This window comes from Lissotriton vulgaris, chromosome 12, assembly GCF_964263255.1.
Source record: "Lissotriton vulgaris chromosome 12, aLisVul1.2, whole genome shotgun sequence".
Taxonomy (NCBI): domain Eukaryota; kingdom Metazoa; phylum Chordata; class Amphibia; order Caudata; family Salamandridae; genus Lissotriton; species Lissotriton vulgaris.
In genome coordinates this window covers 502,241,082-502,529,439 of record NC_141700.1, presented here as the reverse complement: position 1 = coordinate 502,529,439, position 288,358 = coordinate 502,241,082, and the positions used below count along the sequence as shown (strand labels likewise).

The 288,358-nt window shown below is 47.9% G+C and overlaps 1 protein-coding gene across 4 annotated transcripts; it reads left to right on the top strand.

Moving 5' to 3' along the window:
• The first annotated feature begins 96,928 nt into the window (after nt 1-96,928).
• NUTF2 (nuclear transport factor 2) lies at nt 96,929-282,657 on the top strand. 4 transcript variants are annotated; one of them, XM_086945257.1, is made up of 6 exons: nt 96,929-97,041; nt 158,296-158,420; nt 217,799-217,870; nt 218,338-218,436; nt 234,924-235,082; nt 282,093-282,657. In XM_086945257.1, the coding sequence occupies exons 2-5, from the start codon at nt 158,322-158,324 to the stop codon at nt 235,032-235,034; spliced, it is 381 nt and encodes a 126-aa protein (XP_086801383.1). In that variant the 5' UTR covers nt 96,929-97,041; nt 158,296-158,321; the 3' UTR covers nt 235,035-235,082; nt 282,093-282,657. The 4 variants fall into 4 exon arrangements, with proteins under 4 accessions (XP_086801383.1, XP_086801381.1, XP_086801384.1 ...); XM_086945258.1 differs by lacking the exon at nt 96,929-97,041 and adding an exon at nt 100,177-100,266; XM_086945255.1 differs by lacking the exon at nt 234,924-235,082.
• Nucleotides 282,658-288,358: the final 5,701 nt, after the last annotated feature.

The following is a 288,358-nucleotide window of genomic DNA, read 5'->3' as shown; positions in this document are numbered from 1 at the left end:
TCCAGACACCCAGCAGGGGGGTGGAGCCAGCGCCCGGGGAGGCGATGGGCGAGCGGCACTTGGTGGGGGAGAGCCATCGACACCTCCTTCTCCCATTGACTTGCCAAGTAGCCCGCTCACCTCCTGGGTGGATGGTGGTGCCGGGATGTCTGAGGCCTGGCCAGGCCCAGGGTTGAGGTCGGCCGGGGGCCAGCCGGCCACGTGGTGAAGTGTCCAAGATGGCGGCCCGGGCTGGGTGCGTGGGCCGGCAGTGGATCGGGCCCACGAGGTCGACATGCTCGAGGACAGGGGTCCCGGAGGGGACGGAGGACGTGCAAGGGTGGTGCGTGGTGCTGGTGTGACCGGGCTCGGGCCGGGTCGAGCCGGGGGAGAGCGGCCCTTCATGTGGCCTGTCCAACACTACTCTGCACTGACAACTCTGCACTGACAACTCTGCACTGACAACTCTGCACTCACTACTCTGCACTCACTACTCTGCACTCACTACTCTGCACTCACCACTCTCACTCTGCACTCACTACTCTGCACTCACACTCTGCACTCACACTCTGCACTCACTACTCTGCCCTCACTACTCTGCACACTCACTAGTCTGCACACTCACTACTCTGCACACTCACTACTCTGCACTCTGCACTCACAACTCTGCACTCACTACTCTGCACACTCACTCTGCACTCACTACTATGCACACTCACTACTCTGCACTTGTACTCACTACTCTGCACTCACTACACTACTCTGCACACTTACTCTGCACTTATTACTCTGCACACTCACTCTGCACTCACTCTGCACTCACACTCTGCACTCACACTCTGCACTCACTAGTCTGCACACTCACTAGTCTGCACACTCACTACTCTGCACACTCACTACTCTGCACTCTGCACTCACTACTCTGCACTCCCACTCTGCACTCACTACTCTGCACTCCCACTCTGCACTCACTACTCTGCACTCACTACTCTGCACTCACTACTCTGACCTCGCAGTGCTGCCTAGGATGAATCTCACTGAAAGTGCCTGTTGGTTGGAAGGGGTGTTTAAACACATTCATTGAACGTAAAGCAGAAGAAGTTAACCCTTTGGCAGATCTACCCCACCCATCATCACCAGCAGATCCCACCTAGAGCTGTATTGGCAGCACGAAAGCACCCGTGTCAGCAATGTATGGTCGTGCAAATTTGCATGAGCTCATAGATAGTCACCAAAGATTCCCAACACCTATGGTATCTGTGCATTGCAGCCAGCTTTCGCCTGGTTACTCTGTCATTCTAGTGGCCCGGCTGCCGCCGGGCTCACAGGCTTATCAGCAGTATGCTTCATCACAAAATCATCAGCGATCGGGGGCACGCGAGGCACTTCACGAGGCCACCCTCGCCATTCTGGTTGAGCTCAGGCCTTTATCCAAATGTTTACTCGCGCGAGGAGGAGGCGCGAGGCGGAGGCGCGAGGCAGAGGCACGAGGCAGGCGTAAGACGGGCTGATAACACATGACAGAAGAATAGGGAGCGGGGTGTGCTCGGAGCATTAACCCCCTGCGCTGTAACCAGCAGGCGGCATTTGTACCCCTAGCAGTGTGGGGGCACCGGGTGAGGCTGAGCCCCACACACACTCGGACCCCCGCTCGCGAAGCTCAGAGGTGCAGCTGGGCACAGGGCTTAGGGAAGCCTCTTTGTTAAGGCATAGACCCCCTCGGAAGGGCAATAACCTACTTTTCTTAGCCTTTTACATGCACTTTACTAAGATCCGGCATGATAATAAATAAATAAATACGTGCGACGGCAATAAAGCAGCATTGAAAGCGATCACTTTCGCGATCGCTATTGTTAAAAAAATGCACAGTGAAGGAGCACTGTTGGACAGGCCACGTGAAGGGCTTGCTCCCTCCCCGCATGACAGGGCCCGAGCCCCGGCCCTCCAGGTGTTACCCACGGAAGCGACCCGCACCCCGTCTCCTACGGGACTCCTGACCCCGGACATCTCCGTATCATGGGGCCGAGCCACTACCAGCTCCATTGCCCGACCCTGCCGCCATCTTGGACACTGCACCACGCGGCCGCGTGGCCTCAGCTCGACCCTAACCCTGGGCCTGGCCAGGCCCCGACATCCCGGCACCACCATCCACCCAGGAGGTGAACGGACCACTTGGCAGGTCAATGGGAGAAAGAAGTGTCAATGGCTCTCCCCCGCCAGGTGCCGATCGCCCCCAGCTCCCCCGGGCGCTGGCTCCACCCCCCTGCTGGGTGTCTGGACTCCCTCATCCCGGACCTCCCGACCTCCAAGTGCGAGGGTCCAGACATCAAAGGAGGCCAGACCTATAACTGGGGCAGCTCCAGAGCAGGAAGGCAGTTGTATCCTGGAGTCGAGAGACACCGAGAAGAACTCATCCTTGACGGACTACTGGCACTGCCGTAGCCTTGCCTTGTGAACTATTGTCCTGCCTGCCGGCGCTGCCACAACCTTCCGCATCCTTCATCCTCGTCGGGACCTGCTGGCGCTGCCGCGGACCGTTGTCCTTACCACCTTCCTCGGGACCTGCTGGCGCTGCCGCGGACCGTTGTCCTTACCACCTTCCCCGGGACCTGCTGGCGCCGCCGCGGACCGTCGCTACCTACGATCATCTCGGGACCTGCTGGCGCTGCCGCGGCCCGTCCATCTAGAACACCGAGCTCGAGGATTGTGAGCTATCCAACATATCATCGCATCTACCAGATTGGTAACAAGACTGTCCCGCTACCCCCTGTCCCATCCAAGAGACTAGAATCGAGGGGACCCCTGAGTCCAGACCTCCTTGTACCATCTTCTCGTACCTAAAAATTACTTATAAAGAACGTTAAACCTTATCTTTGTGTGGTGTACGTCTGTGGGGGGGAAGTTACTCGTCTGTACGATCACTGGAGACGGCTCTCCCCAGAGACCTCTCCCCTAGTCCTCGGCCGACCCTCCCGGTCTGTCTAACATTGGTGGCCAGCGGCGCGATCCGAATCAACGCGTAATCGTACAGAGAGTAGCTCACCTCACAACTAAACCACAATGACAACCAAAGAGAGCGGATCCACCGAGAAATTCCAGATGGAGAAATTGGAGGAGTACAACCATCGTGAGTTGAAACAATTCTGCATTGAACTAGGCATTGCTACCACCGGTCTGAGCACTAAAGACGATTTCAAGCGCGCTATTGAGTCTTGGGCCGAAACCGGGGCCGCCAGACCCCCGGACCAAAACATTGCAGCATCAGAGAAGAACACCACGGCTCCCGAGGAGCGAAGAACAGGTATCTCGCAGGAGGAGGTCCAAGAGAGAGAAAGAAGTAGACTACATGAGTTAGAAATGGCACAGCTCAAAATGGACGGTGAACTAAAGTTAGCCGAACAGAAACTGAACCTAGAACATCTGCGGCTCCGAGAAGAACGGGAAGAAAAACAGAGGCAGAGAGAGCTCGAAGAAAAGAGATTAGCGTACGAACACGAGCGCAAACTGGAAGAATTAGACCTACGGAAGCAAAACAAAGAACTGGGGGTGCCCGAGCTACCGCACACCCCAGGAGCAACAGAAAAAAAGGTCCACATCCCCAAGGATGTCGTCCGAGAGTATTTCCGAGATGACGACATACAACAGTGGTTTAAGGCCTACGAGATCGCCATGACCTCCCACAGGGTCGACCGAAGTGACTGGGGAGCCGGCCTATGGGGGAGGTTCGTCAATGAAGGCCGCGATGCCCTGTTACAGCTCCCAGACCATCTGATGACCTCCTATGACCACATGAAGGCTGCCCTCCTCACCCGATATGGGCTCACACCCGAAATGTACCGCCAGAGGTTCCGAGACTGCACCCGGATCCCGGGTACAACGTGGGTGGAATATGTAAACTATTTCAGCCGAGCCTTCGAGGGTTGGATCAAGGGGAGCCACGTAACAACCTACGAGCAACTTTTTAATCTCATGGTGTGGGAGCACCTCTCCAACAACTGCTTCGTCGAGCTCAGGCAGCACCTCCTCGACAGTAAATTGACTGACCCACGACAGCTCGCCGCCGAGGCTGACCGATGGGAGAGCACCCGAGTAGGCCGGAATGGGCCGCACGAACAGAACAGGAACAACCAAGGTCAGCACCGTCCCCGAGGAGGGGGAGGAGGCCAGGGACGAGGAAGAGACACCGTCCCGGCCGCTCCCGCTGCCAGCACCCAGCCCCCGGCCAGCCGGGGCAACCCCCCGATGCGCCCGGGGTTCCGAGCCAATATCACCTGTCATCGATGCCAGCAAGTCGGTCACTACGCCAATGACCCGAACTGTCCACAGAACCAGACTCCGAGGCCCCGCCAGGTAGCTGCCGCCGCCCTGGGGGGAGAGCAAATCTCCGAAGAACAGGAGGAATGCGAACAAGAACAACAAGAGTGGGAACCGGCCGCCATGGTTCTAGCGTGCCTAGGGGGAAGAGACATGATCCCGCGGGCTCCCCTACCCGCCAACACCAGAAAATATAGTCAGTGGGTGAACATTAATGGGCCCAGGGCCGAAGCGCTACGTGACACGGGGGCCAGTGTGACGGCTGTCCGCTGTCACCTGGTGACCCCGGAACAGATCCTGCCGAACATCCTCTGCCCCGTCCGTTCAGCCGACAATTCCGAGAGTCTGTGTCGGATGGCCTGCGTCCCCTTTGAATGGGGAGGAGTCTCCGGCATGTTGAAGGTAACGGTCCGAGATGATGCCCCCGTGGACTGTCTCCTGGGGAACGATCGTGAGAGTTCCCAGTGGGCCGCCGTGGAAAGAAGAGAGCACCTGGGGATGTTGGGCCTCCCGGACTGGGCGTGCGTAACCACCCGGTCCATGGCCGCCCGTGCCATCCCCCGACCTGAAGAACCCGAATGGCCAGCACCTCCTCCTCCGATCGCTCCAGTGGAGGACACCGACCATACCGACCCCCCAGAGCAGACCCCCGAAGGGCCCGCTCAGCTCCAGGACCTTCCCGATCTGGCTCAGTGGCGTCAAGAAGGGGGGCCCACCCAGGAGCAGTTCCGTCAAGAGCAGAAGACCTGTCCCTCCCTCGAGGGACTCCGCCAGCAAGCCCTCGCCCAGAGCGCAGGGTACACCACCGGAGCCCATTGGATCTATTGGGACAACGACCTGTTGTATAGTGAACAGAGAATCGCGGAGTTAGGGGCCAGTCGAGTGTTGGTGGTGCCCCTCCGTTTTAGAGACTTCTTGTTAAATTTGGCCCACGATGTCCCTCTGGCTGGACACCTGGGACAGGACAAAACCTACAGTCGCCTGGTGACCCACTTTTTCTGGCCAAAGATGAGAAACGACGTCCTCAACCACTGCCGATCCTGCCCCACGTGCCAGGCCAGCGGAAAGAGCGGCCGCAAACTCAAAGCACCTCTGCAACCCTTCCCAGTTGTCACCACCCCGTTCGAGAGTGTGGGAATAGACATTGTGGGGCCCCTGGACCCCCGAACAGCACAAGGACATCGGTTCATCCTGGTACTGGTGGACCACACCACCCGCTACCCCGAGGCTGTTCCCCTACGAACTGTAACAGCCCCGGTGGTCGGCCGGGTCTTAATGGGGATCTTCTCCCGGGTGGGCTTCCCCCGAGAAGTCGTCAGCGACAGAGGCACAAACTTTATTTCAAAATATATGAAATCCCTCTGGCAACAGTGCGGGGTCACCTACCGATTCACGACCCCCTATCACCCTCAAGGAAACGGACTAGTCGAGCGGTTCAACCGCACGCTCAAGGGAATGATCGGGGGGTTGGAAGAGCCCCTCCGCCGCCAGTGGGATGTGCTGCTTCCGTGCCTCCTCTTCGCCTATCGAGAAGTCCCTCGGCTTCAGCCCTTTCGAACTCTTGTACGGACACCCTGTTCGAGGGCCCCTCAGCCTAGTCAAAGAAGGTTGGGAGATGGCCCCCCTGAAGTCCCCTCCAGACGTCTTCAAGTACCTCCTGACCCTACGCAATCAGACCCGACGGTTCAGAGAGATAGCAAAAGCGAATCTTGAGGCCAGTCAGGAGGACATGAAGAAATGGTACGATCAAAATGCCTCCTCCATCGAATTCGAACCTGGCCAACAAGTATGGGTGATGTCCCCCACCGAACCATGTGCCTTGCAGGACAAGTGGACGGGGCCCTTCAAAGTGGTCGAGCGCAAGAGCCCCTTCACCTATCTCATCGATATGGAATCTCCCCGAAACCCCCTCCGGGTCCTCCACGCTAACAGACTCAAACCCCACTTTGTGCGCTCGGAGCTCAGCCTCCTGATGGCTACCGACAGTGGAGCGGAAGAAGACTCCGAACCTCTCCCTGATCTTCTAAAGACCCGTGAGAAAGATGGTTCCGTAGACGGGGTCCGACTCTCCGATGCCCTCACCCCGGAACAGCACCAAGACTGCCGGGACCTCCTGCTGCAATTTGCGACCCTGTTTTCCCTCACCCCAGGGGTCACCCCCTGGTGCTTGCACGACGTGGACACTGGGGACAGTCCCCCTATCAGACATCGGGCGTACCGCGTACCAGATCGGGTACGGGCCTGCATCCAAGAGGAGGTGTCAAAGATGCTCATGCTCGGGGTCATCGAGCCCTCGGACAGCCCCTGGGCCAGCCCAGTCGTGCTGGTCCCCAAAGCTGCCGCCCCCAGCACCACTCCTGAGCTCCAATTCTGCGTCGACTATCGGGGCCTGAACGCTGTCACCAGAACCGACGCTCATCCCATCCCCCGAGCAGATGAACTGATCGACCGCATGGGGGCTGCCCGCTACCTCAGCATCTTTGACCTGACAGCGGGCTACTGGCAGATCGGTCTCACACCCCGGGCTCAGGAACGATCCGCCTTTTCCACCCCCGATGGCCACTACCACTTCAAGGTCATGCCATTCGGCATGAAGAACGCTCCAGCTACTTTTCAGCGGCTGGTGAACAAGGTATTGGCGGGACTCGAGGAATTCAGCGCTGCCTACCTGGACGATATCGCTGTGTACAGCCGCCACTGGACCGACCACCTCCACCACCTCCGAGAGGTCCTGCAGGCCCTCCAACGGGCCGGCCTCACCATCAAGGCCAGCAAGTGCCAAATTGGTCAGGGGTCCGTGACCTATCTCGGACACCAAGTGGGAAGCGGTCTGGTGGCCCCCCTTCAACTCAAGGTCGCTGCCATCCAGTCCTGGCAGCCTCCAGTCACGCAAACAGAGGTCCGAGCCTTCTTGGGGCTCACCGGCTACTACCGGCGATTTGTGAGGGACTATGGCAGCATTGTGGGGCCCCTCACAGAACTCACATCCAAAAACCACCCGAAGATGGTCAACTGGACCCCCGACTGTCAAGCGGCCTTCGAGAAACTGAAGGCCGCCATGTGCACTGCCCCGGTGCTCCAAGCCCCCGACTACAGCCGGGAATTCATCGTACAAACGGATGCCTCCGACCATGGCATCGGGGCGGTCCTCTCCCAGTTGAACCCCGAAGGACTTGGCCAACCGGTGGCCTTCATCAGCAGACACCTCCTGGCCCGAGAACAGCGCTGGAGCACCATCGAGAGGGAGGCCTTCGTCGTAGTGTGGGCCCTCAAGAAGCTCCGGCCCTATCTCTTCGGTACCCACTTCCGGGTGCAAACAGATCATCGGCCCCTGCAGTGGCTAATGCAGATGCGGGGGGAAAATCCCAAACTATTGCGATGGTCCATCTCCCTGCAGGGGATGGACTTCACTGTGGAACACCGACCTGGCCAGGACCACGCCAACGCGGATGGCCTGTCACGCTTTTTCCGCCTCGACGAGGAGAGTCCCCAAGAGGATGGGTGACTCTTCCCGCCTTCAGCTGGGGGGGACGCATGTTGGACAGGCCACGTGAAGGGCTTGCTCCCTCCCCGCATGACAGGGCCCGAGCCCCGGCCCTCCAGGTGTTACCCACGGAAGCGACCCGCACCCCGTCTCCTACGGGACTCCTGACCCCGGACATCTCCGTATCATGGGGCCGAGCCACTACCAGCTCCATTGCCCGACCCTGCCGCCATCTTGGACACTGCACCACGCGGCCGCGTGGCCTCAGCTCGACCCTAACCCTGGGCCTGGCCAGGCCCCGACATCCCGGCACCACCATCCACCCAGGAGGTGAACGGACCACTTGGCAGGTCAATGGGAGAAAGAAGTGTCGATGGCTCTCCCCCGCCAGGTGCCGATCGCCCCCAGCTCCCCCGGGCGCTGGCTCCACCCCCCTGCTGGGTGTCTGGACTCCCTCATCCCGGACCTCCCGACCTCCAAGTGCGAGGGTCCAGACATCAAAGGAGGCCAGACCTATAACTGGGGCAGCTCCAGAGCAGGAAGGCAGTTGTATCCTGGAGTCGAGAGACACCGAGAAGAACTCATCCTTGACGGACTACTGGCGCTGCCGTAGCCTTGCCTTGTGAACTATTGTCCTGCCTGCCGGCGCTGCCGCAACCTTCCGCATCCTTCATCCTCGTCGGGACCTGCTGGCGCTGCCGCGGACCGTTGTCCTTACCACCTTCCTCGGGACCTGCTGGCGCTGCCGCGGACCGTTGTCCTTACCACCTTCCCCGGGACCTGCTGGCGCCGCCGCGGACCGTCACTACCTACGATCATCTCGGGACCTGCTGGCGCTGCCGCGGCCCATCCATCTAGAACACCGAGCTCGAGGATTGTGAGCTATCCATCATATCATCGCATCTACCAGATTGGTAACAAGACTGTCCCGCTACCCCCTGTCCCATCCAAGAGACTAGAATCGAGGGGACCCCTGAGTCCAGACCTCCTTGTACCATCTTCTCGTACCTAAAAATTACTTATAAAGAACGTTAAACCTTATCTTTGTGTGGTGTACGTCTGTGGGGGGGAAGTTACTCGTCTGTACGATCACTGGAGACGGCTCTCCCCGGAGACCTCTCCCCTAGTCCTCGGCCGACCCTCCCGGTCCGTCTAACAAGCACACAGCAGAGAAGGGGGCACGCGCGCCGGCATCTGGCTTCAATTACCACGGGCCCACAAGCTTTGCCAGGGAGCCAGCATGCGCGCACACACAGCTGAAAAAAAATTAACTGGAGAGTGCTGAATGCGCGCCCAACATCCGGCTTCAATTACGGCGGCCCCTGACAGCTGGTAATTGATGAATTATAGCCTTCTGCTGCGCGTCTCTGCACGGAATATGCAGGAAGGGGAGAAACTCTACAGACTATGGCCTATTGCATGCTGGCTTGTAAAAACACAGCCATGCGAGGGCCAATTGCCAAGCAGCTGCCATATATAACTAACAAAATTCACGCGTTTCTCTGGAATTCGTAGGTTAGCTTGTTGAACTCCTCTCTAAAGGACTCTGAAGCCACACCCACTTCGTGGGATGTAGGCCGCGCCCTAAAAAGGTGTTACAATACAGACAAAGATTAAAGGAAGGAAACTGGGTTGTACCAGAAAGCACAAGGGAGAGAAGACCAGAATTAATGTTCAAATGGGGGAGAAAAGGTAGAGAGAAAAATTAAAACATTAGTGTTGATTACTTAAATATTGGTTAAATGTCAAAGGTAAATGCCCCTACAAAAAGAAATGTTGCTGCATTGGAGGAATTGAGAAGCAATCGCCTCAATCGAAGGGATCGCAATAATGATATGAGGGATAAGTGGCTGGCAGATTGTACAGGAGAAACAGGGTCAAGGGAGAGGTTTATATTTGATTGAGAATAAAGAGGGTAAACTATGGTCAACTGTTGGTTCTTATTGCTGCCTTGTAGTGGATGATCTGCATTCATCGTAGGAAATAATATTACATTTGGCAACATTACCTACCCCAGTTATAATCGTTGAAGGTTCCAATGTAATTGCGAATAAGAAGATAATTTAGGAAAGAAGATGTCTGAAAGCATTTATTGTGAAATCCAAGAAGGGGTAAAACTCTTGAGGAGCTTGTTAAATATTATAGATGAATTGCCATCTGGAGGATGATACACTTGCATCGAAAGGTTTTACATATGGGAGCAGACCATGTCGGTACCAGATCAGTATATCCTCCTCAGTAAAATATTCTAAAGCAGAAATTATCCCACCAGTCTTTTCAGATCATGCTCCAATAACTGGAACAATTTGTGATAATCAGTAGTTGATTTTACTATCAAAAAATGGCATTGGAGGATGTACTCCTCTAGTATTGAGAATTCTGAAGCTGAGAAAAAAGAAGGCTTTATAAACAATTTTGCATTAAATAATGGGTCTACTACCCTCGCTGCTATGTGTGAAAGTTTTAGAGCGCATGTATGTGGGATATTTGAGAATATAGTTTTTAATTAAAGAAATAAACCGGGTGAATGTGACAATTGGGGAGACAGCTAAAGCTCGCCTATTAAATGACTAAACACCAACCTACATCTGCTAATTGCAAGTAGATGGCTGGGCAGAAGGAGCCCCAACGTTGAAATGTGGGTTAGGGACATGATGGAGTGGGCCTTCGCCTAGAAGGTCCACTTTAGGCATAGCAGGAAAGATGAAAAATTGATAGAGGACTTGGAGTTGTGGCCATAAGTACTGCAGGACTTACCCAGTTTCGAGGATCAGGGCTCAGAATAGAGATCTTGAAAAAACATTATGGTATTGCAAACGTATATGGTGATGGGAAGTACTGCATTCTGGTCGGTGCTGGTTAACCTGCTGAAGTGTTGCGGTCTATCAAGTAATATGTTGATTGTAAAATGTCTGTCGGATAAACCCAGTGGATTGATGGGCATAATTGAAAAGGTGCTGTAACTGTTATGGGGAAGAGAAATGTGTGACGTTCATTTCTTTCATGTTGTTTAATGAAGAATTCCAAATAAAGATTTGAGATTAAAAATCAACCTACATCAGAAACCCTAGCTGAATTTAATATTCAAGCTAAGGCATTAGACCTATTGAATCAGATCACATTTTAAATAATCTATTAGCGTTCAAGGAAGATAATAAAAACACAATTACTCGTCTGGAAAATTAAATCAAGATAAAAATACATTACAAAGTGACACAGATTGATAACCCAGTGACCAACATTGTAGAACCAGAACCAGTAAAACGTTCTACGGTGTTTCTTTTCTCATTATAAGCAGTTTTATCAAAAGGAGGTAACAACAAACTCACACGAATTAGAAATATTATTAATGGAGGTAAATCTTAATAAATAAGTTAATCTAAAAGCAGAAAACCTATCATCCCATTTTGCTGCAGAAGTATTTAATGCCTTGGCATTGCTTCCTTCTGTGAAATTCAGTGGAAAATGGATTTTGTAAAGAATTTTTTAAGATCTTTGGAAAATCTTTAGTGCCAGAAATAATAAAATTATTCAACAACATGCTGGCCAAGTTATTAGGCAAGGTTGCCCATTACCACCCCTGATATTTTCACTACATGTAGAAACGTTATTACAAGTAGACTAGTGTAGATAGGGGCATGGCTATTCGCTTACATGGAAGACCCGAACTGATGGCACTTGTGCCACTAGCCAGCAATATCCCTAGCCATCCGATTGAAATCGTAGCCTCATGAAAAGAAGAGTGGTCCAGGATTAACAATAGAGGAGGCAGTGAGTGGACAGAGACGCTGCTTGTCGTAGCCCAAGACTGGGTAAGCAGGTGGCCTTATGAGTACCCCTCGTTAACTGTAACTGGGTACCTGGCAAGCCGCTACTGGTGCAGCCTCTTTTGTGAGACAATAAAAAAAGGAGGTAGGCTGCTGTAGGTGTGCCTGCATGCTGAATACTAGGGATAAAAGCAATGAAGGGCTTCTGGAAACCGAACTAGCGATTGGGGCCCACAGCTCCACGGCCGATGGGCAGAGGCCCTACATGGGATAGTATGCTTGTCTGTGGGTCTGGGCAGCGTTCTCAAATACCCCAGGGTGTGGGCTCAGAAGTGGCTGCCCCAGGCAGAAATGCAGTGGAAGAGGACAGAGTGGCTACTCATGCTGACCCGGCACAGGGGGTTGTAGGCAGCCTGGTAGGCTCTCCCCTAAATGTTAATGGGTGTCTAGTGGGCTGAAGCACAGGCTACCCTGGGAATTCTTTACCAGGGATTTCTTTGAACTGAATGATTATTTGATTATTAGCTCATAGGCTGGCAGAGGGTTAACAAACCTGTGCTTAAAGGGGCTGATCATGGCCTCCGGGAAGACCACTACCAGAGCAACGTAATGGACGGAACAATGAACGTAGATTCAAGAGACATGGCAGCCAAGTTATATTGAATGCTCCTTGTGGTCAGTGACACTAGGACAGACATGGAGAGTAAACTATATAGTGAAAACACCTCAACTTGTTAAGGAATGACCATCGAAAATTGAGTGCGACAAACAGAAAGCACGATGGAGGAACTCTGTCCCTGTAGCTGGCCTAGCCAATTGAGTAAAGGACCTTCAAGATAGTGTGCTCTTTGGAAAACCCGGGTGGAAGATGCAGAAAGGTGGTCACGAAGCAACAACTTTAGGATCACTGGCCTCACAGAACAGATTGAATGAGACAATCAAACACAGAAACGTAGTTGAGAATATATTTTGCAATGCATGGTTTGTCAGCCCTGTTCACAGTGGATCAAGCGCACCATGTCCCAGGCAGGCAGCCATCACTCACCCCCCTCTCACCTCCCCCCGTGGTCTAGTAGTGGCACAAAAATTACATTGTCGTGACAGAGACTCCATCTTGAAAAATCCCTGTACTGTTCCATGGCTGATTATAGAAAATTCCCACATAGTTATTTCCCCGGACTTCACACTGAAAGTGCATCACTATTGGGCTTCCTTTCTAGCAGTTAAAAAAAGTCTGCCAGAATAGGGCTTTAAATATGCAAGCTATATAGGCTCGACTGATGATAATTGCATATCAGAAGCCCCCTCTCTTTATCATGCCTATGGCTCAACCAATACAGCCCACAGGGGAATATGGGCGGAAGCAAGCTGACCACATTACAGAACTGGACTGCACCACCACCTACACAGCGCATCTGCCCCAAAAAACCAGGAAAGTCTGGCACACCCTCCCCAGACCAGATACAAGAGGCTTGACACTTGCAATCGGCATGGCCACATCCTTTAGTACAGCTGAATTCAGTCTCTCTGGAGAAGGAAAAGGGGAAGTACTTTGACCAGACACATGGGCTAATGATGCCTGGCAATACAGGGCAGTGCAATGCTTGGGTAACCCGTCTAGGAAGTGGAAACTTCCCACTGCTGCAGTAACGCCTACCATCTCCACAAGATAAGCCATAGCTGTAAACACACATACCTGGTCTTCAACACATAAGCAGATGCTTAGGGAGCTGCCCCATACTCAAAGGTCCTATCGGAGCCCCCATGTCAGTAAACATATATGCACTCAGTGATAATGGGTAAAAGCAGGAGTACTATTTGAGGTCCAAGAGATTCAAGTAGATAACAACGGTCGATATGTGTTAATATGGGGCGTATTGAACGGTATTGAGATTGTGTTGGGCAGTGTCTACTTCCCTAACACTAACTAAGTGGGCTTCCTTGAGAAACTATAGCTGAAACTTGCTCCCTGTGTGAGCATACCATGGATGATAAGTGAGGATTCAAATACTGACCTAGATATACACTTAGATCGCTCTCAAACCCACCCCACCAGCAAATACCCCACCAGCCTGCAATGTGAAAACACTCGGCAGGTGGCTGACGCGCTTGGATCTACTGAACCCATAGTGATTCCAACATGAGAGACTGATAATATTCCTACTACTCCTACCCACATGGCCTCCATGTGCGCCTCTACCATATATTATGCTTCACTGTACCATATCCAGATATTAGACACACAATACACTTAAGGGAAGTACTGTTGGGCCATAATCTCCTAGAATTAGAACTGAAATGGGACAGAATACCAACTCTGGTCCCCACTTGAAAATTGCAACCAACATGGTTGGACAACTAAGTGATTCAAGACAGCCTATGGCTAGCGGGCCAAACATATTTTACAGAGAACAAGGATACAGCCTCCTCTACTCTGATCGAGTGGTACACCTTTAAATACACAATCTGGGGAGCCTACATCAGAGAAAACGGGTCTACGAAGATCGTTGGATCGGATATTCAGAACCCGAACTTAGAAAGTTGGAAATATCAGTGGTAACAGACTCTTCCCAGGGTACAACACGTAAACAAGAAAGGGCAAATCACGACAACTTAATAGACCAACTCCACCATTTGACCCGATCCACCCACATGAAATAGACGTGGAGAAGGGGACAGAGCAGGTCGATTCCTGGTGTGGATAATTAAACCACAGCCATAGCCCAACCCTATGAGTAAGGGGCAGTGAAGGGAGGTTAGTAAACACACAAGAGGGAATCCAGGGTGGGTGACCTTTGGACGAAGGGGACGGTTAGACCGTTAGCTGACCTTCAAAAAGGCTATGATTTAGCACCCACAGAAACCTTCCGATACCTCCAGGTCAGTCATGCATTGCACCACATTATCCCGAGGGGTGCATAGCTTTCGGCCTCCTCCACTTAGGAGGACAGACTCCTTGATGACTATCTTAATAGGAAAGCAATTTCTCAAACTTACTGAAAGATATTAAACAATTCCCCACATACGTTGCAAAATTGAGGGCCAAATGGGAGGATGACATGGGCAGGCTGGATGACGAAGATTGGCTGGAGGCGCTGGCATCGCCCAGAGAGGTGGCAATCCGGCCTCGATTTAGACTGATTCAATTGAAAGTACTTCACAGGGCATACAGCACCTTTCGGCACTTATGGTGGGATTTCCCTGCAATACATGACTACTGGAATAAGATTGCCACACAAATTTAACAACTGTGTGGCAAGGAACTCAAGGCATCACAGCAAAAGTGCCTAATGAATGTTTGGGGTACAACTGACCTAACAATGGGGGAGAAACACTAGGCCATACTGGGCTTTATGATAGCTGAGCGAAATATAGCACGCAAAATGGGGGTCAAGTCCAGCCCAGCTGTTGAGGACTGGCAAAAGGACATACATTGGTGTATGCAAGCAGAGAGAGCAGTTTACGAGAGCAGGGGATGCCCACACAAATGGACAAGGATCTGGGGAAAGTGGAACGAGAGCAGGGGGATGCTTTGCCAACCAGTGCGATCTGCTACCTCAGCTGAGAATATTGAGGGGTGACCGAACCAAAACCTGGGTTAATGCTCACGATGTGAGAAGGAGCACTGTGGCTACGCTAATAACTCAAACATACCTGCAGATCATGGGGCGTGAGACAATAGTATTGCACTGTATGTATCATGACGCTGAAAGAGATATCTTGACCTCTTTGTTTGCAACTGTCTATTCTTTGGTGTGTTGTTAGAAAATAATAAAAATATATATTTTTTTATAATAATTTTATGTTACATGCCTAGCAATCCAAATCTCCAAACTGTTGAAACTGTTCAATGGAACCCGGCACCAGCAGTGCTTATCAGAGACCAATAAAGAAGCAGTGGTAACATCCACACTGAAACTGGTTAAGGATCCAAGAGACAGGGCTATCTACAGGCAGCCTTCCATTTTAAATGCAGACTACAAAATAGTAAGTAAAATTTTAGGGGCCAGGATCCTTCCCATGAGCACAGCCCTAAAAAGAATAGATCAAAACGGGTTTGTCCCTCATAGGAATACTTCCCTTAATTTACGACTGCTTTACCAACTACAGGTTGTCGCCACTGCCGACTGAGCCCACTCTGTATGCTTGTCCCTGGATCTCAAACAAGCCTTTGACACTACAATGGTCCTGCATCTATGCAGACTTCCAGGAATTTTGCCTGGGACCGACAATTATTAATTGGATTTTACTGTTATACACAGCCCTAATGGCTAGGGTGAAAATTGCCCGTCGCATATCTGCTCCCTACGTGATAGTTCAGGGAAACCCATTATCACCCATGCTTGTTGCATCAGTGTGGAATTCCTCGCACAGAAATTAAGACATAGTGGTGCGATGTTGGGATACCCATGATATGCTGCTATATGGGCGAGGGGTAAGTCAGGATTTAACACCCATTGCCCAAATCATGGAGGAATTTGGCAGTATATTGGGGCTAAGAGCAAATTATTCCCAGGGCCACTGAAATTGTGCGGCTGCAGAGTTTGTTCACATAATGATATATGTGCTGCAGTTACCTCAGAATCCATAATCTGCTGCATAATCTGCAGATTTTAACAACAAAAAAACATTTTCTGTTTCAAACGATTCTAAAGCTACTAAATGTGCAGTGACATGTGTTGCCGCTTAGTGGAAGGCCCTTTGCAAAGATTGACTCGTAATGTTTTTGTTGCTTATTTGTTATATTTGAGTGTTAATCTGAATCAAATGACGTGCAGCCAATTCCCAGACAGTGTAAACAGTGTCGAATGACAAAATAATGACATTATCATAAATTGTGCTGCATAGTTTGGCTTTTTGCCAGATAATTTACTCCACACTGCTGCATAATTTGGCCCTACCCTGCCACATACTTCCAGTGGTCCTGATTATTCCAATTCATGTGCCAACCCCTTGGACCCACACCACCTACCCAGACATATACAATTGGTGTGAGGGGACACTGAGATGAGAACAAAATAAATGTCATTGCCTAGGAATTCATATATAGCACACAAATAAGACTTACTATGAAATGTATGTTGTTCACATCTCAGTGTCCCCACACCCCAGAACGGCCTAGGGCGGGCAATACAGACCACTGGAATATATATATATATATATATATATTTAATTTTTGGTTTTTCAAGATCCCTCCCCATAGATAACAGACTGGAGCACACAGCAGGATTACAGGAATCCATTTTATTTTCCAACAGCATAACGCGTTTCGGCTAATGCCTTTTTCAACTGCTAAAGACTCTTAAATACGTGTAACCTCACTGCTATTGGAGGATGCTTGATAGCTAGTGTGAAAAAACTGCACAAAGTCAGCGTTCTGTATTAGTTTGTTAAAGTGCTGTTGTCACATGTATTAAAACTGTTTTCTTTTTGCCTCGATAAATCTATGGATTGATTATATTTGTTACAAATAACTGTGGCACTTCCTTTTCCACCATTGTGCATTTTATAAATCATTTATTGTTAGGGGTTTGAGACCTGCAGCGAGAGTTAGACATTGACATGTGGCTAGATGCAAACCCCATGTCTCTTTGACCTCATTCCCTAAGAGCCGGCAGGGATTATGGACTTTAGAGACGGTCCCCAACTAACGTAAAGGGACGCTCTACCCGTAAGCAGACGCTTGGCTCACTTCCGTGACCACGCCCCCTTCCTTGTTCCTGCTTCGAGCTTACGCCATTGCTCTTAGCGTTTTGCTCGTTTCCCTGTTCCTGCCCGGCCTGTTAAAGAACCCTTCACCTCCGCTTACTGAGGATAACTTTGGAGTTTGAGCGGAGATATTTTTCACAGCGCGGACTTCCCCGCGTAAGGTGGTGCTCGCCCCCGGCTTGCGAGAAAAGCCGTTTCTCCCTCTTTCCGCGCCATTTGGTGCACGTCCCAGCTGGTGAGAGAAGCCGATTCTATTCTACCCGCATTGGTGTGCACAGCCTTATTGCACAGCTTGTGTCCGACTCGAGGAGTTGCTTAACTCGTCCTCATTTGCTCCTGGCTCATAGTAAGAAATCCTGAGTCGTTCGGCTCGCCCTACAGAGGTTTCTACATCCCTATTGAGAGAGTGTTTCTCCGCCTGGTGCTTGATCCCGGGCCGGGCTTCGCCTCTCTTGAGTGAGTAGATGCTCCGCTCTTCGTTGCCCCAGAAGCCGGCCATTGCTCCTCAAGTCCCCTTGTCACCCCCTTTATTTTTCTTTGTACATTTCCTTTGGTCTGAGTGTCGTGTGAATGTGATACGGAGTAGCCCATCCCAGTGTATTAGGATTCCTGCTTCCCCGAGTCCGTTGTCTTACCCACTACCTGCTTCAAGGACATTCTGGGACATAACTGGGGTAATTGAACTGCGATGCTAATCACATGTCAATGTATTTATAGGTGAATGTTAAGCACAGTGTATTGGTATCCTCATATTGTTTCCTTGCAGCTTCCTTGCGACCAGACAGACCTGTTTCCCTCCTGTGATTCCGCCCCATGTATGGGGAGAGTGGTGGACACTCCTTGGAATTTTCCCCCATACTCATAGAGAACAGCCTATAGGAGTGTATGCTAAACATCATTCCTGTGGTTGTTTTTTGGAGGTTAAGGAGATTTCTCTTCACTCCTGTGGACCCTGGGCGCCTGGTTCTTGATTCCCGACAGAAAGCCAAGCCCACGTATTTTTGTCCACCCGAGTGAAGATGAATCCTGACGGTACTGAGATAGCAATGGACACTAGGATACTCTCCCCTACAATGGAAGAATTAGCGGCTGCTGTAGTAGATCTCCATGCTGAAGTAGGGAGACTACGTCAGGAGAATCAGAGATTACAGGCAGAAGCCTTACAGTATAAAACACCTGACTATCAAGATCCAGGCACTATCCCTAAAAGTAGAAAGAGTTACATCCAACCCGCTAGATTCACTTTACCCTCATCTCCCTCTGGAGCAGAAGCTAGAGTAGGAGACATAGCCCCTGTACAGGTAACTGTTCTTACTCTGAGTCCTGTTCCTCTAGCTATGCCTGAAAGGTTTTCGGGTGACAGTTCTTGTTGGACAGGCCACGTGAAGGGCCGCTCCCCCTCTGCCCGACCAGGCCCGAGCCCGGCCCCTCAAGTGTCACACACCACCACTTCACGTTTTCCGTCCCCTCCGGGACCCTTGCCTCTGAACATATCGACCTCGTGGGCCCGATCCACTACCGGCCCGCGCACCCAGCCTGGGCGCCATCTTGGACACTCCACCACGAGGCCGCGTGGCCCCCGATCGACCCCAACCCTGGGCCTGGCCAGGCCTCAGACATCCCGGCACCACCATCCACCCAGGAGGTGAGCGGACTACTTGGCAGGTCAATGGGAGAAAGAGGTGTCGATGGCTCTCCCCCGCCAGGTACCGCTCGCCCACAACCTCCCCGGGCGCTGGCTCCACCCCCCTGCTGGGTGTCTGGACTCCTTCATCCCGGACCCCCCGACCTCCAAGTGCGAGGGTCCGGACATCAAAGGGCACCAGCCCTATAACTGGGGCAGCTCCAGAGCAGGAAGGCAGTTGTATCCTGGAGTCGAGAGACGCAGAGAAGAACTCATCCTTGACGGGCTATTGGCGCTGCCGTAGCTCTGCCTTGCGAACTATCGTCCTGCCTGCTGGCGCTGCCGCAACCTTCGTAAACCTTCATCGTCGTCGGGACCTGCTGGCGTGGCCGCGGACCGTTTGTAACCACCATCTTCATCGGGACCTGCTGGCTCCGCCGCGGACCGTCGCTTCCTTCATCCATCTCGGGACCTGCTGGCTCCGCCGCGGCCCGTCCATCTAGAACGCCGAGCTCGAGGATTGAGAGCTATTTCATCTATTGGTAACAAGACTGTCCCGCTACCCTTTTCCCAATCCAGAGACCAGAATCGAGGGGACCCCTGAGTCCAGACCTCCTTGTACCATTTCACCGTACTTAAAGAATTGCTTATAAAGTATCGTTAAACCTTAACCTGGTGTGGTGTCCGTCTGTGGGGGGGAAGTTACTTGTCTGTACGATCGCTGGAGACGGCTCTCCCCGGAGACCTCTCCCCTTATCCTCGGCCGACCCTCCCGGTCCGTCTAACATTGGTGGCCAGCGGCGCGATCCGAATCACCGCATAATCGTACAGAAAGTAGCTCACCCCACGACGAAATCACGATGACAACCAAAGAAAGCGGATCCACCGAGAAATTTCAGATGGAGAAATTGGACGAGTACAGCCATCGTGAATTAAAACAATTCTGCATCGAACTAGGTATCGCTACCACCGGTGTAAGTACCAAAGACGATTTCAAGCATGCCCTAGAGTCCTGGGCAGAAACCGGGGCCGTCGGAACCACCGACCAAAGCATCGCAGCAGTAGAAAAAAACACCACGGCCCCCGAGGAACGAAGAACGGGTCTCTCGCAAGACGAGATCCAGGAACGGGAAAAAACACGGCTACATGAACTAGAAATGGCCCGGCTCAAAATGGATGTTGAACTTAAGTTGGCCGAACAAAAACTGAGCTTAGAGCACCTGCGTCTCCGAGAAGAAAGAGAGGAAAAACAGAGACAAAGGGAGCTCGAGGAAAAGAGACTGGCATATGAACACGAGCGCAAATTAGCTGAGATAGACTTACGCAAGCAGAACAAAGAATTAGGGGTGCCCGAGCAACCCCACACCCCAGGGACAACAGATAAGAAGGTACACATCCCCAAGGATGTCGTTCGAGAATACTTCCGAGAGGACGACATCCAGCAATGGTTCAAGGCCTACGAAATCGCTATGACCGCCCACCGGATCGATCGAAGCGACTGGGGAGCCGGTCTATGGGGGAGATTCCTCAATGAGGGCCGCGATGCCCTGCTACAGCTCCCGGACCACCAGATGACCTCCTATGACCACATGAAAGCTGCCCTCCTCACCCGCTATGGGCTCACACCCGAGATGTACCGTCAGAGGTTCCGAGACTGCACCCGCATCCCGGGTACAACTTGGGTGGACTACGTGAACTATTTTAGCCGAGCCTTCGAGGGCTGGATCAAAGGAAGCAATGTCACAACTTACGAACAACTATTCAATCTCATGGTGTGGGAGCATCTATCAAACAATTGCTTCATTGAGCTCCGGCAGCACCTCCTCGACAGCAAATTGACTGATCCACGGCAGCTCGCAGCCAAAGCTGACCGGTGGGAAATCACCAGAGTGGGCCGAAATGGATCCTATGAACAGAACCGGAACAACAACGGTCAGCACCGTCCTCGAGGAGGAGGAGGGGGCCAAGGACGAGGAAGAGACAACGCTCCGGTCGCCTCCGCTACCAGCACCACCCCCCCGGCCAACCGGGGCAGCACCCCGGCGCGACCGGGATACAGAGCCAATGTCACGTGTCACCGATGCCAACGAGTCGGCCACTATGCAAACGACCCAAATTGCCCACAGTACCAGAGCCCAAGACCCCGCCAAGTGGCCGCTGCTGCCCTGGGGGAAGAACAGATCTCCGAGGAGCAGGAAGAATATGAGCAAGAGCATCAAGAATGGGAGCCAGCCGCCATGGCTCTAGCATGCTTAGGGGGGAAAGACATGGTCCCGCGGGTCCCCCTACCCGCTAACACCCGGAAGTACAGCCAATGGGTGAGCATCAATGGACGCCAGGCCGAAGCCCTCCGTGACACCGGGGCCAGTGTAACAGCCGTCCGCTGTCACCTGGTGACCCCAGAACAGTTCCTACCAAACATTCTCTGCCCTGTCCGTTCAGCCGATAACTCGGAAAGTCTGTGTCGGATGGCCTGCGTCCCTTTCGAATGGGGAGGGGTCTCCGGCATGTTGAAAGTGACGGTCCGGGATGATGCCCCCGTAGACTGCCTCCTGGGAAATGTCCTTGAAAGCTCTCCGTGGGCAGCCGTAGAACGAAGAGAACACCTGGGGATGTTGGGCATCCCGGACTGGGCGTGCGTCACCACCCGGTCCATGGCCGCCCGTGCCAATCCCCGACCGGAGGAACCCGAATGGCCGGCGCCTCCTCCCCCGGTCGCCCCAGTCGAAGACACCGACCGTGCCGTCCCCCCAGAACCAGCTCAACCTCCGGACCTCGCTGGCCTCGACCAGTGGCATCAAGAGGGGGGGCCCACTCAGGAGCAGTTTCGACAAGAGCAGAAGACCTGTCCCTCCCTCGAGGGACTCCGCCAACAAGCCCTCGCCCAGAGCGCAGGGGATACCTCCGGAACACATTGGATTTACTGGGACAATGATCTGCTATACAGTGAGCAAAGGATCGCGGAGCTGGGGGCCAGCCGAGTGCTAGTGGTGCCCCTCCATTTTAGAGACTTCTTGCTAAACCTGGCCCACGATGTCCCCCTGGCTGGACACCTGGGTCAGGATAAAACCTACAGCCGCCTAGTGACCCACTTCTTCTGGCCCAAAATGAGGAATGATGTACTCCAGCATTGCCGATCTTGCCCCACGTGCCAAGCCAGTGGAAAGAGCGGCCGCAAACTAAAAGCCCCCCTGCAAACATTTCCCGTGGTCACCACCCCGTTCGAGAGGGTCGGGATAGACATTGTGGGGCCCCTGGACCCCCGTACAAGACAAGGACATCGGTTCATCCTGGTACTGGTGGACCACGCCACCCGCTACCCCGAGGCTGTTCCCCTGCGAACTGTGACAGCCCCGGTAGTCGGCCGGGCCCTGATGGGGATCTTCTCCCGTGTGGGCTTCCCCCGAGAAGTCGTCAGCGACAGAGGCACAAACTTTATTTCTAAATATATGAAGTCCCTCTGGCAACAGTGTGGGGTCACCTACCGATTCACGACCCCCTATCACCCTCAAGGAAACGGACTCGTTGAGCGGTTCAACCGCACGCTCAAAGGGATGATTGGGGGGTTGGAAGAGCCCCTCCGTCGCCAGTGGGATGTGCTGCTGCCGTGCCTCCTCTTCGCATATCGAGAGGTCCCCCAGAAGTCCCTCGGCTTCAGCCCATTTGAATTATTGTATGGACATCCCGTACGGGGGCCCCTCAGTCTAGTCAAGGAAGGCTGGGAAATGCCCCCTCTAAAGAACCCTCCAGATGTCTTCAAATACCTCCTAACCCTCCGCAACCAGACCCGACGGTTCAGAGAGCTGGCAAAAGCAAACTTGGAGGCCAGTCAAGAGGACATGAAAAAGTGGTATGACCAAAATGCCTCCTCCATCGAATTTGAACCCGGACAACAGGTATGGGTGATGTCCCCCACCGAACCCTGCGCCTTGCAAGACAAGTGGACGGGGCCCTTCAAAGTAGTCGAGCGCAAGGGTCCCGTCACCTATCTCATCGACATGGAATCTTCACGGAACCCCCTCCGAGTCCTCCACGCTAACAGACTGAAACCCCACTTTGTACGTTCAGAACTCAGCCTCCTGATGGCCACAGACAATGGAGCCGAAGAAGACTCCGAACCCCTCCCTGACCTCCTACGGACTCGGGAGAAAGATGGCTCTGTGGATGGGGTCCGACTCTCGGAGGCCCTCACCCTGGAACAACGCCAAGAATGTCGAGACCTTCTGTTGCAGTTCGCCGGCCTGTTTTCCCTCACCCCAGGTGTCACTTCCTGGTGTGTGCACGACGTGGACACGGGGGACAGCCCCCCTATCCGCCACCGGGCCTACCGCGTACCAGATCGGGTACGGGCCTGCATCCAGGAAGAAGTAACCAAAATGCTCACGCTCGGGGTCATTGAGCCCTCAGACAGCCCCTGGGCCAGCCCAGTAGTACTGGTCCCCAAAGCAGCCCCTCCCGGCACCACACCGGAACTCCGGTTCTGCGTCGACTACCGGGGCTTGAATGCGGTCACCAAAACGGACGCACACCCCATCCCCCGGGCAGACGAGCTAATCGACCGCATGGGAGCTGCCCGCTACCTCAGTATTTTCGACCTGACGGCGGGCTATTGGCAGATCGGCCTCACACCCCGGGCCCAAGAACGATCTGCATTTTCCACTCCTGATGGCCATTATCATTTCAAGGTCATGCCCTTCGGCATGAAGAATGCTCCAGCAACATTTCAGCGGCTCGTCAATCAGGTCTTGGCCGGGCTCGAAGGATTCAGCGCCGCCTACCTAGACGACATCGCTGTGTACAGCCACCATTGGTCCGACCACCTCCACCACCTCCGAGCGGTGCTACAGGCCCTTCAGCGAGCTGGCCTCACGATCAAGGCCAGCAAATGCCAAATTGGTCAGGGGTCCGTAACCTACCTCGGACACCAGGTGGGAAGCGGCCTGGTGGCCCCTCTGCAGCTCAAGATTGCCGCCATCCAGGCCTGGCAGCCCCCCATCACCCAGACCGAGGTACGCGCCTTTCTGGGACTCACGGGCTATTACAGACGGTTCGTGAACGACTATGGTACCATAGTGGGGCCCCTCACAGAACTCACGTCCAAAAATCAACCCAAGAAGGTCAACTGGACCCCAGATTGTCAAACAGCCTTCGAACAACTGAAGGCCGCCCTGTGCTCCGCCCCTGTGCTCCAGGCCCCCGACTACAGCCGGGAATTCGTCGTCCAGACGGATGCCTCCGACCACGGCATTGGGGCGGTCCTGTCTCAATTGAACACCGAAGGCCTTGATCAGCCAGTGGCCTTCATCAGCAGGCGACTCCTACCTCGAGAACAACGCTGGAGCACCATCGAGAGGGAGGCCTTCGCTGTGGTATGGGCCCTCAAGAAGCTCCGGCCCTACCTCTTTGGCACACACTTCCGGGTGCAGACCGACCATCGTCCCCTGCAGTGGCTGATGCAGATGCGGGGGGAGAACCCAAAACTACTACGTTGGTCCATCTCCCTACAAGGGATGGACTTCACTGTTGAACACCGGCCTGGGCCAGATCACGCCAACGCGGATGGCCTGTCCCGCTTTTTCCGCCTCGACGAGGAGAGTCCCCAAGAGGATGGGTGACTCTCCCCGCCTTCAGCTGGGGGGGACGCATGTTGGACAGGCCACGTGAAGGGCCGCTCCCCCTCTGCCCGACCAGGCCCGAGCCCGGCCCCTCAAGTGTCACACACCACCACTTCACGTTTTCCATCCCCTCCGGGACCCTTGCCTCTGAACATATCGACCTCGTGGGCCCGATCCACTACCGGCCCGCGCACCCAGCCTGGGCGCCATCTTGGACACTCCACCACGAGGCCGCGTGGCCCCCGATCGACCCCAACCCTGGGCCTGGCCAGGCCTCAGACATCCCGGCACCACCATCCACCCAGGAGGTGAGCGGACTACTTGGCAGGTCAATGGGAGAAAGAGGTGTCGATGGCTCTCCCCCGCCAGGTACCGCTCGCCCACAACCTCCCCGGGCGCTGGCTCCACCCCCCTGCTGGGTGTCTGGACTCCTTCATCCCGGACCCCCGACCTCCAAGTGCGAGGGTCCGGACATCAAAGGGCACCAGCCCTATAACTGGGGCAGCTCCAGAGCAGGAAGGCAGTTGTATCCTGGAGTCGAGAGACGCAGAGAAGAACTCATCCTTGACGGGCTATTGGCGCTGCCGTAGCTCTGCCTTGCGAACTATCGTCCTGCCTGCTGGCGCTGCCGCAACCTTCGTAAACCTTCATCGTCGTCGGGACCTGCTGGCGTGGCCGCGGACCGTTTGTAACCACCATCTTCATCGGGACCTGCTGGCTCCGCCGCGGACCGTCGCTTCCTTCATCCATCTCGGGACCTGCTGGCTCCGCCGCGGCCCGTCCATCTAGATCGCCGAGCTCGAGGATTGAGAGCTATTTCATCTATTGGTAACAAGACTGTCCCGCTACCCTTTTCCCAATCCAGAGACCAGAATCGAGGGGACCCCTGAGTCCAGACCTCCTTGTACCATTTCACCGTACTTAAAGAATTGCTTATAAAGTATCGTTAAACCTTAACCTGGTGTGGTGTCCGTCTGTGGGGGGGAAGTTACTTGTCTGTACGATCGCTGGAGACGGCTCTCCCCGGAGACCTCTCCCCTTATCCTCGGCCGACCCTCCCGGTCCGTCTAACATTGGTGGCCAGCGGCGCGATCCGAATCACCGCATAATCGTACAGAAAGTAGCTCACCCCACGACGAAATCACGATGACAACCAAAGAAAGCGGATCCACCGAGAAATTTCAGATGGAGAAATTGGACGAGTACAGCCATCGTGAATTAAAACAATTCTGCATCGAACTAGGTATCGCTACCACCGGTGTAAGTACCAAAGACGATTTCAAGCATGCCCTAGAGTCCTGGGCAGAAACCGGGGCCGTCGGAACCACCGACCAAAGCATCGCAGCAGTAGAAAAAAACACCACGGCCCCCGAGGAACGAAGAACGGGTCTCTCGCAAGACGAGATCCAGGAACGGGAAAAAACACGGCTACATGAACTAGAAATGGCCCGGCTCAAAATGGATGTTGAACTTAAGTTGGCCGAACAAAAACTGAGCTTAGAGCACCTGCGTCTCCGAGAAGAAAGAGAGGAAAAACAGAGACAAAGGGAGCTCGAGGAAAAGAGACTGGCATATGAACACGAGCGCAAATTAGCTGAGATAGACTTACGCAAGCAGAACAAAGAATTAGGGGTGCCCGAGCAACCCCACACCCCAGGGACAACAGATAAGAAGGTACACATCCCCAAGGATGTCGTTCGAGAATACTTCCGAGAGGACGACATCCAGCAATGGTTCAAGGCCTACGAAATCGCTATGACCGCCCACCGGATCGATCGAAGCGACTGGGGAGCCGGTCTATGGGGGAGATTCCTCAATGAGGGCCGCGATGCCCTGCTACAGCTCCCGGACCACCAGATGACCTCCTATGACCACATGAAAGCTGCCCTCCTCACCCGCTATGGGCTCACACCCGAGATGTACCGTCAGAGGTTCCGAGACTGCACCCGCATCCCGGGTACAACTTGGGTGGACTACGTGAACTATTTTAGCCGAGCCTTCGAGGGCTGGATCAAAGGAAGCAATGTCACAACTTACGAACAACTATTCAATCTCATGGTGTGGGAGCATCTATCAAACAATTGCTTCATTGAGCTCCGGCAGCACCTCCTCGACAGCAAATTGACTGATCCACGGCAGCTCGCAGCCAAAGCTGACCGGTGGGAAATCACCAGAGTGGGCCGAAATGGATCCTATGAACAGAACCGGAACAACAACGGTCAGCACCGTCCTCGAGGAGGAGGAGGGGGCCAAGGACGAGGAAGAGACAACGCTCCGGTCGCCTCCGCTACCAGCACCACCCCCCCGGCCAACCGGGGCAGCACCCCGGCGCGACCGGGATACAGAGCCAATGTCACGTGTCACCGATGCCAACGAGTCGGCCACTATGCAAACGACCCAAATTGCCCACAGTACCAGAGCCCAAGACCCCGCCAAGTGGCCGCTGCTGCCCTGGGGGAAGAACAGATCTCCGAGGAGCAGGAAGAATATGAGCAAGAGCATCAAGAATGGGAGCCAGCCGCCATGGCTCTAGCATGCTTAGGGGGGAAAGACATGGTCCCGCGGGTCCCCCTACCCGCTAACACCCGGAAGTACAGCCAATGGGTGAGCATCAATGGACGCCAGGCCGAAGCCCTCCGTGACACCGGGGCCAGTGTAACAGCCGTCCGCTGTCACCTGGTGACCCCAGAACAGTTCCTACCAAACATTCTCTGCCCTGTCCGTTCAGCCGATAACTCGGAAAGTCTGTGTCGGATGGCCTGCGTCCCTTTCGAATGGGGAGGGGTCTCCGGCATGTTGAAAGTGACGGTCCGGGATGATGCCCCCGTAGACTGCCTCCTGGGAAATGTCCTTGAAAGCTCTCCGTGGGCAGCCGTAGAACGAAGAGAACACCTGGGGATGTTGGGCATCCCGGACTGGGCGTGCGTCACCACCCGGTCCATGGCCGCCCGTGCCAATCCCCGACCGGAGGAACCCGAATGGCCGGCGCCTCCTCCCCCGGTCGCCCCAGTCGAAGACACCGACCGTGCCGTCCCCCCAGAACCAGCTCAACCTCCGGACCTCGCTGGCCTCGACCAGTGGCATCAAGAGGGGGGGCCCACTCAGGAGCAGTTTCGACAAGAGCAGAAGACCTGTCCCTCCCTCGAGGGACTCCGCCAACAAGCCCTCGCCCAGAGCGCAGGGGATACCTCCGGAACACATTGGATTTACTGGGACAATGATCTGCTATACAGTGAGCAAAGGATCGCGGAGCTGGGGGCCAGCCGAGTGCTAGTGGTGCCCCTCCATTTTAGAGACTTCTTGCTAAACCTGGCCCACGATGTCCCCCTGGCTGGACACCTGGGTCAGGATAAAACCTACAGCCGCCTAGTGACCCACTTCTTCTGGCCCAAAATGAGGAATGATGTACTCCAGCATTGCTGATCTTGCCCCACGTGCCAAGCCAGTGGAAAGAGCGGCCGCAAACTAAAAGCCCCCCTGCAAACATTTCCCGTGGTCACCACCCCGTTCGAGAGGGTCGGGATAGACATTGTGGGGCCCCTGGACCCCCGTACAAGACAAGGACATCGGTTCATCCTGGTACTGGTGGACCACGCCACCCGCTACCCCGAGGCTGTTCCCCTGCGAACTGTGACAGCCCCGGTAGTCGGCCGGGCCCTGATGGGGATCTTCTCCCGTGTGGGCTTCCCCCGAGAAGTCGTCAGCGACAGAGGCACAAACTTTATTTCTAAATATATGAAGTCCCTCTGGCAACAGTGTGGGGTCACCTACCGATTCACGACCCCCTATCACCCTCAAGGAAACGGACTCGTTGAGCGGTTCAACCGCACGCTCAAAGGGATGATTGGGGGGTTGGAAGAGCCCCTCCGTCGCCAGTGGGATGTGCTGCTGCCGTGCCTCCTCTTCGCATATCGAGAGGTCCCCCAGAAGTCCCTCGGCTTCAGCCCATTTGAATTATTGTATGGACATCCCGTACGGGGGCCCCTCAGTCTAGTCAAGGAAGGCTGGGAAATGCCCCCTCTAAAGAACCCTCCAGATGTCTTCAAATACCTCCTAACCCTCCGCAACCAGACCCGACGGTTCAGAGAGCTGGCAAAAGCAAACTTGGAGGCCAGTCAAGAGGACATGAAAAAGTGGTATGACCAAAATGCCTCCTCCATCGAATTTGAACCCGGACAACAGGTATGGGTGATGTCCCCCACCGAACCCTGCGCCTTGCAAGACAAGTGGACGGGGCCCTTCAAAGTAGTCGAGCGCAAGGGTCCCGTCACCTATCTCATCGACATGGAATCTTCACGGAACCCCCTCCGAGTCCTCCACGCTAACAGACTGAAACCCCACTTTGTACGTTCAGAACTCAGCCTCCTGATGGCCACAGACAATGGAGCCGAAGAAGACTCCGAACCCCTCCCTGACCTCCTACGGACTCGGGAGAAAGATGGCTCTGTGGATGGGGTCCGACTCTCGGAGGCCCTCACCCTGGAACAACGCCAAGAATGTCGAGACCTTCTGTTGCAGTTCGCCGGCCTGTTTTCCCTCACCCCAGGTGTCACTTCCTGGTGTGTGCACGACGTGGACACGGGGGACAGCCCCCCTATCCGCCACCGGGCCTACCGCGTACCAGATCGGGTACGGGCCTGCATCCAGGAAGAAGTAACCAAAATGCTCACGCTCGGGTCATTGAGCCCTCAGACAGCCCCTGGGCCAGCCCAGTAGTACTGGTCCCCAAAGCAGCCCCTCCCGGCACCACACCGGAACTCCGGTTCTGCGTCGACTACCGGGGCTTGAATGCGGTCACCAAAACGGACGCACACCCCATCCCCCGGGCAGACGAGCTAATCGACCGCATGGGAGCTGCCCGCTACCTCAGTATTTTCGACCTGACGGCGGGCTATTGGCAGATCGGCCTCACACCCCGGGCCCAAGAACGATCTGCATTTTCCACTCCTGATGGCCATTATCATTTCAAGGTCATGCCCTTCGGCATGAAGAATGCTCCAGCAACATTTCAGCGGCTCGTCAATCAGGTCTTGGCCGGGCTCGAAGGATTCAGCGCCGCCTACCTAGACGACATCGCTGTGTACAGCCACCATTGGTCCGACCACCTCCACCACCTCCGAGCGGTGCTACAGGCCCTTCAGCGAGCTGGCCTCACGATCAAGGCCAGCAAATGCCAAATTGGTCAGGGGTCCGTAACCTACCTCGGACACCAGGTGGGAAGCGGCCTGGTGGCCCCTCTGCAGCTCAAGATTGCCGCCATCCAGGCCTGGCAGCCCCCCATCACCCAGACCGAGGTACGCGCCTTTCTGGGACTCACGGGCTATTACAGACGGTTCGTGAACGACTATGGTACCATAGTGGGGCCCCTCACAGAACTCACGTCCAAAAATCAACCCAAGAAGGTCAACTGGACCCCAGATTGTCAAACAGCCTTCGAACAACTGAAGGCCGCCCTGTGCTCCGCCCCTGTGCTCCAGGCCCCCGACTACAGCCGGGAATTCGTCGTCCAGACGGATGCCTCCGACCACGGCATTGGGGCGGTCCTGTCTCAATTGAACACCGAAGGCCTTGATCAGCCAGTGGCCTTCATCAGCAGGCGACTCCTACCTCGAGAACAACGCTGGAGCACCATCGAGAGGGAGGCCTTCGCTGTGGTATGGGCCCTCAAGAAGCTCCGGCCCTACCTCTTTGGCACACACTTCCGGGTGCAGACCGACCATCGTCCCCTGCAGTGGCTGATGCAGATGCGGGGGGAGAACCCAAAACTACTACGTTGGTCCATCTCCCTACAAGGGATGGACTTCACTGTTGAACACCGGCCTGGGCCAGATCACGCCAACGCGGATGGCCTGTCCCGCTTTTTCCGCCTCGACGAGGAGAGTCCCCAAGAGGATGGGTGACTCTCCCCGCCTTCAGCTGGGGGGGACGCATGTTGGACAGGCCACGTGAAGGGCCGCTCCCCCTCTGCCCGACCAGGCCCGAGCCCGGCCCCTCAAGTGTCACACACCACCACTTCACGTTTTCCATCCCCTCCGGGACCCTTGCCTCTGAACATATCGACCTCGTGGGCCCGATCCACTACCGGCCCGCGCACCCAGCCTGGGCGCCATCTTGGACACTCCACCACGAGGCCGCGTGGCCCCCGATCGACCCCAACCCTGGGCCTGGCCAGGCCTCAGACATCCCGGCACCACCATCCACCCAGGAGGTGAGCGGACTACTTGGCAGGTCAATGGGAGAAAGAGGTGTCGATGGCTCTCCCCCGCCAGGTACCGCTCGCCCACAACCTCCCCGGGCGCTGGCTCCACCCCCCTGCTGGGTGTCTGGACTCCTTCATCCCGGACCCCCGACCTCCAAGTGCGAGGGTCCGGACATCAAAGGGCACCAGCCCTATAACTGGGGCAGCTCCAGAGCAGGAAGGCAGTTGTATCCTGGAGTCGAGAGACGCAGAGAAGAACTCATCCTTGACGGGCTATTGGCGCTGCCGTAGCTCTGCCTTGCGAACTATCGTCCTGCCTGCTGGCGCTGCCGCAACCTTCGTAAACCTTCATCGTCGTCGGGACCTGCTGGCGTGGCCGCGGACCGTTTGTAACCACCATCTTCATCGGGACCTGCTGGCTCCGCCGCGGACCGTCGCTTCCTTCATCCATCTCGGGACCTGCTGGCTCCGCCGCGGCCCGTCCATCTAGATCGCCGAGCTCGAGGATTGAGAGCTATTTCATCTATTGGTAACAAGACTGTCCCGCTACCCTTTTCCCAATCCAGAGACCAGAATCGAGGGGACCCCTGAGTCCAGACCTCCTTGTACCATTTCACCGTACTTAAAGAATTGCTTATAAAGTATCGTTAAACCTTAACCTGGTGTGGTGTCCGTCTGTGGGGGGGAAGTTACTTGTCTGTACGATCGCTGGAGACGGCTCTCCCCGGAGACCTCTCCCCTTATCCTCGGCCGACCCTCCCGGTCCGTCTAACAGTTCTAAATTCAACGTATTTATGAACTGGTGTCAGCTCCAGTTTCTGTGTAAAACTGCATCCTTTCCAAATGACTCTGCCAAAGTCGCCTTTGTTATCTCTTATTTGGCAGGCAACGCAGCAGAATGGGCGGTTCCTTTGATAGAATCCAATGATCCACTCTTGAATGATTACCAGTTATTTCAAGAAAAGATGAAAAGTCTGTTTGCCAAACACACCTATATGCAAGCTAGTGACAATGAACTATTGAATCTCAAATAGGGGAACAAAGATCTCTTGTCATATATAACCAGCTTTAATAGGCTTGTCGCAGAAACCCACTGGCCAGAAGATAAAAGAACTTCCTTATTTTATCGAGGATTAGGTGATGAATTTAAAGACTTATTGTCACAGATTGTAAACCCTCCTGAGGACTGTCCCTCGTTCATAGAACTTACAGTCAAGTTGGACCATTGGTTGCATGAGAGACGTGGTGAAAAAGTACGGGGTTTAGGACCCAAATATGTCATGATCCGTTCTGAGAAAAAGGAATTAAGGTTAAGGGGATTTCTCTTCACTCCTGTGGACCCTGGGCGCCTGGTTCTTGATTCCCGACAATTTACACCCCTATGTCATGTTTTCAATAAAATATGTCTTTGCAACATTCTTTCATCCAGCCGCGCAGACACTTAAAATGATGGCACCTGAAAATGCAGTTTCCGTAAACTGCGCTAATCCATGTGATCACAGACCGGCTGCTGTCAGCAGGTTCTCTCTTCTGCTGGGTTGCGGTGGTTCGGCGGCTTCCAGTAACTTGGGGGATTCCTTAAAAATCCCACTGCTGCAGTCAAACAACTTTAGGATGGGTGCTCAAACGTGCCTTTGTCCGCACGTCTATATCAAAGACATGATCTCTCTCCGTAGGTAACAGACTGGAGCACACAGCAGGGAACCCGCAAAACATACTCTCTCCGCAAGTACGCTGGGTATTTCAGGAAAAGAGATTATGTTGTGATCCTCATCGCCTAGGCTATTCAGGGCTCGAAAAATCCTAACAATATTACTAGGCCTGCAGGTCTAGTAACTTAAAAAATCTCCTCGACCTAACTGTAACTTACTTGACCTCTGTCTACGGAAGCTAAACAAATGTGACAAGATAACATGACTTTAAATCTTGCTATCTTGTCACATTTGCTCCGTTTGCAGAGACAGAGAACAAATCATGGAAATCATCACAATGAATGACAATACTCAAGGACCCCAGATCTTCCTGGGTGACTTTAATCTACAGTGGAATAACAACGACGACCACTCAGTGAATAACCTAAAATCTTTTCTAGTAAACCATGAGTTATCCCAAATTTGCGACAGACCAACGCACAACAAGGGTGATACCTTGGACCTTATTATCTCAAAAACCGACACTACTTCCCTAGAATCTATTAGCCCCTGTGACTGGACAGACCATTATCGCATCACCTTCCTCATCAATCTGAAGGCAATCTCTAAACATGAACAATCAAAGAAAATAAAACAATGGAAAAGGGATCTTTGTGATATAAGCCACAATGATCTAGCTACCCTATGCAATAATACCCTGATCCCACAGATCAACATGGAGGATGTCCATTATCTCACTGATTAATACAACTCTTCTATATTGAAAGTCATGGAATCCATTGCGTCTCTTCAACAGAAAAATCTATCCAATAAAAATTCAAAGCCCAGGTTCAACGCCAACACAGAAAGACGCAATCTTAGAACAGCTGAAAGAGCTCCTCTCCATCCCTAGGATTGCTAAAACACCTAAGAACAACAAGGAATACTTACAATAGAAGAATAAAAAAGAGAAAGCTAATTTCTTTAAAATACAGCTTGCCCAAGCCAGAAACCGGCCCAAAAAACTATTTGTGATAGTCAAGCAACAATTACGTAACACATATAACCCAGTAGTCTCGAACTAGCCCCCTGCCGATTGCCAAGAAATGGCCACCTTCTTCAAGAAAAACACCTCAAAGACAGAGAACGAACTTCAAGTAGAAAAGGAACTACTACCTACTACCCACTACCCCATGCAATTTCCCATATACCTCACAGATCTCGGAAGGGGATGAAACACCCTGGCCCCGCAAAAAACAATGCCTCTTGGTACACCTTCTCCCCAATCAATGAACACGACATGTACAACATGTTCTCCTCCTTATACCCATCTAACCACTTCACGGACCTGTTACCGCCTCGCATATTCAAGGAAATCAAATCCTGTGTTCTCCCTCTATGGACCAAGATTGTAAACTGATCACTATGTCAAGGCTCTATACCCGACTGCCTAAAAGTGGGACAAATAACTTCAATTTTTAAAAAAGACTATGGCAGACAGCTCTGATCCGAACAAATACCGACCCATCTCCAACATAATCTACCCTGGTAAAGCTCTTAGAAAAATGTGTTCAGAGTCAACTATGCAACCACATAGTCAAATATCAACTCCTCGACCAACTCCAGTCAGGATTCCGTCAAGATCACAGCACCGAATCTGCACTGACTCATATAATAGAAGACATACTAAAAATGTTGGATCCAAATGAATCATGCCTTCTGACATTGCTCGATTTATCGGCCGCCTTTGCTGCCGTCAAATATGATAATCTATTGAACTTACTGGAACTAAGGATGGGTTTATCAGGGGTTGTACTTCAATGGTTCACTTCATTCCTCCAAAACAGATCACTAAGAGTCCAAATGAATCAATCCCTGTCTAAGTCCCATGCGATCACGCTTGGCGTTCCTCAAGGTTCAGCTCTTTTTCCCATTTTATTTAACCTATTCCTTGAACCACTGGCTTACCTCATAAAATCTTCTAATATCCAATACCACATGTATGCTGATGACACAAAGCTGTATCCCAAAATCGCCTCCCCAGAGGACATCATATTCTTCCATTCCATCTTACAAAACACACACTTATGGCTCACTGTTAATCATCTCAAACTCAACGCTGCCAAAACCAAATTTCTTCTCATCTCCCCACCGAAACACAGCCCAAAAATTGATCTTTGGGAGAAAGATCTTAATGCTCTCCCCACATCATAGACTCCTCTAGATCGCTAGGTATCACATTAGACAAACACCTAAATATGCAGGATCGCATCAGCGCAGCCACTAAAAGAGCGAATTACCAAGGAAGCATTCTGCGGAAACTCAAACCCTATCTACCACAAGAAGACCTAAAACAAACGGTCCAAGTCCTAGTATAACCCAAACTGGATTATGGTAGTGCCACACTATGTGGCTTACCTCAATACAAACTGGCGCCTCTAAGAGCCTCCCTCAACGCAGCAGCCAGACTTTTCCTTGTACCAATAATTGACACACACATATCACCGGACCTAAAATCATAAAACTGGCTACAGTACGAGGCAAGAATCCAACTGAAAATTGCCTGCATGACTCATAAGGCGTTACACTTCAATACCCCCACAGCTTCCTGGCTCAAAAGCTGGAAAAATCAGGGGGCAACAGTTCCTCACGAAGCGCGCTCACCTTGCTGCTGAAATCCCAACGTACTCACAAAAATAAAACGGGCGCCAGAACATTCTCGGTTATTTGCACCCAAAATATGGAACTCTTTACCAACGGATGTTCGCCTGATCTCCTCTACCTCCTCCTTCAAAAAAGAAACAAAATCTTTTCTAATGAAAAAATTTCTTCCTTAAGACAATATTGAAAATGTATAATCAGCAAACTACTATGGGGATTATCCCCTCCTATTACTGTCTTTACTAAAGACCAATCCCTTTTATAATATTATACTGTATGAGTTGTTTGGTTCTCATGCATGTATTTCCTGTTATCTTTTTTTTTTTTCCTCAAATCAAATGTTACATTATCCCCTGCTCATGTAAAGCACTCTGATACCCACTAGGGTCACATTTGCACTATACAACCAGTTATAAATAAAGTCAGTTTGTCTTTCTACTCGCCAGAAGGGGCAAGCATATTTATTAAGAACAAGCTATTTTTAATAGCTCGTTCTTAATAAATATGCTTGACATAGCGAGCAGGCGAGTGGATTTTTCGAGCCCTGCTATTACAGTTGCGCTTTCAAATTTAGGAGAGGGACGCAACATCCAGCTTTTAAACACTATGATAGGGGTCTAGCTTACTATTGCCGAGGCTTAATCTTTTTCTAGACAGCCCACGGTTATGCGCTTAATGTGCGTGCACTTAACTTTTTCCAATGCGAGACTTGGGTAGCAACACATGTAAAAAGCTACAAACTGCTTCTAGTATTAACCCCTTCCATGCTCATGAGGAAACGGTTCCGTCATGAGCGTCGGTTGAGCTGTGCTCATGACGGAACCGTTCCGTTCCGATAGGCTTATTAGAACCTTCAGCACAGCGCGAAAATTCGCGCCGCGCTGAAGGGGTTAATCACAGATTGGAGTACTAGCCATTGGCAGCTGCACGCCTGAAGTGAGGAAGTGCTCATTTTGCACATTAAGGCATGCGGGTGCTATTGGCTAATGCCCCGTACTCCCCGTTCTTCTGGATCTCCCGTGCCGTGCCCAACACCATCTCATCCCTCCCACCTGCCCACGCCCACCACCCCTCCGAGGTGGAGAGTTTACGCTATTGCCATTGTAAACGACAATGCCTTTCATTTATGTTTTAGTTTTCTAAACAGATGAATAAAAGGCATTGTCATTTACAATGCCAATAGCTTAAACTCTTTCAAATGCAAGACCTATTGCAGTGCAAAAAATTGCTTGTTTTCTTTCTGACTTGTTTACTTGTTTCAGTCCTGCCTTTCTCTTCCTTGTTCCTTTTTCTTTGATCCTCCCTCACTTCTTCTGTTTCTTTCAATACCTTTTTATTTTTCTGCTTTATTGGTCCTTTGTTTAGTTTTTACTTCTTTCTTCTTTTTTATTTCTTTTCTTTTTCCATTACTTAGCTTTTTTCTGCATTCTCTTACACCTTCTTTCTCTCATTCTCTTTTTTGTTTGTTATTCTTTTCTTCTTCTTTCTTCTCACCTCTTTTCTTTCATTCTCCTCTTTCTTTCCCTCATGCTCTCTCACCCCAATTTTCCCTCTTTCACTCTCCTTCCTTAGGGCTTTTCTCTTTTCTTTAATCCTTTTCTCTTTCTCCTTCTTTCTTGCTTTGAGTCTTCTTTTCTTTCCTTCTTCCTCTCATTTCTTTCTTCCTTTTCTTAATTTCTTTTTCTCACTGTCTCATCTTCTCCTCCTTTTTTTCCTTAGATTTCACTTTTCTCCCTTGTTTCCTTTTTATTTATTCTTCTGCTTCCTTTCTCTACCATTTGTCACTGCTTTATCTCTGTCTTCTGTTATTTCTTCCTTTGTTTAAAGAGTGCCTGGTTTCCTCTTCATATGTTCATTTAAGTGTCATGACTGTCTGACTGCGGTCCAGTGTGAAGGCCACTGCTAATGTATATTAACTTGTAGATAACTATGAGGTCTGCATGGGGCTCCCAAAATGTATTATTGCTATTGGCCCTTTGATGCCCATACTCTCAAAATGTGCAGTGTCATCTTATGTATTGCACGACAATGAGGGCGCAAGTCTGAAATAGACTTTCACCTCTACGTGTAATACATAAACAAGGGACAAAACGGGTACTATTGGACTCCACTCCTCTCGGTGCCTGTCACCTTGTGCATGACAATGTACACAGTGCATTCCCAGCATTGTGGCGGGCGGTGCTGTGAGCACCTCACGCCACAATGCTGGGAATGGAAGATGCCACCGCCAGGGTGGCGGTGGCATCCTAATTGTAGGTGCGGGACCGCCGCACCACTGGTGGCCGGTTCCAGCACAGCTAGGGTGCCGGGCGGACTAAAGTCCGCCCCCCCCATCCTAATCGGCCCCTAAGTACGATACCTCAAAACAAAATAAGACCACCTCTCCGATCACTCATGCCCCACACCAAGCTGCTTGCCACATAGACACACTTTCAGTGACCATCCTTCCAGTGACACAGCCCAGCACAGTGTAGCTTGGTATCTTCCAAGGAAAACGCTCAGGCGCTCCACATTAGGGGTATGAAGCTCAATATAAATTCTATTAAACATTGCAAAGTCTGATGGCTTGATACTCCACCTTTTTTCAAAGCTAGTGGTAGCCGAGGTGAAGTTTACTCAGCACTCTACCCATAACCCTCCATCCAGCCTGCATGACCTCAATCGCTCGATCATCTGGGATGCATCTTTCAGAATCACCATTTCCTGTTCAGGGATTACCTGCTGAGAGAGACGTTGGCGCAAGACATAGTCACGGAGAGGTAGAGATAACTAGGGGATGCGTAGTCAGGTAAAAATGAAAACGGTAGGCCAACATTTTCAGATTTTGTTCAATTTATAATCCTGAAAAATGCCCAGTCATTGTGTGGAGAGGCATGTGTTTTATTCAACCATTTTCCATGTCTCAGTTGATCTAATGTTTGAATAGAAATTATATAGTCTACAATTCAGTCAAAATATCTTGCTGAAACGACCTGCACTTTTATTGTTCATTAAATTCTCCAGTGATTTTACAATCGTATTTTTTTTATTCTTTAGAAGTACCTAGATATATTCTTTTCATTTATGTTACATCTGTTGGTATCCACTTTTCTGTCCCCTGTTGTAAATTGCCCTACAATGAAGAATTATAGACCTACTCAATGTTCGTGTATCTTTGATACTTTGGATCATATTTTAAGTACACAAATATCTGCATGAGATGATTTGAAGAGCTACATATCCGGAAAAACTCAAGGTGGAGAAATAGTCTGAGGCTAATGTTAATGTTAATTAATTATTTATTCCTTTTTTTATTCTTTTAAACATTTTTCGGGGGGTTGTAGATGATAACAAATGGGGCACAAATGGGTGCCCAGTGCAAACAGAGAAACATAGCGGAAGGACAATTGTACATCAAATATGTCTACAATAGTGAATGAGGACAGCATAAGAAAAACCATTGCCACATCTGCAAATTGGCGGACATGGCAAGTCAGAGTATTCACATGAATGAATGAATTTGCAATAAAAGCACAGCATCAGAGCCATCAAGCCCATCCAGTCCATAATGTGTGATCCAACCACCCCACACCTTATGAAACTTACCAGGACCCCCATCTCTTCATTCAGCCATGGTAGGTGTGTCAGGGGCCCCCGATGGTTAGCCAGGTCCCTTTTAGCTACCACTAAACCTAAGTTGCACAATATTAGTTTCATCCGTGGAAGGTCTAGATCATTGGGTATGCCTAAAAGCACAAACTTAGGTTCTTCGGGTAGTGACGTCCCTAGTATTGTGCTGAGTTACAAAAGTAAACATTTTGCCAGAATGAATGAATGACTGGGCATGTTCATAATATGTGAAGGTAGTCCCCTCGACCCCCCCCCCCTACAGCGCAAGCACTCAGGAGAAGCTGCTCTACCTATTCTATGGAGGTGGACCCTATCATAGTTAGCCCTCTGCCGGATTTTGAACTGGATAAGTCGCAGTCTAGATTTAATTGCAACCTCTTGCGGGAACATTAACGCTACCTCCCAATCCAGGTCTTCTAGTTCATCAACATCAGTTTCCCATGTGTACCGTGGTTTCAGTAGGGTGTTGGGTATATTATTGATGATAGTTTTGTAGATGTAAGAGACTGCTTTCTCCTGCAATTCACCCTTTAAGAGCCTACCCTCCTGAAGGGATATTTTCTACTTTCAAGGCATGGGTGAGCTGTAAATATTTAGTGTTGTCTGTCATGGAGTTGAAATTGGTTCTGGAGGGATGAAAAGGGCATTAAGGCACCCCCTTCAATCAGGTCACCCCTTCGGAGATACATATATGGTCACAGGCTGCAAACCCCTTCAATTTCCCTATTTCTTTAAGGCATCATCCCACCCAAGTTGGAGTTTCCAGGGTGATATTTTGCTTCCATCCCGGACAGGTGCTAGCTCTGCACCATGCGTCAGGAGTCGCTTGGGTAGCTGGTAGTAGGCTGCTCGTTCCTTTCCCTTAATAGACATTGTGATGGTATTGGTGCGCTTGAAATTTAGACCAATTTAGCTTTTAGAATGAAGATTCTGTCTACTGTTAGTTAATAAGCATTGGCCATTGTGGGGATGTGAGGAGTGGAAGTACATAAACCAAGGAACGCCAAGATACCCAAACACTGGGGCCTCGATTACCAGATGAGCAGAGTGGAAATTCAATGTGGAGTTCTGCTCCACACAATCATGAGTGATCATCCCTTGTTCCGGTACCAGGATTTACTGAGTGTGGGAACACTGGACCACTTTTCACTGGCTGTAAAAGGTGTCATGAGAATCGGATGCAATGAAGCTCCCCCTAGTTCCCTGGCCCCTGCACAGCTCCCTATATGGCTCTGCCCAGAAATGTAATTTCCTTCTTTCTTCCACCTTTTCCACCATCCTTCCTCCACTGTCCATCACGTCCCTGCTCTCATTTAAAACCTGCCAGACCAGGTGATAAAAGTGAGCATTAGTCCCCACAGAGAGTACCATACAGAATTCTGAACCTAAAAAACAGGCTCAACCCAGTTGTCCCACATTCCATGAGGATTGCCTTGAAATTGCACAGTGGGTGGCAGAATGTTACAACACGGTACCAGTGTTCACTGGTGTGGAGGGACCACCCCACCAGTACAGTGCAACTTGTACTCTGTCTAACGCAGGGAGCTAAGAGCTGCTAGCACGTAAGCTCTGCTTTTATAGAGCAGAACACTTTTGTAGGGCCCTCCTCTGCTCAGACACACCCAGATAGCACAACGGAAACCAATTATTTATTGTTCCGTAAATCAAAAACGACTCAGTACATTATCAGCATGGGAGGTTGCTCCGAACCTTCTAAACTTTATTATCGGCCTGCATTCGGATACATGGGTAAGGGTGAAGTTGGCTCATGATAATACATTATCGCCAAAAATGGATACCACAAATGGTCTCAAGCAAGGCTGTGTACTCGCTCCGCTGCTATTTTCCTTGTATATTGCAGATATAGATTTGGTGTTAAGTTCAGATATGGGTGTGGCACCTAAATTAGGTGACAAAAAAATACCATACCCAACATGCCGATGATTTAGTAATTTTATCCTTAATTCCAAATGGACTTCAGCACCAACTGAATCAACTATACACATATAACAAAGTGAATGGTTTGATAGTTAATTTGTCTAAAACAAAAATTGTGACGCTTGGACAGTCTACATAATCAAAAATGTGGACTTTTACTTTCGACAAAAAAAAATGTGGACTTTAGGAGAAAACTCAATTTAGGTAGTGGACCAATATAACTACCTCGGCGTAACATTTGACAAAAAGTTATCATGGTTAAACCATGAGGTCAGTAAAATGTAAAATCTACAACTATTACAAAATCAATCGTGAGATTCATGAAAATGTTTGGCGGTAATGCAATTATTCCATCACTTAAAGCTTTACAAATGAAAATGATTGCGTTTTTATTATACGCATCTCCTGCTATGAACAAGGAAGTCAACTTCGAGCTTGAAAAATGTTTTATGAAATGTGTACGCACCATACTCCATCTACGACAGGCTACTCCACATTGTATGATACGGTTGGAATTTGGTCTAAAATCTCTAGAAATGTTGCATAAGAATAGTTGTGTTAACTATATTATTGACTGTGCTAAGGCTGACTCATGCACACTGAAACATCTAATAATGGAAGAACTCCGGAGTAAAAAAGTAAGATATCTGCAACTATCTAGTATAATGATGGAAATAGGCTCCTATGATCTCCCATATACAGGGATGTGCGGAAACATTTTCTACATAAAACACTAAAGTTAAAACAGTGGAATTTAGATCTTCTACAAGCCGGGAAATTTAAACATACGGGCTTAATAATTGATACATATACCTTTGTAGGCTCAAGAATACTTAGGATGGAATCTGACCAGTTATATTAAATGGAAATACCTAAGGTTTAGACAATTTTACATTCCGATAGGGGAGTGTGAAGGGGCTTGGAATCAGGCTATTACAAGATACACAGGTATGTCGACTTTGTGGAATCGGCAAGAAAACTCTTGAACACTTGATATGCATCTGCCCGAGGCTGTTGCCAATACGGAGTGTTTAATAATGCCAAAATACTAACAACTACAGATGCTGTACGCTATTGCTTTAGGCTCACATGGGAAAGTGCAATTAGAAGGATAGTTCAGTTTTTAGAAAATGCCTGTAAAACATTAAATGTTTAGATGGTTTTTAATAAATGGATATGTATATAGATGCAAAAACAGGTATCATGATCTATGTATGTTTTATAGGATACCACACATGGAAAATATGTCACCTTTTACTCTCTTTTAACGCCTGCTTTTTCTCTATTATTTTAATCAAATGATTATTGCGATAAAGTATTTTTTATCACTACAACAAGGTATCAGTGTTCACTGGTGTGGAGTGACCACCCCACCAGTATAGTGCAACTTGTACTCTGGCTAATGCAGGGAGCTGAGAGCTGCTGGTACGCAAGCTCTGCTTTTATAGAGCGGAACACTTTTGTAGGGCCCTCTTCCGCTCAGACACACCCAGATAGCACAACTGAAACCAATTATTTATTGTTCTGTAAATCAAAAACTACTCAGTAAGGTCATGTTCTGAAATAATCATGTCACTTTTAGCCCCCTTGAGTGGATTGCAGTACTACTACTCTCTCAGAACACTCATGACGCTGTCTTACATTTACAGTAACAATCTTGTAACAATATGTCTTGCTAATTTAGCAAGTGAACTGTTTGAAGGAAAAAACACCACCAGGAGGAGTTGAACTTCATGCCAGTTCTTCCAATCAGATAAACTTTTCTATGATATTGGGTCGGCCCTACTGTTATGACTGAATGCCATTGCTTGCATGCTATCACTCTTCACCAACTTATGTGCAGGCTGTTTATGTACACTTAGCTGGGCAACAATGTTGCAGATGAAGCAATAGCATTGGTACCCGACAGAAGCAGGAAATGGAGACGTACCCATTGTTGGGGTGGCAATCTATGGTGCAGGGATCCACTGGATAAGTTTTTTTTTTTAAATTCAAAACCTTTATTGACAAATTCAGTATAATCAAAATACATTTTGTATCAGATCAGAGCTATGTACACAATGGATTTTTAGCTGAATATCATAAATGTAATGACATTACCAACATACAAAAGTCGAAGTCCGTAAGGCACTGCTATAGCACCATAACTAACACATTTACTAAAGGAGGTGGGGGCACCACTGTAGGGATGGGGGCAAGCACATTAAGCAGTGGAAGCAGGGGATTCAAGGGGAGGCAGTTACTGACCAGCACCGGGAGCCGCCGCGGGCGGGGTGCCGGCGGGGAGCGCCGGGGAGGCAGCGCGGCTCGAATGAAATCAGGATATGTCACTAAGGGACCCCATATGTCAATTGGATGTTATCTCACGGGGAGTAAGTCCCAGAATTCAGATAGCAAGGCCTGACATCTCGAGGTGTCTTCAAGCCAGTGAGCGAATTGGGGCGCTGGTTTGCGACCCCAGCACATGGCCACCCTACGCCTGGCCAGAAAGAGCAGCATTGCAATCAGGCGGCGAGAAGCATCGGGCAGAATTTAACAAAGCCTAGCAGACTGTAATGGGGTGGAAGGGGTGGAAGGAAGTGAGTCAAAGGCCTTGCACAAGGATCTTAGAGATGGCTTTATTTTTATATACGATTTTCGCCTCCGACTCGTCAGTCTCTCTCTGGCAAAGGCTGCAGGGTCCGTCTTGATGTTAGGATCCAGACTGGCTGAGGAGGAGATCTGGTGGCAGCTAGATTCTTCCGCTCTGTCTAGCAGCCGGAAAACAAAGAAAGACAGATGGAGGGGTATTAGAAGGCTGACCTGGGGTTTGACACTCAGGGGCCAGGGGTGAAGGAAACCAAGTGCGGCGGTGATATAGTACAGTTTGTGCTTATAGTGCTCGTGAAAGGGAGGGGTCTCTGGAGGCTATACACTGTACTGTACAGTTATTTACAAGCGGGATTCGGCTCGCTAGGCAGGCTACGACGCCCCACCCAACCCGCTACTCTGCCCCGTACCTGATTGAGCCACGCTCCTCCCGCGGGAGCGTGGCGGAGCGCTTCGTGAAGCCGTTGGCCTCCTGGCTTGATGTAATCAGCGCGGGAGTCTCGGTCTTGGTTCGTCTCGTCTTCTTCCTCCTTGATACACAGCACCGCTCTTCTTCGCTCTCCTTCGCCTTTCTCGTCCTCCCGGGAAACGCTGTCTGCCTTCTTCCTGATTCCGCCTTCTTTTGTCGTAGCTGGCATGGTGACGTCTGCCAAGGGAGGAGCCTCGTCAGGCTGGAATCCCCAGTTAAAGGAGCCTTGTTTATTTACATTGTTGCAAGACCAGAGAGGTTCGTTTTCCAGTTGATGCCACTCCTCCTGATGGTACGGAGTGGGTGGCTGTTGAGAAGGGACATAAGTGGGTGAGAGGGAGGTAGCTACCCACCAGTCCCGTATGTGTTCTTGTTCCCCTGTACACTGACTGGCTCCGTCCCCGGAAGGCTGACCTGCTCTGTCACACAGACACAACAGTGGATCGGGCTGTACTGGTGCAGAGGTCATCTCGGAGATGGCGGCGCATACCGCCTGACAGAAATCAGACACCTTAGGGCACAGCCACGCTAGATGTGCAAAATACACAGAGGGGCAGAGCAACGCATGCAACTATCGCTGGGTATGAGTCCTAGTTTGTGAAGCTGAGCAGGATTATGGTATAGTCTGTGCAGATATTTGAAATGGATAAGACGAAGCCTGTAGTTGGGTGACAATTTCTTTTTCTGATTGCAACAGTAAAGCCAGTCAGCCTGGGCGATATCCATGCCCAAGTCCTCGCCCCAAGCCACGCCCGCTCGATCTGTGGAGATGGAAGTGGACGATAACGTGAGGGCATATAATTTGGTGACTATTTTATGAGGAGTTGGGGATGTATAAATGAAATCCAGAGCAGGTATCGTAGGCGGAGGCTGGGGAAACGTAGGATGTAACTCCCTACATTTTGCACGAAACTGATAAAATAAGATAGTGTCCAGCGGGCCAGAAGAGGTGGGAAGAGAGTAGAATGAGCAACCAGGCTAGAGATCTGCCAATGTCGTCAGGCCCAAGCGTGAGGTATGTTTGGACAACCGGTTGGTTGGAGAGGGAGAAAAGCAGGATGCCGTACAATCGGCAAGGTGTTAGCCAATAGCAGCGGTACATTGAAAAGTTGGCGCAGTCCGGACCAGCCCCAGCGCAAGGTCATGACCGTGTCCACCTCCGCATGCGGGAAACTCGCCGGGGCAAACAGGGCAGTAGTTAGCGGCGAGGGAGATGCATTGTCAGTCTCCACAGCCACGTGTCGTTGATAAGGTGAGGGGTGGATCCAAAAGTGCAGAAAGCTGGCCTGGGCACTTAAGGCGTAAAGCTTAAAATTAGAAGCGCCCAGGCCTCCTACCGACATAGGGAGAGTAAGGCTGTTGTTCGCAACCCTGGGCTGCTTTCCAGCCCAGACAAGAGAGATGATCAAGGAACGAATTTTACAAAAGAAATGAGCAGCGAGGAGAATGGGGATGTTTTAAAATAGGTAAAGGAATCACCATCTTGGCAATGACTATTCGGCCGGCAAGGGACAGTGGGAGCCGATTCCAATGCAGGATTTTAGACTCTAGCCAATCCACCGCACGCCCAAAGTTAGACCTCCAGAGGTCGTCCAAGTCCCTACTCAGCCAGATAACCAGGTAGCGGGTGAGGCCCGAGGCCCAGACGAAGGTAAAATCCGGCGTAATGGTTTGGTCGCATCCGTGAGACTTGCTCCATTTCACCTGCATGCCTGACAATCCACTGAAACGTATTATCTCACGCACCAGAGGGCTGAGATTGTCTTGGGGGTGGCAAACGTAGAATGTTATGTCATCAGCATACATAGAGACCAGGAGGGAGCGGGCCGAGAATCCTATACCCATCTTAGTGTGATGCTGCCGGAATCTGGCCGCTAGGGGCTCCATTGTAATGGCGAAGAGCATAGGTGATAAAGGGCACCCCTGCCGAGTATTGCGTTCAATCAAGAGGGGATCCGATACCTGACCATTGATTTGGAGACAAGGCGAGTATAGAGAATGGATATCTTTCATATGAAAATTATGCTAAAACCAAGGCGCGGTAGAAGAAAAAATAAAAAGGGCCATTCAAGCATGTTGAACGCCTTAGTGGCTTCTAGAAGGGTGATCACAGCAGGAAAACTGGGATTGATTTGATGAAGAACCGAAAAAATAGTCCTGAGATTATGCAAGGTGGCCCGACCAGGGATGAAGCCAGACTGGTCAAGAAGAGCAATGAGGGGCATGAGGAGGAGAAGGCGGGAGGCCACCAACTTAGCAAAAATTTTATTGTCTATATTAATGAGGGAGAGGGGGCGATATGAATCGTGACCGTCAGCTGGTTTGTCAAGCTTGAGTAGTAGCGTTATCATCGCCTCACAGAGGGACAGAGGGAAGAAGCCATTGTCTAAAGAATCATTGCACATGGCAGTCAGGTGTAGTTCCAAGAGTGATGCAAAAGTTTTATAAAAAGAGGCTGGAAGACCATTCAAACCGGGGGCCTTATCACTAGGTAAGCTATTTATGGCAGCCAGTATCTCCTCCTTAGTGAAGGGCTCGTCTAAGAATTTCCGATGATAGTCCTCCAGCCATACCAACGCGATGGTTTCAAAGTATTGTTTGAAGGCCTCACGTGAGGGGGGAGCCAGCGGTGTAAAGTTGCGAGTAATATTCAGTGAAACGAGTCTTGATTTCCTCAGGAAAGGTAGTTCTAGTGGGGCCACCATCATGAAGAGCTGTGACATACGACGCAGCGACAGGGGGCATAAAAGGTTTGCTAAGGTCTTTCCAGGCCAATCGCCTTCTCCGAAGCTGCGGGCTCAAGCTTCTCTGCCCCAGGAAGGCAAGCTCTCTATTAGCCTCTTCAGTAAATGACGTGTGCTTTTGTCTTAAGAGAGCAAGAGTCTCGGGCCTAGGGTGGGCTGCCTGAGCGGCATCCAGAGACCTAATTTTGGTTTCCAGCTTATCCAAAGTGGTGCGTATAGAATGAAGGACACCGGCCTGTTTAGAGATGCTCTCACCCCGTATTACTGTTTTGAAGCCTTCCCACAGGACGGAAGCAGAATCCACAGAACCCACATTGAAATCAAAATAGTTGGTTATCGCTGTTTGGATCTCGTCACAGAAGACTGTATCGCGGAGTGCATTTGGAGGGAGCTGCCATGTGAATGCTCACTGAGGGGAGTGAGGGAGACGGAGATAGATTTGAACCGGAGCATGATCCGAAAAAGTGTGTGCCATATGAGTGGCAGATGTGAGCCAAGTGAGGACGTCCGGGGAGGTGATCCATAAATCAATGCGTGACCAGCAGTCCGAACCCCTGTGACGCAGGTGCCCTCGCAGGCATCGGGCCAAACATAACGCCAGGCATCATACTGCAAATTGTCAGTAAGTAAGGACTGAAGTAGAGTGGTAGCGCGGGGATGGGAAGAGTGGGGGCCAGAACGGTCCAATGCTGCTAAAAAAGTAACATTAAAATCCCCTCCTCCAGAGAAGAGCCGCCCGGGCCAAGGGAAGAAATGAGGTGCCATACATGTGTAAAAAAATCGGGATCATCCGAGTTGGGGCCGTACACCGCAGCCATCGTCATGGGTTGAGACAGCAACAAGCCATGCTGAATCACATATCTACCGTCAGGATCCGTAAGTACCTGAAGAGTTTGCCAGGGGAGGCCCCTACGTATCAGAATGGAAACCCCCCCTTGCATAAGTGGAATAAAACGAGGAATGTGATTCTGCCCAATGGCCCGACTGGAGTCTGGAGGAGGTCTCGGGCAGAAGGTGTGTCTCCTGTAAGAGACAAATGTCTACCTTGTGTCGCTGCAGGTGAGAATGGATGAGCCTGGCTTTTCGGTGGTCGTTAGGACCACAGATGTTACAGGTCCAACAAATGGTGTCAGTCATGTTGTACTGTATTTTGGTGAAATGAGATGCAGAGCGATTGGGGCAGACAGCGGGTAAAAACAGTTGGTGTGCTGCAGCATAATGATACGAACCGGCAGGGAGGGAGACTGGTCGCCCTTAGCAAACAAATAATTGGGCAAGTTGGAAGCTAGCAGCATGGGCAGGCCGAGTCATAAAGGGGACCCCCAGTGCGCAGATACCGGAGAGGGAATAATAAGGGGGGAAAAGCAGTGCCATTTGGACAGAGGTGAATGTCGTGCACAGACTTGCTGCAGGGGAAAACAATAGTAGCAATAAAGAGATGCAATCTGATTATAAAAGACCAATAAAAACAAAACATCAAAATCCCAACCCCAAATGAAACGCGGGGCAAACCCACAACACCCCCCTCCCCAACTCCACCCACACCTCCGAATCTTCATTGAACTAAAATTCGGAACAATTGTAGCTGTTCCAGTAACCCACCCACCACCCAGAAACCCCACCCCAGCAAACCAAAAAACAATGCCAAAAGGACCCCCAACCCCGCACCCACTCCAACCCCCCAAACAGGCTGAGATCCCACCCCAGCCCACCCCAGGAACCCATAACTAGGGAAAGAAGTAACAGCATCAAGAGAGGGAATTATCCTATGAGGGCATGGCAGAGCTCAGCGTACACCCCTGCAGTGAAGCAATGCCGCCAAGCTTGAAGAACATCAGACAATGTACAGAAGAACAAACTGTTCACATGATACAGCATTTCATTCATTGTCACTAAGATGTCCAGTAGCTGCGAGCTGTGAGCTAGAAGGAGAAGAGCGCGATGACTTGTCAAGTTTCTTGGCAAAGGCTAGGGTGTCCCTCAGGTCCAGGAACACACGCATTTTTGCGCACTGCCGGACTCTCAACTTTGCCGGTGTCGTACCCCGGGGATCTTCCCAGAGGGAGACTAGCCAAAACCAAGGAAATATGCAAGGTAGAGAGTGAGCTATAATTCAAGAACTCTTTTATTAAGAAAAGAAAAGGAAGAGACATGTAAATGGAGTCACGGTCCGTTGGAACGTCTGGGGTCTGTACTCCTGGTTAAACGCCTGGGTGAACAAGAATCCTGTCTTCACCAGGTCGTCCCCTGGACTTTGGATAGTCAGATCCGCAGGTTGATGGGATATCAGGGGGGGTGGATAACAAAGACGAATACACTGGGATGAATCTCAGAGAAAACCAGCGTTTCTTTCTCAGGGAAAGGAGTGAGGGGGAGATGTCACCTCCTTCCAGCACCAAGTGAGCTTTCTTGTGACCTCCCTCCTCCCTGTACGCTACGTCCTTCCGCCCTCCCGTGACCAAAAAGCCCCTGTAGAGTCGCCAGTACCTTGGCGAGCCACCCTCCTCCAGGGGGTGGCGGGATAAAGCGTGGTGCTGTTGGCCTTCTGGCTGGTCGTCTCTGTATGCCGCCATAGTCCAGGGTTCAGTGTCCTCTCCGGCTCCGCGTCTTCCTGCTTGGATTTCGCCTCTGCTGCTCCACTCCACGACGTGTCCGGCTTCAGGGAAACCCGCGTCCGGGCCACGAAGGAAGGACAGCCCTCTTGTCTGCTGATCGTCTGATTGGCCACTGGGGTGTGACGTCACAGGCCACGCCCTCAGGGATCCCATCCGAGATATTCCGTTAAAGGGGTCGTTTCCTTCCTGTACAGGGGGTGAAATGTCGGTTTCAAATCCGAAGGGTAATAAAGTCCGCAGTCCGGTATCAGACTTGTAACCAGATAGGCCAGAAAATAGGAGACCTCATGCTTTTGAAGGATTCGCTTCGTGGGGAGAAACTCACGCCGGGCAGCCTGAACAGTTAGAGTGTAATCCGCATAAAAAGAAAATGAATTGCCTTGGTGAGTAATTTTGCCTATGTCTCATGCTGCACGGCGAATGCCGTCCCGATCTCTAAAATTTCGGAATTTTGCGATGATGGGGCGAGGTGGTAGCTCAGGGCCAGGTTGAGGGCCGAGGGAGCGATGTGCACGTTCAACAATGAAAACTGAGGAGAGAACGTCGCTGAAAAGTTCCTTAACAAGTTGCTCCACAAAGTCCTCCATGCGGGCGATATTGGTGGATTCCGGTACACCAGTTATGCGGAGATTGCTCCGATGAGAGCGCGCCTCCAAATCCTCATTTTTCTCGCAAATGACCGCTAGAATTTTGTCCATATGCAACAGTTTCTGGTGATCTTGTGTGGTGGCATCCTCAACATCCGAGACCCTAGACTCGACATGAAGGAGGCGATTGTCGTGGGAATCAACCCGAGCCTTTACCGAGTCCAGGCAGGCGGAGAGTTGGTCCAGTTGAGTGGCACTGCCTGTTACCGTGAATTTCACATAATGCATGATTGCCTTTAGGACATCATCGCGATCCAGAGTCGCATCCATGATGGGTGCAGAGTCACCTCCGTCTGAGCTGGTGCAGTCCTGGCGAGTCTTTTTGATAAGTACTCTACCTCACATGATTCTTTGTTAAAAATAAATGATTGGGTAATCATAAAAAAAACATTTAAGGTTTGTAAAGGACAGTCAAACTTTTCTTCTCCTGTGAAAATTGCGAAAAATCACCAAATCTTCTGTGTTCCTAGGGAATAAAGGATGGTGGAATAAAAATAATGTTGTAAAATATAATCTTCCACAGATTCTTCACTAGATTGCTTACACATTGCAAAATTAAATCTTTCCAATAAAACACTTGTGGTATCTGAGTATTGTTTAGCCATGCAATTTTGCTTCTATGTAGACCTTCCATTCCTGATTTTCATCAGTGGGTACAGGCTGTCTGGGTAAATTTTCAAAAACTCTGCGAACTGCTGTTCCTAAATGATTCACCAACAATGCTAATTTCCTTGTAGGAGAGTACTCATTTGCATCAATTGCAGTTATATACTTCTCGAAGTCTCTAAGCTATTCTGGCCACTTGAGTTCAGGTTTCCCTGGTTTTGATAAAAACGGTACAGGCTGGATAGCTCCTTGGTTTAAAGCCATGAATTAATAAATTGATATATAGTCTCAAAAATCTAAATTATTGCCTTTAAAATGAATTGAAAAAATAATATCTTGAAATGAAATTATCTGTTACATAAAGAATCAAACTCACTGTCAAAGAAGGTGTGTGAATCACCGTGGCACACTGAAGTAATACTGTCCCAGCTTAACAGGCTCAGGTGTGCGAATCACCGATTGTAGATTCGCACCGCAAAATCTTATTTATGTGTTGCTTTGAAACGCAGGTGTGCGAATCACCGATTAACGCTGTTGCGATGTCGCACTGTATGCTTCTTTCTTTCCGTTCCATTCACCGATACTTATTTCATCCACACATGTGGCCACCAACGTGCATGGCGTGTGTCATACGTCCGACGCTCCCAGTCGCTCCCAGAATGCAATGCCAAACGTGAACCTCAGCCGCAAACGTCACACAGCAGTGAAACACTCGTCATGGAGCAGCGAACGCGCTGGACTCCAAGTAAGATGTTTATGTTCAAATATTGAAATCAGCGCGTGGTTTATAGCATAAACCTTTACCTGTCACAAGGCAGTAAAATTCTCCCTCCACGCTCGATTATTAATCATGCAGCAGGTTCACCATTAAAGGTAGTAAAAATGCACTACTCCTTATTTTAAAATAAAATCCTGAGTAATGACAAAGTTCATAGTAACAGATTTCCAAGAAATCTCACGATACCCGTGCCGAAATTCCCAAGATGCAAACTAATCGATGGAAATAAAATCCAGGACTAACAATTAAGAAGGAATGTAACTGTTTTTGTGAAATCCTTGGCAAGTGCGGTGAGCTCCCAATCGTAGATTGCTGCTTCAGTAGATATTGAATCTCAAACAACTGTGTATGCCACTCCTGGTACCTTTAGGGCTGTAGGGCATCCCCAGATCTTGATGAATTCCTCTGTTGTGTTCTGATTGCCTGATTGATCGCGTCGTCGTAGCCCGTCCCTGCCTCCGCCTCAGAGACAGCCCTCCTTGGGTCTTGCATCCGACGTAGACTGACGTAGACGGTGCGAACAGGCTGGGAGTGAGCCGAAGGAGCCGAGAACCGAGAGCCGTGAGCGAAATGGCTCTGTGGAAAGGAATCAGCCCCAACGCGACGTAGGCTGCAACGTGAAGAAATAAAATAAAATCGGAAACAAAAACGGTAAGAGGAGGAGAGGAGACGCGGCGAACGGTGGGGGCAGGGCGCTCCCTGCGCAAAGCAGGCAGAGGGGCCGGGCCGAGGCGCACCAAGAAGGCCAGACACACCGAGGTAAGTGCGGGAGCAGAGAGGAGAGGAGGAGTATGATCGCTCTATAATTGCATGCTCTTTGTGCCTGCACTCGGCAGGCGCCTGTGAGATCGGGGGGCAGGTGAAAACATTACAGTTAGCAATTGGTGGCTGAACCGGCTGTAATGGCCGGATTTTCTGTTTAGATGGGATCAGCCCCCAGGGGCCCCTATGACCCAGCCAAAACGTACTCACCTTCCCTCCTCAGATCGTATTCACAATGAGTAGATATACAGGTAAATATGCAGGTTGCACCTAAGGATGGGGAATGACAATATATGTATGTACAGATTTTCTACAATATCTTATTCACATCAGTTGGTCTCGCGGCCATTCAGACCCAGACCGGTCTACCCTAGGGCAGATATTGCGCACAATCCGGTGCGACTACACATGGGCCTGCAGAAACCAATGCTCCCTTTTCCAAACTGTTCGCAATCCTGCGAAACTAAGCGCCAGTATCCTCCCTGGCGTTCTCACTTATTCAAGCCACAATCCTGTGGGTATTGGCACTGGTCTCCCACCCAGTGTTGTCACTAACGCCGCATATCAACGACGACCACATTCCTATGAACCATTATTTGGGGTATTATCTCAGTGGTCTACTTGGGATAAAACTACAATAATAACTTTGAATGGGGTTTCAGATTGTAGAGTGTACTCCCTGCTCTTGGCATCAAAGGTCCACCCACTCCCTTATTCAATCACCATTTACCTGATCGGGATTTCTCATCCGTTCACCCAAACAGCTTTCGACTAGAAGTGCAGTTTACCGAGATTGAACATGAGCACCAGGCACACGATAATTCTATATGAATTAGGGTATTTATTAACAATAGACATAAATCACATTACTATGCAGTATAACATTTGCAAGAAAAAGGTAAAGATTAGAGTGCACATCCTAGATAAGTTGGGCGGGTGTCACCTGGTTAGTGGGAAGTCTGGACTCGGCAGTCATCTAGGCTCCTGTTTCGTCTCTGGGTCCTGGCTCGTCTTGCAGTCACCCTCAGCCGTCACAAGTACACGTCTGCACCGCTAGGCTCAATCTCGTCTGCTTCCCCTCAGGACCTCGGAACCTTGCTGTTTATTAGCTACCGTCTCTCTCTCTCTCTGTATCAGTGCACTCCGCGCTACTTCTCGTTCAGTCTATCTCAGAGAGTTTCGGTCTTAAATCTTTCTCCGACTTCAAAGATGGCGACTCATCCACCATGAAAGTGAATAATGGCAGAGATGCTAACGGCTAGATGCCGCCTACGAACTAACTGACAAACTGACTAACACCTTCGCTAATATCAAAGCCCGTTCCTTCATGGAAAGTTACGGCCAGTAACCTGCCGCCCACCAAATTCTTGTACCTCCCCGTACCAAGGACACTTTCCCAGCCGGCCGGCCTGAAGTTGTGTCTTCGGAGTGGAGAAAAATACATTCCTTCGATAAGGGTCAGCCTGAACCGGTTCTCTCCAAGCGAACAACAGCTTAAAACTAAAACATTACTCTTCACCTAGAAAGCCTTCCCGAGCTACCGGGCAGAAAGCAAAATGGAGTCTGTCTCGTTTAAGGCCTACGGAGCCCATAATATGCATAGCTCCATGAAAAACAGCTCAGCATGTTAACAAATGAATGAATCATGACTAATACTTATATATCTATCCCCTAACTTAAATTCATAAGCCTTACTCTAAGAGAAATAATACGAAAATGCCTTTATATATGTAAGACAGGGTCCCTGTCTATCGGCCTAATCCCTATGCTATGGGGGTGATAGGCTGGAGTCACTCTCCATCATTCTCCTTCTCCAAAGAGCTAGCAAAAAGACAGCCATAACACCGGCACCGCCAGCGAGGAATTTTTTAGCGCGTATAGCGCAACCAGAGAGACAAAGTATCAAGGACCGTTGGCATAGGCTATACTGGTGGCAACCTATAATACTACCCTCCTCTAATAACCGGAAAGAGAAACCGGAGAAAGCGGACCGGCGAGTAATACCAGAACTGGGGAAGTACCAGGATGGTCTCAAAAAAAGTGAAACAGTTGGCAGAACATAATCTGAGGCCAAAATTGAACGCGGCAAACACAGTAAGCCTGGGCTCCCTGGAAGACAGCAGTGGGAGTATAGAGCTATCCCCCGTGAAAGGGAAAGGGAAAGAGAAAGGAAAAGGAGCAAAAAGGCCTAAGGCACCAGTTAAACCCCCTGGCAGAGCCATAGCCAATAAAGGAATTTGTGGGGATATGTGACAAGTTGGCCTGGTATATGATGTCTCCAATTCTGGGGGCACCTTGCATCAGTCCAAAGAATCCCTTATGGTGTTGGTTGTAAGTCAACCTTATAGACAAGCTATCCTAAGGGTAGCATGGACTAAGCAGCCTTAAAGGCTTATCTCAAGAGGGCATGTGAAGCCAGCTGTTTTACCAATCACAATCTTGTAATATCAAATGAAAGGACACCACACAAATGATATATTATAAAAATATATGTATTTATTACTAGAATAATCCTCTATACTCTTTATGAGTCTAGAAGCACAAGCGTTTAAACAAAAGCACAGTTAAACATATAAGAGTTGCACAATTATGGATGAGGCCCAGGGGCCACTCAAACCATATATTAAAAAAGGGGTATAAGTATCACTAATTGAACAGGGGTCAGGCCTAGGGCCTGGGGAATCGCTGGGAGCAATCGGGACTAGCAATGCTGAAGTTGGGAAAAGCCCGCGGGATTCGAGTGCAGCGCTGAAAGCACACACATGCACCAATGCAAAGTCAATGGTGCATAAAAGTTATCGAGTTACTGTTTTAAGAGTCTTCCGACTGACCTAGAAGGACAAAACTTTAGACCTAGACACTAGAGGTGTATACCATTACAGGAGCACCGGCGTTCAAAAGTTACCTCACCCACAGGAAGCGGGTGCACAGGTGCAAAGTTGTGTCGGCTTTCGTCGTGTGGATCTATGGAGCCTGGAGATGATGATGCTGCAGGCGCCGGAAGAGAAATGTCCGGTGCGATCCAAGGGTGGATCAAAGCTGAAGGGTACCTGAAAGCAGAGGGGACAGAGTCTGGGTCACTCAGAAGTGACCAGGGTGGAACCAGGAAGGAACCAGGCAATGTCGGGTGCAATCAGGTGGTTGTTGAGAAGCTTGTCTCCGCTGCCACGTGGACTCTGGAGCACCGAGGATGTCCAGGAGTGGATCACAAGCTGTCCCACAAAGGCTCTCGCTGTCGGAGGTGTCGGCTTCCGGATTGGAGCAAACAAACCTTGGCAAGCACAACCCACGCAGGATTCAAAGATCGCTTCTTACTCGGACCAGGAAGGTCAGAGCGGGTGCTCCTTTTCAGGGGAGCGAGGGCCAGTCCAGAGCAACCAGACTGGCAGAGCAAATTCAAAAGTTCGTCGGTACTGGGGCCGCTAGCCAACAGACAAGCGACCGGACCAACGCATTGAGCAGCAAAATGCAGAAGGGCCCCACGCAGCACTCGGAGAGTGTGGAGGGGGTAGCTTTGGTGCAAAAGCTGCTTAAGGCTGCGGCTTCTCAAACCCCAATGCACAGCATTGATGGAGCCTCGGGAGCTACACGGTCAGCACTTCCTGGTTTTTCCAAGATGGCCGGCCCCACGCTTCAGGTCGCCTCGACGGGTCTCAGATTCGCTGGGACTGTGGATTGGGCTGTGGGAAGGTAGGATAGCTGGGTCTTGTTGATCTCTGTTGCTCAAGTTCTGGCGGGAACTGCAACAAAGCAAATAGTGAGGCGCTGAATGGTGCCTGTTTGCACAGGGTGGTCACTCCTTGACCACAAGGGAGATTTTTCAGTCTTCTACGTCGAGTAGGATGTCGAAGGGTCCAGAGTTTTGTTTCATAAGTTTCAGTCAGGATAATCTGATCTGCGTTGGCACTGCTCCCACATTTATTCCAAACTAGTGTGCTGGATTACCTGCTAGGTCCCTCCTATGGGTGGGACCCAGGAAGGGGGTGGTTACACCCCTTTTCCTTTGTCCACGGTTGCGCTGGGACGGGGTCTGGCGAGCCCCAGAACCGGTTTGACCGGATTATGCAAGGGGTCAGCCTTGTGCTCCCCAGGCAGTGTCTAGTTTCTTTCAGCTCTCCCTGCCCCAATACACTATCTCCTGTCTGGGGAGGTGTAGCACCTCCTTGCGACAGGAAACCCTTTGTCCAGGCCTCCTCTGCCAAGTTTCGGTCAGCAGCAGTAGGTCAGACTCGTGTCGGTGGCAGCAGCATCCATTTTGTGATGCTGAGGCTCTGGTTAGAATTAACCGCGTTTCAGTAAAGTAACATGTCTACTCCCTCTAGAAGGGTGGAATGCGACCCCCGTCGCCAGAACTGGCGAGGGGGTAGTATTCCAAATCTTATGACACCTTACACGACATGTTTTGATAAAGCCAAACCAAAGTTAGCACATAACCGCGATGGATTATAATGCACTTAAGAGTATATGGTATGGCATTATCCCGGAACAGCTAAGGGAGTTGGTCCCGACAGCTGCAGACAGGCTCAGCTCATGCAAGAGCACCATCTCACCTAAAACCAAGCACTCTGCCTCCAGGATTGATAAGGCCTGCCATAGGAGTGACTTATAGGTATATATGTGTCCAGATATAGGTTTAGATATAGGTATACTACACCTAAGCAAGGGGTGATTACACCACCTTGTCCCAGCTGAGTGATCAGCCAGTTGTGTCAATTTAAGGACCAGCCAGGGGTGGCAAAAGATATGCTGCGGCCCCTGGTAGGCCTTGGATGCACCTATGCCCTGGGCACCTATAGTGCACTGTACAGGGGCTGATAAGGTGTCCAGTACCAGATTGGTTATGCACCTAGGGTGCATGGAGTCCATTTTACAGAGAGAGCAGATAGCCTGGGGCCCTGATTAGCAGGGTCCCAGGCCAACTAAGTCGACAACCAGCTAAACACAAGGCAGAAAATCTGGGGTAACCATAGTCAGGTGTCCACCCTCCTACAGGAGACATTTAAAAAAAGGAGTCACACCAGCACAAGTGCACGACCAAGAACGAGATCAAGATCAAGAAAAGGCTATAAGCAAACTAGCATCTCTGAATGGGAGACTAGAATGGGGAGAGAATGCATGTGCCTCCTTACCAGTGGAGGTACACATGTCCGACTCCCTTAATATGATTAATCACTCTCTACAGTTATTACTGGATCAGAGGGGCCTACCATCGCCACGGTTGTCGTCATCACCGCACGACCTTTTCTCCTACGACCTGGAGAGAGGCTCCCTGGATAGCCAGATCCGACTGAACAGTCATATTCCTCCGGTAGGGGTGAAGAGAGTAACAGAAATCTTCTCGAGCAGCAGGACAAACCAGAAAAGAGATGGAAATAAAAGTTTTGCTGGAAACTCGAGATACCAGTTTGAATCAGGATGATGAACTGAACAAAACTCCTGAGTTAAACCCAGAATTAAATTGTGACCTCTCATCATTGTCTACTGATTCTATGTTGGATCTAATGCTGATACTACAAAAGACTTTGAAATTACTGCTTGAAGTAACTCTGTCTAATAATGCTGTTTTAAAAAATCTGAAAATGTATTTAGCAAAAATAGAGGGGGAACTGCAGGGGATAAGATCCCATATGCCAGATATGGTACAGGATTCTAACAATCTGTTTACCAATGGGGATTGCACCACACTTGGAGGACTGCGACACTTGCGGTACAGTCTTTACTGCAATCTACACAAAAACACATGGTGTTCCGTCTATGGCGGTAATACCAGACGTCCTGAAACAGATTCAAAATGAATACGGGGCAGAGCCTGCTTTGAATCTAGGTATGAAATTACTGAAAGATTTCAAACAGGCCTCAGCTATAATATTAGCTAATATTAAAGGTGAAGCAGCATCCGTGGCAATCTGCCAAAAATTAAGAGAATTTGATGTAACTGAGCAACCATATGAACTGGCCAGAATAATTGAAAAATCCTATGAAGAATTAGGTAGAGATAGTTTGGGTGGGAAACCAGTCAAGCCCCAACTAACAGAAAGTCCTGGAAAGGTCTTTATTAAAAACACTCCCACCACTCCTAAAAAGAAGTAGGAGAATACTAAACAGTCCCTTCCCAAAGAGAAGCGTTCCCAAACCAGATGTAGGTCTCCTCAAAAGGAACCCTCTGAAAAGAGGTGTAACCTCAGGAACAGGGATAATTTGAGAAAACCTGATATATATCAAGATACTGATACACGTTCCTCTCGTACCTTTCAGACTTCCTCACAGAAATCAGAAAGAAGAGGACAGTCAGAACACAAGGAAGAAAGCGTGAAGTCCAAAGACGATCAACACGTTCCAAAAAATAAGAAAACTCAATTCAACAAAAAGAAGGTAGCAGGTCTAAAACTCAGACATGCCGAGGATCTTGAGGACACAACTCAAGAACGGGGAGTGGACCCAGACAATGCTGGACAGCGCAGCAGAAGTCACCATAGCTCGCAAGATCTTGAAGGATCATCTGGAGACAGTGGACTTGAATGAGTACATTCAAGTTGAAACAGCTGATACCAGGGTTAGTGTACCCCATAAGTTATATGAAGTAACGCTCCGGATGGAGGGGGACATAACTAGGAAAATAAGAGCTCTCTTTTGGGAGAAGCTCTTAAGGGTTATGACATCCTTCTAGCTGAAAAAGACTGGCCACCAAAATTTGTCAGGGAGTGCCCAAATGGCGAAGACATCATTATCAATCAGAGAAGAAGAAGAACACCTAGTTATTAATATATCGGATACCACCTTAACACCTAATGAAATCAAATTACTCCAAAAGGGTACATCATTCATTCCAACAACCTCAACCAACTTATTGGAATTAGAAGTCAGCACCTTTAAACTAACACGGAAGCTTCGATTGCGTCATTATTTTGACAACATCATACCACCAAGTTCAGTACAGAAACTAGATTTATTACAGGGCCTTCGCCCAGCTAGCTCCTACTTAGCTCCAACTAGCCACAAATGCATTGATATGTTTGAGTCACTTATTAAACAAGATCTGTTGAAAATCAACTATCACAAGAAAATCAAAGAAAACATCACGCAAAAAGATAAAGACACACTGAAAAGACAAGCAGCTAACAAAGACATCAAGTGCATAAAAATAGATAAAGGCGGCGCCTTAGTAATTGTTAACACCAGCATGTACCAAAATAAAGTACTGGAACATATATCAGATCAAGGCACATACATGCAATTGGAAGTGAACCCTACCAACCAATTCAAGACTATTTTAATGGAAATACTTGACAAAGCCCTGAGAAATGGCATAATTGATGAACGAACCAAAAAATACCTACTATTGGAACACCCAAACAGTCCAACCATCAATATGACGCCAAAAATCCACAAAAACTTGCTAGACCCCCCATTCAGGCCAATAGTATCTACCAGAGGCTCTTTACATGAGCCGGTTGGGAAATTTTTGGATCGCTACCTTCAACCAATTGTCAAACAAATGAAAAGTTACATTAAAGATACTACAGAATTCCTCATTAAACTCCAAGAAGGGGAAAACTGATACTATGTACAGCAGACATAAACAGTTTATATACATCCATCCCCCACGGTGGAAGCATTGAGGGAATTGAAAAAGCAATCCTGAACAGCAACATAGAGGAAAACATACAAGCTTTTCTCATGGAACTCATGATGTATACTCTTCACCACAGCTATTTTTCATATGAAAACAAATGGTTTTTGCAGCTATCTGGTATGTCCATGGGTAACTGTGCAGCGCCCACGTACGCGAATATCTACATGCAAGAATTTGAAGTTACCAACATTTTTGAGAATCCCAATTGGAACAAGAACCTAAAGTTATTTGTCAGATATATTGACGATCTCTTCTTTATTTGGAAGGATACCAAAAACAATTTGGAACAAGCTCTCACTGTGTTAAACTCTAAAGACAACAGAATTCAACTTACATGGCAAATTAGTGAGGACACAATCACTTTTCTAGATGTGTTAATCAAAAAGACTGACACTGGTTTTGAAACTGATCTCTTTCGGAAAAAAACAGACCGTAACAACACGTTGCACTTATCCAGTTTTCATCAGGGCTCACTCAAACAACACTTTTCTCAAATGCTACGTGCTAAACGTATAACATTCAACCCTGAAATATGTAAACAACGGATTAAAGAGATGGGCACGAGATTTGCTGAAAGAGGCTACCCACAAAATACTATTAAAGAAGCTAAAAATCGTGTATCTAAAATCACCAGAGAGAAAGCGTTAACTAGAACCACTAAACCGGAAGATACCAGCATGGTACTAGTATCTAAATTCTCTACACAAAGCAAGGCCTATAAGAAGATTATCTTAAGACATTGGCGGATCCTCGCACTAGAACCTGAGTTCAACAATATATTCAAAGATCCCCCAATATTCGCGTACTCCCGGAATAATAATCTCAAAGAAATCCTCTCTAGAGAACCAAAGAGTAAAATAGAGCCTAAAGGAACCCAACCATGTCTAAATTGAAATAGCTGCAACAATGTTATTAAAGGTAACACCATCAACCACCCCATGAAGGGACACAGTATCAAACTGAATGTCAGTGCTACATGTGACTCATCTAATCTCATCTATTTGCTGAAATGCCCGTGCGGCAAAATCTACATTGGGAAAACAGAAAGAAAAAGAAAAACACGCTTGAATGAACACAAATCAAATATCCGGACCAAATATGAAAAATCATACATTGCAATGCATTTTCTTGAATATCAACATAACATTGCACAACTCAAATTCTTGGTATTGGAAATCGTGGAAAAAAAAGAGGGTACAGACAATAATAAGACGCTACTCCAAAGAGAAATCACCTGCATATATCGATTAAATGCCATGAAGCCCTTTGGGCTTAATGAAAGGACTGAATTCAGTTGTTTCTTATGAACCGCCAAACTGGTGGGATCTAATGCATTATACTTTTCTGCTGCCTATTTTAAGATTTGTTATATGTATGCATAATGTTACGTAGACTTAATCGGTAATTTTTGCTCCTATTTGACTATATTACCATTTCGCATACACTAGTCAAAGATGGCTGCCACATTGTATACACGCTTTGACAGTTCGTTCCCTATTATCATTTAATACGCGACGTCACTTCCGGGTTTACAATCCTACCACTTAGCGCGCGCGATTTTAAGCGTGTCACACACCCTAAGCGCAATGATGAACATCGAGCTTCTGAGACCCGTTCGGACTTAACCTCTAAAACTACTTGCAAGTAAGTCAGCGGTTGAACCGTAAATACTTTTGGTACCATTATTATTCTTTTATAACGCTAGCCCGTGAGGCCGCTAGTCGTTAACTTTCACTCATTACTTTCATTTCAGATGGTGAACCGATCAAGAACCGGCTTACGTAAGTATTTTCAACGCTTAGCGCGATGCATGATGCACTTTACCATACTGGAGCATTTGTACACATATCACCGATTAGGCACTAACATACTTGTTTAATAATGAGGTCCAGCATGTGTATTCACCACACCTTTAAATTTGTGAATGTAATGTACATTATGACCGTTATGTTTTGTGAACCTCGTAATGAAACACATTATGGTTTATTTGCGTTTCTACAGCTCCTTGACAAAGGGCTCAAATAGCCCGAAATGCATTGGAGGGGTTAAAAAAAACCCACGGAGAATGTATTGTACAGATGAATTGTTTGGCAAACACATTTGATATGGATAAATAATATTGAATGGAAGTAAAACCTTTGAAAAACAGAAAAATAAATCAATTTAAACTATGATCAAACGTTTTTATTTGGAGTCTTCTATGAAGAACTAAAGGTGTGCCCAATGCAGGGATGCACTCACCTTTGATGTGTGCACTATTTCGTTGAAGACATCATTATGCCAGCCTTCTCCAATCATATTCCGATTCACTTTAAATACACCTATGCCGGAAAATGATCTGTAGCCCAAGCTCCAGCATTATATAAAAATCATGTAGGATGGGATGAGGATTCTCCTCACCACAAAATCCAGTTAAAAACTCAACCAACTGCACAAAGGCAGTACCTGGTTAAGCAGGAAGCTAAAAAACAGGTCAGGGAGATATTAGATCAACTTGAATACCAAAAGGGTGAAACATACACCTCATCAATGAACAATCCTTTGTTTCCTAAACTCTTGTTGCAAAACATTTGCAGTACAAAATGCACACAGTGCAGCACTAATAAATAAAATTGTGCGTAAAAAATATAAAACCACTTTAGATATTTCTAATGGTTTCTTCTGTCAAAACAATGCACCTGAAAGCAGGTACTTGACCGCTTTCTCAATTATGGGGACACAGCGTCACTTCTGTCATCTCCCCCAGGGATTCAAGAATAGTCCGGGGTTATTTTCAGCCAGAGTAACAGAGTTACTAAAAAACGTATGATGATAAGGCATTATCTCATGTCGATGACATCTATCTAACAGACGATGACTTGGATAGGCACTTGAACAGACTGAACACCATAATATGAGCATTTGCTGGTGTGTCCCTGCGCTGCATAATACTTGGCTTCGCCTCTGAAGGGTACAAATTCAACTTTAAAAAATCACGAAGTGCCCACCGCAACGTCCTATTCTTAGTATACGAGTTATCAAGTGAAGGCAAAAGCCTGGCAGGCAACTTTTTAGGAAAATGTGCGCTGCATCAACCTCCAAAAACACTGAAAAACGTAGTCGATTCTAGGTTTCTTGAATTTCGGAAGAACTTACATTCTAAACTACGCAGAAAGGGTTAAACCTCTCTACGAATTAATCAAGTCTGATTTTAAAACAACTAATTGGACTCAAAAATACACAGAAATTTTGCGTTCAGTGCAAACAGACATGTTAGCAACAACACATTTACAGACACGCCTAAACGTACGCAACCTTGTAATCAGAATAATCCCAGGAAGATGCGAATTCACGTACTTAACCTGTAATGAAGGAGAAAAAGTACAAATTGCTTGTAAATCACACTTGTACACACAAGCTGAAATGAAATTCACTTCAACAGAAAAAATTCTGACAGCGGTTCAAACTGCAGTAGCAAAAGAGAAAGCTCTCACACATGGTAAAAGTATAATGGTTGTTACTCCTGTACCTGCCTTAGAGGCAGTGACAAAATCAAGCATTCCGATTGCAAAGGCTTTATATCCGAGATGGATACAATGGGTTAACTCTCTTGCTGCAACAGACGTTGAATATGTTTTTGACCCCCTTCTTGAAAACTCAAGAATTTCTACAATACGAACAAGAATGTCCTCTGCCCACTGAAATTCTGCCTCTAGATCAGTACGAATGTATAATCTATACAGATGGATCAGCACAGCCCATAATTGGGGGTAAACAAGCTTATAGTGCTGCGTGCACGATCGTTAAAGATCGCTGGCGCGATGGTAAATTCCGACCTATGGCCACAAAAACTCAATCTCTCGGAGATGGCGCTTGAAAATACTGATCACAAATTCCCCACACTTATTGTGTGCGATTCGTACTACTGCGTTCAGTCTTACAATGAATACTTGCAGAACTGGGTTCAAAACAGTTTAAAAGATGCAAAAGGTGGCACAAAATCAAGCATAAGTTGCTTTGGGAACAAGTAGTTCTATTACAGAAAGAACTACAAAAGACTCACGTGATCCATACACTGAATCATCAGCGTGATGGCGTTCACGTTGCAGGGAATTCATTGGCTGATGAAGTCGCGAAGGCAGCTGTGCAAACGGCTTCCGTAGCTGCAATCACTCGTTCTAAAACAAAAATAGATGGTGAAATAATGCAGGCTGTCGCGCTTCCAACAAGGACAGCGGTAAAACATTACTGTGAGGAAGTGGCCGTTTTAGAGGACAATCGTACCTTGCCATGGATTACAAGTGGACTGCAACACCCACGATCCTTTACTGTCTCTCCTCAGGAAGAAGGGAACGCTGAGTACGGTAACCCGGAAGAGGAGGAGGAACTACCCGGATGTGGTACGCCAGAACGAAGAAAGGAGTACGAAGAAGGAGACCGAAGACGCGGGACCCGAGGAGAACCAGTTCAGCCCCGAACAGGACGTCGAAGATGACAGCTGGTGCGAGGACTGGTGGTGTCCGGTGGATGCTGGAGAGCGGCCGTGACTCTAGGAAGAGTTACGGCAGGGTTGGTGAGTAATACCGACCCGAGGGAATTGTATTGGGAAGCGGGAGAAAGTAGACGCTGGGAGGGAGACTGAGCATTCCTGACCGTTGTTTGTTAAGGGCGTTGGCAATTTTGTGCAATTGAGTAAAAAGCCAAACCACGAGTATTCACACAGGGTATTTTAAAGTGCACAGCGTTACGTTTAATCTTGACTGCATTTACTTCTATCGGCACTATACCCTTTTTCCCGAAACTCGCCTTGACTCTATGTAGGATCTTACGAATGAGCACTCCCTACTATCCTAGGCACTATAAAAGCTTCTGTAAATATCCCGAACTTCCCCTAGCCTGTTTTCTCCCACTTTCCCTTTCCCCACACGTTACCTCGTTCATTTTCCAGACCCTAGTCACGAAAGGTGTGGTGACGGTATTACTGCTATACCAGGAACTTTATTTAGAGTTCTCACGATACCCTCCTTTATTTCCCTTCTCTTATGAGCCACCGGGGACAACCACCACGTCCTGAAGATCTGACGAAAACCACCCGAGCCATTTCATCGCCTGACACCTCCCCGGAGTCATCAGAGGAAGAAGAAGACAACAAGTTTGAAGATCCCCTACCACCTCCCGTTACCTCATCCATTGTATTCAATAAACCTGTTTCCTTTAAACCACCACTACCGCCTCCACGCCTGTTTATCAGACCCACCCTCTTACAAGTGGTGTCAGAAGTGGGATCTGAAGGCAAGATGGAGGCCGCCATGGCAAAGATGGCCGAAAATCAGGAACACCTGGGAAAAATTATGGAACGATTTCTAAATGTTGTTGAAGAACACCGGGAAAAGATTCAAAAAGTTATTTCGGGTCAAGGACAAACACATGAGGCTGCTATGGGCAAACTTACTGAAGTACTAGGACAACAAAAAGGCCCTACCACCCTACCTTCTGTAGTGCTACAAAGATATGTAGCAGGAGAAGACCCTGATTTTTTCTTTAATAATTTTGAGAGAATGGCCACCGCAGCCTCCTGGCCGGCTGACAAATGGGGCCAATACTTAGGACCTTTGTTATCAGGTGACTTGCAAGCTAAATACCAGGCATCAACTTTACAAGGGGCAGTACCTTATGCTGACATTAAGAAGTGTATCTTAGAAAGATTAGGTATAGATGAAGAAACATATAGGGTGAAGTTGAGGCAAATGAAAGAAGGACCTCAAAAACTCCACGTGCTCTGTATTTCCGAGTAAAGGATATGACGGATCGTTGGCTTAAACCTGCTACTACAAATAAGGACGGAAGCATGGCCAAGGTCTATCTAGAACAATATCTGACATCCTTGCACCCCCCAATTCAAAGATGGGTGCGACAACAGGCTAACCTCACCCTCGAAACCGCTGTGGAAATAGCAAGTGCTTATCACAGGGCTTTAGATTTCCAAAAAGGAAAAGACGAAACTGCTGGGAAAACAGGAAGTCATACTGGGATTAGACATCCCCGGCCTACTATACAAAAGAAACCTGAAACCCTGACTTTCATTCCAAGTCCCCCCCCCTTTGAGTGCTCCATTCCCTATACGGCCACCAACTACAGGTCCACAATGTTTTCAGTGCGGAGGAATGGGTCATATAGCGAGATTTTGTCCACAGAAGGAAGAACCTATGGAAATAGGTATGGTTCGCAATTACTACTGTTCCCCTAAAGAAAGGAAATCACCCCCTTACAGATGTACCGTGTCAGTAAATGGACAACCTTTAACTGCTTTAGCTGATACGGGGTGCTTACAAAGCGTAGTCAGACCTCAGGATTTGGGGAACACGCTAGGACCCATAGATGGAATGGTGGCTATTAAATGTGTTCACGGCGACACGAAACCCTACCCCACTGCTCAAGTCCAAATTCAACATTCTCAAGATAATGGTACTCCCATGACTGTGGGGCTTATACCACGTTTACCGGAACAAATAATCCTAGGGAATGATTATCCCAAGCTGACTGAATTACTACAAAACGCTCCTAGGTCCGAAGACAACTGGTTATCCACTGCACCGTTCTCCACCGATACGGGGAAGGAGTGGCCCCCGTCTAAAGAACGGAAGAGTAGAAGGCAAAGACGGGCAGAGAAAGGGAAAATACCCATAGTCATGCCGATTATCCCTGAAGAGAATCCCTGGGAGACAGACAGGAATTTTCATGCGGCTCAGAGAGAGGATCCCATACTCCAAGAAGCATGGAGTAAAGCCCATGACAGTGAAGAGCCACAACACGTATGTCCATACTTCTTTGTAAAAGAGGGCTTACTATATAGGAAAGGGGGTCCCAGTCAAAAAGCACAGTTGTTAGTACCCAAACTGTTTCAAGACAAAGTGTTGTATCTAGCACACAGTCATTTATTGGGGGGACATTTTGGCGCAGAGAAGACGGAGAAAACCATTCTAGAACGGTTTTACTGGCCAGGAATATACCAACAGGTGAAACAATACTGTAGGGAGTGCCCAATTTGTCAAAAACATAGTAGATACCAACCTCCCAGAGTACCTTTGCGTCCCCTTCCTGTTATTGATGAGCCATTTAGTCGAGTAGGCATGGACATAATAGGACCCTTGTTGCCTTCACGCAGTGGTTGTCGATATGTATTGGTGCTTGTGGATTATGCCACTCGATTTCCAGAAGCAGTACCCCTTAGACGACCAGATACTGCTAACATATCAAAAGATATGATTGGTATTTTTGCTAGGGTGGGCTTTCCAAAAGAGATTCTAACAGATCAGGGAACTCCTTTTGTATCTAAAATGATGAGAGACATTTGTACTCAGTTGGGCGTGAAACAAATTAAGACAGCAGCCTATCACCCCCAAACAGATGGCTTAGTGGAAAGGTATAACGCCGCCATTAAGACCACGCTTAAAAAAATTACTGGCGTTAGAAGCCCGAAAGTGGGAGGATATGCTTCCATTAGCGCTCTTTGCCATTAGGTGTAAGGAACAGAGAAGTACTGGATACTCACCTTTTGAGCTGTTGTACGGACACAAACCCCGTACTTTACTTGACATGGCTCAAGAACAATGGGAAAAGGAGCCTGACAATACAAAGCCCCTTCCGGAGTATGTCTCAAACTTAAAAACCCATTTGAGACAAATTCGAGATATTGTCCGCACCAATTTGGAGAATGCCCAGAGTGACCAAAAAGGACAATATGATAAGGGAACCAAGACTAGGTCTTTTCAGATAGGGGATCTTGTGTTACTCATGATGGCTACCTCAGATCAAAAGCTGTTGGGACAATGGCAAGGTCCTTAAAAAGTCATTGCACAGGTCACTCCTGTTACCTATCGCATCAAAACTGATGCCAACAAAGACATCACCCAAATCTATCACATTAATTTGCTTAAAAAGTGGGAAGGTCCTGCACCGACAACAGTACATGTGATAGAGTCCTCAACTCCCTTGTTTCAAGAGAGTATTGATGCTGAGCTACCAAACCCACAGAAAGAAGAGTTGATTCAGAAATTGCAACCTCTGTCACATGTCTTTTCCACACAACCAGGGAGGGTTACTTTGATTGAACATGTCATAAAAACTCCACCGGGGAAAAGAGTTAAGTTAAGACCCTATCGTATACCTGAAGCCCGTCAACAGGTGATACGAGAAGAAATACAAAACATGTTGCAAATGGACATTATTGAACCTTCTAGGAGCGAATGGAATACGCCCATTGTACTGGTGCCCAAACCTGATGGATCAGTCAGATTTTGCATAGACTTCCGTGAAGTGAATAAGATTTCTGACTTTGATACCTACCCCCTCCCTCGGGTGGATGAAATGGTAGAGAGAATAGGGAGAGCCAAATATATTAGCACCTTAGATTTATGTAAGGGCTACTGGCAAATACCTCTTAGAAAGGAAGATAGGGAAAAGACTGCATTTTCCACCCCAGATGGATTATATCAATTCAAGGTAATGCCGTTTGGATTACACGGGGCACCAGCAACTTTTCAGAGAGCCATGAATATAGTGTTGAGGCCCCATACTGACTATGCTGGGGCCTATATTGATGACATTGTGATATACAGTGATAACTGGGAACAACATCTGTCGCATCTATCTCAAGTGGTCCAAACTTTAGGGTCATATGGATTGAGAATAAATCCTGCTAAAAGTCATTTGGCTGCACAGACAGTAAAATATCTAGGTTATCTACTAGGAGAAGGAGTGATAAGACCACAAAAATCAAAAGTGACAGCCATTTCACAAATACCACTCCCCAGAAATAAAAAAGATTTGAGAGCCTTTTTTAGGGTTGTTAGGGTATTATAGAAGATTCATCCCTAATTTCTCTCAGCTGGCTGCTCCTCTAACGGACCTGTTACAAAAGAACAGTCAAACTGAAAAAATCCTGGAAGCTCCCCGGCTGAAGTAGTGAGAGCTTTCAACACTTTGAAATATTCTCTAACATCAGATACTGTTCTGATCAGTCCTGATTATACCCGACCATTTATACTGCAGAAAGACGCGTAAGACCAAGGTCTGGGAGCAATTCTATCACAAGAAACTCAACATGGGGAAAAACCAATCTTGTATATCAGTCGCAAATTATTCCCTCGAGAAAAAAATTATGCGACTATTGAAAAAGAGGCCCTGGCCATCAAGTGGGCTATTGAACCCTTGAGGTATTATCTAGAAGGGAGGGAGTTTACACTCTTTACTGATCATGCTCCTCTAGAATGGCTAGCCAGAAATAAAGGCCATAACGAACGAGTACTTAGATGGTTTCTCTCTCTACAACCATTCAGATTTCAAACCAAACACAGAAAAGGAAAGGAACAAGGTAATGCTGACTACTTGTCTCGATATCCTCAAAGTACAGACTCTAGTAGAAGGACAGCAAGGGAAAGGGGATGTGAGGAAGTGGCCGTTTTAGAGGACAATCGTACCTTGCCATGGATTAAAAGTGGACTGCAACACCCACGATCCTTTACTGTCTCTCCTCAGGAAGAAGGGAACGCTGAGTACGGTAACCCGGAAGAGGAGGAGGAACTACCCGGATGTGGTACGCCAGAACGAATGAGAGAACGCCATAAAGAGGCAAGGGCGGAGACAACGGTCGTCCACGCCGAAGACGGAGAAAGGAGTACGAAGAAGGAGACCGAAGACGCGGGACCCGAGGAGACCCAGTTCAGCCCCGAACAGGACGTCGAAGACGACAGCTGGTGCGAGGACTGGTGGTGTCCGGTGGATGCTGGAGAGCGGCCGTGACTCTAGGAAGAGTTACGGCAGGGTTGGTGAGTAATACCGACCCGAGGGAATTGTATTGGGAAGCGGGAGAAAGTAGACGCTGGGAGGGAGACTGAGCATTCCTGACCGTTGTTTGTTAAGGGCGTTGGCAATTTTGTGCAATTGAGTAAAAAGCCAAACCATGAGTATTCACACAGGGTATTTTAAAGTGCACAGCGTTGCGTTTAATCTTGACTGCATTTACTTCTATCGGCACTATACCCTTTTTCCCGAAACTCGCCTTGACTCTATGTAGGATCTTACGAATGAGCACTCCCTACTATCCTAGGCACTATAAAAGCTTCTGTAAATATCCCGAACTTCCCCTAGCCTGTTTTCTCCCACTTTCCCTTTCCCCACACGTTACCTCGTTCATTTTCCAGACCCTAGTCACGAAAGGTGTGGTGACGGTATTACTGCTATACCAGGAACTTTATTTAGAGTTCTCACGATACCCTCCTTTATTTCCCTTCTCTTATGAGCCACCGGGGACAACCACCACGTCCTGAAGATCTGACGAAAACCACCCGAGCCATTTCATCGCCTGACACCTCCCCGGAGTCATCAGAGGAAGAAGAAGACTACAAGTTTGAAGATCCCCTACCACCTCCCGTTACCTCATCCGTTGTATTCAATAAACCTGTTTCCTTTAAACCACCACTACCGCCTCCACGCCTGTTTATCAGACCCGCCCTCTTACAATTACCAAAAGGCTTCCCACTCAAATACTCATGTATAACTGATGCAAATAATGTTCCTTTTGCTCGAATCCCTAGAGTGGGGGATAGAGTGATTCCAACCATGGAACATAGATTAGGACTAATCTTAGCAGCACATGAAGGGCTTGCCTCTGCACACGCAGGTGTTTCTGCTACTTTGTGACTACTAAAACAAAGATACTGATGGCCACGCATGAGGAAACAAACCGGAAACTATGTTTTGGAATATGAAATCTGCCAAAAAATGAAGGTTTCAACCGTGAAACGCCCGGCGCAGACACCCCTTTTAATTTCAGATAAACCATTAGCATGTGTTTACCTGGACCACTGTGGTCCCCTACAGAGGGATGGTAACTATAAATATATCATGGTCTCAGTGGATTCATGCACAAGATTCATTTGGATGTGGCCTCAGCGCTCGGCTGACGCCCGAACTGTTATAAAAGATTTGCGAGTCTTTATCGGCACATACGCAATTGGCACACTACATTCTGACCAGGGTCCTGCGTTTAGCTCCAAATCTTACAAGGAGGCCATGGCCAATCTGGGCGTTGCATTGCGGTTTTCAAGTCCATTCCATCCTTAGGGCAATTTTGTAGTGGAAAGAAAAAACCGGGACATAAAGCAATCTAGTGTATTAGGCTCGGGTGACGGATGGGTCAAACATCTAATAAGTGTCCAACGTAGTTTAAATAATCTGCCAAGAAATTCTCTAGGTGGAATCACTCCATATAAAATCCTTTTTGGTACTAGAATGCTTGTCCAGGACCTCGATCGTCACACTTCAGTAGTAGAACACAAACCCTTTGATATCAAAGACCTTTTGGCTGTTTTGCAGGACTTAAATGAAAAAAGAAGAAGTCTAAGCAACACATTGCAGAAGCCAACGACCACTGAAGGAGAACCACCAGTCCCAGCAAGGCCTGTCTAGCTTCCAAAGATTGGGGATCTAGTCAGAGAAAAGATCGCGGATAAGAAGGAATTTGGACCTTCCTACAGAAAACCAGTACCTGTGCTAGCAATCCAAGGATCAAGAACAGTGTTACTGCCGTCCCTTGCTGGAAGAAAGGAGACCAGGTTTGTGTCCATCGATCTGGTAAAACTACATCATGTGGCCGATAATAAGTAGTAGGCCCAGTGGACTCCAAAGATGTAGCAGACAACCGAATCTTGCTACTATCCAAGAGGTTCAAACTGAGAGACTCATCACCTTTGAAGAATCTGCAGTAAGAAAAGAAGGACTATGCAACAAAGCCATGGAACTTGTGCCTCTTGAGACCCAAATAACAGTTCATCAAGAAACTCCTGTCTACAATGATATAGCCTCTGACTATACTAACATGACAAGGGATCAAGCAGCTCCAGCCATTTCCAGTAATCCTGATGCAATACCAACAATTGACAGAACTGCCTCTGGCTATTTCATCAACTTTGATACATTTTCTGAGAACCCCAGTGAGCCTGAAACGACGCCAGCAAATACAACTTTTAAAGATTAAATAAGAGAACTTTTTCAGCAACTTGAAATAACTTATCTAGTTTCACCATGGGTTGAATTTTGGATTGTGCTAGGCGTACTTTTTCTCCTACTTTAGCTAATCCTTGTATTAAGTTTGGGAATGCTGATAAATGGAATATATAGTAAAATGGACACAGCAAGTAAGAACATCAACTTGCTCCTGAAGCCACACAAATCATCTCATCGTGAACAAAGAGACTTGACATCAGTGAACATCACAGCCGTTCCTATACCTGGTGGTATAGCATGGGATAGAACTGATTATGACATTTATGGCCCAGCAGAGCTGTTGAAGATTCTACATCAATTCAAGGTTTCCTTGAGTGACTTTGTTTCACCCAGCACATTTTCTGATGATTGGGACTTTGAGACTGTTAATAATATGATGTCAGATTTAGAGATGTCTGCAAAATTTACAAAACATGAATACTTAGAAGGTTCATCAGATTATGAACAAATGTACTGTTATAATCACTGTGGTCATCATTACTTGCACAAATCTGCAAGCCCTAGAAATGTTTATACTTTCAATCATTGGGAACTGTTAGAACTGGCTATTTCTGGTAGGCTAAGGCTGACGCCAAAGCCAGGCAGAAACCACCTTTCTAGTCAGGGCAAGGAAGTCACACGCCAAGATAACCTCTGCTCACCCCCTTGGTAGCTTGGCTCAAGCAGTAAGGCTAAACTCGGAGGCAGTGTGTAAAGCATTTGCGCCAGCGCACAACAGCAACAACATACTAGGCACACCACAAAAGAGACTCCACACAAGGTTATTATAAAAATAACTTTTGTATTGTAAATACACATCAGATAAAATCACACATATACATGGTGCCAACTGGCATGGGCAATATTCACATGGGATTATTTACAAGACAGGGCCACATGGGCCACTGTCATAGTCAGATATAGCACTTCTAGAATAAGAATAAATGTAACATAAAATAATAATCAAAGATAACAACCAGTAACCACTGGTAACAGGAACCAGGACCTTACGAGGACCACCTGTACTAAGAAAGAAGAACCACCTAAGTATCACACAGCATTAGGGGTCTAAGAAAGAATACATTACTCATGATGCAATAAACCTACATTCAGAGGAGTAGAAAAGACAACCACCTAAGTATCACTCAGTGTTTAGGGGTCTAGGAAAAGCACACATTACCCATGATGCAATAACCTACATTCAGAGGAGTAATAAAGAGAAACACATGATGCCATAAAATACATTCAGGGGTGCAGCGCAAGAAGACACATGATGACTAAACATTCAGAGGTGCAGCGCAGGGAAAGAAAGACACATGATGCCTAAGAACATTCAGAGGTGTTAAGAATAAAGCACATGATGCAATAAAATACATTCAGGGGTGCAGCGCAAGAAGACACATGATGACTAAACATTCAGAGGTGCAGCGCATGGAAAGAAAGACACATGATGCCTAGAACATTCAGAGGTGCCAGAACAACACAATTGCGCAAAAACACACAGTAGGCGATCACTAGTAAAAGCATAGGAATCACATTTGCACCTAACTTACATATGCCACCACCTGTGGCAGTCCCTAGGCCAACTGGCCTTGATGGGGCAAGGATGCCCTGGGTCCAATGTCAGGGCGCGCTGCCATGCAGCGCCAGTCCAAAGTACAAAAGCCTAAACGTGGCAGCTGCCCACAAAGTGCTGGGCAACTGTGTACTAAAAAGCTGTGGCAGGGCTCTCAGTAGCCCCTAGAACAGATCTGCGCCACCTGAGCCACACAGGCTCTAAAACAGAGGTCTTCAAACTTTTTGATGCCGAGACCCCCTTGTAAAACCTTTTTAGGCGTAAGGACCCCCTTCCGACAAAATTTTCTAGAAACTGGTACTCCTCATCATCAACTTTTGACAACCATAAATGCGCCTGTTAGACCTCATCACATCCCTCCATCATTCATCCACCCACACTTTCACACATCCATCCATCCATCCATCCACCCTTTCATCCTTCCATCCATACATCCATCCTTCATCCATCCACCCTTCCATCCATACATCCATCCTTTACTCATCCACCCTTCCTTCCATCCACCCATCATTCATCCACCCACCTTTTCACACATCCATCATTCATCCATGCAACCTTGTATCCATTCATACATCCATCCACCCTTTCATCTTCCCATCCATACATCCATCCACTCTTTCATCCTCCCATCCATCATCCATTCACCCTTTCATCCATCCATACATCCATCCACCCGCCCTTTCATCCATCCATCTACCCATTATTCATCACCCCACCTTTTCACACATCCATCCATACATCCTTCATCCTTCCACCCTTTCATCCTTCCATCCATACATCTATCCTTCACCAATCTATCCTTCATCCATCCACCCTTTCATCCTTCCATCCATACATCCATCATTCATCCATCCACCCTTTCATTCACCTATCATTCATCCACCCATCTTCTCACACATCCATCCATACATCCTTCATCCTTCCACCCTTTCATCCTTCCATCCATACATCTATCCTTCACCAATCTATCCTTCATCCATCCACCCTTTCATCCTTCCATCCATACATCCATCATTCATCCATCCACCCTTTCATTCACCTATCATTCATCCACCCATCTTTTTACACATCCATCCATCCATCATTCATCCATCCACCCTTTCATCCATCCTTCATCCGTCCACCCTTTCATTCTTCCATCCATACATCTATCCTTCACCAATCTATCCTTCATCCTTTCACCCTTTCATCCTTTCACCCTTTCATCCTTCCACCCTTTCATCCTTCCATCACTACATCCATCATTCATCCATCCACCCTTTCATTCATCCATCCACCCAGCATTCATCCACCCACCTTTTCACACATCCATCCATCCATCCTTCAGCCTTTCATCCATCCACATCCATCCATCCTTCAGCCTTACATCCATCCACATCCATCCATCCATCCGTCAGCCTTACATCCATCCATCCATCCATCATTCATCCACCCACCTTTTCTGTGCCTCTCTCATGGGGGGGGGGGGGGGATCAGTATCTCTCTGCGTCGCCGTCCTTCTTCTTTCCCGCTCGCAGGAGGGCATCTCTGTGCCTTCCCTGCTGGGGGCGGGGGATGTGTCATGGGACCCACAGCTCCAGGTGTGCAACATCCATTGAACTCAAAGGGCTAAACTGCAGCCACTCCCCCAGCCCCCCCCCCCTCCCCCCAGCTCGTGTATGTGAGCCAGCTGAAACAGCTTCAGGGACACACACAGTCACACCCAAGTACTTGAAAGGTCTTTAAAAGACCTTTTACTTGTTAATGAGGCGTTGATGTTTTTCACACCTCGGTGTGAATTAGGCGGCCTCCGCCATGAGCACCCTCGATCAGCCCAATGCCAGGAACTGCACTCTGCAGAATCTGCGACCCCCTTCCCAGGACTCCACGACCCCCCTGGGGGTCGGGCCCCACAGATTGAAGACCGCTGCTCTAAAACAAACATGCCCCCAAAGCGTTGGAGCCCACTGGGCTCTGGAAAGAAGTAGGGGGGGCGCTGGAGCCATCTGGCTCAGGAATTCACTGTGCACCCCTAGAGCCCACGTGGCTCTTAACTAAAATAGGCCCACAAGCCTCCGTGGCTCTGTAAACAAAAATGCGGGCATCGTGGGAGCCTTCACGGACTCGTGGACAAGGGCGCCGTGAGCCTTGCAAGGCTCTATGTAATAAAACATGCCCCTTCGTTGGAGCCAGGCTCTGCGTGACGTTGGGGCGGCCCACTGCCATCTGGGGCCGCCCTTGAAGCCCTCGTGGCTTCTCTACATCGAGTGCGAGCTCGCGCTACTGTGGGGGGCGGACACCGACAATGTGTCCCGGCGCCCCTCCCCTGCTCTGCCCCACTCCGCCCGGCCCCAGCCCAGACTCACCGGGCCTCAGGGGCGGCTCCTCCGGGCGGCGGCTCTTCTCTGCTGGCGGTGGGGGCAGGCACCGACAATGTGCCTCGCGCCCCCCCCCGCTCCTCTCCTCACTCGGGCCCGGCGGTGATTTCTCGGCAGCTTCACTCCTCTCGGGCTGCGGGGGCGGGACTTCCGGCCGGCCGCGCTGCGATTGGCCGGCCGGCCAAGCACTTCCGGGTCATCGCGGGCAGCGCGGCGGCCCGTTTTCAGTCAGGCAGGCTGGCAGGCAATAAAGATATCGGCGTGGCCAGCCGAAAATAAATAAAAGTCAAAAATAAGCGAGGTGGGCACTCGCCATGTAAATAAAGCGCTCCCAGCGCTAAATGACGACCCACAGCGCTATAATCCAAATAAAGCGCTCTACAGCGCTAGAAATCAGGCAGAGCGCTCCCAGGCGCTCAGGGGGAAGCACAGCGCTTCCTGCAGGCAAATGCAGCTCCTCCATGCTGCAACACGGTCCCAGAGATTCCAAGGGGGCAAGCAAAGTCCCCCCCACAGCCCAGCAAGGCAGAGGGGTCCCCCAGGAGTCCAGGAATGTCCATCAGAGGTCCAGGAGCTGGGCAGGGCCCAGGGATTCCCCTGAGCCCCAGCAGCAGCATGCCCCTGGCAGATTCAAGTCAGAAACAAGAACCTTTTGGATGGGGACACAGCCCCTTCTTATACACAGAAAAGCCTTCGAAGTCCTTTGAAGTCTCAGTGTGAGAACCAGCTGGACTGGTTTAGAGGGAAGTCCCCTTCAGTATCAGGGACAGAGGTGGCAGTCGCCCAGCGGGAGGTGGAGCCAGCTTTGTAGTTAGGCAGGCACAGCCTTTCACTATCAGGTGCCATCTCCTCCCACTTCCCTGGCAGCAGATGCTGCCTTTCATCCATGGGCTGACTCAGACAACCTCCTGGGCTCTCCAGCCCCTGTCATCCTCAAACCAGACAGTCAATCCACAAGCAGGCCCAGGCACTCTGGCCCAGGCTCACCAGCCAATCACACGCTAGCACCAACTTACCCAAATATGCCAACTTTCAAAAGTAGTACTTCTAGACTAGACAAAGTCATGCCGCATACATCATTTTGCAGCGTTCACTCCCACGAGTTCATACATACCAAACTCGCCCCTGCACTCCCCACACATCAGGAACTACCATGGGCATACATATTCCCCATTCATTCCTATGGGAGGGCAGGTCACTCACCACACATACAGAGAGCTCAAGCACTTTACACTGTACCACAGTGAAAAAGTGCGCAGAGGCCTAAAATCACCAACACCAGGTTCCATAAACAGGCTAGGAAAAAGCAAAAAGTCTAGGGGTGAACCTGCCCAACGGGCCGGGTCCAACAGGAACATTGTCCAACGCCACCAAAAGGTAGCTCAAAAACATTCTATGATAAATTTCCATACTTCTCAGGTTTAAATGTCACAAATCCGGAAACGTTTTTCTTTAAAAATGTTAATAAGACAGGAATGAAAAGTATGTTGACTAATACTGAGCAAATTTATTCTGCGGCCTTTTATGCTCAGCTGTCTTCATTAGGTTTCGACTTTCGGAAAGACAACATTGAGACAAAAACTGTCTGGGGCAAAAAAGACTGGCAGGTGCAGGGATTAGAAGCTTTATTTCGAGCCTGCATCATCCCTGAACAAATAATGTTTTTGAATGACACTATGCAACAGACATACTGTCTTGGCCTAGCCAAGATAAAAGATTTAAACAAACCTTCCATACCTACACCTACACCTGATAGTAAAAACACTTCAGAGGGAGGGGGTCGACGTAAAATCACTTTTACTTAAAAACAGAAATGATCCTGATTGGAAAAAATGGTTAATATGGCCCACAGACACGAATAACTGTCAAGATAGATTCCTAAATAAGACACAAGGGTTTACAGTAACTAGGCCAGATCCAGGATATGTCCTGAGACAACATCCAGGGATAGTAACAACATATAGTGTAGGAAAACTGTGCTTTGAGTGGCTACAAAAATCTACATTCACAGAGGTTAAACAACACTTATCTTTACTTAAAGATGGCGTTGATTTAAGGGACTTCTTACAAGGTCCTGCAAAACGACGTCATAAACGCATAATGAAGCTTGGAAAGCGACACAAGCAGAGACTGCAGAACAAATATGAGAAATTGATTTAGAGAAAGCTCTCTCTGTAGTTGTAGATGTCATCCAGAATTTTTTTTTTTTGTTTATTTTAAAAACAGATTTTATTTGTCACAGGACACATATTACGCTCAGCTCCGTAACCCGGAGACTACAGCAAACAGTAATAAAAACAAGCAATAATGCTGTTGAATTTTTATCCCAACAACAACCCCCCCCCCCACCACCCCTCGATTGCGTTCATGCCATCCCAAATTAACAATTACATAGCCATATGTGCACACTGAGTCCTGCTTGCACTCCACCAATTGCCATCATCACCCCACTTTAAAGAGGTACAACAGGAGACTCGTCCGGCGGCGGGTCCAACTCCAATCCCCTATAATCCGCCCATCGTTTCTAGATTTTATAATGTTTGCGGGGGCATCCCCTAGCAAGAAATATTGGCTGTTCAAGCCCCATGCAAAAGTCCATCCCAGACCGCCAAGCAGCCAACGGCGGGGCCTGAGCCGCCTTCCAAGCCCTGGCTATCTCCCCCTTCGCCAGCGAGGCCCAACAGGAGCAAATGGCATTTGTATCTATTGCCCCCCACACTCTCCATCACATGCAACAATGCCAATCTTGGCGTGTCCGGAAGCTCCCACGCCAACACCTCAGACAAGCAGGAGAACACACCCCTCCAAAACCTACGCAGTACAGAGCAGCCCCACTGTATGTAGAAATGTACCCTCATGTGTCCCAAATCGGAGACACTCAAAAGAGCCTATCATGCCCGCCTTCCACAGTCGCATTTTAGTAAAGTACACGTGGTGCAGATATTTAAATTACACCAGCCGCAAACGTGTGGAAATAGCGGCACCTTGTGGACTCGCCAGGGCCTCTGTCCAGTCCTCCTCTTCCAGCTCACCCACATCGCCTTCCCACGCCGCACGAAGGCGCTGTAGATCAGTAGAACAGTGGTGGACCAGTGTCCGGTAAATGCGTGAAATCTTATGTTCTGGCAGTTCACCCATGAATACTTCGCCTCCAGGGGACTAAACTCAGGAAAGGACTCCAGCCCCACTAAATAAGGCACCAATGCGTGCCTAAGCTGCAGATACCGAAAGAATTGGGACCACGGAATGCCGTATTCATGGTGTAGCTCCTGAAGGGATTTAAGTGTCAGGTCGGTCATCATGTCGCCCAAGGACGAGATCCCTATCGAGTCCCACCCCTAAAAACCTCGCAGCGCCCCCAGCTGGGGCAGCCACCCATTATTCCACAGTGGCGTCTCCAGCGTCAATACAATCCACCACCCCATCCTATGTAGGGTCCGTCGCCAAACATGAAACACCACCTGCGTGGCCGAAGGGAGGGTCCGCCGCAGCGGCGCAGAATAAAGCAATGTGTGTAGTGACCTAGTACCCATCAAGTGGCACTCCACCCCGTACGCCGGGTTCCCCAGATCCCCATACCACCAATCATTTAGCAGCAGGTGCGACGCCTGATAATAGGAGAGAACGTCCGATGTTGCAAGCCCCCCAGTATATGTAGAACGAAAGCACGTATGTAGCGCCAAGCGCACCCCCCTTCCCATAGGAACCCACCCAGGGCCGAGTTTACCTGTTGGAACCAACTCCAATCCCCTATAATCCGCCCATCGTTTCCAGATTTTATAATGTTTGCGGGGGCATCCCCTAGCAAGAAATATTGGCTGTTCAAGCCCCATGCAAAAGTCCATCCCAGACCGCCAAGCAGCCAACGGCGGGGCCTGAGCCACCTACCAAGCCCTGGCTATATCCCCCTTTGCCAGCGTCAGGCCCAACAGGAGCAAATGGCATTTGTATCTATTGCCCCCCACACTCTCCATCACATGCAACAATGCCAATCTTGGCGTGTCCGGAAGCTCCCACGCCAACACCTCAGACAAGCAGGAGAACACACCCCTCCAAAACCTACGCAGTACAGAGCAGCCCCACTGTATGTAGAAATGTACCCTCATGTGTCCCAAATCGGAGACACTCAGGGGAGCCTATCATGCCCGCCTTCCACAGTCGCATTTTAGTAAAGTACACGCGGTGCAGATATTTAAATTGCACCAGCCGCAAACGTGTGGAAATAGCGGCACCTTGTGGACTCGCCAGGGCCTCTGTCCAGTCCTCCTCTTCCAGCTCACCCACATCGCCTTCCCACTCCGCACGAAGGCGCTGTAGATCAGTAGAACAGTGGTGGACCAGTGTCCGGTAAATGCGTGAAATCTTACGTTCTGGCAGTTCACCCATGAATACTTCGCCTCCAGGGGACTAAACTCAGGAAAGGACTCCAGCCCCACTAAATAGGGCACCAATGCGTGCCTAAGCTGCAGAATCCTGAAAGAATTGGGACCACGGAATGCCGTATTCATGGTGTAGCTCCTGAAAGGATTTAAGTGTCAGGTCGGTCATCATGTCGCCCAAGGACGAGATCCCTATTGAGTCCCACCCCTAAAAACCTCGCAGCTCCCCCAGCTGGGGCAGCCGCCCATTATTTCACAGTGGCGTCTCCCGCGTCAATACAATCCACCACTCCATCCTATGTAGGGTCCGTCGCCAAACATGAAACACCACCTGCGTGGCCGAAGGGAGGGTCCGCCGCAGTGGCGCAGAATAAAGCAATGTGTGTAGTGACCTAGTACCCATCAAGTGGCACTCCACCCCGTACGCCGGGTTCCCCAGATCCCCATACCACCAATCATTTAGCACCAGCAGGTGCGACGCCTGATAATAGGAGAGAACGTCCGATGTTGCAAGCCCCCCAGTATATGTAGAACGAAAGCACGTACGTAGCGCAAAGCGCACCCCCCCTCCCATAGGAACCCACCCAGGGCCGAGTTTACCTGTTGGAACCAACGCGGCGGGACAAGGTAGGGGTGATTCTGCAACTGATACAATAGGCGAGGGAGCGCCACCATTTTAAAAATAGCTGATCTGCCATAGATAGTGAGGGGCATACGAGACCGCGCTTTAAGGTCTTCGGGCGTACGGTCCCATACCACAGCCAAGTTCCGATCCCTAGAGACGATCGACGAAGCCGAGAGATAGACACCCAGATAATTCAACACCCCGATGCGAGATGGAGAACAGACTGCCATTCCCCCACCCTGTACTCACCATCCAAGACCCACAGGGTAGACTTACCCGGGTTCATGTAGAGCCCCGAAGTCTCGCCAAAGATCTGCAGGATGCGCATAAGACGTGGTGCCGACCTATCGTTATCTGTGAGAAAAAAGAGGACATCATCGGCGTAGAGCGCTATTTTGTCAACAACACCAGGCGCCCAACGGACGCCCTTTAGCTGAGCATCAATGCGCACCTGCGCCGCCAGTGGTTCCATTGCGAGCGCGAATAAATATGGGGAGAGGGGGCACCCCTGGCGCGTGTCCTGTTGAATCTGAAAGGAGTGAGAGAACGCCCCCCCCCCCCCATGCGCACGACTCTGTAAGATCTGTGTAGAGCAACCGCAGGTAGGCCAAGAATCGTGGCCAGAAGTTGAGACGGCGTAATAATGCGAACAAATACACCCAACTCAGGGAATCAAACGCCCTGTCCATGTCTGCCAACAATAATGCCGCCGGCCCTCCGAGTTGCCCCCAGGCCGAAATCGCGACATGCGCTCGCCTGATATTGTGACGTGTCTCCCTCTGGGGCCTAAAACCGACCTGATCTGGGTGCACCAAGTCAGCGATATGTGGCCGGAGCCTATTGGCCAGAGTCTTGGCCAACACCTTGGCCTCAATATTGAGGAGGGAGATAGGGCGATAGGACGCATGACACTCCGGGGCCTCCCTGGTTTGAGGAAGACCACCACTTCCGCATGCCGCCAGTCCGGGGGGAGCGAACCATTCTCCAAGGCCTCCTCTATCACTGGTCTAAAATAAGGGTGAAGCTGCACGGAGAAGCGTTTAAAAAATTTGCTCGGGAAGCCACTAGAACCCGGCGCCTTCCCCGGGCACAATTCCCCTAAGGCCGTACACAATTCGTCGTCGGACAGGGGTAGATCCAATGTGTCCCGCACCTCGTCCAACACCGCCCTGGGGGGGAGATCGTCAATGAATTTTTGGATGGTCTCATCTGGGAGGCATTCCCGAGGCGTGTAAAGACCCTCATAATACGCCGCAAAGCTCGCGCCGATAGCCGAGGTCTCAACAACAGGCACCCCCTCCGATCGCAGATCCGGGGTAGCGGCTGAGCATGTAGGGAACCCTGACACAAGCGATGGAGCATCTTGCTTGACTTGTCCCCCTATTGATATACCCTACTACGCGTGGCCAGCCAGGCCTGTCGCACCTCGTCCAAAAGAATCGTGGAGTACTGTTGTTGGGCCAGTACCAGCTGTCTCCTTGCCACACCACCATCAGACCCCTACGATCCAACGTCTCAATAGCGGCTTCCCAACGCACCAAATCTCGCTGCCGCTCACTCCTCGCAGCTACGCACCAAGAGATGTCAACTCCCCGCATCGTCGGTTTCAACGCCTCCCATAGAAGCGCGGGAGAGTCTACCGTCCCTACATTAGCAGCAAAGTAATCCGCAATGGCCCTGGCCAGGTGCTCCCTATAATCCTCCCCCTGCAGACGCCACCCCGACATGCGCCACCGAAGTGGCTGCCGCCCCGGACCCAGCTTGAACACGAGCTCTACAGGCAAATGATCAGACAAGGCCCTAGGCAATATAGCGGCCGACAGTACCCTATGCACAAGCCTCCTGGGAACAAAAATATAGTCCAATCTGGAGAAGGACTCATGTACAGTAGAATAAAAGGTGTATTCCCTATGAGAACCATGCATATGGCGCCACACATCCACCCAGTCAAGTCCCGGCGCCATGGAATGGAGCTTAGTAGAGGGCCCCCCACCACAGGGATCCCCCCACTGCGCCACCTGTCGAGCCCGGACTCCATCCCATCATTCCAATCTCCCCCTATTATGGACAGAGCATCCGGCAGTGTCCCAAACAATGTCAACAGCCGTTGCACCAATGACCACTGTAAGGGTGGAGGGGCATAAACACTACTGACCATGACAGGGTCACCTCCAATCTTTCCTTGTATAACAACATACCTGCCCTGATTGTCGGTCCATATCTTATCATGTGTGTAAGAGACCCTACGGTGTATCAGAATCGCAGCGACCCTGAAGCCCCACACAAACCCCGAGTGATAGATCTGATCAAAGCCAAGTCCAGATTTTATTCTTAGGATAGCATTGTATCCTCTGCCATTGACATAATGGAACAAGACTTTCTCATGCTACAGCATGGACAGTCGCAATTAAGTTCTATAATGCTTTTAGGCTGGACGTTACAAAATCTTTGTTCTGGATACGTGCTATGGCGTCTAATCAACACCATGTCATTGTTTTCTGTATTTAACCTTACAGATAAACAAATCACTCTGGCAAGAAGAGGAGCAGACTATTTGGTGCTGAGCATTGAAAAACTGGAAAGATTGCCATTAACTGTTTCGGAAAAACCTGCAACGGAATGGATAATACATGGGACAATCACTCTGCCTGTCATGATTTTCCACTTTCAATATTGTTTGAAACATATACCAGCGGGCGTGTATGAAAGGTTGGGTAAAAAATACATAAAGTCAACCTGGGAATTACCATACATACACAGATGTTGGAGTGGGGGAAAATAGGTATTTCTTAGTGGTAGTAAACTGCAAAAGCGCACCAAGCGATACACTTTTATGTCAGGGTATTAATATACACGGAGCCTGCGATGGTTCTTCGACCAACTTATCCTGCCACCTGCAAGGTTCTCCGGCAGGAGTGATAGATCCAATTTTTAGGCAGCTTTCCTGAGGCACAGCCGGGAGGAGCGCTCTACGATCGTTTTTAAAAGTGTGTATTTGTTTCCCTTTTTAAAATATCTTCACTCTACCCACCTCTGGGTTACTTTCTTCACCTGGCACTTGACTTGACACCCCCCGCACAGCGGAGCTATCGCTGCAGCGGGCGAGGTGCCTGAATTGTTGTTGCCGCCATCACCGCGAGCATTAGGCCACGCCCACTCGCGCAGGCCACGCCCCCTCCGCCAGGATCACTCTTAAGCGCTGAAAACGAGCGCCGACCCCAGATTCACTCTGCTCTCCTGAGGCACAGCCGGGAGGAGCGCTCTACGATCGTTTTTAAAAGTGTGTATTTGTTTCCCTTTTTAAAATATCTTCACTCTACCCACCTCTGGGTTACTTTCTTCACCTGGCACTTGACTTGACACCCCCCGCACAGCGGAGCTATCGCTGCAGCGGGCGAGGTGCCTGAATTGTTGTTGCCGCCATCACCGTGAGCATTAGGCCACGCCCACTCGCGCAGGCCACGCCCCCTCCGCCAGGATCACTCTTAAGCGCTGAAAGCGAGCGCCGACCCCAGATTCACTCTGCTCTCCTGAGGCACAGCCGGGAGGAGCGCTCTACGATCGTTTTTAAAAGTGTGTATTTGTTTCCCTTTTTAAAATATCTTCACTCTACCCACCTCTGGGTTACTTTCTTCACCTGGCACTTGACTTGACACCCCCCGCACAGCGGAGCTATCGCTGCAGCGGGCGAGGTGCCTGAATTGTTGTTGCCGCCATCACCGCGAGCATTAGGCCACGCCCACTCGCGCAGGCCACGCCCCCTCCGCCAGGATCACTCTTAAGCGCTGAAAACGAGCGCCGACCCCATATTCACTCTGCTCTCCTGAGGCACAGCCGGGAGGAGCGCTCTACGATCGTTTTTAAAAGTGTGTATTTGTTTCCCTTTTTAAAATATCTTCACTCTACCCACCTCTGGGTTACTTTCTTCACCTGGCACTTGACTTGACACACCCCGCACAGCGGAGCTATCGCTGCAGCGGGCGAGGTGCCTGAATTGTTGTTGCCGCCATCACCGCGAGCATTAGGCCACGCCCACTCGCGCAGGCCACGCCCCTCCCAACCCTCCTTACCACTGGTATATAACATGTGTCACCACCGGAAGCGCAGCGGACGAGCGCAGCGGGCGCGACGATTGCGCGCCGAAGGCGCGCCTAAGACAAGCCCGTCTGCGCCCGTCCGCGGCCGGCTGGGGCTCGGGGCCCATCACTCTGCCCAAATTACATCTTATGCCCCTAGGGACCTGATCGCTTTACACTCCCTGTGGCCACTGGATTCCTCCACCCACTCTATACTACTCCAACTTGGGAACTTCAACGCCCGTAGTGTTTTTCCAGAGCTCAGGGCCCTTCCATCCTTCACCTCCCCCGAGCACACTGCTTCCCTCCCACCTTCTTTAAGCCGGCCTACCCAGTCACCTGTTAACATGGAACTAGTAATTGCATACCTCAACACCCGGTCGCTAGTCAGTCACCAACATGACATATGCCACCTCCTGGACTCAGATCGTCCTGATATTCTATTTCTAACTGAGACCTGGTTGAATGAGGACTCCTCCCCTGACATCTTGCCTGCAATTCCTCCGGGGTATTACATTCTCCAAGCCAACCGACCTGCCGGTAAAACCGGAGGTGGCGTAGCCGCTATTATCAAACTCCCCATCAGATTTACCTCCCTCTCTCTACTCACCATCCCCCAGGCCGACTGCCTGGCTATTAGACTTGAATCCTCGGTGTCCCCTCTTACCTGTGTTCTGGTATACCGCCCTCCTCAACCCATGCCCAATTTCCCCTCTCTTTTTGGCGACCTACTATCTCAACTCACCATCAACAACTCCAAACTCCTGGTATTAGGAGACTTTAATTACTGGCCGTCGGACCCACATGAAAGCCCTCATTCCTTGGCTTTCACTGACCTACTAAGCGGCCTCAATGGCCATCAACACATCCACACAGCTACTCATTCCAAAGGCCACACCTTAGATCAGGTGTGGACCTACAACCTTGAAATCAAATCTCTCACGATCCTTCCTTGCCACTGGTTGGACCATTTCTTAATTTCTTTCCTTCTCCTGGTCCCCTTACCACCCCCCCGTAGCCGAGGCCCTAGCCTCCTGGCCCGCAACTGGAATAAAGCAGACCTCAACCTTTTCCTCTCCTCTCTAACTTCTTCGGCCCCGCCTGGCCCAGGCTCTCTAGACTCCCAGGAAGCCGCACTCGTCAAATGGCTGGAGTCCGCCAGCGACAAGGTCGCCCCCCTTAAGTCTATTAGAACTAAGCGCCTTCACGACGCACATCGCTGGTTTTCCGACAGCCTCAAAACCCTAAAACTAGGACTTCGCCAAGCCGAGCGCCGCTGGCGCAGAAACTACGACCCTTTAGAAAAATCCCACTTCCTAAAACTATCAGGAGAATATAAACAAGTAATTTCAGTTGCCAAGACCGCCTACTTCTCATCAAAAATTCTCAACTCCGCGCAAAAATCTAAGGACATCTTCGCTATTGTGGAGGAGCTTTCACACCCGGATAGGGTGACTATCAAACCCCTCCCTTCTCAGGCACTTTGCGACTCCCTTAACTGCTTTTTCATTGACAAAATCAGTAAAATTAAACACAGTATCTCATCTGGGGCCCCGGCTATGTCCCCCCCAGAGGCCGCCCCCTTTCTTACCTCCCGCTTCCTGACCCAGCTTCCCCCTATACCCAAAGAAGACTTCCTCTCCTTGCTCAACAAAGTTTCATCTGGTTCCCCCACTGACTGCTGCCCTCCGGCAATTCTCCGGACCGCTTTTTCAGCCTGTCCTGGCCCTCCATTGGCCCTCCTGAACAACTCTCTTCTGCTCGGCGAAGTCCCCAGTCAGTTCAAGAACGCTGAAGTGGTCCCTATATTAAAAAAAACCAACGTCAACCCCACGGTTTTGGGCAACTTCCGCCCCATCTCCCTTCTCCCCTACCTGAGCAAGGTACTTGAGACACATGTAACCAGCGCCCTCAGCTCCTTCATTGAGGACTCCAACTTCCTAGACTCCCAGCAAGCAGGGTTTAGACCTGCCCATTCGACAGAGGCGGTCATCCTCTCTGTCATGGAGGAACTTCGTAGAGGCGCCGACTCCAACACCAGTCAAGCCTTGGTGCTCTTAGACCTGTCAGCAGCCTTCGACACGGTCGACCACACCATCTTAGTCGACCGTGTCAAAGAGGCAGGCGTCAGTGGGACGGCCCTTAACTGGGTTCGATCCTTCCTGGCGGACCGCCATCAATCGGTCCGTCTCTCCCAGTTTACGGCAAATAGGACCAGGGTCAACTGCGGTGTCCCGCAGGGTTCATCCCTGTCACCCCTCCTCTTCAACCTTTACCTCACCCCCCTGATCCGCTCCCTCCGTGGTAGGAATGTCACTGCATTTAACTATGCAGATGACATTCAGCTCGTCTTTAACCTCGACTCCTCGGACGGAGCGGCTCAAGATTTCCAGTCCACCCTCTGCCATATCAGCAATTGGATGAGCACTCACCATCTCAAACTCAATCCCGACAAGACGGAGCTCGTTCTTATCGGAGGCCCATCCAATCCCTGGAACTCCACCTTCTGGCCCCTTTCCCTCGGCCCCCCCCACACCCTGCTGACAAAGTGAAAAGCCTGGGGGTTTACATCTCCCATGACCTCTCAATGAAGCACCAGGTCAGTGCTACCGTGTCCTCTTGCTTCTTTCAGCTTCGGAAGATTCGAAAAATAGCTCACTTTTTGACCACTGAAGCCCTCACTCTGGTACTGCTGGCTTTAGTCATCTCTCGGATCGACTACGCCAATGCCCTATACGTTGGCATCCCACAATACCAAATTAACAGATTGCAGCTGATACAGAATCAGGCAGCCCGCCTCATCTACCATCAACCAAAACATCACCATGTTCGTCCTCTTCTTAGGGCCCTACACTGGCTTCCTATCTCGGAGCGCTGCAAGTTCAAATTGGGCTGCCTGACTCATAAATCTTTGGCCGGCACCGGTCCTTCCTTTATTTCCTCTCTTCTGCACCCTTATACTCCCTCCAGGCACCTCCGCTCCTCTCATCTTGCGCTCCTTCAGACACCCCGTTTTAGGCGCAAAAAACATGGAGGTCTTAGATTCTCCTTCTTGGCACCCTCATTCTGGAACTCTCTGCCGCTGGAACTAAGACTCTCCTCCTCTCACCTTCACTTCAGGTCTCTCCTAAAAACCCACCTCTTCCGCAGCATTTACACATAACACTCTTCTCTCCCTGTCTCCTGCCTCTCACCGAATAAAGTGAACAGCGCCAAGAAACCGTCCGGTGTATGCCGCGCTTTACAAGTAATTTTTACATTACATTACATTACATTTCCAATGGGAGCTAAATAATGTTGAATGATCACAGCTGTTGTGGAATGATGCCTAGAATAGCCTATTTAGTAACTGTGTCAGCCAGGGTCACTTTTTGTATGCAAGTATTGTTTCCTAAAGCTAAGACAGACGGGGAGTCGCCGTTATGGCCTTCACTGAACATCTCTTCTATTCGAATCGATACTTTAAGCAGAATAAAAGCCAAAGAGACGTATGAACTGCAAGTTGCAAGGTTCTCTGCAGAGATACATGCCCTTTTATCCACAAACTGTCCAATACATTTCGCAGAAATGTTAGGTCGTATCTTAAACATGTCTCCTACCATTGGTATTGTACATGTATTTAAGACAATTTTTTCGGGGCTGTTAGAACCTTTTGAAGCAGTCCTAGGCATTTTTCCAAACTTCGTGCACTCTGTGTTTGGCGGCCTGCCTCTCATTTTGGGAGCAGGAATACTATTCTTGTTCCTTCTGCTCCGATATGGCAAGTCCAGTCACCAGCGACACCCAGATTACCATAGAGAACACTCTCCTAGCAATGAAGTGTTGTGAGCACATGATACAGATCTTGGGCTTGGCTTGTTTGAGAGATCTGAATACCACGTGGTTTCTATCATTCCCACCAACCTGGAAAGATCGCATCTTACCTGTTATATGATACCTGCTATGTGGAGAAGAATGCGTGTTGGACATCTGTCTAATCCATCAGCACTGCCAACGGATGTTGATACTTTGCCTGGTTCGGTAACAGCTCATGCATTGTGTTGTCCCCAGTGGCTACCAATCCTGATAATGGCATTCATTGAGATCTAACAGACGCAATCGGCTGACGATGAGATACGTGGAACAACAGGCACACAGGAACCATCTACTGCAAACATTGCTAATGCGGCTGACGCTGACGGCGATGCTTCTCATCTGTGTACGATTGATCTGCTTAACAAGGTACTTCAACTTTCACCTACTGTGGTAGATGATTTCTTTGCCAGCTTTGAAGATTTTATGTTTTCTCCTACCAACGAGAATGATTTTTGAAGGTAGCACACAGCGTTCTATGGGACTCTGTATTCGACCTTCACTTCTCAAAACAAAACTTCTAAACTTCAAAACTCTATTTTATGCGATTTGACTTTTTCCAAAATTGATTTTTTTTTTGGGCACAAAGTAATATGCTTAAAGTAGAACTATTCTTAGAGAACAAGAATTCTTTGAAACACTTCCAAGTGACAATATTTGATCTTTTCCACAACTGAATTGATTTATTCTGTCATGGAATGGTCTCGACTTTTTCTTCTGTATTTAAGAGCCATTTCATACATGTACTTTCATGTGTCATTCTGATAGCATTTCCAAAGTCATACTTTATGCTTTTGAATGAAAACATTGCTTTTAAAAAATGCGTACAGCACAAATGCTCATTTTCGTGTACAACCATTTCGAATGAATTTTATGTATTTTGGGAGGGATTTTTACACATCATGCTTTAAATATGTTTTAAATGCTTAGAATTTAGTAATATCGAACATAATAAAGTAGAGTGGAGTTGTGTAGCGTTTTAGGATCCAAGTGTAATTTACCGATTCATGCCCTTATATAGGTTTAATTCACCTTGCCCTTATATAGGCATAGAAATCATAACCATATTTAGACATAGCCCATCCAGTCAAAATACAGGCATGGCTACTTCCACTAGTTCCAAAAAGCCACAACGATTTCTTGGAAAACTCGGCTTCAGCAGTCAGGGACATCCCCTTTCTTGAATATTGATTTGTCCTAGAAATCATGGCGTTTTCAAAGAAATACCATTCCCTTGGGGTTCTTTGGTGACGTTATTATGTCCAACTTTACGTCAAACCAGGCACCTTCAAGGTACAAATATGCCTACACTTGCTCCAGCAAACACACGGTGGTTCAGAGCAGCTCGACTATCTACTTGCCTGACGCAGCTCGCTATAGCAAATGCCAAAGGAAGCCGATCCCCCAGCTGATGCACTGACAGAGAAGCTGTCCTTTCTCTCTCTGAGAATCCAGCTCCAGTGTTTCCAAGCTCGCCTTGCTGGGTGTTGGGAAATCGATTCCAGAGACAAAGATACCAGACCTCCTTCATTCTAAAACCAAGGTTCGGAGCTGATTAGACCCTAAAAGAAATCTTGGATAGATTCTTGGCAAAGAAACTAAACCTATGCTACACCATACTTACTTCTTCCCTCGTACTAGACTTAGTTTAAGTACATTGGGGTAGGCGTATTTTAGAAGCACCAGTTGAATATTTTTTAGTCTTTGTTATTTATGTATCTATTTTATGGCTTAGAAACCATACCATGCTTTTACAGTATTATTTTATAATACTCTTCTTGCTGTACGCATTATACTTTACAGCCAGTATTACGATTGTAGCAGTTCATTTCTTTTGCATGAGAAAGAAGACTGTTCAATAAATCCTTTTATTAACAATGCCCGTCTCGCTATCTCTCTGCACCTCTGATGAAACAAAGCATGTACAAATGACTGAGTAAAATATCTATCTATTGTTTCCACAACTCTGAAGATATGTTTTATCTTGGGAAACAAAGTTGTCATGTTCATGCGGTTGTCAGAAACTAATCCCTTCTTGTGTATTCGAGAAAGTTTCTAGGACCTCTGAGTTAGCTGGCACGCACAATTAAGTCTAATATATTCAATAGAGACCTAGTCGACTTAAGTCCTACGTAAAATCTATAGGATATGTTATTCCAATGCGCAGAGCATATTGGGAATATAGGAACTACACTACACTTCTTGGGCTCTTTTGTTGCATTTCGGTCCAGGGGTGCCTGTGTGGTGTGGCTTTTGCTGGAGGGTTTTGCTATGTTGGCCATCTCTCCTGTGGAGCCTTTTCTGTTGGATGGTCCTCCGTCGGCCCAGGCAGCCCCGTGGAAGGACTGGGTGGACCGCTAGGAGACATGTTTTGATGCCATTGACCTGGAGGAGGAAGCACGGCGTCCTATGCTGTTACATCTCGGGGGGGGGCGGCCATTCACCGTTTGGGGCGGTCAGTGGTTGAAAGTGGGCTGCTACATACGTATGGTACTTTGAAGTAAGCCATTACCACCCATTTTGAACCGCTGGCCAATCCGGATTATGAGCCAATTCTGTTGTGTCTGGCACGACAGCTACCAGATGAGTCCGTGGATACATTTTATGGCCATCTGCGCGATTTGGCCAGCACCTGTACGTTGCCCGATGCTGCGGATGAGATCAGGGCCCATTTTATATAGGGCTGTTCCTCTAGTAAATTATGTGAAGCTATTCTACAGGTGCCAGGCATGTCAATGGCTGATATGTTGACCCGGGCAGATCTACGGAACTTTCAAAAGTACGAGCGGGCCATATGGAGGAGGCTCTCCAACAGGTGGGTAAGGTGAAGCTGGTTATTGTTGTTTCGGCCCGAGTCCCTGACAGGAAGAAGTTGAGGAGTAAATGGAGAGTGGAGCAGCCCAGGCACTGTTATGGTTGTGGGGGTCCTTTTCCTCATATAGGGATGTGTCCTGCTACTGGAAAGAGGTGTTCTAATTGCAGCAAGTTCAACCATTTTGCGAAGATGTGTCGCTCTGCCCCGGCACGAGGTTCTGTCCCTGTATCATACGACCAGGTGTATGTTGCTGCTCATTTTGCCGGTGGAAGGGGACATGGACGATGATGATGTGGACGGGGCTATACATGTTATCCATGCTCTGCAACCTGGGGGTCACCTGCGAAAGTGTATTCCTAAGTGTCATGTGATGGTGGAGGGTCACCCAGTGCAGACCTTGATTGATACGGATGCCTCTATATAAATGTCATGGCAAGTCAATGATGCTGACATTGCCGATTTCTCCTACTTTGAGTTTGACCACTACAAGGGTTTTTGCCTATGGGTCCTCTGATCACCTTCCATTGGCAGGACTTTTCACTGCTGAGGTGGCACATGGCTCTCATGAGATAAAGACACGGATATATGTCACCCAAGCCAAGGGGGTCAAAGGATGTTGCTGAGCTGTCGGACAGCGAATCTAATGCAGTTGGTCGCTTTTGCTTTGAGTGTACATCAATGGAATGTGGAGGAGTTGTTGGCTCAGTTTTTACCTCTGTTTGAAGGTATTGGCTGTTTGAAAGGTTGCTTGATCAAACTTCATATTGATGAATCAGTCCATCCAGTAGCTTTATGTCATAGGAGGGTGGGGTTTCATCTTCGGCCAGGTGGAAGAAGAACTAGCGAAACTTGAGCTGGTGGATATCATTGAAAGGGTGGATGGCCCAACTCCCTGGCTGTCCCCGATTTTGGTGGCCGGTAAACCTAAGCAGCCTGGAGAGGTCCGTATTTGTGTGGATATGCGGTTACCTAATCTTGCGATTAAGCGTGAACTGCACCTCACCCCTACTGTGGATCACTTTGTGGTAGAGGTGAGTGGATCACGTTGGTTTTCTAAAATGGATGTTTGTGCCGGCTACCATCAGATGATGCTTGACCCTGCTTCCCGTGCAATTACCACGTTTTCTACACATGTGGGGTTGCGGAGGTATAAGTGTTTAAGTTTTGGGATCTCCAGTGCTGCAGAGGTTTTTCAGGACACGAACCGGGGGTTATTTCTGGCTTGGATGGTGTAATTAATGTCAGTGATGACATTTTGGCGCATGCCCCTACTTTGGATTAGCATTTCTCCCACCTCTGGGATGTATTTCAGCCATTGCTGGAGCATGGACTTATGCCCCACAAAGAAAAGTGCGAATTCTTGACAACTGATATTTCATTTTTGGCTATCATTTTTCGCATGATGGTGCGTCACCAGATCCTTTGAAAGTTTGTGACATACAGACGGCTTCTGCTCCCATCAGTTTGACTGGTGTGCAGAGTTTCATGGGGATGGTGAACTATTGTGACTGTTTTATCCGCAACCTGACTGATCTTACGGCTCCTTTGCGGGAAGTTACTAAGTCCAATGTTGCAAGGAACTGGGGTCCGTAGCAGGAATGTGCCTTTCAGGCTACTAAGCAGGCCCTATCAGCTGATACCACTCTGGTGTATTTCGACCCAGCGCTTGAGTCTGAGTTGTCAGTGGATGCCAGTCCCATTGGTTTGGGGCTGTGCTTTCTCAGCGGCAGGGCAATGGGGAATGGGCCACGGTGGCGTTTGCCATTTGTTCGTTGACTGCAGCTGAACAAAGGTACTCTCATATTTAGAAGGAGGCTATAGCCATCCATTGGGGGTGTCGCCATTTTAATTTATATCAATATGGCCAAACGTTTGTTGAACACACGGATCATAAACCACTCATTCCGTTGTTCACAGGGTATACTTCCAAGCCTCCCCCACGAATTGAGAGATGGATCCTGCAGTTGCAAGATTACTGTTTTACAGTGGTGTTTTGTCCAGGGACACTGAATCCTGCTGACTATCTTTCAAGGCATTTCCGTCCTTGCTACTCCTAGCGGAAAGCCTGATGCTGAGGATACTGTTGAATATGTGCGTCTGGTGGTGGAGTGGTCTCGGACCCTTACTATTTCTTTGGAAGAGATTCTGGAGTCTACAAAACTGGATGGGTGTCTCCAGCTTTGTCTTTCTGCAGTGAATACTGTGAAATGGAGTGTCCTGGTGGATACAGCCAAGAATTGTACTGAGGATGCTAGGTCTACCTTGGTGTCCCTTCACAATGAGCGGGATGAGCTGGTTTTATCCCAGGAAGGCTGTTTGATGAGAGGACCATGGCTAGTGATTCCTGGTTGTCTTCAACAAAGGGTGGTGGATCTTCCCCACTTGGCTCATCAAGGGGTAGTGAAGACTAAATCCAGGTTGAGATGTAAAGTTTGGTTTCCGGGCCTGCATGCTTTGGTGGAGAGCTTTGTGTTGAGATGTGCGCTCTATCAGGCTGCTGGGGCTGTGGTTTCTCCAGCTCCCATCCTCACAGAAGACATTCCTTCATTCCCTTTGCAGCGGGCAAGTGCTGACTTTGGGAGTCTATCGGATGGGCATTATATGTTGGTGGTTATCGATGATTTCTCCAAATATCCTGAGGTTGAGTTACTGGACACTCGATGGCTTGTCACACTATTCCTCGGTTTCGGAAAATCATGGCAACTCATTGTTTGTTCACTGAGCTCCGTACTGACAATGGTCCTCCATTTTCAAGTCACGACTTCTCTACCTATCTCCAGTCCAGGGGAATTCATCACAGAAAGATTACTCCTCTATGACCTAAGGCCAATGGGGAGACTGAGCGCTTAATGCACACCCTTAATAAAGCCATTAGGATTGATGTGACTGATCGGCAGGATTTGGATTGTGCTCTGTATGGTTTCTTGAGGGAATTTCGGATGACCCCTCATTCCACTACAAAGGTCAGCCTGATGTCTTTGTATATGAATCGGCCTATGGGTGACTTTGTCCCTCAGCTGGAGGCGGTGTCTGCCAAACATCCATTAGTGGCAGATGAGCTACGGAAACGCAAGTTGAAGAACGACAAGGTTTCTTCCAGGCGTGGAGCAAGACCGAGTTCCTATAATGTGGGGGATGCTGTTATGGTGCGGAATTGGCATCCGAAAGGGGTTTCGTTTGCCTTTTGAGCCTGAACTGTGGATTATTCAGGCTGTTCATGGGACTACCTGTCACCGACTCAAGTTTCTGCAGGATCGTCAGGCAAGGATGATAGGTCCAAACCTCCCAAGACCACTGAATTGCCCAACAAAGCCAAAGCAAAACAGTGATATCTGGTGAGAAGGGAAATAGGGAGAAGACACCAATGGACGTCCCTCGTCGTAACCTCTTCAAAGGACAGGGCAACACACTCAGAAAAACCCTACAGAAAACAAGAAAAGAAATACTATTGTCAGTATAAATATTACATAGATGTGATGTGGTGTTACTATATAATGCTATAAGGGAATCAGAAGTACCTATGTATTCCCTTCTTCTGCAAAATGAAAACAACTGGCGTAGATAACGCTCAAGAATAAATCTGAAATTATAACAGAAAACCTGGTAAGAGTGTAATCCTCTCTATAGGACTAGATACTAAGTCTAGACAGATCTCTCAACACCTACCTAAGACTACTAGTCTCTAGTGAATGAAAATAATGCCCCAAACGCCTATGCAGCTACAGGAACAATCTCTTTATAGCCAGGTAGTGTTTCTTGTCATCAGAAACATCATGGGGTAATAAAAAAAACGAAAGTAAGGAAGATCGAATCTCCATGGACAAGCTGTTACTCCAACAGACAAAATACAAATGAGGAACACTGGCACAGAGAGAATACACCCATAGGGACTGTCTCCATGCAAAAAAAGGGAGAGCGGAGACCTTGAATATTCAAGACACAAGGGAATGCACCTACCGAGGATTCACTTTGCCCCAGGACTGCGGGGAACCGACTCACTGCCAAACGGAACCTCGGAGAATGCAGGAGTGAAATGAGGACGCCAACAAAACAGCGCAGCCGCGAACAGGAACAGGCTGAGAGGGAGGTGAACGTCAAGATCCGTGAAATCGAGCAGGAACTTGAACAAGGAAACACAGGAGTCAAAAGCTATACGGCCCGCAGCGGTGTCACGAACAGAGAGCCCGATGGCTAACCGGGCGTTCTCCAAGTGACCTGGAAGTGAGGTGAAGACCTACACGCTGGAACGCGAAGCGGTCTAGTGCAGAGTCAGAGGGTTTTTATATTCCTCCATCTTTGTTTGTACTCGCGAACTCCGACAATCCTGACACTAAGATCACAGCAATGAGACATGGAGTGAGCATCTCTAGAAACATGTCTTTCTTTAAAGCTTACTGGAATCCTGGAGGTGGCCGAATGGAGGATGGTATGAATCCAGATAATGGAACTCTGGTTTCTGACGAGGAGTCTACGGATGGTGTGGACTTGGGTAGTGGTGGATCTTCTCTTGATCAGGAGCTGGACGGGGTGAACTTCTTTGAGGAGGTCTTGTGGTGTCAGAACAGTGTGGTGTCTCTTCCTCTGCAAGGATGCCCCGTGTGGCACCTGAGTGTGATTTGCTGCCCTGGCCAGATTAATCCCAGGGGCCTGAGTCTGGTCCACAGCGAGGGGGTGTCGAGAGGTATCAGCTTTGGCCGTGCCCTGCAGGGTCTTTGAGATTGAAGAACTATGTAACATATTGATTTGGCTTAATGGCCCGGACATTGTGTTCTATTTGACTTGTGTGTGTTTTACACATTATGGTGGGGTTTTGGTTTTGTTTTGTTTGTTTTATTTATGGATGTCTTTTTGTGTTGTTTTATTTGTAGGTTGAAGAGGAGTGTGATGTGGTCACTGGTGGCGAGGGCCATGGCCGTAGCCCTGAGGGGTGGTAGTGGACCTCCCCCGTGTTTTATACACAGGATGGTCACTCACGTGATGATTGGGGGGGTGGAGCTGTCAGTAGAATAAAAGATACCTGGTGTAACCAGGAACTTGAACAGAGTACTTCCTGTGTCCTGGTGATTACTTACTTGGCGGTTTACTTTTTTTTCGTAAACATAACAGTCTTGAGGTGCTTGTATATCCAATTGTTATTGGCCTTGTACTAAACTAACTGAACACGCCCCCATCACACTAATCTACCCGTGCCTACCAAAAATTAATGCGTCTTTATGTAATGTAACTGGTGCTCATGTAAAGTGTATCAACACCTTTGGGTCGAGTTCACGCTATATAAAACTGCAACAACAAAAAAAAGATACACCATGACAGTTCATAGCATTAGGTAAGAAATTAATATTAAACTCGGCTGTGCCAAGATGTGTTTGACAAAGCCTCCAGCCAATAGCTAAAAATGTCTGGTCAAAGAAAGTCAGTGGTTGAAATTGGCAGGTCCAAAACCCAGTTCTTCTATATTGTTAGCAATAGGTCAAGTGACTGCAAGGTGTCAAAATCCAGACCTAAAAAAAACCTGTCATTCATTGTTTTCATCAATTTAAATCTACTAGACACCAAAGTGACAGAAACACATACTCTATCGCACGTCTTAAACAACAGATCTTACATTTAGAGGCACAAAAAATAATAAAACTAACAACATGCGTAACTTTGCAGCACATTGCAAGCACACTGCAGTGAATTACAGAGCTCCCATTCCAGCAGCATGGCGTCCAAAGTCCACTAACATTCACTCCGTTCCTATCAACGTCGGCACTCTAGTTCTGTTTTATTAATCTGCGGCCCGGGCACGCCTACGATAAACTACAACTCCCAGTAGGCTTTTGGACTTTATCTCTACGGATTGGCTGAGTGCAGACCGTAGGTACGGCAAGCAGAAGAGTGAGGTGGGAGGGGCGGTAGCAGCGCGCGCTCTGCCGCCGCCATACTGGAGAACTGGTCTGGGAGTGTGTGCGAGGCTCTTTGGTGAGTGTCTGCACCCGGGGGAGAGGCTTGCACGGCCGTCTAGCGCCTTTCGGGGGGCGCATTGGGACAGAAGGGGAGAGCACAGGGCGTATGGCATGAAGAGAGTTGCATGTGGACCAACAGGGCCTCAGGGCGAGCTTAGTGCTTTTCAGAGACAGCCACATGCCTGGCCCTTCAATCTCATCCATGTTCCCGGGCACATCCAGGCGTGGAAGGGAGGGTGGTGACCGAGGCACTGGATATTACAAAGGGTTCAGGGGTGCATAGGACCAGCGGGAGTCGCTATATGTAGAAGTGCAAAGAAGCAAAGCTGGGGAGTGATTGTTGGGTGGAGTTTATGAGGAAGAGTTTCGAAAATAAAGAACTTTCGGGTGTGGAGAGTATGGTGGAATGAAAATTTGAGAATCCGTAAGGGCGGGGGCAATGGGTGGAGCCTGAATTACGTGTCGGTGGTAATGGAACTGTTTTGGGGTTTCGAATCTTGAATTACTAGGAGACAGGGATCCCTTTTCATTAGTGTTGCGTTCCCTCAGTGTTAATGCAGAAGTTTCTCGGTTTCAGCCCCTCACTTGGCTGCTTTCTACTGTCCTGCTCAAGAGCAGACCCTACCTTGAACTTGGCCGTTCCCTGCTGCAATACGTTACTCAGCTTGTAGTATTTTTGTTGCCAAGCAGCGTTGTTTTCTCATTTCCCTCCTTGTCGCTGTCATTTACCTTGCACGGTAAATAGACATGTTAAGTTCTTTCTCCTGTCCGCAAATAAACTTGGTATTTTTCTTTAACAATCTGTACATAGATAATTGTTCAACCATTGCTGTACCTATGTATAGATTGTTAAATAAAAATACCCACTTTATTTGGGGGCAGGAGAAAGTACTTGAATTTTCTCATGAAAGCTCCCTTATTGACTCATTTTGTTCCTGGAAAGAAACTGCATCACTGTTGATGCCAGTGGTGTGGTGTTGGGTACAGTTTTGACACAGCGAAGGGATAGCAGTGATCATACCATTGTTTTTGCTTCCTGTACTTTGAATGTACATGAGCACCAATATTAGGTCATTGAGGATATGCTTGCTTGTACTTGGACTGTTGAGATGTTTAAGTGCCATGTTGGGGTACAAAATTAGTTCTACGTTAGGATCCAAACTCCTGGTTTCCATTTTGAGTGGCAATAATGTTTATTCTACTAAAGCAATCACCTGATTGGTGCTCCTTAGCTTCAAGCTTTTGGAGCACCTCGTTGAAATTGAACATATCGCGGGGGGGGGGGGGAGAAATAAAAAAGGCAGATTGTCTCTCTCGGTTACCTGTATTGGATGATTACCCCGATATGGAGAGCGAAGTAGGTAATGAATGTTTGGGTGCTAGTGTGTGTTTGTCTGAGAGCAATCAAGTTAGTGAGGCAGACTGGAGATATGAAGTTGCCAAGGATACTGAGCTGGCTAAAGTTATGGAATTTGTTGTTAAAGGTTAGCCTCGTGAGAATTCTCTAATGACCATTGTCGAACCTTACAGCAAAATTCAAATTAACTTTCTATACAGGATGGTTTCATTTTGGGGGTGACAAAATGGTTCGTCTGGGTGCATTTAGAAAAAGGTTGCCTAAAATGAGCTACAAAGGTAATCTAGGTATGATTTCTAAAGAAAAAAAGCTTGACAGAAAAGTATTGGTGGCAGGCATAGGCAGATGTGGAAATTTGAATTGAAAGGTGTGTTGTCTGTTGCACTGACTAGGGCTTGTTGTGCAGGAAACTAACTCTGGGACAAGCGGAGTGTCCTGAAGGGGTTTGGAAACCATTAAGAGTAGACTTTCCACGTCCTTTTCACATTTTACCACTTCAGCAGAAATATTTGATTGTGTTAGCAGGTTGTTTCCAAGTGGTTTGAGGTAAGGTTTGTGAGAGAACCCAACAGTAAAGCTGTAATACAATTCTTACAGGTGTTTTTAAAAAAAAAAATTTTTAGAGAAGGGTTTCTTTCTGAACTTTTGTCGGATAATTGGCTACACTTCCTTTGTACTGAAATGAGAATTTCTTGACGATGACGGCATTAAACATAAGTGGTGTAGTTATATCATCCTTAGAATAATGGTTGTGTTAAAAAGATAAATCAGGTTGGTGACTGAGTCAATCAGAGGTAGTGTCACATCTGGTCTTTTTCTGTAGGATTTGTTGCAAGCTACATTGTGGGTAAAGCGCAATACTCCCCAGTAGTGTCTTTGGGGTCACTGTATTTAAGACTTTAAAGGGTCGCAAGGCCTGTGATAAGTTGTTTCCCAGATGTTTATTTAAATTCTATGGGTTGAACGTTGTGTTGGATCGTGAACATGGGAGGATACTCACTGAAGTTCCTTATTACATTTTGAGGAGTCAGGTGAGGAGTACGCAGAAATGACAAGATTCATGGTTCTAAGAGCAAAAACTGGGTGGTGAGTGAATCTGTTCATATGAAGTTTCCCAGCAACATGGTAAAGAAGGAAAATCTGAAGTATGGATCTGTGCAAGTGATTGATGAGTAGCGCCAATGGGTGTGCTGTCAAATGAACTTATTGTCAATGGTGGAATTGTGAACTTGTAGCTAATTTGGGAAAAATGCAGAGGAATGCATGAGTCGAAGAGGGCTCCGGAGACGGTGTACCATTTTCAAGTGTGACGAGGGAGAATAGCGCAGAAAAGTGTGGTGAGAGTATGAGCAGACATTTGAGGCGTGAGAGGTGATTATTTGTCAAATTTAGAGATCGTTGTGTACAGGAAGTTATTTATACTGTTTTTTTCTTTGTTATCTTTAGGCTTGGTTTAAAGTTCTTATTTTGGTTCTAATTGAATTTCGTGTTCCTTTCAGGTTGTTTTTTTTTTTAGTTTTTTTTTTTTTTTAGTTTTGAGTTATTTTTATAGAAAAAGGGAGGTGTGTTAAATCTCGTGCTGCTGGTGGCATTGGAATTCTTGATGTGTGTAAAATCAAGAGTTCTAAGCTGCGTGTGGAGATAGTTGGTCCGGACACATCTGGGCAAGCTGCTTGGTTGCTGTTGCCCCCGTATGGAAGTTTCTTCATCTAGAAAAAACAATCTTACTTGTTTAGCAGAACTAACTCAATATGGATGTTAAATTTTTCCTTTCTCCCCCTTCTGCATTTGTAGCGCCCGGATGTGTACCATGCAAGTACCCTTCCTACCTTTTCACCTCCTTGTGGTGCCCTTTTGTCACGCTGACAGACATCTCCTTTTCAGGTACAGCCCACCTCATATTGTCTAGTACAACCTTGCAGTTGTGCCAGTGCTCACACTTAGGCTATCCTTTTCCTCCTTTAATTATAGATGTCTCTACATCATTCGGTCCTGAAGAGACCCCTTACTGCTCTAGGGGGCGAAACGCAGTCAATAATTATAAGCGAACCAATCAACAGCCCCTATTATTGTATAAGGAGGCTGCGTCTATTGTTTATCATTTTTGATGGTCGACTTTACTTCTACTTGGAAAACGTGTTTGTCACAAAATGTCACTATTTCTCTAGGTTCCATTTTCACTATATACATATTTTTTGTAGAATTTCATTGATATATGTATAACTACTGCTATTACCTATCATTGAGTAGTATATGGTTTCTTCTCCTTTGGATATCGACTTAACCCTTTTCTATTGCAATTGTGCTTATAATTACCAGTATTAGCTGTACTAGTCGACAGGAACCGCAGTTTCTGTTTATTCTCATCTAGAAAAAGGCATTTACTGTTTTTCAACCTAATTGTACTTTGCCTCTTTTTTTCTGATGTCAGAGTACCCCATGCACTTGTTGTCCTGATGCTAGGTTTTCCCACCTGAGGGTCACTGCCCCTTGCTTGAGTTGCCCCACCTTGAGGGTGACCTCCTGCTTCAGTCACCCTGAGGGTTGCTCTTTTCCCTTCTCTCTTTAGCAAAACTCTCGCTGCTTGTCTGCACAAGGGTGTCCTCTCACCGCTATTCAAATCAGCCAGAGGGTAGTCCTGCTCAACTTGGTGCAAGGGTGCCCCACTCTGTTATGAGTGGGGCTGAGATAGCCTCCTCTGCTTGTTGCCACGAGGGCCCCTACCCCTCCTACTCTAGTTGCCCCAAGCTGGCAGGGAACGAGTGTGCTCGTCATTCAGAAAGTGAATGAGCAACACAGATGTCCTTAAATCTTTTTATCTTGTCACATTTGCTGTGCATTCAAAGACCAAGATTAAATGTCTTCTCTCCTAATATAAATTGGTGCTAATTTTATTCTGGGGTTTTGGGTTTACTTTTTTTTTCTTTGACCGCAATATTAGATGATTTTATAAAGTGAACTGTTTAACGATGGTGCTGAGCAGTGCTATATGTGGACTAGATTCTTATTATACATGGGACCACATTTTAGTCTCTTAAATCCAGCACAATCATTTTTGTACAGCAGGCATGCAGAACTCACTTATTTGGAGGTACTTTTATGTGTGATAATGAAGAAAGTCAACTTGGTGACATACAATATAAACCTAGAATCACACTTTTTGAGTCTGCTTTATAGCTTATTTAGTATAAACAGTGGTTCCGTCGGGTATTCAACCTGATTACTTCAATATATGAATTACATCTTTTCACAGTTCAATTAGTCATACGGTTACTTAAGACAGTGCTCCAAAAAGGATCTTGCTCACAATGCAAATCCAAAAGCGTTCAGGGTAACCATCCGTTTTTAATCTATGAATTATTTTTCATTCATAAATAAGTACCCTGTTTGTACAAAAGAATTATCCAATCAAAGCTTATTCACAATTTACAAATACTCTTCCAAAAAAGGGCACATTATACAATTAAGTGAATATAATGTGACATGTAGTGAAATAGTGACATTCAAACGTGATTATATACAAGTGAGTGAAGGGAGGGGGGGGGGAGAAGTCTTTTTTTGGCCAGTTCCAGTATTTAGTTATAATTATCCCAGTAATCCACTTAGGTTGTGTGGGGTTTCGGGTGGGGTGCCGAACAAATCCACTGAACTGACAATGGGGTTTTAGGTAACGCAGGTTTTATTGTTTTGTACAGCCGTCTTTTCTGGACCGGCACTCGATAGTAAGGGAGGGGGTTTTCAGCGTCCTCCGTTGCTTCTCTTAAGGCTCCCCGCCGTCTCAGCTCCCGGTGTCGTCTGGGAGGTGTAGTCCGAGCTTCCGCCGTTGTCAAACGTGGACCAGTATATCTCGGCAGGAAAGAAAGAGAAACCGCTGTTAGTCTGACGACCTGGGTTCTCTATATCAGGAAAGGGAGTGAGGAGTCACACGTGCCCACTAACTACCCCGCTACTTGTGAGGTGAGGGGGGGGGTTCGTGCACAGGGTGTGTCTCGAAGCTAATCAGGGCGGGGGTGTGTCCCGCTTATGTCCCGCCCAACCCAGGAAACGAGACCGTACCTGTCCTAGCCACACTTCCTGGGAAGTGTGGCTGGGCGATGCGCCTTCCCGGTGGCCTCCTAGCGTGTCGCTGCAGCCTCTCTCCTCTCTCGGTTTTCCTCCTGTGTTCTCGAGCCCTTGGTCCTCACGACTGTTTTCTTCGTCCTCCGCTCGTCCTCAGTCTCCTCGTCCTTCCTCCACTCCGCTCCGTCCTCGCTGTCCTTGTCCTTCCTCCACTCCGTCCTCGCTCTCCTCGTCCTTCCTCCACTCCGCTCCGTCCTCGCTCTCCTCCAGTCGCCAATCGTCTCCTCCTCCTCCGGGTGTAACACACACCTGTGAGACTACAGGGCCGGGTTTTACCTGTGAATGGTGGGCGGGTCCCAGGTCTGGCTCCGTCCAATTAAAGAAACATCGGTCCTCTGTACACTGTAAGGGCTTGTAGACGTCGACATCAGCGGTTTTCCAGGTGTCAGTGTGCTGTTTAGAAAGAGGGTAATTCCAACAACAAGGGACCCCAAAATTAGTCAGCAGGGACCTCGGGGAGCATACTTTTTATCAAACAACATTGGTCCCCAACATTGAGAAATTTCAGCAAAAAATAAAATATAGACGGAGTCAATCTATATTTTTAGAAAGGCATGTCCAGCCGGACAGTGGTCTTTCAGAGTTTTTACTCAGAATTCATGTATTCAAATCACATAACAATACCTTCCAACAATCAACCAGTGTGGACCACAAGCCTGTGTCCAGTACCAACAGAGCAGGTACAAAGGGTTGATATAGACAGCAAAGAAGGGCTTTGTAAGACGAAATCAGGTTACTCTATTAACAATACAAATGTACAGAGTATTTCAACCATGCACTTGGCATCCAATAGTAATCAAAATTCGGTTTCAGTGCATACAAAGTCGACGGCGTTTCGGACCCCTAGTAAATCTCAGGGTCCATCATCAGGACAGATACAATGAAAAGCCTTAAAGCAATTAAGCCTCTAAATGCCGGAGCGCCTCATGGTGTAGAGGCTTGTCCCTCGGTAACGGAATAAATAAACGTTCACCCCCAATCGGGTGGCGGGAGCCGCGGAATAAAATGGAATCCGTCGGCAGCCAGGAACCGGGTTAGTCGGTTGAAGGTTCAATTTGGAAATTGAACCTTCAACCGTTGGCTGAAATCAAATTGGATATCCTGTACTGGTCCAGTGGTTTCAATATCGTCGACGTTTCGACCCTATGGACGCCTTAGTTGAGGGTCTAGGGTGGGTCTTCTTTAGGACATGGGGCAGTGGCAAAGCGCCAAAGGTTCTTCGTGAATTTAGACCCTGGGTTATCGCTGTGGAAGTTATTTCAGGCGTAGTGGACTGTTCAAATCCAGTCGTTGATACTAGTGGTTCCCGCAATATTTCTGAAGGGGACCTCCGAGAGCTGGAAAATACGTAAATCGCTCCTTAAGACTCAGGTCGCCGTATTAATCGGACGATCTATTACATTGAATGCAGTCTATAGATCTAGAAGCGAGATCCGTGTCCATCCGCTCACTCACACACGGTCGGATCAGCAATCCAGTAAAGATGCTTTATAGCTTAAGCATATTACAGTTGGGTGGTGTAGCTTATTCAGTTCACTAGACCTGCAGGACTGGTAAAGGTTTTTATTATTTTTTGGGAGGCCTGGTATGGTGCGGCAACTCTCTCAAAAACAAAGTTTTACAAAAACCATGACTAAACAAAATAGGCATTCACAAAGACAGATACTGGCAACCCAACACCAGACCTATTAGCTTAGCTAACTTTATTTTTTAAGATTTGATTGAGTTGGGCTTGAAATTTTTCTTGTTACTATTTTTTTTCCCGGCTATCTAGACTTTGCACAGATTTCTTGCTTTGAGAAGTAGCCATGTACAGGTGGATTATTGAAGCCTGGGATTGATAAGGTGCTCTAGTTCTTGTACTTTGTCTTAGAGCATATCTGCATTTGTCATTGCACCACCAGGTAGTTTCCCAGCTACCCCTAAACTCAGCAAATGTACCCCTATTTGTCATGATCTGGGTTCATGAATGCTGCTTCATCTTGGCTGACTAATCCTTGCACTGTCTGTGCTAATAAGTGTGCTCCCCTGAAAGTCCTTAAAATGAAGAATTGGAGGGGAACTCTGCCTCCCTTTGTCTGTCTGTTTTCCATTGATTTATTTACTGCTTATCAACACTTTATCTCCCTCCTATCCTTTGCATACGGGGCCACCTCATACCAAATGATTGTCCTTAACAAGCAACATACTAGGGAATGTTCTTTTCCTCACCCTCTAGTTGTTGCTGCTGGTGTTACCCTACCAGTGTTTGCTTTTAGATATACCTCTCCGCTTGTTTACTGCCTTTACCATCCCTTCCATCTAATACAGCGGAGCTGTCGCAGAGTAGAGTGCTCTTGCTACTTCAGTGTTTTGGGGGCGTGAAGTTCACAGTATACGGTCTGATTCAGCATACTGGCCACAGATGCAAAGGACATATGCTTGTGTCAGTCTTGTTTCTTTTTTTGGCGTGCCTCGGAATAAGCTTGGGGAGGAAGGTTCCAAAGCAGTAGTGACTCTGTTCTAAAAGTGAGTCTAAAGTGAGTCTTGAAAAGTAGAGACTGCTAGTTCATAGTTGAGAAAAAATCATTGGTTTACACATACTACAGTATTTTTTCTTTAATTATTTGCATGAAATACGTGTACTTAATTGAGCTTGATGTGACACAAAGTACTGGACTGCAAGGTTTTCTGCTGTCTGCTTGTACGCTGTGAAAGTAGCTTAAGCCAAACAAGTATTTACTTATAATCTAATAAAATATGTAAGGGATTCTGATAATGTTTTCGAAAAAAGATTTGCAGTGCAAGAAGCAACATAGGATGAGATGCATGGTTGTATTATTTAAATAGTTAAAAAAAAATCGTTCAAATAATTGCCCAGGGCTTTGCGAGAAAAGTGGAAGAGCCTACTGTTAAAGTAACTCCAGTATGAGGAACTTGTAAACAGTTACACTAAAGTAACTATTTTCAGAACATGTAAATTGAGAAGGTGATGCCTGCTTTGGTTCTTTGAGTTTGTCTGCCCTTCGGCTGGAAAACAAAGATCTATTGTGGTGCAAACATGGGGTTTTAGTATTAAATAAGTCTCTTGGCTAAGGAGATGTGCCTTTCTCTAGAGATTTGTGTGGAGTTTTAAGGTGAAAACACATAAGGGTTTGAAACTGAGTCGTCAGTTGGCTCCAACCCTTTTTATATAACACATTTATTGAGTTTTTCCCAACAGAAAATGTACATAAAATATTCACCCAAGCCCAGTCTCCATAAACATTAAGCACGTAACCCTGGGATCTACAGGCCTGAGAAATCTGCTAGCCCGATAGCTATGGCGAGTCAGATGTTATAAGGACAAGCTATTTTTGGGACTACTGGCCCAGTCTGACGAGAGACTCCAGCTGACAATGAACAGGTGTTCTTTTGATTCAGACAATGGAAGAGCATTTAAGATTCATTTAAATCTGCTTACATTTGCTGTGCGTTCATACGCCAATTTATGTCATCTTACAAATTGTTCCTTATTTTAGCCTGGAGATCATGTTTACAAAAACCTAACTTTGCAGTCAGAAAAATATAAGTAAAGTGAACTGTCTGACATTGGTGCGGTTTGAAATGCAAGGCTACAGGAAGTCAGTTGTTTTCTAGCACACATTTAAAAAGCTTGTAAATTAACTGTAGAAAGATTTCATAAATATTTCCGTAGTTGGAAACTTTCTTTTTTTTAAGGGGAAACGAGTATTTGAACGGGATTAAAACAAATCGGAACACATTGCCTGGTAATGTGCCAAGGATAAATATTTTCTGAAACCCAATTTCTACGTTAATGTTTGTACTTTATATAGTTTTATCAGTAAAATTGCATGTCAGTGGGAACGTTTTCCACAATTTAAATAGAATCGTGCTGTCTGTAAATGACTGTGCACTATCACACCATGCTTTAATAATGTTTCTATTAAAAGTGAGGTTTTGAATACGAACTTGGAAACATTCCTGCCCCCACACTGATGACTGCTATTGATGAGGCTTATGGGGGTCATGTGTACCCTTTATGTGGATTAGATTTTTATTCTACATGGAGCAAAGGATTAGTCTATTAAATCCAACAAAATAGTTTTTCTACAGCAGACAAGCTGAACTCTCCTATTTGAAGTTGCTTTTAACTTTGATAATGAAGAAAAAAGTGACTTGGATGAAATAAAATATTTACATAGGACCACAGAATTTGAAACCAGTTTATGGGCAAGCGCGTTACAGTTGGGTCGGGTGAATTATGCAAGTCACTAGACCTGCAGGGTTGTTAATTTTTTTTTAATTTATTTGTTCGAGTTCTGATCTATTTTGTGTGCTACATGGCTTATTATTGTGCAGTAGAGTGCCATTCGTTGCAATTACAAAAACCTGATCTCATTCCAATATTAGTAGAATAAACAGTGGTTGGTTCTGTCATTTTGGAGATTGCCCGGTGTAGTGTGCTCCGCTCCTGGTTGGTGGGTTTGGAAAACTCACTCGGACTTTGACTAAGACGACAGGGTAAAGCTTTCAGAGTTCAAGCACTGCTAAGAGTAGTGTACCTGATTTTTCCGAGCAGCCAGTGACCCTTTGAGAAGAGTAGGACCATCCACCTTCTGAGGAGGAGAGTGGTGTAACCACAGACAAATTATTTTCTGATTGGCTACATTGCTTGAGTTGAGGAGCCAGCACAAGAGGTTGTTATGGGGGACCGGGTACTGCTGGATTCCATCTGAGTGATCCCCTTACTAAATAAGGTGATATGGAGGTAAGCAGTGGAGAAAGCAGGAAGATAGTCCAGAAAAGGTATACTAGCAAGTTTGTTTCTTTATTTTCTTTTTTTGCTCTCCGAATTGAAGCCGGTGAAGTTGAGACTGGTGCCTGGAGTGCAGACTGGATTAGAGAACTCTTTAGATGTTAATATATATATATTTTAATTCTTATACCCCTCAAATGCTCTTCATTTGCCATCTCCTATTTCCTGTTAGAGTTGCTGTGTCCCTCTTTACTTGGATGCTCTATGGGTATTTGAGTCCCGTGAGGTCCATTCAAAATGCATGTAATCATAGGACCATATATATATTTGAGGACTCATCACTTACACTGGCTCAGTCAGTGTAAGATTGCCACATTTCAAGGGACTGCTTCTTACCAGAATAGTTCTCTAATGCAGTTGTATACTGTTTGCACCTAATCTCTAATTGCAGACATGCTGCTTTTTCCAATGCATGCATATCTGTTGCCTTTCCAACATAATTAAGTAAACAGCCATTTCCTTTAGATCATTGTCCTAGATAAATAATAATCAGACATTCTGAAAATAACCAGACAGTTGCTGATCTCTGTCTCCTAGGTTAGGATTTCTGAGATGGTATTACTCATGCAAACAGCCATGGACTTGGCAGTTCACAATATAAAGAGATGCAAATCATTAGCACTAACTTCACCACACTTGAGGCATGTTTCTGCTTGCACTCAATAGATACTTGCAATAATTTCTGAATCTTTGTTGTTGGCAGACATACTTTATCGAATGGGTTCAAGGTTTTCCCAATCAAGGTCTATTCCCGTAATATTAGGTTCTTGTTCCCATTTAACCTTGTTTTTCCTGTGGGCTTTGCCTAGTGTAGGTAAAAGCATTTTATAAGCTTTCGAAACAAAGTGACCTGCATATTGTAGGCGTGGGAGAGTTGATTTCAGCCAAGGCTCTGAGGGTGCAAACGATCGGGTGGACAAGACCGCTTTTAATTTCAGAAAGGCATAGTAGTCTATTGGTTGGAGGCTATATTTAGCTTGGATCGTGGAATACGGTAGCGGTAGTTGGCCCTCGTACAAGTCTGAGACCATGTTGATGCCGCTAGCTGACCAGTGATCCCAGAAGGGTGATTTCGCGTTGATCCTGAGGTGTGGGTTATGCCATAGTGATGAGGTCGTCTTTTATATCTGCAGGCCAGTTTTGTGCGTTTGGTCTAATCTAAGGAGGGCTCTTCTAGTGTTAAGCAGAATGTACTTGGAATGCGTGAGGTGTGACAAGTCCATGGTGAGTATCGTCGGGAGAGGGTCATTGCCTATGATGGATTTCTCTATCTCAATCCAAAGTGGTATGTAGCTTGAGGGTTCAACAAACCAGTATACCCCTTGTTTGCACAAAAAGGCAGTTTGGTAGTTCTTAAAATTGGGAAGGCCTAGGCCACCTTGTGATTTAGCCAGTTGTAGTTTTTTCATAGCCACCCTGGGTTTCTTCCCTTGCCATAAGAACGCACTAAATATTTTGTTTCTTTTGTAGAAAATCTTCTGAAAAAGTCATTGGGAGCATGCTTGTTAAGTAATTAATTAGGGGAGTAATTATCATTTTTAATGTTTCCGCCCTTCCCCACCACAAGAGATATTTTGGAGACCAACCATCGAGAAGTTTGTTTATTTTCTTAAGAAGTTGTTCTTCATTAATTTTTAGGGTCGTGATTAGGTCCTTTTCGAATTCTAAACCCAAGTACTTAAAACTGTTGGGTTGCCAGGTAAGTCCGGAATCGCCTAGTATGTCCTTACTACCCAAGTTGTTCAACAACTTGACCTCAGTCTTGTCTTTGTTCAGGGAGTAGCCAGACACATATGAAAACTCTTGTATGGTGGATAGCAGGGCAGGTATTGCTTCCTCAGCTCTTTCAGTCAGCACTAAGACATCGTCAGCATAAGCTGTGAGTTTGACAATGCAGTCGTTGAAGGGAATCCCTGGAATGTTATCATTGTTGCGGATTTGATAGAGAAAAGGCTCAATCGCCAATAGGAATAGTGAAGGGGATAAAGGGCAGCCTTGCCTAGTCCCTTGTTGTAGTTTGAATGGTGACGAAAGCCCCCCCCCCCGCTCTTACCCTCGCCGTAGGGCAGGCATATAGTGACATTACCAGTTTGATGAAAAAGGGACCTAAGCCAAACTTGTGCAGGACGTCCTCTAGATATGACCAGTCTACTTTATCAAAGGCTTTCTCTGCATCAAGTGTTACCGCTGTAGTGGGTGTTGATAGAAATTTTGCTTTTTCAATAACATGTGCCAAAATTCTAGTATTGTCACTTGAAAGCCTGTTTTTAAGGAAACCGGGTTGTGAGGGGTGTATAAGTGTAGGAAGGACTTTCTGTATCCGTTGAGCCAGTATTGAGGCCAAAAGCTTACAGTCCAGGTTAATTAGCGAGATAGGTCTATAATTCTTTGGGAGCTTAGGGTCTTTCCCTTCTTTAGGGATAACGGCTATGACTGCTTCGGCTAGTGTACATGTCGCTTCCTCTGTCTCGCCTATTTCATGGAACATGTCTAATATTGGTGACGTAAGTGAGTCAGAGAAACATTTATAAAACCTTGCTGTAAACCCGTCGGGTCCTGGGGCTTTCCCACATTTCAATGATCTCATCGCACTTGAGACCTCCGATTCAGAAATCGGCTTATTATAGGTCTCTCGCTCCAACGCAGAGAGTGCTGGTAGATCACATTTCGTGAGGTAGTGTCCCACCTTCTCTATCTTTACATTATTATTTTTGGCATAAAGTTTCTCATAGAATTCTTTAAACAGTTCTGCAATTTTGAGTGGGTCTGAATTAGGTATCCCTTTGTCGTCCATCAGGGAGTTGATTATGTTTTTTTGTATTTTAAATTTAAGGTATGCTGCCAACCCCTTCCCTGCCTTGTTAGACTCGCCTATTTTAAGCCTCTTCCTTCTGTCCAGCCAGATAACTGCTTTCTCACTTATCAATTTATTATAAGCATATTTTTGGTTTGTGAGTTTTATTAAGCGTTGCAGCAGATCTATCTTTTTGATATTCAGTTTGCAGTTGTGAGATGTCTTCCTCTAGTTTTAGTAAAGCAGCATTGTAATTCCTATTTGCAGCAGACGTTGTTTTTATTAATAGGCCCCTAATGGTACTCTTAAGAGCCTCCCATCTAATGGAATCAGTGGTGTCGCCCTTTTTATTGGTTACCAAGTAATCTTTAATGGCCGCTCCTACGGTGTCCCTGTTTTTCTCATCATTGAGGATGGCATCATTAAGTCGCCACATTGATTGATTGACGTAACATTGGCTTTACATTTGTTATAGTGAGCGAGATGCAGGAGTGGTCTGAGACCACCCTTGGTTCAATACCTGTGTGCTCAATCCTGGCAATAGCATTCTTGGTAATGAATAAATAATCTATTCTAGAGAAAGAGTCATGTGGTGGGGAGTAAAAGGAATAGTCCCTGCCAACAGTGTTTTGTAGTCTCCATGTATCTGTCATGCTAAATCTGTTGCAGAGCCTGGTAAAATCTTTGTGGGCCTTGTTGGGTCGGAAGTTACATTTAGAGTCCCTGTCTAGGGTGGGATCTAGCGGGAGGTTGAAATCACCAGCGAGGATATGGGTCGCTGTATCCGGAATGGTTTCCAATTGCTTTGTTAATCCTGACCAGAATGAAGGATCGTATGAGTTGGGTGCATATACGTTTATAATGTAAAATTCAGTGTAGTCTTTAATTAATTTCGCCGTCACTCATCTACCTTTTAAGTCCGTTGAGGAAGAAATTATATCTATGTTGGCTTTATTTGCTATCCGTATTACGACCCCGTTTTTCTTGGTGATGGCTTCAGACCCTACAAACTCCGTGTAGAATTTATTACGTAGTGTATGGAAGTGTTTAGCCTCTAACTTGTTTCCTGTAGTAAGGCTATGTCTCCTTTCTGTCTGCGTAGGTAGTCTAATATTTTCTGTCTTTTGACCGGTTGGTTTAAGCCTTTCACATTTAATGAGAGAATTTTAAGATTCACCATTCTCGCTGTCCCTATAGGTGTGTCAATGACGGCTGCCATCATGTAGCACAGTCAAATCTTTCAGGAGAAGAGATTGAACCGAGCAGCCCACGGATCATTACAGCTGAGGAGCCCCATAGTGGAAGTAGGATGCAGAGTATTATTACCATAGACAAGACCACAACCACAATAACTACTTGAGTTATTCCGAACTGTATCAGTAGGTGTATTTTATGTGCGCGGAGCACCTGTATTAATGCATAAGTATTGGCCTCAGAGTAGGCAAGAGCACTAGTAGATTCATGAAACACAGCAAAGAATATTGCAAAAAATAAAGAGTGTAAACAAAAGCACAGCACAACATTCCCCCCCCCATCCCCTGACACTGGTTCCCCCCCTCCACCCCCACCCTCTCCCTCATCCCTCCCACCCCAATTGTAGAAAACGAACATGGCGACTCGGGAACGACCAAGAGATCGCCTCCAAGCAACACACTGTCAAATTACTTTAGGAACTGCATTAACATTTCTAAACAAGAGAGAATAACTTGCTGACAAGTCGAACTTCATCAGGGAACCAACATTTCCATCTTGTCGATAGATTGCATAGACAAATCTCTTATAAGTGGCAGGTAGATCTGTAGTAACTTGTAGACCGACCTTACTTGGGTAAATAGGATGTGTAGCTTTCATATGAACTTAGAGCATTAAACACGAGATGAGAACCGAGCAATCAGTTTAGCAGTGGAGAATCACAACTTGAATACAGTAACTTAGGCATAGCAAATAGTGGTCAGAGTCAAGGACCATAACACAGTACGAAGACGGCTGTGCGTATGCTGAATGCAGTAGTCACCGGGTAACTGGAGACCAGAACGTACTGGGACTGTGTAAAGTCAGAATTAGTGTGGGATCTGCGATTCCAGTGGTAATTGATCACTTGTAGTCAGATGCCGTCGCCCCTAGCAACTCCGGTGAGGTAGTTTCCATGCTTCCATCATCTTGGTTGTATATTAGGCGTCTGAGTTTTTGTGGGTCAGAGAAAACATGGGTTGCACCGTTAATTGTCACTTTAAATCTCGCAGGGCCAACGAATCCATATTGGTGTCCCAGTGACTTCAATTGTGGTCGCAACGCAAGGAATGCTTTCCTGATATCCATAGTCTCTTTACTGTAATCTTGTGATATGTATATTTTTTGTCCTTTCCATAAGACATGGTTATGTTTACGGACAAATGTAAGAATTTGTTCGACGTGTTGGAACCTCCAGAGGTTTACATATAATCGCTCTTGGACCCTTTTGATCTTTCGTCAGTCTCCCGGAAACCCTGTGCGCCCTATCGAACTCCAGTGGCTGGGCAAAAGTGAGGTTTGTGGCCTGTGTAAACCATTGTTCGAGAAAGGCTACGCATGTGCCGTGGGAATCTTCTGATTTCTCTGGATTTCCAAAAATTCTCAGGTTCTCTCTCCTATTTCTATCTTCCAAATCCAACAGCTTTCTGGAGAGATGCTCAGAGCAAAGGGTGAGATTTTTAATGGCTCCACAGGTTTTGTTTTCAGTGTCCTTTAACTTGCTTATTCTACTTTCAGTTTCTGCCAGCCTAGAATTGATGACTCTAATATCTTGTCTGACCGCAACTACTTCCTCTTTAGTGGATTTGGCCAGATCCTTGACTTCCTCTAGTCTGCTGAGAATGAGTTCCATAGCCTCAAATTCCTTTTTCCATTTGAAAGGTGATAGCGGTAATGGTGGTTCCGCTTTCAGCGGCTTAGAAGTCTTTCCATTTTTTTTGTCTCCCATTTTAAGGACAAGGTGATGGGGAGATGTTTGGGACTCAGCGTTGAGCTACTCGTAGAGTTTACAAGCGTCCCGTTACTGGTACCATGAGAGAGCAATATCTGCGAGCTATTTGACCAGTATGTGATTTCCTCAAGGCGTCATTTGCCGGATATATTGATCGGGTGCCTGCAAAACTGCTCTTGTAGTAATCACAGCCAGACTATACATTCAGCGTTTCCTGTGTATTTGCGACCAGTCATTGCTCAACAATAGCATTTCACTTTACTGGTGGCAGTAACCTTTGATAGCTGTTATCAAGATCAAAATCTTTTGGCAACAATCACCCCCCCCCCAGCCCGGGTTTTCATGCGCGAGGGCGCTGGCTGTGAGTAACGTCGGACGGGGAAAGAGTTCATGCCGCCATTTCAAAGACTAGATTTCTTTCCATTTATGCCATTACACAGTTCAGCACTGCATAACGACAAATGCATTTCTTGCCGACCAGAATTGTATACTTGCTGTTGCGTTGTATTTTCAGGGTATCATAATATCTGGTCAAGAGGGAGGCCGCTGCGATCGTGTTGTTCGGCTGCTCTGGGAAGTCCCACAACTCTAGCCGTTGCTGAGCTCCGCCTCGCTCGTACTTGCTAGCGTTTGAAACGAAAGGGTTGCTCACTTCCTCCTCCGACCATGGAATCGGTTCAAATTTGCCTAGTGGCTGGGGAAAACATTCCGACACCTGATTCTTCCTTTGAGTTCGATGTATGCGTCCAGAATACAGCTCCTAGCGCTCATAGACCGTTCTTGCTTGGAGGAGCAATCGGGTTACGCCGCCATTTTCCTGGCGTCCAAGCCACGCCCCCCACAAGGGTAACTTCTGAATGCCGTTTCTCACATACTCCTTAGTTACTAGTGGCTCCATATTCTCCTATGGATTGTTAAAAAAAACCTTGCCCTCCTTGTACACTTGCTTACATCTGGATTGAGTGATTCCCTATATACATGTTCGAGGCATATGAGCTGCAGATCCTACACTTAGCAATAGATCGCCACCTGGTGTTGGGCTCAGATGATTGCAGGTTGTTGTCTTCTTGAAAGAAGTCTTTGTAGTCACGAGATAGGTGACTCCTCCCTTGGACAATACTGCGCATGGTCATCGACTCCATCCTCAAGATTGTTTTTTTCTGCCACTGGGTTCGGATGGAAGTTTTCCGCTCCGGCTAGAAAAGACTTTTTCTGCATTTTCAAAGCGAGAAACTTTAGATAAACTTATTTCGACATAGAATAGATTTTTCGACATCACCAGCTACATTCCGGTGCATCGACGCGGGCCGATCGGCACCGTACGGCCTACGCCTCATGGACAGAACTCCATTCAAGAGATGCCCGGTATGTCGAAGAAAATTCTCTCATAGCGACCATCACGAGGTCTGCAACCTCTGCCTCTCGCCAGAACACGACGAGTCGACCTGCGCAGCCTGTGCCTCCTTCCGATCGAAGAAAACTATTCGGGATCGGAGGGCCCGTCGACACGAAATTAGATCAGCGCCAGCACCGGAGGCCATCTTTGAGGAGGTGATCGTCTAAGACTTCTCCGAGGACGAAGATCCAATCGAAGATAACTCCGAAGACGGGGCTCCACTCGTCGCCGATAAAGACTCTCCAGATCATATCGGGGGCAGAGGACTCGGACGATTCGATTCCATCTCGACAACCTGTGAGTACCACCTCCCGCACAACATACACTACCCAAGACACGGGCAGCGGTCGGCACTCCGCCCATGGGGCCCAGTCGAGACCAAAATTTACCCTCCGACACCCCGCCTTCGGGCTCTGCTCCGATGAAAAAGACTACGCCTTCGGTGCCTAGGCGCCGAAAAAACATCATGTGCCAATTCCACCTCCTCCATTGGCACAGAAACATCCTTCGAACCCGAAGGATTCTTCGACACCGAAGCCAAAACGCCCTTCGGTGCCCAAAGACAAAGACCCTTCGGCACCTGAACCAAAAGACACATCGGTGCCAAAGCCAAGAACCGTACCGGACCCGAAAGCTTCGACTCCAAAACCCTCCGGTTCCAAAAATAAAGAAGGGAAGCCAGATTCCGGCGCCGCAGGCCCAACAAAACCTGTCTCCACGCCGAAATCTACAATATCGGTACCAAAGTCTCCATCCAAGGCATGATACAGACAAGCCTAAACCACCTTCGGCACCGAAAAAATTGCCACAGGACTCGATCACTCCTTCTAAGGCAAAGAACACTAATCAACCTCTATTGGCACCGAAAAAAGCGACGCCAAAGAAGATTATGGAACAAAAACAACTGTTTAAACCAGATCCTAAACAGAAAAGGTCTATATTAATCCAAAAACTGGACATGTGGAAGCAATTCCATATAAGAAAAGACCAGAAGCAATTCCCTATAATAAAAGACCAGCAAACACACCACTTCCACCTGTGGTTCCTGCCAAAAAGGACTGTGCAACTTCTCCAATGCACCCTTCCTCTCCTTCACCTTCTTCCTCTCCTAATCCTTACATTGAACCTATAACTTCTCCAGTTCAATCTCCGGCATCATCACACCACACTGACGAAGAGTATGATTTAGGTCGGGGCAATGACTTTACATACCCTTTAGATGAGGATGTCAACCCACAATATCCCAAGGAGGACGAGGCATATGGTTTTACACCAGACATCCCTGAGCCTCAGTACTACCCAACAAAACCTTCCCCTACAGAAGATAGTATTGGGTTTAATCATGTATTAAACAGAGCTGTCCTTTACCATGGGGTGTCAATGCACTCTGATGCCATTGAGGAGGATTTCTTACTTGACACTTTTGAGCAGTCAAAGGTCTACTCAAATATTACCTATGATCAAAGGGGTTATTAAACATGCTCCGGACATTTTTAAAGATCCAGTAAGATGTAGAGTGCTAAATCCCAGAGTAGAAAAAAAGTATAGACCAGTACCAGCTGATCCAGTCAATATTAAGGGACATCTGCCACTAGACTCTTTGGTAGTGTCAAATGCACGTAAAAGAGCAAACTCCCAAACTTCTGGTGACACCCCCCCGCCTGACAAGGAATCAAAAATTATTGATGCGTCGGGAAAAAGGATTGCTGCACAAGCAGCAAACATATTGCGCATAGCAAACACACAAGCCTTACTTTCACGCTACGACAGGGCTCACTACGACCAACTAGAAAAGTTAATGGAACATCTCCCTGATCAATACAAAGATCAGGCAGCAGAGCTCTTACAAGAAGGCAAACTAATATCTAATGCCTCAATTAAATGCGCACTAGATGTAGCTGACACAGCATTCAGAGCCGTCAATACTAGTGTGAATCTCAGACGTCCTGCATGGTTACGCATTTCAGGTTTTAAACCAGAGGTACAAACTACCATCCTGAACCAGCCCTTCAATCAAAACCAGTTGTTTGGGCGGGAGGTAGACAACACACTAGAGAACATGAAAAAGGACACAGACCCAGCTAAGTCTATGAGTGCGTTACAATCCACCCAAAATAAAGGTTATTTTCGCCGCTCCTTCTATAGAGGAGGCGCAAAGCAAACTGGCACAGAGACCACATCATCTTTTAAAACAAACACGCAAACCTCCTCCAATAAAGGATACTTTAGAGGAGGATACAGAGGCAACATCAACAAGGGAAGAGGCAGAGGTAATAACAACCGCTCCTCTTCCACTCCCAAACAGTGACTTCCCTCTGCCTCCCCTACAGCATTCCACTCCTGTGGGGGGCAGACTTTCACAGTTCCTACCTGTCTGGAACTCCATCACAAAAGACAGGTGGGTAAGACAAATTTTCCAACATGGTTACTGCCTAGAACTCACAGCAAACCCCCCAAACATACCACCCAGGCAGGGTCCAATGTCCACAGACCATTTAACTCTGCTTCAACAGGAAGTTCTAGCACTTCTACAAAAAGATGCTATTCAAGTAGTTCCTTTAGAGGAACAGGAGTTTACTCCTTGTACTTCCTAATTCCCAAAAAGGACGGGCCATTAAGACCAATTCTCGACCTCAGACCCCTCAACCACTGCATACAATCGGTTCATTTTCACATGATCACTTTACAACAAGTACTCCCATTACTACAGCAGGGAGATTTTCTGTCCACACTAGACCTAAAGGACGCCTACTTTCACATTCCTATACATCCTGCGCACAGGAAGTATCTAAGGTTTGTCATACAAGGACAACACTATCAGTTCAAAGTCCTTCCATTCGGGGTCACAACAGCACCACGAGTGTTACAAAGTGCTTAGCAGTAGTAGCAGCACATCTCAGAAGACAACAAATACATATCTTCCCTTACCTCGACGACGGGCTCATAAAAGCAAAATCGTTCAACCAGTGTGTGCAACTCACAAAACAAACAATTCAAACATTGCATGACTTAGGATTTACGATAAACTACACCAAGTCGCACCTAGAGCCTTCAAACGTTCATCAATATCTAGGAGCTACCATACACATCTGCAGCTCTAGCATATCCCAGTCAACCCAGGATTCAAAGTATTCAGAACTTAGTCTCCCTTTTTCAATGCCAGCCCTCTCTCGAAGCCAGAGTGTTTATGAAACTAATAGGCATGATGGCGTCTTGCATCTTTATAGTTCCTCACGCAAGACTGCAAATGCGCCCACTACAAGAATGTCTAGCACAACAATGGAATCAGGCTCCAGGTCAGCTCAAAGACCTGGTGTTGGTAGACAGCCATACATATCGCTCACTGCAATGGTGGAACACCAAAAACTTGACAAAGGGACGGCCGTTCCTAGACCCTGTTCCACAGATAGTGCTCACGACAGATGCATCCCTCACAGGATGGGGAGCCCATCTCTTGCAGTATACCACACCAGGTCAGTGGAACAATCAACAGAAACCGTTCCACATCAACCATTTAGAGTTGCTAGCAATTTTCCTAGCACTCAAAACTTTTCAAGTACAAATACAAAACAAAGCAGTCATAGTCTGGACGGTCAATATGACAGCCATGTATTATATACAAAAACAGGGTGGGACACACTCTGCAACTGTCCCAGCTTGCACAGAACATTTGGAGATAGGCCATTCCTCAAAACATACATCTGACAGTAGAACACCTTCCAGGAATTCACAATCAGACAGAAGACCTGTTGAGTCCTCAGTCACAACAGATTCACGAATGGGAGATACACCCACAAGTTCTGCAACCATTCTTCAAAATGTGGGGGCATCCACAGATAGACCTGTTTGCCACCCACGAAATGCAAAATGCCCCACATTCTCCGCCAGGTTCCCACACCCACGGTCAGAGTGGAATGCAATATGGATGAACTGGTCAGGCAGATTTGCGTACGCTTTTCCGCCTCTCCCACTCATTCCACTAGTAGTACGCAAGCTCAGACAACAGTCTCTCAAACTAATACTAGTGGCCCCCACATGGGAACGACAGGCGTGGTTCACCACGCTACTGGATCTTTCACTGGTTCCACATCAGAAATTACGGCTCACGCCATCCCTGTTAACACAGAACCATGGAGAAATAAGGCACCCAGAACCAAGCCAACTGAATTTGGCGATCTGGCTCCTGAAGTCCTAGAGTTTGGTTACATAAACTTACCACCACACTGTATGAATATCATTAAAGAAGCTAGAAGACCCACTACCAGAGCATGTTATGCTGCTAAGTGGAAAAGATTTGCAATATACTGTAACAACAATCACATTGATCCACTGGATGTTTCCATCCAAAATATCATTTTCTACCTTCTACACCTACAAAGGTCGAATTTGGCTTATTCTTCCATACGCCTGCATCTAGCAGCAATTGCAGCCTATTTACAAAATAGACAACATCTATCTCTCTTTAGAGTACCTGCAATAAAAGCATTTATGGGAGGATTAAAACGAATAATCCCACCTAGGCTACCACCTGCACCAGTATGGAACCTAAATGTGGTTCTTACAAGACTCGTGGCCCCCCCTTTTGAGCCTTTACGTAAGTGTGAACTGCAATTTCTAACATGGAAAACTGCCTTCCTTGTTGCCATCACCTCTCTCAGAAGAGTCGGTGAAATGCAAGCATTCACAATAGAAGAACCATTTTTTCAAATACATTTAAAGTGGTTCTTAGACCCAATCCTAAATTCCTGCCAAAAGTGATTACTCCTTTTCACCGAAACCAATCAGTAGAGTTACCAGTGTTTATTAAAAAACCGGACTCTGTTGCAGAAAAGGCTTTACACACCTTAGATGTTAGAAGAGCTCTTCTATATTACACAGACAGGACTAAATCCTTCAGAAAGACAAAACAACTATTTTTATCTTTCTCTCCCCCACACAAAGGCAATCCCATCTCTAAAGGAGGAATTGCCAGATGGATTGTAAAGTGTATACAAATATGCTATCCAAAAGCTAAAAGTACCCTAACAGTTCCTCCTAGAGCACACTCCACTCGCAAACTAGGAGCCTCTATGGCTTTCTTAGGAAATATACCACTAGAGGACATATGCTAGGCAGCAACATGGTCTACAATACACACCTTCACTAAACACTATTGTGTTGATGTGCAAGCCAAGCAGCAAGCTGCAGTGGGCCAAGCTGTCCTTAAAACACTATTTCAGTATGCTGCAACGGATACAAGCAACCACCGCTAGGGGAGACACTGCTGCACAATTGTTACTAATTGTAGGATCTGCAGCTCATATGCCTCGAACGGAAAATGCTACTTACCAGTATGCATCTGTTCTTGGCATGTAGAGCTGCAGAGTCCTACATACCCTCCCTCCTCCCTGGGACTTGTATCCGTTCCAGTACTCCTCTTACTTAGATGCACACGCATGGACATCCTTTCTCTTTACTTCTACTAACTCCATCATTTCCCATCATGGCGAAAAACAATCTGAGGATGGAGTCGATGACCATGCGCAATATTGTCCAAGGGAGGAGTCCCCTATCTCGTGACTACAAAGACTTCTTCCAAGAAGACGACAACCTGCAATCATCCGAGCCCAACACCAGGTGGCGATCTATTGCTAAGTGTAGGACTCTGCAGCTCTACATACCAAGAACAGATGCATACTGGTAAGTAGCATTTTCCTTCTAAAGTAGCTATGAAAGTTTTGCTTTAGTCATATTTCTGTCTGCTGATTTCAGCTCTGTGTATGTTTCTCTTACTGCATGGATGAAACTCTTTCAGACAGCAGTCTTGGATTTGATATTGTAAGTGCACTACACACCTCTCTATACCGTGTTGTTGTCTGCCACTCTCCCATCTGTACCGGTCTTCTAACCCACATTAAAAGATCTAACCCATATCGAAGATACAAGGAGTCCCTTATGAATGCCTAGTAGGTGTTTCATACAGGTTAAAAAGAGGCAGGCGAGCAGTTAATAATAATTTTAAAAAGTCTATGAAGTTGTATCCCAGTCGACCACCCTTGAATTTAAAAGTAGTTTCTATCTTCAGTACATCATTTCTTTTGTTGGCATCCTGATGACACCTTGAGCACCAGCTTTATCCCCGAGTGGTTGATATGTGACTGGCAGGTTATTTAATTTATATAAACCTCATTAGGCAGTGTTTCTTGTATCAAGAACAATCTGTCCGTGAGAAATGGCATATGTCGCACTGTAGAATGTATACCATGCCCTTTTTTCCACCATATTCTGTTATACCTTTTTCCTGCATTATGCTATACAACAATGCCCCAGTAGTTCTGTGTAATATAAAGTTTTGTACTCGTACAGTCCAATATATTGTCATAGTTAGTTAGATTTAGTCCTTATATATAAAGCTAGACGTTTTTTTTCAGAACAATTTTTATTGAGAGATTGCAAGAAAGACGCAGCACTCCGAACACGGAGGAGCTGCGAGCAGATGAGCAACATTCGCTGAAAGGCAATCTATACAATAGTTTAAATGAACACAATTACCCCCGCTCTCCCACTTCCCCCATCTGGATCCCACCCTAACCCCTTGCACAATGTCCACACATTCCTAAAAAGAAAAAAATAAGTTTTGAAACATTCAATGTATACTCTCCCTCAGCCAGGATCTAAGCGCATCTGTTCTGCATCCATATCATGTTACACTGGCGGCTCCAGCCACAGTCCTCTGTAATCTGCCCATCTCCTCCATATTTTATAGTGCTTCCTGGGGCAGCCTCGGGCCTCAAACACTGGACGCTCCAACCCCATGCAGTAATCTAAACCCTTTTTCCATACTCCCACCGGGGGGGGGGGGGGGGTCTGGGGTCTTTCCAGGTTGAGCCACATCCCTCTTGGCTACTGTAAGGCCTAGAAGCAGTAAATGCCGTTTATAGGTATTACCATACACTTGTTCCGTAAAATGGAGAAGGCCCAACTGCGGCATACGGGGAAGCTCCCAACCCAACACTTCGGACAAACAGTCCCAAACACCTGTCCAGAACCCTTCCAGTGCACCACATGACCATACCGTATGCATAAAGGTGCCCACCTCTCGACCACACCTCAAGCATTCAGGGGACGCAATCAGGCCAGCCCGCCATAGCCTCTCCCTAGTATAGTAAGCTCTATGTAAATATTGAATTGAATAAATCGTAGGCGTACGGCAACGGCCGCTCCTCTATGGGCTGCAAGGGCTTCTCTCCAATCCTCCTCTTCCAGCTCACCCACGTCCCCCTCCCATGCGGTCCGCAGCTTATCCAGCGAAGGGGAGCAATGTGTAACTAACGTCTGGTAGATGCAAGATCTTCTTATCCTCCAATTCTCCCATGAATACCTTAGCCTCCAGGGGGCTGAATTCGGGCAAGGAGTCCAGGCGTTCCAAAGCGGGGGAGATAGCATGACGGAATTGTAAATATTTGAAGAACTGGGTTTGGGGCATGTCATAGTCTTCCCTCAGCTCTTGGAACGATTTAAGTTTCGTGCCTTTCATAACATGGCCTAACGCCGATATTCCGATCACGTCCCAGCCACGGAACCCCTGTAGGGATGCCAGACCCGGTAACCGACCATTCTGCCACAATGGGGTTTCCTCCGTCAGTCTGTTCCACCATCCCATGCGGCATAGTGCCTGTCGCCAAATCCGGAAAGCCACCTGAGTAACAACTGGGAGCCTCTTCCCAGCCGAATACAATATAGTATGTAGGTTGTCCGGTTCCATTAGATACCTCTCAAGGGCGTACGCTGGGTCTCCCCGGTCCCCATACCACCATTCGTTCAATATCCGTATGTGAGACGCCTGATAATAGGACATAACATCTGCCGATGCCAATCCAACGCAGTATGTGGAGAGGAAACTGGTACGGCGCGCCACTCTCACCGCACCCCCGGCCCAGAGGAATTGGCCTAACGCCGAGTTGACCTGTCGAAACCACTGTGGCGAGATAGGGTAGGGGTGGTTCTGCAGTTGGTATAGCAGACGCGGAAGAGCCACCCTCTTGAAAATGCCCGAGCGGTCATAAATATTCAGGGGCATACGGGACCATGTTTTCATCTCCGACCGGACCCGGTCCCAGACAGGAACACCTTACGCTCCCAAGAGACCCCAGGTAGGTCCGTCAGGAACACTCCAAGATACTTAAGGCCTCCTGCCGCTTCCTGCAACGCTGACGCCCAGGACCCCAGTGCCGTGCGAACACCCGCATTATTTCCAGGACCCTCTGCCCTGACCTATTCAGTTCCGTGAGGAAGAAGAGAACATCGTCGGCATATAGCGCGATTCTGTCTGACGGTCCTGCCGCCCATTCAAATCCTCGCATTTGTGCGTCTATTCGTACCCACGCCGCTAATGGCTCCATGGCAAGGGCAAACAGATACGGTGAGAGGGGGCACCCCTGCCGAGTGCCCCGTCCGATAGGAAAAGCTTTGGATACAGCCCCAGCCACTATCACAGAGGGCGTCAGGTCGGTATACAGCAACTTCAAGTATGATAGAAATTGGGGCCCAAGATTCAGGCGAGGTAGGAGCGCATGTAGGTAGACCCAACTCAACGAGTCAAAGGCCCTATCTGTCGGCCAGCAGGAGTGCCGCCTGGGTTCCTGTGACCCGCATCGCCTCTACCGCTACCTGTGCACACCTAATATTGTGCCTCCTTGCTCTGAGGCATAAATCACGCTTGGTCCGGGTGGACAAGGTCTGTGATATATGGAAGGAGGCGATTGGCAAGTGCCTTGGCCAATATCTTCGCCTCAACATTCAGAAGCGATATGGGCCTATATGATTCGTGGTTCTCGGGGGGCCTCCCAGGCTTACAGAAGACTACGATTTCGGCATGTCTCCAGTCTGCCGGTAAGCACCCACAGTCCCTGGCCGCCTCCAACGCCCTCTTATAGTACGTCCCAACTGAAGATATTTCCTAAAGAATTCGCATGGGAACCCATTGGGCCCGGGGGCCTTACCAGCATTCAATTCACCAAGGGCCGTTCCCAGCTCCTCAGCAAAGCAAGACGTTTGACCGAAAAAAGTAAACCTTTCTCCAGTAGGTCAGGCTCCTCTGTATGGAGGCTTTCTTTTATTGCAGCCTCATCAACCAACCTCATTCAGAAAATATAAATCGTGCAATTAATATTGACAGCATCCACCGACTTTCTTCAGGCCAGTGTGCATTTTTGTAATGATAACCATTAATCAAATCATTGTTAGTTAAAAACAATCGAACTCCGGCGTGCCCTGGGAGCACATGGAGGGAGGCGTATTTCGCTGCAACTCCTGGTTCCTGAGGCCTTTCTAAAGGGGTTAATTGCACAGGGACAGGTCCACAGCAGCCTGGACCATGCATAACCTGTTGGACCCCGCTCCTGCTGCAGGGAGAGCGTAACTGGCCCTGAGGGTGCTCATCTGGATCTTCTGCCTTGGGGCTGCCTGCGGTTGCTACCATCATGAGGCCCACACAGTGATCCCAGGCTGGCCGGGGTGACTGGCTGAGCCTGCCCGATGTCTGGTGGCGGTGGTGGAGCTTTCATATACGGGGGAGACGATGTGCCCGGGTTGGGGTCTAGGTTCCCCTCAGCTTGACTGACTGTGGCATCGCTCCTGCCAGCTATGGGGACCTCTTCCTGGAGGTCCAGCCATCTTGGGTGTTGTGGGGCTGTCTCGCTACCTGCAGTGGTGGCGGACGGCCCTTACTGAGCCCTGCCCGGCTGGGGCTTCCAGACTTCCCCCTTCTATGCCAATGGCTGGAGAACCCGCAAGAAGGGGCCTAGCTGTGTGGGACTGGAACCTGGGTATCGGCCTGGCTCGGCGATGCCCCTGTCAATTTGAGGGGCCGCAATGTCTCTTCTGCCCTGCTCCTGCAGCAGTGAGTCTGGGAGAAGCCCATTTGGGTGGAGGTAGGGGCCTGGTTCCGAGCGGATGAGTCGCCCAACCGGGGGGGGGGGGGGGGGGGGGGGGGGGATGTTACGTACATTGGTCCATTTTGTTCGCCAACTGGGGCCTCCCACCGGGCGACCCGGAGCTTCTCCCGTGTGCTTGATTAGGACTTCTGGGAGGCATTGCTCGGGTTGTGGATCAGCGGTCCCCCCCCACCCACGGCTTCCATACAGTGAACAGTGGTGAAGACTGTCCTGCCCTAGACTCCACACCTTGACTGGCCTATGTTCGACAACATGGGGCGAACGACTGATTAAAAATCCTGTACGATCCTGGGTGATGATGGTGGCTGGCTTCCGATGATCTGGACCCCTGATGCTACCTGCCCCCTGCCGCTGACCCCAACATACTGGGGCTGTGCAGAGTACTTTTATTGACTGAAGAGTTTGGGGGAATGGGACCCTGGTGGCCTAGCCTCAGCAGGATAATATTTATTGGACCTCTGGGTCACCTCTACAACCCATTGGGGGCCCACTGCTGGAACTTGGCCTACTCCCCTCTGGGTTAGTGCTGCACTGTGCCACACGCGGCCGAGCTGCCTGCGGGTACGTCGTCCTGGGACTGCGCTGAGCATTGGGAGGCTTAGGGAGGCATCTGGGAACCGGACTCCCTTGGACCCTCTTAGCCAGGATCCCTGCCTGGTCCTCCCCAGTTGCCTACACCCTCTTCTGCACTGCGAATGGCCGTCATACCGCGTGGTAAGTCGGATGAGGGACACCCATGGGTCCCACCAAAGACGATCCTGTGACCTCCCTCTTGAATAATACGCCTGCCCCGACGCTGAAGTGGCCGCTTCTCTAGCCTCTGGAGCTGAAAAAAACATGGCGCTGGTGTACATCTCTCAAGCGTATATGGGCTGCTTTCTACAGGAGATCTGCAGTGAAATCGGGTCCCTCAAGACAGATTTCAAGTCGTGTCTGAAAGGTATCCGTCGCAAGGTCACAGATCTGGTGGCCCAAGTAGACCAAGTGTAGCACACAGTGGAAGATCGTTCTGAAGACACTACCCTCTGCTCGGGCAGAGGGTAGGGTAACTAGAGGAAAAACACAGAGCTCCAAATGAAGCAGAAAGACCTTCTACACACCACCTGTGGGGACGACAATACTACCCCATCCATCCCCCTGACCTTGGATAGAGTACACAGAGTGGGCCCTCCCCTAGGGTGTTCAGACTCTGTCCCGGACATACTGATGCACATCCATTTTTTTTACTGGGAAGTAAGCTATCCTAAAGGAGGCGCAGAGTAAAGCTGAACTAACAGTCCGCAATGACAACATTCAACTATTACAGAATCTCTCCCCTGTTGCCCTGCGTTGACACAGGGATTTCTGCCCAGTTACAGATAAACTACAAGATCTCAGTATCAGATACTAATGGGGCCACCCCTTCTTTTCATGTTTACGTGGGAGGGCAAAAAACAGATTGCTGGCCGAAGCCAAAGAACTTCTTTGACTAAAAGCGGACCTGCCTGAAGGCACGATCTCACCTCCCGCTTCTCTCCTAGAGAATCTCTGCATCCCATTTGGTCCCAGGTGTCACCCCGCCGTATGGACAAGGCTGCTAGTTCGGCAAAGGCTCAGGACACAAAAAGAGACATTATGGGACTGTGCCGCAGGCCATCTCGACCACGTACACTTTGAGACTTTGCACTTCTGGGTTTGCCAGCGCTGATAAGGGATTTCCCCTTAAACTTGACGGACGGTAGAGTACCCAGTCATTGGATCTTCTGGCTGGGCATCAGTGCCTTGTGTAAGAGGAACCCTCTGCAGGACTTACTGCCGAGACCGGGGCTTGGCAGGTGTGTTTTGACCTGCTCTGCTCTCCCTGGCAGCGTGGGCCCACAACTGTAAGTCTTGCTTGAGCAGAATCCTCATCCATAGTCCCTGAACTTGTAGGCTTTGGGATCCCAGAACCTGTGAATGTCTCTATGGTTGAGTCGACTTGCCTGGATGGTACCTCCCTCTCAGGTCCGGATGGTGGCCCTCTCCAACTGGACACCGACTGCCTCCATTCATGCCTTCAGAGAATGAACTCTCCGCTGTGACTGGCACATTTTGAGTGTTGGTTTCAGCTGGACTTGAATGGAGCTGTTAACCCCTGTCGGCCTTTTTAAGGTTCTTCTCAGTTTTTTTTGTATTGTTACAGGTCGATCCGTATACAAGGAAGAGCATCTACACTTTTTAAACGCCCGCCCACTGGCGGTCTAGCAAACATTGTCCCCTCATTGATTTCCCCACCCCACCCCCTCCCAGAACTTAGAATTTGGCCTCGTCCTGGTCTCTGCCTCCAAATGGGGCACACATCCTTGAGGGAAAGTTTGATATGCTGGGGAGTGATTCTGCTTCCTCACGACACTCTCACATGGGGCTGGTACTATCACATCCACCCTCTCCATACTGCGCAATTGCCACCCACTGACACACTAAGTTACCATCACTTAATCTGAAGGGCTTGAACTCACCTAACAAGATAAAAACAAATATGGCGTCATGTCCTTTTTCAGGACCCAACATTATTTCCCTCCAGGAGATTCCTCTCCTGAAGGCGGGTGGTACACGCACGCACCATCAAAAATACCCACCTCACTGCACATGCATCAACTAGGACAAGAGGAGTGCCCATTGTGTGTATGGCGGAATTCTACATGCAGATAGTAAAAACGGTACGAGACACTTATGTTCGCTATGTGAAACTCACCTTACAAAAGGGCAATCGCCTTCTCAATCTATTGAATGTCTATTTCCCCAAGCAGGTGTAAAACCTGTTTCTCGGGGTCCTGCTGCCAGATCAGCTAGCTTCTGTGGAAGGGGATCATATGGGTGGTGACCTGAATCTGGTGTGGGACCCCCCCCAGATGGATCTTACCCCCACTTTCTTCCAGGACCAGGGCGGAATATGGGCAGCTCTTAAAAAGTATATCTCGGAGATGGGCTTGGTGGACACTTGGAGATACAGGCTCTGTGATGCTCACAAGTACTCCTTCTACTCACACGGGTACATGGTCTATTCTAGAATTGACTTTCTCACATATTCCATGCTGCGCACACTGGACACAGTCACCATCTCAGACATTTCTATATTGGACCATGCGCATATGGAGCTAGTTTGAAGCTGGGATGGCCCCTCGCGGCTGCCACAACCATGCCGGAGATTACCCCCGCATCTCCTCAGGGACCCGTTAGATGTGGAGGAAATCACTGACTATTTTGAGCTCAGTGACCTCCTGGAGACTCTGAGCCACACACTCTGGGATGGCTTCAAAGCCGCCAACAGGGGAGTAATCTCCTCTGTAATAATCCCCCCCCCCCCCCCCCCCCCCCCCGGCCTGAACACTGAGATCAAAACTCTTGAGCGTCTTGACCAGTCTGCCCCCTCCCTGTCCCACAAAAGACAGCTGGCTCTCCTGCGAGGGGAGCTCCGCACTCATAGAACCAATAAAGTAGAAAGGGCTTTACTGGCCTTGCAGCAGCACTACCACGAAGGAGGGGACAAAGTGGGAACGCTTTTGGCGCTCAAACTGTGTTTGCGACAGGCCTGTGCTCACATTGCCAAAATCAGGACAGACCATGGAGAACGGGCCACGACTGAGCAAGCAAAGTAACAGGCCTACTATGATTTCTACTGTTCTCTTTAGTCAGAGGGCGAAGTCCGCCAGGAAAGCATTGATTCCCATCTCGACGCTTGTTTCTGTGACTCCTTGGACCTGGCCCATGTGCAGCTCCTGGAGACCCCCATTACGCTTGCTGAAATTTAGCAGGCTCTAAAGGATCTCTCTACGGGCAAAACGCTTGGCCCTGATGGGCTGACAGTCGCTTTCTATAGAGCTTTTCTCCCTTTCCTCCAGGACTGTTTACTGGGGCTCTTTAACTCCTTCACCTCCGACACTGGCCTCACCCCAACGATGGCAGCAACAGAAATTGCACTTATCCCAAAGCCTGGCAAGGACCCCTCCCTGTGGGCATCCTATCGTCCTATTGCATTCTTTAATACAGATGCCAAGTTCTACACCAATGTCTTGGCAAACGTCTGGAGCCATACCACCCTGGCCTAATTGACCTCGACCAAGTCTGCGTCATCCGTAACCGACAGGTAGGCTTCATCCGTTATCGACAGGGTCCAGGTAACATCCTGTGGGTTGAACACTTAGTAGAAAAATCTCAACTCCACAACATTCCGCTTGCCTCCTCTGGCTAGATGCGGAGAAGGCTTTTGATAGTGTCAACTGGTCCTTCTTGAGGGCAGTACTCTGAAAGATTGGTCTCGAGCTGATAATGACATCTGGTATCATGGCCTCTTAGCTTGCCCCCACCGTTGCTTTAAAAATTAACGGCCTCCATACCAGACCGGTGCGACGAATACAAGGCTCACACCAGGGATGGCCCCTCTCGCCTCTATTGTTTGCCCTTCTAGTGGAACACCTGGCAATTACAATCAGGCAGATGGACACTATTGCTGGTATCCCCTTTGGTGGCTGTGCACACAAACTGAGCCTAATCGCAAAAGACCTTCTGCTGACTCTCAGCCAATCTACGACGCTCTTCCGGCAGTCGTTACAACACTGACGGCCTCCGAGCGGGCCTCCGGCTTTAAGATTAATGTGTCCAAGTTCCAGGCCTTAAACCTTACAATACCCAAACAAGATCTCCCGGCGTTACAAGCCCTTGCGCCGTTTTAGTGGGCCCACATGATATCAACATTCTAGAGCTCAAATTGACTCCTGCCTTATCGAACTGGATGAGGGCAACCTGGGCGCCCTATTGAAAATCCGTTTTGGTTGATCGCTGGCGTCCCCTGCATGTATCTTGGCTCAGGTGGCTAAATGCTGTCAAAATTTTCATCACCCCATGATACTGTATTTGTTTCAGACACTCCCTACCTCCATAACACGCAAGGACTTAGTATACTTGCAGCAAGACTTTGTGGTCACGGAGTGTATCTCGCGACCACCACTTGGACTGTACTCGAGATTTATAACAGGTTTGCACTTACACGTGGACTTCCCACATTCCCCTCCCTCAATACTCCTCTGATTTCACTCCGGCTCTTGAACCCCATTCATTCCACGATTGGGAGGTCGAGGATTGCTGCACACTGCACTACTTGTTCACTGGTACTTCCATCAAGACATTCGATCATTTTAAACTGGAATTCCGCCTACCGGGAAAGTTGTGACTACAGTCCTGCCATCTGCGGCATTTGGCCCTCAATCCACTGAATACTCAGGGGAGCGACCAGACAATTTTACCCCGTTAGAAGCACTGGTTAGGGCTTACGACAAGTCAAGTCGAGATTTATATAGCGCACTACATACCCAGAGGGTCTCAAGGCGCTTGAGGGGGGGGGGGTTTATTTATCGAATATCCAGGTTTTAAGCTGCTTTCTGAAGGCTAGGTGATTTTGGGTAAGGCGGAGGTGGATGGGAAGGGAATTCCAGGTTTTGGCCGCTAAGTAGGAGAAGGATCTCCCCCCCCCCATGGTGGCTTTGTGGATGCGCGGAACAGCGGCGAGGGCATGGTTGGACGAACGCAGCTGGCGGGTGGGGGTGTAAAAGGAAAGGCGCATGTTGAAGCAGTCAGGTCCAAGTTCGTAGAGGGCTTTGTGTGCGTGGGTGAGGAACGTTATCCTTTTGTTGACGGGGAGCCAGTGAAGGTCTTTCAGGTGACCGGAAATGTGGTCTGTACGGGGGATGTCTAGAATGAGTCTGGCTGAGGCGTTTTGAATACGTTGGAGTTTTTTCAGTAGTTTTGCGGTGGTGCCGGCGTAAAGGGTGTTACCGTAGTCCAGTCGGCTAGTGACCAGTGCGTGGGTGACCGTTTTTCTTGTTTCGGTGGGGATCCAGCAAAAAGTTTTTTTGAGCATGCGTAAGATGTTGAAGCAAGATGATGAGACGGCGTTGACTTGTCTGTTCATCGAGAGAGAGGAGTCCAGGATGATGCCCAGGTTCCGTGCGTGGTTCGTCGGTATGGGAGCTTTTCCTAGTGCCGTTGGCCACCAAGAGTCGTCCCAGGCGGAAGGGGATGCACCTAAGATGAGGACTTCCGTTTTGTCCGAGTTCAGTTTCAGACGTCTTTGCTTCATCCACTCGGCTACTTCTTTCATCCCTTCATGTAGGTTGGTTTTGGCGGTGATTTGGTCTTTGGTGAGTGAGAGGATCAGCTGAGTGTCATCAGCGTAGGAGATAATGTTGAGGTTGTGTTGACGTGCGATGGTTGCGAGGGGGCTCATGTAGATGTTGAAGAGGGTAGGGCTGAGAGAAGATCCTTGTGGGACGCCGCAGATGACTTCGGTGGCCTCTGACTTGAAAGGGGGAAGGCGAACTCTCTGAGTTCTTCCAGCGAGGAAAGAGACGATCCATTCTAGTGCTTTTCCTTGAATTCCGATGTTGCTGAGGCGTTGTATTAGGGTGCTATGACAGACTGTGTCGAAGGCTGCGGAGAGGTTGAGGAGGATGAGGGCGACTGTGTCTCTGTTGTCCAGTAGAGTTCTAATGTCATCTGTTGCTGCGATGAGGGCGGTCTCGGTGCTGTGTTTGGCTCGGAAGCCAGACTGTGAGGAGCCGAGTGATTTGTTGGTTTCGAGGAAGGCAGCAAGCTGATTGTTGACGGCTTTCTTGATGAGTTTGGCGGGGAATGGTAGGAGAGAGATGGGGCGGTAGTTTTTGAGTTCGGTGGGGTCAGTTGTGGGTTTCTTCAAAAGGGCACTGAGTTCGGCGTGTTTACATTTTTCTGGGAATGTGACGGAGTTGTGGGAGCAGTTGATGACGTCTCGGAGATGGGGTGCGATAATGGAGTCTGCTTTGTTGAAGATATAATGGGGGCATGGGTCTGTAGGGGATCCTGAGTGGATGGAGTTCATTAGGCGAATAGTATCTTCTGTGGTGATTGTGTTCCAGTTGAGGAGGATATTCGGAGGAGGTGCAGGTTCGGAGGTGAGAGGGGTTGACTGGTTTACGGGTTGGTTGTCAAAGCTGTTATGAATGTTGGCGATTTTGTCATGGAAGAATGAGGCGAGGGAGTCTCAGAGGACTTGAGAGGGGGTGATGTCGTTGGAGCTGGCGGTGGGGTTGGTGAATTCTTTGATGTTGAAAAGTTCCTTGCTGTTGTGGGCGTTGTCTAGTCGGTCTTTGAGTGCTGATTTCTTGGCTGACCGGATTAGTTGGTGGTGTTTACGGGTGGCATTTTTGAAGGTGGCTTGGGTGATAGTGTTTAGGTCATTTTTCCAAGTTTTTTCAAGGGAGCGACAGAGTTTCTTGGATTTCTTAAGGTCATCATTAAACCAGGGGGCGTTCTTGCTTCCTTGCTTGATTTGATGTCTTTTCAAGGGTGCTAGTTTGTCGGCGGTTTGGGTTAGCCATTGTGTGAGGTTGATGGCAGCTTGGTTAGGGTTCGTCGGATAGGCAGGGGGATTTTGAAGAAGTGATGTGGAGATCTGGTTGATTGTGATTTTGTTCCAATTTCTTCGCAGGGTTGGGTGAAGGTGGTTGTGGCTCGTGGACTTATTGTAAATGAAGTGGATGCAACTGTGGTCCGTCCAGTGGAGGGCAGTGGTGTGAGTGAAGGAGATATGCTTGCTGGAGGTGAAGATAGGGTCAAGTGTATGTCCTGCGTAGGGGGTGGGGGTGTTAACCAGTTGTCTGAGTCCGAGGTTGGCGAGATTGTCCAGCAGGGTGGTAGTGTTCCTGTCGCTGTTCTTTTCCAGATGGAAATTGAGGTCTCCCAGTAGGATGTATTCTTCTGAGGGGAGGCCTTGTGGGGAGATGAAATCAGTGATGTCGTTGCTGAACTGTGTACGCGGTCCTGGGGGTCTGTAGAGGAGGGTGCCTCTGAGTGTGGTCTTGGGGTCGGTGTGGATCTGGAAGTGGAGGTGTTCGGCGATGGCGAGGTTGTCGTCTGAGCTGGATGAGACGCGGATGGTGTTCTTATGGACGATGGCGATGCATCCTCCTGTTTGCTTGGTGCGGTCCTTACGGATGATCTTGTAGCCGTCCGGGATGGCAATGGCGATGTCTGGAGCTGATGAGGCATTCATCCAGGTTTCTGTTAGGAAGGCGATGTCCGGGGAGATGGTGTCGAGTAGGTTCCACAGGTCGATGGCGTGTTTGTGAACCGAGCGGGTGTTGAGAAGGAAAAAAGCTAAATTTGCAGCCCAAATCCTCAGAATTTGCAGTGTATTTTCGGTGGGCAATAAATGTGCCTGCCACAAAAATGCTGAGGGCTTGTGCTCTGTCATTGCTGGAGACTGCTATGTCACAGTTCAACATTGCAGAGCCTCCAGCAGCATAGCGCCTGGAATTGGAGTACCCATACACGCCTCTCTCTCTACGCCCTCTCTCTCTCTACGCCCTCTCTCTCTCTACGCCCTCTCTCTCTACGCCCTCTCTCTCTACGCCCTCTCTCTCTACGCCCTCTCTCTCTACGCCCTCTCTCTCTACGCCCTCTCTCTCTACGCCCTCTCTCTCTACGCCCTCTCTCTCTACGCCCTCTCTCTCTACGCCCTCTCTCTCTACGCCCTCTCTCTCTACGCCCTCTCTCTCTACGCCCTCTCTCTCTACGCCCTCTCTCTCTACGCCCTCTCTCTCTACGCCCTCTCTCTCTACGCCCTCTCTCTCTACGCCCTCTCTCTCTACGCCCTCTCTCTCTACGCCCTCTCTCTCTACGCCCTCTCTCTCTACGCCCTCTCTCTCTACGCCCTCTCTCTCTACGCCCTCTCTCTCTACGCCCTCTCTCTCTACGCCCTCTCTCTCTACGCCCTCTCTCTCTACGCCCTCTCTCTCTACGCCCTCTCTCTCTACACGCCTCGCCTCTCGCCTCAGTGGAGAAGTGTGGCTCACCGGTTAGAGGCGGCAGACCCAGAAGCAGAGGTCGGCCCGAGACCAGGGTTCAATTCCCGACGCAGCAGGGTACGGAACCAATGTCAGCGGGCTCGATAAATCTCGTCTCGGTGCCTCTCTAACCATGGGTCCCACGCTGCAACTCTGGGCAATAGCTTGCTTAATCTCCACCACGGCCCCCTCGCTGCCGGGGATGCCTGGCTTCACCTTGGGGATTCCCAATAGGTACCATCTCACAGGGAAAGCCAGGATGGGTTCCCCAGCGGTACACAGCGCCAAGAAACCCCAGGGTGAACGTGCGCTCTACAAATTCATAGTAACATAACATACGCCGCCTCTTTCTACCTGTAAGTGGCAGCCGAAGCCTGATAGCACTGCTTGTCCTTAAAAAAAAAAAAAAAAAAAAAGCATTGGCATAGCCAATAGGTCTCGCCTTTGGGGCCATGTTTAACCATGCAACAGTTAATGTTGTTGCACCAAGGATATTATGCCGCATTACTAAATACTTATAAGGTCCCAAAAGCATGACCTATTGGAGGCACTTTTGTAAATTGTGGCATTTTTACAAAAGTGACGAATTTGCGATTTTGTTGTTGCAAATCACGAAATCCTGGGGGGGGTCTGCCTAGGTGATTTTGATGTTATGTTAATGTTTGTGTTTTAAAACCTTACACAATGGCAATTCTAAGACTGATCGCCTTTCTGCTCCGATGCTCGCTATTTTTCCTTTTTTGTATTCCCCACTGGATACGTTTTTAAATGCACTGGCATATTACGGGATTTCTCCCGCTATGTAAGTATACCCACAATGCAATTGATGCACCTATCTCTATGGAGCGAATGTCTCGACTGCTTTGTTGATCTGTGAATTTTTTCCCCACTGTATAGATGTTTAGTAAATAACAGTCAAACAAAAGAGAATGATGTGGTATCATCAATGTAAAAGTATGCTGGCGGTGTCACAGGTCCTCAATTAGTGTGCCTAGTATAGTTCAAGAGTTAATCACAGGAAGTAAGGCCCTTTTGTCAGTGGAATACCAACTAAAGGGCCAGGCTTGTATGCTGTAGCATTCCGTGTCTTATCATATGTAAACATTTTTGAAAAGAGCCTCAATTGCTTCCATGCAGGCACAGTATTCCTTTCCCCTGCATTGTTCCATATGGCTATCCTTTACTTCTGCCCAGAATATTTACACACCTGACACATTGTATGAATCTGGGTCTCTTATTTTCCAGACTTTATTTAAACCATTTTTCAAGAGGAAATGGTTTTACACTACCATCAGAAATTTGAACAATGGTTCATAATCCAATCTAGGACCCACACATCACTTCGAGGACGCACAGAATTGTTTGGGGAGAAGGGGCAGGCAGAACTGTGCCAAATGCTTTCTGCGGTATAAGTATGCCACAGTTCAGACCACCAGATCTTAAAGGGAGGATGTGAATCCTGTTTAGCGTCAGGAATTTAATAACTGCGCTATACACCTTTCAGCTAGTGCCAATTCAATGAACTTATTCTCTTCCTTTATATCCTTTGGTTGGGGCATTACACAAAGTAAACAAGATTCAGGTTGCAAAATTGAAGGCTTGTTCAGCAATTGCATATTTTGCTTGTCTATCTTACTCAACTAACGAGGTTGCTGTGATCAAAATAGCTACTCTTTTACTGATAAAAGATTTGGGTGCATAGAAATTCCCATAACTGTCTACTGGTAAAATAATTAATCTACATTTCTACCAGACATGTCTCATGTATGTCCATATTTTAATTATTGATGTATTCAAGCACTTTATCTGTTCTCACTTTTCCCTGCATCTCTTTCAGACTTCATGCCAAAACGTAATATCTTTGCTCTCCATACACTATTTGCATATTTTTTTGTCAAGTCTTTTTATTCAACATCATAAGCAGAAACGACGATATGAGTACAGTAGGACTGACAGGACCCGGGGTCAAAACATTTAGCCAGTTGTAGTCCAGTTTCACCTGTCACTAGGTCTGTTCCACCCCCCTGCATCCCAAAGAGAAGATGTCTGTTTTTAAACTTTCAACCTGAAGGGTTACCCCTTAAACATGAAAATGAAATACAAAAAGAAACCCCTCTCCTCCCCCCCCCCCCCCCCCCCCCCCCATCCTCCCTCCTCCCTGGTGGTGGTGGAGCGGTACAAAAACGTAGCGAGAATCATGTGTGTCAAAAAGGTGAAGGCAGGGCCACAACTTCAAGAAAGGGAATAATCACGTCAGCTAACCCTCGTTGAGGTGACCAGAATTGAAAAAGATGCATGGCCCTTAAAGATGAAGGGTAGACCCCGGGACAGATAAGTCACCAGTGGGCCCCATTTGTATTCAAAATCCTTGTAGTTGCCCCGGAAAATATCTGAGAGGCGTTCCAAAGAAAGAATTCTCCATAGACGGGCATGCCACAAGGAAATCGCCGGAGGCGCATACTTTTTCCAGGCCGCTGCTATTGTGGGTTTTGGTGCCCAAAGAAAAACCCACACAATGGCCTAGTCTGCTTTCGTTTGGTGTTCTAGGTCAGGGTCCCTAATGCCTAGTAGGGCCAATGCCTAGTAGGGCCCCTTCTATAGTTGTCGGGATGGGATACCCCAGCAGGTCTTTGATGTGGGAAAGGATTTCCTCCCAGAATGGACGGATACCAGGGCAGTTCCACCAGATGTGCTGAAAATCCCCCTGCAGCCCACAACCCCGCCAGCAGACATCCAAAGTGTCATGGAAAATCTGTTTGAGTTTAGTGGGGGTAAAGGTACAAGTCGAAGAGGGTCTGGTAATATGCTTCCCTCAGGCCACTGAGAGGTTGTTCTTAGGAATGTTGCCCAAAATGTGTTATCAGTCCTAATCTGAAATCTCTCTTCTTAGCACTTGTTCCCAAAAGGACATGTATCGCTCCCGGGCTGCGTTCAAAGTATTTAGTAGCATGACGTAAAGTGAGAATCGTCCCTTCATGGTTCCCGCTTTTCGTACTAGTCGTTCCATGGCTGTGAGGTCCTTGGTACCGGCCTCGCTTACGTGTGGGAGAGTGACCCGCTGCTTAAGCTGAAGGTAGTGATAGTGCTCACTGTGGGGTACCTGGAAGTCACGTTTGCACCTCTCAAACGTTAAAATTTCATAGTTGTGAGATGTCCGACAATTTTAAGCAGCCCCCTTTTATTAATTAATTAATTTATTTATTTGAAGAGTTTTCAACCCTCCAGCAGTCAAAGGGCCCTTTGCGCATTGGCGGTGGAAAGTCCGTTTTGAAGTGAATTGGAGTGTATGGGGAGGGTAAAGAGGTCATCCCTCTCTTAGTGATTAGATCCCAAACTGTAAGTGTGGTGCGTGTGGGTGTGCTGAGGTATGTGTTAGCTGGACTGTTTGACTTAGGTTTCCACAGGACATCCCAGATTGTGCGCCCCACTATGGCCCGGTACATATGGAGCCAGTGTTTGTCAGATTCTCTAGCAGACCACTCTGTCACCAGCCGCAATTATGCCGCCTGATGGTATAATTTAAAATTCGGTAAGGCAGCACCCCCCCCCCCCCCACCATTTTTTGGATGCCGCAGGACATAGAAGGGGAGGCGTGCCCTCCCTTCCTGCCAAATGAAATTGGTGACAAGCGAGCGCAGGGGAGGTAGGAGGGGCCGGTCGAGAGCAATTGGGAGTGCCTGGAATAGATACTGGAGTTTCGGCAGGACCGTCATTTTGACGGCTTTAATCCGACTAAGCCAGAAAATCTAGAGAGGCTTCCATCTTTTAAAATCTTGTTTAAGCTGCGGTTCCAGAGGAGGGTAGTTAGCCTTATAAAGGTCTTCAATTTTGGGTGTGAGATGTGTGCCCAGGTATAAAAGGGAGTGTTTGGCCCAGTGGAAAGATGTTAGACCCCGCAATCTTGTTGCCTCAGAGTTTGAGATTTAGTATGGAGTATTTGGATAAGTTAACTTTGAAACCTGAGACCAGCTCAAAATTCCGCAGTTCCACCAGTACCGCTCGGAGTGAGGAGGCTGGCTCCAAGAGCGTGAGCAAGATATCGTCCGCAAATAGGGATGCTTTATGATCTGTGCCTCCCGCATATTCTCATTAGCTCGAAATGGTGCGGCTAGGGGTTCGACACGGAGTGCAAATAAAGGGAGTGAGAGTGGGCAACCATCTCGCGTACCTCTCCTTGGGGCAAAGGGGAGTGACCTGTAACCATTGACCAGAACACATGATTGCAGAAGATGCTAGTTGACCTTAACCATGTTGAGCAACCTGTCCCCCCAAAGCCAAATTTCCGAATGGTAAGGAAAAGAAACGACCACTCCACCCTGTCAAAGGCCTTTTCGGCGTCAAGACCCACTAAAATTGCAGGGGTTGTTGTTAATATGGACACTTTCTCTATAAGGTGTATAGTGCGCCGAATGTTGCCATGTGTTTGCCGACCCTTTATAAACCCGAATTGATCAGGGTGGATTAGGGTGGGTATTAAGTCGTCGAGTCTAGCGGCCAGAATCGCAGAGTAAAGCTTCGCATCTAGGTTGAGGAGGGCTATAGGTCGCACAGATCTACGGGTCCTTCCCTGGCTTAGGGATGACAGAAATGACTGCCTCGGCCATTGAGGCCAAAATTCTAGCGTCTGCCCCTATAGCATTGAACAACTCTGTTAAGTGTGGGATGAGCTCAGATGCATAACATTGATAAAACTACGCTGTCAGGCCCTGGAGCCTTGTGCATTTTAAGCTTAGATATGGCCTGGCTAACCTCCTCTGATGTAATAGGAGCCTCCAACGGTTCCACAGTCAGAGGGGAGAGGTGAGGAAGGTCCACTGAGTTGAGATATTGCTGTTGAAGGGAGGTATTGAGGGAGTGCCTCGATTCAGATCCCCATAGAATGCGCAGACGATATTTGCTTTAATGTTGTCCACGTGTGTAAGGTGCCCAGTCACATCCGTGATGACTACATAAACTCATGTTCCCTCTTCTCCTGTAGCTGTCACATTAAATTAGTTCCCGCGTTGTCACCATGGGAGTATGATGTCTGCCATAATTTAAGCAGAGTGTATTTGACCATGTTATTGTAAACGGCACTTAATATACCTCTTAGCGCTGTGAGCTGTTGCAGCAGCGCACGGGTGGGGGTTTCCTTCTGTGACTCTTCTACGGCCTCATGTTCTCCTTCTGGGGCCAATCGTTTCTTTGCCCGATGTTTATTCAGGACTGCGTTAAGCTGGATGCATTTACCCCTTAAGACCACTTTGAAAACGTCCCAGTTTTGTGATGTAGTGGCCGCTGGAGTATTGAGTGTGAAGAATTCAGTGATAGCGGTCTGCAATTTGTCTCGGGTAATCGCGGTCGGGAAGTACCATCTAGATGTACCTAGCTTAATCCCACCACAAGCTAGGCTGATAGATACGAGGCTGTGATCTGATATCGAAATTGGCAGATCTGGGCAGCGTGCAGGGACCCCACTAGTGACTGGTTCAGATAAATTCAGTCCATCCTGGAGTAGGAGTGGTGGACATGAGGGAAATATGTGTAGTCTTTAGTAGTAGGGTGTAATGTCCGCCAAGCGTCGGAGGCCTAACGTGAGCAGATTGTTTGAACCCTTTGGGAAAGCAACTGGGGGTCGCCCTGTGGGAATGCAAACTATCTAAGGTGTTGTGCCATATCAGGTTGAAGTCCCCCAGAAAAATTACTGGGTCCTCCGCGAAGCTGGCAGTTAAGTCGAGTGTAGTGGAAAGGAACATAGTCTGCTGAGAGTTTGGTATGTGGAGGGAGATACATGTGTAAAGGGTACCCTGCAGTCTTCCCTTCACCATTATGATCCTCCCCTTCCGGTTGGACTTAACCGCTTCTGGCTGAAATTTGGCTGAGGCCCGGAAGAGCAGAGCCACACCCTTGTGTTTGGTATTGGCCAATGACTTGTAAATTAAAGGGTAGGATATGTGGCGAAGCCGCATGTCTTAGGACTTTTTTCAAATGCGCCTCTTGTAACGCCACAACCTCGAACTGGCGGTTGTTGAGATGTTTCCAGATTTGTTTGCACTTTTGAGGCGAATTCAAACCTTTAACGTTCCAGGAGACCATGGGTTAGATTGAGCCACCCCCCACTGACCATTGACCCCTTCGATAAGGCTGCCTTTCTCCAATCGCGTGCTGCGAAGAGTGGCTAATTTTACCGGCATAGGTGGCCCCTGCCCTAGAAACCTAAAATCTAACGTTACCCCGACACCACCACCACCAGGAACCCCTCCCACCCCCCAAAACCAATTCCCCAACATCCCCTAGAAAAAATGTGCTGAGTCACCCTCAGCTCGATTCTTCACTAGGAAGAGCAACAAAATGCTGGGCGGTACGGACGAGGCCCGCACCCCCTGGCTGCCATGCGTCAAAAACATACAGAGCACTTGCAAACATCAGTTCAACTTTGACATCTGTGTGTTCTAGAGCAGTCTCGAGGCGTATTGCCTGGATACTCCTACTGCATCGTCAGTGTGGCCGCCACCGGCCTGGCACCCGATCTCCGTGAGAAGCCCCTATGTGCGGCATGTGTATAGCCATCGCCTCCCAGAAAAATCCAAAAAAGCAGTCACTTAGGGATTGGCCTGTTCTTCGTGACTGTTTGCCAGGATCGGGCCTCTCTCCAGGGCCGACCCTTGCTGTGTGAAGGGTCTGCAGCGGTGTCCTCTTCCTGCAATGGTAGGCCCAAAATTCGCAGACCCTCTCAGCTCAGACACATGGTGGGGCTTATTCTTGTAGTCCAAGGCAAAGCCAAAAGGATAGGTCCAGAGATAGCGTATGTTGTCCTCCCGCAATTTGGTGATGACAGGGCGGATGCTTGTCTAAGGACCAGATTGGAGGGCACCAAGTCCTGTAACGGCGTGCAAATATATCCCTGAAAGGAGGTCTCTCCTTTCTTCCGTGCAGCGCTCAAGATGGCTTCTTTCATTTGGAAGGAGTGCATCTTCACCAAGACGTCCCGTGATCTTCTGAGTACTCCTGTCTGTGGGGACCACACCTCGTGGACTCAATCTATCTTCAACTGGCGAGGCGCCAGGATGTCAGAGAAGAGGCCTATTACAAACACCTCGAGGTCTGGCCCTTCCACCCCTTCTTCCAGGTCTCGCATGCAAATGTTTTCCCTCCGAGACATGTTTTCCAAGTCCTCCGTCTTCAGGAGCACTTGTTGCAGTTGGGATTGAAGGTTCTGCGGGGCGTTGTGTAGCTTGCTAGAGCGTGCGTGGAGGTCCTGCATCTGTTCCTCCATCACCCTGGTACCCACTACGTCCACATCCTGTTTAAGTGTCGCCATTTTCTCTGTTAGGCCGGCCTTCAGTTGGTCCATAGAGGCACGTATGTCCTATTTTATCTCCTGGCACAGTTCTGCTTTAAAGTCTGTTATTGAGGCCACCAGGTCTTCCCTGGTGAGGGCCATGGTGGTCGTCTGGTCCGAGTCTGCGGAGGTAGCATTCTTATCTGCGGTTGCAGAGTAGCAGGAGACTTTATTTGTTGCTTTCTTTGGTGGCATAGGTGCAAAGCAGTGCTCGGCGCCAAATAGGCAGCGGACACCTCAGTGGGCTGGCGCCAAGAACCTATCTCCACACTCCTATGCACCTAGGCGTGAGGTCGAGCTGCTGCTAGCGATTACACTCTGGAGGCCTGTAGCCGGCGGGACAGGGATAGGCAGGAGACGTGTTTTTGTTATTACACAGCTAGGTTTTATTTGTTGTAAAAGGAAGTCTGTACAGGTTTTTTGGGGTACTGCTCTCCTGGGGGAACGGCTTCTTTCTCTGCGGCTCTTGGTGATCACCCCTTCTTCCCTTCGTCTTGTTAGATTCCGTCTTCTCTGTACGCCGTCTGGCTCCGTCTTGCCCTCGTCACCGCCGGTATGGAAAACAAGAGCGGGACGTATCAGGATAGCTACTTTCGGTACAAGTGCAAAACAGGGGGGGGGGGGGGGGGGGGGGGAGTGAGGACAACCCAGTGCTCGAATCACGCTAGGGAGGGTGAGGGAAGTGAACTCCGTTATCTTAACTAAATGGGTTCAGGGATGGCTTTCGTGCTTTACTTTCCTCCCCACCCAACCCGCTATACGTGCACGCACCTCTGTGAGCCACACCCCTCCAGGGGAGCGGCTGGGAGGCTCGTAGGATCGGTGGCCTCCTGGCTTCGGTGTTTCGTCCGCTCTCCGTCCGACCTCCGCCTCTGCTCTCTCTTGATCCTCCACCTCCACGAGATTGGCTTCGGATGTCTCCACCTCCACTGCTACCGCGGATTCTCGCCTCTCCTCTCCGGTTGCCGATGATCCTCGCTGCCCTTCTCCGACTCCCCCGGCTTCTCTCCTCTCTTCCTCCGTTCTCGATGCCTCTCCTCTCTTCCTCCGATAGCGAAGACTCCCGCACCTCGTCCTCTTCCCAAGTTCCCGTCGCTGTCTTCACTCTTGCTCCACGCCGCACCTCTCCTTCTGCTGACCGCTCCTCCGGTGTATAGACACACCTGTACTGGATCTCCTTCTTCCTTTAAGGCTGAGTCGGACCCCGCCTCCACAATCCCGCCAGACCAGTTAAAGGGACCGATGTCCGTATCCTCGTCGTCACAGCTGTAACGCTCCTCGTACCTGTTCCATGAGGGATGAGGTGGGGGCTGTGAAAACAAGAGGGAGGGGGTCACAGGTTACAGTCTCACATGGGGGCACCGGTGGTACCCCGTTACAAGGCCATCTTAGAGTCAGGCAGTTTGTATGGCGGAGTAGCCAGAAGGCGATGGCCGCAGGGTGCCTGGAAGCACCTCTGAGACTGGAGCATAGGGGAGATGATGACCCGCCTGCCTCAATCCCCCCACCGCCGCTGGAGCAGAGCTGGGCTTTGGGTTGAAGGATTTTCAACTTGCGGGTGCCATTTTGAGGTCAGGTAGACCTCCCTCCACGGTTCTCCTCCTAACAAGATGCTGACTTCAGGCAAGAAAAGTAGTAAGGATTGTCCCAGCAAGCCAGCCCCCTCACTGTCCATCGTCGTCTCCAGCGACGCTGCTTCACATGGTGTGCATACCTCCGGTGTGTCTCTGGAGCTCACGGTACGGGTTGCTCGGCTCCGCAGGGCATGCGTCTCCCCTCCAGGCAGCTTGCCAGGTCTCTGAGTGAAGTTGGGGTGCCGGAGTCCCCCCTCCCCACAGTATCGTTCCGGCAGATGGTGCCCACGGCAGACAGTCGCGGGCACACCGAGACTAGGGGCAGTAGGCCCTCCCCTCTCCTCGCCAGCCCCGACTGGCACCTCTCTCCACACCATCTTGGAAGCTGTCCCAGCCCCACTCCTTGTCTCTCCTCTGGTCCACTTACGAGCAGCGAGGCCTGTTTCGGAACCCACTGAGGTGATCCCGGTCAGCACGGGCCTGAACCAGGTGAGAGCATATGTCAAAGCTCTCTGAGCGTTGGAAATCAGCTGGGGCAGCCACGGTGATCCGGAGCTGAAGCGGCTCACGTCCACTCAGCCATCTTGCTTGGCCAGGCCCCCTCTATTTGCATTTTAACCCACAATATCCAGGGATTCAATTACGATCACTCCCATTATTTGTATTATCGAAAGGTGCCTATTTGCGCACTTAATCTCCCATCCCCAGATGTTATACCGTTGTTTTTTTCCCCTACTTCCTGATTTCTTTGATCAGCTCACCCATCAGTTCGGACTGCCTTAAATTATGCAGGTTATTTTACATTTTTCGCACCATTGCTAGAAATTTCCTCTCAACGCTGGTCCCAGATATATTGGGTCTTTTCTTTATCAAAACACTCCTTGTCTGCCCTCCATCATTCGATATGTCTTCTCTTATTGTAAAAGTTATACTTTGTGCTTTTTGAGTTTTGGACTCAAAGTAGCTGTTATTATTTTCTCATTCACTGCAAAAGTTTGGCAATTCTTCATTATCTGGTGGCCTTTTGAGTAGAGGAACATAGTGGCAAGTGCTGGTTGAGTTCTGAGGTCTCTTCCATATTGCAGCAAAAAGCTAAAACTGCACTGAATTTCATTGTTTCCTACTGCATGATGGCTCCAATTTATATGGCTCCATTGTTTTTTAGGGCTCGGCGACGTCACCACTTCGTGAGAAGTGGGGCGGAGCTGCGAGCTCCTATTCTTACGGGGTTCCGACTTCTGCTGGAAAAATTCCTCAGTGCGCGAGCTTGTGCAGTGCTTTATTATACCATCTGCATGGTGATTGGTCCTCGCGGTGCTGTCTTTTTAGTAGTCTTGACGCTATAGGGCATATATAATTTTCGTCCGCCATTTTTGGCATTTTCTGTGCGGTTTCGCGCACGGCAGTCCATTAATTTTAATTAGGAGCTGTCGGGATGCCCGTGTAATGCAATCCAGATGGTCTGAGCGCGTTCAATGTAAAATGACGAGAGGCGAGGCAGCAGGCGAGGCTCACAGAAGATGACTCATACGTGCTCGTCCACACTGTCTTTCTTGTTTTTTGTAGGTGGCGTTTGCTTTCGATCGCTTGCATTTCTCATCTCCTTGCTGTCTGAAGTGGTGTTCATTATAAAAGAAAGCGCTGCTGTGTCTAAGTTTCCAGGAACACCATGCCCTTTAGCAAACACCTTCTTTTAATAAACACACCGTAAAGATGTGATGATTCAGCTGCGTCTTTTCAAGCCCCTTTGTCTGCCGCCCCCACGCCCCCTACACACACCAAGCACCACGGACTGCAAGAGCATGTCTGACACGGGCAGTGTGAGTGCAGCTGCTCTGCCAGGGCGCTGCTGCACCCTATGCACACAGAGCGGGCACAGCAAGAAGCAGAAACATGAGGCCTAACTGCACGTGGGACAGTGGGGCGCCAGGGGCACTGACTGCCACTGTGTGAACGCAGTCGCCTGTCCGCCACCGTTGCACCCTATGCACACAGAGCGGGTACAGTGCAAAGAAGCGCAAACACAGAGGGTTCACCGCATGCGGCCTGGGGCGCAGTGGGGCATTGACTGGCTCTCGGTTCTCTGGGGCAGGGCGCTCGAGATACGTCTGCAGCTGGCCAAGTGACCTGCGCAGGTGAAGGGCACCGTGCCAGAGGTGCCGCTCAGCCCTCCATCCTTCCAAGGTCGATAACTTGACTAAAGATGCCTAACAGTGCAGCAATTCCACAGGTTTCCACAGTTATAGGAGTGGAAAGGACGAGGCAAGTGGGTCTGAGGGGGCAGTGCTTGGGTGGGTGCTGGGGGTGGGTGTGGTCACCTCAGCTGCATTCAATTCTGCAATATTAGAAACTAGACCTGCAGCAAATGTAAACACTCCCACCCTTTCTTTTAAGGAGCCCTCCCTTCCTCGGACATTAACCTATGCCGTTTTTTCTGCTTTTGAAACAAATAATTAAGCTGGCTGTGATTCCGCTGCAGTGGTGTGTGGCGGTGGACATCTATCTGTTGAATGGGCCGTGTCACACGGTAGCAATCTCTATTGTCCGGCCCAATTGCGTTTTAGGCAAACACTGAGGCGCTCATAAAGGCAGGGGTCAAGTACAGCTTGGTTCCACTCTGCAACGATTCACCTACCGGACCAGCGGGGCAAAGGATCTTTCAATGCTCGAGGCGGCAGAGTGGGGGTGCCATGGCTGCCAGTGGCCTGTCCGACCCAGGGACCAAGGTCACCTCGTGCCTGGGCAGGAAACCCTGTGAAGCCTCCATCATATCACATACCCAACAATTCCATTGGAGACATAAAAAAAGTGTGTGTGTGTATTTCGAACCTCATTCTTCATTGTGTCTGCCTGTGTGTTTTTGTGTGATGTGTATGTGTATGTGTGTGTGTTACAAACCTCATTATTCATTGTGTGTGTTGGTGTGTGTGCTAGCCAATGGCTTGCTTTCATGAGGTAGAGTCTGCATGTGTGCCTTTATCTGAATATGTGTGCATGTATGAGTGTGTGCGTGTATGCATGTGTTGTGTGTTTTCATATATCAAAGCCTGTGTGTGTGCTTGTGCTGTATGTGTATCTGTGTGCTTGTATCTAAGTCTGTGCATGTATTTGTGTGCGTGCGTGTGTGGTTGTGTGCATATATATGAGTCTTTATAGGTCTTGGTGCATATGTACGCTTTATATTTGTGTGCGCACTTGGGTGCCAATGTTTGTGTGTGTGTGTGTGCCTGTTTTAGGTGCATATGTTAAGGTGCATTTAGGTGTGTGCTTATATGCACATTTAACTGTGGGTGTATCCGAGTATGTGCACATAACTATGTGGGAATATATCTGTGCATACCTGTGCGTCCACATCTTTGTTCGTGTCTGCGCATGTGTGTCTTCTGTATGTCTCGTGGGTTTGTCAGATAGCATGCCCGTCTGTGTTTGTTCATGTGAGTGTGGTTGCTTTAGTGCGATTTGTGTGCTCCCATGTGAGAGTGAGCACACAAATGAGGTGCCGGGTTTTTAGGAACCCGGTGGTGCCAGGGGAAAACACCCAAAGACCTGAGTTCTCCCTGTTCCGGACCACAGAAACACAGTCTTCTAGGTGAAGTCAAAGATCGAGTTTTATTGGCTGCAACCAAGTAACAAGCGTCCTAGAAGTACAACAGCACGGGATGTAGATTCTCAGGAGACTGTTCGTTTTTACAGAACCAGCCTTCTCCCTTTATACTAAAATATATGCTCTAGGCAACAATTCTTTGGTTTACAATACGGTCATACACAAATTTCCAAAACACTAAAAAAGCCAAGTCATGATGGCAAACCCACATTTTAGATGTCCAGTTTGTGACAGATGACCCAGCCCGGCCCAGAACTACCATCAGATATCGATGAAACCCCAATAAAATCGGGCACCTCCTCATCGTAAAACCGGCCATAAACAAGAAACATGGACAGGTGTATGTGTGTGGATAACATGGTTTGTATGTAGTGAATGGTTTATGGCATGTTGTGCCTTGATGCTATCTTACTCGGCCACTGGGCGAGGAACTGCCCGAACAGGTTTGGCTGGAGGCAGTGGAGTCAGCTCGGCCAGGTCATGGGGAAGTCAGCTAAGGTGGACGTGTCCTTTCAGATTGAATTCGACCGTAATCAATTGACTAAATGAGGGCAAGCCACAAGATGGATGCCGTTCACAAGATGGAGTCTGAGGGTTCGAGACGGAAACCATGATTTAAGGGTGATAGCATCACTCAATCAGGACGCAAATGCATAGGGATAATGTCCTAATCATTACCGGTCTGCCGACACCAAATTCGTCATGGTACGATGATATTTTGTGACACGAGTGTTTGGCCTCGGTACCATATTATAGCAGGGTCCAGAATTTCAGAACCACAGACCCTCCTTTTGCCCTTATATAGGTAATAACTCATGCTAATCGGAGTCTAAATCTGTATTCATGAAGTCATGGAGATGCTGTTGTAGCATCATCCTGTTGCTCAATTCGTCCCTTGACACCGGCTTCCTTACACATGATGTAGCACAGAGGCCACATATTGCAGGAGCGCACTGCACACACAGGCAGAACAGGAATAGAATGGTTAAGATCATCCCAATGAATATCAGAATTTTCCATCCCCGGGCAGATATCGGTTCCCAGAACCACCCTAGCAAGGACCAATCTCCTTTATCCACGTGAATGGAATCAGAGATCTTGTGCAGTTTGGAGATGGCCTGGTACACTGTCGGAGCATTATTAGGGATAAAAATGCAGCAACTGGAGTGGATCACTCTGCATACCCACCACGGTCTGAAAGTATGACATCTAAGGCAACCCTGTTCTGAAGGGTCATAAGTCGGTCCGACTGGAGCTCTGCAGTCAAGTTGCTAAGGGCACCAGACGTTTCAATCACGGCGGATTCAACTACCCTCGTCAATTGGCGAATGTTCCTGCTGTTCACCATAGGCCCCCAAAAGGGCAGAAAACCTTTTGCGAAATCTCCAAACTCCTGTTCCGCAGTGTCGTCTTTACTCACGACACCCCTAACTGTCCTTGTCCGATGGTAGTCTGCCTCGGCCGTGTAGGTGGGTGGCAGCAGAAACGAGACAAAACATGTGCCCGAGAAGTCAGGGGGCAACCATGTATACGCTCGATCGTGGCAGACTAAGTAGGTACCCTTAGCTGCTAGGAATGAAGGGGAGGTCTGAGATGAGAAAACGTAAGTCTCAGTACAGACACTCTTCCCTAACTGGGCTCTAGGGTTGTTGCCATTTCCCTGCAGACATAGGTGACCTTGGTGGGGTACTATCCAGATTGGGGAGGATTTCTTTGCTTTCTGACTCTCTGCCAAGGAAATTCCATATTGGGTTACATTCCATCTGCTGTAAGGCGTCAATTCATCTCTGGGAATCGTTTTGTACGTTTCGACATCCCTGCTCATATTTCTAATTCCCGCCACCAGTGCCTTGTTGCTTGAGTTTTTCCCTGGAACATATGGTTCGAGGGCAAACAGGAACATTGCTCGAAGTGCCCACAGAGAACCATGGTAGCCAAATGGCAGGACAAAATACGGAATACCCTTATCTGTTGTGTGTGGAATAAGTCCACATACCCAACAGTTCGTGGTGTTCATTACAGATTGGTGCTGGTGTAGGAGTTGGACGAATTAATTATTTACAAATTCTAATCTTCTGGCAGACTCGTGTTCCGGCAGAGGGTGGAAAGAATGCGGAGAGACAGTAGGAGGAGGTGTGTGCTGAGAGTTATGTACAAAGGTAACTCGAAATGTGAATAGAGTATAGCCAATTAAAAACATCATTATGCTACACAACATTAAAATACATATTATTAAAAACTGTTTTCTCGCCATCACAGCGCATACTCTCTTTTCAAAGTCTAGATCTAGCAGGTCTCTCTACCCTTGAAAACTCCATCCTCTAGTTGCTGCCCGCGGTGGGAGATCGATTCTGCTAAGGAGTGCTTCTGTTCAGTCCAGGGTAATTCCCTTAGACCAACCAGAACTGTCGACCTAACTGTCTCCAGCTGCACTCCCTAGACTGTCAACCGCGACCCTAGCAGCAGAACCGGATGGCGGTTCAAAAATCAAAAATGAGCAAGTTCCCTGGGCGAGAGAGCTGCAAAATCAAAAATAGCTCTTGGGGGAAAGAAAATCTTATTAGTTTACTTTTATTAGTCCGTTTTTCTTGGCCTCAGGTTATACCGTTGTTTCCCAGGTATGGTGTGGTCTTCAAACAAGATTTCAGGTTCTGTAGTGTCCAACTGCATTGACGGTGGCATAAATCCTTGCAGAATACGATCACTCTCCTTTTCTGTACCAGTTCCTTTCAATCGTGCATCACTGAAGGGTACAAAGCGTGGCACGGACTCTGTTTCAGAGTCAGCAATTCCCTCCTGGACCCACCGGTCATATGGAAGGGGCAGCGGGACCAGTTTGCAATGGGCGCCGTGCACCCAATTTTTCTTGCCGTGGACAGGTACTGCAGAGCGGGTAGCCAGTAGGACTTGAAAGGGTCTGTACCAACGAGGCTCCTCGTTCTTGGTTCGCTGGAAGTTCCGCACCAGGACCCAGGAGCCAGGTTCAATGGCGTGGCCTGGATCATCAGACGCTGGCGGAGAGGAGCTGTGGACCTGTTGGTGTAAAACACGCAATTTAGTTGTCAATTCGTGCAAATAGTCAAGCAGTACAGGGTGCTCTATTTCGCTGAGTTTCTTGGGCCTTGGCACTCCCCATATATTAGCTGGGCGGCCGAACACTATCTCGTGCGGACTAAGTCCCAGTCTAGAATGGACAGTCATTCTGGTAGATAGGAGTGCTAAAGGCAGGGGGTCAGACCATTTAAGACCTGTGCTGGCTTGGATCTTGGCCAATTTCAATTTTAACGTGTCGTTGTAGCATTCTACTAAACCAGCTGATTGGGGGTGATTTGCAGCGTGGAACTTCTGGTGTATGCCTAGACACCCACACACTCTCCATCACTCGTCCCACGAATTCACTTCCATTATCGCTCCAGACCATTCTAGGCATACCGAACCTAGGGAAGAATTCTTTGACAAGGGCTTTGGCTGTGGACAAAGCAGTATTGTCCTTAAGGGGATACGGTTCCACCCACCTGGAGAAGGCGCAAACGACAACAAGCACGTATTTCAGATTGTTGCACCTCTCCATGTGGATGAAATCGAGCTGCAAAACCTCGAACGGATACGTTGGAGGCGCAAAATGACTAGCTGGAGTTGGGAGTTCCCCTACCGGGATTGTACTTCAAACACACCATACAGTTCTTGACCAAGTTCTCTGCACATTTTGGGATGCCACTATTCTGCCATACTGGGGCCAATAACTTAAAGATTCCTTTCACACTGATGTGAGCCATCCCATGAGCCATTGTCACCACTGCAAGTACATATGCGTCGGGTAACAGCCATATTTGATGCTCTGACAATTCGACCCAACAACCATTCGCATCCAATCTTCCCTTGCTTTCTCTCCATTCATTCACCTCTTTCTCAGTGGCCTCGGACTGTATAGACTTCACACTTTCAATAGTGTCCTCACACATACCCACATCAGCAATCCATCTCGCAGGACCCACAACATACATTCGACTCATTGCGTTCCTTGCAGTTTCTTTAGCAACTTCATCTGCAAATGCATTCCCACGACCAACATCATCTTGAATCTTTCTGTGTGCGCTGCATTTCACAATCGCAACTTGTAGTGGCAAGGTCAGTGACTCGAGAAGCTCGTTAACTAGCTGACCAGGTTGTATTCTTGCACCATGCGATGTCAGGAACCCACGTTCACGCCACAATCGTCCAAAACTGTGAGCCACGCCAAAGGCGTACTGGCTATCTGTATACACATTCACTAGTTTTCCTTTTGCCAACACACACGCTCTTGTAAGTGCAATTAACTCTGCTGCTTGCGCAGAATTGTGTGGGATACGTGCAGTCTCTACAATCGTGTGCAATGTTGTCACAGCATATGCTGCAGTTGTATCACCATTTGGCAACTTGAAACATGAACAGTCAACCCATAAAGCATCATTACATTCAGGAAGGGGAGTGTCCAGTAAGTCTACTCTCCCTTTTGTCTCTTCTGTCCTAAAACAGCAATCATGTTTTTCGACCTCATCTGTCTCTGGTGGAATGGGCAATAACGTGGCTGGGTTGAGTGTATCGCACCTCTTTATGTGTATGTGACTCGCTAATAGTGTCAGCTCATAACTTGACAGTCTAGCACTAGTTAAGTGCTGTGTCCTTGTCCTGTTTAGCAAAATGTCTACTGCATGTGGGACCCTAACGATCAGTGTATTATTCATTACTAACACAGCAGACTGTCGAAGACAGACAGCTGCTGCAGCAGTGGCCCTCAAGCAACTTGGTAATGCCTTAGCTACAGGATCTAGAGTCGCTGAGAAGTATGCACATGGACGCTGTTTGTCCCCAAAGGATTGTGTCAGGACTGATGATGCGCAACCTTCCTTCTCATGGACGTATAATGTAAAAGGCTTACTGTAGTCGGGGTTGCCCAACACAGGAGCTGAACACAATGCATCACGCAACTCGTGAAAACTCTTCTGACAATCTTCAGACCAAGGCACAGGATTGGGTGTATCTTTACAGATTAGTGCCAGCAAAGGTTTGGCCAACAATGAGAAATTTGGTATCCATTGCCTGCAATATGATGTAATGCCCAAGAAAGCACGCACTTCTCTCTGTGTCCTTGGGACACCCAATTTTGCAATTGTCTGTATTCTCTCTGGGGTCAGTCTCCTTCCCTCCTTCGATAAGATGTGACCTAAGTAGGTCACTTCTTGTCGACAAAATTGCAATTTCGGAAGAGACTTTGTGCTTCATGTCACATAAATGACGCAATAATGACAATGTGGCTTGTTTGCAAATCTATTCAGTATCTGCAGCGACTAACAAATCGTCTACGTACTGAATAAGAGTCGCACCATCAGGTAGAACCATCGTGTCAAGTTGTGATTTCAGAGCTTGACTGAATATAGATGGACTTTCACAGTAGCCCTGAGGAGCGCGTTTGAAGCGGAAGCTTCGTCCTCCTAAATTGAAGCCAAAAATATCTCTGCTCTCCTCCGCAATCGGGATGCTGAAGAAAGCGTTCTTCAAGTCAATCACCGAGAACCAAGTGGCGGAAGCTGGAACCATAGTCAATAGGGCAGTAATGTCTGGAACAACTGGAAACTGGCACAACAATCTTATTCACTTCTCCCGAGATCAATCACAAATCTGTACACAGGTGGCTGAGAGAGATCAGTACGCTTTAAGACTGGCAAAATAGGAGTGTTACAAATGTTGCCTGTTGTCTCTTCAATGACATCTTTCTCAATCAGATCGTAGATGATCGCTAACAATGCCTTTTCACATTCGCTAGAGATCTTGTATTGGGGAATACGTGGCAACCTAACATTGGCTCGCAATGTTATGACATATGGCGCTATCTCCAAAAGACCCACATCATTAGAACCAGTAGCCCAAAGTATGTCCGGAAGAGATGACAATTCTGTTGGAATATTTTCCCTTGACAAATACATTGGGGAGATCACTTTCTTACCTAGGGTAAGTTGTACTCCCGAAGGAGAACAGTACAAAGTTGCATATAATCTCTTTAACAAATCCAAACCTAACAAGTTTTCGCCACAACCTGTTGTAAGAATGAGGGGTGCTTCTAATTCACATGGCCCAACAGAAAGGGGCATAGGACTAGAAATCTGGTTTCTAACTGGGGCGCCAGAAAAACCTACTGAAACATTCATTTCGCCAGACAAAGGTGCGCCAGGAAGTTTTGAGTGCATAATAGAACTTTTTGTAGCACCAGTATCCAGCAGAAAAGGTTCTGACACTCCTGATGTAATCACCTCAACATAAGGTCCATTCTGATCTACTGGAACTGAAACAACTCACTCTCTTTGTCCATGGCTGTCCTAGCAATCATTACCCTCATTCTCGTCTTCTGCATAGTAGTCATCAGCATAGTACTGAGTTGACCCAGAAGACGCATTATTCTGCTGATCAAAGCTATTCATAGAATTCTGAGGCGGAAAAGGACGAGCATTCTGGGGGAAATTTCCACGACCCCTACCCCTAGGAGCCTGTTGAACACCTCTACCTCTTGCACCAGAAACACCATTCAAACGTCGCGATAAAGCTGGACAATTATTCTTGAAATGACACTCTTCCTTGCAATATGCGCACTGATTCGGACCATACGGTAAATGCTGTTGAGAAGACTCACTTCTTTGTGAGTTTCTCGAATACTGCAGAGGTTGCTGATAATTGGGCTGTCTATTATTACGAGGCGGATAGGCTTGCTGGAGAAGGACTTTAGTTTTAAAATCTTTTGTCTTTTTGTCTGCTTTATCTAGCTCGTCTTTGCGCCTATTCTCGTAGTACTGGGCTGTGGCCAAAATCTGCGCTGACGTGGAAACAGCCCAAGCACTCTCTGAATCTTTCAATTTATTACACAGTTCAGGAAGCAGATTATGCACAAATTTGTCTACAAACAATCTTTGGCCACCCTCGGTAGCCATATCTTGACCACTATGATCGACGAAAGTTTCTTCAAACCTCGTGAAAAAGTCAGACACATTCTCATCTTTCTTTTGCTTGCACGCAGATAACTTGTCCCAATTCACACGCAATTCGGGCATTAAAGTCTTCATATATGTGATAATCCTACCAGGAAGTTCAGCTACTAAAGGCTCAGGCTTAGAGCCACCAACTTGTCTAGCATCAGCAGCAGTGATATTGGCCCATGTGTCACCTAATTCTTGGTCATGATCTGTATGACGAATCTTACTCCATAAAGGCTGTGGAACAACATTCCCAAACAACATGTCTACATCTGCTAAATTCATTATACATGAGCTGGCAGTCTGTGATAGCTCCTTATAATATCCTGCAGGGTTCTTACGGGGATCAGGCAATGTCTGCTTTAGAGCTAAAACTTCAGATCTTTTCCAGGGGACATGTACCCATACACGCTGGAAATGTGGCAGAATTGCTGGATTCGCATTCGTGTCACCTTCCCTCCAAACTGGAGGAACTTCTCTCATGGGGTACTGTCGCGCCTTTTTCCTACTTGACATGTCATCCTCATACAGTGATCTAGAGACGTTTCCCTTACTCCTATAAGATAACAATAGATCTATTGCTCGTTCAACATCAGCACCTACAATCATGCCTTCATAGAACTTGAAACGCATACGGAATAATTCCTGCATTTTGCGTTTTGGATCATTGTCTTGCAAATCTTCAAAGAGATATACACACATCTCTTCAAATACATATCTCTGAGTGGGTGCTTTCCACTGACAAGACTTCCATAACAGACTGAACATCATACTTTACAGTATCAGTAACCCATTTTCGTGCTAACTCATTCAGCACTTCTCTTTCCTGATAATCAGGCAGTTGACTACGCAACTGTCTACGTCCTGTTTTAGGGGTCGTCTTAGGCGACCCAAAGAAAGGTGAGAACAGACCGGTGACAGTACTTGCCACTCTCTGTCGAACAGAAAGAGAAGCTTGTGGAGAGGCAGATGTGCCAGAAAAGACAGGCTGATGTAAAGAGGAAGTCGAGGCAGTGGCAGAAGTAGTATCATGATAAACAGTTGGAGCAGTAGGCAAAGTCGGAGTATGTAGCAAAGGCGGCAGCCCTTGAGAGGGCTGCGCCGGAGAAGTAGGAACCAGCTGAAGAGGAGCTGGTGCTTGTGTAAGAACTGGAGTTCGTGCACCGGGGCGCGGTATAACCAAGCGCTTCGGGGGTGCAGTAGCATTTGGTGCATATGGGGGTGGTGAACTCAGTAAATGGGTCATTAATGGATCCTTCTCTGATGTCCCTTTTGAACCTTGTCCTTCATGTGGCAACATTGGGTAGCATTTATCTACTGCTAACTTCTTGCCTCTGAGCATTTGTTCACTCTCTTGCTCTTCCTCATTATCCCTGTATGCAACGGCAGCTTGCACCATTGACATACCTCTTTTATTTTTCTTTGCTAATTTCATTTCTTTCTATTTGGCTTCTTTGCGCCATAAGCGAAAAGAGTCAAACATCGCCGGCCGGGCTTTCTTCTTGAACAGTTTGACCTCGAGATTATCTAAAACTTCTGCGTCACGGCTACCATATTGGGGCCATTTTAAAACACCATCTTTTCTGGTGTACTTTATCCACACTCCATTATATGTGATAGGGCCTACTCCATGCTTCACATATAGTTCATATGTTGGAGTTCTGATCGGAGAAACCGGACACGAATGCTCTAATCGGGAGTCCTTACTACAACCAAGACAACACAAGTTTCCAAGTCTGCTAAGACCAGGCATTTTCGCTCACTAGTCTAGCTTCAAACTTCAAAGGATTATCGAATACGATATTTTCGTGAATACACAAATCCCTTGGTTTTGGCGCTTGCAAGTTCCAAACAAGGTGTATCTCAAGGATACCAAAACTAAGAATCAAACTAAGGACTGGGAGACGCTCCACTTATACTTAACTGAAGTATTGATGATCGATGACGTCACTAGAAGACTCGTCTATCGTTTCGCTCTACCAAGGATCACTGGGTCCAAAACAGGGCGATAGTCAGGGCAGCAGTCCTTCGTAGCCGTCGGGACGCGCGGAACTTCGCAGCAAAGACCTTCGGAACCACGTCGACATACAGGGGTCGCTGAAGTGGCTGGCCGTCCTCTGGAATTTTCACACGAAGCTCCTCACGAACATCTGGCTTGGACCGTCACCGCTTGATACCGCCCCGAGTTGGGCGCCAACTGAGGTGCCGGGTTTTTAGGAACCCGGTGGTGCCAGGGGAAAACACCCAAAGACCTCTGAGTTCTCCCTGTTCCGGACCACAGAAACACAGTCTTCTAGGTGAAGTCAAAGATCGAGTTTTATTGGCTGCAACCAAGTAACAAGCGTCCTAGAAGTACAACAGCACGGGATGTAGATTCTCGGGAGACTGTTCCTTTTTACAGAACCAGCCTTCTCCCTTTATACTAAAATATATGCTCTAGGCAAGAATTCTTTGGTTTACAATACGGTCCTACACATTTCCAAAACACTAAAAAAGCAAAGTCATGATGGCAAACCCACATTTTAGATGTCCAGTTTGTGACAGATGACCCAGCCCGTCCCAGAACTACCATCAGATATCGATGAAACCCCAATAAAATCGGGCACCTCCTCATCGTAAAACTGGCCATAAACAAGAAACATGGACAGGTGTATGTGTGTGGATAACATGGTTGGTATGTAGTGAATGGTTTATGGCATGTTGTGCCTTGATGCTATCTTACTCGGCCACTGGGCGAGGAACTGCCCGAACAGGTTTGGCTGGAGGCAGTGGAGTCAGCTCGGCCAGGTCATGGGGAAGTCAGCTAAGGTGGACGTGTCCTTTCAGATTGAATTCGACCTTAATCAATTGACTAATATGAGGGCAAGCCACAAGATGGATGCCGTTCACAAGATGGAGTCCGAGGGTTCGAGACGGAAACCATGATTTAAGGGTGATAGCATCACTCAATCAGGACGCAAATGCATAGGGATAATGTCCTAATCATTACCGGTCTGCCGACACCAAATTCGTCATGGTACGATGATATTTTGTGACACGAGTGTTTGGCCTCGGTACCATATTATAGCAGGGTCCAGAATTTCAGAACCACACATCTGCTGTCACTCTCACTCTGCAGTCACTCTCACTCTGCTGTCACTCTCACTCTGCTGTCACTCTCACTCTGCTGTCACTCTCACTCTGCTGTCACTCTCACTCTGCTGTCACTCTCTGATCAACTGTGTCGAGCAGGCCGGCCTCAGGGGCCCCGCATTGAACTGGATTGCCTCTTTCATCACAAACCGCACAGTCAGTGAGATTAGGATCTTTCACAGCCCCTAAGATGTCTTCTACCTGTGGTGTTCCCCAAGGTTCGTCACTTTCCCCTTTATGAGCAGGTGAGGTGTTATCAGTGTTACTTAGCTATGATTGCGCAGCAGGTGTAGTACCACCAGTGTGGCGTAGCTACCATTGTGCAGTGGCACCAGTGTGGCATAGCACCATAGGTGGAGCAGTTGCAGTGGTAGTGTTGCTTAGCTATTATTGTGCAGCAGGTGCAGTGGCACCAGTGTGTGGTAGATGGCGTTGTGTAGCAGGTGTAGTGTTATCAGTGTTACTTAGCTGATTGTGCAGCAGGTGCAGTGGCACCAGTGTGGCGTAGCTATCATTGGTGCAGTGGTACCGGTGATTGGTAGCTACCATTGGTGGAGCTGGTGCAGTGGTAGTGTTGCTGAGCTATGATTGTGCAGCAGGTGCAGTGGAACCAGTGTGTGGCGTAGTTACCATTCGTGGAGCAGGTGCAGTGGCACCAGTGCGGCATAGTCACACACCCCACCAGCCATCAGTGCACGCATCAATTGTTAACGCATCCACAATTAACTATTGTAGCAATCTCAGAATGGTACACTTTACTTTTAAACATATTCATGTAAAGTACAGCATGCCACCATTGCTACAATTCAAATCTAACCCACATAATTCCACTACACACCACATGCACACACTCCATAACACATGGGGTAAAAGACATTGCCATTTACAATGCCATTAGCTCAAACTCAAAAAAATGCGAGCCCGATTGCATTTCCAATGCTTGTTTGCTATTGTCTTGTGCAGACTCTGTCCATAGTTGATCTTGCTCTATTCTGGGAATGGGCATGGGCTGTAAGCTCCTTCCATAGAGCGTGGGCATCTTGGTGGCTTCATTTGTTGTTTTCACTGCTGGATCTGATACAGAGGGGTGCGGAGGCAGTATCCACAATGGAGACCAATGGGCTACTGGTACTAGCGAGGCATGAGTTTGATCCCAGTGCAAATATTCCCTCTCCTCATGAGCAAGGATAACTTTACTGAATGTTCCTGAAGACACTCAAGAGCACTCTTAAACTGCACTACACAGCCCACTAAGAACTGTGATCGTCACTTTTCCACAAGCAACAGCACAAGTTTGGAGGACAGTAAGAGTTACGTTTTGAGGGGCACAGAAAGTCTTTTGGGTACGGGTGGTTCCCAGGAATGAGGGCGGCCCCCTCGATGTCCACTGCCGGATGGACCCTCTAATGATAACCTAATTTTCTAATTGCAGTGTGTTAAGTTGTTAACAGGAGAGGACCTAAATATTAAGTGGCTGAGCGACAGACTCCAGGGCATCTTTAGAAGAAAATGTGTTCATTAAAACGAAAATTAATTCACACAACACCATTCTTAAGATAAGGAGCAGAGGAAGTATTGCTCTACTACAGGTGTACACGATACCCTACCACTACAGACTGTATCTGATATTTTGTAACAGGCACCCCAATCAAGTTTCTGTTCCCAGTCAGGTTAATGGCAAGTCTCCAATCAGAAAAGCGCAATTCTACTTTTCACCAGTAATAGGGTTATTTGCTGAAATGTCATAACAGGATCTCTTTAACTAACTTTAGGGCGCATTCCAAACACACACAGTTAAATAACAAAAAGTAAAAATCTTGTGCGGTTACACCAATCTTTTGCGCCAGAAATGATCTATTTTCATGTTTTATTTGCCAAGGAGCTTATTTTAAACTCCTGTCAAGTCTTTTCACATGATTTGGCCGGAGAACTGTAGTTAATTCCTGCACTATCATTTTTAAATGCAAGTCTAAAGTAAAATCGAATACACCTTTTGTTGTATTCCAATCCTCTTCAGACTTTTGTGAGAAACCAGCAGCAGCAAAGACGGCTAAAGAAAAATATCCTAAAGTTGAATGGTTTTAAACTGTGACTAAAAAATCGCCGGAGATCAAATTCTCTGCTGAAAGAATGATTTAAATTTTTTTGCAAAGAAGTTTTTAAATGACTTAGTTGTATTAAGAGTTTTGTAGGGTCTTTAATAATTTTAGAATGCACATTTTCAATGCTTAGAATTTTACACTCAATGTTGAGTATTTTGAATATAATTTTTTTGTTTTGCGAGCCTTGGTTCATGTTCACTGATCCAGACATTGGGTCAACTACTTTCCGTGGATCCTTATTGGAATGGTTTGCATGCTTGTCCATTCTGTGCTTTTGTAAATATGTTATGTTGAACAGTGCGCCTGATATTAATTTAGCTCTTTTGCTGATTTTGCAGTTTCTGGTAACAAATTACACCTCATAATGGGAGAGAAGCCAATATGGGAGCAGATTGGAGCAGGTTTCGTTCAACATTATTTTCAAATGTTTGACAGAGACAGGTGCCAGTTAGGACCATTATATGTAAGTACCTCACACTGAAGGGGACTCTATTAATTCTACAAATTTGTCAGCACTTGTAATGTGTTAGTTTTAACTCCAGGAAGGTGTGGGACTGCAACTCATGATCACGTGTTTTCCGTGATTGATGTTTTTTCTCCTCTCCGTACCTTTTGGTCTAGTCTACTTTTCTGCTTTATGGTTTAACACGTTTTACCCTGTCAGGTAGTGACAAAAGATCTAGTAGAACTGTTATGGTATGACATGAGGGGCCTGGAGAATCAGTGAGTTGCATCAGTTTGGCCAAGAGGATCCACAATATCTCCCTGCATCCTGTTTTTATTCTTGTTTTCTTTTTTCATTCCATAGCTGAGTTGTATTACTCCGAATTCACATACTCTGCAAGGGTTGACTTCTGAATCCTTTTTCAGTTCTGCGGCTTGGAAGTCAGTTTATCTACCTTATTCTGTGGCTGACCTCTCTAGTACTCTTTAGCAGGTCTTTGGTGTTTTTAGTCTTTGTGCTACTTATTAAAGTATAGACCAGTACTTCATGTTTCCATCAAGGTAAACAATTTCCTGGAGCCTCAGAGCATTGCCTGTTGCTCAATGTTTCCTTAATTCATTCTCTTCACTGGTACGAAATTCTATATTCACACATGAAATGTCAATGCATGTAAAGCACATTTTGTTTAATGTCGCTGACAGCTTGTTAGGCTTTTTGTAAAGGATATCGTGACTGGCTGCTCAGGACAGCAAAAATGATGGCATTTTTCAGAGACCCACTTACCACAAGAGCCACTCTGGCCTCATTGCGCCACGTGAGCACAAAGGTGATCATGTAGTTGTGTCCATTCTACAACTTGTGATCGTAGTCTGATGCCCTCTGTTCACAAAGTTTGTTCCTAACTCCGTTTCAAGGGTTTGTGTTTTTTCATGCTTGTTTGCTGAAGTTCATCAGGCTATGAGTTTGGAGAAGAGGGATCAGGACTCCTCAGTTGAACGATCCTTTCATTGGCTTACAGTGCTGGCCAGAATCCATTTCAAATGTCTTTCCGCCCTCAATAGATGCGTGAATGGGTTAGAGCAAAGTAGACTTTAACGGGGAATAGGATAAGTAGCTTTTGATCAACAAAACTCTGACTCCTGGAGGGAGGCGGATTCATTCTGATAAAAGTACTCCACTATAGGTAGTCTTTGAATAGAGGTTTGAGGTGCCTGACTTTGGAATCGCGTTCCTCCTCCAACCTCTACCGTTTCAATAGTGTTAGACTTGACTCTAATCTATCTCTTTGACTGACATATGTCCTTCCTTTTCTAAACCAAGGCAGCCTTTACAAAGCAAATCAGTGCTCTGAATGAATTCTGAATTATTGTGCTATGTTGATGGCTTTACCCTTTTAATCTGGCTTTGCATGTGACTTCTACACAAAATGTGCATGTTTAATAGCATATGGTCTGCGTTCATTCTGCATACTGATAAGCCAGTGGTCCCAAGGATTACACCGGGACACACCTCAGGTTGGTTTGCAGCATAGGAACTGTGCTTCAAACCACTGCTCAGTGGTCTAGAGCAGTGGTTCATAACCTGAGGTCCGAGGACCCCTGGGGGTCCACGAGACCTCCACAGGGGATCTGTGACTGTTTTATAAAATGTAATAATATTGGAAATTACAAGTTAGAATTAAGAAAGCATAAGAAATTGAAAATATGAATTTTTGTTTTCTCAATATTTAATTGTAACTTAAAAAAAAATTTACATGTTTAGGCATTTGTTTGGTACATGCTCGTTTTTATATTTTTCTGTATTCTGAGGTTTAAATCATAGGAATTGCCTAGGTTGGGTGTCCACGGCTTCCAATAATGACTCCGTGGGGTTCTCGAATTCCAGTAATGATTCAGGTGTGATCCACAGAAGTCAAAAGGTTAAGATGCACTAGTGTAGAGATCAGGTTGGTGGCTAGCACATTAATTTGTTGCTTTTTTCTACCCATTTTTGTTCTCTTGCCTACACTTCATTTCACTGTTCTATTGTTAAATGTTTTTTGTCCCATTACTGTCTCCACTGTTATATCCATCTTTTTTTAAATTCTAGTCTAATCCATCCTACTTCATAACACGTCATTAATCCCTTAATCTGTTATTTCATCCACCTATTTGTTGCTCTCTGAAGAAACCGCTTCTCGAAAAAGTAGTATGAAGTCAGTATGAATAGTCTTGGCTTAACAACTTGTCTCAAAACCTGCCTTTACTGAAGGTGGCCAGGATTCAGAAATCTTTCATTCTTATTGACCATTCGCGAAAAATAAATGTTTTTATTATACAAAGTTCAAATGGAGATCCTTGTGAGTCTGTAGACAGATGGGATTTCATATGTTGGGTGTTGTAGTGGTACAGGGATCAATGGCGAGGCCAAATATCAACTTGATACGTATTAGGATTGGGTCATGATGTGTGAAAGTCGTATCTGACTTGAAAGAAAATCTGGTGGTCAAATCGTTCATTCGAGTGCTGAATGCATTTGGTGTCCTGAGCGGGTTCTTAGTTTCTGATCGGCTTGACATTAGATATTTGTGAAGATTACTTGCAATGAGAATACTTCAATAAGCACAAGGCTCCTAATGTAGTAGAGGTAGATATAGGGCTTTATCCTGAGTGTTAGGCATCTGCATTGTCTTAGTGAGAGCTTACAGTGGAAGATTTTGGAGGAGATGAAAATGTTTCAGGGTGAAGCAGTCACTGCCAGTCGGTCAAGCAGAATGCGCAGTATTCTGATTGGCAAGTTGTCTGTCATGTTTTACTGAATGTAACTAGTCCCAAAGTAGTACAGCTGAAGCTGGTATCAGACATGGTTGCACTTTTCTTTGCAGGGTATTTTTAGGTGGGCTATGTTATCTTTCTGCATTTTCAGGCTTTGTTTATTGTTGAACTGTGTTGTCCGGTGACAATACCCGAACAACAATTGTCTAGTAAAAGATTTTCTTTCAAAATGGACCCCACTAGCTCTTGAGTTGCGCTTTCACGTTCTAATGGCTACTGCGCCATCTTAGAGGAAGACTGTTTCCACTATGACTTAATTTTTTTTCTGCATTTAGTTCCCATTTGTTGGAATCCTGATAGGTTTTGTTTAGTGTTTTTATATGTAAGGCAACGAGCGAATAGTTGTGTGGCTTGCACAAGTAATGGGTCCTCATGTGCCTTGCGCTGGGAACTAAAAACCCCATTGTAGTGCTCTACTCTCTCAGGGTAACGCAGCAGAACAGTCTAAGGCCTACTCAATGGAGATGGTGTGGGCTAGTTATCACCATCTGCTGGCACACTATAATAAACGTAATAAATAACTGCCCAGTCTGTGCTTTTTCGTTTGAAAAAGGAAAAGTACATTTATTACATGCACTACAAAATACTACGCAGTAATTACAGATACATAAATATATAAACATATATAGATGGTGGCAATATCTTTGTTGACATTGCATATTAACCTCTGACCTCCTAAAGGAGCAAGATCACCAATCCACTTGTCAAAAACATCCTTTTTAGGGGTTAAAGCAATAATCAATAATAAACGTGTAATTACACTTATTAAGGTTAATAACACATATTCATTTTGATCAGTAATCAAGGTCAACATATATCAATAAAGCATCCTAAATGAAATTCCCAGGTCTGTGTGCTTTTTATACATTCTCAAATCATGAAAACACAATCCTAAATGCTTCCCCTAGAGGGCTTCACATTTTGATCACACAATATGTAATCCTAGACGTATCCCCCTAGAGTGCATTATATAGCATATATCTTCCTTCGGGCACTTTCCGGTCACAATAACTGTGGTCATAACCTTAGACGGTGCTGCACTCCCAGGTGTAGAGCACATGCTCCTGTCTGGGGAGTGCTTGAAAATGCTAAGAAAATCCTGGGTTGGTCTTTCTTTTTGGGACCCTGTAAACTTAGGGCCAGCACTTCTAAAAATATCTTTCTCCCTTCTGGGGGTGGCAGACGTCGCTACGCTCCTGCAGCTTTCTTGCATTCTTTGTGGTTGGTGGTGGCCCCCCTGTGCCCGCAGGGCATTATGGCACTCTCCCTCTGGATCGTGAACACTTAAATGAGTAGCTCTCCCACTATGCTGGGAAGAGCTATTGCCTTTCCTTTCTTGCCACATGGCCCTTTGCTTTTATTATTGGCTTTGGGGGTGTAAGATCCCACCCAAGCACGGCACCCCGAATGCTATACTTGGTTGGGGGCAGCTCTGGGAGCTCAACCGGGACAGCCCGAGCCGGCTCCCCCGCACGGTCCACACCTCGGATTGTGGCTGCGGGAGCAGGAGCACTCCTATTCCCTGCTCGCTGCTGCGGGCAGGTAAGCGTGCACGCAGTGGGGGCTGCTTGCTTCCTCCACAAGCACGGGGAGCAGGGACAGGCCTGCCACTTCATGGGGAGGAGATCAGCAAGGCACAGCCCCGGCACTGCTTCTTGTGGTGCCTGGGGGGGGGGGGGGGGGGTCTCGGGCCCCTAACTTCCCCCGTGCGTGGCTCTCCCTGTGGTGCTGAGGGTCTTTACCCCCGCTCACAGAATGCATAGTCGGCGGTCTTGCCAAAATTGAGGGACTTGTTCCTGAAAGGCAAATTCCTTCAAGCATGCGAATATCATGGATGAAGGGGGTTTGCTGCACTAGATACCTGTATGTATTACCATCTCCTGGCATTATGTAAAGCAATCTACCTATCCTTTCTATAAGATCTGAAAGCCTGCAATGCCCTGTCCTTAATGAACACTCGCCCTTATGTAAACACATTGTCATTAAACTTTACACCACCATACAAACAGAAGTCTTGGTCCTTCGTAGGGCTAGGCTGAGTTGAAAGACTGATTTGTGTTGCAACATCTTGGATAAACATTTGGCAGTATTACTGTAGCCAGATTGTATCATTGTTCCCTAAAGGCAGTCTGACTCACTTAAAATTCAATCAATCATAACACTTGTATAGCGCACTACTCACCCGGAAGGGTCTCAAGGTGCTTGGGGGAAGGGGGTCTGCTACTGCTCGAACAGCCAGGTCTTGAGTTGTCTCCTGAAGGAGAGATGGTCCTGGGTCAGCCGAAGGTGGATGGGGAGGGAGTTCCATGTCTTGGCCGCCAGGTAGGAGAAGGATCTGCCTCCGGCAGTGGCTCTTCGGATGCGTGGTACGGCGGCGAGGGCGAGACTAGTAGACCGTAGCTGGCGGGTGGGTGTGTAGAAGGTCAGGCGGTCGTTGAGGTACTTGGGGGCCCAGGTCGTGGAGAGACTTGTGTGCGTGGGTGAGGAGCCTGAACGTGATCCTCTTGTTGACGGGGAGCCAGTGCAGGTCCCTCAGGTGGCCGGAGATGTGGCTGCGTCGGTGGATGTCCAGGATGAGTCAGGCAGAGGCGTTCTGGATGCGTTGGAGTGTTTTCTGTAGCTTGGCTGTTGTTCCGGCATACAGGGTGTTTCCGTAGTCCAGTCGGCTGGTGACGAGGGCCTGGGTGACCGTCTTCCTGTTTTCGGTCGGGATTCATCGGAAGATCTTGCGAAGCATGCAGAGTGTGTGGAAGCATGATGAGGAGACGGCGTTGACCTGTCTGGTCATCGAGTGGGAGGAGTCCAGGATGAAGCCCAGGTTGCATGCATGGTCTGTTGGCTTGGGAGCGGTGCCCAGGACTGGGGGGCCACCAGGAGTCGTCCCAGGCGGAGGGCGATGGTCCCAGGATGAGGACTTCCGTCTTGTCTGTGTTCAGTTTCAGGCGGCTGTTCTTCCTCCAATTGGCGACGTCTTTCACCCCTTCGTGTAGGCTGGTTCTGGTGGTGTCGGGGTCTCTGGTGAGGGAGAGGATCAGCTGGGTGTTGTCGTGTTCTGATCTAGGACCCCGATCAATACAGTGACCTTATGCCCCTATACGGCTATAATCCATTCATACCCCTATAATGGCATAAACGATCAGAGCCATATTGCAGCCATATTTCTGAAACTCTGCAGCTCATTACAGTAGATGACACAGCAGAAGCCCCTATCTTAGATTTCTAGATTACACTCAGAGTTCTTCAACAAGATAAAACTCAGCAACCTGGGAAAGCCCTGCTTGCTATGTTTTGATAAGTAATAGAACTCTAATGAGCACTGAAAGGACGATCACTTCCTAGTGACCTCTTTATTGACGTCTTATGTCCAAAAACTTACGTCAAACAAGGCACCTTTCAGGTATAAATATTACCAACGTTGCCTTAAGCAAGCGCGACATAGACGCGAGCGATGGTGTGGTGAATACAGGAGCAGAACAGCTGTCCCTTGCAGAGCCCAGCAGATGCAAGCAGCCCACGGACGCTGCCCCTCCTCCTCCTTGACGCGCTGAGAGAGACGCTGTCTTTTCTCTTGCCCAGAAAATCCAGCTCCGGCGTTTCCAGCCTACTCTTGCGAGTGACTGGGATATCGAGTCCTGGAAGGAGATACAAGACCTCCAACATTCTATTCCAGAGGTATGGTGTTGACTAAACCCTTAGAGAGAATTCTTGAAGCAAACCTTGGCAAAACCAACTTAACTTAAACTGCTACTTACTCCCTCCCACGTATTAGGCTTAGGTCCGGTACACTGGTGTAGGCGTAGTTAGAAGCACCAGTTGAGTACGTTAGCCTAATGTATATATGAATGTATATATTTTATTCATTTTAACCATTGTATGGCTAAGAAACCATATCAATGCTTTTACAGTATTATTTACCAATCCTCCTTTTACTGTACGCACTTTTTATAATAACAAGTCTTGCAATTGTGGCAATTAATTTCTCTTGCATGAGAAGAAAGACTGTTCAATAAATAATACCTTTTATTGAAAACGCCCATCTCTCTATTCTCTGCATCTTGGTGAAAGTAATCTGCACAACTGACTGAGTAAAATAACTGTCTATTGTTTCACACGACTCTAGAGATTGATTCTTATTCTAACGAGCAAAGTTGTCATGTTTATGCGGTTGTTGGAAAACTGAATCCCTTCTTGTCTGTACCAGGGAAGCTGTTCACTTCCTATTCAGTCAAAGTTTCCAGTGACCTATGAGCTAGTTGGTACAAACCCAGTTAAGTTTAGCATAGTCAGTAGAGACCTGGAAGACCGCACTTCTACGTCTATACTACTGTTTGTTATTCCAATGCGCAGGGCCTATAGGGAAAATAGGAACTACACTACAGTGTCGTCGGCGTAGGAGATGATGTTGAGGTTGTGTTGGCATGCGATGGCGGCAAGAGGTCTCATGTAGACGTTGAAGAGGGTGGGGCTGAGTGATGATCCTTGCGGAACGCCGCAGATGACTTCGGTGGCCTCGGATCGAAACTGGGGGAGGCGGACTCTCCGTGTTCCGGTAAGGAACGAGATGATCCACTCCAGTGCCTTCTCTTGGATGCCGATGTTGCTGAGGCGTTGGACTTGGGTGCGGTGGCAGACCGTGTTGAACGATGCAGAGATGTCCAGTAGGATGAGTGCCGCTGTTTCCCAGTTGTCGAGCAGGGCTCGGATGTAGTCGGTGGCTGCGATGAGGGCTGTCTCGGTGCTGTGGTTGGCTCTGAGTCCGGACTGCGAGGGGTCGAGGGATCCGTTCGTCTCGAGGAAGGCGGCAAGCTGTCTGTTGACTATCTTCTCGATGACTTTGGCAGGAAAAGGAAGGAGCGAGATGGGGCGGAAGTTTTTGACTTTGGTGGGGTCTGATGTTGGTTTCTTCAGTTGGGCGCTGAGCTCGGCATGCTTCCAGCTCTCCGGGAAGGTGGCGGTGTTGAAGGAGGTGTTGATGACGTCCCGGAGTTTGGGTGCGATGGTGGAGTCTGCCTTGTTGAAGACGTGGTGGGGGCAGGGGTCGGTTGGAGATCCGGAGTGGATGGTGTTCATCGTGCGGGCTGTGTCTTCGGTGGTCACCGTGGTCCAGGTGCGGAGGGTGGCGGTTGGGGGCGTTGGTTCGACGGGTGGGTGCGTGGATGGTGTGTCGAAACTGTTGTGGATGTTGGCAATCTTGCGGTGGAAGAATGAGGCGAGAGAGTCGCAGAGATCTTGTGAGGTAGTGATGTTGTTGTTGCCGGTGCTGGGGTTGGAGAACTCCTTGACGATGCTGAAGAGTTCCTTACTGTCGTGGGCGTTGTTGTCCAGTCTTTCCTTCAGTGATTTCTTCTTGGTGGTGCGGATGAGCTGGTGGTGCTTGTGGGTGGCGTGTTTGAGGGCGGTCATGTTGTCAGTGGTCTGGTCGAGGAGCCAGGCTTTCTCGAGGGTGGGGCAGGTCTTCTTGGAGTCCTTGAGTTCGTCGGTGAACCAGGAGGCCTTCTTGCTTCTGGGTCTGCTGGGGGGGTTCTTCAGTGGTGCGAGGTCGTCGGCGCAGGCGGTCAGCTACTGCGTGAGGTTGTGGGCTGCTTCGTTGGGGTCCGTTCTGGGGGGTGGGTTGTGGCTGAGGGAGGTGGTGAGCTGGTCAGTGGTGATCTTGCTCCAGCTCCTGGGAGGGACCTGTTGCGGGTGGTGGTGGGTTGTGGTTCTGCTGAAGTGGACGCAGCTGTGGTCTGTTCAGTGGAGTCCTGTGGAGTGGCTGAAGGTGATGTGCTTGCTGGATGAGAAGACTGGATCAAGCGTGTGGCTGGCGTAGTGGGTGGGGGTGTTGACCAGTTGCTTGAGTCAGAGGTTGGCGAGGTTGTCCAGCAGGGCGGCGGTGTTGCGGTCCTTGTTGTTCTCCAGGTGGAAGTTGAGGTCCCCTAGGAGGATGTAGTCAGCGGAGGAGAGGGCGTGTGGGCTGATTAAGTCCGTGATGTCTTCGCTGAATTGTGTGCATGGTCCCGTGGGTCTGTAGATGAGGGTGCCTCTGAGGGTCGTCTTTGGGTCGGTATGAATCTGGAAGTGGAGGTGCTCGGCGGCAGCGAAGGTGTCGTTCGAGTCGGTCGTGATGCGGATGGTGTTCTTGTGGACGATAGCGTTGCCTCCTCCGGTCTGGTTGACGCGGTCCCTCCTGATGATCTTGTACCCGTCCGGGATGGCGATGTCGGGGGCTGAGGAGACGTTCATCCAGGTTTCCGTGAGGAAGGAGAGGTCTGGTGATGTTGTCGAGGAGGTTCCAGAGTTCCACGTCGTGTCTGTGGACGGAGCAGGTGTTGAGCAGGATGCACTTGAGGTCGCTGCTGGTGCTTGGCCTGGCTGGTGCGGTGTAGGTTCGGAGGCAGGTGAACTTGCAGGTTGTGCAGGTGAAGAGTCCGTGAATGCGTTTCGGGGCAGCCTGGCAGCAGGCGGGGTTCCGGCCGGCATTGAGTGCGTTGAGGGCGGCGGCGTCGTAGGTCTGTCTGGTCGTCTTGCATCGGTGGGGGCCAGGGGTCCTGGCACTGGGCGCGGTCCAGGCGCAGACGGGCGCAGACAGGCTTGCCTTTGGCGCACAATCGGCGCGCCCGCTGCGTGTCAATGCGCGTACGCGTGAGCGTCATAGGTAAGGAGCCGGGAGGGAGGAGCAGCTGGGTGGCGGGAGCGGGGCGGCGACTGGGCAGGAGGGGGGCGGGGCCGCAGGGAGGCAGTGGCGGGAAAGGAGGTCCGAGGGCGGCTCAGCGGCGGCTGGGTCGTCCGGGCGGGGGGTGAGGTGAGAAACGAAGGAAAGAAAAGGGGGCAGAAACTAAGGCAAGAGCACACAGGGCAAGGTGAAGTAAAAAAAAACACGATAGAGGCAGAAACAAAGGCAACAGTGCACAAAGCAGGCACGAGGCAGAAGCAGCGGTGTGTGGGGGCGACCTCGCCTGGGAGGATGTACAAGAATTGGGCAAGAGCACAGTAGGAGGAACGTCTCTGCCAGATTCGAGCTATCAATCCCCAACACTCAGCCTTGCACAAACTTTATTTTTATTTTGCTTCCCAACAAAAGTTCAACTCAACAGCTTGCCATGCCAAGATATCACCTCAATTTGTTTGATTTAATTACATTAATGAACAACCACTTGAGGTAATTTTTTACTGGCATGCTACAGGCAAATAGCCACGTTACAGAGGAAAACTTAAATGGTTAGGGAAATATTACAGAATATAGTTAATAATTCTGACAGCAAGACAAAATGTAATCGAGCAGGCACCCAGTCTACCATTGTGCCTAGCACCTGTCATATTTGTGCCCTTTTCCTTAAGTCATTTATTCTGAATTACTTAAAACAATTTTTTCAAAATCATTTTTGTCTTGAAACGAATGTGCCCATTGACCACAATCTTTCTTGAAGCACTAGCAGGATTGAATAAAACCTTGACAATCTCCCTCGTAGCCTTGGTTTGGAGAGGCAGGTATTCTTGCAAAATACTGCTAAATTTGAGATGGGGTAGTTTATTCCGAACCTGTGCGAACTGGTATTTAGCTCAGACAGATTTCCATTGTATTAATACATAGTTTATAAACATGTCCCCTACTTTCTCAAAGTAGATTTTTCCACAAATACCGTAGGTCGTCTTGTAGGGCTTGAGGGTATGAACTACATGTGTGTGGGGGTGGGGGGTGGGTGCATGAAACGGTGAGAATATTTAGGCAACACCAAAGCTGTTATTTTGTTTTTGCGTGAGAGTAATAAGAGCGCTGCATCATACCTATTTTGGATCCCTTTTGCAAGGGATATGTGGGTGTCTGGATAAGGGAAGTTTCCCCTTCATCTGAAAAGAAATTGTCAAATCTTAAAGAGCCAGCTAAACCTAGAACCTAGTGTTATTAAGAAGGCCACATGGTAAAATAGGTCTTCCAGTTACGAAGGGTAAGCCCACATGTAGCCTTCTCAGACTTAAGGGAGATTGATGTTTATTCCAAATAAAGATGTTGATTTGTGAGTTAATTTTGTGAGCAAACGTATTAGTTAAGCAACAGGCAATTGCAGGAAATAAGTTTTTAAAAGTGTATGTATATGTATATATATGTGTATGTGTGTGTGTGTGTGTGTGTGTATATATATATATATATATATATATATATATATATATATATATATACACTTTTTAATCATAGTTATATTTCTTATGATGAGATTGGCTGCGTATCGCATCTATCTAACATCTTGTATTTGAATGGAGAATAATTCACTGTATTTAAATCCTCCTCAGACAGTTTGATCCTAAATACCTAACAATTTGTGAGGTAATTATTTAACATTGGTTTTAAAAAGTAAGATTTCCTTTTTAAATAAATCAACCCTATATTCTGATCAGGGCTAAAAACTTGATAATATAAAAAATTTATCAAAACTGCTGTTTCTAATTGAAGGAACAAGACAAAATCATTGGCCTATAATTGGAGTATGGGAGCCTCAAAGTGCAGCTTTTTTCCCCGAGTTTTATATAGCGTGAACTTGACCCGAAGGTACCTGGTATCATAGTGCTTTACATAGCACCAGTTGTTTTATATGAAGACACATTCATTTTTGTTAGTCATGGGGAGATTGAGTGATTTTCCCAGAATCACAGGATGTTCAGCGTCCTTGCCGAGACTATAACCCAGTTCCCCAGATTAGAGGTTGACCGCCCTAGCCATCAGGCCAACTCCTCTCCCCTCACTTGTCCTCAAAAGACAGGAAGACAGAAATAATGTTTTTATCGGTAGCCGCAAAAACAGATACTGTTCTTATGGCAACCCATCTTCCCCTGCAGCTTTGCATTTAGCAAGTGACTTTGCAACAGATTAAAGTTCATCCTGCTCTATGGGTTGGATAAGATTGCTCACACCTGAGGCAGCAGCTAAAGATATTTGTGCCCGAGTCAGAAAATTAGCTATATCAGTCTGAGGGCTTTAGATCCTTTTTATAGAGCTTACACAAGTGCTGAAGAAAAATGGATTCAATGTGTTGACTGTATGTGGCCAGCCTTCTCGAATTAGGGTCTCTGGTGATTTTGGTGACCTTGTTATGCTTTTCAAAAACTCTGTATTGCCAGTCTAAAAGTTTCCCTCTGAATTCCCCCTCTTTATAAAGATGTTGTCCAGATGTTTTGAACATTTATTACTTCCTTTTATAACAGAAAATTATGTATTTGCCGTTTATCAGTATCCCTAGCTAAACGGTACTTGGAGCATCCTGATACAAGCAGAATGCCCTTAGCTAATTGGGAGGCATCTAATTTGAGATTGGATTTGAAAGCAACTATTTCCCCCTCTCATAGTTTTTTTACAAGCTTCCCAGATTTTTACTGATGAAGCTAACTTATTTTCATCAAACAACCAGGTTCTACAGGCAGCTTTTTTCATTAAAAGATCTTTTTTGCCTACAACACCCTATTTAGAGACCATCTGCAAGAAGGACTGAATGTGGATTGAAGAAAAATACCTTAAAAATAACAGTGTGGTCAGAAAGGCAATTTAACTTATCAGAAGCTATATAGTTCGTGATTGTACTAGAGAATACAAAAAAAATAGATTTGAGAAGCTGATTGATCACTTGATTAAACAAGCATTTACAATGCAATGGTCTCGGCATCATTAAAGGTAGAGCTATTGGCATTGCTCATGACATTTCTTTTTTTTTTTTAAATCAATGGCATTGTCATTTACATTGCCAATAGCTTAATCGTTATATAAATGGCATTGTCATTGACAATGCCAATAGCTACACCCTACACAGAGCCACCCTCACACTCAACAGCACTCTGCAGTCTGTACTCAACAGCACACTGCACTCAACAGCACACAGCACTCCACAACACTCCACAACACTCCACAACACAACACTCCACAACACTCCACAACACTCCACAACACTCCACAACACTCCACAACACTCCACAACACTCCACAACACTCCACAACACTCCACAACACTCCACAACACTCCACAACACAACACTCCACAACACTCCACAACACAACACTCCACAACACAACACTCCACAACACAACACAACACTCCACAACACAACACTCCACAACACAACACTCCACAACACAACACTCCACAACACAACACTCCACAACACAACACTCCACAACACAACACTCCACAACACAACACTCCACAACACAACACTCCACAACACAACACTCCACAACACAACACTCCACAACACAACACTCCACAACACAACACTCCACAACACAACACTCCACAACACAACACTCCACAACACAACACTCCACAACACAACACAACACTCCACTCCACAACACTCCACTCCACAACACTCCACTCCACAACACTACACAACACTACACAACACAACACTACACAACACTCTACTCTGTATTTACCTCTGTGCATTTTGGATAGCACAACAGAGGGCTTTTAGCCGCTTCGCATTACACAAAGTTACACCCATTTGTTTCTTAGCCATGGGAAGATTTTGTGAATAGCTGAGACACTCGAGATAAAGAGCTGATGGGGAAACTCCAACCGGGCTCCCCAGGTCTAATGTCAGCAGCTCTGGCTGTAAGGCCACATTCTGAGTAGATTGAAGGTGGCAGTCAGAAGTCGCCTGAAAGCTCTTCTCATTATGGGATCAAGTCTTCAACAGGACCATGAGCTGGGGGTTGAGCAGAGCATTGTTGAGGCAGAAGTACATGGTATGGGGAGGCGCTGAGAAAGCGTGACGCGTTCATTCTGGAATTGATCTTCTCTGCCATGTCCGAGGGCAGCCCTGTGACACCAGAGGCGCGCGCCCGGCTGGGCTCAGCAGGAGCAGCAGAAGCGAGTCCCTGCTGCCAGGGGTCAGTTACCGCCACGGGGTCGGGTTCCTCTTTCGGACCCCTGCACTCCTCCTCCTTCCTCGCCGCCTGCAGCAGGACGTGCCTCGAGCGCCCAGGGCCTCGGTTCCCGTCAGATAGGGGTGTTTCTCGTTGGTCTGTTTTTACTGCGACCTGACGGCACACGAATGTCCCCGTGCCGTGCTTTATATGTTGGCGTCAGCTAAACAGAGCGGCACACAGCAACTGGCACTGTAAACACTTGGTTCGCGGTGCCAGAGAGCAATAAACCGGAAGTGGGAAGCGCCGCGTGCATTTAACCTTCCTGTCCGACGAGGCACTTAGCTCTCTTTTCTGCCCATGAGCTACATCTGGCATGCAGAACGCCCCCAGTGCGTGGTCACTGTAGCCTCACCCTTAAAACACAGTTTTTTTTGCCCACGCATACAAAGCTATGCAAGCCAGCATAGGTAATGTATTCATTTACACGAGGCACACTGCAAAAGCAATCGCCCTTCCACGCCTAAAAGCCCAAATAATTGCATCAATAAATAGTCTATGTGGACTCTCGATAGCCACTAGCTCCCAAACGCTCATTAAAAAAAAGTGCGGCCTGGAAAAAAACCAATTTGATATTTAATAGTTTAAAGAAGTCCTGATTCACAGTAGAGATACTCTTCACACCAGTAATAGAGTACTCAAACATCCGTTGGCTAAACAAACAGGCCTGGTCTTTTTGACCTACTGGCTTTGGTAATGTTTTACACGCCACTGCCGGACACCATCAGCAAAAATATATATTTTAAAAAAGCAGATTTTTCTTAAAAACGCTGACGTGCGCAAGTAAGCATGCATCATTCCGTTATAGTTAACTAGTTCGTACATGTACCAACATACATGCATGCATGCACAAATGACATGACACTGCCTCCATTTTTATATCTATATATATATTTTTAATTTCAGTTATAGTGCAAATAACATTTGAATTTGGAGTTGTAAATAAAACGAGCGCTGCACCAATCAGTGCGCAGCTCTCAGGCAAGCCCCGGTGACGTCATCGATGGTTCCCAGGACTAGAAATCCACTTGTATTATAATAGTATGTGTCCTAAATATTACAACATCTGATATTTTAGAAATACATGTCCTTAGAATATCTTGTATCATTTAGTAGAGGGACTGTATGTAGGGACTTCTATTTGCCAGTCTCACTTCTGGTTGTGGTTCCTTCTATTCATGTCTTTGCTATGCTAAAAAGCATGACGTGAAATGCTGTGCTACAAAATACATCACACCTTCAACAGTTACTCACAGAAAAGTATGGGCATCCTCAACCTGTGCTCTGGATGGGGCTCTTCCAGTCTTCCCTTGCATTTGAACTTCCAGCATACCAAACTAAAAGGTAGCAAACCCCTTTTCGGGAGTGAGCATGCAACAGGGATGCAATGCAGTTGATGCACTGCATTTAAATGGCAGCCTTTTCAAAGATTGTATAACTATTACAGCCAGGTTTGCAGCAGATGGCCCTGTTCAGCGTAGTCAAGCACTTTATTTGGAGACACTCCCGATGGAAGCACCACTTCAAAGCCTTGGAATGCACCCAAGGTCAGCTTTAACTCGGTATCCGCGAGAAATCAGCTCCCAGCATGAAGGGATGCGGTGTATTTGCTTTAGGAAGCTGAGTTCGAAAAAGGAAACCTTCACGTACCTGAGCGTGCTTTGCCTCTGGAGTCAGATACAGAGGTGGGCTAGTGAGAGGGTCTGTTGGATTTGCTGGGGGAGGGGGGACCGGGACGGCGGGGGGGGGGGGGGGGGCGAGCAGAGCAGCTCTGTAAATCACCCTGCACTGCAAGAATGCAGCGGCTCACGTTAGGGGGAGAGTCCATCAGATTTCTTGTAAAGCGCCACTCCTCACCCGTACGGGGCTCAAGGCGCTGGAGACCCTTACGGTTGGTTGCAAGAACAGTCTTCTCTCTCGGGCAGGATGGGTGTGGTGGAGGGTGACCCCTCTGAGGGCTACAGGGAGGGGGGAGCAACCGTATCAGAGCGGCAAGTTCCCACCTCCGAGATGGGGGCCAAGGCAACGGCCGCTCGAGCAGACTGGAAACTAAGGCAGAAATGTAAAGCACCTCAAAGGCGTGAGTGTGCACTTTAGTGCGCAACAGTGTGCATGCTGGGAGTTGTAGTTTCACACTCTCCGAAAGAAGTAGAGGCGCTAGTATCCTCGGAACACGAGCTCTAGCCGCTTTGGAGTGGGAGCCGGGCCATCCCCCGGTAGGCTGCCAGGGGTGGGTTTGCTGCTGGGTGGGGCGGGGGCCGATTTTTTGTACAGTCAGTACATTAGTCACTAGCACTTGCTCACTAGTGAGCTGTCCTGTTCCTTCTCACCGTCTCCTCGCTCCATGCGTGGGGGGAATCAATGCTTGCTAAATAATGTAGAAGCAGGAGCACGCTCAGCCTCTCACTTTAGGGGGGGGGGGGACGGGACGAGGCCTGCTCAGCCTCTCACCTTAGGGCGGTGGGGTGGGCGTGCGCGACCAGCTCAGCCTCTCACCTTAGGGCGGCAAGATGGGCGTGCGCGACCTGCTCAGCCTCTCACCTTAGGCCGGTGGGCGTGCGCGACCTGCTCAGCCTCTCACCTTAGGCCGGTGGGGGTGGGCATGCACGACCTGCTCAGGGCGGTGGGCGTTTACTTGCTATCGGCTGACGTCCAACATGCTGATTTACACTCTAAATTCATGATAATTTAATGTCATGGGACAGAACAATTATAGTTCCTTGCTTTCCTTCTCGAAGGTGTTCTTTTCAAGTGTATTCACTCACAATTCTAATTCGAACGGAATTAAGAATAAAACTCTTGGCTGCACTCATTTTGTTAAATGACCTTTCAGCACTGGGAACGAGGTGCTTTGAAGAGTTGTCCTAAACTCCCCAGCGTGACAAAGGTGTTTTACTGGCAGCTGGGATGGAGCTGTGTGACTCTGCTGCCATCGAAAACAAGACGAGGACGAGGAAAAGAACGACGCTCGAGCTGCGGGCGGAGGGAGGGAGGGGGGGGACCGGGACGAAGGAGAGCTGCGGGCGGAGGGAGGGGGTGGGAGAGGGACCGGGACGAAGAAGGGTACATCTGAGCTTGCTTTGCCTCTGGAGTCAGACACAGAGGTGGGCTAGTGAGAGGGTCTGTTGGATTTGCTGGGGGAGGGGGAGGGGGAGCGGGACTGGGACGAAGGAGAGCTGCGGGCGGAGGGAGGGGGGGGAGGTACCGGGACGAAGGAGAGCTGCGGAGGGGGGGAGTTACCGGGACGAAGGAGAGCTGCGGAGGGGGGGGGGGGGAGCGGGACTGGGACGAAGGAGAGCTGCGGGCGGAGGGAGGGGGGGGAGGTACCGGGACGAAGGAGAGCTGCGGAGGGGGGGAGGTACCGGGACGGGGGGAGGGGGGGGGGGCCGGGACGAGGTAGAGCTGCGGAGGGAGGGGGGGACGAGCAGAGCAGCTCTGTAAATCACCACCGTCTTTCTCCGAGGCAAAGCAGAAATGCCTCGGAGAAAGCATGGTCATTTTCGCATTTGGGGGCGTGTGTTTTGCTGTTCTGAGTGACGGGCAACGTCACTGTCTAAAGAACAGCAAAACTTACGCCCCCAAATCCGAAAAGGACGGGGCTACATCGGAGTGATGGATCTCTCCTCCAATGGCTGGCTTCCATTTAGGAAGCCAGCCAATGGAGGTGAGAGGACGAGGGAGGCGGGTTTAAACTGCCACACTAAGAGACAACAATAATTCTCGGACATCCGGTCTGCCGACCGGATATTACCGAGACCTAAAAAGGTATATCAATTATCCAGGGGTTTGCTGCTCGTCGGGGATAAATTGGTCATGTTCCTTCATTAGTCTAGCAAATTGACAGTTTTTGGTTTCCTTTGTGATTTAGTAGGTTTACTTTGATTTAGTTCTATAGACTAGATACATTTAGGGGCAGATTACGATCTCTGTTGGAAAGCCTCCGACTGAGTCAATTTCACTTGCACTACCTATTTACTATTTCTGCGGTTGGAAGTGAAACTGGACTGTCATTCCAGCTGGCTACCAACGGGCTTAAGGATCAATCAATCAGGGATTTGTAGAGCGCACTAATCGCTCGTAAGGGTCTTAAGGCACTGGGGGAAGGGGGATTCGGGCAGCTCTGGTCATCCGAAGAGCCAGGTTTAGAGGCTGTTCCCCAATGTTTGAAGTGTGGGGCTTCGTCTGATGCTGAGGGGGAGTGTGTTCTAGGTCTTAGACGCGATGTAGAAGGAGGATTTGCCTCCCTTTCTGGCTTAGTGGATGCGTAGGTTTTCGGCCAAGGCTAGGTCAGTTGAGTGGAGGTTTCTCTAGTGGGAGTAGAAGGAGATTCTTTTGTTGAGGTATTGTGGTCCGGTGTTGGGGAGGGCTTTGTAGCCATGTGTGAGCAGCTTGAAGGTCACACTCTTTTCGACGGGGAGCTAGTGGAGGTCTCTGAGGTGCTGGGTGATGTGATCTTGTCGTTGGATGCTCAGGACGAGTCTGGCTACGGCGTTCTGGATGGCCTGGAGTTTGTGTAGTAGAGATTTGTTGATTATGTAGGCTGGTCAGAGTCCGGCCCGTAATCCATATGGACTGCGTTTTATGCCGTCCGTATTACGTTGCTCTCCTTCCGGCAGGCTTTCGATGCCGGGCTTTCCGACATGGAAAGCCTGTCGGAGATTACGTTTGGGGGTCCCTAGCATGGGCCTTCTCTGTTTGAAGCCCCTGGTTGCGGGCTGAGGGGGCACCTATGGTGCCTCTTTTTGATCCCTGCACCGGGTGGTGGGCAGTCTGAGGTGCCTGCCACCCTGTGCAGGTATGAACACAACCTCTCAATTCTCTAGAGGCGCTTGTTACGTCTGCAGCACATTCTCCCATAGGGAAATGTGAGTATCTGACCATACCATGTCAGGTCACATTGTAATTAGCCAGTCTGGACTGCCAATCGGAGGTCGGTTGGTCCCGTTTCCGCAACAGTACCAAACATCGTATTAAGCCCCTTTGTGTCTCCACCAATCATATGTTTTGTGTAGCCTACTGAAGTGTTAAATTGTAGATATCCTGAGGGCCATACAATATTGGACGATAAAATGAAACCAGAGCAAAGGAAAGTTGACTCAATGTATTTCTACAATGACTCGCCTCTCCAAGTGATATCATGCTGTTTTAATTATACTACCTAAACATTTCCTGCTGGCAAGGATTAAAACTGCTCTCAAGGCAGCAGAAGTAGATCACAACAACCGTAAGAGGGTCCAATGAAATAGTTTTGCCTGTAATTTCTTATTATGGGTCTCCTGTAGAAACGCCAGCGTGGCCTTTTCCGTAGCTTGCCAACCTGATGCTGCTCTCCGTTGTCATGGTTATTTACCCAGTTAACATTCAAAGAAATTGCCCTAGGCCTTACTCAAGATATGCGCTTAAAATTACTTGTGACTTAAGAAACTAGTCCATTGCCTTGTACTGCTAATCTCAGATGGCCACTCTAGGTCTCAGAGAACCAAAGTGGGAAGAAAGTTTAATGCTTAATTAACAGAGAAATATTTTGATTTTTACCTTTCCAGATAGCAGCCCGAACCCGCCCTCAATCATTCCCTACACCCACATCTGGTTCCCTCCTAAAGCTCGCCCTCATACCCTACTTTTCTTGCCAAATGCTCCATACCACAACATACTTGCCTCCCTTTGCCAAGGTAGCCCTCCTACCCCTCCTCTGTTGTGCAGTGCAGAATAGTCTAGTCCTGAATAACACAACTAAGTATGGTCACAATGATGTTTGATGATTGCTCCATGTAAGTCCTATTTATTATAGAAGGAATTGATTATCCCAAATCAGGAGATAATCATGAATAATGTATTGAAACTAGATGTGTTCAAAATAATATAAGTTTTGTCTTTAAGATATCATTATTGTACCACCTTTGGCTTCATTTCTTACAAAACCTTCCATTCTGCTATGGTCTTGTGGAACACCTTCACGGTGCCCTTAGAAATGACTTTTAGTCCAACCAGTTGTAATAGAATGGTCTGCACACCTTCTGCTTTATGTTTAAGACTTTTTATTGGTTTTCAGAAATTCAACAATAAAGAATTCAGGAAAGAAGTGCAACAGAAAATACCTTACAGATTCTCGTCCCCTACACCCACAGGCCGGTGAGGCAAGAAATATGCAAATACACAATTAAAGTATACAAATCTGTAAAGAAAAAACAATAGCATATCCTTTTTAGGAGGAGGCAAGGGAAAAGGAAAAGAGAGAGAGGGCGGTCCTACTAGTGTAGAAGGACCTGCAGGCTGTCTAACGGATGGCTTACCTGGACGCGTGATTTCCCTCCCGGGCGCCATCTTGGGTGAGTGATGTCGGCGTGCTAGTCTTGCGCCTCTCACTCGATTCACCCGCAAGCGCTCCTAGACTAAGGTAGTTTTCCCTGAGGCGGAAAGCCGGGGACTTTAGGCCAGGAATTCTTGCTAGATATTACTATTTTGGACTGCAAAATTCACTTTGGGAGAGTTAATTACTTTTAGCGATCGCTGACTTTTTACGCCATATTTTAAAAGCGAAATCATTTTCAAGTCCTACTCATCGCTCTATTCTCCAAGAGGGGCAAAGCACTTCCAGTCTGCCGATTTGGGGCTTACCTGGACGCGTGATTTCCCTTGCGGGCGCCATCTTGGGTGAGTGAGGTCGGCGTGTTAGTCTTGCGCCTCACACTCGATTCACCCTACATAATGCAACACTATTTTCGTACGCGCAGCGGACGAGCGCAGCGGGTGCGCCAGAGGCAAGCCAGTCTGCGCCCGTCCGGGCCCAGGGCACAGCACTCTCTCCATTAGTGCTGAATATCCAGCTGTGTACTCACGAGAGGCACTCATCCAACTTAGACACTCCCACCAGTTGGGCTGCTTTCAAGACATCTCTATGATGGACTCCTCTACACACTGTCCGAAGTGCCCCTTTCAATTCGTGGGACCTGATCTTCATCCTTCTACATAGGCCCCAGTTAATATGGCCCTGCTCAACTGCCGCTCACTGCCCAAACATGCTCTGGGAATAAACATGCTGCTACAAGACCATCACCTGGAAATCCTGTTTCTTACGGAAACATGGCTATCAGTTGACTCTCACCCAGATGTTGTGCAAGCTCTGCCTCCTTGTTTCCTGAATCAGCAACTTGATACACCATCAGGGAAGGGAGGTGGAATCGCAATAATTTACCAGGATCATCTTTCCTGTCGCCTCACCGATAGCCCAATCCTGGACTGTGAAAATGTCCTGTTCCTCATCCAAATCTCTCCTTCAAAATCCTTTTCAGGCCTTCTTGTATATCGCTTCCTGGGCCCCTTGGATCACTTTCCCAGTTCTCTTCTGGAAGCCTCCTTTGCACTTGCTAGTACCTCCTCTAATTTCATGATTTTAGGTGATTTTAAACCTGCATTTCGACTATCCCAATGATAAAATAGCCTCAGAATTGTTACTTGATTTAGCAGTGTATCAACTTCATCTTTTAAGCGATCAATCTACCCATACTAAAGGCCACCTTCTCGATCCCCTATTCTCCAACATTTCCAACCATAAAACGCAAAAACCGATCCCCCTCCCATGGACCGATCATTTTTTAATCTGTTTCCGCTGGCTTCTCAACGGCCCAAATTACCTTCCACCACCCTTGAACGCCGTTGGTCGAAACTGGACACGGAAAAATGGAGGCACCTCCTGGAATGTTCCATTCCACCTCGCGACCCCCTTATCCACGTAGCAGACACCAGGTTCTACGCATAGATTGAAAATTCTCTCGACAAAGCCCTTCCCAAGACCCATGCCCATACCTCCAGAGGGAAGCCTAAATTCCCTTGGTTCAACCATGAGCTACGCTTATTAAAAAAACTCTGCAAAAAACATGAAGGGGCCTGGAGGAAAGAATTTGCCCCACAAAAAAAGTATAGTCGATCAATCCTCATTTATAAAAAGACACTTAAATTCACCCAAGCAGCTTTCTTTGAGGAAAAAATCAGAACCTCCCCCAATCCATCTAAAGAAACCTTTTGCATAATAAACGAACTTTTAGAAACTGCAGCCCCCCCCCCCCCCCCCCGCCCCCCTGTCAATCTCCTTAAGGACCGATGTAATGAATTCGCTGAATTCTTCATCGTGAAAATTCAAAATATATTAAAATCCCTCCCTCCCCTTACAGGAGAAGTTTTCTCAGAACCTCTCCTCTGTACTCAGCCGCAACATGGACCAAGCTTAAACGCTTTTTCTCCTGCCAAAGAGGAGAATCTCTTCCCCATCTTCTCCTCCATCAAAAGCGGCTCTCCACTTGACCCAGCCCCATCTAATATCCTAAAATCAGTTACATCGACCATCTTTCCTCCTCTTGTCCACTTTATTAATACCTCTCTAATCCAAGGCACTGTGCCTTCTGGCTGGAAAAAGACCATTGTGAAACCCCTTTTAAAAAAGCCCCACCTCGACCCCACAGATTTGAGCAATTATCGGCCTATTTCCCTTCTACCCATAGTAAGTAAAACGGCCGAAAAATTTGTTAATAAGCAGCTATCAACCTATTTGGAACTTAACGGTTTACTTCATCCATCCCAAACAGGCTTTCGCCCATGTCAGGGCACGGAAACCGCCATAATTGCGATCGTGGAAGAGGCGAGAAATATCTTAGATTCAGGAGGATCAGTGGCAGTGATCCTCCTGGATCTAAGCGCAGCTTTCGACACAGTCAACCATTCTATCTTAATTTACAGGCTTGGTGAACTAGGAATCTCGAGGTCTGCACTATCTTGGTTGGAATCTTTCCTTCACAATCGCTCCTTCCAAATTTGGGAGGGAACCTCTAAATCTCACTCCACCCCTGTATTTTGCGGTGTTCCCCAGGGCTCTTCCCTGAGCCCTACCCTTTTCAATGCTTATATGTCCCCCTTGAGAAAATAGTGTCGCCTCATGGAGTCAAGCTAGTGACATACGCAGACGACACACAGCTTGTAGTGTCTTAGCCACCAAAATCGCCCTCCTGACAATCTTCATTCTTGCCTCCGTGACATCTCACTCTGGATGGATCGTTCCCATCTCAGGCTTAACGGTGAGAAAACTGAGATTATGGTGCTAGGCAACCCTTCCCACTTTGAGTCAATTATCCTGTGGCCTCCCTGTGTGGGCCCAGCCCCGACCCCCAAATCCTCCATCAAAAGTCTGGGCATATTGCTAGACCATGACCTTACTTTTACCACTCCAGCTAGGAAATCGGCAGGTGCATGCTTCGGCATTCTCAGGACCACTCGCAAAATCCTCCCCCTCCTTCCTCAAGACACTAGGAAGCTCATCATTCAGAGCCTATTATTATCTAGACTCTACTACGGCAATGCTCTTTATCTCGGCGCCCCCAATAAAGGCATTGCCAAACTACAGGGCGTACAAAATTCTGCAGCTAGGCTCTTAACAGGCACCAACCGTAGGAGTTCTGCAAAACCTTCCCTGAGATCACTACATTGGCTCCCTGTGCAGGAACGGGTCTATTTTCAAACGCTCTGCACGACTCATAAAATCCTCCATGATAAGGGCCCCCCCCATTCTAAAACATCTGATTAGACATCATGAAACCCCAAGAAACCTGCGCTCTTCCCATCTCCACTTGGCACACGTACCTAGGATTAAACGGGCTCTATCAGGGGGTCGCCGTTTCTCTTGTATCGCCCCCAAGTTATGGAACTCCCTTCCTCCCACTCTGCGCGCAGAACCCAACCTTCTCGCGTTCCGTAAGCTTCTGAAGACCTGGCTCTTCCCCTAACTCTTCTCCTATCCTTCTTCCTTGTCTCTAGCGCTGGGACGCTCAGGGGCAGCCATGCGCTCTATAAATCCTGCTTTCATTTAATTTCATTTCGTTGTCGATGTTGTATCTAAAGGCCATATATATATATTAATGCTGCCAAAGAGCGACACCTTCTACTTTAAAGCACTTAATTAGCACTCTGAGTTCTTTCCTATATAGATCAAGTTGGGGAAGTCCTGAAAGATTATCTCGTCATCTAGCTTAAAGGATTTCTGTTTGACTGCATACATTTTTTTTTTATCACCTCCTAATGGCACCAAAATGGACTAGCTTTGACTGTGAACATGTGCTGTTAGGGTACTCTGAAAATGAAACTCACGTGCTTGCATCATAGTTAAGTCCTCTTTATACCTTGGTAAAATTTATTTTTGAATCCGATTTTGCATAAACTTTACAGGTGTTGAAACTGTCTTTGCTCTCCGTTATACCAGCTAATTTGTTCTTCTTAGTAGATTCTCCTTGTCCTCAATTTGCAACTTTATTATATTGGGATCTTGCATGTGAGGAACTCTCTCATACCTCCCGTAAGCAACTTTGAGGTAGGTGATTCTAGCTTTGCCTTCAAGCAGATTAGAGTAAGAATCTTTTTTTTTCAGTCTCCCTCCAACATTTTGTTTAAGGAGGAGTCTGGAAATCTGGGTAGATTTAATTTCCTGAATTTGCGCTAGGATTGTAAGAAGCGACTCAATGTTTGTGTTCAGGACAAGCACTAAGAAGTTTACCTGCTTCTGGACTGATGCTTGAAAGTCCCCAATGGGCCCACACTGCCATGACTGCAATAGGTCTTCTTGGTCGGTGCACAAACTATCTTGTGGCCACGAAGAAAAGCGATCTTTCTGTTTCTGATGGCCTAACTGTGCAGTATTAGACCTCTCATCACCCCCACCTTTCGGCAGCGCATTAAAGTACACTTTATATTGTTTGATACTTTGTTCCCCTTATTCATGAAAACAGAGTAGGATTTGCTTCCAGCCTCTATAAGGTCACTTTAATTAGTGGACATAACGTTCTTTTAAATTTTTATTTTAAATAAAATGTTATTGTCAAAATCAAAAAAGCACACAACGCCTAGCCTACAACCCTGGGGCCGGCTGCAACGAGTTCCAATTAGCTAGCTTTTCTCTTTAGGATTAACACAGCCTCTTAGCCGACATCCCGGAGGACCAGCGGCGATCTGGTCTCTGCATTCCTAGCTTGTCACTTATTCTTATGCAGTGAGATGTCAACGCGTCTCCTACGCAAAGTAGTATAACCCCATCCCCGCAGCCTTTCATAACCCGTAGTCTCATACTACCTTTGGCCCTGACTCATTGTGTCACTCCTTACCCCACCAAATATGCCCTAATGCACCACTTGACCCCTCTAGCCCAGGTCCTCAACCACCCTATTCTGATCTTGCAGGGCTAGCCGTGTCAATTCCCACACTCCCATCCACGGTCTCCTCTTCCCTCGTAGTACTTCAGGTGTGCTTGGTAGAGGCCCCAAAAGTTTTTAGGCCTACTGGTGGGTGGTAATAGTTCACTGAACTGTTCAGATTGCGTGCATGAGTATAGCATGTCGTGTGCCCATCGTTTCGTCCTGGGTAGCGGGCCCCTCATCCAGCATAGCACAACCACGCCTCTAGCCATCAGCATTTCCATATCCACAAGCCTCCTAGTTGCGAACGGAAGGCGCTTCGAGTAGCCCATCAGTGCCAGAGCCGGATCCGGGGTTAGCTCAAGTTCTAGGACCTCATTAATGGCTCCAAAAATGCTAACCCAGTAAACTTGTATCCCCGGGCAGCTCCATGAAATCAGCAACCTGTTCATGGCACCTTTCGCATTCAGCTGTAGGGCGAAGTCCATATCTATGTAGCCTCTCTGGCGTGTAGTACACTCTCTGCAGAAATTTGAAATGTATGAGCCTGTGCTTCCTGTTCAGAGACAACCTCTTAGTGTTCATGCATCAATAGTGCCACATATCATCAATATTGGTCTGCAAATCTCTCTGCCATGCTATTCTGGATTTCATGAGCTGCTGTTCTCTGCAAGCCTTCGCTGTCTTGTACAAATTCGTAACAAGCTTACGAGGCGACTCAGTTTTGATAACGTACATGAGTTCTGGAACCTCCGGCGGTTCCGCTAGATCAGGTCCCAGTAAATCCAGAAGGGAGCTACGTAGCCTGTGGTATTGGAAGCGAGTCAACAGTGTGTATCTTCCGGCTGTCGCTTCGACCTGTTCCCAAGTTTTAGCTATGCCGTTCGAGAATAGGTCTCCCGCCATTTTAATACCCATTTTGTGCATGGCGTCTGTCTCCACGTTCCCGCAATGGCGTTAGCCAGATCGCCCATTCCAGTGCCATGACGGGCGAGTAAAACAGCGCCCCTCCGTGAGCCTGCAGCAGAGAGTGCCAAGCGTGGTTCGTGGCCGTTAGAGTCCAGTATAACCGTCCTGCGATCTACCGGCCGACAAATTGTGGCCGGAAGGGGCAGAGGATCAGTGAAGAGCCGTTCCATACGGACATGGGGGATAAGTGTGTCACTGTGTATCCAAGTGTGAAGATGCGCGGCCTGTGCAACTCTGTAATATAGCTCCAAGTCTGGAGCACCCAGTCCGCCCATACTGTAGGGAAGCGTCAGGAGTGTCCACCACACTCTGTTGTTTTCCTGCCCATGCGAGCCTGACCATGAGATGTCAAGTTTTGGAAAAAGGCCTTAGTAAGGACCATCGGGATGGCACTGAACAGGAATAGAAATCTGGGCAGCACTTTTTCATGATGGCAATTCGCCCCATCAGGGTGAGCGGGAGTCTGCACCAAGACTCCACATCGTCCTCCAGCTTACTGCGGGCCATGCCATAGTTCTCTTTAAGCAGCTGCTCCGAGTCCGTGTGAATCATAACGCCCAAGTACCTCGCCGGATCTGGAGACCACTGCAAGGGGTATTCCATGTCAAATCTCCCAGTAATCGGGGTAAGAGGGAACGCTACTGATTTCGACCAATTGACGCTCAATCCTGAGAGCGCTCCAAATCTAACTACTTATCTGAGCATTGTCGGCAGGTTGCGTTCCGGATCCCGAATGCACAACAGTGTGTCGTCTGTGTATGTCGAGACCACGATTTTGTATGTCTGGAAACGGACAATTGTCCGTGGTACTCGCGTAGTGCGCAAGCGAGTGGCTCAGCCACCAATGCGTATAGTAGTGGGGACACGGGACAGCCCTGCCGTGTTCCTCTGCCAATCGGGAAGGGAGCCATCCCATGATCACAGATACGGAGCCTCGCCGTAGGTTTATGGTATAATGCACCTATCATTTGAAGGAACGGCTCACCCAGGCCGAGTCTCCGAAGCACACACAACATAAATGACCATTCATCGGAGTCAAAGGCCTTCTCCATATCAATAAAGACTGCTACTGCTTTCGTATCTTGTCTTATGTGTTGTATAGTGCCCAAGACCGTTCGGATGGTATGTCAGGTTTCTGCTGGGGATGAAGCCCGCCTGCTCGGGGGCCACTAGCACTGGGGCCAGGAGAGCCAGGCGGGTCGCCAATATCTTTGCATAGATCTTAGCATCAAGATTCAAAAGGGACAATGGCCTGTACGAACTGCATTCGCTCTGTGATTTTCCAGGTTTAAGTATAGTAACTATGAGGGCCTCTCTCATGGATGGTGGCATATTGCCCTCTACACAAATATCATCGAACAGCTTGGCTAAGTGAGGAACCAGCTTTTCCTGAAAAGCTTCATAAAAGCCCACTGTTAAACCGCCAATGCCCGGTGCGCTTCCGGTGCGCATGCTCGCTAGCGCCTCTATTATTTCATCTTTTTCTATGGGTAGTGCCAGGAATTCACTGTGAGTGTTGGTTAGCATGAGCAATTCAATGTGCTCCAAGTAGTCTCTAGTCTCATCAGTGAGGTCACCGCCTCTAGAGGAGTAAAGGTCAGTGTAATAGCTCGAACGTATCTGGAGATCTCCCGCTCATCTGTAATCGCGGACCCAGCCGTATTCCTCAGTTTGGTGACTAGAGGCTTCCCCCTGCTGCCCTTTAGGATTCTAGCTAATAGCGAGCTCGGTCACTACCCCTCCCCATACGCGCGTGCAGTCGCGTATTTCCCCATGTGCTGGACTTCCCTGTCCGCTTCTTCGTTGTACTCTGTGATCAAGGTCTTGATCTCCTGAGCTGCGGCCTCATTCGGAGTATGCTGCTGTCTCCTCGAGGGACGCAAGCTGTTTTTCTAACGCGGAAAGCCTCTGCCTAATGCTTTTAAGGACACTTGAGTGCTTCGATATCGCTGTGCCTCGTATATAAACTTTGAAGACCTCCCATACTGTGCGAAAGTCTTCTACTGAACCTATATTGATTTAGAAAAAACTGTCGATTTTCCTCCGCTAGTTTCCCCCCCCTAAACACGGGGTCCAGTAGCGAGTACGGTGGGAAGCTCCTTGTGAATGGGGGAATTGATTGCTTCGGAGACTCTATTGTGAGGAGGATTGGGGAATGACCAGATAAAGTGCGTGCGAGGATGGTGCAGGCTTTAACGCGTGCCATCACGGGAGAGGACGCTATCCAGTAATCAATTCTAGTGTGGATGTCATCATATGCCGAATGTGTGTAACCGCCCCTCTCCTGGTGTCTGTGCCTCCATACATCCTCTAGGCCCAGCGTGGTGAGCTCAGTTTGTAGTGTTAGAACTGCAGCAGAGGGTTTGCGAGGGGGGCCAGCCGATCTATCCAGAGCTGGGTCGAACACCAAGTTTAGATTCCCCCCCCCCGCCCCCTCCCCCCCCCCCCCCAAACACCTGCGCAACAGGAAATGCACGGATGGCTTGCGCCAAGTTCATATAGAAGTCCAGGGATTCATAATTCGGACCGTACACATTTATGACCAACAGATCCAGCCACACACCTACGCATTGGGAAATCACATATCTACCATCGGTGTCCGCCTTCAGGAGTGTAAGTGTCAGTTTCGATCTAGGGTTGACCCAGGTCAGCATTCCCCTGGAGTGGGTTGTGAAACCTGCAGCCGTGACGTGTCCAGCTAGTCCCTTACTGAGCAGCATCTTGCTCATGAGCGGAAGGTGGGTCTCCTGTAGGAGGGCCAAGTCCACATTCTGTCTTTGAAGGTAGTTAAGCACCTTCCTAAGCTTACGGTGGTCATTGAGTCCGCGTATGTTCCAAGTGAGGGCTCGCAGCATTGCAGGTGCATCTCCTCGCGTCTTCTCAGGCATGACAGCCATCTGGCTCATGTCTAGTCCATATGTGTGCAATGGTGTCTCTACAGCTCGGGTCAGGCAGTGTGCATAAACATGAGACCAACAACCCCACCTCTCCCCTTATGTGCATAACAATAACTACTCCACACCTCCCACAGTAGACCTCCCCCTACCTGGCCTTACCGAACCCAGTCCCTCCCCACCTCCCGTAGAGCCCTACCTTCTTAAACTCCAAGAAGACAAACGGAAGCATTGTGCGCGGGGGCCGAGGTTGCCATGTCACCTGTGAGTAGTGCTAACAGGCACCCAATCGCAGCTCCCCTGTATGGCTCCTGCCGTTGTTCATTCTTGTGCACTAGCTGTTCTAGAGAACTAATATGGAATATCGCCGCTCTCTGTTGCGGCTATCGTCTGTCATGCGTTGAGTCACTATGCATATTGTGCGGCTTTTCATCGCCACCTGACTTGCCATTAGGTCAGGTGTCCCAGTCCACAGTCCAGAGCGGCGACTCCACGTATTGCTATCAATATGCAGTCCATGAGGGTGCGGGCTATTCTAATTTAAATTTAGTCCCATCCCTCACCGTGCCCTATGCAGCCCACTCCTAACATATCTCTATGACTTTAACTCAACGTGCCGGCCTCTTTAGTGTCACTGCATCCGCATCTTACCGCTGCCAACTGCAAACCGAGAGGCGGCGCTCACTCCTGCTCTTCCAGATGGCTACTCCCGTCCGCTTCTTCAACCGGCTCAGCTGTGTCACTGCGTTGTTCCTTGGACCAGCGCTTTAGGGCTTGCTGCAGAGCGCGAGGGTCTGTGAATATGTGAGAGTGGCCCTGCCGATTTACCCTCGGCTTTGCCGGATAGAGCATCGCATAGTCCAGTCCCAAGTCTGAGTTGTTTCTTGTGTGGGGCGAAATGTTTGCGGGCCTCCTGGACCTTGTCGGTGAAGTCCAGGTACAATGATATTTACGAGCCCTCATAGTGAAGCGTTTTCCGGTCTCGAGCCAACCTTAGCGCTGCATCTCTGTCTCTATAGTTCAGCAGTTTGGCTATAATAGGGCGAGGTGGGGCGCCCGGGTGCGGACGAGGCCCCAATGAGCGGTGAGCTCGCTCTACGATGAAGACCTGAGAGAACGATTCCTTACCCAGCAGTTTGATCAACAATTGTTCAATAAATCTCTCCATATTACCAGTTTGCGTCGTCTCCGGTAGTCCAGTAATTCTCAGGTTGCAGCGACGAGACCTCGCTTCCAAGTCTTCGGTCTAATCCAGAAGGGCTTGCATCAGTTTTTCGCTTCTCTTGCAGTTTGTGTCCTGCTCTGTTTGCGCCTCCTCAACCTCTGTCAGCCTCCTTTCAGACATGTCCAATCTCTCAGCATGTTTGTTAATCCGCTCCGCCATCCTGTAGGACTGGGCGTCTATCTTCGTACTTATAGCGATCATACTGGTTTAGAGGCCCTTTACCATAGCCAACAGCATAGCCTTGATGTCTGAGGCGCCCGAGGAGTCCTTGCCGACCCGCATGTCTCCTTTATCCGCATTAGCGGCGTCGTGTGATTGCGTGCGTCTGTCCAAAGGAGATCTTTGTCTGCATTTTGTCGCCCCGGACCATTCTGTAAGGTGGGGGTACCCACACTCCACTCCTTATTGCTTGGGGCCCGGTGTACACCTGCAGTCCTTTCTCCGGGGCGTGCTTCTACCTTCTGATCAAGTGCAGGTCGTTGGTTCTCCCACGCAGACTTCTGGGGTCGCCCCCTGCTCCCTCCCTGCCAATTAGGCTTTAGCAGTTTCAAGGGCAGGCAGGACTCACATGCCTTCAGTCGGCTGCAGGCGACAACTGGCTGTATGTCAACCGCTTTGCGGACTCAGTCCCACAAGCGTCTGTGGCAGTGTCACCTCGCTGTGATATTACTCTGTGCACTACCAGTAGTATCCCAGGGCGAACTGGGCCGCAGGTTGCCTTGCCAAGTTTCCCGGCTCGAGCCTCTGTAGCCCTCCACACGCTCGCCGCAGCAGGCTTCACTGCCCCACTGTGCTAGCTTCTCCCTTTATAGGCTCCTCACCAGCTAAAGGGGCCAGGGCGCTCAGGTGTGCTCTGTGCTCCCAGGTCGGACCTCTGCAGGTATCGGTAGGTGGGTCGCGGCGTACCTCTTAGGTGGTAGCAGCCTTCGTCAGCGCGCCACAAGGTGCAGGGAACTTCTTGATGTAATGGCGGCCTCCGCGCCGAGCGTTAGGCCTTCCTCCGTTCCGGGTCGGTTGGAGCAGTCCTTGCCCCTCCGTGGCTCAGTCTACACTCGTACTCATCAATGCTCTGGGGCGTGTCTGACCGCATTTCCGGGCTTCACTCTGGCCTGCTACACGGAGCGTTCGGGCGGACCTGCGCAGACACCAGTCAAGGGGCTACTGGTTAGCCGCACGTACTGCGACGCAGCTGGGGGAGGGTGTCCACTCTATCCCGCGGCCTGCCGCGACGTCTCCTCAGCCCCGTCTCAGCGGGCCAGTTCCCGGTGACAGATCTTGGTCGGGGGAGTATCGCCGAATGCCTCAGCGCTTCATCTACTCAATAGTGCGAGTCGCAATGTTAAAGCTAGTGCAGGATTATTTAGGATAGGATGCCACCACTAGCGGAGCTCCGGGTTTATTCGGCCATTTTGCTTGCCGGCAAGCTCCGCCCCCCTAGTGGACATAACGTTCTTACTGAATACTGCTAAGAGCATCACCTCTGCTGACCTTGAAGCAATTATGGCTTCTTTATTTGGTAGCACAGGAAATGGCCCTTAACCTGGCCAGAGTCTTGTCTCCATTAATTACCATCTAGTGCTTCTGTAAAGACACTGTGCTCCATATGGTCTAAAGAAAACGTTATTTAAGCAATTCTTCAATCAGCACGGTGTCAGGTCTTGTAGGCAGGCAGTTATGCTGTGCTTTAATCCATCTTAGTACAGCTAAACTGCCGCCTCCTAAAATGTTTTACACTGACTGCAACAAAGCTAAAAAAAAAAAGCTAATCGGTAATAGCAACATCATTGGGAACTGTTTGTGTCAACATGTAACCCCAGCTCTCACAATGGAATCTGGTAGCAAAGGAAAAGAAACCGCAAAAAAAAAAATAACAGTTGCTACAGGTCGCCGTACTTGTCAAAAGGGAATTTAGCGCCAATTCAATATAAAAAAAAAAGGAACTCCAGAAAGAGTGTCAAATCCTCCTTATTGAGCTGCCATTCAAAAGACCCAGCGCTGACTGTTTCTAGGGTCACATGCTCTTTTGATATTATCTTAAAAGCTCTTCGTATACATAAGTGCTTTATTTTAAAACCTTTACATTTTTATCCTTTTAATGCAATGAGATTGATTTTGTTAAATGTACTGTATGCAACGGTTTTAATTAATCATGCATAATAATAAATAAACTCATTATTAAACTTATGTGGTCTGGTGTAGTCTGGGTGCACCGTGGTTAGATGAATAGCGAGCGTCCTGCTGAGCCATCATCTTCTTATGTGTTTGTTTTCTTGCCATGTATTGCAATGATGGTCCAGACGGTTCGTGCAAGGCGCAAAACTGGGAGGGAGGCAGTTTCTATTTGAATAAATATTTGCCAGGGCCTCCCTGATCTCCACTGCTAATACCCCTGATATGAGGAAAGAAATGTGTTCTTTCAGATGAGCAGAGGACTTTTTTCTAATATGAAAAAAAGTTGCTCAACGCTTGAGAAGCACTCGCAGGGCAGTAACCAGCTGAAAAATCCAACGCTGCCTGCTCAGACACACACCCTCTTAATAATGCCGGACTCATTTCGAGCAAGGCGCTCTTCCTCATGAGCAAGAAATGCAGAGAATGACTCACGTGGTCTACTAGCACATCCCCTTTTATTGCAAACATCAATTAGTTCTCAGGTGAGTTTCCGCACTATGCCTGCTGGGACTAGTAGGCAAAGTTCTTATCGCAAGTGGACCGTTGTCATCCTGTGCACTTTGGAAAGAGTTCATCCCGGTGAAATAAAATGTCCCGCACAGCAGCACTTGGAAATTTTCACAGCTCAAACCTTCTCCGCAACATGCTGCCATCATATGATGCCGCAGACTCCTAAAGGTATTGCGACAGTGCTACTCGTGGCCCGAGCAGGGCTACCTCATTACTGAGAGGTGGTGTGTGTCGGAGCCAGCAGCGCTGGATTTATCAGCTGGTTACTCCCCTGCGAGTGCTTCTCAAGTGTTGAGCAACCCTTTTTCAAATATAAGGTGGCCTTGCTCGGGTCACGATTGTTAAGGAATTCACATCACCTACCTCCACTACTACCAAGTGCTCCTTCTCTGATCCATGGGTCTCGGAATTGGCTGACTTCTTTGCCAATAAGATGCGTAGCATGTAGCATTCAGACAACTTTTTCGCCGGCTGTTTTTAGGGGCTGTCGCCATTGTCGGTCCCCGTTGTTCTCCATCTGCTGCGGAGAGACCGACACTGTTAAAGTTTCCGCCTCTCGGCCCCAAAACCTCGTTGGAACTTCTTTCCAAAATGAAATCCGGTTCCCCGCTGGATCCTTGCCCAGCTAAATTCTTAGCCAAAATTGCACATGCCATCGACCCCATCATCAATCCTATTTAAAATTGCTCACTTGAGTTAGGGGTGGTACCGCCGGCCTGGAAACAGGCGATGGTTCTTCCTCTCTTGAAAAAGCGGACGCTTGACCCGAGCATTCATGCTTACTATCGGCCTATCTCTTTGCTCCCGGTCCTGGTTATGATCGTGGAAAAACAAGTGCAGGCAGCTCTGTCGGACTTTGTTGAGAGACAGGATGTCCTCCATCACACCCAGTCTGGATTTAGAGCAAATATGAGCACGGAATCTGCTCTGCTGGAGGTATCGGAGGCCATCAAAGAGGTCCTGGACGAGGGGGGTAAAGCACTGCTGGTAATGTTAGTTCTCATGGCGGTGTTTGACACCGTCTCCCACAACCGTCTCCTTGCAAGACTCTCGGAGATCGGGGTAGAGGGGACGGTGCTCAGATGGTTCGAGTTCTTCCTTTCGGACCGCCAACAGACAGCCTGGGCCCCGCCGTACTCAGCCGCTGTGCCCCCTCTGGAGGTGGGAGTTCCCCAGGGTTCTATCCTGAGCCCCACTCTCTTTAACATCTATATGTCCCCTCTGGCGGGGCTGGCTGAGTCTTGCGGTGCCCAGATTGTCTCTTATGCCGATTGATAGACCGCTCTCCTTCACCTGCGGGAAGAACACAGACTTTAATGGAGAGCGGATCAAAAGTTGCCTGGATGCAGTCTTTGCATGGTTCCAACTAAATCAATCGAAATGTAACTCTGATAAATCGGAGGTCCTCTTCTTTGGCTGTCCTCCTGATCCTGGCTGGAAGTCCTGGTGGCCGGCAGTCATGTTTCCACCTGCCACAGATACTGCAGTTGCTAAGAATCTCTGATTGAAGATGGACAATGGTCTCACTTCTAAACAGCATATTCTGAGCCTGGTGGGTCAGTGCTTTGGCCTCTTAAAAATGATGAAAAAATTCCTCCCACTTCTATCTATTGCCCATAGGAGGACGATTGTTCAAGCCTTGATTGGATCCAGGTTGGATTATGCGAATGTGCTATTTCTCGGCCTCCCTGACTATCTTCTGTCTCGCTTGCAGGTGGTGCAGAATTCTGCGGCGCGGGCAATTTTCGGTCTTAACCGGAGATCCCTCGCCGCGGGGCTTCTGAAATCTCTTCACTGGCTACCCATACGAAAACGCATTGCTTTTAAGACCCTTACAATTGCTTTCAAGGCCTTGCATGGCAAGGGTGCCCGCTATTTAAGGCACAGGATCAGCTTTCACCATCCGGCCAGAGCCTTGCGCTCTGCTTCACTGTCGCTGGCCACAATCCCGGCTATCAGGCGTGCTCGCTTTGGAGGTCGCTCTTTTAGATACCTTGCGCCCAAGGCTTGGAATGCTCTGCCACTGTCACTAAGGAAGATCGACAACCTGCTGTCATTTAGAACAGTACAAAAAACAATTTGATGGACAGAATGTAGATCAATGTCTTACATTCACCCCAGTACAATGATCTGGGCCTAAATCCATCGTTTTTTGCACTCCACACCACCCTGGGTTAGATAATGGCTTTATGCAAATCAGCTCTGACCCTGTGCCCCATGGGAACAGTCCAGTCCGAACTACACAGCCATATCTTTCCCAGACCGGAATCAAGCTTTGGAGGTCGCTCTTTTAGATACCTTGCGCCCAAGGCTTGGAATGCTCTGCCACTGTCACTAAGGAAGATCGACAACCTGCTGTCATTTAGAACAGAGCTCAAAACCTGGCTGTTTTGTCAATAAAGTCCATCTGGTTCCTCGTTCTGTGCCTTGTTGGGTCTGATAGCGCCGGGACACTCTGCCTGAGTAGCTGAGCGCTCTACAAGACCCCGCATAACCTAACATAACACCGTCACGATTGGGCAGAGGATTTGTGGGATGCCAGTGGTCTAGACACCGCCTGACCTTGGCATGCTGTTTCTTTCTTCTGTGGCCACAGAGGAGGGAGCAAGTTACGCAGTGGTGTTGCGTAGGGCGGCCGAGGCCCTCCACCTCAAACACCCTACAGTGGCCATCAGGACTAACCTCCTGACTGAAGTGCTTCAACCAGCGGCAACCTCTTCGGAGCCCTTGCTGCCTTTTAATGATGCACTGTCTGATGTTCTTTTGGGCACTTCCTCCCTCTCCCAACACCTCCCAAACTCCTGGGAACTTGGTTGTCCAAGCCTCTGCTTCCTAAAGCGCATTCCCTTCCGCACCTCCGGATGGGGAATGCAAGAAGCTGGAGCTGCTTGGCAAAAAGTTGTTTTTCATTGCCAGATTAGGACTGTAGTTGGTGACACCCCATGCCTCTTGGGCCGTTACTCCCACTCTGTGTGGGACACGGTTGCGCAGGTGCTTCCCAACTGCCCGGAGGAGGCCCAGGCTGTACTCTCCCAAGCTATTGCAGCTGGGAGAGACGCAGCGAAGTTCACCATTCGTTATGGGCTTGATACCGCCAACTCTGGTCAGGGAATTTCAACGACTCGGGTGCTGCGGTGCCACGCCTGGCTGAGGGCTACTGGCTTCTCCGGGTTGTCCAGAACACCTTGAAGGACATGTCCTAAGTTGGCATTCGCCTTTTTGGCAACAAAGCGGTTAGTGCGTTTGAGCGCTTTAAGGACTCGCGGGCTACGGCCAAGTCCTTGGGCCTGTTGGCCACTCTGCCTCCTCCGCCTTCTGCTTTTCGCTCCTTTCGTGGCCATGGAAGGGGTGCCCCAACACGTTCTTTTCAGAGCCACAGGCTTGTGCAGCAACAACCTCAGCACAGAAGTGGGAACCACCGAGGCGGTTCTGGGGGCCAGCAGGCGGGTCAGTCCAACTTCACCCCCGCAGCATCCACTTCCAAGCCTTCCTAGTCCGAACTTTCATGTCCATCAAACGCTAGTGGGGGGCAGAATCCGCCATCTCCCCCACTGAAGCAACATCACCTCTGACAGGTGGGTGCTGCAAACAGCCGAAAGGGCTACTCCCTATCCTTAGACTACCTCCTCCAGCTATGCCACCTCAGTAACACCGCATGTCTGGGGACCATTTTGCGCTTCTTCAGCAGGAAGTCACAGCCCTCTTGGCCAAGGGGGCCATCAAGCGCGTTCCTGGGCCAGAAGTAGGTTGTGGTTGCTATTCCCACTACTTTCTGGTCCCCAAGAAGGACAAGGGCCTGCATCCTATCTTGGACCTCAGGAACGTCAACCGCTTCCTCCGGAAGGAGAAGTTAAAGATGTTGATGCTAGCTCAGGTCTTGTCTGCCTTCGACCCTGGAGACTAGATGGTAGCGTTGGACTTGCAGGATGCATTTTTCCACATCCCTGTCCTGCTGGCCCACAGGCGTTACCTGCGGTACACGGTAGGCCATGAGCACTTTCAGTTTACGGTGCTCCCCTTCGGCCTTACCAGCGCCTCCGGGTGTTCACGAAAGTAATGGCGTGGTCGCAGCTCAACGGCACAGGTCAGGGGTTCCAGTCTTTCCCTATCTGGATGACTGGTTGTAGAAGGCGGACTCGCCTCAGGCAGTCGTCTCCCACCTCCAGACTATGGCCGACCTCCTGCATTTGCTGGGGTTCTCAATCAACGTGCCGAAGTCGCACCTGGTTCCCTCCCAGAAGCTCCTCTTAATCGGAGCGATTCTGGACTCTGCGCTGTTTCGGGTTTATCCTCCCGAACAGCGAGTCCGAGATATTCAGGTTATGATTCAGATCTTTCAGTCTCTATCCCGGGTTTCTGTCAGGATGACCCTCCTAATCCTGGGACTGATGGCCTCCTGCATCCTGCTGGTGGATCATGCCAGATGCAGGCTCTGCAGTGGAAACTGAAGTTCCAGTGGGCACAGCATCAGGGCAACCTGTCCGATCACCTCCAGATCTCAGAGGGCACTGCACAGCAATTGCAGTGGTGGCTCGCGGACCGCGATTGGGTCAGCAGCAGATCCTTCTCCCTACCACAACTGGAGCACGTAGTAGTGACGGATGCGTCCCTGCTGGGATGGGGAGGTCACATGGGAGAGGAGGAGATCAGAGGCCTCTAGTCTCCGGCGGAGTCTGGGCTCCACATCAGCCTTCTGGAGTTTCGTGTTATCTGGCTTGCACTGAAGGCATTCCTTCCCTCTGTACGGGGAAGAGTAGTGCAGGTGTTCACGGACAACACCACCGCCATGTGGTACTGCAACAAACATGGCGGGGTGGGGTTGTGGACCCTATGTCAGGAGGCTCTGCGCCTCTTGTGAGAAGTTGGCCTGATATATGATGCTCACTAGTTCTAGTGATCACCTTGTATCAGTCCAAACAACCCTTATGGTGATTGGTTGTAAGTCAACCTTATAGATCAGCTATCCTAATGGTAGCATGGACAAAGCAGTCTTAGGCTAAACTCTTTTGGCATGTGAAGCCAGCTGTTTTACCACATATAACCCCTTGAATACCAAATGAAAGGACACCACACAGGTAGTTATGAAAATAAACAATTTATTTATTAACTAACATACACCTCTGAACTCTTTATGAGGTCAGAGGGCTAAGCACATGACAAGACTCTTAAGAAAAATACGTTATGTTGCACAAATTACAATGGTGCCCTAGGGGCACGACAAACCATATACTAAACAAGTGGTATAAGGAAATCGATAGAAGGAATGGAGCTGTCCAGAGACTGTAGGTTCACTGGGACTACACTAACCTAACCTTAGGTAAGTAGCAGGAGGCCCACAGGACGCGTGTGCAGAATGTGAACTCGCACGCGAGATGCGTAACAAAGTCAATGGACAGTACAAATTACGAAAAGGTAAGTATTAGACAGTTCCGACTAGCTAGGACTAAAACGACTGGAAATCTGGACACTAGGAGAGTTAATCTACCCTTGAGCACCGAAATACTCTTGTTATCTCACCCACAGGCTGCGGGTGCATAGGTGTCAAAGTGTCGGGTTTCCGCGTTGAAGCCTATGGAGCCTGGAAGAAAAGATGCTGCAGGCGGCCAGAAGGAAGATGTCCGGAGCGACCCAAGGGCTTATCGAGGAAGATGAAGACCTGAAAGCAGAGGGGACAATGTTCAGTCACTAGCCAGTGACTGGAGTGGAACCGGATGTTGTTGTCGCGATCAGGTGAAGAGTGGACGCTTGACTCTGCAGCCACGTGGACCAGGACTTGTCTTGGATGACCAGGATGGAGGCACGAGCTATCCCACGCAGGCTCTCTCTGTCGGCGGTGTTGGTTCCGGATTCGGCGTCAACAGGCCTTGGCAAAGGCAACCCACGCAGTGAGTGGAAAAGGCATCTGGTGCGGGTCCGGGGTGCTTCTTCTTTGCAGGGAAGCAAGGGCCAGTCTGGAGCAACCAGACCAGCGGTGTTGATGTCTTGGATCGTCGTCTAGGAGGCCACTAGCCAGCCGGCAAGTGACCAGACAACTCGTCGAGCAGCAATCAAGCAAAAGGGCCCCACGCAGATCTCGTGGATGCTGGAGGGCTGATCTTCTGTGCAGGAGCTGCTCGGGGCTGGGGCTTCTCAATCCCCAAAGCACTTCGTCGAGGATGCCTCTGAAGTCGTGCTGGAAGCATTTTCTCCAAGATGGCCGTTCCCACGTGTCTCGTCGCAACCACGGATCTCAGCTGTGCTTCAGATGTAGGTAGAGGTCGGAGAGGTCTGGAAGTCCGGGTCTCGTCGGGCTCTGAAGTCTGGATCCACCAGGGAAGACTACAAAGTAAACCGCTGGAACGCTTGATGGTGCCTGCAGATGCAGGGTGGTCACTCCTTGGCCACAAGGGAAATTTCTTCAGTCTTCTGTGGAGCAGAACGTCTGAGTTCAGAGTTTCTTCTTGTAGAGTTTCAAATCACGATTAATCTAATTTGGAATGGGACCAGCTCCTACCTTTATTCTCCTAAAGGGACCAGGAAGGGGGTGGTTACACCCCTTATTTGTCCGGTTTCGCGCGAGAGCTGGGGTGCCCCAGCAACTGGTTTGAACTGGTGTATGCACAGGGCACCTTGTGTGCCCCAGGCATGTCTCATTCCGTTCAGGCCTGTCCTACCTAATACACAAAATCCTGTCTGGGGTGGTGCTAGCACCTCCCAAGGTTGGAAACCCTTTGTCCAGGCCTCCCTCGCTGGAAGGACTCCCAGCAGCCGGAGGTCAGACTTGTGTCTGTGGTGGCAGGATCCATTTTGTGATGCTGAGGCTTGAGTAAACTTTACAAAAAACACAGTTGATGGACAGAATGCAGAACAATGTCTTACATTCACCCCAGTACAAAGATCTGGGCCTAAATCCATCTTTTTTTGCACTCCACACCACCCTAGGTCAGACAATGGCTATATGCAAATCAGCCTTGACCCTGTGCCTCATGGGAACAGTCCAGCCCGAACTACCAAGCCATGTCTTTCCTAGACCGGAATCAAGCATCCAAGGACCGGTTTCTGGCTATCAGCCTTCTTCAGCCTGGATAGCTTGACTCCAGTGATGCGGAGAGCCTGGGACTCACGTCTGAGCATACCCAGCCCACTCGGGGTGAAAATTGCAAAAAACACAGTTCCCTAAACTTTAACCTGGGTTCACAGTTATGTACATGTCGTGTCCCTCTAAAAGGGTGGAATGCTACCCCCGTCGCCCGAATTGGCGAGGGGGTACTATTGCAATTTGTATGACACCTTACTCGACATGTTTTGATAATGCTGTGCCAAAGTTAGCAATAACCGCGAGGATTATAATGCACTTAAGAGTATACGTTATATCGTTATCATGGAAACAGCTAAAGGACTTGGTTCCGAAAGCTGTAGACAGGCTCAGCTCATGCCAGAGCACTATCTCACATAATTCCAAGCACTCTGCCTCCAGGATTGTTAAGGCCTGCCATAGGAGTGACTTATAGGAGTATATGTGTCCATGTTAGGTTTAGATATAGGTATACTAGATCTAAAGCAAAGGGTGATTACACCACCTTTCCCCAGCTGATTGATCAGCCAGTTGTGTCCGATTTGGATGGCCAGCCAGGGGTGGCATAATACATGCTGCAGCCCCTGGTAGGCCTTGGGTTTACTTATGCCCTGGGTACCTATGGTACACTGTACAAGGAATTACAAGAGTGACCCAATACCAATTGGTAAATGCACCTAAAGTACATGGATGTCAATTTAGAGAGTGAACAGCTAGGCTGTGGGTCTGATTAGCAGGCCCACAGCCAGGGAAAGTCGTAAACCAGAGAAGCAAAAATCTGGGGTGAACATAGGATTGCAGACCCTACTCTCCTACAACTCTGGACATGGCTGGAACATCAGAGCATTTTTTCTGTTGGTTCAACACCTGGCAGGTTCTCTGAACGCCAGGGCGGACGAACTCAGCTGCCTGTGCATGATGGATCACGAATGGCGTCTGCGCTCGGAGGTGGCGCAAGGACTCTATCAGCAGTGGGGAGAGCCTTGGTTAGATCTCTTCGCCACCGAAGAGAATGCGCAATGTCATCAGTTTAGCACGTAGGCATTTCCATGGCGGCACTAGCTAGGTGGCGCTTTTCGTCGCGAACAGTTGCGGTCTACTATACGCCTTCCGCCTATACCACTTCTACCCAGAGTGCTGGAGAAGATCAAGCGCAACCGGGCCCAAGTCATCCTTGTGGCTCCGGACTGGGCTCGAAGAGTCTGGTATCCTGAGCTGCTCAGCATGGACATCGATCCCCTGATCCGACTGCCTCTTCGGGAGGATCTTCTGTCGCAGCAGCAGGGGACGATCCCCCATCCGAACCTGTCCAGCCTCCATCTCCTTGCGTGGAGATAGTGCGCCGGCAGTTGACGTTCTTTGACCTGCCTCCCGAAGTTTGTGATGTAATCTTGGCAGCCAGGCGTTCCTCCACTAAGATGGTATACGCCTGCAGGTGGAATACGTTTGTGGCATGGTGCACAGCAAAGGCTGTGGATCCCCTTTCTGCCCCTCTTTCAGAGGGCCTTCTATTCCTGCTTTATTTGGCCCAGCAGGGCTCTGCTCTGTGCACTATCAAGGGCTATCTCTCGGCCATATCAGCCTTTTTACTGCTTCCAGATCAGTTCCCTGTTGTGAATAGATTCTTAAAAGGCATTACTCCTCTTTTCCCTCCTGTTCCCTTCATAATGCCTCAGTGGGACTTGAACCTGATTTTAACATATTTGTGTGCTCCCTTTGAGCCACTTCACAACTGTCCTCTTCGTCTCTCTACTTTAAAAACTGCATTCCTGGTGCCAATCACCTCTGCCAGAAGAGTGAGTGAGCTCCAGGCTCTTTCTTCTAAACCTCCCTTTCCCTCTGTCCATCCGTACAAGGTAGTTCTAAGGACTCATCCTTGTTTTCTGCCAAAGGTTGTCACTGCTTTTCACATTGGGCAGACCATCACTTTGCCCATCTTCTTTCTGCCTTCGCACCCCTCTAAAGAGGGAGAGGTTCCACCGTCTGGACCCAAAACGTGCGCTCTCATTTTACCTGAACGACCGTTCCGGGTTGATGAACAGCTCTTTGTTGGCCACGTGCGCGCCAAGAAATGTTGGGCCTTGCACAAGCGGGCCATCTCTTGGTGGGTTGTTCTGTGCATCAAGGCTTGTTATTCTTTGTCTAAAAAGAAGTCTCCGGTGGGGCTGCTCGCACATTCTGCCAGGGTGACTGCATCCACTACTGCTTTGGGACGGGGAGTTCCTTTGCATGACATCTGTCAGGCAGCTACATGTGGCTCGCTGCACAGGTTTACAAAGCATTACTACCTGGACAGCCAAGTCCGGGGAGAATGCTCCTTTGGCCGTTCTGTTCTCCAGGACTTTCTGGTGTGATCTTGGTTTGCAGACCCACCACGGGGTTGGTATTGCTGGGGTATCTATTCTAAGGTAAGGAATCTATCACTACGTGTTTCTTTCAGATGCACAAGTTACTTACCTTCGGTAACGATATATCTGTAAGACGTTAGTAGTGAGAGATTCCTTACCGCTCCACCCATCGTCCCCGTTCTGCCTACTGATTTCTAGGGTTACGGTCATCTCTTTCAGGGCCCTAGTTTCAAGGCACCAGTGGTCAGTATCTTGCATGGCTCTGCGTTCCTGGCACGGAAAGTTGTGTACAGAACTGACTTTGGTGCGCGTGGCCGGGTCTAAGTCGCTTCAGCAACGTCATCTCGCTGCCGTCGACGCTCTCGGAACTGCACGACGACGCCTACCGACACGCAAGGGAACTGCTGACGGAAAGCTTTCCGGACCCAGTCTGACGCCTGGTGGTAATTCTAAGGTAAGGAATCTATCGCTACTAATGTTTCTTACAGATATATCGTAACTTGTGCTTTAGATCCGAGGGCACAGTTTTGTTTGACTGTATGAATAAGGGGAGCTTGCCCTGTGTGGTCTCTAAACTTCTTCTAGCCCCATTCGTGCATCACTCACTAGCATGAATAAGTCGTAAAATATGTCCAGACCCCAAATGACTTCAGGATCCCATCAAGGTTTGGCTATATTTTAATGGGATGCTGTTTGTAGGTATTTCTTGCAACAAAATATTTTTATTGCCAACGCTATTAGCGAGCTGCAGGTGTTTTTTAAGTTTGATTGCATCATTGTAACCAGATTGACTCTCTATAATCAAAGGTGTGTGCATTACTAGTTGTTTAAGACTTTCCTTATTTTTTCCAGCATCTACCTTGACTGTAACTGTATAACCTGAACACACCGGTCTCCCATATATGTAATATTTCAATGACCTCACAAGTATGATAGAATAAAACACAGAGAACTACCCACTACTCATTGCCTCCACCTACATAACATAATAAAATGCTTTCATTCGGCAGTTGCCATAAAGTCATGCACAATAGGTTGCCATTATAAAAGTAATGCAATAAAAACACTTAAAAACATAATGTGTGCAATATAAAATAGATAAAAATGTTACACTAACCCACAGTTAGAACTAGCAGCATATAGGGGGAACATCACAGCAACTTTAAGATGCAAAAATGAACTCCTTCCAGCAATTACTATGCTGATTACCCACTGCTACACAATCTATATGCTATGTCCTGGGTGTCAATGGGGCAGTCTTTTTCTGTGTCTCCAGATGTATAGAAGAAACCAGGAGACCGCAAAGACAATTAGTTGAGCTGTGGCTGCCCTGAATATCCTAGTTGCAATTTTGTAGTCCCTAATGCTCCAGTTACAGCATAAGGGGAAGATCTATTTCCTCCTATGTGCATGATACTGCAGGCAGTCGTACAAGACATGATCTACAGTTTTCTTAACCTCAGGGCATAATGGGCAGCTTAGATCCGGTTCAGCATCAGCATGGGCTCACCACCACTTCACAGTAAATGATCGAAGTGGTCCCAATTCAAATTTTATATAAAGTGTCTTAGCACCCGGAGGCTCAATTATATCCATATACCTTTCCGGAAGATAAGTATCTTTAAATTCCATAAGGGTAGAGGTTAAAGTACCTGCCCCCCATGCTGGTTCAATCTACCATCTAAGTGTCTCCAATACCGCTCCTTGAGCGCAGACTTGGAAGTGCCACTGGACATTTTCTGATGAGCCCACATGTCGCTGTACCCGATGCAGTCTAGGGAATTCTTAATATTCCCCAACCATTGAATTCGGGTGGCCCTGGGAAGTTTCATAATCTCTTCCAAGCCCCGTCGATAATGGGGGTAATAGATCTACTGAGTACCAGATCCACCTCCAGTACATGAAAGGTCTGTTTTTCTTTGAATAAGTGAGCGGATGCCAAGATCTAAATGCAGTGGTACCAATGGAGTACTGGTGGGGAATTGGTGAGGAGGGGGGATTGGTGAGGAGGCGGAGAAAAAGATTTTCAGTCAACTCCAAATTGTTGACATTAACATGCCCCCAGAGCTCCCAACCATAACCCCCCGCCCACCCAAAAGGCTTGCAGGTTGTAAATATGCAATGCAAGAGTCATTGGACGAAAGCTGGATCCCTTGAAGGCTCTCAGAACGCCACCGCTATAAAGTTCTAATCTAAGTTTGGACTTGTTAATCTGTGGTGACCAGCCAAATTGCTCGTTGAGAGTAAGCCCCAGATATTCAAAGGTGCGGTCCCTCTCCAATTGAATATCATTGAGGACCGGGTTGACCTGGACGTCTTACAAGGATTCAATACCATGTATTTAGTTTTGCTTGTATTGATCTCCAGCTCTCTTTCTGCAGAAGACTCCGAATTGATCCAGAAGATTTTGGATACCCATTGGGGATCTCGAGACCAGTAATGTGTCATCCCTGAACAGGCGGGCTGCGACCTGCCTGTTAGACGTGAGGCATCATGCTTGCTATGTTGTAGCATGTTAACCAATTTGTTAATATATAACAAAAACAAAGTGGGGGGCGAATATACACCCCTGCCTCACCCCTTGAGTCACTGGAATGGGATCTGTCAATTCCCCTGCAAGGCAATACCTAACTTGGGCATAGTTATCCAGGTGTAGCCTCCTAAACGCATTGATTAGGTATTTCGGGACCCCCATGCTGGTAAGAACTACACACAAGCCCTTCCTTGGAACTACATCAAAAGCTGACCGTACTAACTAAAAATATTACAGAACAGATTGTGCAAAGCTAAGTGCCTCACTACCCTGCCTTCTCACATCACAATACATATTGCATGTTTTTCCTTGCTTATAATGTTTTGTTGCCCTGTAAAGTCCCTATGGATACTATAGTGAGGCACAGACACTTATGGTTTCAGTGCTCAGGCGAACTGACCAGCAGGTGAAAAATGTAAGACTGCTTTACCACAGGCTACTTTTCTGTTAGCAGTTACTTGTACTGGGTGCTCAATCTCATGAACAGTGACATGTCCTATTGCACTGTAGTATTTGTAGCAACCATACCAATTTTGTCAATCACTGGGGCTTTTTCGCTACAATCCGTTTTATCTTCTGATGTATTGCTATACCACAAGTAATTACCTAAAATAATTGATCATTTGGTGACCTTGTGTGAAAATATTCAAGTCCTCTATATTTTTGTTGATTACGCTCAAAAATGTGTCCTTATGATGAACCTTAATAGGTTAAAACCTTGTGGATGCATTGGGAATTAGAAATCTTTGTCTAGATCATACTTGTGACATGAGCAGAATTGAAATGTCCACTTACTAGGCAAATCCTACATCTTTTCTGTGCTTCCCACTGATGTAATCCTTAATGAGTTGATGTCATATACTATACCGTTTCTTTATGTTCGAGGCATGTGGGCTGCTGAATTCATATCTGTGCATAGATCGCCACCTAGTGTTGGGTCCGGATGATTGCACATTGTTGTCCTGGAAGAGTCTTCGAAGTATCACGAGATAGGTGGCTCCTCCCCTGGACTACAGTGCGCATGGGCATCGCCTCCATCCCCAGATTGTTTTTTTCCGCCATTGGGTTCGGATGTGTTTCGGTTCCCTCTGTCGGAACCGATAGTTGTTCAACTTCGACTTGAGACCAAAAGGTCTTTAGGCTGAGCGTCGGTATAGTTGCGTACGGGTTTTCTTTCTGACTCTCAGCTCCGATCTCTTGCTGCCCTTCCACGTGCTTTCGGCGCGGACGGGCCTACACTACACTCTTGCTATGGAGCGAACTCCGTTTAAGAAGTGCCCGGTGTGTAACTCTAAATATTCACACCTCGACGTGCACCCTGTGTGCAATACCTGCTTGTCGCCGGATCACCGCGAAGACACCTGCATGGCGTGTTCGAAGTTCCGGAGCAAGAAGACTTTAAAGATTCGTCGGGCCAATAGGCTCCAGGCTAAGTTATCGGCTACGGCGCCCCCACCAGATGACATTTTCCAGGAATCTGTCGAGGGAGAAGACGACGTGCAAGGTTCGGACTCTAATCCCGCATCCGAAGGGGAAACCTACGACGAGGGTGCGGAGAACTTTGACGAAGTCACTGACGAGGTAGGGGACGACGATCAGGCTTTTGCCACTATGGGTGATAGCTCGGAGGAGGAGCATCCCCAACCAGACTCTGGGGTTATTACCCCTCCTACGGCCCAGGTCGAGGGATCGCCCTCGGGCCTTACCCAAGATCTAACTATGAGTCCTACGTCCCCGCCTCCGGGCCCGGTCACGGACATTTATGACCCATCACTTACGTCGAAGAAAACGAAAGTGAAGCCAATTGGTCACGCACCCTCGGATGCGAAACCGAAAGTGAAAGTTGCGCTGGTGAAGAAGGTTCTGGAGGCGTCAACTTCCAAGAAAACCAAAATGGCCGACTCGAAGAGCCACGCCAAGATGGCCGACCCGAAGTCCTCGGGGTCGGTGCCGAAGGCGAAATCGTCCGACGCGGCTGCGTCGGCTCCGAAAGGGGTTGTGGACCCGAAGTCGGCTCCGAAGAAGCGTCTGGGCGACGACGCACATGGCCAGGGGGCGTCGGCCCCGAAGAAGGCGCATCCGGGTGATCGGGCTCTCGATGCCGAAAAGTCGCTCGAGCCGGTCAAGCCCTCTCCGGCCTTGACGAAGAAGGTGGCGGAATCCTTGCAGCGGATTCGAAAGGACACTGTGGCGCCGAAGCTCACGCCTAAGCCTGCGAAGGAGCAGACGCCTATCCGTTTCACCTTTCCTCCCAAGTCGGCGCCGAAGGCCTTCGCGCCGAAACAGAGTGGACCCTCGAAGGAGGTATTGGCACCTAAAGCGGCCTTGGTGGTGTCGAAGCTTCGACTCCAACCACTTGCTGAAGAGGAACGTCGTGAGGTAACCATCGACGCCAACACCGGAAAACTGTCGCTCCTCAAAAGGAAGATCACGACGGAGCCGGCGTTGGAACATTTTAAGATCCCTCTCAAAAACAAAAGGGACTCCGAGGGCTCTTCGGCTTTGGTGGAACCTGCGTCCCCACAAACCCTGGGGTACTCGCCGACGCATTCCGCCGCAGCCGGTGCGGACGAGGAGGATGCCGAGTACGACTATCCGGCGTACTCGGATCCGGAGGAGGAGCACGTTCCGTGGTCCGCCGGAGGCGACCCGGAGGACCCGCAGGCGGGTCAGGACGCTCAACTTTTTGCGGCCAAGACGTCCCCGACTGAGGATTCGACGGCCTTCAATGCTCTGATAGAGCGAGCTGCTGCTAACCACGACGTCGAGCTGCACTCGGACCCCGTGGATGTGGACTTCTTATTCGACACCTTCTCGGTAGCCGAAAAGTCGGTCAAAACGCTACCGATGCTGAAGGGGGTGCTTAAACATGCAACGGAGGTTTTCAAGGAGCCCACCCGAGCGCGTGTGGTCAACCCTCGCATCGACAGGAAATATAAGGCAGCGCCCACGGATCCTACATATATCAAGGGGCACTTGCCATTGGACTCCCTGGTCGTTTCCAACGCTCGGAAGAGGGCGAACTCTCAAACTACTGGTGACGCTCCTCCCCCAGACAAAGAGTCCAAGATCTTTGAGGCCTCAGGCAAACGGATTGCTGCACAGGCAGCTAATATCTGGAGAATATCTAACACCCAAGCCTTACTTGCACGTTATGATAGGGCCCATTATGACACATTAGAGGCCATACTGCAACACTTGCCTGACCAATACAAGGAGGCAGGGGAGATGCTGATTCAGGAGGGTAAACTCATTACGAATGCATCCATCAAATGTGCACTGGATGTGGCAGACACAGCCTCCAGGGCTATCAATACTAGTGTGCTGCTTAGACGCCATGCCTGGCTTAGAATTTCGGGGTTCAAACCCGACATCCAAACTACGATACTGAATCAGACAGTGAATCCTGACCACCTGTTTGGCCCTGAGGTGGATGCCACACTGGAAAAAATTAAAAAAGATACGGAAACTGCCAAGTCCATGGGGGCTTTACAAAGTCAGCAGTTTCGGAGTGGTTCCTTTCGCCGCTCAAACTCCAGAGGCACCTCAAGGGGACAAGCATCCCAGTCCACACAATATTACAAGAATAACACCCAAGCCTCGTATAACAACAAAAATAGAGGTGGTTACAGAGGCAATAATGTCAAGGGCAGGGGACGTGGCAACAATAGCTCCAGGTCCACCGCCACCAACAAACAGTGACGTCTTGTCACTGCCCCCCGGCCATGCAACACCGGTCGGGGGGAGACTCCAGCAGTTCCTGCCGGCGTGGAAGTCCATCACCATGGACAGGTGGGTGAGGTCTATCATCCAGTACGGGTACTGTCTAGAGCTTACGTCCATTCCACCGGACATACCCCCAAGGAGCCGTCCTATGTCAGGCGAGCACTTGACCTTGTTGCAGCAAGAAGTTCTAGTCATGCTGCAAAAAGGGGCGATAGAGCTCGTTCCATTGCAAGAGCGGGGAACAGGGGTTTACTCCCTGTATTTTCTGATTCCCAAAAAGGACGGATCCCTCAGGCCGATCCTGGACCTCAGGCCCCTGAACTGGTACATCCTCTCGGAGCACTTCCATATGCTCACGTTGCAGCAGGTGCTTCCCCTTCTTCAACAGGGGGACTTCCTGGCTACGCTGGATCTGAAAGATGCATATTTTCATATCTCCCTGCATCCTTCCCACAGGAAGTACCTCAGATTCACGATCTTAGACCAGCATTACCAGTTCAAGGTTCTGCCGTTCGGGGTCACCACGGCACCGAGAGTGTTTACCAAGTGCCTAGCGACTGTGGCAGCGCATCTCCGTCGCCAGCACGTCTACGTCTTTCCCTACCTGGACGACTGGCTCATTCAAGCAAGGACAGAACAGCAGTGCGTCGACCACGTGTCACGCACCATTCATCTCCTGCACGATCTGGGATTCTCTCTGAACTACCCAAAGTCCCATCTCCAGCCCGCCCACGTGCGACAGTACCTGGGCGCGACAATCAACACTCTGGCAGCCACCGCGCAGCCAAATTCAGTCAGAATCGCCAGTATCCAGGCGCTGATCCAACGATTCAGACCCCAACACTCGCTTCCAGCGAAGGTGTTCATGCAGTTGATAGGCATGATGGCCTCCTGCATCTCCATTGTCCCGCACGCGAGACTACATATGCGTCCGCTTCAGGAGTGCCTTGCACGTCAGTGGACTCAGGCTCATGGGCAACTGACAGACCTAGTGTTGGTGAGCGGTCGGGCATACAACTCTCTGCATTGGTGGAATCCACACAACCTTTGCAAGGGCCGACCATTCCAAGAGCCTGTCCCGCAGATTATCCTGACGACGGACGCCTCTCTCCAGGGATGGGGAGCGCGTGTACTCCATTACACTGTGCAGGGACTATGGACACTACAGCAAAGGAAGATGCACATCAATGTGTTGGAACTGATGGCAATCTTCATGGCCTTGAAGGCGTTCAAAGTACATCTGTGCAACAAAGTCGTGTTGATCCGGACGGACAACATGACGGCCATGTACTACATCCAGAAGCAGGGAGGCACACACTCTCCACAGCTGTCTCATCTGGCTCAGAGCATGTGGAAGTGGGCCATTCAGAGGAACATCTTCCTCATGGCAGAGCATCTCCGGGGCAAGGACAATCAAATGGCGGATCTGCTCAGCAGGCACAGCCATCAGATGCACGAGTGGGAGATACATCCATCAGTACTCCAACCATACTTCCAAAGGTGGGGTCATCCAGAGATAGACCTGTTCGCCACAAAGGAGAACGCAAAATGCCAAAGCTTCTCCGCCAGATTCCCACACCCCCAATCACAGGGCAATGCGATGTGGATGAACTGGTCAGGCAAATTTGCGTACGCTTTTCCCCCAGCACCTCTGATACCGCTGGTGGCACGCAAGCTCAGGCAGCACTCGATGACTCTCATCCTAGTTGCTCCAACGTGGGCTCGCCAACCATGGTACACCACGTTTCTGGAACTGTCCGTGGTACCGCATCAAAGGCTTCATCTCACTCCCAGCCTTCTGACGCAGAGCCATGGCGACATTCAGCACCCAGATCCGCAACAGCTCAACCTGGCGATCTGGCTCCTGAAGTCCTAGAGTTTGGCTACCTCAATCTTCCTCCCGATTGTATGAACATCATTCGGGAGGCAAGGAAGCCCACTACCAGAGCTTGTTATGCGGCTAAATGGAAGAGGTTTGTCATCTACTGTGCTAACCACAATATCGACCCGCTAGATGCTTCCATTCAAAACATCATTTGCTATCTCTTCCACCTGTACCAATGCAATCTGGCGTACTCTTCCATCCGCATTCACCTGTCTGCTATGGCAGCATACCTCCAGAATAGACAACACCTGTCACTCTTCAGGGTCCCTGCTATCAAGGCCTTTCTGGAAGGACTCAAAAGGGTCATCCCACCAAGGACCCCACCAGCTCCAGAATGGAACCTCAATGTGGTTCTTACGAGGCTGATGGGTCCTCCCTTTGAGCCACTGCACTCTTGTGAGCTTCAGTTTCTGACTTGGAAGGTTGCGTTCTTAGTAGCTATTACTTCGCTACGGAGGGTTAGCGAGCTGCAGGCGCTCACCATCCAAGAACCTTTCTTCCAGGTACATGCTAACAGGGTGGTGCTACGCACTAACCCTAAATTCCTGCCCAAAGTGGTATCCCAATTCCACTTAAACCAGACAATTGAATTGCCGGTGTTTTTCCAAAACCCAGATACACTGGCGGAGCGCATGCTCCACACCCTTGATGTTAAGAGGGCCTTGATGTATTATGTAGACAGGACAAAAGATTTTCGCAAAACCAAGCAGCTTTTTGTTGCTTTTGCCACTCACCACAAGGGAAACGCTATCTCTAAAGCAGGGATTGCTAGGTGGATAGTGAAGTGCATTCAGATCTGTTACGCTAAAGCTAAGCGCACTCTCACTATCCCACCGAGGGCCCACTCCACCAGGAAGTTGGGGGCCTCTATGGCTTTCCTAGGTAACATTCCCTTAGAAGATATCTGTAGAGCAGCCACATGGTCTACCACACATACTTTCACTAAACACTACTGTGTAGACGTGCATTCCAAACAGGCAGCTGTTGGTCAGGCTGTTCTAAAAACGCTTTTTCAGACTGCTGCAGCTGGCACGGGCGGCCGCCGTTAATGGAGGGACTGCTATGTATTCTATGCACAGATATGAATTCAGCAGCCCACATGCCTCGAACTGCAAATGCTACTTACCAGTATGCATCTGTTCTTGGCATGTAGGGCTGCTGACATTCATATCGCCCACCCTCCTCCCCGGCGCCTGTAGCAGCTGCAGAATTCATTCATTTACATACATATGCTCATAGCATGGTCATCACTCACATTCTTCACTCCATCTCTGCCAATGGCTAAAAACAATCTGGGGATGGAGGCGATGCCCATGCGCACTGTAGTCCAGGGGAGGAGCCACCTATCTCGTGATACTTCGAAGACTCTTCCAGGACAACAATGTGCAATCATCCGGACCCAACACTAGGTGGCGATCTATGCACAGATATGAATGTCAGCAGCCCTACATGCCAAGAACAGATGCATACTGGTAAGTAGCATTTGCATTTTCTTTCCTGCAGTCAGTCTGGTACTTGTTCAATGAATGATGTATGCTTTTTGGAGTGTTATTACACCCTCTGGGACATAGTGATCGATGTTTTACCTTCCCTCCCTGAAAATTGCACTACCCTTAATAGCAAGGGAGCTAGCATTATTTGGGCCTCCACATATCTTGCACCTAATTCCTCATGGGTGGCAGAATTGGGGCTGTAAAGAAGTCCCTTCAGGGGACTGCGTAAAACTGTTACTCTAATTATTTTCCGGCCCCCAAGAAGGGTGGCTACTTTACACTGAAATCGTTCCTCAACAAGAGGTTCAAGGTGATGACCATTGTGCTGATTAGATCTCTCCCTGAAAATGAAGGCAACATACGATCATATACCAGGCCTGCAGTTCAGCTTGTTTCAGCATTGTGTCTTCCCCTCTGGTTTTTAACAAAGGTCTTACCTATGGCCTGGCTCATCTTCCCTACCAGGATACGTGTATGCCTGTACTTCAATGACTAGTTGTTGAAGATTGGCTTGCCTCAGGTATTCGTATAACACATGCAGAAAATGTTGTCTCCCCTCCCCCCGAGTTTTTCCATCAACAAGTCCTTGCTTTATATTCAACGCTGCTCTTTCCTCCCCCCTTCACTCATCCCCTCTTTCTTGGGAATGGCATTGCATTGTTAATAGATTCACAATGTGAGGATTTTGACGGTAGAAACCGACAAGAGAAGAATAAGTTAGACTTTCGGTAGCACTCTATCTGGTGGTGACAGCAGACTCATCGCTGGTTGCCCACTTTCCATTTCTGTACAGTCCTTTTAGGAGGAATATGGTTTAATTTTGGTTTTGTTAATGGTGCTCCGTGCACACTTTCCAACTTTCAAAGTTCCACGGTTTAAACACTCTTACTTCAGTGATGCACCATCTGTTGCACTGAGTCACAGTGCCTTATTGTGTAATAACCACTGGTCTGGTTAGGAAAACACCCAACCTGTAGGATGAGCACCCTCTTTCTCAAGGAGCGTAACCTGTTCCTACACTCTGGTTCGCAATACATTTCTGTGTAGTCTTTTTGTTGAAGTAATTCAAAAAATTTAATTTATTCTTCTTCTAGAAATCATATTTTTATTCATCCAATAATCCGCTCATGATTATGCATATATCACCCAATGCATTTCGGGTCGTACTGAGGACCCTTCTTCAGTTGTCTATATGAATCAAAAAACAAAAACCCCATTAATTAGCAGCAAAACATAATGAACAAGCATTTACAATGCAATAAGTCTCGCAGCATTGAAGTTTGAGCTACTGGCATTGTAAATGACAATGCTTTGCATTAATTTTTTTACTCGGCGCCACTACAGCATCACTCAGCACCACTACATTCTGCAGAAATACCTCCAGTGCACGTCTGTAGAGCACATGCCACTAAACTGGCAGGAACGTACCATTATTGGAGACAGGGGGCGGGGAAGGGGGGCCTGAAAAATCACAGCCGCACGCGTCTCCCCTAGAAGCGCCCCCATTCTGTCTAGCACGATTACGTGTCATCATCCGGCCGTTCTCTGTTGCTCCCAGACTCCCTAACCCTGTTTCTATTTCCTCCCCAGCCATGTGTTTCTAGTGGTGGTCCGGTCTGTGCAAAAGTAGTGTCAGTGGGTCGGTAGCTGGCAGTGGTTGTCTTGGGGTCGGTAGCGGTAAGAGTGGTTGTATGGTGGTCAGACGGTCTGTGCCTCCCAGACTCCCTAACCCTTTTTCTATTTCCTCCCCAGCCATGCACGTGCTGCTGTCTCCACCCCCTTTTGCCTGAGTTGGACCTGCCTTCCCAGGTGCAGATAAACAGAGCTGAGGCTGTAGTAGCTGAGTCGGTCGCTGGATGTCTGAGAGGCAGCGAGATTGTGCCAGCACTGAGTTTAGTGGGGTGTATTTTTGTGGTGGGGATAGTGGTACTGGCGGTGTACTGCTAGTGTGGGTGGGGCGGTCGTGCGGCATCCCACGAATGGGCGCTCAATACGCAGGAAACTCAAAAATTCTTCAGAAGGTGGGGAGTACTTTCAGTAGACCTATTTGCAACACAAAAGAATGCAAAATGCCAAAGCTTCGCATCCAGACAACCATGGGAAGGATCCCTGGGGAATGCCCTATGGATAAGCTGATCGAAAACATTTGCTTACGCTTTTCCCCGATACACCGAGTACTCAACAAGTGCAGGACCAGCAACATGACTGATCCTAGTGGCACCACAATGGGCCAGGCAGACATGGTACTCAGATAATGGAAATGGAACAGGGTGCACCCCACAAGTTCGGGAGAAGAAAATACCTACTGTCAATGCAAAACGGAGAAGTACTACACCCAGAACCAGAGAGCCTCAGCCTAGAAGCTTGACTCCTGAAGACATAGAGTTCGCGCACCTTAAGTTACCGGAGAGCACCCTGCGGGTACTGCGAGAGGCAAGGAGGCCTAGCACACGAAGGTGCTATTTGGCAAAATGGAGAAAGTTCACACAATGGTGCAGGAAGAAGAAGCTACACAGAAAGATGACAAGGGAGTCAACAGTGCTAAGGTACCTCACGCACCTGCTGAAGGCTAAGCTAAGCTCATCCTTGCTGAAAGTACACCTGGCAGCAATTGTGGCCTGCACAAGAGGAAAGACTGGAAAGAGTTTCTTTACGTCACAGATAGTAAAGAGATTCATGGAAGGAGCAAAAAGGATCGCGCCTCCTAAGAGGATGCTGCCACCAGCATGGAACCTTAATCTAGTCCTGACCGAGCTCATGAAGGCGCCTTTTCAGCCAATTCATAAGGCTTCCCTGAAAATGCTAGCTATGAAAACAGCCTTCTTGGTGGCTATCACCTCCCTGCGCAGGGTGAGCGAACTACAGGCTCTAATGCTAAAAGAGCCCTACATCCAAATTCACAATGATAGGGTGGTGATGAGAACGGACCCACACTTCATGCCAAAGGTGGTGTCGAGGTTTCACATCAACCAAACAGTTCAAATACCAAGTTTCTTTCAAAAGCCAACCACAAGCGCAGAGAGGGCACTGCACACTCTGGACGCTAGAGGGCAGTAATGCACTACATAGAAAGAACAAAGGAACACAGGAAGACTAACAATTCTTTGTGTCCTTCGCAAACAGTTCCCTGGGTAGACTAGTAACAATGGGGACCATCGCACGATGGATCGTACAAACTATTCAGTTCTGCCACAAACAAGCTGGCCAAGAGCTAGCGGAGGGGGCGCATGCCCACTCGCTAGGAAAAAGGAAGCAACAATAGCCTTCCTGGCTAACACACACATTCAAGACATCTGCCTGCAGCAACATTGGCTTCAGTGCACACGTTCACGAAGCAGTACTGTGTGGATATACAAATGAACAAGGAAGCACAAGTAGGACAGAAAGTGCTTCAACGTATATTATAACAAACCGCTACAAAGTCTATGCACAGCATAGTGAATCCAGAAAGATTCACGCTGCAAAACGAATAGTTTCTTACCTGTCGGTGTAGCTTTTCAGCTTGAAGATATTTCTGGATTCACTAGCGAACCCACCCTCCTCCGCCAGAAAGATGAGGCTGGAGAATCAGATGGTAAAGGACAAGGTCAATACTGAAACAGATACCTTGAACGACAAAGCGGATTAAATAACTTACTTGAACATTGCCAAGGATTCGCAGAAACACAAAACGAAAAAAGAATCCGAAGATGGCGCCCAAGGGTGGAATCTTCCGCAGGAAGCGTGCCGACGTTATGGAAGGACACCAAAAGGTGGGACGTCGACGCCCACCTGGGCTACAAAAAAAAGAAAAGACTAAGATTCCAGACCCAACCACTAGACCGCGGAATAATGCACAGCATAGTGAATCCAGAAAGATCTTCAAGCTGCAAAACTACACCGACGGGTAAGAAACTATTTGTTTTCTTCTCGCAACCAGTCAGTAGCAGAAAGAGCTCTTCACACTTTGTATGTTAAAAGAGCATTGCTATACTACATAGAAAGAACACAGCCCTTTCGTAAGACAAAACCACTTTTTGTGTCTTTCTCACCACCACAGAAGGGCAATCCCATTTCAAAATCTGGAATAGCTAGATGGATTGTCAAATGCATACAGATTTGCTACCACAAAGCTAAACGTACGCTATCTGTTCCTCCTAAAGCCCACTCTACCAGAAAGATAGGGGCTTCAATGGCATTTTTAGGGAACATTCCCCTAGATGATATCTGCAGAGCAGCCACATGGGCTACACCGCACACATTATCAAAACACTTATGTAGATGTGCAAACAAAACAACAAGCTAATGTGGGCCTGGCTGTTCTCAAAACATTATTCCAAACTACTTCAACAGATAGTGGTGGTCGCTGCTAAGAGTGGGTACTGCTATATAATCTATGCATAGTGTACAATCTGCAGCTCATATGCCTTGAACGGAAAATGCTAATTACCAGTATGCATCTGTTGTTGGCATGTAAAGCTGCAGAGTTGTACACGCCCACTCGCCCTTATCTGTTCCAGTATTATCTTAATTAGATACAAATTACACGGGCATCCTTCCTGTACTTGCAAAGCTCCATCATTTCTCTAATGGCGAAAAACAATCTGAGGATGGAGCCGATGCCCAAGCGCAATGTGGTCCTAAGGAGGAGTCCCCTATCTTGTGACTTCCAAAGAACTTTTCAGGACAACAACAAACTGCAAACATCCGGGCCCAATACTAGGTGGCGATCTATGCATAGTGTACAACTCTGCAGCTCTACATGCCAAGAACAGATGCATACTGGTAAGTAGCATTTTTCTTTCTTGTCCTGCTTGGTGACGTAGTCTGATGGCTAAATGTGCTTACTTGAATGGAGCTATTGTAAGTATTTCTGGATCCAATCTGACTCTTGTAAAAATAAACATGATTTGTCTGGGGTTAAATAAACCAAAAAGAGTGGTACTGAAGGTAAGTACAGTGTTCTTGTAGAGATGGCTATTTACTTGGAGAGGGAAAGCTGTGGAATGCAGGTTGGATGATAAGTTGCTGCAACTATCAAAGCTCCTATTTATTGCTTTAAGCAGCCAGCATGGAGGGTGTCTGTATTTGAAGGAGCATCGTTGCAAAATGTATTAGTCATGCCACGTCTGAGTAAATAGTTTCTGCTGATAGCTTTTTTTTTTTTTTACATTTCTGACTCAGAAGTCCAAGGGGCGCCCGGTACAGTTGGGTCCTTCTATGAGACTCTCCAGGTTTCATTTATCACTGCTAGGCTGTGGTGTTGCAAATATTACTTTGCAAATCTTTGTATTTCAGCACTTTTCGTGGGATTAATATGGGCTGCCTTGTCTTGTCTACTGAGCAATAGTCTGTACCACGGTGCACAATTAATTATTCTCTGTGGTTAGCTCATTTAGGCAAAAGGTACAGTCTGCATGGTTTGCACCATCCTATTGTGCTCCGATCTTCTTCAGAGATCATCTCCTAAAGTGGAGCCACCTGCATGATAAGGTTTTGCTTATATGCTCCCAAATACAGGTGTTCTTCAAAAGTTGCCATGTAGCTACACAGGTAAGGCTGTGGGTTGTCGGCTACGGTTAGAACTAGCCAATTGATTTGGCAGGCAACGTGGTGCTAGAATCTGATGTTTAAATAAAATGGAGCCCTGCAGAACACCCATCTTGACCGGCCGTGTGTTGGCTATGTTATTGCTATGTTATTGCCAATTTGGACAGCAGTTGTGCGATCGGATAGGTAGCTGGTAAACCATTTAGGACTTTCCCTCTGACACCAATCTCCCACAGCCGCTGGATAAGAATGCGGTGGAAGATGGTGTCGAAAGCATCAGCATTCTTCTACTCCATTTTGAATCAAAGACGCATAGTCTGACTGTCGAAAGGATGGGGATGAAGTAGAGTCCTTTTCAAACAGTAGCAATTGTTCTGCACAACGTTATCAAACAGCGAGTAATCATGTTAAGGAACGCAGTAACTGAATAACATGCTGCCTTATTATAAACTTATAGGACATTGAGAGGGAGCTACCGATTTCCTCCTGACCATGAAGATTAATTTCTTACAATGCCCAACTTTTGTATGAGATGATACTTAAAAACGAGATTTAGTTGCATATTGAGCCTGTGCTTATTAAGCCATGTACATCAGTCCTTTCGAGGCTGAAAAAAATATACATATATATATTATTTTAGCTCCATGTCTGTGGCATGCAGCTCAAGATATTTCTACAGGCCGTTTGAAATGTGCCAGAATCTGGTCTTAAAATTGCAGGAAAACATCAGCCTGGCATGTGAATTAAAAAGAACGCAAAATAAAACAAACCGTCCGTTTTAGTGAATGGTTTCCAGTGCAATTCCAGTGACGACTTAATTGTGGGAGCACTATTTCAAGCATATTCCTTATTGCCCTCATGACCTGGCATTTTTTCAACCATGTGGGGTAGCCTTTTTGACTGGAGGCAGACCTATGTAAATGTATAGGCATTTATATAGCGCACTACTTACCCGTAGGGTCCCAAGGCGCTTCGACCGCTGCGAATCCGTTCCTGGCTTCCCTGAGAGATGGTCCCTTAATGGGTATCTCCAGGGTGAGACCAGGCATCCCCGGCGGTCTGGTGGGGCCGTTAGTGAAGATGAGGCAAGCTAATGCCCAGAGTTGCCGAGTGTGATCGCTGATCAGAGTGGGCACCGAGGCGAGAGAATTATCGAGTCCGCTGACCCTGGTCCAGAAACCTGCCGCGCCGGGAATCGAACCCTGGTCCCGGGCCGTCCTCTGCTCTCGGGTCTGCCGCCTCTAACCAGTGAGCCACACTACTTCACCCTAGAAACTGCTTTACCGCCCTTCTCTCGGTTTAGCTTCTAGTAATTGTTGGGCTAAGCTAAAATGACACTCTTTGTGTTTTGTTCATGAACTTTGTGTTTTGTTCATGAACTTTGTGTTTGTAAATGTGTTCCTATGGCAGAGTGTTACTATGTTAGTCTGAAGAAAAGTAAAGTGTATAGTTCTCTGAAGTATCTGAAAGGCAAACAGCATTTTATAAAGTTCCTTAGTAAGACTGAATATCCACATCTTTGGTTTGCATGCGGAACCATTCATATGTTACCCCTCCATGTTGATACTTCTTTGTCTCTCAAGTCCTATAGGCCTTCTGTGCCATTGAGATAGCAGTTGGCAGTGTGGGATAGTGACAGGATACATTGTGCAATATTTTAATCCTTCTCATATCTTTCCAAACCTGTTACTGGCGTGCATACTTTCAGATACTCTCTTCTCAAAATATTCTGTGAATTGCAGGTGATTTTATCATCTGGATTAAATAACATGGTGTTTAGAGAAGAAGCTTGATGTTATGCAAACTTGTCAAGGTGTGCGCTATGGATGCAAATTATGACCTTTCTGCTTTCTGCATAGAGACTTTTTTGAAGGTTAGTCCCTTCCTGCAAGGAGAAGAAATAAGATAGTTATCTTTAATAGGTTTGTAGATCTACTAGAACTGTTATTATTCCCAGCTTCAGTTGGCAGTCTTGCATTCTCTTTGATTCATGAGGGCAATGTTTGCCACATGTTACTCAATTGAAGATCCCGATGCTGAAGAACCATCGTTCAAGGTAATCAACCTTTTTCTTACTAAATAAGTTACTTATTCTTCCAAATGGTGTTTTTGTCTTTGGTGGTATCATTTTGAACTAAAATTGCTTTTTAGTCTGAATTTTAAGACCAGTGTTTGTGTTTCAGACAGACGCATCATGCCTAACTTGGGAAGGAATGCAGTATCATGGAAAACTTGCAATTATCGAGAAACTTACGGTAAGTAATTTCCATTTTTGGTCGTCGCAGTTTCCAATACAGATAATTTTGTAGTGGGGCAATGCTTTGCAGGTTTGTTGTGCTTATCCAGTAAGTAGACATGTTACATAGAACTGTGATGTGGCATCTGTTCGATGAACTTCCTCTGTACACTGGGAGGTAATACACTGAAGTCTAAGTTAATAGTAAATTGTGTTTATTTTATTTTTTTATCAATATCCTGCGATTCAGTGGACATTCTCTTGATAGTGGTGACAGCTAGAATAAAATATAAAAAAGTATTTCAGAGAGTGTGTGTGTTTGATTAAAAAGAAAATACTATTTGTAAATTAATTTAATGGTTTATAGACTCTCAAGCTGATTCTCTACTCATGTTACTACTTTAGATCCTTTGCCCGATTTGTTTCGCTGTTGGATTTTCTAGGAACAATAAACTTCTATTCGTTTTGCTGTTTTTTTTCTCGTAGTCCCTTCCTTTCCAGAAGATAGAGCATGTCATCACTGCACAAGACCACCAACCAACACCAGACAGTTGTGTTCTTAGTATGGTGGTGGGACAGCTTAAGGTAAACATTCCAATTAAAATGCCTCGAAGATCTTGGGTCAGTGGCTTTGTTATATTACTTATTGTACTTGACACACATTCAAGGCTGCCTGATTTATTGAGCTCTGTTACTGTTTTCTCATTTGTTTTTCGATTACGTGTTCCGTGGTGGTGATGCTGCTGCATAGTCTGTAATGCGTTTTGCTCTATAGTTCATGCCTGCTGATAAACGAAGTAAAACCAGCTTTGTAGGACATTTGTGGAATTTCAACTGGTTAAGAAACTATACAGGCTTCTCAATGTACCTTCTGGCTAGCGAATTCAGCATTTCGTACTAATCTGAGATGCACAGCTATTACTACATTTTGGCCTGAAATGTAATGCATTTATAAAACTTTTCATTGTGTACTTCCTGTTGATACTTGATGAAATTAAAACGTATAATTGCCATATAGGATTGTACAGTTTTATTGTATTGTCTCAGATTACCCTCCTAGGCAAGAATGAAACGATTTCAGCAGACTGTTGGTAATGTTTTCTTTAAACTTTAAACCCCTAGAAACACACATGCCAATTTTGAATAATCCAGTGTGCTTATCTCCTACTTGTACAGGGTCAAAATGGTAGTCCTTACCCGAGTACCCCCTCTAGCGTTGACTTCTCCACTAAAACTTCAGCTGGATCCTCCGCCATGGTTTGTTCCTCTTGAGTGAAAAAATCAAGTTAATCTTTAGTGGTCTTGACATTGACCAAAATTTCCTAAAGGACTGTCTTGGGAGGTTTGTGAAGGGAAAGGGGTATTCCCTGACTCTAACAGTACCTGCACAAATCTTCGGGTGGGAGTCTTTTTAAGGGATAGCTAGGTTTTATCCAAAGAAGTGAATGTGTTAACGTGTGGAATTCCAAATCGTCTAGCTTTAGGCCAACCATAAGTGGAAGTGACCTCTTCTGCCTAGTTTATTTGGTGCAGTTGGCATTTTCCAAGAAAGATCTCTGGTTAGATGAGATGCCCTGACTCTTACTCTTTGTTGGCCTCGTCCAGGAATTTGTCCAGACACACTTGTTGGAAACAACCGATGTCTTTCTTGGGTTTTCTTAAAGTTTCTAAAATGTGGCTATCCTTTTCTTTCTTGGGGGTAACCATCTACCAACGAAAGAGGGGCAGGAGCAATCCTCCTTCAGACATATCCATACCTCTTTATCTAGTGTTTTATTTAAGCTCCTAGCAATGTGTTGGCCAGTTTGTCAGATGATGTCCAGTCTAAAAAAAATCAGGTATGATGTAAATCTTTTATGCCTGATTTTCGGTTTAAACCAAAGAAAAATTCCCTGGACCGAAATCTACCTTTCAAGTGTATACAGAAAAGTACTGAAATTTGGTCACTAGATGAGAAAAATGTCCCACTGTTTGAATAATTTATACATTAACGAAAAATCACATCCTCTTTACTTTGGATAGTAATCTTGCTGGTTGCATCGTTTAGGATTAAGGTCACTTTAGGATATATGACTATAAAGTTACAATAATACCAATTCTGCAAATTAATAGGTTTTATTTTAGCTATCCGAACTAGCTTTTTGCACAACAATATATATCTACAATATGTCTCCTTTAGAACTGGGATTACATTATCAGTAGCTTTCTTGCCTGGCTAGGGTTTTTTGTATACTTGTGCCCCAGGAGTTTACTATATCACTTGTACATGGATGGAAGACCTCATTACACAATGGTAAAAGGATGGCAGCACTTATACAACAAGCATTGGAAATGCAATAGGTCTCGCACCATTAGAGTTAGTGCTTTTAGAATTGTTTATGGGTTTTTTTGGTAAATGTTTAGCATTTTTGTTTCCAGTAGCCAATGCTAAAGAATTACAAATAAAAAAAGCCATAAACATTTCTAAAAGCTCTAACTGAAATGGTCTGAGACCTATTGCACTGTGTGAGGGTGAGGTGTTGAGGGTGAGTGAGGGTGAGCGTGAGGGTGGGTGAGCGTGAGGGTGGGTGAGCGTGAGGGTGGGTGAGCGTGAGGGTGGGTGAGGGTGAGTGAGGGTGAGGTGTTGAGGGTGAGTGAGAGTGAGGCGTTGAGGGTGAGTGAGGGTGAGGTGTTGAGGGTGAGTGAGAGTGAGGCGTTGAGGGTGAGTGAGGGTGAGGTGTTGAGTGAGGGTGAGGGGGAGTAGTTGAGGCTGAGTGAGGGTGAGTGAGAGTGAGGGTGAGTGAGGTGTTGAGGGTGAAAGTTTGAGGGTGAGGATGTTTTTTTTTTTAATTGCGAAACTAATTGCTTTGTTATTTACAATGCCAATAGTTTTATGTTTCGTAAATCTGACACATATTGTAACCCAAAATGTGTTGTAGCACTGAGTGGTGTGAGGGTGAGTGGTGTGAGGGTGAGTGGTGTGAGGGTGAGTGGTGTGAGGGTGAGTGGTGTGAGGGTGAGTGGTGTGAGGGTGAGTGGTGTGAGGGTGAGTGGTGTGAGGGTGAGTGGTGTGAGGGTGAGTGGTGTGAGGGTGAGTGGTGTGAGGGTGAGGGGTGTGAGGGGTGTGAGGGGGGAGGGTGCGGGTGAGGGGGGGAGGGTGAGGGTGAGGGGGGGAGGGTGAGGGTGAGGGGGTGAGGGTGAGGGTGAGGGGGGGAGGGTGAGGGTGAGGGGGGTGAGGGTGAGGGGGGGAGGGTGAGGGTGAGGGGGGTGAGGGTGAGGGGGGGAGGGTGAGGGTGAGGGGGGTTAGTATGAGGGAGTTGAGGGAGGGTGAGGGTGAGGCTGAGCGGGTGTGAGAGGGTCAGTGAGGGTGTGTGTGAGGGTGTGTGAGGGTGAGTGAGGGTGTGTGAGGGTGAGTGAGGGTGTGTGTGAGGGTGTGTGAGGGTGTGTGAGGGTGAGTGAGGGTGTGTGAGGGTGAGTGAGGTGGTGTGTGAGGGTGTGTGAGGGTGAGTGAGGGTGTGTGTGAGGGTGTGTGAGGGTGAGTGAGGATGTGTGTGAGGGTGAGTGAGGGTGTGTGTGAGGGTGAGTGAGGGTGTGTGTGAGGGTGAGTGAGGGTGTGTGTGAGGGTGAGTGAGGGTGTGTGTGAGGGTGAGTGAGGGTGTGTGTGAGGGTGAGTGAGGGTGTGTGTGAGGGTGAGTGAGGGTGTGTGTGAGGGTGAGTGAGGGTGTGTGTGAGGGTGAGTGAGGTGGTGTGTGTGAGGGTGAGTGAGGGTGTGTGTGAGGGTGAGTGAGGTGGTGTGTGTGGGGTGTGTGTGAGGGTGAGTGAGGTGGTGTGTGTGAGGGTGAGTGAGGTGGTGTGTGTGAGGGTGAGTGAGGTGGTGTGTGTGAGGGTGAGTGAGGTGGTGTGTGTGAGGGTGAGTGAGGTGGTGTGTGTGAGGGTGAGTGAGGTGGTGTGTGTGTGTGAGGGTGAGTGAGGTGGTGTGTGTGTGTGTGTGAGGGTGAGTGAGGTGGTGTGTGTGAGGGTGAGTGAGGTGGTGTGTGTGAGGGTGAGTGAGGTGGTGTGTGTGTGTGTGTGAGGGTGAGTGAGGTGGTGTGTGAGAGGGTCAGTGAGGGGGTGTGTGAGGGGTGTTGTTGTTACTGTCTTAGCAAGTATGCTAAAACTTTGTGGGAATTAGCCATTTATTTCAATGAGCCAATTGGACAAAACCCGTGAAAACAATTATTTGCAAAATAGGACGCTGGCCGGCGTTTAAAATATTATGTCTATGATAACTCAGAATCAATTGGGAACCTTACCCACGTACAATCTAGTACCCAATCCGGCTTTCTGTATTCTGTCAATTTGTCTCTGACAGCAAACAGCGCCTCCATTTTTTTAGTCACATGAGGGTCATAAAACAATAGTTCCCTTCATCTTTAACTATACGTCCGGAGATGCTTAGAGAATACATAGCTACAGCGTTCTTTGACTTTTCTGTTATATAGAGATCTCGCGAGAACAACGATGCAGACTCTGCATGTTCTTTCACTTCGAAAAGTGATATAACGGAGTCCAGCTGGCATACGCTCCTGGTGATTGGCCAATAGGACTCCTATGCAAAATGAACACTTCACTACAAAGATGCAAATGAGCGCCAACACCCACGGCGCCCCGCCCACTGTGAAAAGTGTCACGTTTACATTGTGCATCCTGCTCAGCAGTGAGTCGAACAAAGGGTTACAGTCTATGGTAGCACCATGTCCTCCAGGTAAGCCGCTTATTATTTAGCAGTCTTCAAAAGTTGTATGGATAGTTGCATGAGAGATTTCGTTTTATCGAGCTTGAACATTGTTGCCCGCACAGTTAATGCGTGCACCCGCGGCTACTGGGTAAACAGATGCTACGCTGAGGGGCACGCGCTTTGTGAGCGCTGTCGTGCGTGGGTAGATTCAGTGCAGCAGGCGAGGTTTCCCCTGATTAAACCTTATGGGGTGGTCGGGGGGTTCTTGCAGGGCGGAGTATTAGGTCAGCCCTCTAATCAGCGCAATGACGAAAAAAACGAAACGGAGGGAAGAGAGGGGAGGGGGGAGGAGAAATGCGACACGGCGGGAAGGGGAGGGGGCGGAGCGGGTTAAATTAAACAAAGAAGACGGACGGAGGAGAGGGGAGGGGGGATGAGAAATGCGAACGAGACGAAGGGAAGAGAGGGGAGGGGGAAGGAGAAATGCGACACGGCGGGAAGGGGAGGGGGCGGAGCAGGTTAAATTAAACAAAGAAGACGGACGGAGGAGAGGGGAGGGGGGATGAGAAATGCGACACGGCGGGAAGGGGAAGGGGAGGGGGCGGAGCGGGTAAAACAAGACGGACGTGCACGCGCTTTTAAGCTCAATGCGCATGCGCATTGAGCTTAAAAGTCACGGGCACTGCAAGGAATCGCCACGATTCCTTGCAGTGGATAAAGAGTGGATAAGCCCCCATAGTCTCGCTTGCTCGATGCGCATGCGCATCGACAGGCGAGACCTAAAAAGTATTTAATGTTATTATATTTTTATAAAGGACTCTTTGGTGCGAAGACTTGACTGGCAGCCATGACAAACTAAAGCATGCCTTAGAGTCCTAAGGCAGGGTGCACTAAACCGCCTGTGTGGCCATATCTGCATGACCAGTTATGCCTTCAGTGTCCATGTCAGTTTGTGAATATTGTAAGTGAACAGGAAAGCCATAAGAAGTGTATGGGCTGGACACTTGTCATGAAGAGTTTCCCAGCTCCATGATGGTTCACTGTAGTATGGGATGTTTGGTACCAAACATCTCATCTTAAAAAAAACCTCCACTGATTTATTAATTGCACACAGAAGACCCTTTAGAGAGACCCCTTGAAACCTACCAACCCTTAGTGTAATCACTGACTGGTCTAAGCCAGCCTTTCACCAACAGACAGAGCTCTGATCTCATGGGGTGAGTGCCTTCATGCTCGGAGGTCGAGAGCAATGCATGGCCGTGGCAGAGGTGCTCGCACCTCCACCATGTCAGGAAGAGCGATCTGTGGTGGGAAGTTTCAATGGCCTTGCCGCCTTTGCATTGCGACCAGTCTCTCCTATTAGGATCCATCCCCCCCCCCCCCCCTCACCCCTTTTGTCTGCAAGACAGGCGGGAAAGCCAGGTAAGAATAAGTGGTGTGCACCCCATGTAAGGGGCCTATTGGCCGCTACCTGTCACTACCTTGTGAATGCCCCTACATTTAGTATTTAGGAGGCATCCCCAGACCCTGAAACTAGATTGTGTGGACCCTAGAAGACGATAAACGAAGAAACGCTGATGGACCATGAACCTCAGACCTCATTGTGTACTCCGGCCTGCTGCCACAGAACTCCACAATTGCCATCCTCCAGTCCGTCTTGTTGCTGTGTGGGTTCCACAAACTCCAGAGGGTCATCAGCACTTCACAAATTGCTAAAGAACTCCATCAATATAGAGGTACTGTCTCCCTACAGCCACAGACACCAATTCCAGCAAAGTCCGGTCCATTGTTGTCCAGCTCCTCAGCCCGACTGATGTCTCGCAGTGCCCGCTGGAGGTGTCCATCCTCTGGAGGGTCAGCTCAGCCTCTGCACCAAGGCTTGAGGCCCCAGGGCCCACTGAAGCTGCAAGGCACAAATACCCATGGTACCAGGCCCCTTGCTGCATTAACCTACAAAACCTAGTCCAGCCGGACTCCAACTTTACAGCAAGGGTCTTCAGGATTCCCGAGATCCACCTCCGTAGTGGCCCAGCTGTCCTAGAACCATTGCTCCAAGGTACCTGCAACTGACTGTGAGGTTCATCTTTGCACACCTTTACCCAGCTGCACTTTTTCACAGCCCCAAGCCTGCCCGGCCGGGTCATTTTCAGACTAGCTGTGTTCCCAAGGCTCTGGAACTGTTGCGACCTCTACTCCTTTGAGAACCTTTGGACCTGCAAGACCCGCATTGCTTTAACAGATGGCCCGTTTCTTCATAACGCGCTAGCTACAAAGTCGCTTTACTCCAGCCTCCCGGTGAAATCCAGGTAGCTTCTGAGAACCTGACCTTGGAACTTTGGTCCTTGACGCCCAACTCTTCGATTTCAAAAAAGTGAACCACAAATAAAACTGTACAGCATTGCTTTTTCTACCTGCCTATTTCTCCATAGGAAATGTATTGCGCGTAATTACACACATCTGTAGACTGTGATTTTCTCATATTGTTAAAAGTATTTACCATGTACCCAAAGTTTTTGGTCTAATATTTAATATTAAATCAGTCTCGACTTCATTCATTGAGTGTGTATATCATTTATTGCCCTGGTGTGTACAACAAATACTTATCACTACCTTCTGACAAGCCTAACTGTTTGCCCACACTACCACAAAATGGTGTTGGAATTATCAGCTTTTGTCTCTGTAAACCAGTAAGGGTCTCTTCGACCTCTGCACAGTGTACCTCATTGTGGTGCACTATATAGAGGTGGGTTTCCTACACGCTCTCTCGATCTCTCTCTCGCGGTCTTGCTCACTCTAGATTGCATGCTTTCTATCTTGGTCCAGAAAGAGTGCTTTTTGTAATGTGGTGTAAATCTGTTCAGTAGTTTTGGAGTTATTAACCCCTCCCATGCTCATGACGGAGCCGCTCCGTCATGAGCATCGGCTGAGCTGTGCTCACAACGGAGCGGTTCCGTTATGGCCCTGACGCCGCGCCTGCTCGGCGCGTTCTATTATGCGGGCGGGGCCATGACGGAACCGCTCCGTCATGAGCACAGCGCAACCGCGGCTCATGACGGAGCGGCTCCGTCACGAGCATACGGGCGCCGCTCGGACCCCCCATCCCTAGCGCTGCAGCGGAATTGCCGCCTCAGCGAAGGGGTTAAAGAAAACATGTATTCTGTAGATCTAGAAAATGGGGGGGGGGGAGGGGGTGGAGAGAGAGTTGAAATAAGACATCACAAATTTGGTATCTTAACATTTGATGCTAGGCCCCTGCCTCACCTTCTCCGTGACTGCTGCAGTGTGAAATATCCTGCCTGGATGTTGACTTTGGCCTCTGTCATTCTGTTTTGGTCAGATATACCAAAAGGTGGTTTCCTAACTGGTTGTTGATGGAAGACTTAAAACTTGTTGCTATGGTCTCCTAATGTATGGATTGCAATAAGGAAGAAGTAATGTTCATATTTTCTGATTATCTTCATTACAGTGAGTCCTACACTTCCTCGTCCTAGTTCTAGGGTCTTTCTTCCCTCCGTGTGGTCTCTTTGAATTTTGTGATACTGTTCAAGTATTAACATAATGCCCTTGTGAAGGGACAGGTAGCTATGTCCTCTTGGCGAGGGGGAGGGTCTAAGATTTTGTTGAAACGGTTTCCCTGAAGTAACTCGCTCCAAAAAGTCCTTGATGTTTTAAGAGATCCAATGCTATTGAGCACTTAACTATTTTATTGGCTTTTAGCACTGTACAAAATCATGATAGATTAATTTTAGGATTATGGCAATCAAGAATAGTCTGTGTAATGTTTACCAGCAGGTAAATTGGAGAATTCCTTATGGTTTTGTTCTTGAATTGTTTTAAAACTTGTACAGATTTTGGAGTAAGAGAAATTAAATAACCTATTAAATTTTAGGTGTTTTTTTTATATTTTGTGCCATCAAACTAAGATTTCATTGTAGAGATCTGAAAGAAACAGGTTAGTATTAGATTCCTTACCTTAGAAAATCCACAGGCGTCAGACTGGATCCGGAAACTTTTGCGTAGCAGTTCCCTTGCGCGTCGGTAGGCGCCGTCTGCGGCTCCGCGTCTGTCGTCTGCGTCAGGATGATGTCGCCGGAGAACTTAGACGCCGCCCTCGCGTGCTGACGTCAGTTCTTCTTTTTTCCGTGTCAGCAAGCTCAGATCCGGAAAAAGTTGTACCCTTAGTCAATTTTTGACTAACTTTTTCGATCCTTTTTGATCATCTTTCGAAGTCGTTTAGACTAAGACGGTGCCGGTAGGAATGGCCAGGTTCAAACCCTGCGTCGATTGCAACAGACTATCGGTTACCGACCCCCATCGCCGGTGCCTGACCTGTCTGGGCCCCGACCACGACAAGTCCTGCTCCAACTGCCATGCCCTGACGTCCAAAGCTAGACTGGAGCGGTCCTGCAAGCGACTCGAGCTCTGGCAGTTGGCCCTGCGTAAGAGGCACAAGAAGTCGAAGAGGTGTCATCACTCTTCTGAGTACCCCCGAGGTTCGCGCGACGCGGGGGTTCGGGCGACACCGCCCACGCGGCTCCGCCGGAGCAGCAGGTGTCGGGGCCTGCTCCATACCACCGGTCCCTGGGCAGAATGCGACGCCGGAGGAGATAGATACCTTCCTCTTGGCCATGAGGTCGCTCATTCCTCCGTCTGGTTCCGTGGCGCCTTCGGGCAGAGCGGCCCAGACTGGGTCCCCAAGCGGGCCGGGTGCTTCGGCCCCGGTGTCGTCGGGTGCTTCGGCCCCGGCGCCGTCGGCGACTTCGATCCAGACCGCCGCAAGGCCCCGCTGGATTCGGATCTGGGTCGTCGCCGGTCGACCTTACGACCTCGCCGGCACCGGCCCCCAGGGTGTCTGCTCCGGCACTGTCCCAGGACGACGTCGTCCCTGGTCCTACCCTTGATTCGGGTCCGGCGTTTGAGCGGCGCCTCTCTTGACGCCGATGGGAGATTTCTGTTTCTATGACCCGGCCCCATCCTTTGACCCTGAGTATCAGGAGATGGGTGGCTAGGAGGATTGGGAGTGGTGCGAGAGCTTGGGGAGGCCAGTGGTCTATACACTTTGCCTGACACTGGTTTTATCTCCCCTCCTACCTTGGCTACGGAGGAGGGAACTGCATATAGTGTGGTGCTGACGCGGACTGCCAAGGCCTTGGGCCTCGAGCTCCCCGTTGCGGCCGTGAGGACTAACCTACTCACTGAGGTCCTTAAACCGCAGGCAAGCTCTGCCGAGCCTCTGCTGTCTTTTAAAGAGGCCTTGTCAGGCGTTCTTCTAGGCACTTGGTCCAAGCCCGCTACAGGTCTGCCTGTAGATAGGAACGTGGCCAGGCGCCACCGCCCGGCTCTGGGCGACCCTTGCTTCCTGTCCACCCACCCCAACCCAGAGAGCCTGGTCATCCAGGCCTCTAACTCCCAGACCGCATTCCCGACAGCTCCCCCCGATCGGGAATCCAAGAGGTATGAGCAATACGGTAAAAAGGTATTCTCCTCCCTGAGTTTGGGGTTGCGGTCAGTCAACACCGCGTGCCTCTTTGGCCGTTACTCCCACTCTCTGTGGGACACGGTCGTGGACGGGCTGCCACAATGTCAGAAGGGGGTCCGGAATAAACTCGCTAAAGCCATTGCGGAGGGTCGAGATGCGGCACAGTATTCCATCCGGTGTGGGCTGGATACCACGGACTCACTGGGCAGAGCGATGGCAACGACTGTGGCGATTCGTCGCCACGCCTGGTTGAGGTCTGCCAACTTTTCGGCTGATGTCCAAAACACCCTTATGGACATGCCGCTTGATGGCCGTCGCCTCTTTGGCGACAAGGCAGACCATGCGCTTGAGAGCTTTAAGGACTCCAGGGCTACAGCCAAGTCCTTGGGCCTCTCGGCCCCGCGCCAGGAAACGGCTGCCTTTCGCTCCTTTCGTGGCCAAGGAAGGGGCGCCCCCACACGTCCTGCCAGCCACTGGCTGCAGACTACCATCCAGCGCGGTGGCGGACGTGGAAACCGCCGTGGCGGCGGTCGGGGACAACGGCGAGGCCAGTCCACACCTGCCCCTGCAGCATCCACCTCGAAACCCTCCTAGTCCGAGCTTTCAGGCCCAGGGTTCGCCATCACACCCTCCTGGCGCACTGTCACATCGGACAAGTGGGTGCTGCAATTCGTCCGAAGGTGCTACTCCCTCCCCTTCGAGGCGGCCCCTCCAGCCATGCCACCGCAGTACCACTGCGTGTCGGGGATCACTTGAAACTTCTATAAGAGGAAGTTACGCCCTCTTGGCCAAGGGGGCCATCGAGTGTGTTCCTGGGCCAAAAGTAGGGTGTGGTTGTTACTCCCACTACCGGAGAAGGGGGGGGGGGGGGGAAATCTGCATGCGGTCGGATCTCCATACCCCCCTTCTCCGGACCCAGCTTCTATGACTACGGGGTTTGATCATTTGGCAACCCACCAGGCTGAAATCCCTCATCCTAATTCCCCCCCTACCTCCTACCTCGGACCATCCACTGGGGCGCACCTGGGTCGAAAAGTCGACGCTTTAAGACTGGTCCAGTCTCTCCAGGAGCATTTACATGGACTTTGTCTCCTCGGAGAAAAATTAATACTCTGGCCACCCTTATTCCCTGTATAGATTTTGTGTATATATATGTCACTTTATTTAATGCACTAAGCACTTTATTCACCATCAGTCACTTTTCCTACACCTATGTGGTGTTCAATTGTCCGATCATCATTTATTGAAACTATTGATATCACTGAATGAATTAATTCAGATGTAATTTGTTTGTTCTTATTTAATATAAAGTAATGCTGGAAATCTATTCCTATTTCTCCATATGTTTTTGTTTCAAAGAGTTTGTATTCAATATGTATTGAGCGCACCACGCCTTTTTCAAAGTGATTGTTTTCGGCCAACAAAACCACCTTTGTATTTAACCACCTTCCAGAAATAAACAACCAATTTGCCGACCTCCGCAAGATGCAGCATCAAGTACACAAATGGGAAATGAATCCCCAGGTTCTCCTCCCATGCTTCCAGAAATGGTGATTTCCACAAATAGATCTCTTTGCCACAGTAGAGAACTTAAAATGACGAAACTTCAGTTCCAGTTTCCCACACAATCTATCCAAATGAAATACCCTATGGATGAACTGGTCAGGGATATTTGCTTACGATTTTCTGCCTCTCTCCCTCCTTCCATTTCAGGTTTGGAAACTATGGCAACCCACACTGATTCTAGTGGCTCCCACGTGGGCTGATCAGCCGTGGTTCACTCCACTACTTGAACTTTCTGTAGTTCCACACCAAAAAATGCACCTCGCTTCCAACCTTCACACATAGAAGCATGGAGAAATCCGACATCCAAACCCCAAGGAGCTCAACCTAGCGATCTGGCTCTTAAAGTTAAAGTCTGGATACCTAAATCTACCACCAGATTGTGTGATTTCTTAAATAAGCAACGAAACCTACCACTGGAGCAGGTTATGCAGCAAAATTGAAAAGGGTTGTTATATAGTGTAATAATAAATTGATCCGCTAGATGCATCTATGCAAAATATTATTTGTTATCTTTTGTATCTACAGCGAGTAGACTTAGCCTACGCATCCATTCAAACCCACCTTGCGGCAGTAGCTGCATATCTGCAAAACAGACATTTATCCTTATTCAAAGTTTAGTTATTAAAGCTTTTATGGAAGGACTTAACAGAATAATACCACCGAGAGTACCACTTGCACCTGGTAATGGTAATGGTAAAAGTCTTATATCGCGCAACTAAGCCCGGAGGCATCAAGGCGCCTAAAAACAATATCATAAAATGGTCTGATAACAAGCACTACGGGTAGGCCTTAGAGAAGAGCCACGTTTTCAAGGCCTTCCGAAAGTTCTGGACTGAAGGCTGTGTTTTCATTCCTTGTGGCAAGCTATTCCACAGTTTAGGGGCTACAACAGAGAAGGCCCTCCCACCCCATTTGGTTCGGCGAACACGGGGGACTACCATCAAATTCTTGGATGAGGATCGAAGGGTTCTCTCCAGAGCGTAAGGATGGAGCAACTTCCTCACGCCCTCAGCCCCCTTACCAGAGAGCGCCCCGTAGGTCAGCCACCTATCTGGAACCTTAATTTTGTTCTCACTAGGTTGATGTGCCCACCTTTTGAGCCTTTACACAATTGTACATTACAATTTCTTTCATGGAAGGTCACCTTTCTGATGGGTATCATTTCATTACGAAGTGTTGGTGAGCTACAGGCATTAACCTTAGAAGAACCTTTCTTACAGCTTCACAAAGAGAATGGTTCTTCTTACAAACCCAAAATCCTTCCAAAGGTAGTTTCTGCGTTTTCATATCATCTTATCAGTTGTTACCTGTGTTCTTCCCTCAACCAGATTCATTTGCAGAAAGGGCTCTGCACACTTGATGTCAAAAGAGCACTATTGTTCTATATTGATAGAACAAATGATTTCCTTAAAACAAAACCACTTTTTGTTGGTTTTGCTCCACCTCATAAAGGAAATCCTATTTCTAAATCCGGTATTTCCAGGTGGATTGTTAAATGTATTCAAACTGGTTATGTTAAAACTAAAAGGACTAAACCTCCTAAAGCATATTCTACGTGCAAAATACTAGCATCTATGGTCTTTTTAGGTAACATTCGCTTAGCTGATATATGTAAAGCAGCTACATGGTCATTACCACAGACACTTAACATTGTGTGGATGTTTTCGCACGTCAACAAGCTAGGACAAGCAGTGTTAAAACCACTTTTTCAAACAACTGCAACACGTACTGGTTAGCCACCGCTTTCGGAGGGTACTGCTATACAGTCTATGCAAAGCATGTGTATCTACAGCACACATGCTTCGAACGGATTGTTAATTACCCTGTAAACATCTGTTCTTGGCATGCAGAGCTGTAGATTCACATGCGCCCTCCCTCCTCCCCTGACACCTGTGGTTGTTGCAGTTCTTACTATTCACACTACATGCGTATGGACTTCTCTATACTACACTTACTTACTCCATTCTCACCCTCTTGCGGGAAAACAATCTAACAATGCAGTCGATGCCCATTCGCTACATCACCTAAAGGAGGAGTCATCTTACCTCGTGACTGGAAAATACTTCTTTGAAGAAAAACAACTTGCAAACATCTGAACCCAACACTAGATGGCAGGAGTATGCAAAGCATTTGAATCTACAGCTCTACATGCCAAGACCAGATGCTTACAGGGTAAGTAACATAATCCTTACAGTAATTTCAAGTCTGTTTCCAGGAAGATTGTTTAATGCTTATTTAGGAAGTTGGCAAAGTCTGCAGAAACCCAAACGGTTTTAGTCAGTCAGTCAAAGTAGCTTTATTCGAGATAAAACTCATAAAATCAAGACACATTATCCATAGTTCAGACAAGATTACATAAATCTGAATTTTAAAAAATGACAATTAAAATAGTGAATAGAAGGTATAGAAAACAAGGAGCAAATGGTAGAAGTGAAAATCCAATTTCATACAATACAATAAATAGAATCATTTGATAAAAGTTAAAAAGTAGTAAGATCAGTTGGCAAATAGTCGATACATGGTCAAAGACATCAATTATATACATTATTAAGAACAATCAATTGACTTCGAATTGAATTCTGCCGTAGCACCCATACCCATCCCAAGTATTTGGCTACTGCTATTGAAATAAATGGCATGGTGCTGGTACATATCAGCCTTTCCGCTACTGAACATTTGTTAGTACCCAGTAACTTGCACATTGGTGTAAGCCAAACACGCCTCTGGGTTGCATAGATTGGGCAGACCAAAAGATGTGCTAGAGTTTCCGTATGGTTCCCACAGGCCGGCAGATGTTGGTACTTGCATCAGACCATCTAGAGGTCAATGCTTTTAGGGGCAGAGAACCAACTCTAAGCTGAAAATAGAGCTTCCTATCCCCAGGCTTAGTAATAGTGTCCCAATAACATTCGAATTTGGGCGCAAGTTTTGCCCCGGTCTTAGTCAAATCTCACTATATTTTCATGCAGTATAAAAATCTTGACCATGAGTTTGGTATGCTGTGCATGCAAGAGTGTGAAGCTTTTAACATAGAGTAGCATAGAGTAGCATACGTTGTAATTGGAATGTTATAATTTTGACGGTGTGATCATAAATACTAGACTGGGCCGGACTGCAAACCTCAATTAGCCCTTGTGAGAGTTCAAACCTGTCCCACACTGCAGCAGAAAGGGACCATCAAGGTTGGGGCAGGGCAGCTCATCCTGTCTGGGAAGTCATGCCTTAGACTGCAGCCTACCAGACCCTTAGAACTAGAACGTTATCTGTCCAAAAATAACCATTTAATTTAATTTATATTCAGCTACTGATATATAGATTGTTAACCTAGCAAATACTGTTGATTCTTCATTAATATTCATTGTTTACACTGTATAAACGCACACTTTTACAGTGACATGGGGATATTAAGCTTGTGACAAGCATTTTCTTTTAATGCCATGGCTTGAGTTATGCCTGTTTTACTCTGTGTATGTAAAAACGAACTGTTTTGTTCCTGTTAGCTATGAAATGAACAGCTGTAACTTTTATGCTATGTAGTCGAATCCCAACATTCCATAAGTTGGTGATTTAGTCATGTGTGCAGAGGATGCAAAATTAAATGCTACAACCCGACCTAAAGGAAGGTAGTTGCTGGACTAACGTCTGCAGTGTTCATTTGGGGATTTTTGACTACTGTTCGACTCCAGGGCACAGCATAAACTTATGATATACCTCATGCGTGCGTTCAATTAGTCTTAGTGACAGTGATTCATTTGAGTATACTAGCAAATAACCTACCCTTCCTTTTCCACGACAGTACACCTGTCTGCAGCCAGACCCTCCTTGCTCATCCGTCTGAATCCTTCTTATTAGTTTCCTTTGCCTTCCTATTATGCTAATCATTCAACAGCAGGCACCTCTTAGCCCCCTTCCCTCGCTCTTGTATCCCTTCAAGGACAGTCTGAATGACCTCCCTTTAGATCGCGTATAGTGTCTTGATGCTGCGAGAGAGAGAGAGCGAGAGAGAGGACCATTTCATACTTGATACGGTTTTTTCTTCTCTTGATCAATTCATTACTTTTTAACTTATTTTGCAACTCGTAAGAGATGCTAGCCTCTGAGTCCTAGGTCTCGAACACGCACAATGTGAATGATCCCGTTGTGCAGAGAGAAAACAATAAAAGCTAATACAAGTGCCAAGACCCTCTGTAGAGTGGATAGGCGTGGACACAGAACTGAAAAGATACTGTATAGAGTGTGATTTAGGCCTCTGTCCTTAACCCACAAGGCTTTCACAAATGGAAGACTGTCCCCAGCAGTTGTTGGAAAATCAGAAGACTTTTGACCTGGAAGCATTATCTATATGCAAGCTCATGCATGGGCAGCGATAAGAACTTCATGGTACCATTGGTCTTCATAATTGCGAGGTTTCTGAGACCTAGTGAAGAACAGCAGCACAGGAAACCTCTATCACTGGAATTGGGAACATTTTATTCCAAAAAGAAAAGGGTAAATTACTTTAGGTTGAAAATGTTCAAGGCCACACCCGAAACCTTAGATCCATCTATATATTTTGTTGGCAAGGTAAGCCTAAATGCTTTTCATCCAGGAAGCCATGTTCAGAACGTGCTTACATCAAGACTTTATTGGCTTGCTCTGTGGTCCAGGCAGACTGGAAGCATGCTATTTTACTGTAACTCTAGCAGTCCTAGGGAGTTGCCTCCTACTTGACTGGGAAAATGACTTCGACCTAATCAACATTTTTTGAAGGCCAACCCCATGTTAACCTACAAAACTCCACCTGTGTTAACCTGCAAACTTGGTGTGTCGTTCGCAAAGGAAGAGCAAATTAATTCTCCTTTGTCTGAATAATGCTCTCCTAATACTGGGGCCTGGTTTTAGACCATCTATATAAAGAATCTTCTTCCATTGTATGCACAGGTCCTGCATACCCCACCAGGAGGCTAACCTATTAGACTACCCTTGTCTACATCTAGTACAGCCATCTATGCATTGCATAGTTTGACAAAACTGGAGTCATTTTAGTTGATAGGCAATATCTCAATTCCTCAAATATCCTTTTCTTCACGAACGATAGCAGTTACTACTTAAGCCAAATGAAAGCCATATGTCCAGTGTGGTATGCCAATTACCAGATATTTGCATGCTGTTTCAATTATGCACATTTTAGGAAGCCCATGCATTCTCTCTCCTATTTTGATTTGGACTTTGCAAATCCATGTACCAAACGCAGGCCAATAAAAAAAAATGGAGGTCTACCTTTTCTCCTTATCTGTTTTTGACTCATTTTTTATTTTTATTTCTTTCTTTCCTTCCTTCTGTCTTGCTCAGGCAGATGATGACCCAGTTCTAGGTTTCCAGCACACATTCTTGTTGAAAAATGTTGCCGATTCCTGGGTGTGCACCAATGAGGTCTTCCGGCTAGCCCTCCATAACATCTAAACATGCGCCCTCTCCTTCGGTATATGCTGTCTTCTCTCATATTTCCACGTAAGGAGTGTTGTTGGGCGTTTGTGGTGCTCTGCCTGTGGTTTTCTACTAATGGTAACTTTGGGGGTTTGAGTATGTTACAAAGAGGGTTGCCATGGTTAGATTGCTACTGGACATGTATCGGGCGCTTCACTGGCCACATATTCGAGCAATAGGATTTTTGGTTCAATAGTTTTTCGGGTTTTAAATTGGCAGTACACATACATCAAGCACCATAACACAAGTAATCCCTCCTTGCCCACCTCTGCCCCCCGCCCTCCTCAGATTTAGATATATTTATCCCAAACACTGAACCCTCCCAAACTGATATAGTTCCTCCAATAGCACAGATAGAGATGTGGCTGTGTGAGTCAAACCAGGATGTCATTCATGAACATTGTTACCTTGAGAGTCGGGTCCTACCTGAACACCCCTTATTTTGCCGTTGTCTATGATTCTCTATGCTACAAGTTCCAAATATAAAGTGTATAGTAGTGAGGATATAAGACAACCCTGACAAATTCCCTTCCTACTTTCACCTTCTGTGAGTCTAGGTTATTGACTATGGATGCCCACACCTCAGCCCACCGCATGGTTTCCCCGTTTGATGTGGAGGGTGCTGGCTGGTTAGATTTCCTGCTTTTCTGGTTGGTGGGGCGGAGCTGGACGGTCAGCGTCCCAGAGCTTGCTGCCTACTTGTATCTGATGCCTTCCTTCTTGCGCAGCGGGCGTGCCACTGGCGCGCCAAAGGCAAGCCCGTCTGTGCCTATCCATGCCTGACCAGAAGCCACGACCCCTTGCCGAAACAGGGCACTTAGACTTTATTACTCCACTGGCCAGCTAATGGCTTACCGCAATCCACCGCTCCCTGACTATACCTTGCTACATCTAGAAAACCGGGAAATAAAAGCTTATGCTGCGGTTTCTCCTTTGATATAACCCAGGGACATACAACTACTCCAAAGGACAACAAAAAGAATACTAACCATGCCGTCCTAATTAGTAAGGAATTTTCTTTCCTCAGCACAAACTGCCCCTCTCTCCCGAAGCATGAAGCCGACATTTTTGATCTTTTGGTCAATGAACAACCAGATGCTGTATTTCTCCTGGAGACATGGTTGCATGAGAGTTCTGGCCCTGATATTGCTGCCCCCTTATCCCCTAAACACGCAATAATTAGGAAGGATAGGGGCTCTACAATTAGTGGGGATATTGCCATCATTTTAAAAAAGGATTACCAGTGTAAATGCGAACATTTACTGTTCATGAATTGTGAGGCGGCATTATTCAAGCTGGCCCTGACCCCAAAATTCTCCCTCCCTGAAGTACTTTGGTACAGCCCTCCCGGGCCTTTCGCTCCTTGTGCCTCATAATTTCCCGGCCTGATAACCCCTTTGCTTATGAGCACTGACAATTTTTCAATATTGGGTGATTTTAACTTACACCTGTATGATCTGACATGAGACCAATTCTCACTTACAGGCAGAGCCCTGAGGAGACGCCTGCTTCATTGCTTCTGATATTTGGGACACCTGCCTTGTCGCAATTCACAGGGGCATCGCTGCCGACCGACATTGCCCGCCTGCTTGCTCAGAACTATACCTCCCACCATCCTGTGCGTTGCGCACGTCACGTACAGCATCGCTGAGCGCCAGGAGTCGCTCAAAAGGGGGACAGGGCTCCCGCAGCACGGGACATGCGAGCGCGGTGCCCGGGCCAAGGACGGGCCCATCTGTGACAGTCAGGGGCCGGGCCCACTCGCTTGGTCCTCACTTGCTACAATCCATGGTGAAACCTTCTTGTGGTCTGGATCCTTGTACTTGTTGAGTGGTTTGCCTACAGAGGCGAACTGTTATAGCCCCATTCAGTGGAACTAGTCTCACATTTCAGGGGCTTTGGTATTGTACCAGTATCTGGGCTATCATCTTTCAGCAGGTGTAGGGGGGTATATTCTGAGTGTCCATTATGGGGAGAAGGAAGACTCTAGTATGTCAAGAGGGGGTGAGGGTTGCCACTAGGGCTAATGTTACAACTATGGATGACTTTTTAATAAGAGCTGCTTCTGTCATTGATGGGGAAATTGAATTAGTGAATAGGCGTTTGTCTAGATCCCCTTCTAAAGGTGTATTCTCTCTTATGGGTGGCCCATTGTTTCATCAAGGGAAACCACTACTGAATCCTTGAGTACTCGATCATCCCCTGGGCTGAGTGACGCCTCTCACGTCACTGAAGTTCTATCTCATACGCAGGGTTCTCCCCGTTCGTCACCCCGTAGAGTACTTTCTCTCACTGTGATTATTGCAAATAAGGAGAGTAGTGCATCAGCCCCCACGTTGGGGTCCGATGGGTCTGATGCTACCATGAACCATGTGCTCCGGGAAGCGCCCCCGTAAACTTGGGCCCTATAAGAAATCTTAAGGGGGCCCCCAGGTCCAGCGGGAGTGCTAAAAGGAAGTCGAAGCCAATAGACCGGCAGGCTAAAAAATCTATTTAAATGTACCCCCTAAACCTGTTCCCAAAACCAAGGTAGGTGCTCAGTTAATGGATAATATAGTCAATCAGGATATGTTGGAGGCCTTTACATCTATCATGAGCTGCATTTGAATGATAGGCTGAGTCACATTGTAGTCAAATTAAACCGCATTGAGAAGATCTTGGACAGAACAAAACAAACTTTTAGAGTCCTCCCATATCCCTAAATCATTGCCCTCAAATTTGAATACAGTTAAAATAACGCCAAGCCCTATTCCTCTACCCGTAGAAGCAGGAAGAGCCTCGGCTGATCAACCAGGGAGCCTCCATTTCTGCCAATCAGAACTTAGCAGTTGTTGATCTTTCGCCTCAATCCACGCCCCTGGTAGTGATTTTGACAAATGTCCCGCCACTTCCCCATGGATCGCAGGAAAATTTTACACAACTTAGAAACATGGTAACTTATTGGTTATCAAGTAATGCCTCCCTGGGACCAATGGTGGAACGTAACATTATTATGGTGCGCCGTGCGGGGTGGATAGGGAGCTCGAGGAAACCTGAAGGGGGCGACTGTATCATTGTGAACTTTATCAGCAGTTGCCTTGTGGATAGAATCCTTCGGGATGTTTATCTTAATTCCACCTTTCGAGATTATGGTATAAAGGCCCTCGCCTTGGGTTTTTTCTATAAGGCCGACCCCAGAAGTAGATGGAATTCAAATTTTGTTTCTTAATGGGCAGGCTCTAAGACCCTCTATGGTGTTGGGGGCGGGTCCTTCTCTACAACTTGGAGGTGTAGGGGGGCCGGATGGGCACCAGTTGGCTCCCCGGCTAGAGCTCTCAAACAGATTCGTAGCCCTTTCTAGGCTGGAAGAGTGTGATTGACTGCATTTGAAGCCTGAGGCAGCAGGAGACTTAACCTAACAGGAGCATCTTTGCCCAATTTCCCGAGATGTTGTGTCCGGTGGCATGGAGGAGCCAGGGACATACAGCCCCCAGCAGCAGGCATCCCTATTGGTGGGAGCCCTAGGAAAGCAGCCTAATCAGGATACATATAATGTTCTGTCGTGAAACATTGCAGGCCTGGCAGGGAAAATCCAGTACCCTTTGTGGGTGCAGTTGATGTCCACTAGTTCTAGTGGGCACCTTGCACCAGTCTAATCGACCCTTATTGATGGTGGTTATAAAGTCAACCTTATAGAAAGCTATCCTAGTGGTAGCATGGACCAGCAGTCATCAGGCTAAGACTTCAGAGAGCGTATTAAGCAAGTTGTTTTACCAATTATAATCCCTTGAGTACCAAATGAAAGCACACCACACAAGGTATATATCAAATATATATGTATTTATTCTAAACACAACCCCTCTGCACTCTTTGAGGTCAGAGCTAAAAGTACATTAAAAGGAACTTAATTAACATACGATAAGTTGCACAGTATAATTTTTGCCCTAGGGGCCTCACAAACCATATACTAAAATAGTGGTATAAGAACCACGTGAGAATTAGAAAGCAGGCCTGGGGCCTGTGGAATCGCTGGGGCTACTCTAAACAACCAAAGGTTAGGAAGTAGGAGGCCCACGGGAGACACATGCAGTGTCTAAACACAGCCACTGGTTATTATTGACTTTCTATGGGAAACGAACAATTTAAGGAGACTTCCAGATTAGACACTACGAGGGCCAATACCCTCGAGATTACCAGAGTACTCGTGTTAAATCACCCACGGAAGCCGGGTGCATAGGTGTCTTTTGGTGTCGGGTTTCGTCGTCTATTTCAATGGAGAGCTGCAAAGGAGTGCTGCAGGCGACCAGAGGAAAGTGTCCGGGTGGATCCAAGGGTGGATTTAAGATCTGAAGAAACTGAAAGCAGAAGGGACAGAGTCTGGGCCACTTGCCAGGGGCCAGGATGGCGATTGAAAGCTACCAGCCAATTTCAGGTGAAAAGGTGAAGTTTGTCTCTTCAGCCACGAGGTCCAGGAGGCGTCGACGACAAACAGGTGCTGGATTCGAGCTGTCCCACGAAGGATCTAGTTGCCTGCGGTGTCGGTATCCGGATTGGACCCAACAAGCCTTGGCAAACGCAACCCACCCAGGATGTCGAGATTGGCTTCAGTGCAGACCAGCAAGGTCTGTGGCCCTTCTCCTTTGTAGGGAAACTTGAGCAAGCCTGGAACAACCAGGAAAGCAAGTTAGATTCAAAATGGAGTCTTCCGGGGGCTCACTAGCCAACAGACTAGGAACAGGGAAGACGCGTCGAGCTGAAATGCAAAAGCGGGGCCCACGGTACACTCCTGGAGTGGGGGCCTCTGAGCTTCGGTGCAAACGGTGCTCTGGTCTGGGGCTTCAAGCACCCCAATGCATGACTTCGAGTTACCTCGTGAAGTGAGTGCAACTTGCAAAATGCAGGATTTCCAGTAGTTATGGTCCCACGTCTCTCGTGTCCGCCACGGGTCTCAGCTTTGCTGTGAGCGAAGGTCGGGTCAGAGATGTCTTGAAGTCCATGTCCTGTGTCGCAGATTCGTCTGGATCCAGCGGGAGCCTCGAAAATAGAGACCAGCCAAGTTGCTGTTGGTGCCTGTTTGAACAGGGTGGTCACTCCTTGACCACAAGGAAGATGTCTTCCGTCTTCCAGTCGAAATGGAATGTCGAAGGTCCAGGATATGTTTCAGAGTTTCCTCCAGGGTAATCCAAAGTCCTAGGGACTGGGTTCCTATACTTCTATCAAGTTTAGGGGCTGGACTACCTTTAAGGTCCCTCCTATGGGTGGACCTGAGAAGGGGTGGTTACACCCCTTTCCCTTTGTCCAGTTTTGCGCCAGAGCTGAGGCAGAGTGCCCCAGCAACCGGTTTGAACTGGGGAATGCATGGAGCACCTGGTGTGCCGCAGGCAGTGTCTGGAAAGCATTCACTGAATGCAGCCCTCCCTGCCCCAATACACAAAACCCTGTCTGGGGAGGTGCCAGCACCTCCCTGGACAGGAAACCTATTGTCCAGGCCTCCCCTGACGGAGTTTTGTCCAGCAACAGGAGGTCAGACTCGTGTCTGTGGCGGCAGCATACATTTTGTGAAGCTGAGGCTCTGTTTAACTTTAACCGGGTAAACCACTAACTACATGTCTTCTCCCTCTAGAAGGGTGGAATGCTGCCCGGGGGAACCTGGGCGTCATCCTGGACTCCTCACTCTCGATGACCAGACAAGTCAACGCCGTCTCATCATCTTGCTTCAACATTCTTCGCATGCTCAAAAAAATATTTCGCTGTATCCCCACCAAAACTAGAAAAACGGTCACCCACGCACTGGTCACGAGCCGCCTGGACTACGGAAACACCCTATACGCCGGTACCACCGCAAAACTCCAGAAAAAACTCCAACGCATCCAGAATGCTTCAGCCAGGCTCATACTAGACATCCCGCGTAAAGAACACATCTCTGGTCACCTGAAAAACCTCCACTGGCTCCCCGTAAATAAGAGGATTACTTTCCGCCTCCTAACCCACGCACACAAAGCACTTTATGAACTTGGACCCGAATGCCTCAACACACGACTGTCCTTCTACACCCCCTCCCGTCAGCTACGATCCTCCAACCAAGCCCTTGCCACTGTACCTCGCATCAACAAAACCACCATGGGAGGTAGATCCTTCTCCTACCTGGCAGCTAAAACTTGGAACTCTCTTCCCACTCACCTTCGCCTTACTCAGAACCACCTAGCATTCAGAAAGCAACTTAAAACTTGGATATTCGACAAGTAATTCCCCACCCTTCCTCAAGCGCCTTGAGACCCTATGGGTATGTAGCGCGCTATATAAATCTCTTGACTTGACTAGTATTCCAGTATAAAAGCAAAGTTAGCATTAACCGCGAGGATTATAATGCACTTAAGAGTATATGGTTCCGAAAGCTGCAGAAAAGTTCAGCTCATGCTAGGGCACCCTCTCGCATAAAACAAAGCACTCTACCTCCAGAATTGTCGAGGTCTGCCTTAGGCATGGCTTATAGGTGTATATGTGTCTATATATATATATATATATATATATATATATATATATATATATATATATATATATATATATATATATATATATATATATATATATATATATATATATATATATATATATATATATATATATATATATATATATATATATATATATATATATATATATATATATATATATATATATATATATATATATATATATATATATATATATATATATATATATATATATATATATATATATATATATATATATATATATATATATATATATATATATATATATATATATATATATATATATATATATATATATATATATATATATATATATATATATATATATATATATATATATATATATATATATATATATATATATATATATATATATATATATATATATATATATATATATATATATAGTGATTACACCACCTTATCCAGGCTGTGTGAACAGACCTGTGGTGTCAGTTTGAAAGGCAAACCAGGGGTGGCACAATACATGCTTCAGCCCCTGGCAGGCCTAGGGTGCACCTATGCCCTTGGTACCTGGGGTACACTATACAGGGGCTCACAAGGGTGACCCAGTAACCAATCTGGTATGTACCTAAAGTACATGGAGTCCATTTTATAGAGAAAGCAGATAGACTGGGGCCCTGAATAGCAGGGTCCTAGTCCAACTAAGTCGAAAACCAGCAAAACACCAGGCAAAAAGTGGGGGTAACAATATAGTCAGATATCCACCTTCCTACACAGTTAATCAGGCAGTTTTCTGCGGTTTGTCTACAGGAGACCTGGCTGGTAGACTGTAACCTATCTCTGGAGGGTTATAGGCCTTTGTTGTCCCTGAATCACCGTCAGTTCATGGTAGAGCTAGTGGTGGTTTGGCCATATTTATAGCGTTGGCAGTGACCTGTAAGATCCAGCAACTCCCTTTTTTAATAAAGATATTCAAGCGATCATCCTGAAAAGAGGAAAGAATAGCCTGGGAATCATTAACTTTTATAATACTACCCCTGTACGGGGGGGGGATAAAATTGCCCAGTTAAGTACCCTTCTCAAGGAAGTTTTGTGGTTCTCTCGCTAATAGCCTTATGGTAATGGGAGATTTTAACATCCACCATTGTGGTGATCTGGCAACCACTTGTATGAGAGAGCTGGGGTGTGCAAGGATGCGGGGCTTTCATTTCGAGCATTCTGCACAGGGGGATGCCCTTAATAATTTGCTCAACCTTTTTGACTTGCTTCTTTTAACCCCTTCCATGCTCATGACTAGCTCAGCTCGTCATGAGGCACAGTGGAGCTGTGCTGATGACGAGCTGAGCTCGTCATGAAAGAACCAAAATCACACTTTCCAGCACAGGAGGGGAAAATGCACAGCAGCGATGTGGTTAATGGCACTTTCTGCTCTGCTTAGTAAACAGCTTGTACCCTCGTTTAAAGGTCGGTGTAAGGGCTATTTTATTCATCATATTTTGATCTCAGCTGGTTTACAGAGTAACTTACGAGGGTTTGTAATTTTGGACTTTGCATTTGGTGATCATATTCCCATCTATGCACATCTGGTGGGGGCTGTTGGTGAGCCAAGATAGGGCGGGCAGGATGAGATCTAAAGATGGAAGGCGTTAAAGAGGTCTCAGGTTGCCCCAGACTTAATTTACAGCGAGGTGAAAGTTAAATGCGCATCTGAGATCTCATCCTGTGCGTCTCCGGGCACCCGTCCTGGGGGTGTTCTTAACGCCTTTGTAATTGTAATTTATATTTATATAGCGCATTATCACCAACGGTCTTTAAGCGCTTGCTTTGGGAACCCGTCCTGGTTTTTCCCTGTGAGAACCCATACTGGGCACCCCCAAGGTGAAAGCCAGGCATCCCGCCGCGGGGGCCATAGTGGAGATTAAGCAAGCTATTGCCAGGAGTTGCAGAGTGTGAACCCGTGATTCGAGCAGGCACCAAAGCGAGAATGATCGAGTCCGTGGACATTTTGGGCTCAAGACCCTGCCGCGTCGGGAATTGAACCCTGGTCCTGGGTCTGACCTCTGCTTCATGGTCTGCCTCTTCTAACCACTGAGCCACACTTCTCCACAATTTTGATGGTATTATCTCCAAGGTAGGGATTCTGTTAAGTGCCCCTTCCCATAGATTACTGCCCTCTGAACCTTGATGGTTTGACGCCTCCTGTTCCAAGGCTGCGAGACTCTTAAAGGAAGCCTTAAAAACTATACCGAGGGACCAATCTTTGACCAGTGCCCAATGTCTCATATATAAGCGGGCACTTGCTTCTAGGAAGGGAGAATTGAAGGAGGAAACCTGGAGAAAACTACTGGAGCCCAGTACTCTAGCAAGTAGCTCTAGGTTCTGGGGCATTATTAATCGCCCCCTATTCGAGAAGGCAAGGGACGGTGAAATGGGCACAAAAATAACCGAGGATGAATGGGTGGCACATTTTACATCCATTTTAAGGGCGAGATGGTACCTGAACAACTCCAAGCTAGGGTTAACACGTATGCTCCGATAATATTCGAGCAGAAAGAGGTGGAGATGGGCATCATAGGGCTATCCTGCAACAAAGCCCCAGGCCCGGATGGTATCCCTCCAGGCCTTTTTAAATCAAACTCACATTTTTGGGCTCCGGTCCTGGTGGCCGTGATTAACGCGGCAGCCAGGGTGGGTTCCCCGGAGTCCTGGGGCACCTCAACAATTGTACCGGTTTTCAAGAAGGGGGACCATAATGGCACCTTGTGCTATAGACCAATCTCCCTCCTTGATTCTGTGATCAAGGTTGTAGGTGAGGTAATTCTGGAAAGATTAGCTTCCTGGGCTGAGGAGAACTCGATAATCGCAGACATTCAATATGGGTTCCGCACAGGGCATTCCACTTTATCCCAATGCCTTAATTTATATCTGATCCTGGGGAAGTATACAATTGCCCGCCAGGGTACGCTTTACATGGCCTTCATGGATTTATCCTCCGCTTTTGACTGTCAATCGGGGGAAATTGTGGCAATCCATGAGGGCCATGGGGGTGGAGGATAACTTGGTTGGATTCCTCGAGGATCTGCATAGCGATACCAAGGCTAACATCAGATATGCCGGGTATCTCCGTGTCTCAAGGGAGTTTAACATCGAGAGGGGTGTATGGCAGGGATGCATTTTGGCCCAGTTTTTATTTAATCTATATATCAACGACCTACACAAGACCCTGATAAAAACAAGGGCGGACTTTCCTTATGTGGGTCGTCTGGGTTTGCCTTTACTGCTTTATGCAGACGATGCTGTCCTCCTTGCTAGAACACCACGGGGCCTGCAGTCCCTGCTTGACACCTTTCGGAGCTTCATGGAGGATCGCGACCTAGCAATTAATAATTCTAAATCTTACATCATGCAGGTCGGGATCTGTCTTAAGAAGGAGTATCCCTTTAGAATGGATAATGAAAAGGAGCCCCTGACAACGTCATTTTCCTATTTGGGTTTCTTGCTGGATGACCACATTGAATTGGGGGCCTCTTATCCAGAGGACCAAGGGGGAGGTTACAAGGGCCAATACAGCAATCTTCAACTTTGCCACTAAAATGGGTAAGCGGCCTGTGGCGGCAATGTTGAATCTATACCAGTCAGTGTTGCCATTGCAAGTTATGGGAGTTGTTTATGGGGCTATGCTGCAACAGATGCCCTACAGGTGGTGGAGAAAATTTTTCTAAAACGCCTCCTTGGAGTGCCAAGGGGTACCTCTAACCTGGTGGTCCACGAAGAGGTGGGGATGCCTTTCATTAGCGACAACCTGGCTATGCACCCCTTGTTGATCTGGCTCAATTGTTGGTTGAACGATGATTTAGTTCCTAACCACCAGATTCTAAGGGATATTTTAAGTCTGGACTTCATGCTACGAATTCAGTGGATACAATACATTAAGGGTTGTTTTGAAGAGTTGGGGTGGCCTGATCTATTTTTAAAACCTGATCTTATTACCATGGAGGATGTGGGTTATGTCAAGAAGACCTTTATGACAATAAAAAAGCTTGATAGAAATCATATTGAATTGGGAAAACAGTGTTCGTAAATTTTTGATGCTCAAAACTTTTCCCTCTATGGAACTGTATCTTTTGTGGCCTTTATCAACACACAAGCGGTTTTTATTGGTCAGGTTTCGTTTGGATTATTTTCATTTGCTTTTAGCGGTTTCAAAGGGGAGCTGTAGAGGACAGGTGTTAGCACCCTGTGGCTGCGATGGAGTGTCTCCACAGGATTTGCTGCCCTTTGTTTTTTTTGTAATTTTTACAATGTTCCTCGCAGATACTTTTGAATCCCACTTTTAAAGAAGTTGAATTATATTCAGGTCCGCCCAGCCCTATTTCACCTACAATTGTTGTAACCAGATTGTATACAATTTTTAGTAAGCTTTTTAAAGTCTGCTTTGCGATCTAGAATCTGCATGGAGAACTACTAGACCTCTTATGGCATGACATTTTTTATTTCCTGTCTTGTTTCTGTATTTTGTATAATGCTTGCTTGTGCCCCCTTTATCTTCCATAACATGTCATATGTGTGTGTGTGTGTGTGTGTGTGTATATATATATATATTATATATATATATATATATCTATATATATATCTATATATATCCTACTGTATTTAATGGATCAATTATTACCTTTTATGATATGAATTGTATTTTTTTAAATTGTTTTATGGTGCTGTGCAACTTTTATGGTTTTATTCATAAAGCTGAATAAAGTATTTTGACTTGACATGTAAAATCGGCACTAATCTCATCTCTGATTTAGCAGCCATAAACCTTAACATACACAATTCTGGCCCCACGCAGGAGGCAGGCCACTTACTGGATCCCATTTTTTCCCAGCTTATCTAGAATTCACTGCTGCCCAGCGCTCCCCTATGCTGGTCTGACAATTTTATCACTAGGTTCCATTTGGTACCCCCAGATAACTCTGCGTCTGTTATTCCTACTTTAAGGACATTAACTAGAGACTGGAAAAAGCTAGACATGACTGCTCTAAACAATATTTTGTGCTCTAACATGCCCATCTCTATACAAATGGTGAATGCGCTCTCTGATACCGTGCAAAAATGGCTTCTCAATGCCATTGACACCTGTCTAGCCCTTTCCTATAAAAGGGCTAATCATCCCCCCGCGCCCTGGTTTACTGAAACTCTGAAAACAGAGAAGGCCAAATGTAAGGTGGAGAAGGAACTCCGCTTCCAACTCCAAAACTATTTATAAAAAGGCCAAAAAAGTATATCACAATCTCTGCCGATCAGCCCGCGCTGAGTATGTATCAACAACCATCTCTGATGCTCTGAACTGCTTCAAAACACTTTTTAGTATTATCAAGCAGCGCGCTGGCTCCGAAACCCAATCTAGGCCCCCCTCACTAAGTAAATGGCAATGTGAGGATCTGTCTACCTTTGTTGTCCAGAAAGTAGAGAAAATACACTTGGAAATAGTGCGCTTACAGGGTAACCCCCCTCCGTTGCAACTTACTAATTCCCTCCAACCAGTATCTGCACTACCTTCAGCGGACAATACCCATCCTGACCAGGATTGGGCGCTTTGTGCACCTTCTAAAAATCTGGACACATGTCCCTTACTAAACACAGCTTCCTTTAAAGGACTTTTAGACAGTGTCGAATCTCGATCGCCCAGGGACCCTTTGCCTATCTCTGTGCCGCCATCTCTGCTTGTTATCATGGACCTTTTAAATGCCTCCTTACAGGAAGCTACAGTTCCACCAGATTGTAAGCACGCCATGGTGCTTCCCCTTGCCTCAGGAAGAGGATCAGCCTTCTGAGGAAGCTGATTGTGAGCCTGAAGAAGGAACTGTCCTAGAAGAGCTTGACCCTGATCAGGTTGAGTTTCTTGGGACAGGGGGACCTTTAAGGGAAGATCTGAGGCAGGCGCAGTTGGACTGCCCTTCTCTTGAACCCCTCAGTTAGCAAGCTGCTGCTGGGAATGATAGTGGAACCCATAAGGTTTACTGGGATGAAGGGCTCCTGTATTCAGAGGCTAGAGACCCCAAGCCTGGAGCTTCCAGGAGGTTGGTCATACCTTTGGCATTCAAGCGCTTCCTTTTGACACTAGCCCATGATATTCCCCTTGCAGGACCTCTTGGCCAGAACAAGACTTGGGACAGACGTGTCCCTCACTTTCACTGGCCTCGCATGTCAGAAGACACCAAGGAGTTTTGTCGCTCCTATGTCACCTGCCAAGCCAGTGGCAAATCAGGTGGCACTACAAAGGCCCCCCTTATACCACTACATGTGGTGGGGGTTCCCTTTGAACATGTAGCGATTGACATTGTTGGACCAATGGATCCCCAAACAGCCTCTGGGCACAGGTTTATTCTGGTGGTAGTGGATCATGCCACCAGATACCCAGAATCTATTCCACTTAGGACCACTACAGCACCTGTTGTGGCAAGAGCCCTTTTGGGAGTTTTCTCAAGAGTGGGTTTCCCTAAGGAGGTTTTATCATACAGAGTTGCACACTTCATGTCTAGTTACCGGACTGCGATGTGGAAGGAGTGTGGAGTGAACTAAAAGGTCACCACACCCTATTACCCACAATCCAATGGTGTAGTTAAGATTCAACAAGCCCTTAAAGGGCATGATTTAAGGGTCTCCCTGAAAAGCTCAGGTAGAGATGGGACATCCTACTGCCCTGCCTTTTATTTGCTTATAGAGGTGTCCCACAAAAGGGGGTTGGCTACAGCCCTTTTGAACTTTTGTTTGGGCATCCTGGAAGAGGACCCCTTTATCTGGTGAAGGAAGGATGGGAGTTCCCTCTCAAACTTCACAAACTAGACATTGTGGACTATGTACTTGGTGTCCGCTCCAGGATGGCTGAGTACATAAAAAAGGCATCCAAAAACCTTGAGGCTAGTCAGGAATTGCAAAAGGCCTGGCATCACCAAAAGGCTGTACTGACTGTTTACCAGCCAGGACAGAAAGTGTGGGTGTTTGGAGCCTGTGGCCTCAGCAGCTCCAAGACAAGTAGAGTGGACCCCACACTATTGTTGAACAGAAGGGAGAAGTCACCTATTTGGTTGATCTTGGAACTCTCAGGAGCCCCCTCAGGGTGCTTCATGTCAACAGACTGAAACCATATGTTGACAGGGCAGACATGGGCTTGCTCATGGCTACTGATGAAGGACAGGAGGAAGAGAGTGACCCTCTCCCAGACCTGCCCTTTCAGGACCCTGACGATGGGTCAGTTGATTGTGCAGCCTTGGCAGGCAGCCTCACTGATCAGCAGCAGAGTGACTGTAGACCAGTTCGGCAGGACTACAGACATATGTTTTCACTGACTCCAAGTCAGAGTACCTGGTGCACTCATGAAGTGGACACTGGGGACAGTCTACCTGTTAAAAGTAAGATTTACAGGCAACCTGATCATCTCAGGGACTGTATCGGGAAAGAAGTCCAGAAGATGTTGGAATTGGGAGTCATTGAACCCTCAGAGAGCCCTTGGGCCAGTCCAGTAGTCCTTGTGCTTGCCTCTGGTGTTATCACAGTGGTCATCCCCTATCTTCGGAGGTTAGGAATACCAGCTTTTTACTGCCTCAGTGACTGGCTGTAGAAGGTGAGCTCTCCACCTTTATTCAAAGGCCTGGGGTTCTCACTCAGTTTGTCGAACACTCATTCCTTTGCAGCTGCTTCCTTTTATAGTTGTCCTCTTGACTCAGTACAATTCTGGGCCTTATGTCCTTCACAAAGAGTCTAGAAAATTAGGGCTATTATCTTGATGTTTATGCCAAAGTCCTGTATCTCGATGAGAGCAGTGCTGAGGCTTTTTAATCCTCTGGACTCATGCATCATGCTTGTCCTCCTTCACCAAGTATCCTATGCCAACTCTGCTGTGAGATCTGAAGTCTCATGGGGCCTAGCATCAAAGAAACTTGTTGAATCTCACCCAGGTTTCAGAGGAGACTGAACAAGATTTACAGTGGTGGCTGCTCGACAGCTGACTCGCCAGCAGTAGACCAGTCTCACTTCCCTACCCAGAGCTGACCGTTGTGATGTTTGAAGGACTGGGGAGGTAATCTGGGAGAGGTGGAGATCGGAGCTCTCTGGTGGAAATCCAGAGCTGCATAAAACTATTTGGGCTGCTGGGGCTCCATTTTGCGTTTGTAGTCATTCCTGTAGTGCACCAAGGGAAGGCCAGTACAGGTTGTTACAGACACCACCACTATGTGGTACTACAACAATGAGAGTGGAATGGGCTCCTGTACCGTAAGACGCAGGTTCTCTAAAGTATGTGGACCACTTGGTGGAATCTTTAAATTCCTATGCAGACTAGCTCAGCCTGCATTACCTGGCAGTTCATGAATCACAGTTGAATCCCTAGGTGGTGCAAGACCTCATCTGACAGTGGGTAGATTCTTGGCTGCACTTTTTCGCCACCATCGATTATGCATTGTCACTACTTCTGAATGTTGGTGTTCCCAAGAACGCTCTCTCTAGGAGACACACATTGGTTAGAGTGTAATGAGATTCCTGTATGCCTTTCCACCTCTGTCTCCCCTGCTGTGAGTGCTTGAGAAGGCAAGTAAAGACAGGGCCCAGTTCATACATGTGGCTCCATATTGGGCCAGGAGAGCCCAGTGCCAAGAACTTCTGGGCATGAGCATCTCTCTGATTAGACTACTGCTCTGGGAGAATCTTCCGTTGCAGCAACAGGGCAGGGTTCTGTACCTAAACCAGTTGCAGTATATACTTAATGCGCGGAGATTGAACGGCGGCAGTTGACTGCTTCGATTCAACTCCTGAAGCTGTGGATGTCGTCCTCCTGGCTTGATGTCCTTTTTCAATGTCTATGCTGTGTGCTGGGACAGGTTTGTGCCTGGTGGGGAGTCTGAAACCCAAACCCCTTACTGGACAAGCTGTTGCATGTTTTGTTGCTTGTTTTTAACTTTGGTCCAGCAAGGTCTAGCAGTGGGCACCGTTAAAGTTTACTTCTCTGCTTTTTTTGTGTGTTGCCAGACCATCCGTCCTTGTTTAATTTAAATCCTTTGTTGTGAAGTGGTGTATGCCACAGTGGGATATTAATTTGGTCCTGACGTTCCTCATGAACACTCCCTCTGAGTAAATGCTCAGCTGCTCTTTGTGACTGCTGACTCTCAAATTCATCCTTCTCATCGCAGTCACTTTATCTTGTTGCAAACGTGAGCTCAAGGTGGAGGCATCCGACAGGACCTTTTTCTGTGACAAACTGGTGTTATCGACCAGGGTGGCCTTTTAGTCCAAAGTCGTGATTCCTTTTCATGTTGTGCAATCCATCAGCCTCCCAGATTCTTTGCCCACCAACACCCTTTAAAAGAGGAAGAGTAACTCCTCTACTGACTGCAAAAAAGCCTAGAGTTTTTACACAGATCTCCACGAAGACCATCGGGTGGACTACTTGTTTTTTGCGGTGTTCTCCTGGGTTAAGAAAGGCAAGGAGGTGAAGAGAAGGTGGATAATCCTCTACATGAAGATCTGCTGCACTTTGTTAAAAAGCAGCCTTTGGAAGGCCTACGAGCCCATCCTACCAGGACTAAGGAGACCACCACTTTATGTGCATGTGGAATATGCATCCTGGACATGTCAGGCTGTGACATGGGCCTTAGTGCATATGGATAAAGATATGAATCCTGTATGACAAGATGCATTCCATTCATGCACTCCTTTATAACTTTCATACATTTTCATAAAGAGACAATAACAGCCACCTACTACGTAGGGAAATCTTCTGGATCAACCATTTATGCACCTTACAACCCAAAGAGCTCAATGAAAGGATGGACTTACACTGTTATTTATAAACTGTCCATGACCATTTATATATTGCATATGACTGTTAATTGATGTATGTCCAGCTCATATTATCAGAGATGATACTAGTACTTTTGTGACTAAAAACAAGATATTTACAAACGTTTTGTTATGTACACATTTTACCCCCTTTTTTTCTCTACTACTTTCGATCATTATCCATAATCTCTTTTTTACTTTTAATTTCACGCCCTACATGCAATTATCTGCGCTAAAACTCCATAAAGTTTGATGCATATTCGGTCCGTATCCATGGACACGGACTAACAATACCCGACAGCCAGACCGTCTTCTATGTTAACTCCGCTCTCGCGTAACACGTAAACAAACGCCGTAACCATAGAGTTTTTAAACCATAGAGCGCGGCTGTGCAGAGCGCTGCACGCCAAACATAGCGAGGGGAGAAGCATCGTATCACGGACCCGGTAAGATACGGCAAGTTGTTGAACTTAGAAACAGACAGGACACTTCTGTCATGTTTCGCTTTAGTAAAACGTATTTATTTCATTTATATTTCCGCAGCTAACCCTTTATATGCTGCATTACGAGTATTAAGGTCAGTGCCCATCTTTGGGTTTTACTTACTTTTTCACTGCACATATACTTTCTCAGAAAAACACATAGGGCAATTCTTATTATTTCATCTTCATTACATTTTTGTTTTTACAGTGTAATTTACAACTGTTGATGCAATGTCATTCACAATGTTTTCATTAAGGTACCAATGACGACATATTATTATTGTTTCTAGATATAATGGAAGTCCCCTGAGGAAGGGCGATATGCTTGAAATGCATTGGGCAATACTATTATTTTGAAATATGATGTACTATATTTGCGAAATACTTTTGAAAAAAATGAAATTTTGAAAAAATCTTCGCTATGAATTACTGATCATCAAACAATGCTTTATGAAAATTTATGAAAGTTATAAAGGAGTGCATGAATGGAATGCATCTTGTCATACAGGATTCATATCTTTATCTATAAATACTCTAATCTTGGAAGCCCAGCAAGATTACCATTTGTTGCACCAACGACAATATTAACACTAAAGAATCAACCTTGTTGACAATATCTATCAGGAGTGCGGAACCTACCACTATTTTTTTGCATTCCTTCGTGCATATGTTCATAATGTACTACAGTCTTTACAGCTCTGTCCACCTGAAAGGATATTTTGCCTGTTTGTTCCTGTAGAATTTTTTGTTCCTGCGGCAACTTCACTGGCCCTCCACCCTGGAAGGTACAGCTTTGGTATCTTTTCTAAAGGTGAGAATTTTCCAATTTGACATATCCATCAGAAGAAGTTACTTCTTTAGTAACTCTTGCTGATGAATACTCTGTTTAACCACAGATTTCCCACTGCTTTCATGCCTCACCATTCTAGGGAGTGGTATATTTTTACCTTCTAAAAGGATACCTAATTAGACTTCTGTAGTAGGGGATCTCTGTGTATAGTCATAATCTAGTGAATAGTCCCGCCCATGTGCGTGAACCCCGGCAATCAAAAATAATCTCTTAAATTGTCAAATCATGCAGAAACTGCAAAGACGCTTAAGCGAGAATTTAAAGACAAATAATGCAGCCTATATCCACAGGCTACACTGTCCAGTATTTCAACTAGAAATTCCACCAAACAAAACCACACACAACACAGCCTGCCCAGTTTCTTCCATAGAGAAACTTGCTTCTACCAGTAAAAGACTCTGGAATGATAGAGAGGAAGGTATGGACAGACAAGCCCCATAGGCTGCCATTATGTGGCTTAAATAGGATACTGTGCCTTTAAGAACTTTCCAGAACCTTCTCCCAGTATCCCAGAATGCACAGCAGGTCCCTTTTTACTTTCAGTTCTTTTTTCTGGCTCCTGCTAACAGGACCCTGGCACTTTGCTCTCCCTTTTTCAAGGGTTTATATTGGATTTAAGTTCACTTTTTGATAAGAGTGTTTGCAGTTTATATTCTTGGTGTTTCCCTTCTCTCCTGTGTGTTTGTCAGGCTTTTTAGGGCTCTAAAATGCTTGCTCTTTTCGACAAATGCCCAGCATGTGGAAGGAAGAAGACCAAGACTGATCCACACGACGTCTGCATTATTTGTCTCCCTGAAGCACATGTCCCTGAAGACTGACATCTGCCAGAACCTCTCTGCAAGAACCCTGAGGGAAAGGCTGAAGATTAGGCTTCAATGCCTGGAAGAGAGACGACTGCAGGCTGCAGGTGGGTCTGGGCAGGCTGGGAAGGTTCCCTCTGCCGAGGCCTCTGGGGGGCTCCCCAGAGGCAGGAAGACCAGCAAACGGTCCCGGTCTCCGTCAGCGTCGATTGCATCGACGACTACGTCGAGAGGGATGACGACTTTGTGTTCCCCATCTCCCCGGCGCTCCGGGTCGAGGCGGCATGAAGATTAGACGTCGAGGAGCCTGGTTAGGCCTCCTTCGAAAGCACTGTCTACGGCGTCTTCGTCGTCGTCGAGCTACCGGCGTTGAAGGAGAAGCCACAGGCGTCGGCGCTCGTTGTTGAGCCCATACCGCCGGTCTCTGTCGAGAAGACAGTCAGCGTTGAGAGGATCCTCGGCGTCTAGGAGTCGACTCTCTTCGTCGAGAATGGAACGGTCGACGTCGCGGAGGCGGCGGTCGACGCCTGAGTCGCGGAGGCGACACCCGACACCGGAAAAACGACGTTCGGAGTCTAGAAGAAAGAGGTCAGCGTCGAGGAGTCTTTCTCACTCCCCGAAGCGGCGCAGAAGGAGTTCTGGCGCCAGAAGTCACACTGAGTTTGGTGGAGGGTGCCGGAGGCTGCGATCACATACTGGAGGAGCTGGTTCGCAGACCCCTCCCCCGAAGAAGTCACCGGGCTCGGTGTACTCGGTGGTATATACACCACCTCGGCTGAAGACTCCTCCTCCCCCTATACCAAAGGAGAATCCTCCTGTCAACCCTCCTCTACCACCACTTCCTCCATCAGGACAACCCCCTCCACCGCTCCTGCCGCATGGGCCGCCCCTCGGCCGGAGATACCCCCTGTCCCTCCGCCGAGATCGGGGTCACTACCTCCTCTTCCTACACCATTTAAGGGGACTCCTAAACCACGACCCCAGGATAAGCCACGGAAGACGCCTCCACGGGAACCTGCGGAGCGCCCACAGACCGGGAGATCACGCTCTCGTTCCCGGAGGAAGGAGCGATCGCGCAACAGGTCGTCCACGCGGTCGAGATGCCGCTATAGGAGGCACAGATCTCGCTCACACGAGGTCCTCAGGGACCAGGGACTACTCTCCGACTTTGTCGGGATCGCCGGACACAAGGGTGTCGCCGGTTGATGACCTGGTGGCGTTCCATGATGTCCTATTGAGAGGCGCTGCCAAATTGGGCATATCCTTGACGGTGCCCACGCCTAAGACATCAGTCATTTTCGAGACACTGCACCAGAAACACCTGTCTCGTCCACTACTACCTCTGGTGCCGGGCCTGGAGGAACCGGCCATGGACCTTTTCCTCACCCCAGCGGTGACTAAGGCGGCCCAATCGAGATTGCAGAAAAAATACCGGGCTCCCGATTCGGACCCGGCTTTTCTAAGGGTGGAACCTCCTCCGGATTCTGTGATTGTGACGGCAGCCCGCAAACATGCCACCACCCCGTCATCCACAGTCCCCCCAGACAAAGAGTCTAGATGGATGGATTCAGCTGGAAGGAAAGTATGTGGAACATCGGCGACCTCTATGAAGGCTGCGAGTGCCACGGCGTTGTTGGGACGCTACGACTGCGCCCTCTGGGACTCCCTCCAGCAGTTTGCGGAACACTTGCCTCGCGGGAAGATTTCCAGGAAGTGCTAAACGAAGGGATGCTGGTAGCGAATCAGATTATCAGCGCTGCAGCAGACTCATCCCTCTTGGTGGCACATGACTTTTGCCATGGGATTATTCCATTCCAACGGCGGTTCGGTGGCAGGGCAGAGGACGTGGCCAAGCTTCGGGACAGTCGCAGCAACAACAGTTCCGTAAGCCGTTCCAGAAATGCCCGAAGGGCCGAGGAGGCCAACAGTCGGCACCAGCGACCAAAGGCCCGGCCGGGTCTAGGCCCTGAGCGCTTACTTCCCCCGGATCTGTTACCCACTACGGTAGGGGGAAGCATTCAATTTTTTCTGGCAGAGTGGAGAAAAATTACTCAGGACAAGTGGGTGCTGAATATTGTTTGCATTGGATACAGTCTTCGGTTCACCAGCCCGCCTCCAGCAATTCCACCGGTCGGCTCGCAGTTTCAGCTGCGCGAGCTCCAGGCGGAGGCTGATATCCTGTTATGGAAAAGGGCTATAGAAGACGTACCTCTGTCTCAGAGAGGAAGAGGTCTGTACTCTCGGTTCTTCCTGGTTCGCAAGAAGGACAAGAACAAGTTCAGGCCCATTCTGGACTTGCGACAGGCAAACAGATGGATTCGCAGGGAAAAGTTTTGCATGCTGTCGTTGCATCAGATTTATCCTCAGTTGCAACAGGGAGACTGGCTATGTGCTATAGACCTACAGGATGCGTACTTCCATGTGCCCATTGCACACAAACACAGGAAGTTCCTGCGGTTCCAAGTTGGCGCCAATCATTATTAATACACAGTACTCCCATTCGGACTAAAGTCTGCACCGAGAACATTCTCAAAGTGCATGGCGGTGGTAGCAGCACACCTGAGGAAGAACAAGGTGTTTGTCTACCCGTACCGGGACGATTGGTTGATCAAGGCATCCTCCTTCTCGGAAGCTCGAGCACACTTCCAGAAGACGTGCGTTCTCTTGAACAAGCTGGGGTTGCACATCAACATGTCCAAGTCTGTCCGACCCCGGTCCAATGCATACAGTACCTGGGAGCCTCCATCAATACGCTGTTAGCAAGCGTGTCTCCTTCGGAAGAGCGACGATTATCACTCCTTCAGAAGGCTCAGGCTCTTATGGCGACTCCATCTACAACAGTGAGGACGGTGTCTTCTCTACTGGGATCGATTGCCTCTTGTATCTTCCTGACGCCACATGCATTGCTGCACATGAGACCGCTGCAGGAGTGCTTGGAGGACCAGTGGGATCAGAGGAAAGGATCTTGGGACAACAAGATACGACTGTCTCTGCATGCTCTTCAGTCTCTGAAGGGTGGTGTTCAGCTGAGAATCTCCTTAGAGGGGTTCCCTTCCACAAGGATGTTCCCACACAGACTGTCGTGACGGATGCTTCTCTCCATGGGTGGGGAGGGCATTCCGGAAACCTACAGATTCAAGGAACGTGGTCCCCGATGGAGGCCACGTATCACATCAATTTCCTGGAACTCAGAGCTGTTCACTTGGCACTGAAGGCTTTTCTTCCGTCCTCTCAGACCAACTCTCTGCTTGTACAGACGGACAATACCACCACGATGTATTACCTCAACAAGCAGGGGGGCTCGAGATCACGCACTCTGTCGCAGGAGGCGCAGGCAATCTGGCACTGGCTTCTGGCCAGAGGACTGACGAGAACGGCTACCCATCTGCCAGGTGTGCAGAATGTTCAGGCGGATGCACTGAGCAGACTGATTCAGGAAAACCACGAATGGGTCTTAATCGACGAAGTACTAGGAGAAGTCTTTGCAAGGTGGGACTCCAGATGTAAATCTGTTCGCCACCGCCGAAAACAGCAAATGCCGAGACTTCGCCTGCAGGTACTACCAGCAGGGGACGCTGGGGAATGCGTTCTGGATCAACTGGTCAAACCGCTTTCTGTACCCTTTTCCACCCATTCCCCTGATTCCGGCGGTACTCATCAAACTGGCCCCGTCCAGGGCTCGGATGATACTCATTGCCCCGGAATGGCCCAGACAGGGTTGGTTCAGGGACCTGCTTCACCGGTCTCTCCTTCCTCACATTCGGCTGCCGTGCAGGCCGGACCTTCTCACGAAGTTCGGGGGGGCAGATGTTGCACTCCAACCTCTTGTCTTTGAGTTTGGCGGCATGGCTCCTGAGATAGTGCAATATGGCCATCAGAATCTGCCCGAAGATTGCATGGACATACTGAAGGAGTCTAAGACCTTCCACTCGGACTTGCTATGCTTACAAGTGGAAGAGGATCTGTATCTGGTGCCAGTCTAAGAACTATGACCCGACGACGTGCAAGGAAGAAGTCATCCTTCCTTACCTTCTACATTTGGCGCAGTCTGGCCTTAATGTTCATTCCATTAAGGTTCATCTTGCTGCATTGACTGCCTACAGGAAATGCCCTTCACAGACTTCCTTCTTCCAGATCCCTGTGATCAAAGATTTTTTGGAAGGCTTGAAGAAAGTGTTCCCTCCTGTCAGGCTTCCTTCGCCTTCATGGGAATTCAATGTGGTGCTGTCCAGATTGATGAAGGAGCCTTTTGAACCTATTCATAAGGCTTCGTTGCAGCACCTGTCCTGGAAGGTGGCGTTCCTCGTGGCCATTACATTGGCCCGCAGGGTGAGTGAAATTCAGGCGTTGTATTGCCAAGAACCTTATACTGTATTTCATGCTGCTATGGTTGATATGCGTACTCACCCTAAATGTCTTCCCAAGGTTATTTCTGATTTTCATGTCAACCAGACCATAACGTTGCCTACGTTTTTTCAGAATCCTTCATCTCCAGCGGAAAAGTCTGTACATTCCCTGGATGTTAGGAGGGTGTTGAAATTTTATCTGGATAAAACCAAAGATATTCGTAGGTCAGACCAATTATTTGTCAATTATGGATCGGTCAGGACGGGTCTTGCTACCTCTAAGCAGTCCATCTCTAGGTGGATTGTGTCCTGCATACAGTTGTGTTACCAAAAAGCTAATAAGACCTTAGGGGGTAAGCCTAAGGCTCATTCCACCAGAGGAAAAGCTACCACGACAGCTTTACTCCGTAATTTTCCGATTGCAGAGATCTGCAAGGCCGCCACTTGGAAGTCGGTTCATACCTTTGCTAAGCATTACTGTCTGGACACTGATGCCAGGGCAGATGCTCAGTTTGGGCAGGCTTCGCTGCGGAATTTGTTTGCACAATAGTGGTGTTAGTTTTCTTTTCTCCACCGCCGCTTTGGTGTGGGGATGGGCTTGCCATTCTAGTCACTAGATTATGACTATACACAGAGATCCCCTACTACAGAAGTAGTTTCTGTCCTGTAACTCCAGTTCTGTAGTAGGGGTATCTCTGTTATAGTCATAAGCGCCCGCCCTCCTCCCCGGTGGAGATAAATATTCATGTAAGGAATGCTACAGGTCTGGCGTGCTACGCCTTCAAAAAGAACTGAAGGTAAAAGGGACCTGATGTGCATTCTGGGATACTGGGAGAAGGTTCTGGAAAGTTCTCTTAAAGGCACAGTATCCTATTTAAGCCACATAATGGCAGCCTATGGGGCTTGTCTGTCCATGCCTTTCTCTATCATTCCAGAGTCTTTTACCGGTAGAGGCAAGTTTCTCTATGGAAGAAACTGGGCAGGCTGTGTTGTGTGTGGTTTTGTTTGGTGGAATTTCTAGTTGAAGTACTGGACAGTGTAGCCTGTGGATATAGGCTGCATTATTTGTCTTTAAATTCTCTCTTAAGCGTCTTTGCAGTTTCTGCATGATTTGACAACTTAAGAGATTATTTTTGATTGCCGGGGTCCACGCACATGGGCGGGACTATTCACTAGATTATGACTATAACAGAGATACCCCTACTACAGAACTTGAGTTACAGGACAAACTACTCCATCCTCACACTGGTAACACCAATTGTTTTGTGCTTCTAGTCAGATGGCACAGTAAGACAAGCAAGAAACTGATGTCTGTGTACAAGGGTGCTGCATATGTGTGGCTGCCTAGCGGAGCATGAGAGCACTGCTGTGGAACGGTCTGGCTCCTCTCTGGCATCTGAAGAATATTCTAAAGGTGGGGACTTTACGGTTAGAGATTCCACCAAAAAGAGTTTTACAGAAGGTAAGTAACTTGCTCTTTTGTTCCATATAATGTGTGGTATTTTTTAATGCTCCACAGAGTAACCCTCAGATACTGAGACTGCTGGCAATATTCCATAATGTCTGACCCCTTCATGTTGATCAGGAGCACTTGATATTATGGGTGTTACTTCTCAGTTTATTTGCCGCCGCTGCTGATGAATGCCTAGCCCTCATCACCCAAGACACAAAATGATGAGGGATGTGAACACCTTATTATGGTATACACTAGAAAGTAAATTCCTAAGTCAAACATATTAGGTGCCTTACAAATGGAGCAAAGTCTGATTTGATGACTTATATGCAGCAAATAAGTTAGGACCAGAGCAAATGTTCAAGTAGCAGGTTGAAGGATTATTTACTATGGGATAATTCAAAGTGCAACTAAGGATTCTTTATTCAGGACACGTTGTTTGTCTTCCACATCTGAAATAGGGGTTCAGGTTTAGAGCTTGATTTTGCTATAGCTGTCTATAATTGGCCAGGCTTCACGCAAGACAGTAAGCTATATACTTGTTTACCCTAACCATGAATATCCTCTTGCTACAATCCAGTTATTCTTCATGCCACTTCAAAGTCTTTTCTGGCGTGCAGCCAGACTTCAGTGTGGGTTGGAATACAATCGTTGGGCTGTACTGTATTGGGTGGGCAAGGGGGTTAGCTGTCCCAAACCTTGATATCTGTTCTTTCATAGAACTGGCTCATTATGCAGGCTTATGATTTGTGGATTGCAATAAAGTTCCTCATAATCAGCCACTGTTCCACCTTCCTCCGTTGAGGCAGATATTGCTTGAGTAGTTCCTGCTCTTGGAAAGTCGACCAGTATTTGGATCATTACTGGGTGTGCTTGGGAAAACTGTCAAAATATACGTAAGTCCGACTTACTCTTCCATGTTCACTCAATTTATTCCAGGTATTTAAGTCACACATGAAATGGACGTGTTTAGAGGTACGAGCTTAGTCCTGCATGAGCTGTGAACGAAGCGCCTGGCAAAGGTCTTCAAGCTTTCCTCTTCTCTCTGCCTAATTGCTAAAATCACTTTGAAAATAGTGTTAAATATCTCATCACTGTTTTTAATCTCACCTGGCACAGTGCACTCCACAATCTGTCACAAAGCGTCTTCCCCGGTACACCATGAATTCTTCCGTTTGCGTGGAGGGAAACATGACACAGAACCGGTGGTCTGCCTCCTTCACGCGCTTTGCGGCTAGCAGTCTAACTGTTTTAAGCTGCATAAATTAGGATGTTTGCCCCGGCGCGCAGCGGGCGCGCCTAGGGCAAGCCCGTCTGCGCCTGGACTGGGCCCAGGGCCACGAGTCCTAGCCCAGCTACACTAGCTAAGCATCTACAGACGACCACCTATTCCAGCTCCCAGTTAAAATACATCTGCCATGCCTCCAAAAAACTTTCTTCTCCCTGCCCACACATATGCTCCTTAAGAAATAACCTAAAATCCAGCTGCCCCAACTGCTCCTTCAAGTTGAATACCCACTATAGAGCAGTATCCGCGCCGACCCAACCTCTGTGCTCAATCCAGGATCAGACGCACTAGCACTCACAAACGCCTGCTCACTCCCCAAACACAAATATGAAATAGCAGACTTCATCACGGACCACAAGTTAAATATATTATTTATAACAGAAACCTGGGGAGACACTGCTTCTGGGCCAGATTTCTGTACTGCAACCCTGGAAGGATTCGGCCTATTCAGACATGACAGAACCATAAAAAAATGAGGCAGTCTAGCTATCCTATACAGCGACAAATACTTAGTCAAAACATAGATTATCCTTTCCTTGACCTGCGAAGCAGTCACTTTCACCATAATACTCAATCACTCTGTCATTTAAAGGAACTCTCCTTTATCATCCCCCAGGTCCCCACACAAAATTCCTCTCCAATATGGGTAGTTCAATAGAACCTCTAGCAGGAGAAGATACCTTCACTATCTTAGGTGATTTCAACTTCCACCTAGAAACCCATGAGGACCACGACTCCTCCACTGTGTGAAGTAGTGTGGCTCACTGGTTAGAGGCGGCAGACCCGAGAGCAGAGGACGGCCCGGGACCAGGGTTCGATTCCCGACGCGGCAGGTTTCTGGACCAGGGTCAGCGGACTCGATAATTCTCTCGCCTCGGTGCCCACTCTGATCAGCGATCACACTCTGCAACTCTGGACACTAGCTTCCCTCATCTTCACTAACGGCCCCACCAGACCGCCGGGGATGCCTGGTCTCACCCTGGAGATACCCATTAAGGGACCATCTCTCAGGGAAGCCAGGAAGGGTTTCGCAGCGGTCGAAGCGCGGAGGTACCCCTTCGGGAGTGATTCCTGCGCTATATAAGCACACAATTAATTAATTAATTAATTAATTAATTAATGACAGAATTGGAGGCCGCGAACCTACAACAATTGGTGACCGCTCCTACCCACAAAGCCGGGCACACACTTGATGGACTTTTCCCTAACAATAGCCAATTATCAATAGTAAAATCTTACCCCTGGTATGGACTGATCATTGGGCAGTATTCTTTGACATTCAGATACAAACCACCCTGTCACTGATCACACCATCCCCTCCCACACAATTGAAAGCTTGGAGCTGCCTGGACCAGGAGCTCCCCCTAACTATGACCCTTCTCCAGACCCCACATTGACTTTGTCTAATTATTATGAATGGCTCAACAATGCCTTCAACGCCTTAGTACCTCAGAAAAATTTCTCTAAAAAAATAGAATCATCTCATCGGCCCCCTGGTTTTCCGAGTCCCACGGAATGGTAAAACAACGTTGTAGGAACCTTGAGAGATGCTGGCGCAGAAACTACGACTGTAGAGCGAAGACCCTTTATAAGGAAGCTATTTCCCAATACAAGCACCTCATTTTCCTAGAGAAGAGCAAATACTACCTCAGTCAGATAGAATCGGCTCAAGACTCTACTCAACAACTTTCAAGTCATCACTAAATTATCATGGTCCGAGACAAACCCTCCTCTAGCTCTCACTCAAGACCTTTGCACTGCTTAGGCCCGCTACTTCCTAGACAAAGTCAGTAATATGTACACCAATTTCGCTTCTCACCCCAAAGCAGGGCAGTCTGCTACTACTTCAGACAAAATCAATATTAATTCCTCCCTCGCAAATTTCAGCCAAGTCTCCACGGAACAGATTACGGACCTCATCCTATCCACCAAATCAGGCTTCCCGCTCGACCCTTGCCCGGCCTCCATCTTAAGGCTATTTCCTGATATATTGGCATCCAATCTAACAGTTATCTGCAATGCCATGTTCATTACTGGCACCTACCCTGATACATGGAAAAAGGCAATTATCATACCGTTGCTGAAGGTGTCATGTTTGATGACAATCTCTCGTTCCTATCACACGCCAACACCATTGTCTCATCAGCCTTTTACACTCTCGGAATGATAAAAAAAACTCCTCCCATTTCTACCACCCAGTGCCAGAAAACCCACAATCAGCACACTAGTAATGTCAAAAATTGACTACTGTAATGGCCTGTTCCTTAACGCCCAGAAAAAGGACACCAACACACTTCAGATGATGCAGAAATCAGCGGCCAGAATGATAAGACTCCCCCAAATACCAGTCAATCGCATCGCAAGTCCAAAAACTCCATTAGTTACTTGTAACCAGCCGAATCAAATTCAAAGCCCTATGTATCGCCTTCAAAGCCATCCACAATACAGGACCGCACTTCCTGAAGAAGGCTTCCTGTATCTACACTTCCAACAGAGCCTTGCACTCTTTAACGGCCAACCTCTTGAAGGTTCCCCGGACAAAAAAAGTCTCCTGGGGTGACAGAAGATTCGTCGTTGCCACTGCTAAATTATGGAACTCTCATCCCATGCACATCAAAACATATCCAAATCTGTTTGCCTTCAGGACATTATTAAAGACGTGGCTTTGTGACCAATAAACTTCAATCACTGGTCTCGTCCTCTAGAAACTCCATATCGCAGAGACATCTAAGGGTATTTGCACGCTCTACAAATTGGATAAATATATAAATACATTTTAAACTTATTGGATATTGTTAGAATTCCGAAGATCCCTGGTTGGCTGAGGTAGGTACCGCAGGCCAAGCAGGGACCTGTGAGCCCCAACGTTAGGGAAAAGACAGGTCGCCTCCAGAAATAGCCCCCACTACACCCCCTTGGTAGCTTCACACGAGCAGCCAGGCTTATCTTCAGGGCTTAATGTGTGAAGTATTTGCATTTACGCTCATAGCGATTCAATGATGACACCACAAATAGACTCCACACAAGTTTCATAGAAAACAAGTATGTTTATAAAACGATATACTATGCGACCACACAATACCAAACCAACATATGCAGCGGGGTAATGTTCACCCTGGCCTATTATCGAGCTAAACTAAACAATCTTGCGTAAACCTAATGTCATAATATGCAGTTCGATATGCAACAGTCAGGTACTTCACAACATAAAAATAATGCAGATCGTAATACTGTTATCTGGCGATATTTACTGTCTCTGTAATGCAATGCATAAAGCAACAACGTGGTAAACTGTTATGCCCCCGTAATTCAATGCGTACGGTCCCCCTTCAGGTACTCTGGTGGGAAAAAGCAATGCAACGGTTAATACAGTGATCAGGCAATTCGTTATGCGAAACTAATGCAATGTGACACACACATAACCGGCACTTTGGTATGCAACACTAATGCAATGTGCAATACGACAATCCGGCAGATTGTGGTGTAGGATTCAGACACGGCGTAACACATCTATCAGGCAGTTCGTTATGCAAACCTAGTGCAATGCGTAACACACCTATCAGGAAGTTCGTTAGACAGACTAATACAATGGGCAATACGACAAAGCAGACATTCCATTGTGTAGAAATAAAGCAATGCATTATACAATTCTCAGATACTCCGCTACGCAGAAGTAATGCAACACGCAAGTTACTCCAACACCGTTCACGGTGCTTCCGGCAGTCTCTCCCCCACATGTGCTGGCTTGAGGTTAGTCTCTGCCCACAGTTGCCTCCCACATGGGTAAGGTGGAACACAATACCTGCAAATTCGCACTCCGGCCCCGGTGCTGCCACTCCCTTGGCACACAGGCCTCAATCTGAGCCAAAGCAGAGGCTCACACTACAGAACAGAGAGACCGACCGAGAGTGTCTCCCTCAGATTCTGCGCCCCGCCCCAGGAGTCGACACACGTTACCTGGGGTGCGCAAACCCACTCTCCTCGTCCAGCGATTTGGGCCTCCGAAGCAGTCACTGATTTTCCGGGCAATGGGAAGATCCCAGGCTGCACACTACACCCACACTCAAAGTCACGAAGACCCACTGGTACGTGCCCACGATCACAAGGCACAACTTGCGCAGGTCTCAAGTAGTAGAAAGCATACGTACTCTGCGTCGCTGAGACACACTTCATCTTCCGGTGCCCCCGATAACAGGGCACCTTCAGCTAGGGTCTCAGGCTGCGAACAGCACACTCACATAGTGTTGCTGAGGCACGTTCATTTCTGGTGTTCACGATCACAGGCCAATCCACACAAAAGTCTCAGGCTGCCCCCAAGCGCGTGCACACAACGTCACTGAGACTTGGCTCCTCGGCACACACATTCACAGGACGATCCTCTCGAAGGACTCTGGCTAGACAGAGCACTCGCACACCTTGTCTCAAAGCCTCGTTTGGAACTCCCGATGCCCAAGATCACAGGGCACAACTTGCAAAGGTCTAAGGCTAGACAGAGCCCAAACACGCCCAAGGCATATCTGAGAGTGTTCTCTGGAAACTTTTTTGTTCCTGTGTTTCCAAACGGGGAGCCAGCTCACCTCAGACCCTTGGGGATAGTTACTTCAGGACACAGCACACAGCAAAGTCCTTCAAGCAGGGGGACACAGCACACAGCAAAGTCCCTTAAGCCTTTCCTTGGTTAAAATAGCAAACTGCAGGCCAGCCCCAGATCACATAGCAAGAGCAGTCCTATCCAGCAGTCTATTCAGTTGTTTCTTCCTTGGCAAAGGTTCCTCTTGATCCACGAAGTAGCTCCAGTCTTCTTCACACTTGATCAAGCCATTCTCCAAAGTTCAGGGGCTTCAGCTCGCGTAGTTATACCCCTCAATGGCTTTTCAGTCTTTGTGTTACAGGGGGCACTGACCCCTGCTCAAACCAGCTCTGGGTGCCTCCCTACCAGTAACACCTTCTCCCTTTGATTAGTGGGGATATGTATTCTCAATCACTCAGCAGGAGATGGGACAATTGTTTTATAGCACCAGCCCAGGCCTCTTCACCTCTAGGTCTACTCCTCCTCCTACACACCAGATGCAGGTCAGCCTGTGCTGTCTCACGTCTTCACCTGGGTCAATACATTCCCCAGATCCTATCGCTTTCAAATCCAGCCAGTCAATCCACAACCAGGCAGAGACACACAAATGTTTAAAGCACAAAAACCCAGCCTCTTCTAAAAGTGGCTTACAAATGCACAATGCAAAAACCATCTTCATAAAAAGATGTTATTGCATGGTGAGTTCAGGCATACTAAACTTCAACTTTCCATCTTAAGCCCTTGGGGAACTAGGCTTGAAAAAATATTATACAGCCTCCCCATTCTATTCTAATGGGCAAGATGGCCTTTCAGCAGTGAAAACGAAATGAAGATTATTTCACTGCCAGGACATGGCACACACCTTGGTACATATCCTACCTTTCACATGCACTGTACCCTGTCCAGGGGCACCCTAGACCTACCATAGGGGTGCCTGATGTGTATGGAAAGGGGAGGGCAGGGTGCACTTACCAGAACAACATGGCAGTTTAGTAAACTGCGCAGGCCCTGCAATGGCTGGCCTGAGTTCCCTTTCCAAGGCTACTTGAGTGGCTGGCACAATAAGTGCTGCAGGTCCACCAGTAGCATTTGCATTACTAGCCCTGGCACATAGTGCACTTCACTGGGGACTTCAGTAGTAAACAAGCATACCAATAATTGACAACCAATCACCATTACATTTTGCACACAGGGAACACTTGCATTTTGACACTGTTTAGCAGTGGCAATGTGTTCAAAGTGTCTAATTTGGCAACCTATGTCAGAAAAAAAGTCTAGGGGGCAAAGCAGAAAGTTTAGGGAACATTAGCCAAAAAGGGCCAAGTCCCACAGATATTATTATGTTTGGGGGTGGGGGCCGTTTTACATTTATGGAAGGCTTCATTTAGACTCTGAAGGAAGACATTAATGCTTTGATCATCTTATGTTATCTCTATCAGGTAGCCTTTTCCCCAGGTGGAAAGGTCTCCCTACTACGTCTGTACTACTGGATATGCAAGTTACTATGAAATGTGGATAAAGTTTCATTTTTACTCTCTGTGGGTGCAGTAAGGTAAATATTGTGTTAAAGGAGCTGGATATCCATGCTAACAGGCTTAACCGAGGAGCAATGGGTGTATGTATGAAAAGTCTGACTCGGATTTTATTTAAGTTGCGGTAAATAAAAATACTATTATACTACACAAACATTAAAAAAAAGAATAAAAATCTCCATTAAAAAAAGAATCAACTTTAAATCACATGCAGGTATCTAAAAGAACAAAACTGAACCACTGCCAGTACTGCTACATTATTTATACCCTCATTTCTAGGAGAACATATTGAAAATCCAACAACATGTACCGGAGACTCCTTTTTCTGTCTAGAATTAATCTTTTTTTATTTTATTTTTCACATAAAATTAAATCTTTCTTCAAATAGCATCACATTATTAACATTGTTCCTCGTCACAATCTTCTTTTTTACAAAATTATCACATTCTACATTCCGTTTTCCAGCTATAGGAATTTAAAACCAAGTTTAATTGCCTTGAATTGGTTAATTCTTGTGGTGTTATATGTTGTACCATGGCTGGTGTTTCAAATAACAACCACGTTTTGTTTTGTAAATTGTAATTTATAAGGTGTGTGTGAGTGTTTAATGTTGAATGAAAGAAAGAGAAAGCATGAAGGGAGTTTGAAAATGTGGCATGTGATAATTTTATAAAAAAAAGATTTTGTGACTAGGAATTATGTTAATAATGTGGTTATATTTGAAGAAAAACGTTTAATTTTGTTATGTGAAAAATAAAAGGAAAAAGATTAATTCTAGACAGAAAAAGGACTCTCGGGTACTTGTTGGGTTTTCAATATGTTCTCCTAGAAATGAGAGTATAAGTAATGTAGCAGTACTGGCAGTGGTTCGGTTTTGTTGTTTAGAGGCTTGGCCTTACTGCTGAGATTCCAAACCCGTTGTTGGTATCTAAAAGAGGCATAACCAATGCATTTCAAAAGCTTCTAAAAGAAAAATACCTTAAGTGGACCCATATAACTGGCACATTGCCCCTTACAGAAACTGAATCTGAAATTTAAAACACTTCTGGCAGATATACATTAATTTGCCCCTTTTAATAATTTCATATTCATTAAAACAAGCTTTTCCAGTCTGCACACGATTTTATTCATGTTTCCTGCTGTCCACAGTTTCATGTCACCATAACAGCGTGTATATGAAAATATCAAAATGTAAGACGCAGGTAACATTTCATGAAATAGTTTTTATTATTCTGCACAACTACCTATGGTTCTAGCCCCCACCCCTCCGATGTCCTGTGTAGCTCAACAGGACAGTTTTATTCGATCAAAGTGAACCATGATAAACTTGAGTAAATACTAAACTTGCTTTGTTCGCCCTAAGTTGGCAGGGTATGCCCAGACGTGGGTCCCTTGCTCACTTTGCCACTGTATTAAAGTTAGCCTGGCTGATTAGCCAGAAACCGGTCCCAGGATGCTTGTTTCCGGTCCAGGGAAGACGTGGCTTGGCAGTTCGGGCTGGACTATTCCCATGTGGCACAGGGTAAGACTGATTTACATATGGCCATGTCTGAACTGGGGTGGGGGAGTGAGCAAAAGAATGATGATGGATTAAACCCAGATCAGTTGACTGGGGATAAGTGCTTGCAATGTTCAACACTCCGTCCATCCTCCCCTTTGGTTTTGCTTTGTTCGCCCTAAGTTGGCAGGGTATGCCCAGATGTGGGTCCCTTGCTCACTTTGCCACTGGATTCAAGCTAGCCTGGCTGATTAGCCAGAAACCAGTCCCAGGATGCTTGTTTCCGGTCCAGGGAAGACATGGCTTGGCATTTCGGGCTGGACTGTTCAAGTCAAGTCAAAAGATTTATATAGCGCGCTACATACCCAGAGGGTCTCAAGGCGCTTGTAGAAGGGTGGGGAGTTACTTGTCGAATATCCACGTTTTGAGTTGCTTTCTGAATGCTAGGTGGTTCTGAGTAAGGCGAAGGTGAGTGGGAAGTGAGTTCCAAGTTTTAGCTGCTAGGTAGGAGAAGGATCTACCTCCCATGGTGGTTTTGTTGATGCGAGGTACAGTGGCAAGGGCTTGGTTGGAGGATCGTAGCGGGCGGGAGGGGGTGTAGAAGGATAGTCGTGTGTTGAGGCATTCGGGTCCGATTTCGTAGAGTGCTTTGTGTGCGTGGGTTTGGAGCCGGAAAGTGATCCTCTTATTGACGTGGAGCCAGTGGAGGTTTTTCAGGTGATCAGAGATGTGTTCTTTACGCGGGATGTCTAGTATGAGCCTGGCTGAGGCGTTCTGGATGCGTTGTAGTTTTTTTCTGGAGTTTTGCGGTGGTGTCGGCGTAGAGGGTGTTTCCGTAGTCCAGTCGGCTCGTGACCAGAGCGTGGGTGACTGTTTTTCTAGTTTCGGTAGGGATCCAGCGAAATGTTTTTTTGAGCATGCGAAGAATGTTGAAGCAAGATGAAGAAACGGCGTTGACTTGTCTGTTCATCGAGAGTGAGGAATCCAGGATGACGCCCAGGTTCCGTGCGTGGTCCGTCGGGATGGGTGCTTTTCCAAGGGCCTCTGGCCACCAAGAGTCGTCCCAGGCGGAGGGGGAGGTACCTAAGATGAGGACTTCTGTTTTGTCTGAGTTCAGTTTCAGACGGCTGTGCTTCATCCATTCGGCTACTTCTTTCATTCCTTCGTGTAGGTTGGTTTTGGCCGTGTTAGGGTCTCTGGTGAGTGATAGGATCAGTTGAGTGTCGTCGGCGTAGGAGATGATGTTGAGGTTATGTTTGCGTGCGATGGCCGCGAGGGGGCTCATGTAAACGTTGAAGAGGGTGGGACCGAGTGAGGACCCTTGAGGTACGCCGCAGATGACTTCAGTGGCCTCTGACTTGAATGGTGGAAGGCGGACTCTCTGGGTTCTTCCGGAGAGGAACGAGGTGATCCATTCCAGTGCTTTCCCTTGGATTCCGATGTTTTTGAGGCGCTGTAGAAGGGTGCTATGGCAGACTGTGTCGAAGGCTGCGGAGAGGTCGAGGAGGATGAGGGCGACTGTGTCTCCATTGTCCAGTAGAGTTAGAATGTCGTCTGTTGCTGCGATGAGGGCGGTTTCGGTGCTGTGCTTGGCTCGGAAGCCGGACTGTGAGGAGTCGAGGGATTTGTTGGTTTCGAGGAATGCGGCGAGCTGGTTGTTGACGGCTTTCTCGATGACTTTGGCCGGGAATGGAAGGAGTGAGATAGGGCGATAGTTTTTGAGTTCGGTGGGGTCAGCTGTGGGTTTCTTCAGGAGGGCGCGGAGTTCGGCATGTTTCCAGCTTTCCGGGAAGGTTGCGGAGTTGAGGGAGCAGTTGAAGACGTCTCGGAGGTGCGGTGCAATAATGGAGTCTGCTTTGTTAAAGATGTGGTGAGGGCAGGGATCTTTGGGGGATCCTGAGTGGATAGAGTTCATCAGACGGATGGTGTCCTCAGTGGAAATTGGCTTCCAGTCATTGAGGATGTTCAGGGGGGGTGGGGGTCCTGCAGGGGATTGGGAGGGTTGGTCTTCTGGTTGGTTGTCGAAGCTGTTGTGGATGTCTGCAATTTTGTTGTGGAAGAATGAGGCTAGGGAGTCGCAGAGGGCTTGAGAGGGGGTGATGTCGTTGGAGTTGGCTGAGGGGTTGGTAAATTCCTTGACGATGTTGAATAGTTCCTTGCTGTTGTGGGCGTTGTTATCTAGACGGTCCTTGAAGGCTGCTTTCTTGGCATTTCGGATTAGTTGGTGGTGAATGCGGGTGGCGTTTTTGAAGGCGTCCTTGGTGCTGGTGGTTGGGTCTTTTTTCCAGGCCTTTTCGAGGGAGCGACAGAGTTTCTTGAATTTCTTAAGATCATCGTTGAACCAGGAGGCCTTCTTGCTGCCTAGTTTGATTTGTCGTTTTTTCAGTGGTGCTAGGATGTCGGCGCTGTTGGATAACCATTGGGTGAGGTTGGTGGCTGCTTGGTCTGGGTTTGAGGAGTGGGCGGGGGGCTTTTGAAGAAGCGATGAGGAGATCTGGTCGATGGTGATTTTGTTCCAGTTTCTTTGCAGAGTGGGTTGGGGGTGGTTGTTGGATGTGGGCTTGTTGTAGGTGAAGTGAACGCAGCTGTGGTCAGTCCAAAGGAGAGCTGTGGTGTGGCTGAAGGAAACATGCTTGCTGGAGATGAAGATAGGGTCGAGTGTGTGACCTGCGATGTGGGTGGGGGTAGTGACAAGTTTTTTAAGTCCGAAGTTTGCGAGGTTGTCCAAAAGGGTGGTGGTGTTGCGGTTGTTGTTCTTATCAAGGTGAAAGTTGAGGTCTCCCAGAAGGATGTAGTCCTCGGAGGGGAGCGCGTGTGGAGTGATGAAGTCCGTGATGTCTTCACTAAATTGTGCGCGGGGTCCTGGTGGCCTGTAAAGGAGGGTGCCTCTGAGTGTGGTCTTGGGGTCGATGTGGATCTGGAAGTGAAGGTGTTTAGAGTTGGCGAGGTTGACGTCTGAGCTGGTTGAGATGCGGATGGATTTCTTATGGACGATAGCGATGCCTCCTCCTGTGTGGCCGGTACGGTCCTTGCGAATGATCTTATAGCCTTCCGGGATGGCGATGGTGATGTCTGGGGCTGAAGAGGCATTCATCCATGTTTCTGTTAGGAAGGCGACGTCCGGAGAGATGGTGTCGAGTAGATTCCAGAGGTCAATGGCGTGTCTGTGGACCGAGCGGGTGTTGAGCAGGAAGCATTGTAGGTGGTTGGGATCGGATGTCTGTTGTGTGTTCGTAGATGAGGAGTTGTTCTTGGTGCCGTCGAACTTGCAGGAGTAGCAGGAAAAGGGTCCATGGGTGTGTCCAGGAGCGGCTTGGACGCAGATGGGGGAGCGGCCAGGGTTAAGGGCTAGGAGGGTGGTGGCATCGTAAGTAATGCGGGAGGATTGGGCAATACGGGGACCAGGGGGTCTGGCGCTGGGCGCGGTCCAGGCGCGGACGGGTGTAGACGGGCTTACCTTTGGCGCACCTTCGGCGCGACTGGGGCGCGATCGCTGCGCGTGAACGCTGCACGCGGGAGCAACTGTCATGTATGGGTGGCGGAGGGGGGGGGCGAGGCAGGGTCAGCTGGGAGGCGGGCGCGGGGTGGAGCTACGGTCAGGGAATCAACAAACAACAACCGGGCACAAAGTGAAGCGCAATCTGTAAACAAAGCGCAGGCTTGGCGGTACAGCACAAACAATTCACAGCGCACAGTGCATACAATTGAATAAACAAGTACAATGAGCATGAGGCACAGGGTCCAGACTGATTTGCATGAAGCTGGGTCTGAACTGAAGTGGCGAAGTGAGCTAAAGAATGATGGATCCAACTCAGATCTGTGACTGGGGGTGAGTGTCTGAAAAGTTTCAGGGCTCCGTCAATCATCTCCATGTGTAATTGCATATGGCCCTAAATTCAGATTGGTTAATAGGACGGATCTTACATGCCCATTGAATCCATTTTCTTAAAGGAGCTATTAATTCTGCTCATGTATTTCGAACAGTTACCTGGAGAGTGATTTCAGCGAAAACACGCACACATTCAGTGTAAAACTCTTAAATTAAGAGTCTCCGTATGACAACATGGTGGGCAAAACATGGAAAGAAAATTTCAAGAACATTTAATTCTTAAAAACGAACTGTTCTAAACTCAAAGATGGCTCAAATAACAAGAATCAACTGCTCCGTCCATCATCCCCTTTTGTATCGCGTTATCCAGGCCCATGCCACTCCTAGCTCTGGTGGTTATTCTGCAACTAGGTCACAGGGGCTCGAACTTACAAGTTGGAACATTGCAGGTTTTGCAAGCAAGAAAGAGGACATAAATTGGCTTAAGTTTATTATGAGGTATAGCTTGATTTGTTCCATGAGACATGGGTTACATCAAACTGTTTCTTTATGGAAGGGTATAAGTCCTTTGTACCTGCAATCGAGTCTTACTCTGGCAGGGCCATAAGAGGCTTGGCTATCTTCATCCCGTTGGCCATAATCAATCAATCGGAATTATTTGTAAATCGCAGCACTGTCGCCCCTAGGAGTAAATGGACGCTGCCTCAGTCTAAGAGCCATGTCTTCAGTCTCCTTATGAAGTCTGCCTGCGAGGGGGCTCTGCAAAGTTGGAAGGGAAGGTCATTCCAGGTCTTAGCAGCAATGTAGGAGAAGGAGCGGCCACCGCTGTAGCTGTGACGGATGTGCGGGTGTTTATTGGGGCAAGTGAGGAGTGCTGGTGTCTAGCAGGCTGGTAAAAGTTCAGTCGATGGTCGAGGTAGCAGGTCATAGGTTGTGGAGGGCTTTGTAGGAGAGTGTGAGGATCTTGATATGGCGTTTTTTCTGGATGGGGAGCCAGTGGAGGTCTCAGGTGGGTAGTGTTGTGGGTTAGTTTGGGGCGGTCCAGGAAGTGTCTGGCTACAGCGATCTGCGTGGTCTGGCGTCTTCTGAGGAGCAGGGTAGAGATGCCGGCGTAGAGGGCGTTGCCATAGTCAAGTTGGCTAGTGACGAGGGCCTGGGTGACCATATATTCTGGTGTTGGTTGAGATCTATGTTAACTTGATGTTTCATGGTCAGTTGGCTGTCAAGGATGATGCTGAGGTTGTGTGCGTGGTTGGTTGGTGTTGGTCCGAGTTCTGCATGCCCCCAGCTGTGGTCTCATGCGGAGGTGTTCTTCTCGAGGTTCAGTACTTCCGTTTTGTCGGAGTTGATTTGGAGGCAGTTGTCTCATCCATTCAGCAACAATGGTCATGGCATTGCAGAAGTTGGGTTTGGCGTTTAAAGGGTCCTCGGTAAGCGAGAGTACTAGTTGAGTGTAATCTGCGTTGGAGATTGAGTCTGGGATCGGACGACGTCTGCAAGGGAGGTCATGTAGTTGTTGAACAGGGTGGGATGGGGAGGATCCTTGTGGTACGCCACATGTGATGTCCTTGGGTGCAGAGGAGAAGGGAGGCATTCTGATGCTCTGTGCGTGTCCGGTAAGGAAGGAGGCGATCCACTTGATGGCGTTTCGCTGTATTCCTAAGTTGTGGAGTCTGTTGTTGAGGGTGTTGTGTGAGGCTGTGTTGAATGCTGTGGAGAGGTCTAGGATCAAGGCCACGGTCGAGGAGTATTCTGATGTTGTCTATGGCAGAAATCAACATGGTCTCAGTGCTGAGGTTAGCACCGAATCCTGATTGAGAGACGTCCAGTAGGTGGTTTTGTTCCAAGAATCCATTAAGCTGATGCTTTATGGCGTTCTTAAACTTTGAACTGATGCAACTCCTGAATAGGAGTTGTCCCCCTGTGCACAGCGTGAGAAGACCAAAGGTTTGGTTTAATCTTGACTGAAGACAATGAAAAGGTTACGCTGGATTGTTGATTAATTTAATGACCAACAGTCTTTTATCAAAGTTTACTTCATTCAAAGGATCATCATTGCATCATCATGATGTTAACATGTAAGCATTCAGAATATTTAAATTCATATTCATCCCAGTGTTTTGATTAATCCCAATGCTTTTCGGGCATGAGTTCTGCCCTTCGTCAGGGGAGCATTCTGAAAATAAAGGGGACCTATATACTAGGTCTTAGAAGAATCTCACATGGTCTCACCTATAAAGTAAAACGATGTAAAATCAATGGTGAACATGCAAAAAATACTCAGTTGCATGAGTGTGTACCAGTATTAAACCACGATAGATTAGGAAAGGGTGCCGAAAGCGTACGCAATAGTGACCAAGAGTGAAGTAGAAATCAATATTTCGTAAAAGTAAGGCAAGTGGTGTGGAGACGTAAGGCATGGAAGACGACGTGAAGCTTTATAGCAGTGAAAAGTTGAAAATCGGGAAAAGTGCTAAAAAACCAATGTTGCGTGCATACGAGCACAAAGTTACTGACCGCTAAAGAGGTGTCTGTGATGGTGAAAACATGCAGGACTGTGTGCTAGAAGGTTAAAGAAAATAAGGAAATCTCACGTGTAAACGGCAGATGAGAACACTGTTCGTGCTACGGGAGACAGTAAACAAATATTAAAACAAATAAAGTTGATGCGCTGGAATAATCAAAAGGCGAGTACTCGTAAAGAGGTACTTACTGTTGGGAGGTTACAATGGCTAGTAAACGCAGATGGTAACGCAGCACATCAAGCAGCCGGACCGGACCAGGGTGAACGGTATAAGAAACGCTCAACTAGTAAGGAGGGAGATCTTAACGGGCGGACATGCCGCGGATAAGTGTAAACATGGAAAGCAGACTGGTGAAAAGAAAATGTGACCGCCATTTTAGAGCGGAGTATGTGATAGAAACGTGAGTCGGTGCAAGTTAGAAACGTGATGATTAAAGGGTCGCTTGCACTAAGGAGACCTCTATAGTAATGCAAGAACCAACAGTCACTATATACATGTACATGAATAAAATAGACAGTAAAAAATAAACGAATATTAAAGATAAAAAAAATGCCTGAAAATGAAAAACATATGTATCACCAGATTAAAGGATGGGAAATACATTAAAGATAACACAGAAACTCCATTCTGTCATTCAGCCCGTTATGCTTCATCGTGCACAAATAACGTATCCAAAAGTTCTCTCTTTGAAGAAGTCTATTCTTGTTGTGGCTGCCTTCAACCTGTTTTAGAACTTCTAGACTGAGGAAACGAAGTTGTGAAACATGTCTTTTCTCCATAAAATGTGAGGCCACGGTAGATTTCAACTTGTTCGTTCTGATGTTGCTTTTGTGTTCCAAAATATGGATGCGTATTTTCCTCTTTATGTGGCCCACATACCATAGGCCACAAGGACATTTGAGTAGATAAATGACATTAGACGTGTTGCATGTCGCGTTAACTCTCAATTTTATGGTAGTACCCTTCATGGGGTGATGAAAAGAATTTCCTGGTATGGAGTTATTACAATTGTGGCATGGTACCAAGCCTTTATAACTGATTGTCTGCTGGCCTCCGAGGGTACTTGTGAGCAAATCTTTCAAGTTTGGTCCTCTTGTATATGAAAAGATTGGTTTGTGTTCATAGGCCTCTAAAATCTGGTTCTCTGAGTAATTGCCAATGTTTGAGAATGTTACGATACTTATTGCTGGTTGTTGAGTATTTGGAAACCACTACCATGCGGTTCATGTCTTTTTTGGGTTGAGCTGACAGTAAATCCCATCTGTTTAGGGCTTCACATCTGTTTTTAGAGGTTGCCAAAATCTCTTCAGGGTATCCACGATTTTTAAACCTGCTAGACATCTCATTAATTTGTTTGTCGCGTTCTTCAGGATCTGATACAATACTTTGAGACTCAAAAATTGAGAAAGGTAAATTGTTCTTTAAACCTGGACGGTGAAAACTGGTGTAGTGTAGAATGCTGATACGGTCTGTCTCTTTGCGAAACAGATTGGTAGAGAATTTGCCTTGGTTCAATTGTAATTGGACATCCAGAAAGTAGATCTGGTGTTGATGGTACTCCCTTGTAAACTGTATACGGTCATCTATCTCATTAAGTTGATGTAAAAATTGCATGAGTGTTGGCTGTTTCTGACCATAAGATGAAAATATCATCAATGAAACTGAGAATAAACTTGCCATGTTCTAACCAGGTTGATTGGTTAACGATGTGTTGTTGTTCGAAGTGGTGCATGAACAGGTTGGCATACGCTGGAGCCGCACAATTTCCCATGGAAGTGCAGCTCAACTGTAAGTGCCAATTTTCATCCCATTTGAAGTAATTCTGATAAGAGTGTAAACATTAGCAGTTCCATCAACAGTATTTGTAGTTTGGGTGCAATGTTAGAATGAAGTAGAGCTCATTCAATGGCTTCTATGCCCAGGTTGTGAGGGATCGAGGTGTCGAGCGCTTTCACATCAACTGTACAAAGCCATAATTCTTTTTCGGGGTCAGTTTGAATGGCATTGATTTTAATCATGAAGTCAGTGGTGTCTCGGATATATGTTGGAATGTTGACAACAAGCGGCTGTAAATATTTATCAATGAACTTTACAATCGGTTCATGGAGGCGGCCTTTGGTGGAGACAATAGGTCTGAATGGAGTTTTCTGTAAATTCTTATGGATTTTGGGTAACATGTACGGTGATGGTGACCTGGGGTTCTCTTGGATCAGATATCTTTTAGCCCTATCTGTAATGGTCCCTTCATCCAGTGCTTTGTGTATGATGTTCAACAATAAAGCCTTGAATTCTTGTGTAGGATTGTAATCCAATTTGGCATAAATGTTGATGTCCGAAACATGTAGCGAGACTTGTTCAAGATAGTATGAACTGTCCATAATGACGAAGGCCCCGCCTTTATCTGCATTTTGGCAAATTATAGAGTGATTGTTACCGAGTCTCTTCAAGATACTTCTGTCTTTCTTAGTCCGATTACAATGTTTGGAAGTCTGTTGGAATTTGAGCGAAGTAATTTCTTGTCTCACTGAGTTTTCAAAGGTGTCAATGATCTTGTGACTTACTGGAGCTAAAAAGGTGCTTCGTGGCCGTAAGCCCATTAACATGTCGTCTTCTTGGGTGGTTGCTTGGACCACGTTTTCAACGTAATTTCTCCGTGATATTTCTCATAAGTTTGAAGAAATTAATTTCTAGTTCAAGGGTGTTTGTGGTTGTTGTGGGTACAAACGTTTGTCCCTTTTGTAAGGTTTGTATTTCAAGTTGAGAGCTGTTGGAAGGAGATGTTGATCACAAGGTTGTTAAAATCCATTATCTCTTCTTGCCACGCTTGTTTTTGGTCTGGTTTTTTTTTGGTTTTTCTACAGTTTTGGACTGGTAGGGGAGCTTGGAGACGGAACGATAATTTTTTAGATTGTTGTGGTCAGCGGAATCTTTCTTTAGGACGGATCTGACGTCTGCGTGTTTCCATCTGTTCGTGAAGGATGCTGTGGAGATGGAGGTGTTGAGGATGCTGATGAGTTGCGTGCAGATTTGTTTTGATGCAAGTTTGTAGAGTTGGTGGGGGCAGGGTTCGATGGGCTCCTTGGCATGGATAAGAAGACCTGATAGCTGAGGTGGTCAGGGCAGTGAGTGGTGACCAGGTGGTGATGGTTTGGGTGGTCGCTGGTTGGTTGAGGTAGGCTGGGATTGTGGAGCATTTTACAGGTGTTTCTACTTAGCGGGCATTGAGCATTTCTATTACTGGAGCTCCAAAATGAATTGTGTTGAATTTTGTAAATCCTAATACTTGCTGGCATGACTTGGTCAATCTTTATGCTGTGGGTTCTTTTATAAGAGCTTGATGGGGGGGAATTTTTACAGCTGCTAATACTATATTGATAGGGGAGGGATTTTAATACTAATTTCTGTGGATGTCCCCAGACATCAAGAAATTCCTAGAGGCCCTACATATGGAACATACTAGGTAAAGGAATTTGTTAAATTCTCTGACAAACACGTTCTGTACTGTTTACTCCCTTGATAAAATGGTTTCCTCTGAGGTGTTCTGGGGTCCTCCAACTTTCACTGTTGGGGGGCTGTGCCTCTATAATGATTTTTTTGTCTCTGCTTCCTTATTCCTTAAGAACAATGAGATAACGATTCCAGAGAGTCCATTTAGTGATCACAATCCAGTATGCCTTTTTTTTGGATTGGTCGTAGATTGGTAAAGAGGAAACACAAAGGGACAGTAGTGAATGGGTAGTGATCTATCATGGTAGAAGACTTAAAAACCTCACAAGCACATGTGTCCTTCTAAGAGGACCCTGTTGTCTAGATGTGTAACAGTGTTCTGTTCGTTCAAACTTTGAGTCCTCTAATAATGAGGTTTTAAGGGCTTTCTCATGTATTTCTCAGAAAGCTTCTGATCTTAGTCTGCCACACGCATTTAAGTCTGAGCCCACACCTAAGTGGTTTGACGCATGATGTTTTCAATCACTCAGAAGACTACAGAGAGCCCAGACAACTAAGCCTAGAGACCATGTGCAGCAATCAGCCAAACTAATTACACTTGAACTTAACAGACAAAAGAATGCTTTTAAAGATGAAACTTTGGAATAATTTCTTTAGAACTAGTTGTCTGAATAATAGTCCCATATTTTGGGGCTTTATCAACCTGCCCCAGATGATGCAGCGTCTTTGTCATCACATTACCCCAGACAGATGGGTTTCTCACTTTTAATGGATTTATAATTGTGTGACCTCTGACCCAGATTCTATCTTGACCGTGGAGGGGACTTCTAATCAAATCTTTACCCTAGAAGAAGTTAAAAGGGATATACCGGGCTAGACTAAGAGCAAGGCTTTTGGCCCAGCTGGGAACCTGCCTGATCTGTATATGTGATATCAAGACATTGGCCCCAGTACTAACTTAGACAACTTAGACTTTAAATGCCAAAGTGAGGGAAGGACCTCCCCATTCTTGGTTTACTTCCATCACTGTCCTGGTCTTTAGGAAGGGTAATAAGGACAATCCTCAGTGTTTTAGACCAATATTCTTAATTGACTCGGGGCGGGGGCGGGGGGGCAGGGTAAAAGGTCTTTGGGTGGGTCCTTTTAGACAGACTTACCACCTGGGCAGATGAAAATTATATACTGTCTGATCTGCAATATGGTTTAGAGCCGGGAGGTCTGAAACTTTACATGGTTATGAACAAATATACAGTGACTCGCTCTGGTGCTATACACATGTCCTTTATGGACCTTGCAAAGGCCTTCGATAGAGGGAACCATGACAATCAATAGCAAAACCCTTTTTACCATGGGGGTGGATCGGACATTGCTCACTTCTTGGGGGATCTTCACACTAAACCTGTGGCAGTAGTCTGATATACAAGTGATTCCATCTGCACTCGCCCATTTAAAACTGGTAGAGGGATTCAGCAAGGGTGCATTCTAGCTCTTTTTTCATTTACTTTTTACATAAATGGATTAGAACAGGCACAAGCGTCAACTGCACCTTAATAGGGACACGCTTTTTGCCAGTTTTGCTTTACGCAGATGGTGCATTCTAGATGGCTAAGACAGCAAGGGGTTTGCAAATCCTACTGGAATCATTTGTAGCATTCATGGATTAGCTGGACCTCGCGGTCAATTTTAATAAAGCTTTTGCAGTGGTGGTTGGACCTCACCCAACCAAGTCTAAAACTTTCCACGTGGTGGCACATACCTTCTCAAAGGTGCGGGCAGTTTCTTATCTGGAAATTTTGTTTGATTCTGAACAGTGTTGGAAATCCCTGATACAAGTAATAAAAAAAAGGGTTATAAGGGCCAACGCAGCAGTATTTAGCTTTACTTCCAGATGAGGTAGGAGGCTATTAAAAGCATTAGTGCAGATAGATCAGGCAAAATATGTTCCTAAAGTTTCTTATGACTGGATGTATGGGTGTATGCCAAAATTGAACAGATAAAGATTATTGTAAACTCATTTTGTAGGCGCCTGTTATGCATTCCTGAAAGTATTCCATTATGTATTGTTCATGAGGCACATGGGAGCAAGTTATCTCTCTGACCTAGTGGCCCTCTGTCCGCTTCGCTGCTGTGTAAACATATGGACAAGATCCGAAACTAAATTGAACAGGGAAACTTTATGGGACTGTATCTCCCTTGGCAATGCTTATCACATACCATGGCTTAAATACATCAAAGTGTCTTTCTAATCTAGAGCGTTGGGAGGGCAGATCTATTTACTGACCCTGAGGAATTGGTTGAGGCAGCCGAAAGTGGGTTAAAGAACACTTTTTAAGGCAAAGGTTATTAGATAGAGGCTATCCGGAATTCGAGAAATCTACAGTTTAAGGGTTTATCTTGCTGAAAATGGTGCAACCAATGGAACCCTACCTTACATTTGTGACCACTAGTACTCAGCATTTTTTACTTGCCAGATTTCGATACAACCTGCTCCATCTATCTTTAGAGACCCCAAGAGGATGGAACAAATTAGTAAATGGGTCCTTGCGGTTGCACCCTTGTGTCTTGGCAGGATGCCATGCACATTACAGTGTTCTGTAGATGTTATGTTGAACCTTGGAAAGTCTTTATTATTCTTTTGTTAAAGGGCTGTAATTTTACTCAAGTTCGACCTACTTTACTGTTTTTCCAATTATTGCCAGATCATATAAAGGACATTTAAATTTTGACTGACTGAACATGCACAGGGCAGGCAATTACTATCTTGGAAATTATGTATTTTTTTTTGTTTGTTTTTGTTTTGTAATTTGTCGATTTCATGCATTGCAAATATTGTATTGATTATCTGTTGCTTATTAATCGGTGTAGATGTGTTTATTGTTGTGCCTTTATGGTATTAATGGAAGGTTAAGTAAGCGTCTTTGAACAAGAAAACCCCCAAATATGTAAAAGTGAATTTAAAATATTTTCAGCAGTCGCAGGGAAGGGTATGTAATTCACAAAAGGCAGAGAGAAGACATATCGAAGTTGATGCAGCTCAATTAAGTATAGCTGCAGACATGTTTTTTAGTTGTTTACTCCCGAGACGTATTTGATACCACAAGCAAGCCTCTTTAGACTCCGGATATTTGCTTTTTCATAAAGTAACATCGTTCCCTGTGCCCGCCTAGTACCCGAGGCACATGCCGCAGATGTTAAAAGATGACCTATCTTTCATTCTACTTTATTCCTCATGTCCGCATCGTTCAAGTGGAATATAATGGCGTTTTTCCAGAAGTGAAGAGATGAGAAAAGCAAATACTGACCTCTTATAGTTACTAAGCAATTTAAACCATTATCTATTGAGGGCAACTGCCCTGATCATCGAAAACCATTACAGTGGAGAAGCAGCCATCTTACCAGATTGTTTTTGAAGGCACCCAAAGCCACCTGTGAGCTCAACACCTTCGGTGCACAGGGCTGAACCAGGTCTGCTTTTATTTCCCTTTCCCTACCCTGGCCCCAGATGATCCCACCCGACCCAAAGGGACTTGAGGAAATCTAAAGTAATCGAAGTTTGACGTTGGGTCTCTTATTTTGTAAAGACAAATGGCTGGGGTAGGTAAGGGACAGTTTAGTTACTACCGCACATGTTTGATCCTTTATTATTGTAGTTTAACCCTCGTGTTTTGTTTCCATTATTGCCTTTTAATTTGCGCGCTGCACAAAAGGTCTGGCAGGTCGATGGCGTTGAATAAAATTGCTTGAAGTCAGTTGTGTAGGTTGTGGTAGAAATTGTTAATGCACACTGTAAAATTACGTTTTTTCCCGGTTCTGTGTTTTGAAGTAACACAATGTGGAAGTGTATGTCTTGGGCACTAGACCCAAAACATGGAAAAACATTTGTTAATACTACGTTTAGTCTACATGCTTCCTCGTGTGAGGACGTAGCTCAGAGTAGATGTGCATGAGAGTGCTCTATAAAAATATAAGCTCTGTGAAGTTCTTAAATGGTTGTGCCTGTTCGTTTTTTAAAAACGAACTTTCTCCTCACTTTGAACGTCTGTTGCACGAACACAGTTGTTCAAAAAGATTAATTAGTGCTTTTTAATCATTTGTTAAAATAATTTTTTGCTTGTGTCCCTTCAGGTGGATGAGGATCCAGTCATGGGCTTTCATCAGGTGTTTATTCTGAAGAATGTGGACAACAACTGGATTTGCACCAATGACATGTTTAGATTATCGCTACACAACTTCGGCTGAGTCTTTCCACCTGAAGCTGAATGTCCGTTTCTCCTCCTCCTTGTCGCGATTTAGTCACATTGACCGAGAATTCCAACCATCATATACAAGGAAAAGGGCTGGGGAGGAGGGCACAAACTCTCCCTCCCATGAAAAGAGACCTTCGCCTTGCAGAAGAATTTCAAGTTCTGCCCATTGTTGGTGTAGCTGTGTATGCTGTTTGGAATTTAGCCATTGCTGCGGAATATCTGGGAATTGAATGTGGTACAAGCATGCATTGGAAACAAATGAGTGATAAGGGAGGAACATTTACAATTAGTATTGTCATGTTTTTTTTTCAGGCTCCCCTTTTAAAATGACAAAATGGCGAAAGATCTTGGAAGAATTGAAAAAAAAAAGTTGCAGCTACCGTACAGCTCCAAATTGTCATTTTCACATGCTTTAATAAAACCATGCCATTTCTTAAGTTGAACATAGTTTTAATTAGTTATATGTTGGCTACAACTGCTGCCCTCATCTTTGTTTACCACTTGCCATTTCCATGTCTTCGTTTTTGTGTTTCACATTGAACCTACCAGAGTTTAATCTCTCTGGAGCTTGTCAGCCTATATAATCTTTTTATAGGTAGCATAAGGTCAGCAATAAGAGGTTTGTGATCACATTTTGTGCCTAGATGGAGCTTCCTTTATTTTTGGAGGGGGGGAAGGAAGATTGGGTGGGTCTACCTTTCACTCTCCTAGCAAATGCACTGATACATTTCTTACACTGAGCAAAGTTTTTTCACCATGTACATATCAATTCATTTTGCCACTGCACAGTGGTGGTGTATTGTTTTCCCAGTAGTGCACTCTGAAGATAACCTGTGCAGTTGTTCGTGCTTCTTACCATTAGTCTCATACACGTAAAGTGCTAGATTTGAATTCTTATGTTTAAAGGGATGTACACTTGATCCCATTCCTCCACCTCCGTCCGCTCTCAGATTTCCACCTCTGCAGGATCAGCAAGTCCGCCTTTTATGTACAGTCTGGAATTTGAAGCAGTTACAACAAGCCATCTAAAGTACTGAGGAACAATTGCCTCTCTCCAGGTAAAAGGTAATACCAAAATACACACAAACTCTTTTGACAGACACTTCGCCTATGAGGAGCAGTGGATTGCCTTCCCCTTGTTAACTAACTTCTTTCCCATTTCTGTCCCCACGCTGTGCTTTGCAGTGGACATGCCTTGTAAAAAGATACTTGCCCTAGGCTTGTGACTTATCATTTTGAACTTAGTATATTAAAATCTGGAAATCGAGAATTTAAACGTTATTTTCATTTCTTTAACAAAATGCTTAAGATAATGCCTGAGTTGCTTTCAATTCTATGTGGTTGATGAAGAGGGATTGATAAATTGCTCTGGGCCATTCTGTGAAATGGTTAATACTTTAAAAGTTGTTTATTCCGGGTTAATGCTGTTTTCCTTTGCAGTCTCTTGTTCTTGAAGGGGGTGTAATATGGAGACAAATCACCAGCCAGCAGCTCAGAAGAAAACGAGTTGATATTGATTTTCGTGTTAATTAATTTAATACTTGACATGGTTTGGATGAGGTTTGTTTATACACAGCAATACGACTAACCAAGTGTTGTATCAAACAAAGCAGAAATACTGTGTGGGGTGGGTAGAGGTTTAGTGCTACTCTTCACGCCTGTTGTGAGGCAGTGGATTGTTCAAACAGCTGTGTGCCCCATATTCCATTGGACTGAAACATTAAAATGTTCCCAGAGTAACACTCTAAACGTATTATCCTAAATCGCTCCAAAAGTCTGTAACCAGCCATATTTTAGTTTTCTCCTTTACCAAATTATACATGTGCTGTGCATCATTGCCCCAAAATCTTGCTTGTATTGTATTTTGCATTTAATACAGTGCTGCTTTTGGTATGTGGCCCTGAAATGCTCGTATTTATTCCTGTCAGAACGTACTAAAGTTTATATAACTAATTTTTTTTTTTTTAATTCTTTATTGTACAAAACATATCGTGTGTCCTTAACTACCAATTTTGCCACGTTCAGTGCACGGAGCAGTTAGTAGTAACCAGCATATTCAGAACGTGGCATAATTCCGCTTCTTGCCCATAAGTCAGTCCCTGACAGTACATTCCTGATATATTTATCCGAGACTAACAATGTAAATTTTTTGAAAAAGTAAAAACATGAAAACCCAACTATGATCATCACTGAGCAATTGAGTGTGTTCATCCACAGACAGTCTTCTGCTGGTACATTTGTGCAGCCTTGCGCCCAAGGTAGTGTTGCGTTCCCGCACTCTCCCGGCTCCCCCCGTCATTGTGTTAGCAGACCCTTTTCGGTTAGTCCTCATCTTCCTCTGAGTCCGAGTCCTCGCCCTCTGGCAGGGGCTCACATGGTTCTCCCCTATATTTGTTCCATGGCGTCCATACCTTATTCCACTTGCGGGGGCATGCCCGTAACACATAAACTGCTCTTTCTTTTACCATTAGGAGGTCCATATTCCTTATCCACCCCGCTACTGTTGGCAACTCCGGAGCACCCCACCTCTGCGCAATGTCTCGTTTGGCCACTGTCACCGCCAGCGTGACCCATAGTTGTCCATACCTGTCTAGGTCTGTAGGGTCCCAAATGTTCAATAGGCACTGACGAGGTTCAGGCAGGACAGACACTTTGACGGCCTGGGAGACTGTGCGCATAATCCGCCTCCAGACCTTCCGGATCTGAGGACATTCCCACAGCGTATGGAGCAGAGTTCCCTCTTCCCCACAACCCCTGAGGCAGTATGGGTGTGGTGCCCTTTGTATTCTGTGAAGTAGTGTACGGGTGTAATAGGTGCGATGTAAAATTTTGAGTTGCACTAGGCGGAATCTGGCCGAAATGCCTACCTCTCGCGGCAAAGCAAGCGCCTCGTTCCACTCTGTATCATCCATCTCACCTAGTTCCCCCACCCATTTCTCTTTAAGTTTCTGTGTGGGGTCTGGCAGGTTGTTAATCAGTTTTTTGTACGTGAGTGAGGTTGCCTTCTGTTCCATAAATTCGGTCAGTAACCTGTCTTCCAGTGGTGACGATTCTGGGAGTGTGGTGTCAGGTGGGATTGCCTGTAGCAGGGCGTGTCGGATTTGCACATACCGGTATGTTTCAGAGGGGCCCAGGCTGTACAGCTGTTGGAGTTGCGGGAAAGGAATAACCGTGCCCTTGTCCCAAAGGTCTCCAACCACCGAGATCCCTATGGTGTCCCATCGTGCGAACCCCTGACATGTCCGCAAGTTTCCCAGTGTTTTAGTGTCCCACAACGGAGTTAACCTGGTGATTTTTCCCTTCCACCCCAGACGTGATTGTGCTGTGTGCCATAGCGTCGCCGTATGAAGCGTTGGGCCTAGTAGGGTCTTAACTTGCGAGTAGTTGTACAGCACTGAAAGCATGCCTTCAGTCCCCAGTTGTGACCAGTCCGCCTTATACGCGGGGTCCTCCCGTGGGACGTGGATCCAGTGGTTAATTATCTTAAGCTGGGACGCCCAATAGTATAACTGGAGATTGGGCAGTGCGATCCCTCCCTCGTACCAGCTCTTTACCAATTTATCCTGCGCTATTCGTGCTGGGCCATTGCTCCATAGCAAACTGGATATTAATGCAGCGACCTGTCGGAAGTATCGCGGGTTCACCACATAAGGGGAGTTTTCAAGCACATATAGAAACCTTGGGAGAGCCATCATTTTATAGAGTGCCGCTCGCCCTAGGAGGGTCAGCGGTAGTGTAGCCCAGTATTTGACGTCCGCACGCAAGCGTGTCAGAGGCGGCAGCAGGTTCTCGGTATAAAATTCCGTAGCATCGGCAGTAATAAATATACCCAGGTACTTAAATGAGGTGGTCGTTATCTTTAGGGGACACTCGGCTTGCAGCACTGGACCCGGGCCCTTGAGTACATAAAGTATGAATTTGGACCAGTTCAGGGTGTAACCCGATGCCCTGCCGTGTGCATCGCATAGAGCCAACAGGGCAGGGACCCCCTCAGTGGGATTGATCATATAGATCAGCATGTCATCTGCATATAAGGAGACTTTGTCCTCCCACCCTTCCTCCCAAGTGATGCCTCGGAACAGTGGCGTCGCTCTGAGCATGATTGCCAACGGTTCCAGCACTAATGCAAATAGAAGGGGTGATAGCGGGCATCCTTGTCTAGTTCCTCGTCCCAGTGGAAAGGTTGGCGATATGTGACCATTCGCAACCACCTGCGCAACCGGAGATGTGTAGAGCAGTCGCACCCATGCAAGATACTTTGGGCCGAATCCCATTCGGGTCAGGACAGCAAACAGGTACTCCCACTCCACCAGGTCAAACGCCATTTTGGCGTCCAGGGAAAGTATCGCAGCTTGGTCTGTAAGAAGATGTGCCCGTGCCAGCACCCCATGCACCCTCCGTAGGTTCAGCGCTGTGCTCCTGTGAGGCATGAAGCCCGATTGATCGGGGTGTATCAGGGTGCGCAGATGCTGGGTCAGACGACTGGCCAGGAGTTTCGCCAAGATTTTCGCTTCAGTATTGAGCAAAGAAATGGGCCGATACGAGGCACAGTCAGTCGGCGGTTTGGCTGGTTTGGGAATGGCTACGATTGTGGCCGTGCGCTGGTTGAGCGGAAGCAGCGCCTTCTCTACACTTTCATTGTACATGTCCAAGAGAGGCTTGGCCAGCACCGAGGCTGTTGCCTTATACCATTCCACAGGTATTCCGTTAGGACCCAGTGCCTTGCCGGATTGCAATGCTTGTATCGCTAATTGGATCTCCCCCTCTGTCAGGTCCGTGTCTAGTGCCTGCTGTGCTTCAGGAGAGAGCACAGGGATAGTAATGTTTCCGAGAGACGCCAGGGCCTCCTGCTCCGTGACCGATCGTGTCGGTGTGTATATCCCCTGGAAGTGGCGCGCTAGGGTGTGTACTATTCGTTCCGGGTGAGTCTGCAGCTGGCCCTCAGCATCATATAGGCGTTGTATCCCCTTGGTACTGCCGCCCCGTTTGTCCAACCACGCCAGCATTTTCCCTGCCTTATCTCCCACATCATATATTCGGTGTGCGGTGTTCGCCAGGTGCCCTTTAGTGACCGTGGTGAGGTGCGCTTGGTGCTGCTGCTGTCGGAGTTGCAACGCATGCGCGGTGTCAGGGGTGGGGTCCGACATGTGGGCAGTGTTTGCTGTGTGGAGTGCCAGTTCTAAGTTTGCAAGGTCAGCTCTGGATTCTCGTTTATGCCCATTGATTGCCGATATGGATGCCCCGCGTAGGACCGTTTTGTATGCCTCCCAGAGCACCGAAGGTGAGGTGACCGTGCCCATGTTTTCGTTAAAGTAGTGTGTTGTAGTCAATTTAAGTTTTTTCCTGACACCAGGAATCTGCAGATAATTGGGATATATCGGGTATACTCTAGCGCGCTTTTGTTCTTTGGTAGTAAGGTGAAGGGATATTGGGGAGTGGTCAGAAATGCCTCTCGGTAGAATTTCCAGCTTGTCTATGGAACCCAGTCTCAACCCTAGAAAGAAGAAGAAATCAATGCGTGAAAGGCTGTCATGAGGGGCGGAGTAGTGCGTGTATTGCGTCGCCGTGGGGTTTAATTGACGCCACACATCAGTGAGGCCCAGGGCATTCAGGAAGCCAGGAAGCGTGGCAGCCCCTCTCGGGCGATCTCGTATGGGAAAGGTGTCTAGTAAGGGGTCTGTTATAGCATTGAAGTCCCCCCCAATGATCATATCACCCTCCGGGAAGTCAATGAGAAACTGCCCAAGTGCCGGCAGTGCTGTAGAGTGAAGCGCCGGGGGGATGTATACAGATACCACATTGAGGGTCCTCCCCTCCCACTGGCCAGAGAGTGCCGCAAAACGCCCCTGGTCGTCCGTCTTGCGACTATTAACCAAAAAGGATGAGTTTTTCTTGAGGAGTATCCCAGTGCCTCTGGAGCCTGTAGTGAATTCAGCGTGTACTGCCATGGTGTAGCCACGCCTATTGAGTGCTTTGCAGGTAGTCCCCGCCAAATGTGTTTCCTGAAGTAGTACCAGTTCAGATCTATGGCGTTTGATGGTTTGCAGTACCAAACCTCGCTTAATTTTATCCCCCAGCCCTCTGACGTTCCATGTAAGCAGTTTCAGTGGGGGAACCATTGTCATTAAAGGGGCGCCCTCAGTG

Excerpts from the sequence above, each read along its gene's own strand:
- NUTF2 (XM_086945255.1), top strand. The coding sequence starts at position 158,322 with ATGGGAGAGAAGCCAATATGGGAGCAGATTGGAGCAGGTTTCGTTCAA. Across the intron at positions 217,871-218,337 it reads CAATTATCGAGAAACTTACG|TCCCTTCCTTTCCAGAAGAT; the intron begins GTAAGTAATTTC and ends TTTTTCTCGTAG. Across the intron at positions 218,437-282,092 it reads TGGTGGTGGGACAGCTTAAG|GTGGATGAGGATCCAGTCAT; the intron begins GTAAACATTCCA and ends GTGTCCCTTCAG.